The 282,632-nt window shown below is 43.7% G+C and overlaps 1 protein-coding gene across 5 annotated transcripts; it reads left to right on the top strand.

Moving 5' to 3' along the window:
• Positions 1–62,458: 62,458 nt before the first annotated feature.
• EML1 (EMAP like 1) lies at positions 62,459–239,712 on the top strand. Of its 5 annotated transcripts, none has more exons than XM_054970600.1 (23): positions 62,459–62,682; positions 166,459–166,641; positions 173,963–174,095; positions 181,562–181,696; positions 184,452–184,480; positions 195,147–195,173; positions 198,958–199,087; positions 205,253–205,402; positions 206,255–206,324; positions 208,072–208,182; positions 209,719–209,814; positions 211,565–211,699; positions 213,018–213,117; positions 214,062–214,216; positions 216,828–216,953; positions 217,657–217,788; positions 226,135–226,202; positions 228,448–228,536; positions 230,600–230,697; positions 232,955–233,042; positions 233,177–233,272; positions 234,959–235,089; positions 237,818–239,712. In XM_054970600.1, exons 1-23 carry the CDS (start codon positions 62,652–62,654, stop codon positions 237,941–237,943), a joined length of 2,439 nt encoding a protein of 812 aa, XP_054826575.1. In that variant the 5' UTR covers positions 62,459–62,651; the 3' UTR covers positions 237,944–239,712. The 5 variants fall into 5 exon arrangements, with proteins under 5 accessions (XP_054826575.1, XP_054826577.1, XP_054826573.1 ...); XM_054970598.1 differs by lacking the exon at positions 62,459–62,682 and adding an exon at positions 149,956–150,113; XM_054970601.1 differs by lacking the exon at positions 62,459–62,682 and adding an exon at positions 150,178–150,239.
• The last annotated feature ends 42,920 nt before the right edge of the window (positions 239,713–282,632 follow it).

The raw sequence follows: 282,632 nt of genomic DNA, 5'->3' as shown, positions 1-282,632 counted from the left end.
TAGAAAGTAGACTGAAAGTTCTTCTGCCTTGCTTACTGGTTGACTTGCTGTGATGTCACAAAATGTTCATGAACATTCTGATTGCTTGGTGATGGAACAAACCAACAAGATCTCCCCCTCAATCAAACTATCACAAATTTAGAAAAGTTACATAATTCAGTCCATGAAGTGTACAAAGTGCTAAGTGCAAGTTATAAATGCCATAAATACCAATCAATAAATACAATCAATAAATTTGGTTAAATACATCAATTCATGAAAATTTCATGTGATAAATAATCAGCGCAAACAGCGTACTGCATCCAGAGATGGTCAAAGCATAAAGGGGCTTCACTTTACACTTTATGCACTGAATTGCATAACTTTTCTAAACTTGTGATTGTCTGATTGAGGGGGAGATCTTGCTGGTTTGTTTCTTGTCATTCTCCCCAGAGAGTCTCTCTTTGGTCTGATTTCTTGGTGATGGAGTCAAGGCTGATTCATATATTCTCTTCTCAATTTGTTGTTGCCTTTGATGGCAGTATGTTCAGATCTGTCCTTCACAAACACATGATCCTATCCCATAGGTATAATTTCATAAGTTATGAACAAATAAGTGCTTTATTTCTGAAATAACGTAAATAGGCCTTAGTGCTCTGAGCATGAATAAAATATGACTGGTAGCTCTCTAAAGAATCCTGTCCTCGTAAATTAAGACAAACAATTTCAGTGCGTCTCTTTACTAATTAGGGAGAGAAAACCATGGCTAGGGTTTTAGACTAGGTAAGAGCGGCAGGACTCTTAATCTGGAGAACTGGGTTTGATTCCCTACTCGAAGCCAGCTGGGTGACCTTGGGTCAGTCACAGCATCTGGGAGCTCTCTCAGCCCCACCCACCTCCACAGGGTGATTGTCCTGAGGATAATAATAACACACTTTGTAAACTGCTCTGAGTGTGGCATTAAGTTGTCCTGAAGGGTGATATAAATCAAATGTTGTTGTTATTATTTGTCCTTAAATTTATGACATACAATTGAAATATAACTTCTATTAAAATAATTTCATTCTAAAAACAAACCTAAGTTAAAATTCTTACTCTGCCATGAATATTTGCTGAGTGTCCATGAACAGGTTGCTGTCTCAGCCATACATGCCTCACATGGTGGTTTTAAGGATAACATGCAAGAATGGAGAACATGAAAGCTGTTCTGAGTCCCAGCTGGGGAGAAAAGCAGGGTAAATTAATAAATAAAACCAAAACCAGCAGCCCAAAGAGTAACAGAAACATAACAGCAATAGTTCAAACTCTATAATGATGGCAGAGAGCCAGGCCGTTTCCACATGTCTTGGCATAGTGCAAAACGCATGGAACGAGGGTGTCTCCCTAGCTGATTTCTGACGTCATTGTGCTATGATTCCGGAATCATGGTGCGATGACGTCAGAAATCGCACCAGGAAGATGCCCTCGTTCCATTAGTTTTGCGCTATGCTGAAAAGTGTAGAAACAGCCCCAGTTTGGTAGAGTGGTAGGGGTCTGTGTGCTGAACTAGGCCTAGGAATACCTAAATGCAGGTTCCCACTCACGAAGTTCTGTGGGTGTCCCTTTGCCTTGAAGAAACATGTCCTGTCCCTTTAACAGAGGTTTTAATATGTGGATATAGACAATTGAAGTTTTTCATAGCAAGGAAATAAATAACATCAACAGGTAAATAAGGTCCTACCCAAGGACCAGGGAACAGGGCCTATTTTTTCTCCAGGTTGTCAGCAAACCCTGCCTGTATGTACAAAAGCCATATAGGGTGAGTATATAGTAAGAATAATTGTGCAAGAACACTGGGCAACATGTGATGAAGTCAGATTCCAGATGAGCATCCAGCTCTGGGCAAGTTACAGTCTCCATTAGTTCTACAGGCCTGTTTTGGAGTTTAAAGGATGTCTCTGGGCCCCTTGGGGACCCAAGTGAAAGGAAAAGTGATACTTACTAGCAAGATTGCCCTGGAAAGTGGTGGAAATGGTTTGTGTGGGTCATTTGAGTAGTTCTGAGAACAATCCTGTTAGGCCTGGTGAGTAGGAGACACAGTATTGTGTAGGGGACAGAGTATCACGTTAGACTTGGGGAGACCCATGTTCAGATCCTAACAGCTGTGAGGCACACTGGGTGACCTTGATGCGGGCACTCGTTCTCAGCAAGGTCATTTAGAGGACAACATAGTCAATTCTCAAAATTTCACTGCAGCCTGAGGAAGGCAATTTTGATTGAAAATCATCCTAGAGGGAAAGACTTTGTGGCCTTCCCTTTGCTGCTCTGGGTTGCCAGGCCAGCTGGAGAAAACTGCCTGTCCGTTTGTGTGAAAAGCGGCAGGTGAAGTTTTTCATGACGTGGAGGTACATAAAGAATGAAGCTTCATTAGGTGGCCAACGTCCCTGTGAGATCTCCCAGAATTACAATTGATCTTCAGGTTACAGAAAATAGCTGCTTTGAAGAGTGGACGGTATGGCGTTATGTCCTGCTGAGGCCCCTCCCCTTGCCAAGTTCCATCCCCCAAATCTCCAGGAATTTCCCAACCCAGAACTGGCAACTCCAATTAGAACTTTTTCCCCTTCAGGCCAGTTGGTCATCTTAGCTGTTTTCCCAATCATATTTGCAGCCTGCGGGGGCTGTTTTTCATTTTTAAAAATAAATTGGATAAAAGTCCAAAACTTCAGTCTGCAATGTGATGTCTAATTTGGCTCTGTCAGTGAATTCAGGACTGAGATCTGAAGCCAGGAATTCCCAGTTCAGATTTCATACAACTTCTGTACTCCTTCACTGAGTATTGATCAGGCTGTGAGCATTACAGAAAAAGACTTTTTTTAATTATCTGAAAAGGCTTAAGATGTCACCCTGTGAAGCCTATTTGTAGAGAAGGTCTCACAGAGGCATTGTTTGGACAGAGTACTTAAATACTGGCCCTGTGCTTGCTAATGCAGATCCATCTGAGCTGATGAGGGATCATCTCTTGCTCTTTTTATGCAAATGGATCCCGTTCAAATGCACAGAAAATGGCTGCTCTTTAGAGCACAATCCATTAATGGAAAACCCCCTAATCAGCAGAACAAAGCTGTCCTAATGATAAGACGGGTTATCATGGTGACCATCACAATGGGTTTTGTGATGGAAACTTTACTCCTAAATGAAGAACCAGAGTCTTCTTCCAGTGTGGAGATCTTGACCAGTGGGGAGACAAGGACTCCAACAGGAGTGATCTGTTGTTCCCACAACAGCCTAAGTGGTAGCTGTAAGGTATCTGATGATTGCTTCTCCAGATGAGTAAAATGATGATAATATATCATCTTCCACACTAGAGATAAAAATGAGAACACCATGCTCCCAAAACAAGAAACGAGGGTGAGCGGGGAGGCCAATCCCTCGTTCCTTATCAGCCAAATGGAGGTCTAACGTTGGGATTTAAAGACATTTACTAGCAATAAGATCTAAAATGAATCTAAGTAAAAATGTTGTGAGAATCGCAACATTAAAAAATTACTCCTGGCTTTTGTATATTTAATATCTGTGTATGTTATGTGCTGTCAAGTCGCCTCCAACCTATGGTGACCCTATGAATGAAAGACCTCCAAAACATCCTATCATTAACAGACTTGCTTAGTTCCTGCAAACCGGACGACGTGGCTTCTTTTATTGAGTCCAGCTATCTCGTTTTAGGTCTTCCACTTTTCCTAGCATTGTTGACTTTTCCAGAGAATCTTGTCTTCTCATGATGTGACCAAAGTACGATCGCCTCAGTTTTGTCATTTTAGCTTCTAGGTAGGATTCAAGCTTGATTTGATCTAGTACCCACTTATTTGTCTTTTTGTTGTCCATGATATCCGTAAAATCTCCTCCAGCACCACATTTCAAATGAATCAATTTTCTTCCTGTCAGCTTTCTTCACTGTCCAACTTTCATATCCATACATAGTAATGGAGAATACCATTGTATGGATTATCTACTGACTTCATTTTATCCCAGTGCTCCTCCAAGGAGTTCGGGCAGGCGCTGTAGTTTTGTTCCCTTTAATTTTGTCCTTACAACTGTCCTGTGAAGTAGTAATTCAAGAAGGGAATTAGGCCTGACATAAGAGATTGGACCAAGATCACCCAATGAGCTTCATAGCCGCCTGGGAATTTAAACCCAGCCATAACTGCTTCTCAAAAGATCCCCTCAAGTTTTCTTGATTGCCTCTGAAGGATGTTCTCCTTTTGATAATGGCTTTCTTCTCATGACAAGTGGGGTGGTCTGGGAGCCTGGGTAGGGTTGACTCAGATGTCAACAATTTCTCTGCCACCAGAAACTCTTCCAGGATTGATCACCCAGGAGCCAAAGCTAGCACTCCTGGGGCATTTGCCTTCTGTTTCCAGCTGCGGACATCCGTGGGCCATTGGGATGAAGGCAGCTGCAAAATCTTGACTGTGAGCAAATTGCATTGCTGAATTAAGTCATTAACTAAGTGAAGTACCGGAAAGTGGAGTCTAGGGATACTTGCGGATTATTCAAGGCTTTGGAAAAGAGGGGGAAGTAAAGAAACATAGGAAAAAAGGCGAGAGTAAATCTCTAAAACTACAGGGACAAATCAGTTTATGACAGCTCATCACAACTTTGGGTTTAAAAACAAAACTTCTTTCCTAATAACAACCAAACCAGTTACATCACATGAAATTGGTTAGACAGTTTTTCAGTCTCTCTGGCAGAGCAATCTAAGCAATTCCTCTGTTGAAACTGATTTTGTTGCTAGAGGAGGAGTCTTTAAACTCTTAATGATATCTGGCCTTATTGGGTATGCACATGTCACATATGTCCTTGTCTGAGATTTCCTCGTCATTCTAAGTCATGTGCTGTTTGCACAAATGGGGCTGATGGCGTCGCTGACTCAGTGATACACCAAACATTTCTTAGTATAAGCAATAGGGTCTGGCATGATCTGGGGAAATCCTTGGGCATCATTAGACCTCCCCAGACATACATCGAAGGCTTTTGATTTGATGGGCCTTTATAGTAATTGGACCCAGGGGCTCTCTTGCACACGCACATGTAGAGTTGCCAACAACATGGAGAAAAAAATGTCCTGCACCTATGATAGAAGCTTAATGTGCGGAAGTGGGCAGCTTAAGCCTTTCATGACATGAAGGTAAGTAACTTCGCATTGAGCCTCTGTCAGGAAGGCAGGACACTTTTTCTGGATGTTGTTGGCAACCCTACCACATGGCATGTTCCAGTGCAGTCATCTCCAGTGTGGTACCTGTGGGCACCATGGCACCCACTGCTGTGTTTCCTGGCATCTGCTTCCTTTTCCCAAAGCGTCCTGTGCAAAACAAGGAGCCAATGCGGCTGATGGATTGCTGGATCCAGTCCATTGTTATTCATACCCTTGACTTTCTCTACTGGTGGATGCACCTTTAAGAGAGGTTGTACTTAAATACTCATTTTGGTCATTTCCCAGTTTTATAGCTGACACTTCTACTAGCATCTGCTGAAAGCGTATGCACCCTAGATAAACAATTAGTGTAAAAGAGGCAGCTGAACCATCTGTAACGATTGCACACAGTCATACTTGAACAATCCCCGCCCCCCACATAGAAACTTTCACACTAAAGATGCATCTAAAACAGCCCCACTATGCCATCTCAGTTCTGAAGGCTGCAAAAGTGCTAATCTGTAGGGTTGCCAGATCCAGACCGGATTGCTCTACTTTTTAGTAACTAGCTAGCTAGAGGAGATGCTGTACATTTAAGTAACTAACTAGCTAGCTGAGATGTGGGAAGGTCTGTGATTGGATCTTCTCAAAAACATTTTAAGGAAGTTACATAGCAGATGGATGGAGCTGTAGCATGGGGGAGAAGGTACCTTCACGTTCTCTTTACCCTTCTAGGTGAGGTTGCCATCTTCTAGGTGGGGTCTGGAGATCTCCCAAAATTAGTTAATCTCCAGAGTAAAGAGATTAGTTCCCGCGGAGAAAATGGCTGCTTTGGAGGATGGACTCTAGGGCATTATACTCAGCTGAGGTCCTTTCAGATTTCAACCCCAAATTGCCAGGAATTTCCCAGCCTAGTTGGCAACTCTATTTCTACAGCAGCCATAGTAAGAGTCCGGAAAGAAGAAAGTCGATTTCAATTAGCAAAAGAATGCAAGAATGCCACAACATAATATTGGAAGAATCACAGGATCCAACTTCCTCGCTTGTTTTGTACATCTGCCCTTTGTCATCTAGGCATTGGCTGGCTGGGGAGAAGCTCTGCCCTTCCTCCTACTTTGGAAATTCCAAGATCGCTAAAATCATGATGTAGGACCTGCCCAAAGAAGTAGACACAAAACTTAATTCCTTTTCTTCCTTAAAAGATCAGAGGGAAAGTTTACGAGCAGCCTGGAGAACTAGATTTATGGAATTCAAAGCACCTAGTTATTAAAATGTGATTAAAGTTTTCTATCCCTTCAAATGCATAAATATGCAGATGAAAGGAGGCACGTGGTTTGGCAGGGGGCCAGCCATGTTACAGGCCTCTGCCCTAATTATATGTTGTCAGATCTGCTGCTTTTATGGTGATGAGAGTGATTGAAGAGGTAGGGGCAACTTCTTAGAAGGGATCTCTGCTGCCAGTTTGCTTGGCCTGGCTGAGCTTGGCCTAATATACCTTTAGAGACTGAAGAGCAAAGTTCTTGGCAAAGAATGCTGTTTTTGTTTTTTAGCCTCAGGGCTTTTGCGCATTTCACATCAAGTTTTTTCTTCTTACCAAAAGTCCTGCAGGAAAGTTTTTCTTGAGAAAAGCCACTACAATAATGTTGCCAACTCTGTGGTGGAAAATTCTGGGATGGATTTGGGGGTAAAGGCTGGGGAGGGGCCTCAGTGGAGTATGATGCCACAGAGTCCACCCTCCAAAGCAGCTATTTTCTCTGTAGTCTGGAGATCAGCTGTAATTCCAGGAGATCTCAAGGTCCCGGCTGGAGACTGGTAACTCTTCACGGCAGAATATTAGTATTGCCAGCCCGCTGCCAGCAACCCCAGGAAGCTGGGAGGGTACCTTGTGTGCCAGGGAAATGCCAGGACACCGACATAACTTATGTAAAAAAACTGGAAGTGATGTCATGATAACATTGGTGAGGAGGTATATGCTGTAGGGTTTGCAAAAACTCTATGGTTGGGTTTTTGAAATCCTAGAACGTTCCCCCAACATCATGACATCACCCACATTTTTTTAATTGGTTCCCTCCTGCTAGCACTTCAGTTGCTGGCAGGCAACAGAGCAGGAGGCCAGAAGACCTCCTGCTGCCAGTGAGAAGCTGGTGGTAACCCAATGTCGTGGTTGGAATCCAAGAGACTCAGGTTGTAATCCGTAGTAAAATAGATAGTAAGAGTTAACTGGAACCTGATTATGGGATGGAGGAAAACTCCACCCCCTAGACTGTTCTCTTACTTTCCTTTTCTATGTTAGTTCATTGTTGGTTGAGAATAAAGCCGAGTGTTACATTCAGCTGCTCCTGTACAGCAATTTATTGCACTACCACAGAGCGATCACAAAAATTCCAACTCTTCTATGGGAATTTACTGGGTGATCATGGACCAGTCACTCACACACTCTCAGCCTAATCTACCCCACAGGGTTGTTGTGAGGATAAAATGGAGGTGAACGATGTATGTTGCTTTGGGTCCCAGAGAAGCAGGATATAAATGAAGTAAATAAATAATCAATTCCCTTCTTTCTTAGAACAACTTGACTGATGCTGGGGGGAACTGTTTAATGTATGCTATACTTTCCCCACTAACAAATGTGTACCAAATTTATTCAGAAGAAAAGGTAGAAGCTGAGATGGAGCAGACACATGTTTAAAATATGTCTCATGCATCAGAAGCCCCATATGGTAACTAATGCAGACTGGGCTCAAGTGTGATGGGCTGGCATGGGTATGTTTCAACAGGGTCTGGAACTCACAGGTTGTCTAGTCATGACTGCAAGACTGCTCCCGTGCTACATCATTTAGAGCATTTAGTTATGTAGTTTGTAGGGTTGCCAGGCTATGCCCAACAACTGGCAGGAGCTCGGGGGTAGGGACATGAGGGGAATGCAGTGTCGCAGGCGCCATGACATTGCTTCTGAGTTTCTCTGGAAGTGATGTCATGTTGCTTTAGGTATTACTGGAAGCTCTGTGGTCAAATCATAGTGTTTCCAGCGATTCCTAGAGCTGTGTGTCATCACTTCCAGGTTTTCCCCAGAAGTGACATCACAGTGCATGCGGTTTTTGGGTGGTAAGCCTTGTTCTCCCTTTAATCCTCACAACAATCTTGTAAGGTAGGTTACAGTTGAGATAAAGTCACTGGCCCAAGGTCAACCAATGGGCTTTTTGGTGGAGGGACGATTTTAAATTGGGTCCTTCAGACCTTAGGTCAATACTTCACCCTCTACAGCACACTGGCTCATGTGTATATGGGATATGGCAAAAGGGTCAAGATATGTTAGAAGCCATCTTTCATGCCCCACTTGGGGAGGCAATGTTTTCCAATTTCAAACCCATGTCAGATTACTCCCTCAGTTTCCTTCTTCTCCCCCTCCCCTCCTCCAGATTTAATGTCTTTCCACCTCTTGCTTTTTCCTTGAATTTAATAGTAATCATAGTCAGTTTTACATAGGAATTCAGAAAGCTGGTTACAAGCTGGCTTCAAACTCCATTTTTAGACTGTCTATGGGTAGTGGTCAAACAGAAGTGGACATAGCCCTTAATTTAGTTAGCATTGAAAAAGAAAAGAGGAATTTACGAAGGGGAGGAGCTGGGGGGGGGGACATACATGAGGCCGACAGGCACTCCTGATGTTGAAAGGTCAGGGAGAGTTATGACTGCACCAGGGCTTTTTTTCTGGGAAAAAAGGTGGTAGAACTCAGTGGGTTGCCCTCGAAGAAAATGGTCACATGGCTGGTGGCCCCGCCCCCTGATCTCCAGACAGAGGGGTGGAGGGCAATCTCAACTCCCCTCTGTCTGGAGATCAGGGGGCAGGGCCACCAGCCATGTGACCATTTTCAAGAGGTTCCGGAACTCCGTTCCCCCGTGTTCCAGCTGAAAAAAAGCCCTGGTCTGCACCAAGCCAGCTGCTAGAATTACACTGGTAGCACGTCAGGCACTTTATTATTCATTTGTTTATTTAGTTATGTTACTTGTCGTCTACCTTTCTCACTGACACTTAAGACAGATTACACAGTGTGAGTCAGTACAGTCAATTTCAAAGACATTTCGATAAACAGTGTAAGAGGATATATAAATGCAAATTTGCAAAGCTTTAAAACTAGCAAGAATCCAATACAGAGTTGAAGAAATGTTAAAATACAGCATAATGTATTAGTATTAATTAAACAATATAGAAACTATCCAGTAGGATATACTTATACCAACAGACGGTATATAGCTGCAAGGTTTACGCTTACTGTACTTAGGATGTCCTGTGAGTTTGATTTCTGGTAACTGGAATGGGTCTATCCTTTAAGTTTGGCCTGAGGTTGGGTGGGGATGCCTGTTACAAAAGAACAGTGATATTTCTCAATGATTGTAGATATCTCCTGAATGGGCCTTAATTAGGAAGTGACTCTGCCCAACTACTCATCAAAACCTGGAGGCGGTCGCCTTCTCAGCTGAAAGTAGATGTGTGAATGAAAAGAAAGTGCTATTTAGATAGTGAAGGAGACAGAGAGGGGAGCAGACAGCTACAGCTAATGAGTCGGCTGAAGCCTTGGGGGTGGGAGGGGAGGCAGGATCTCTTCCTCTGGGGATCTGCTGCTTGGAGGAATCTCCGTGTGGGCTCTCTGTGTCTCCATCTGCACTACCTTTATATTTGAAAATAAAGCAAGTCCTGCAACACAACCCCACAAGTCTCCTCTGTGTTTTTTTCTCACAGAGGAATCAACTCAAGGTTGTGCCATCCAAGAATTTCTTGCCAGTCAGAAAGGGGGGGGGAGTATAGAAGTGACCAGTGGAAAAAACAAAAAGGAATCTGAAGGACTACAGATTTACTATTTGTTTAGTTAGTTATTTTAATCCCACTTTCTCCCCAACGGGGACCTGGCTTTTATCATCCACCTCTCCTCGATTTTTATCTTTACAACAACCCTGTCAGGTAGGTGAGGCTGAGTGTGTGTGACTGGCCCAAAGTCACCCAGTGAGCTTCAACAGCAGAGTAGAATTTGAACCTGGTTCTCCAAGATTCTAGTTTGACACTCTAACCAATACGCCCCAGTGTCTCTCAGCTCTGATACAGGATGGGGACCCCAACCCAACCTGTGTGCCCTGTAATGTGTGAAGATGTGCTTCATATGTACACTTGAAGTGGCAGGACACAACCCATTAGTATCACACTGTTAATGGAGATGATGCTTGATAAGCCCCCCCACCCACCCTGCAAAAAGATAGGACCCTGCCCCGAGGAACTCACAAACTAAATGCTGACAGCAGATGAAACAAACACAGAGAGAGGAATAACACCAAGGGAGACCAAGGGAGCAAGCTACAAATTAATAAAAGGCATGTATTGTCGAAGGCTTTCACAGCCGGAGAACGATGGTTGTTGTGGGTTTTCCGGGCTGTATTGCCGTGGTCTTGGCATTGTAGTTCTACAATGCCAAGACCACGGCAATACAGCCCGGAAAACCCACAACAACCATAATAAAAGGCAGTTACATATCTTTAGCCACAAGACTAAAGTGGATCCTTCCCACTTCTTATTTACAGATGCTAATTCCTTCACTTTGCTCCAGTAAAACATTGCTACACAACTTGAGTGAGAAACTGCTGAGTTGGAATTCACATGCACATTTGATACTATCAGGCTTGGACTGAACAGGAACTTGGCATGGCCAGGCTAGCTCATCACAAAAAGAAATTGTTCCTCCTTACTGATTTATGTATATGATTAAGATTTATCCTAGTTTGTCGATTCATCAACAGCCGGGAGTAGTCTACTCCTACTCTAAGTGGATCATCTACCCTTTATTGCATTTTGTCGAGTGGATCTGAGAAACCAGACCTTCTGAACTCTCTTTGTAATAACCAGGGCTTTTTTTCAGCAGGAATGCGATGGAACGGGGCTCTGGAACCTCTTGAAAATGGTCACATGGCTGGTGGCCCTGCCCCCTGATCTCCAGACAGAGGGGAGTTTAGATTGCCCTCTGTGCTACTCGGCGGCGCGGAGGGAAATCTAAACTCCCCTCTGTCTGGAGATCAGGGGGCGGGGCCACCAGCCATGTGACCATTTTCTCCGAGGGCAACCCACTGAGTTCCACCACCTCTTTTCCCAGAAAAAAAGCCCTGGTAATAACCCTCCTTTTGCTATTTCTAACTTGGCTATGAAGTTTTCTGCCATCTGAATGTAATACCGTGCAGCTGAGGAAACATGTTTGTTTTTAAGGCGCCAAAAAAGAATCTCAATTGTTACAACAAATGCACCCTGCAATTGCCCTGTGTTTGTTTACCATACCAATGAACTGATAGGGTCTAATCTGCATGCAGAAGGGCAAAATTTTGCAAATGGGAAAGGTGATCTTTCTCTTTCTTGATTACAAGATCCATATTTTTAAAAAGAGAAAGACAATTCTAATCAGCATTTAATTTTGAAGCAGACTTGAAGACAGGCCTGGAGAAAAATATCCTGTCCCTTTAATAGAGGCTTAATGCGTGGAAAAGAGCAGGTGAAACTTTTTATGGCATGGCGGTAAATAATATCATTTGGCAAATGACATCCTAGTGAGTTTCTATTAAAGGGAAAGGATTTTTTTTCCTCCAGGCCAGCTGGCAATGCTGAGCTGTCTCCTTGGGTCTGGTAAAAATCACCTACATGTGACCAGGAAAGTAAGTTTTGGTAAACTGCTAGATAATAGGTTTTCTCCCCCACCCCTTCTGAGGGCAAGACTATCATAAATGACTAAAATTATGTATGGGTGGGCAGATGGGTAAAAAAAAATAGACCCAGAGGAGTTAGCTGTGTTAGTCTGTAGTTGCAAAATAGTAAAAAGTCCAGTAGCGCCTTTAAGACTAACCAACTTTATTGAAGCATAAGCTTTGGAGCACCACAGTTCTCTTCGTCAGAGAACTCTTTGTCAGATGCACACACTCATAGCTGGCAGCCCCATAAAGTTCCACCTCGTGGGGTTTTCAGGCAAGGGATGTGCAAAGGATCTGCATAGCAGCCCCACCTTCATTGGTGGTCTCTCATCCAAATACAAATGGCATTTGGAATCAGGGCCAAGATTCTAGGGGAAAGGAGCTAACGCATGTCTCCTTGCACCTTTTCCCTGTTAGAAATAGTTCTCTGGGTCTGTTCTTATTTATATACTATTTATACCTTGCTTTTCTCCTGAATGAGGACACAAAGTGGTTTACAACAGCTACTGCAGAATGGGATTTGAACATGGTCCTCTTAGTCTGGCACTTTAACCACATCATCATACACCAGGAAAAGGGTGTGGGGGGCATGTAGGAAATCAAGTACCTATTTTTTTAACCAACTGTTGAGTTTTGCATTCTCAGTTGGATGGCATCCATTTCCTGCTTCTTCTTCCCAGAAGACAACCTGGGAGCCATTAGATACCAACCACACCCTACACCTACTGTAGAGTTGCCAGGTGTGGAGATGTCCTGCCTCCAGCAGGGAGAGGGCACCCTTAACCTACCGAAGTCAGTAGTACATCCTATCTTGGGTGCAAATAAATACATTAGGATCATGGCCTGAAAGACCCCCCCACCCTGTTTTTTAAAAAAAATTCAGCCTGTACAACTCAAAATCTTGCATCTTTTTATGTTATTTTGGCCAGTCTTTATAACAAATTATTACATGGCTCTTGTCTTTGGATCTAGCTATGGATATCATGGCTGCTACATCTTTTCTTTTGTGCATGTGTTTTTTTTTCCTTATTAGAGCTAATGACATCTAGGATTTCTATTGGGGAAACTGCTTGGGGGAAGAATTAGCCCACCACCCCCAGCAGTCCCTGATCATTAAAATAAAAATTGGAGATCCGCTCATGGATCTCTTATATATTGCATTTTTTAACTCACATTGCTCAGCTTTTATAACAGCAGGCTCTCACGTCAACAAATGCATCCTCTTGGTGTTCATAAACAATCATTTTTGAGTTTCAGCCATGCACCTTTAGGGTGGTAATTAATATCAGAAACTCCCTTCTGCAAACATAACCACGGATTACTAATCAGAAATTTCTCTTTGATCTTTTTCCAACGGTGACACTCCTCTCTGTGTAAACCCATTTCATAAGATAGTATTTTTCCTCTTGGTAGAACTAAGAGCAGCTTTGGGAAGAGGGCAGTGGTACAAATTGGGAAACTAGTAGAGGAGGAAGAGGATTTAACACACACACACACCCTTCTTCCAGAGTTGCTGTGATCTCATTTGCAGCGCCCAGCGGCTGCTTTTAAGATAAAAATCAAAAGATCGGCTCACCTGCATCTTGTCTGTTTGCAATCCTAGCAACAACCAATTGTCAGGGCATGCCTTGTATTTATCCATTACATATATATCTTTCCTTTCATCTGGGGAATTAAAGCCAAAAGCACATAAGATTCCTAGGCAGGCTCCCATCAAAGCATTGACCAAATCCAAACCAACTTGGCTTCAAAAGAGGATCGTTTCATCTCATACCTTCAACTTTTGCTCTCCTTCCAACAGTTAATTTATTAGGCAGCTTCACAGTCTTCTCCCCTGATGTTTGTCCCTAGAATCTGGTATTTAGAGTTAGTACTTGAATTATGGAGGGGGGTGCACAACGCAGGCACTAGCCCCCATCCCACAAATGAGACCCTTGCATATGATGGAGGTTCAGCACAGGGACCAGGGAAGCTTGATCCTAACTTTGTCCCGCCATGTATTCATTTGTCCCAAAATAAATGTCTGCCCACTTTTAAGTCATAAATCAATTGTTTGTGGTCTCTCCAAAACCACAGGTTTTCCAACTTTAAGATTCAGGGAACCCCCTTCATTGGCTCCTCTGTCAAGGAATCCGCTGCACGTCTGCTACAAGTATCACTACCCTTTACAGAAAAAGGAGTCATGAAGCCAGCTTGGTGTAGTGGTTAAGAGCGGCAGGACTCTAATTTGGAGAACCAGGTTTGGTTCTCCGTTCCTCCACGAAGCCACCTGGGTGACCTTGGATCAGTCACAGCTCTTTCACAGCTCTCTAACACACTTTGTAAACCGCTCTAACTGGGTGTTAAATCGTCCTGAAGGGTGATATATAAATCTAATATTATTAGTAATAGTAGTAAGGGGAGGATATTCATGTAGCCACACTGCATGAAATCAATAACCCAACTAGTTCACTGTTTCCAAAAGTAGTCAGCGAGAAGCAATAAGGGAGCCTATAAGCAGGGCTTTCAGGATGGTTGCCAAAAACTGGAAGCAGCTTCATAGTTTGGGGGGACTAAAAATTTGGGCCTGCAGAGGGAGGCACTAACCTCCTTTGGTCTGTTACAAGGTCTGTTACAGATTTCATCAGCTAAGCTGCATCCTTTCCTACAGAAGCAGAATTTGACCATGGTTATTCATGCTTTGCATTTTTAGAGCTGTAGAACAACTCAGGAGGACACTTTTATAAATGAATCCGATTGTAGTTCATTGCAATTTTTATTGTTTGTATCACCTTGCTTTTACTGCATTGTCTTCTTACATTTTTTAAACATCGTCTTACGTTTGTAATCCTCTCTCTTTCTTATGGTGTTTCATGTCTTAAACAAGTTTTGTTGGCATTGTTTGCTAACTCTGTGATCCTGGTCCTATGGCATTGTTTCGTGGCTCTCTCATGATGTCTGACTGAATTGTTTTCTATATTATTTGTAATCTGCCTTGAGTATCAGTGAGAAAGCTGAAGAATAAGATCCAGGTCCAACAGCACCTTAAAGACCATCTAGATTTCCAAGGTATGAGTTTTTGAGCTATAAACAAAGTAAAATAAGATAAATGATTCTGATTACATCACATGTTAGATTAACGTAATCTATATTATGTGGGGCTGCTTTGGTGATGGTCAAGAAACTTTAACTAGTATGAAATTAGCTGGCTAAGTTGCCCACTGATGTGACTTGTAGAGATAAGCGTATTACTCCAGTTCTTCACTGGCTGCTGCTATGAGCCCTGTTTGAAGGGATGGTTTTTACCTTCAAAGCCTTAAACCAATGAAGATCAGGGCTCCTGAAGGGAACACCTGTTTCTTTATCAACCTGTTAAGATCGACATTAAGGTCCCTTTTCTGTGTCCTCTTACTTTTAGAGCAGAGGTGTGTGGCAGGCAGAAGCAGGGCTTTTTCAGTGGTGGCACCTTGGCCGTAGGATGCTGTCCAACCAAAAGTTTCCTTAGTGCCTAGTCTGCTATCATTTAGGCACAAGTAGAAGACGTTTTTGTTTGTTCTTGATTTCTGTTAGGAGTATCTCTTTAAAATGTATCACTTTTATGTGTTGGATGGCCTATAGAAGTTTTCCTTTTTTTAGGGAGGTGAAAGCATCCCCACAGTAACTGTGTTTTATCATTCTGTGCATGTTTTCTTGGGGATTCGTTTGGACCAAAAGGTGGGGGAGAAATTAAAGGAATATAAAGGAAGTATTCCATGCTAATGAATTTTATTGGTGATAGAATTTTTTAAAAACGTGCTGGATCTGTTTGACTGTGATTTTAAATAACATTGCACTTGTTATTGTTCTGCTCCCACTTATTCTTCTGCTACTGTAACAATACCTAGGCAGATCATGAGAGGGAGGGCAGGAAGAGTTACATCAATGCTTAGTTCTCGCAGCCCGTTCTTACATGCCCAGGGTAATGCTGATCACCACTTTAGGGTCAGGAAGCAATTTTTTCCAGGCCAGTTTGGCCAGGGATCTTGGGGTTTTTTTGCCATCTTCTGGTCATGGAGCAGGAGTCAGTCACTGTGTGTGAGGGTGGGGGGGAGGTAGTTGTGAATCTCCTGCATTGTGCAGGGATTGGACTAGATGACCCTGGAGGTCCCTTCCAACTCTTTGATTCTGTGATTCTGATTCTATGAATATTTTGGTATTATGTTTCCCCCCCTCTATTCCTAATGTAATCCTGTGTTGTTACTCCAGGCTATTGATTTAGAGGGAGTAAATCTGAAGAGGTTTACATTGCCAGTTTTGTTTAAATCATTTCAGGCATTTTAATGGATTCTGTTATTTATGAAAGTTCATGATAAGCAAGTTGGGCATTATTATGAAGAAGTCTGATCAGACCTTGGAAGCTAAGCAGGTTCGGCTTTGGTTAGTAATTGGATGGGAGACCACCAAGGAAGACTAGCATTGCTACGCAGAAGCACGTAATGGCAAGCCAGCTCTGAACATCTCTTGCCTTGACAATCCCAGCAGTGGTCACCATATGACTTGCTATGACTTGACGGACTTTCTTTTACCACCACACAGAGAGATAGCATGGTATAGTGGTTAGTGTATCAGTCCAGTATCTGGAGGATCCAAGTTCAAATCCCCTCTGCTATGGAATGATGTTGTAAGTCATTTTGGGCCCTTAGAAAATACCTAAATAATAAATGTGAGTAGTGTTGAGTGACTTCATATTTTATGTGTTTTTTTGGTTGGTTATTTTTTGTTGGTTATTTGTATATGAGTGTATACAGATAAACAGAGAGATGGCTTTATCCCGGTAAATTATTGACCTCTTCAACAGACATATATTCCTGTTTTATATATATATTCATCACTTGAACTGAAATATATTCATCCCTTCCAACTTTGGTAGTTTTTATCCGGATGAGTTTTCTCATTGCAGTCATGTCAAATAGATTAAGATTCACATCTTTATTTTAAATTAGTCTTCAGCGATACATGAGATAAGGTATTGCAACGGCAGGTCTTATCAGTCCACGGAAATGTATTAATCATGAAAACAAGACAGCCGTCTGCCAAGCGAGAGCTGTAAATTGGGCATTTGCTGAGTGACGGGGAGGATAGATGGATGGTCCTTTTGTTTAGCATCACTATTGACAATTACTCGGCAGGTGGCTGCCAAATACCTACGTTCATTTCTCACCACCCATCACTCAAAGAGCTTTCTGCATTCAGAGGCAGCAGTTGATCAATGACATTTTCAATTAAGATAATTGCGCATTGACTCCCATCTTTTCCACCTGAAGTCCACAATGCTGTAGGCCTAAACCTGCCATGGTGAAATGGGATTTTTGTACCATTCCGAGAAATGAGGAGAGTTTGACAAGAGACTAACTATGCATTGTAGAATTGCAACATTGCACATAGTTAGCAATGAACTGATTTTTTGGTTACCTTAAGTGGGTGAGGGTGAGAGAATTCTCTTCCCTTTTGCCTTCCAGTAAATGGGTTCACTTGAGCCAGCTTCTTCATTCAATCTTGCACAATTCCCCTTCCCGTATGGTTATTTTTTAATCCACAGGTTGTTAGCGACTCTACAAGCAGGCTCTGTGATCCCCAGCATAGCCTTTTTGGGTGGCCAAAGGGGGTGGTCTTCCTTCCTTTATCACCAGCAGGAAAGCCAGCCCTATATCTAAATATTAGTAATAAGGTAATAGGTAAGTGATGCTTTGACTGAACCTGGATGGCCCAGCCGAGCTCAGTCTTGTCAGATCTCAGAAGCTAAGCAGGGTCAGTCCTGGTCAGCGTTTGGATGGGAAACCACCAAGGAAGGCCAGGGTTGCTACGCAGAGGCAGGTAGCAGCAAAGCACCTCTGTTTATTTCTTGTCTTGAAAACCTATCCAGCTTCCATAAGTCAACTGTGACTTGTTGGAACTTTATACACAGAGAAAGAGAGACAGAGAGAGAGTGATTAGGGTTGCCAGGTCCCCTTACCCTCCTGGCAGGAGGGGAGGACCCAGCACTCACCTTACTTGTCCTCTTCTGGGAAGTGACATTATCATGCAGGCCCAGGATCGCTTCTCACCAGGCCAATGTGGGCCCCAAACAGGCCTGATTTGGCCCATTTGAGGCCCGAATCAGCCCGCTGCAAAGCATTGGAGCGTTCAGAGCAGCGCAATGACATCACTCCGATCAGTGATATTGTTATGCTGCCCCAGGAGTGTGCCCAGAAGGCCTGTTCCCCTGCCTCCCACCCCCTGCTGGCCAGGTGAATGGTGGCAGGGGGTAGAGAGCGGGAGCAGAGGATCCCCCACCCCCACTGGGGGAATGGCAGTCCTAATGATGATATGTTTGAAAACTGGAATTTCCCTTGGGGAATTGGGTCACTAGCTGGAAGACATGAGAAATGAGAACATGGGCACTTCTTCAGTCTCTAAATTATGTTTGGATTTTTTGGGAGGTGGAGCGCTGAATCATCTATACTGGCCCTCTGTTAGTACTATGGAAACATGCAAAGCTGCCTTATATATCAGACTCAGCCCTGTGGTCCATCTTGCTGAGTATTTTCTACTCTGACTGGCAGCAGGGTCTCAAATGCAGAAAGGTTTTTCCGAACACCTGTTACCTGGAGGGTTTTAACTTGAGATGCCAAGGACTGGACCTGGGAATTTTTGCATGCAGAGCATATCCCCTATTACTGACCCCTGCCCTCTCCACAAAGCAATTTAAGGGGTGGATAGGATCAGGGCTACTAAGTACTGGCATCTTTTTCAGGGCTTTAACAACTCCTGAGAGGAGGAATCAGTGCAACCTTATATACGAGCACTGGCACCTTTTTTAAAACTTACCTCTCTCCCCAAGCACTGGATAAGACTTTAGTATAAGTGACAATCATTTCACTAAAGGGCTTTGTTATGGAAGATCAACTATTACTCAAGAGAGCTAAGAATGGAGCCTCCATGTTCACAGAATGAGTATGGGGTCCAATTCCCCTGTTTAACAATCAGATGTGAAGTGTGAGCTCAATTCCTGCACATGAAGTGCCTGATTTGGAACCTGAAATGGTTCCAGGATACTATTTTTTGGGAACCATGTGGGTTTCCCCAGTAGGCCAAATAACCTGCCCCCCCCCAGACCAATTAAAATCAGGAAAAAGACAAAGGGGAAAGCTCTTCTTTTGCACCAGGTCTCAATCTGAATCAGGCACCAAATCCATGCAAACTAAGGAAAACCCGCACTCACATTTGAGTGGTTAGACAGGGCAGGGACCCCAGAGCCCACATTTAACAGATTCTGGGGACAAACAGGGGAAGGTAATGTATCTCTCTCATTCCCTGTGTGAGGCTACGAGTGCAATCGTTAAAAGGGGTTACTCAGAAGAAAGTCCCATTTTATTCAGGGGTCTTACTCCGCACAAGTATTTTCAGGATACCAGTTTAAATTAATTAATACAGATCTGCTGCAATCTGATCTAGAGGAATATGGTCTGTTTTCAAATTCCTATGTTGTGTCTGAAATAAAAATAAGGAACAGTAGGAATAATCCTGGCTTTCTGGACATAAATTACAGGAAAGTGGAAGCTCTTGGCCCAAGGGCACCAGCTCTAGACAGCGGGAGAGAACAATAAAGTGGAGACAAACTGCTGTACATTAAAGGGTAACACCTGCGCATCAGAAAATTTCTGGATGGGGATAGCGCAGAGATACAGAGTCACCAAGATGGCCATACTGGAGGATAACATGCCAAGGATTAAGTATGTGTGTGTGTCTTTAAATGCTTGGTATGAAGAGTGGGGGTGCAAGAGAGGGATGAGTGAGTGAGATGATTGGCTGATGACTGAGAGTCTGGGCGGAGTGAATGCAGTTTTTAGTTACTGAGTGGAGAGTAAAGATTCGGACTGGGCAAATCAGGCAACCTGTGTGGAACCCTGAAAGGATTCTTGTTCTAGTTCAATGAGGCAATCTGTGTAAAGCCTGAACTGTGTGTGTTTCTGAAAGAAATATTGAGTCTGGGCAAAGCAGGCAAGCTGTGCACAGCCTGAGCGTGGTTAAGCATTTCTGAGAGAAATCTAACCTGTGCGGAAATCTGAACTCTGTGTGTCTGAGAGAACGCCCATTCATTCTATCTAAAGCAGGCAAACTGTGTGTGCAGCCTAAGAGCGAAAGTTTATGAAGATCTGAGTGACTGTGCCTATGTGAGGAAACTTTAAGAACAGATAACACTCTTTGAAACCATCAAGCTTAAGTACTATAGTGAAACCGATACATGTCTTGTAAAAATAAATGTTTATTTTGGTTTTTTTTCCATCCTAGAGTATCTGTTATTCCTATCCTCAGGGCCACATAGTCCCACGAAGGAGCCTGACCCTTGGGCATGTTATTAAAGATGAAATTTAAATTATTTTGGAATATAATTCCTTATGGCAGCAATCCAGCATTTCGTAGAAAAAGAGCTGGAGGAACTCATTAGCATAACTCATTAGCATATGCCACACACCTGACATCACCAGAAGTGTGTCATTAGCATAATTGATCTGCGTATGCCACACCCCCTGACATCACCTGTCCTGGTTGTTTTGGACCCAATTTTGGCCATTCAGGGCTGAAATTGGACCCAAAATGGCCAAAAAGGGGCCCAAAATGGTCAGGAGTCAGGACTGGGCCACTACTGAGGGGGAGAGCGATCCATCACCCATCAGAGGCCCGATCCGGGCCGTTTCAGCCCCAATCCAGGCTGAAACGGGCCCAAAATGGCTGAGAGTCAGGTGGGTGGGGCCACCTGACATGTGACCTCTTTAGGGAACTGCGTTCCTGTGCGTTCCACCTCGAAATGAGCCCTGCAGCAATCTACCCAGACAGGGCAAGAAGAAAAGGTTAAAGGCAAAATCTAACAGAGAGAAAGAAAGGGGTTTGTAACAGGCATCACCGGCACATCAGATGATTTCTGGATGGAGATACAGAGCCACTAAGATGGGGATACATGCCAAGGATTTACCAGGTAATGTTATTTACCCCATGATATGTAAAACTTTAACTGCCCATTTCCACACAGACAGCCTCTGTTAAAGGGGCAGGGCGTATTTTTCTGCAGGCTGTTGGTAACCCTAATTCAGGTCTTAAAAAAAGTAGTAAGGTAGACAAACTAGGTAAATGTTGGGTCTCTTTGGGATTGATTTTTATCTTTCTTCTTGTGATCTTATTAAACAAGAACGAGCCTATATTTCACATTCTACATTTATAATTTATAAAAGGTGGGGGGCAATCTTGGAGGTCAGTCCTCTTGATTTCGCTTATAGCGCACATTTACATTCGGAGACTATTGAGGGATCCAACAGTTAGTTAAAGGTTTCATGAAAAGGACATCAAGATTTTCAATTTCATTTGAACTTGCTTTATTTAATAGAGTGCAAAGTCACTTTTTTTTTTACTTCTTACACTTAACATGATTAAATGATGCTCAACCCAAGATACAAAACTTCTGTGTTGATAAGGTGATTTCAGGATCTTACTGCTGCCCATAGATCTTTGCATAAATTCAGCAGTGATTGGCTGATCAGACCCAGATAATTAGGATTAATGAGGCACTACGGTTCTCATTAGGGACAGAAAATGCTGCTTGATCAGATCATTGGGTCATAAATTGTTCATAGGCAAGCCCTTCACACAGCCATAATGACACACAACATTTGCCAGAGAAGGAAGACGCAGCCCTGCCTAGCCCTTCATGTGCCTGACTCAGGTAGCTTTGCAAAATCTATCAATCATCTGATTATCTAATAAGCCTCTCACCTGCTGTCACTGGCCATGAGGAAATCAAATGCAGCTGCTATCATTTATGCTTTATCATGCATAGGGTTGTCAAGTCCTTCTGCCCCTTTAATGTGCAGAAATGGGCAAGCTTTGTATGTCATGGAAGTAAATAGCATTACCTGATAAATAACATCTCATCCAGTCTCTATTAAGAGGACAGGGCATTTTTTTCCCTCCAGGTTGTTGGCAACCAAACAGATTTGGGCACATGGACATAAATGGGATTTAGACTTCATCATTCGCACTCATCCACATGACACAGTCGCTTCCCTGTGGTTCTAGTCCACAGAATTGCAATGGGTTGTATGTGAAAATTATACTGCAGCTATGTGGGCGGGGCTAATCATGTGGATCTTTCAGCAATCTCTGCTGTGGCAGAGCAGCCGTTGGGTAGGAAAGACCTATGTGCTGATCCCACTTAAGACAGTTGCAGAGAGGACCCAAGCATTATTTGTCTGGGTCGAGGGCAACTTTATAATACCCTCACCCAAATCCTATCTGTATAATCTCATGGTTCATTCATTCATAGTCCACCTTTCTCACTGAGACTCAAGGCGGATTACACAGTGCGAGATTAGTACAGTCAATATCAAGGACATTTCTATAAACAATGTCATAGGGTAAATAAATACAAGTTTACAAAGACGTAGCATTAGTGAGAATCCAATACAGAGTTGAAGAAATGCTGAAACAAAGCATAAGCAATTCTAGGATTGACATTAGACAACATATAACTACCCAGTAGGATCATACTTGAAGCACAGATAGCACATTGGAGCACATATTTAAGGCAACAGATAGCATGTAAGGCGACATGGTGGTGAAATATATGGTCCCTACCTCCTTAGTGAAGCATCTTAAATAGACCATATCATAATAATGGACTTGCAGCTCAGGTCAGGGTCCCCTGGAGCTCAGTAAATTGTACCCTTCCCCCCCCCCCCCCCGCTCACCCTGGTTGCAATATTTACATGCATATTTATAGTTGTGTGAGATAGAAGTGGCATTAATTCCATGTGCTTATAGAGGGGCTGGCTACTATTGGAAATAGGGTGCTGGATTAGCTGAGCCACTGGTCTGCTAAATTTTGCAGGGTTGCATCTGGCATGTATAGGATCAGAGCGTTAAGCGGTAGGAATGCTGGTCTCTTCTGCAAAAATAACATGAGAAGCGATTCAATGGTTATTCTTAGGGAGTTGACTCAAATTGGATCTGAGCAAATCCTCTCTGGGAAAAGAAGCCATTTCCTCTACTGCCCCCTGGTGCACTTATGAGGAACATTCCCAGCAGAAAAGGAGCATTGTTTATAGAAGACCCTACAACACTCATGGAGAGCGACCTTAGCAATTTCCATCAACCAAGGGAGCTTCATTTACTGCCTTCACTGACATGAGACTTGCCCTTCAGGGAGGCTTGGAGCTGATCCATTCTCCTGGCAGCAGCTGTTTCAAGGCAGAAAGCACCGGCCAACCACAAGCCCCACTGGAAAAGGACCAGAAGTGATGTCAGCACATCACCAGGGATTCTCCAGCATTCAGGGCAAAACTATATGGTTAAATCACAGAGTTTTGTCTGAATGCTACAGCAGCCCCAGAAATGTGCTGATGTCATTTCCAGTCGCACAGGGAGTGACATCAGTGTGTTGCCAGTGATGTCATTACATCTCCAGCGAGCCCCCCCCCCCTCCCGTCGCCCCATTTCCTGAGTCTCCCTCCAGTTGCCAGTCCTGTGCTGGCAATTCTATGCAGTTTCCAGATTACTGAGTATCTCTGACCTATTTCACCTGCAGGTTTTAAAGAGAGATGCTTCGTGCCTTGTTCAAGAGGTATATCCATTCTAGCCAGGGCTTTTTTTCTGGGAAAAGAGGTGGTGGAACTCAGTGGGTTGCCAGCACAGGGGGCAACTCTTGGCAGGAGATAGTGCCCCTGGTACCACATGCATGTGTGCAAAATGCGCGCACGCTCCCAGAACTGCACAATGATGTCACTTTGGATCAGCCGGAACACGGTGGAACGGAGTTCTGGCACCTCTTGAAAATGGTCACATGGCTGGTGGCCCCATCCCCTGATCGCCAGACAGAGGGGAGTTTAGATTGCTTCGGCACGGAGGGCAATCTAAACTCCCCTCTGTCTGGAGATCAGGGGGCATGGCCACCAGCCATGTGACCATTTTCAAGAGGTGCTGGAACTCCGTTCCACCGTGTTCCAGCTGAAAAAAAAGCCCTCATTCTAGCATTTTTTTTCATAGTGTCTGATGCTGTCCCTCTTCCCAATCACTGCTTTCCCACCTCCTTCTGTGTTGTTGGAGCTTTAAACATAAGAGTTGAATCTAAATTTGTATCATTACTTGTGTGCATCCATTCACTCATTTCTCTTAACGTAAGTGAAACCTGGCCATTGTTATGATCTTTCAGAGGAGAAGGATGAAATCTTCTAAGTATCCTTTCTGTCTCACTATTTTGTATTGTGCATGGTGGATACTGCTTGCACGAAGTGGAGGGATATGCAGCTAAAGTATCCTTTCTGTCTTTAGCTGCGTATCCCTCCACTTCGTGCACGCAGTATCCACCATGCACAATACAAAATAGTGAGATGAGAAATGTAAAAGGACCTTCCCACAGAGATCCGTTCACTTGAAGACTGACCCTCTAAATGATTCATGGATTGCTCTATTATTCATATCTGCGTCATCTGGCTTCTTGGAAATCATTCCAGAGGGGCAGTCTGTGTCAGTCTGTTGAAACGAAAACAAACAAGAGTGTAGTGGCACTATAAAAACCAACAATGCTGTATTTCCGCATAAGGTTTCATGGACCAGAGCCCACTTCTACAGAGGCAATAAGCGAACCCCAGCTATGCAGATGTTTTATGCAGTGGGATAAGAAATAGACACAGTAGGGTCAAGGAACCATATAGTACAAGAAGTACACGATGACATGTACCTGTGTATCTAATCAATGCATATCTAACCAAGAAACATACAGCAAGCCGTCACCAATATTGCTAAGCTAGTTAATGCCTGTAATGGATTGGAGAGTCCCTCCCTACCCATTACAGGTTTAAACTAACTTCCTGTCACTCTTCAGTTGGTAGGGGCCTCAGAGCGGGACCTCTGTTCCTTTGACCTCTAAGTTGCCCTTTTCTTTCTTCCTTGTCCCATTACTCACTCTTGTGTTAAGTTCTTTTACAGGCTCTGTGAGCTTCTGCTGATCTTTCACCAGCATGGCTTTCTCTGTCCTGTGCCCATGCCACTAGCTAAGAGTTTGAGGGTGGGTTGGGTTGGAGGGTGCCCTCTTCCCCGTCTGATGGCCTCCCTTCTCTGGGAAGCCCTGGGCCCCTCTCTGTTTGGGCTTCTACCCACTCCTGCCCGCTGGCTTATCCTCCTCTTTTGTGCTGGTGCCAGACATCCCGTTCCACTGATAGAGTTGCACCCCTTCTGGCCTGACCATCTTTACATCCAGCTGGGCCGATTAGAGATCCCAGCCACTTCCTAGGATTCACAGGGCTGGCCCTTGGCTCACATTTACCATTACTAATTCAGCGTTACTATTTTTCCCCCTCATCCTCCTGCATAAAATGAGTGCATAGTGTAGACGATCCGCTCATCACCTCTCAAGAAGCAGGTAGTAGTCCATGAATGCTCACATGGGAATACAATTTTGTTAGACTTTAAGATGTGCCTCTTTGGGGTCTTTGGAGATATTGGAGGTTTCCAGGGAGGATGTCATTGCTTAACAACAACAACAACAACAAAAACAACAACAACAATGCAACAGTAGTCCCCATTGTCATCGGGGCACTGGGAACTATTTTTTAAAAATTTGCAACTTATATGGAAAAACTGCAGCTTTCTGACATAATTGCAAAAGCCGGCGTTACTTGGGACAGCGTACATATTGCACCAATACCTGGCGGATACTTAGGTCTCTGGCAGAAACTTGTATCAGGTCAGCAAGGCCTTTTGGGAAAATCCACATAGCTCCCTAAGTTGTGGTGATGGTGGAAAGTGCCATAAAGTCGTCGCTGACTTATGGCAATCCCATAATGATATTATGATTATGATATTATTATAATGTTTATATTGTGCCATCACCCCTTTTTAGAATGCATTGTGACTGCCAGCATTAGCTGCCACTAATTTTAATTTGTAGTGCTGCCCTATTGTGATGGGGAAAAGATAAGATGGGAGAACTGAATGGAGAGACCTCTGAGATAACTGCCTCTTTAAACTAAATGCAGTCATATTGCCCACACACTCTGGTTTCTCATGTCCTTTTGGCTGCCACAATGTCAATAATATTAATATCAATTATAATGATACTATGGTGATACAGTTGTACCAGTCACATATGCAAAAGCCGGTGCTGTGAAAAAAAATGGTTCCCACCATTATTCTTAAACACTGTTGACATCTGTGGATTCTAACATCAGTTTCTGGAACAATGAAAGAGTTTCTGTTTGGGGCCTTGATTGTAAGAGAGGACTTTAATGCATTCACGGCAGGAACGGAGAAGCATCCCACAACGAGGCCGCTTATGTTTATGCCACTTGACACATGTACCTTATCTCAGGATTAGTATTCCACATGTATCCATTGCTTGCGGATCTCTGACATTTGCTTGTTTTTACTCACTTTTCCTTTTAGGTGGGTTGATTGTTTCATTTCTTCTCCTGTCAGTCATAGTCTATTCCCACAGCTTCTTTCAAGTTGTACCCGTTTTCTAAATTCTCATGTTTTCCTTTCTCCCAGTTTTAGGAGGTCTGTACCACCTTAAAGCTAAGCGAGATTAAGGAAATATATATCATGCTGATAGCCCTGACCAGGTGGATATAAATTCAAATAAAATTAAAAATAAATTATGTAGCCATCTCAGACCATGTTTTGTCATGAAATGTTTTGCCACAGAATATGCTTGAGGGCAAAGTCTAATTCTAACAATATCTAATGCCAGATATAATCTCCCTTATCCGATTAAAAAAATCTTTTACTTTTACAGGCTTAGCTTTGTGGTTTGAATCCTATCAAGATCTGTACGTATGCTTTGCGGGGGGGAACACTCGTGTACCCACATTTAATTACTTGCCTCATGGTGCCATCCCATAGTGCTTGAAATAGGATGCATGAGGGAAATGAAGCCAAGGTCTATCTAGGAATATTCATTTCATTGCAGGACAAGGTAATTATTCTTGCCATCAAAGAAGGGAGAGACTAATAAGAGGCTGAAGGGCATTTCATCTGTCCTCCATTCCTTGGCTTCAAAAGCAACTTTTTAAAAAGGGAAAATTAAGCAGCTTCAGTGATAAACCTGCCTTTGTTTTTTTAAAAAAACTAATTTCTTTCTAATAGGAAGACATAAAGTAGACAATAATCTCCCAGCAGCCATACATGTTTCCCTCTAATTAGGTAATAGAATGTAGCTTCTACGTCCTCTTAATGTCCTCGCAAGCTTCATATTTACCTTATGGCAAAGCGGTGATAAAAACCTCACAGTTAATAATCCTCTCCCTTTATGAAACTAACACAGACAACAGCCTTGCAGATTGTGACCGATGAACAGATTCGGTTTGGATTGAGACTTGAGAGAGGGCATTACAAATCAGTGTGATGAAATAAAAGTTTCCTCCCCCTGCCATCAACCACACCATAGCAATAGCAGAATGCAGCAGAACAGCAGAATACGGGGGTTGGACTAGATGACCCTGGAGATCCCTTCCATCCCTATGATTCTATGAAATGATCTCAACTGAGACTTAAATCTGCTTCACACAGCATATTGTAACTACATGAGCTTGTAGTTCAAAGGTGGAATCAGCTGCCTGGGGAGGTGGTGAGCTCCCCTTCACTGGCAGTTTTCAAGAATATTTGTCAGGGATGCTTTAGGCTCATCCTGCATTGGGCAAGGGGGCTGGACTGGAAGGTCTGTATGGTCCCTTCCAACTCTGTGTGTTTCAGTAGTAGAACATCTGCTTTGCAAGATGTTCCATCACAAGCTGAAAGGATCGGTGGTACGCAAGACCTCTACATAAGACTCTGAAAAGTCTGAGTAGACAAGACTGACCATGGTAAACCAATGCTCAGCAGTGGTGGCCTACCCACTAGCCAGACAGGCCATTGTGTGGGGCTCCAGAGAGCAGGGGGCACCAGGGGCACCAGAAGACACTTTCCAGGGCAAGCGGCAGCCCCAAGAGGCACCCATGGCCCCAGTGGTGCCACCTGGGTCGCCCTGCTTGCTTTGCAGGGTGGAGGGAGGAAGAGCCTGCAGGCACCACTTCCACTGCATCCTCTTCCTCCTCCTTTGTAGAGGCTTTGGAGGCACAGCAATTGGTTTGGCCTGCCTTCCCCCGTTCCAGCAAACCAAGGGTTTGGTTGCTGTGGATTCTTCTGAGCAGGGAGCAACATAGAGCAATGAGTGAGTATCCAGTACATTTGCTTAACCATCCACCCCATTCCCTGTGAGTGCTGGATAACAAAGCTTTTACTGCATTTTGTCCCTTTAATGAAATGTATGCCCACCTGGTGCTGCAGAGGGAACAGTGCAGATTTAAAAAATTAGATAATTCTGCTCATGATTATGGCTACACAAATCCCTTTAATTCCAAAGTGACTTTCAGGTGCAGAGGTTTGCAATGGGTTGTCGTTTTGCTGGAAAGCGCTGCACATGTCCCTCAAGCACGCAAAATTAGAACGAACGTCTGTGTGAGGAAAAAATCAAATGAAAGGGAAGGGGGAAAATCTGCATTTGGTAGCAGATGGCTTAAGTCATTATAAAAATGTGGAGATCATTACTGAAAATGTAGTTAATTGAAAGCTCTTTAGGACATTTGCTGCAATCATATAATTCTTCATGACTCCCACAGAAAACATTAAGGCTCTTGAATTCTTATGTTCGCCATAAAAGGATTTTAGTTGGTTGAAGAAGAAAAATCCTAGTTCTGTGTTGGTGCAATGCTTGTGGTGTCTCCAGGAGATGCCTGTGTAGAACTTAGTCACCATCTCAACCCGTCTTTGGCCAGGGTTTAGAGAGAGCCTTCAGGCATATTTATGGAGAAATCAAGGCAGGGGATAGATTCCAAACATTGTAGTGCAGCTCCGCTCTTCTTCCAGCCCCACTTCCCCCCTCCGATCCCTTAATCTTGAAACCATTGGACATAGTTATATTTTGTTTGGTAGCAGAGTAGTAGCAGAGTTACTCAGTCAGAAGCATTTCCCCCTAATGTGCAGTAATTAATCTTCAGGCAATTCAACTGTAGGAAAGGTAGAACTTATAGTTTATTGAGGAGAGCCAGTTTGGTGTAGTGGTTAAGAGCGGCAGGACTGTAATCTGGAGAGCGGGGTTTGATTCCTCACTCCTCCGCTTGAAGCCAGCTGGGTGACGGGTCAGTCACAGCTTCTCAGAGCTCTCTCAGCCCCACCCACCTCACAGGGTGATTGTCATGACTCATGAGGATAATAATAACACACTTTGTAAACTGTTCTGTGTGGGCATTAAGTTGTCTTGAAGGATGGTATATAAATCGAATGTTATTATGTTATTATATTATTATTCCCCACTCCTCCGCTTGAAGCCAGCTAGGTGAACCTGAGTCAGTCACAGCTCTTCCAGAGCTCTCTCAGCCGCACCCACCTCACAGGGTGATTGTTGTAAGGATAATAATAACATACTTTGTAAACCGCTCTGAGTGGGCATTAAGTTGTCCTGAAGGGCAGTATATAAATCAAATGTTATTGTTGTTATAGATTCCATTCACGGCAATATCTTGGATTAGAAATAAAGAGTCCTAGTCTAAAAAGTTACTTCCCTATACCAATGGCCAGCTAATCCTGAGTTGAGGCAGCATGCAGATATATGGAGGAGACAGGAGCTCTGAAGAACACATCCTCACTTTTGGAAGGCCATGAGGCAAGAAGAAAGAATATCCCAAAAGACAGAGACAGAGAATGAGTCAGGACACATTCCCACCATAGAGAAAGAGAAGCAGCTTACAATCAAGAGAGTTACACACACAGAAAGGCATGTAGCACCGCCCCCCCCCCCCACCAGTGTCAAGGCATGTTGAATTGCCTATTCTATCAGAAACCATTCTTGAAGAAAGAGGAACTTGTGATGTCATGAAGAAGTAGGGTTCTATTGGGGTGGAGAACTAGAATAAAAAAGGACTTTTATTTGGGATTCTAATTGTTTAATAATTTGTTAAAGTGTTTTGTAATACCTAGATATAGATACATAGATATACATGATTTTCTGTATGTGAGTACAGGTAACCTGCAAGAACTAATTGGTTTAGCTTAGAAGGGGAGGAATCTGTGAATGGAGGCTTGCAGCACGGGAAGACTGTTTATTGTGAGCGGCGCAGAAGGCAATCTAAGCTCCCCTCTGTCTGGAGATCAGGGGGCGGGGCCACCAGCCATGTGACCATTTTCACCAAGGGCAATTTAAACTTTAAAAACTCCCCCCTTGTTCCAGCTGACCCAAGGTGATGCCATTGTGTGGTTCTGGAAGTGTGTGCGCACTTTGCGCATGCGCATGTGATACCGGGGCACTACCTCCTGCCAAGAGTTGCCCCCTGTGCTGGCAACCCACAGAGTTCCACCACCTCTTTTCCCAGAAAAAAAGCCCTGCATAAGTCTAATATAAATTGGAAAGGGGGGTGTAAGTTCAGTATGAATGGTCTTACTCTTGGGATCACATGGTTATTGTGGGGCTGTATTTTTCAAGCTGAAAACTGAAGCCTGTTTTGTGCAATAATCCAGTTTAATCCTTCAAGAAAGAGGATGCCCTGGAAGACTCTGGCACTTGGTGGGCCAGAAAAGTTGCACTTCTTCATCATGAAGTTGTATCAAGCAATAACCAGTTGCTTAACTGAATTAAGAGACATTATTCTCTGCGAGTTTCTGTTCTTTCTTACACCTATGCGTTTAGTTATGCACACTTTGTATTTGTCATGTCTGAGCCCCATCCATGCCAATGCTGATGCTGTTGTTCTGAATCAATGTTTCATGCTATAACTTGATGTCATATTGCCAATGCCATAACTGTTTCTTTCACAGGCTTGTTGCAGGTGCTTTATCTAACGGACTGTAGAAACTTTCAGTGCTTCTGACCTTGTAGACTGCTCACTCCTATGCACTGCTATGTCTCGACTTTGATCTCTTGCTTTCTCAGTGTCCGACCTGATAGTACAAATTTGCGAGATGTTCTCAGGACAAGTTCGCGCCAAAAGTCCTGTTTACTGTTGAGAGGGGGAAGGAGCAAATGTGTATGTTAAGAGGAAGGATTTTCCCACATGTTACTATTCCTGTCAATCTTGCTTTTACTGCTTAGATGCTTACCTTGCTTCTGAGTAATCCTATGGACATATCTGTGGGAATGATTTGATTTCTGAATAAAGCCATTTAACCAAGAGCCTGGATTTCTTGTTGCAGTGGTACAGGGATCTATCTGCCATAGCCTGTCATCCATAGCCTGACAGTATTGTTCTGTATATTAGAGGGGTTTTGACTTAAAGAAATAGTTTAGCTTACATTATCTTGTGATAGATCAAGATGAGTCGCAATGTTTGTCTGTCTGTTTGTCTGTCACCGTGTTTGTCTGTCAAATTGTCTTGTGAGTTCTATTCCCTATTTAGCCCCATAGTGCTCACACAGACAGAGGTTATGTGCACACATAAACTCACACAATAGCCAGTGTGGATAGGGTGTTGGACTAGAATCTGGGAGACCTACGTCTGAATACTTGCTGTGCCTCGGGCTACTCACACACTCTCAGCTTAACCTCTCTCACAGATTGTCCTGAAGATAATACAAAGGAGACGAAATGCCTTTTCTTTTTTAGGTGAGGGCAGATCACCTTACATTCAGAGTCTTCCTTTAGAGTAAATAAATACAGTATGTTTCTCTGTGTGTATATACCTATGGTTTTTTTTTATTATTATGATCTTCACTTTAATGCAGAAATGGAGTGGATACAAAGCAAAGGCTACTGGAACGTGATAGTAAGAGTCCCCTGCTACATGTTCTTCAGATTAGTGTTTTACAGTTAACTAACAGCAAAGGTCCATCAGATGGACAGAGATGGCCTCAAAAGTATTTGCAGGAATTACACAGCCGTGGAGTGGACCCTCTCAGCTTTTTCAGAAGTGCAAGAGGAAGAAACCATGATCTCATACAACACAGTCCCATCCCGTGTGGCTATTTATCTGCAAGATTCTCACAGTCCTGATATTTTTCTGCAAACCTGCATCTGCCATTAAGTTTGTTGAGAAACTTCTCCTGTCTGTCCCTGGCTCCAGTTTGTAGATATTTTGATCCATACCCTGTGGCTTCTCGCTGAAGGGAGTGGCTTGTTTCCATACTAAGGATCTCAGTTGAGAATGGGTAACTGCTGAGATTGGCTCTGTGGGCCCTTGACCCAGCTGGGAGAGAGAACTGATAGCTTCATGTATCAGTGAAAACAGTGAAAACAGGCCTTGGAGCTGAACTCTGGCAAGCTTTGGTTCCGGCCAGCCCAAGGATTTTTGGTGCCCTAGGCCAATGACTTTGCCGCCCCCCACCCCCACATCATGGGGAAGCTTCTACCCACTCCTTCCGCCCCACCACACAGGGAAGTTTCCCCTGTTCACGCCACCCTCACAGGGTGGTGCTGTCATACCTATGGTTTTTAAAGGGCTACAGAGAGACAGGATAAGGGTTTGGAAGAGATTTTCATGACCCCTTGATTTGTATGCTGCAGGAGGTATTTTTAAAGTGCAAGTTGACCTCAACCTGCCAAGTTAAGGTGGAGTATACAGAGAAATAGATAAGTTGTTGTTGATAGCCAATCTATTCCCCCCACCCTCTTTGACCAGCGGCTTTTCTTGCCACGTCAGAAATCCCTTTTGAGAAAATCTCTGGTGATATCAAATAGAGTTTGCCAACCTGTTAGGGTGAGGTGGGATGTGGGGGCTGGTATTTTAAAAAAAGATTGTTTGGGCAACACAGGGCATCGTGCAGTTTTATCCCTGCAGTTCTCTGAACTGTGGCTTCTGTCTGCAAATGTAATAATGGGAGGGGGTGTAAATCAAATGAGTTCCTTTATGATTAAGTACATTCTCCTTCGCCTTACACGAGAGACTCGTTATCCCGGTTAGGTATTTTCATCCTGCAACCGGAACTAGGGCAGCATTTTTTTTAAAATATCATGCCGCTCCACCCTGCCTTTGGACATAACTGAAGAAGCAGGGGGGGGAGCTGTTCACAGCTCTGGCCGCAGTTGCCTACTCCATCAGAACAGGCTCTTTGCTGCAGGGGCTTGCGAGCATCCCAGTAATATGAATGAGATCCTTCAGCTTTGAATTCTTCAGAGGCAGAAACAGCAAGACCTGCTGCAGCTGAAGTGAAATCTGGATTGATTTACTGCTTTGTCTTGACGAGAGGACTGGAGGGAAGAAACGAAAAGCTCTTGGTGTTATTTCAGGGTTTTGTGTTGTGGTGGTTTTTTCATGTTTTTTGTAGGGTGCCTATTTAGTCCATGAAATTCATTGCCAATCGAAGGCTGAAAATACTAGTTAGTGCCGCTATTTGATCAAATGCTCCAGAGACACAATAACTGCACACTGGTGATATGGGGTCCCACATCCTGTTGACTTTTTTTTCCTGAAAGGAATAGGCTATATAGGAAAGAACAGGGAAATCCTTCAACTTAGATTGTATAGTGCTGAATAAACTTTGAAGCCATTTCTGGTTTTGAACTACAAAGATTAGCTTTTGGACACAGTTTATGCAACTACGTAAGAGGACTCCTGCTGGCTCAGACCAGTGGGCCATCCAGTATAGCATCCTGTTTCACAAAGTGACCACCTGGTAGTCTTGAAGGTCTAACAAACAGGATCTTCCCCTGGAGTTGCCTCCTAGCTCTGTTATTCGGAAGCTTATTGCCTCTGAAGATGGAGGTCCCTTTAGTCCTTGTGGCTAATAGCCACTAATAGACCTCATCTCCTTGACTCGCTTCCCTTTCTAAAGCCATCTGTGTTCATGGCCATCATTATATCCACTGATGAATTCCATAACTGAACTACTCGCTGAGTGAAGTAGTACATCCTTTTGCCAGTTTGGTGTAGTGTAGAGATGGGCACAAACCAAAATACGAGCCAAAATTAAGCACAAACCAGGCCAGTTCGTGGTTTGCAAACCATGGTTCGTCAGATCCCATTTCTGACAAACCTCCACAAATTTTTAGGCTGGAAAGTTTGCTTCATTTTTTGGTTCGTGACTGCAGACAGCCTGGTGCCAATCAATCAGTTTCCTAGGCAACAGGGGATGGACTTTCTGCAGACCTTCTGCTGACCCAGAAGTGACCTTCTGCTGGCCCGGAAGTGATGATTTTCTGACCTGGATGTGACGTTTTCATGAACCAAATGAACAGGTTCACGAACCAGGGGAGTCGGTTTCGTTTTCTCAGCCATGCCGGACGCTCCTCTCGGCTGGTCCGGGAGGAAACGACCGGGCACCCTGACCGGGCGGCTGATCTGCAAGGATTAGCCCCCAGGACTCCCAGGGAGGGAGCCAGGGTCCGGGACGCGGCGGGAAGAACTCCCCGAAATCAATGCGGGGAGGGAATTGCCCGTTTGTCCCTATGGAGGCCGGCAGATGTGCGCGGCGCCTCGAGTGCCGCCGGGCAACGAGAAACGGCAAGTAAAAGAAACAGGCGGAAGCCTGTAAACAAGCGAATCCCTTCTGTTCTACAAGCGTTTGTGAAGGAGAGGTTGATCTGAAGAAGACTCGCTCTTCCCCTTCGTGGAGTTCCAGAATTTTGTTGGCGCCCCCCCCCCCCAAATGGCAGCAAAGAAGCAAAGTCCCGCTCTCGGTAAGTCAATCTCGGCCACCTTGCAGAAAGGGGAGTCGCTCGAAGAATTGGTGCGCAGGGCGGTGGTGGAAGCTATAAAACCCTTTGTTGACAAGCTGAACGAAACTGATCAAAGGGTGGGCTTAATTGAAAGCGAGGTGAAAACCATTAAGGCAGCAGCGGGGGGGGCAGAAAAGTCTGCTCTGGAAAGTGCGTCACTTGTGAAGGCTACAAAAAAGGAGTTGAAGTTGGTGGAGAACCAACTGATCGGGCTACAAGTGGAACGAACGCAGACAATTTTGCGTCTCCAAAACGTGAAAGAGGAGGAAAATGAGGATCTGTGGGATTTGGTCTCGGAACTACTGGCGACACCCGCGAGGACGACTAAAGAAGAGGTTAAAAGCGCCATTTTGGAGGTCCGTCGGGCTTCTTCAAAATATGCAACAAAGCGACAGTTGCCTCGTGAGATCATTATTGACTTTTCAACTAAAAAGATTCGGGACACCATCCTATACAACTCATACAATGCGGATTTGGACTTTATGGGTTTGAAAGTCAAGATTTTGAAGGACGTTCCATTTCTAGTCCGGAAACGGCGTTTTAAATATAAAAAGTTTGCAGCTCTTCTGAGGGACCATGGAATAAAGTACAAATGGTTATTCCCGGAAGGAATATGGTTCAGATATAAAGATCAGGCCTATAAGATATTATCAGAAGATCAACTAAAGGATTTTGAGAATAAAAACCCAGAATTCTGCTGCACCAAGAACGAAGAAAAGGAGGAGCCGGAGGGGGGGGGGAAGAGGAGAGCATTGCAACAGCAGTTGCACAGAGAGAATTGCGTCCGGGACCCAGAAGGGGGAGGAAAGTTTAATCAGAATTTGAAATGTTTATTCTCTGTATGATTAACCACTCCATCATTATTCTATGGAGCTATTTTTGTATTATGACAGTATGAAGGGAAACATTGAAGTGTAGTGTTTAGTGTTTGTAGTTCATTCCCCCCCCTTTTTCTTTTTCCACTCCCCTTTGTCCCTTCCCTCTTCCCTTTCCTTGTGATAGTCTGGTGTAGTGTTTTGTAGTTATGAAAAATAAAAAAAAATTTATAAAAAAAAAAAAGGTTCACGAACCAGGAGCAGGTTCATGAAAGTTCGTGGTTCGTGAAATTTGACGAACTACGAACCACATGGTTCAGGTTTTTTTCTGGTTTGTGCCCATCTCTAGTTATGAGTGCTGGGACTCTAACCTGGAGAACTGGGTTTGATTCCCCACCCCTCCACTTGAAGCCAGCTGGGTGACCTTCGGTCAGTCACAGCTCTCTTGGAGATCTCTCAGCCCCACACACCTCACAGGGTGATTGTTGTGGGGATAAGAACATACTTTGTAAACCGGTATGACTGGGTGTTGTCTTGAAGGGTGGTATATAAACAGAAAATAGAATGTTACTGTCTTTCTTGAATCTCTTGCCCATCATCTTGCCCATCCTACCACTGTCCTATACTGATTGACCATTGGTCCATCTTCCTTAGAATCACCTTTTCTGAAGAGCAGTGACTATCCACGGTCTCCGGCAAAGACCTGACCTTCCTACTACCTGAGATCATTTTAGTTGTAGATGGCTGGGAACGAACCTCAGATCTGCATGCTAAACATGATCACCATATCTGATTTAAAACATGCAAGTCCTGGGCCTCGTGCAGACTGAAAATCTGCACTATTGTGGAAGCTGGACTCAGAGGGGAGAGGGAATTCCGCCAACCTAGGAGAATCTCCAGTTAAGCAGCAAAATACAACTTCCCTCTTGTTTCGATAAGCAACTAAGCATGCCTTGTACATTGGGGGGCACTGCACATCTCTTTGTTTACAAGTATTGTTTTCCTGATTAGCAAGTTGCTTCTCTCTTTGTCTAAGGTGGAGACGCCTCCTGACTCCGCCACTTACCCGGTTTCCATTGAGAGAGATTCTCTCTTGCCTTATGGTCTTCTGAGGGGGAGGTTGCCTCTACCTCTCTCTCCCTTGCAATGGGGAATTTTCCCTCTCACTCTCAAGCAGCCATGATGTTGAACTAGTTGGCTGTAGTACAGGGAAAGTAATGCTTTAGACCAGGGCCATTTTTGCACGTACCTGCAACGTTGCAGTCTGCTACGATTCTTAGTGAGAATGCCATATAGTCCATCTTACAAAGCAACATTATGCCCAGTAGAGGCCCCTCCCCTCCCCAAACCCCACCCCTCTAGGTCCACCCCCTCCCCTCAAATCTCCAGAAATTTCACAACCTGAAGCTGGCAACCCTATTTGGGGGTGCTTCCACGACCCAGCTGGATGGCCAAGGCTTGTCTCTGAGGATAAAATGGAGAAGAATGGCATTGTAAGCTGCTTGGGGTTCCCATGGGGAAGACAAGTGATGTATAAATATCTACACTAATAAAGATATTATGCTTCCTTTAATATCCCATTTCCTATAATAGTAGCATAGCAAAGCAAAAATGGCCTCAAAAGATTCTTAATATGTAGATCTGAAGCTGCCTTTCACCTGTCTTACCTGGCAGCTTTGATGTACTAGTTTTTTTTAAAAAATCCTAGCATAGTTATCACATGTAGATGCTGCATTCTTGCCTTCTTCTATAGCTGCAAAACTTGCCATTCATTCCAATGTATTTATTATATTTACTATATTTATAGTCAGTCTTTCTCACTAAGAATCATAGCAGATGGCACCGTGTAAATTGACACAACTAATATGATGAAGAGATATCTAATAAGCAATGCGTTAGGACTAGGATTACAAAGATCTGAACAAGCATAGCAGCGTATTAGACTTGATACAGAGTGCAGAGACAAATGCTATAACGTCAGTAGAAAACGATGCAGTGACAGCAGGGTAATGTGTGCAGCAAACCGATAATACGTCCTATATACAATGGTAGAGTCTACTGTCTAGAGATGGGAGTTAGGGGGTGGGGCAAGAGGCGATGAGCTGATGTCACACCTGGGAAGTAGCTGATGATCTAGGAACTCCATGGTAATACCCAGGGCTTTTTTTCTGGGAAAAGAGGTGGTGGAACTCAAGATCGCACAATTATGTCACTTTTGGTCAGCTGGAACAAGGGGGGAGTTTTTTAAAGTTTAAATTGCCCTAGGTGAAAATGGTCACATGGCTGGTGGCCCCACCCCCTGATCTCCAGGCAGAGGGGAGTTTAGATTGCCCTCCGTGCCGCTTGGCACGGAGGGCAATCTAAACTCCCCTTTGTCTGGAGATCAGGGGGCGGGGCCACTGGCCATGTGACCATTTTTAAGAGGTGCCAAAACTTCGTTCCGCTGCGTTCCTGCTGAAAAAAAGCCCTGGTAATACCATAATACCATAGTGAGAGCACAACATTATTTCTGTCCCCCACTGTTTCCCTGCTGGCGGCAACAGTGGAAGAATGCCCTCCTGATGCAGGACAACAGCGTCTTTATAAAGCACTTTCCTGTTCTCATTTAACCTAATACCCTTCTAGAAAAGCCTGTTGGAACAACTCTGTTTTACATCTTTTGTGGAATAACAGGAACATGGGAGCCTTTTTGACCTCCTCAGGCAGGCTATTCCACAGTGTAAGGGCCACAGCAGAAAAACTGTTTAAAAAACCAGTCTGCAATCATATTAGCACAGCAGAATAACTTTTAAAGGAATCTTGGCTTCAATTATAAAGCCACAAATGTACGAACAGCAAGAGCATAATTCTTTTGTTCCTGTTTGGCTTTCTTGGGAAAAGGAAACAATGGCGATTCTTGAGTATTCCAACAGAGGGCACTCATGTGCATGCTTAAATCCTCCAGGTGTCTAAACACACTCACAGGTTAGAGCAGAGAAAAATGAGTATTTAAGTAAGCCATAAGAAACTATAAGGAAACATTACAGTTTTCTTGAGGCTATGGCCTCAGACATAACATGTTTTATTTCAGCTATACTTTGTTGGTGAAACCAGGATTTGGCTTGCAAACATCCCTTCAAATCCTGGTTTTCCTCAACAAATGGTGGTTTCAACTCCTTTCACTCTTCCCTCAGTCTCCCCTATAGGGACACAACTGGTATCCTGGCCTGTACTGTGGTGAGGCCAGCAGCAGAGCATAAGCTAGGAGGTGTGTACTCATACGTCATGCAAAATATTGTTAAGACTGCCGATTGAGAAACTAGTTTCAAATCGTGATTTCAGATTCTGGTCTGAACTACTCTGTCCATTGTGACTGAAGATATCCACATTCACCTCAGGAGAAAATGCTAGAAGCCCAACAGAGATTCTCCCACAGAATCTCTGCCTGTGGGACACCACCGGCTGTGGCACAGCCCAACAGACCACTAGCCCCGCCTGTTTCGCACTTTGTGCTTTTTCAAGGGCTGATATTAGTATACATTTGTTCGCATCTATTATGCACCAGATGTACCCAGTTCCCATGTAAAATGGCAGCGTCCCACAGGTAGAGTAGATATCTGAAATGTAAAGGAAACACAAATTACGTGACATTGAACAATATTTAAGACTATTACTGTTTCCAGTGGGAGCCTCTGGTGAAGACTGTTGAACCTAAAAAAGAACCACAGGAACAAACATAGGAACTTACATGGACTGTACCTTTAAAGAATATACTGTGCAGTTGAATGCTGATTAATGTAACTATTCCTTTTTTTTGGACTGTGAACTTTAGTATGTACTATTTATCAGCTATTATATATGTATTTATTAGATTGTAGGCACTTTTGCACTTTCACACTTATTGAATAGATTCTTTGAAACTCTAAAGTTACTGTATTTATTATCTGTGGGAGAATCTCTGTTTGATGTCCACATTCACACAGTCACACTAACCGGGTTTTTTAAAATTAAACCACGGTTTCATGTAACATCTGAACTGATCCTATATATTATAATTAAGGGGATAAATACATGTCTAATTTTAGATTATTGGTACATATGCGCCAACTATCCAGTGTCCTTTGGTGTCTGTTTCTACTAACACAGACTCTCCAATTTGTTCCTGTTTCATCTTTGGGGAAAATGTTTAAGGAAGCCTTGTTAGAATGTTCCTAGGGTATGTTGACGTAGACTAGAATTCTTCAGTTTCAGTCCCCTTCCCTGGGGTTAAGTATTTTGACTCCTGTGTACATGCAGGTTAATGTAGAACACAAACTCAAAACAACAATGGAGTAACTTTCCTTCCTTCTCCCATTCATATGGCTCTTCTGTAAATGCAGCAAGGTCAAATGGGAGATGAGCATGTTATTCAACAATCTTAGAAAGTTGGGGGTGGTAGTGGAATCTAGGCAATGTAGGAATTGGTATAAATACAAAAAAAGTCATTTTTTATCTGAAACAAACTGGAGAGAATATAGTTACAATATTTATTTATTTGCTTTATTTATAGCCCACCTTTCTCACTGTGATGCAAGGCAGATTACATGGTGTAAAACAATGCAATCCAATGGCATGAGAGATCTAATAAGCAATGCGATAGGACTAGGATTACAAAAATTAGAAACAGTGCAAAAAAGGATCAGACATGATATGTCAAGTGATGTAGAAAATGAAATTACAAAAATAGAAAACAATGCAGTGAGAGCAAGAAAATGCATTCAAAAGTAGATAATATACAAAGAAAAAATACTCAAAAACTTGCAGGAGGGTCTCTCTCATTTTCCCCTGAACCCGCCCCCCCCCCCCCCCCCGTGAAACCTGCCAGTGAAACCTGAGTTCGGGCAAATCCACACTTACCGGCATAGTGCTAAACAGTCGGAATGATAGCGTCTTCCTGGCACGTTTTATGATGTCATCGCGCCATGATGCCGCCCTCATGGCGCGATGACATCAGAAAAAGCGCCAGGAAGACTCTATGATTCTGACTGTTTAGCACTATGCCAGTAAGTGTGGATTCAGCCTTCCAGTCAATGCTCCTGGTCAACAAGATTAGACTCTGAGAGATAGCACTTTCAAGACCAACAAGATTTCCTAGGTATAAGCTTTGGAGAGTCAAATCTCCCTGTATGATATGCTGGAAATCAGCATTATGTTTGAATTAGACCACAGACTACATAAATATGTTCTGATTGCAGAGGTATCATTTTCCCAAGGCACATCCTATGTGCATCATTTATCCTTGTAGCAAAACGGGTGCAGCAGCTGGGCACCACTACGTTTGCATCCCTAAGAATAATCTGAAAAGGTGTTTATTACTCTCTTTTGTTATGCTAATCAGAGGTGAGAGTGAACACAAATATTAATTCCAGACCTGTTTAGCAGACTTGCATTGAACCGGACAAGCATTCGGTTTCGTCTCCCCCCCCCCCCCCCCGGCCGCCAAATTAATTAATGCAACATGATAAGCAATTTAAATTAAATGTTTCCAATCTTGATTCCCAGTGATAATCAGCATCTCGTTATCTGTAATTACTCTGGAATTATTATTTGTCTTCTTTATTATTATTTTTTCAGTGATACAAGCGCATGCATGATGCGGTATCCCTATAGAGACCTGCTGCATTGACTCAGCAAAATGGTCTAGCCAGCCGTCTCTGCATCCTGTGCTGTCAGAGCTATCTTCAAGTGACACACCAAGGTATGTAATAGTGCCCCAATGCTTTATTTAAAAAAAAAAAAAAAAAAAGCAATGCTGCCTTTTAAGGAGGGGAATTTGGAAAGACAAGATGGCAGAATATGCAGCGATGGCGAAACTGATGAGTTATATAAATAGAAGACCAATAAGTGAATTTGAAGAGAAATGGGGAAATTATTTTGCTTATAAAGAACAAAATAAATAAGAGGTTGCAGTTCTATAAAGTACCGACTTATTGTATATAGCTTATTAGTGCTTATAGTCTAACAAGGGGAGAAAGGTATGAATATATAATTAAATGGAATGAGGTGGTTGTTGGGGGTTTTCCGGGCTGTATTGCCGTGGTCTTGGCATTGTAGTTCCTGACGTTTCGCCAGCAGCTGTGGCTGGCATCTTCAGAGGTGTAGCACCAAAAGACAGAGATCTCTCAGTGTCACAGTGTGGAAAAGATGTAGGTCATTTGTATCTACTCAGGAGGGGTGGGGTTGAGCTGAGTCATTCTGTAAGAGTTTCCCAGGGTGTGGAATGCTAATGGCGGGAGGCTTCACTGTATCCTGAGGAGGTTCTTTTGCATATGGATTGGTGCTTGATGTGCTAATCTTCTCTGCAGGGCTATTGTCGGGTGTGGAGTGTTTTGTTGGCCTGGTGTTTTTCAGAACTGGAGCCCATGCTCTGTTCATTCTTAAGGTTTCTTCTTTCCTGTTGAAGTTTTGCTTATGCTTGTGAATTTCAATGGCTTCCCTGTGCAGTCTGACAAAGTAGTTGGAAGTGTTGTCCAGTATTTTGGTGTCCTGGAATAAGATACTGTGCCCTGTTTGAGTTAGGCTATGTTCAGCCACTGCTGATTTTTCAGGCTGTCCAAGTCTGCAGTGTCTTTCATGTTCTTTTATTCTTGTCTGGATGCTACACTTTGTGGTCCCGATGTAAACTTGTCCACAGCTGCAGGGTATACGGTATACTCCTGCAGAGGTGAGGGGGTCTCTGCTGTCTTTTGCTGATCGTAGCATCTGTTGTATTTTTCGGGTGGGTCTGAATACTGCTTGAAGGTTATGCTTTTTCATAAGCTTTCCCATCTGATCAGTAATTCCTTTGATATATGGCAAAAACACTTTTCCTGTGGGAGACTGTTTTTCTTTTTTTTTCAAAAAACAATACAAATGGAATGAGGTTTATATATTGATAAATATTGAATATAAAGCTATGATAAGATGGAAATGGTTAAATATTAATGACGAGGTAGATTGCATAATGTATTTAGTTTGGGAAGGTAAATGTGAAAATACTCAGTAGCTGAAATAGTATATGTATTCTTTATTTTAATATTGATTAACTCTGATTAAGATATGTTTTTGAGTACTCTGTATTTTAAAAATTCTTGTAGTGCAAAATCCTACCAATCCTTTGACCTTGTAACTCCCTTTGACCCTGTAACTCCCCTTCTTCTTTCTGTACCCTCTTTATTTTGGAAATATTTTTTAAAAATTCAAAAAAAGGGGGGGGGGATTTAGAGCACAGAAACAACACTGTGCACAAAACCCACTTAACCCTTTCTCTGTATTTCTTTGCTTCAAATCCCCACCCTCCACATTCTGCTCAATCCCAAGCATGTTTTTTTTTTAACTCTTGAGGTGTGGAAGTCACTTTCAAGGGGGCAGTTTGGAGCAGAGAAACAGTGATGTAGGGACAGGATTAAGTAGCCCTTCCCCACCGCTTCCCTTGTCCCAATCACCTTAACTAGAAATGGGTTGTTCTGTTCTTAAACTGCCATTGTCTTTGCACACAGCATGTGGTTTGGGCTTAAGACAATTCCTTATTCTTCCTTCCCATCTATGAAAAGGAACAGCAAAAGGACTAAAATGGGACTGTGGCTGAATGGTACAGCATCTGTTCAGCACGGACTGTCTTATGCTCAGGGCTTTTTTTCAGCCAGAACGCAGTGGAACGGAGTTCCGGCACCTCTTGAAAATGGTCACATGGCATGGCACAGAGGGCAATCTAAACTCCCCTCTGTCTGGAGATCAGGGGGCTTGGCCACCGGCCATTTTCTCTGAGGGCGATTTAAACTTTTAAAAACTCCCCCCTTGTTCCAGCCTATGTTTAATCCTCAACACCTCCACTTTAAAGGACCAGACTGGCAGCCAGTGCAATTGCTGAACTATCAGGGTCACCTGCTCCTGTTAGCTGGCCCCAAGCCCAGCAGTCTAGCCGCAGCCTTCTGCACAAGGAGGGCCCCCAGTAGAGCGTATGGCAGTGCTCCAGTCTGTGCTGAAGATGGTCCTCTGCAAGGGGGGCTTTGGCTGTCATTTGGAGGAGGGCAAGGAGCTGTTCCAGTTGGCAGCAGAGGGCAGGACCCGAAGTAATGGGCTTAAATGACATGCTGAAAGGTACCGTCTGGATATCAGGAAGAACTTTTTCACGGTCAGAGTAGTTCAAAAGTGGAATCAGCTGCCTAGGGAGGTGGTGAGCTCCCCCTCACTGGCAGTTTTCAAGAAGAGGCTGGATGAATACTTGTCAGAGATGCTTTAGGCTGATCCTGCACTGGGCAGGGGGTTGGACTAGATGGTCTGTATGGCCTCTTCCAACTCTATGATTCTGTGAATTGGCTGCTGAAAGACCTGGGACCCTGGAGAGCCACTGCCATTCAGAATAGACAATACTGCCCTTAATGGACCAGTAATCTGATTCAGTATAAGGCAGTTTCATACATTCAGATGACAGCCTGTTTAGAGTTGGTCCTGTCCCAAAGTATTCATTTACAATGATAGAAGAGGACTAACCCTGTCCCTTACTCGGGTTTCAGAGGGGGACAAACCAATGAGCTATAAAGACAAAGAGGTCAGGAATTTGTTTGCCCTTTTGCTCTTTACTGCCCTGGCACTATGTGTAGAATGCTATTCTCGGGGACTTCCTCTTTGTGACACCTTATTTTCCACTCTTGGTCACAGTCTCCTCTCTTGCTCTCCATCTTGCAGCATGGATGCAAGACCTGCCGTCTTGCCATCCGTTGGCATGCTTAGACTAGAAAGCTAGGTAGGGATCTATATCTCAGTTTTCCGATCATGTATGGAGTTCACACAATAAAGAACTCTTATTTGTTTTCTAAAGCTTAACCAAGGCTCAGCTTGTAAGTTTGTTTCTCTCTCCCACGCATATCTAGCAACGCAAGCTCCTACGCCCATGTTTCTCTGCTTACTATGCCCTCTGCTACAACAATTAAGTTTGGGGTTGCTGACATAATTTTAGCAGAAAGTCCCCTATTTCTGCTAAAACAATATGTATTGCAAGGCACTGCAAAAACACCAAGAGCTGTATTCCTGTTCAGACAGAACTCTCTGATAAAGTACATTTGATATGAAGGAGCATTGTAGCTCCTCGTTGAATCAGCCCCTGTTGTTTAACTCGGGTGCTATTCTGTTTGCATTAGCTCCAGTGATTTCACACAGCATGGCTCAGATATGGAAACAGAAGTTCTCTGTTCACACCATGCTGCGAGAGTCCCACTGCATCATCTTCTTCTGTTTCAGGAAAATTATTCACTTTAGTTCAGCAGTAGCCAAGCAGAAGATTTGTCGACGGAGGGAGAATTTTAAAAAAGCTTCACATCTGTTCTTCTTTCATGTAAAGAACGGGTTGATGATGAGCAGAAGGGGGCTTTGCTTGAAAACCCTGTAATCAAGCCCTTCGAGTAGTGCAGTACAGTTCATAAAAGCACAAATTCTGCCTTGGGGATAACATGTCAAAGGAAAACGGTGCAGCCGTTAATCACATTCTCAACAAGGTGAAGATAGAATGTGTTCCCATTGGCTTTCCACTTCCATTCCTCCCTGGATTGGTGACGATTGAGATCTAGTAGGGTATGGTATGGTACAGAAGAAGGATGGCTTCAGACCTGTGTAGTTTTACTTTAAAAAAGAATTAGAGTCTTTGTGGTCAAGTGACGTGTATGTTTAACTTACAAGGTGACGCTGTATATTAGATGTCTCTTAACAAACAAAGCATTATGGATTTGTGTTAACTGATTCAGGCTGTTGACTTATTCTTAAGAACATCATACCAAAAGCCTCCTTTTCCAACAATGTTTGCAAGAATCCTAGCACTCAGTAGGCACTCAAAGGTGGGGGGTGGAAAATACTGTAGAGTCATAGCTTAGTTATGGCAACTCCTGTTGGGATTTTCTAGGCAAGAGACAAACAAGCGGTTTGCCATTGTCTGGCTCTGCAACCCTGGTTTTCATTGGGGTCTCCCATCCAATTATTAACCAAGGCTGACCCTGCTTTGCTTCTGAGATCTAACAAGATCGGGCTTGCCTGGGCTATCCAGAAACTTGGATAGATACTGTAAATTAGCTAGTGATCTACTATTGGACTTCTTTCTGCTTACCTGTGGTGGTAGAAAACTAGACAGACATGAAGTTCACTTGGTGACTTTGGGCCAGTCAGTAACCTAATCTGCATTACTGGATTGATGTCAGGATAAAACGGGACAATTTCCTTGTGAACCATCCTGAATTCCTTGAGAGAAATGTTTTCTTAAAGGAGAAACATCTATAAATTTTGCACGGCATACACCAGACTGGGCTGGGTCATAAATCATCGGTTAACTCAACAAAATATTAAGAGAATCAAAGCCAAGCATCTTCTTCGGATGGGGAGAAAACAGTCAGAAGGATGCAAGAACAAACTGGTTCTGTGACAACTGGCAGAGAATAGCTTGTACTGTTTCTTCTAAAAACCCAGATGTAGCTAAATCCCTCCTCATCCGATCATATACAATTCTTAGAATTCATGAGAATGGAAAATTCAAAAAATTTGCTTCCCTGCTTTGGGATCCCAAGGAACAGGATTTCAAAGGGCCTTTCAGACTGCTGCAGGAGGGAAAGTCAGGAAAATTGTGCTCTGTGGGTAGAAATCCTTGCACCTGTGGAAATGTCTAGGCTAAGCCAAGACTTATACCATTTGGCCAGAGGAGCTTTACGGGGTGGAGAGGGAGATACACGCAGTGAAAATTACCTTTGGCGTGAAGGCTGCATCTGCTCACCACTGGTCTGTTTATAGAATGAAGTACAGTTTCATAGAAGGAAGGGTGATAGAAAGGAAACAGTGACAGTAGAAATGAAAAAGTAGCCCTTCTAAAATGAAGATGAGATCTTTACATTCCTCCACTGAAGCTCTCTTCTTTTTATGATCCATCAGCCTTATTGTAAGGAAAGGTGTAACAGCATGCAAATACAACTGGCCTATTATTTACTTATTTATTTAGGTACTTTATTTATAGTTTGCCTTTCTCGCTGACACTCAAGGTGGATTACAACATTTAACAATGCAATGAACATTGTAGTATGCTGAAGAATTAGCATGTCACTCTTTCAACAATAGGTTAGTGATTTCCCACTGCTTTCCCCATTGTTCTCCTCTGCAGGTTACCATAATAGGATGATGGAAATACAGTCTCTTGTTTTTCTTTCAGTTTTTGATGTAAAGCTTTCCAAGACACAGAGCACTTTCATGCATCTCCCTAGAGCTTTTAGCACACATGGGCTGCAACCTGACATGTGCCCTATTCTAAATCAGGCCATCAATCTTCTGTTTCAGAACTTGTCTAGCCATAGTAGTAGCAGCTCTCCAGGATCTCAAGCAGATATCTTTACTAGCCATGATATCTAAGAGTCCCTCTACACAAGACTTCTTCACATGTCAGGAGATGCAATATTAGCCGGGAAGCATAGTCTTAAATGACAGAGCCAGCGGAGATCACTTCGGAGGAGACGGATTCTCTCATAGCCCTCCGCCACCTCTGGCATGCCAGACTGTCTCCCCTTCCGGAGCCTTTACCCTGCCACCTTCACTGCTTAAATTCACTTTGAATTAACTGAGCCTCATGTAAAACTTTGGATTAGCCGAGATGTCTCATGTAGAGAGATGTTCAGATGGTGAGAATTCTCTTTTTCCCTCTCATCGCCACCAAAAATGCAGAGGCATTCACACTGGCAGCAGAGTATCCACACAGGAGTTTTACGCACACTGTTCTCCACCAGTTACCATTTCCCTGCCCACCAGAGGGCTTTTTGAGGGGATAGGGCTTTTATCCATAATTGCTATTGCACTATATAATAGCTGTAGCACAATAACGTTATAAAGTTATATTGTCGTAATCTACTAGTTCCTCTGAATTCCCAGTTTCAGATCTTTTAATTTCTCCAGTTTCCAACCCACATGGAATTTCACAGAATCACAGCGTTGGAAGGGGCCATACAGACCTTCTAGTCCAACCCCCTGCCCAGTGCAGGATGAGCCTAAAGCATCCCTGACAAATATTCATCCAGCCTCTTCTTGAAAACTGCCAGTGAAGGGGAGCTCACCACCTCCCCAGGCAGCTGATTCCACCTTTGAATTACTCTGATCATGAAAAAGTTTTTCCTAATATCCAGCTGGTACCTTTCTGCATGTCATTTAAGCCCATTGCTTCGGGTCCTGCCCTCTGCTGCCAACTGGAACAGCTCCCTGCCCTCCTCCAAATGACAGCCTTTCAGATATTTAAAGAGAGCAATCATGTCCCCCCTCAAGCTCCTCCAAAGTAAACATTCCCAAGGCCCTCAGCCTTTCCTCGTAGGGCTCAGTCTCCAGATTTCCCCTTCCCCAGTCCCTGCAGCAGTCATTCTGATCCCCTAAGCCAAGGAGGGTTTGAGAATTTTTTTAAAATTGAAAGTTGACATATTAATATACTAACATATTATTTGCTCCATTTTATGCCTTGAATTTTCTTTTTCAGTGTAAATGTGTTATATGATTGGTCCCTAGGGAGTGCAGACTTTAAGGAGGGGAGGGCCCTTGATGGGGTATAATGCCATAACTTTCAAAGCAGCCATTTTCTCTTGGGGACCTGATCTCTGTGGTCTGGAGATCAGTTGTAATTCTGGGAGATCTCCAGGGCCCACCTGGAGGTTGGCAACTCTCAGTACAAGCCACTTCATTTGCTCATCCGATATACTGCTGGTCATCACATGTGCCTGAAGTCGGCTATCCTAATTTTTTTCTATCCTTATGCCTTCGAATGTACAGTTTCTGCTAAAAAAATGCTGGCCTGATTGTGTTTTCAGCAGACTCACAAAAGAATGAACCGCTAATAAAATTAACCCATAGTATCGCACAGCTTTTCCTTTTCATGTACATTTTTACTTCCACCCTCCTCATAACTAAAACTTCTGTCTTGTTTATTTATCAACTTATTTGAAAGCATAAGGGCTAATGGCAATAAAACTTAAAAAAAAAAAGACAATAACCTGGAGTAGTTTTAGGTGAGTAGCTGTGTTGGTCTGCCGTAGAACAGCAGGATTTGAATCCAGTGGCACTTTAGAAACCAACAAAGATTTTCAAGTGAAAGCGTTTGAGAGGAAGAGCTCCTTCTTTAGCCTCCTGGAGTCTTACTCTTGCAAAAGATCCAGAGGAGTTAGCCAAAAGTCCAGTAGCACCTTTAAGACTAACCAACTTTACTGTAGCATAAGCTTTCGAGAACCACAGTTCTCTTCATCGCATCTGATGAAGAGAACTGTGATTTTCGAAAGCTTATACTACAGTAAAGTTGGTTAGTCTTAAAGGTGCTACTGGACTCTTTTCGACTCTTGCAAAAGAATTTGTATTACCCCATTTGGTTTCCGATATAATTATTCTGTTTCAATAGGTGTCAGAAGCCTTTGCTACTAGGAAATCGGTGTGGTTTTAATCCACAGCTGGGACAGGGATATGATGTTGCCAATGCACATTTTAATTTGTCCTGTTTGGGCCCATAATTCATGGATCCTGTTTCTCACTTCCTTTTATTACCAAATGGAAATCCTCAGTCAGAGTCACTAGCGATTACCCTCTCAGACACTTACAGTCTCTTAACCAAGGTCGTGGCTAGAGGCTGCTGAAAGCATAACATCTTAATTCCTCTAGGGAGTCTTGTTCTTGTTAGACCTTTGCCTGTTAACCTTGCGGAACAGAGTTGCTCAGGGAGGTTATTGATTCCCCCCCTCCCAGGTCCCCGCCCCTCTGGCTGATTAAAGGCATTTTTGACAAACCTTGCAGAGCTCAGTCATTCTCTTTGGAAACATCTGCAGTGCTGAACTATCAAATGCGGTCTTACTCTCCCCCCCCCCCCGCCCCCTCTCCCCAGTTAGGGAGGCCAACTTTTCACAGGCATGCTGGCCCCTGGCTGGAAATATTCTAAATAAATAAAAAGGCTGCTTCTCTCTGTACTGTGAAACGTTTCACCACCTGATTTCTTCAGCTCAAGCTGCTGCTAAAGGCACAGAATCAAGCCCTGCTACTTTTTCATAGGGGTTAATGAAAAACCTGGCAGAGACTGTTCTCTTTTGGAATCTGCTGAACTGCCCTAAGCATCCGTCACAGGCAATCTAATTCTCCCCTTAAGCTGCCAATTAGAGTTGCCAAATTTTTAAACACACTGGTCCCTGCTCCTGTGCCTTTAACAGCAGCTTAATCTCAAAGATTTGGGGATGGGGGGAGGTATTCTTATTTATTTCTTTTATTTACTTTCCTTATACCTTCCTTTCTCAGTGAGACTCAACTGTGCAATTACCCAGTGTAAAGCAATGCAATCAAATAGCGTGAAATAGCCACGATCTGATAAGACTAGGATCACAGGCATTAGAAGGGATGCAAAAAAGAATCGGATTGATTTGTCATAAACAAAGCAAAAGAGAATGGACCAAACACCTTTCGCTAGACACCCAGCCCATCTGTGGAAGTACTGGTTGCATTAATGCTTTGTTCAGCATGAAACATAATCCCACTTCAGAGAGAACAATGAGCAGTAAGCAAAAAATATCCCTGCATCTCTCTGATGATGAGCCACTTGTTCCTTTTAACAGACAAATCTTCTTCCAAGCCTTTGCAACACATCAACCCACTTAATGTTTGCATGAAATAATTTGTGATTCAGCCGCATGACTGGTGAGATAAACTCTTCCTTGAGGTGGCTGGAGTTCCTCCTCTCTCTCTCTCTCTCTCTCTCTCTCTCTCTCTCTCTCTCTCTTTGAATTGGCAAATTTAAATCCTATGCTACAGAACTGTTGTCATTTGAAAAAGATAATCTCTCTTTAAGAATGGGACATCAGAGGAATGGATACTAAAGAGTTGCCTGTCCTATTCCAAAGCTATTGGCTTGGCTCTGAAAAGCAAAAGGGATAAGGGCTTTGTCCTCTGCATATCTAATACATTGATTTTACAGTCACAAACTTGCAGTCAACTCTCCTTTCTCTGTGTTGTGAGTATTTGTAACACTTCACTTTCTTAAGCTAAAAAAAAAGAAGCTTATGCACAGAGTAAGGATATAATCCTGTAAACACAGTCTCTGAGTAGCCCTCCACCCATCCCACTCTGCATTTCAAGGAACAATAACCTACCGAAGAGTAGGTTATTTTATTACTTAAAATTTGCCTGATTCACAGCATGGTAAAGGTGTCTGCTGCTGGAGAGATTGTGGGTTTTAATTTTTTACAGTATTTATTCCATCAAGAGAACAGAAAATGGATCTAAATTTAATTTAATTTTAATTTAATTTATTACATTTATATTCCGCCCTCCCCACATCAGCGGGCTCAGGGTGGATAACAACAATTCAACATATTAAATATCACTAAAAACTTTTTAAAACTCTACATCTAATCATTAAAATTACAACTATGCAGATATAAAAATTTCATATATATATATATATATATATATATATATATATATATATATATATATATATATATATATATATATATATATATATATATATATATATATATATATATATATATATATATATATACATACATATGTATATATATGTGTATATGTGTGTATATATACACACACACATAAATAAAGAAGCAGCACATAGTTTAAATTCAGCGTTCCTTACAACAGTTCTTCCCAGAACAATTATATTAAGTATAAAGTATGGACAACAGCATCTGCATAGGAGGGCATATGATTTAACCCCCTCCCCCTCAACTGGGGGGCACCCCCCTGGCATCAACCATATGCCTGGCGGAATAGCTCTGCCTTACAGGCCCGGCGAAATGCTAGCAAATCTTGCCAGGCCCTGGTCTTATGAGACAGAGCATTCCACCAGGCCGGGGCCAGGACCGAAAAGGCCCTGGCCCTGGTCGATGCCTGGCAGGCCTCCCTAGGGCCAGGGACCTTTAAAAGATGTTTCTCACCCAATCGAAGAGTCCTCTGGGGCAAACCTTATAAATGACATCACATCGGGGGGGGGGGGTGAGGGTTAAACTAGATACTATGTGCAGGGCTTAGGGCTCTTGACTTTAAGAGGTACCTGCTAGGATTAATCAAAAGTAATACAAAATCAATTTTCATTTTTACATTCTTCATTTTGCAGGCCAAGTAAATAAAGGTGGAAGTCCATCCACTTCACATTTTTCTTCATATTGAATGTGTGTGAGGGATGGGTGCCATGGTTTTAGTTTTCCTAGGGTGCCAAAGCCCTTGGGCTTGTCTTCGGCCAATTCTACGCATCGTTAGAGGTGTGGTTCACCCATAGAACTGTGGTCACTTTTTTCCAAGCATGTACACATTACCATTTGCCAACCACATGTATAGTGGGGGACAGGGTTTTGCCAGGTTTTCTACAGATTTACCAGGACTGTACTTGCTCCGATTTTTGTTGTTCTAGCGTGTTTCTGGTGTGTGGTTTTGGGGTTTTTTTTTGCATTTTCTGGCATATGAACATCTAAAGCATTTATGAAGAAACCTCCCCCTACTCACTCAGTCTCTGCCCAGTTCTTTCCATGAAATTGCCCCTCCTTTACATTTTTGTCCAGTTGCAGAAGCCTGCTTGCGATGGTAACTGCTGCACACATTTCCCGTTCAACAATTTTCATTCAGCATTCTAGTGCAATAGTGCATGTGTAAAGTTTTAAAAAAATTAAAGGGGGACAGGCACCTTTCATCAATGGTGATGAAAGCGTCCAACCTTTCCTGTAAAACTACTTTTCAAGGGACTGTGGTGTGTCCTTTCCATCTGCTCTCTTTCCCTCGACAGGGCTGGATCTAGGGTTGCTGGCGCCCGGGGCAACCCTAGTCCGACCCCTTGTGCGCGTGCGCGCTCCCAGTGCTGCGTGATGACGTCACTTCTGTGATGTCATCACGCAGGGCGGAGCGTGCCGCCTGCGCAGTGCACTGGCAGAGGCAGCATGCGGGGCTGGGAAGCCGCCTGCACCATTTGCCTCCCTGCAGGACTGGGGCGGCTGGCGAATGGTGCAGGTGGCCTCGCAGCCCCTCGCGCTGCCTTTCGCCTGCCCTGCAGGACAGGGGGCACACGGCAAGCTGGCCACCCCCTGTCCTGCGGGGCAGGCGAAAGGCAGCGCGAGGGGCTGCGAGGCCACCTGCACCATTCGCCTGCCCCGCAGGACAGGGGGCAGCTGGCAGCTGCTCCTCACACCCCCTCCCTGGCGGTGCTGGGGGCAGACTACCCCCCTGCCCCCCCTCGATCTGGCCCTGTCCCTCGAGATAGCATTACAGCATATTTGTGTGCTGAGAGAGGGCCTCCTTGGTCATGACACCAAAACTGCGGAACTCCCTCCCAAGGGATATTTATCTGACCCCTTCTGTCACTGTCTTCCATCAGCAGGTGAAGACCTTTTTGTTTCATCTGGCATTCCCTCTGGTGTTCTCCTTCTTGCCCTATGTTCTAGTTGCTGGGTCTGGGCTTTTATATAAGTATTTTACTTTTGGTTTTTATTGGTTTTTATGATGTGTTTTATAATGTTCTGCTTTTGACAGTTAGCTGCCTTGGTGGCCCTGAAAGCAAGGATGTATTTTGTGAATAAATAAATTAACTAAATGTACAGGCCAAAGAGAGCACATCTCTATTGTGGGGTGTACAGCAGTGGATGCTTCTAACACAGTGGCTTAATTTTATTCAGGGTACATTTTCAGCTCCTCTGTTAGGTGGCCATTCATCCTTAAAAAAAAAAGAAGAAGAGTGCTTTTTTTGGCATTATCTGGCTGCTAATAGACATACTCTAAATCCAGCTTTTCCACCTAGAGGAATACAAGGTTAGAAAGTTGTTAGGGGCTAGGAAGTTTCTTTAGAACTACAAAGCACCACAATTGTGGATAAAAAAGGAGGAGAGAAGAATGATATAAACCGCTTTGGGTCCCCACTGGAGAAAAAAGTGGGGTGTAAATGAAGTAAAATAAAAAAAAATAAAAATAAGAAGAGGTTCCTGCTCTTTCCTTTCATCCCAGCTATTTGTGTTTGACGGTACCAGAGACTGCCTGGTTCCTTTTGACCGTTGTGGTAGCCAGGCAGTGATTGGCTAGGGCTAAATAGCATTTTGTCCCAAAAAACTCCATTGTAAAAGCTGAGAGAGCTCCCTCTGCAGGACAGCAAAGGGGCCACTCCATAGACCTCATTTATACCCCGCCTTCATTTATCTGTCTCCCCAAACAGTGACCCAAAGCAGCTTACACTGTTCTCCTCTTCTCCAATTTATCCTTACAACAACCCTGTGAGATAGGTTAGGCTGAAAGTGTGCAACTGGCCTTAGTTACCCAGGAGGCTTCCATGGCGGAGTGGGAATTCGAACCTGCTCTCTCCAATTCTAGTCTGACACTCTAACCACTAACCACTGTGTGTGTTATGTGCTGTCTGGTCGCTTCTGATCTATGGCAACTCTATAAATGAAAATCCTCCAAAAGGTCCTATTATTAACAGACTTCCTCAGATCTTGCAAACTGGAGGATGTTGCTTCTTTTATTGAGTCAAGCCGTCTTGTTTTAGGTCTTCCTCCTTTCCTACTGCCTTCTACTTTTCCTAGCATTACTGACTGTTCCAGAGAATCTTGTCTTCTCAAAGAACGATAGCCTCAGTTTTGTCATTTTAGCTTCTATGGAGAATTGAGGCTTGATTTGATCTAGTACCCACTTATTAGTCTTTTTGGCTGTCCATGGGATCCGCAAAACTCTCCTCCCACACCACATTTCAAATGAATCAATTTTCATGTATTTATGACTTTTAGCAAACACAAACCCTGAAAAATCCAGTGGTCTGGTTGTGCATACCAAAACTGTATTTCCATTGTAAATGAACACGTTACCCCTTTTCACACAATATGGTACATATTGGAAGGATAGCACATGCTCCTGTTAACATGGTTAGTAGACTGCTGGCAGGGCCGGATCGGGGGGGGGGGTAGTCTGCTCCCGGCACCACCAGGGAGGGGGCGCCGGGAGCAGCTGCCAGCTGCCAGAGGACACAGGCAGCAGCACGGGCAGCCTTGCTGCCCCCCGCGCTGCCATTTGCCTGCCCTGCGGGACAGGGGGCGGCCGGCTTGCCGAACACCCCCTGTCCTTCAGGGCAGAAAAAAGGCAGCACAGGGGGCTGCAAGGCCGCCCGCGCCATTCGCCTGCCCCGCAGGACAGGGAGCAGCCGGCCACCTCCTATCCTGCGGGGCAGGCAAATGGCGCGGGTGGCCACACTGCCTTTTGCCTGCCCTGCAGGACAGAGGGTGCGCGGCAAGCAGGTTGCCCCGTCCCGCAGGGCAGGTGAAAGGCAGCGCGGGGGGCTGCGAGGCTGCCCTTTGCCTGCCCTGCAGGGCAGGGGGTGCGCGGCAAGCCGGCCACCCCCTGTCCTGCAGGGCAGGCAAAAGCAGCGCGGGGGGCTGCGAGGCCGCCCTCACCATTCTCCTACGGGGAGGCGAATGCCGCGGGTGGCTTCCCAGCCCCGCACGCTGCCTCCGCCGTTCTGCCCTGCATGATGACATCACCGAAGTGCCATCATCACGCAGCACGGGGAGCGTGTGGGCGCTGCGCGCACACGAGGTGGTCAGCCTACTACTGGTAGGTCTTTCCACCAGCAGGTGGTCAGCTGTAACGCGGTGGAACGGAGTTTGAGAACCTCTTGAAAATGGTCACATGGCTGGTGACCCCGCCCCCTGATCTCCAGACAGAGGGGAGTTTAGATTGTCCTCCACACCGCTAAGTGGTACGGGGGGCAATCTAAACTCTGTCTGGAGATCAGGGGGCAGGACCACCAGCCATGTGACCATTTTCTCTGAGGGCAACCCACTGAGTTCCACCACCTCTTTTCCCAGAAAAAAAAGCCCTGTATGTACGTATGTAATGAAAAGACTTCCGGTCTTACAGAGACAAGGGGTGCATATACTTTGTTGTCTGGACTTACCTGTTACAGTAGGGTTCTTTAGAGCAAGCTAGCGACGGTATTAACTGTACTTTTCTTTCCATTATAGCCTCGAGTGCTGCTTATACATTTATGTAAATAGGATCATTTCGAGCAGATGCTAGCTCTTCTTCCCTCTCTCCCCTGTCTTTTGATTTACTATAAGCTCCTAATGACTTCCAGCAACTAACATCTTACTATCCCTTAGCCTCAAGGAATGGGGAACAGCAGCAACCCAAAGCAACTGAATTTGCATACATTTCTTTATTGACTTAGGATATTTTCTATCAGAGAAGGGAAAATATATTTCAATTCCAATTGAGCAAGATGATGATATCACTAGGACTGGATGGCCGGGCTCTCGCTTCAATCAAAGTGAAAATGACACACTTAATAACCGGGCCCCGCTGATTAGAAAAGGCAATCATTCTGGGCGCCCTCTGCCGCAGCAGATAAAATGGAGGCTGACTGAAAACAATTCAGCTGCCCTGTTAGGTCGGTGATGGCTCTACTCTAGAAGGAATCTCACTCTCATATCCTAATCAGAACCCAGGAAATGGCAGGTCCCCTCAATGGAAAGCTTGTGTTAATCTTGTGTTAGAATAATGAGTCTGTACAGCTCCATTCCCTTAGGCAGCAAGGGGGCTGGGGAGGGGTAGGCAAATTGTTGCCTACCTTGATGATACTGCTGCTGGACACCTGGTGTTTTAAATCCAGTGTTTCCCAAACCCTTTTCCATGGAGGAACTCCTAAATTAATAACAATAATGATAACAACAACAACATCCGATTTATAACACCCACTCACAGCAGTTTACAAAGTGTTATAATTATCCTCACAATAGTCACCCTTTGAGGTGGGTGGAGCTGAGAGAGCTCTAAATTAACTTGTTATATCTTGAGGAACCCCTATTTATGAAAATGTTTACAGGCCAGAAAAAGTTTCCTGGTTGGGAACCGCTAGTTAACCATTTTCATGCAGTAATACCTAACCTATTACCATAGCACTGCCAGTTTGTAGTTGATAAAACGCTGGTGGTGAACACAGTAGCTATGTTTATACTGCCTTCCTCCCAAGCAACACAATTTAAAATAATCATTTACAAGGTAAAAGAAATGATATAAAAGGGGGAAAGGGCCAGGGAGAAGAGGCAAATAAGGAAATTTAAGGTACCAACTCTTTTGCCATGTTACAAAAATGAATGCAATTTTACTTGGGAACTGTAGTTTTCAAAGACAGTTTTCAAAGACAGATCCGTGCGGGAATTTTGCAATTGTTTTCTTGCAATCTCAACGGAGAGATGAACCACCAGGGCCGTTTTCAGATGGCTTCCCTGAAGCCGCTCCATGCCGCAATGTTGTGGATCATGCCGGGGAAAGCGCGAAATATTGCGTTTTCTCGCGCGAGTTTTGCGCAATGTCGCGCAAAACCCGAGCGAGAAAACGTGATATTTCGCGTTTTCCCTGGCACGATCCACAACATTGCAGCATGGAGCGGCTTCAGGGAAGCCATCTGGAAACGGCCCAGCTATTCCCCTCCCCTGCCCTGCAGAGTTGCTCTCCCCCAGTGATCCCCTGTGGCTCTGTCTTTGAAAACTACAGTTCCCAGATAAAATTGTGTCCCCAACACATTACAAAACACCTATCTGGCATCACTTGTAGCTTAGATCTCAGTCTCTGGACTAGTCCCAGGGCTGGTCAGAGGGGGTCATCATGACATGAACATATGAAGCAGTCACATACTGCATCAGACCATGGGTCTGTCTAGCTCATTCTCATCTACTCTCACTGACAGGTGCACTCCAAGGTCCCTCCAGAGTAAAGCCTTTCTAATACTTCTTAGTTCTTGTCTGAAAATGCCAGGGGCCTTTTGCACATGCTCTAACACACAGCCATTGCTCCTCCTCAACAGCTTACAGTTTTGCATCAAACGTGCAACCATTTAAGAACTAGTTTGGCCCCTGAGTGAGGAGGCAACTGTGAGTGCAACTGTCATGGGCTTGGCCAGGCCAAGCAGAGTGGTCAAAGTTCAGTCCAGAATCAAAGCACGAGTTCCAAGAGTCCAAAATCCAAAAGCCAACATCAGGAGTGCTGTAGGTCAGTTACCAGTAAGTTCAAGGGCTACACAAGAGCAGAGTTAAGGCACGGTCCAAAATTCACAGAGCAAGGCAAGGTTCTGCAAAGCAGGAACAGGATTCCAACGTGTTGCTTCCACACCTCCTGGTCTTCTGTGGCTGGGTTTTATAGACAGGCTGGGCTGGCAGCCAGCTGCTTGGGAGCTATCCTGTGCTTACTTCCTCATCACTCTCAACAAGCAGCTGGCGTCTGGCCAGGAGACATGCACTTTGCCACCTCTCTTGCTGCTCTACTCGTTGCTTTTGTCTACGGCGCTCTCTGGATGAAGCTGGAGGTTTGGACGCCCTTGGCTGTGCTTCAGCAGTGGTGTTGAAGCTAGAGGGTGCTGGTGCCTCTGGCTTGGCTGCTGGCTATGGACTCTGATTAGCCAGCAGCTGTTCTTCCTGATCACCGGCTTCAGCTGAGTCAGGGCTGGCGACACGAAGCTCCTCTTCTCCTGAGGAGTCCTCACTTTCACTGAGCCCAGACTGGCCCATGACACCAACCACGGCTCATTTCGAGGGGGAATGCACAGGAACGCAGTTCCGGCAGTTCCCCAAAGAGGTCACATGTCAGGTGGCCCCACCCACCTGACTCTCAGCCATTTTGGGCCCATTTCGGCCTGGATTGGGGCTGAAACGGCCTGGATCGGGCCTCTGACGGGTGGTGGATTACTCTCCCAGTCAGCAGCAGCCCAATCCTGACCAATTTGTGCCCCTTTTCAGTCATTTTCAGCCCCTTTTTGCCATTTTGGGCCCAATTTTGGCCCTGAATGGCCAGGATTGGGTCCAAAACTGCCAGGATAAGTGATGTCAGAGGGTGTGGCATATGCAAATCAGTTATGCCAATGGCACACTTCCGGTGATGTCAATGGAGGCAGTAATTGGTACAGGAAGGATGAAGGGATGTTGGAGGGGCTGTGACTTTATGGTCTTCTCCCATCCCAGGAGTGTGATGTCTGCACCTCCTCAGACTGTACAATCTGAACAGGCTAGATCCAGGATAAGAAACAAATAGCTATGACTGGCCAGTGTAATAAGTTGGATATTAGGTTGGTTTGGGCTACCTGAGACCTATGTCCAAAATCCTGAACAGCCTTTCAGAAGTCATGGGCCACAGTCCAGCACAGTGAAGCGTAGTGAAATCGACGAACTTAAATGTACCTCAGTTTCATATTGGCTCATTGCCATTAATGTTCTATCTATCAGCCATGAAACTGTAGGAACGATAAATGAGAATCGTAAAGCACTTTAGAAACTGGGTAGTGCTAAATAAATTACTGCTTATTATTTACACGTCTACTCTACCTTTTCTCCAAGATGCCCAAGGTAGCCTGTGCTCATGCTATTGTTCCATTCCCTCAGTACTTTGTTTGTTTGTTTGTTTGTTTGTTTGTTTGTTTTTGTTTGTTTGAGGCTTTTTTCCTGAGAGGGAAGCCTAGGAGGTGGCTGAAGAAAAAGAAAGGACAGAGATTTCTGAGAAGAAAGTTTTGAGGAGAAAGGAAAGATTTCTGAGGGAAAGAAGCATCTCTTTGTATGTGGAGAGAACTGAGGAGATTGTAGATTACATTAAGAGATTAATTAATTAATTCGGAGATTATATTAAGGAGATGATAGCAGCACCAAGAGCAGTGCAAATACAGAAATCCGCTCTACCTGCAGTAAAGACAAGAGACTTTTGAAAAGCCTAAGAGAGTGAAGGGCGGGGGTGGGGGCGAGTCCCTCTCACCTCTCTGGTTTTTAGCTTTAACTGTGTTGCAGTTCATGTTTTTACACATACTCTTCCTAATTTGTTTTCCTCTTCCACTTAGTTAAATAAACCATGTTTATATTTTACTGGTTGTGAAAAGTAGAAGTTTATTTACAGGATCAGGGTGTGGGGTGGTTGTTTTAAAACTCAGTTGATCTTTGTTTTGCCTGCTGGTAATTCCCTCCTGGTTAGGAGATGCAGAAGCCAGTGGGCAGGAGACACCACTGTTTTCTTCCCTTTACCCCCCACCGCTCATGAACCAGCCAAGGTCCCATGATTTCTTCTTTCAACTAAGATCACACTCATGAAATTAGCCATTTATGGCAGCAGGAGTGGCAGCATTCCATTTTTCCCTGGTCCTATAATAAACCTTCTTTGAGTGATTCCGCACACGATGGATAATGCACTTCCAATCCTCTTTATAGATCATTCGGAATGAATTTTTTCGTGTGTGGAACAAAAAATCCACCTCAAACGATTGATAAAGTGCATTATCCAACGTGTGCGGAATCAGCCTTTCTATAAATACATTTTTGGCTTCCTTAGTATCATACATTTCTCTGGGATAGTTCTTGGAATCTCTTCCTTATGTGCCAGACTGCCTTGGTGCTACATAGTTTGCCATAAGGTATTTTCTGGGGTTTCCACCTTGTTACTTTGTTATTGTGCTAGGACTGAACTGAAAGTGCTCCTTCTCAGCCAGTCAGTCTAGATGTTCTCAGGATATACCTTAGTGGATGGCAGCTGGTAAATCAGGGTGCTTTCCAGGGAAACCCTGATCTAAGGGAGATTCCCAACAAGGGCTGATTCCGCACACGTTGGATAATGCACTTTCAATGCACTTTATCAATAGTTTGAAGTGGATTTTTTGTTCCGCATACAAAAAAATCCATTCCAAATCATCTATAAAGAGGATTGGATGTGCATTATCCAATGTGTGTGGAGTCACTCAAGGAATCCCCCTTCTTAACTGTTGTTTTGAACCTGACCTTGGATCTCTATTACAGGTCCTCTCTACGTAACGTTAAACTTTACCAGTGCAATCCTAAGAAGAGTTACTCCAGTCTGCGCCTATTGAAACTGATGAGCTTAACAAGATCCTCAACAAGGTCCTGCACTTTTGTACCCTCCAGCAGCAGATTGGCTGTAGGGTGGAAGCAGAGAGACGAGAAGACCAAGACTGAGCTCAAGCCCCGCTCTCTTCGGTGAGAGCCTGCGCTTATCCTCCCCTCCTACCAGAAGTTGAGTCACCAGCTAGCCACACAGCGTATCAGAAGCCGTAAAAACCTGCTGTTGCTACCAGCCCCCCACCCAAATTCTTGCGTGCCCAGGCACTGCAGTAGCTGCTCCTCTTGCTTCCCTTGGCTTCTCCTTCTCCCCACCAGGCAATTAAACGTCTGGTATTTTCTTTGAAGTTTTCCCAGACTGTCCAAGAAAATACTGGACTGTGCAGGTGAACCGGACACCTGGCAACCCTATGGGTGACCCTGGGCCAGTCATATTGTCCAAGTCTTTTGAAAATCATTAGGTAGTTCCCTAACCTTCCTCGAAGGGTTGTTGTGAGGAGAAAATGGAGGAGAGGAGAACAATGTAAGCCCATTCAGGTCTTCACTGGGGAGAAATGGTGGGGTATAAATAAAATAAAATAAAATTAAATTAAAATTCCATTTTATTCTAGTATAAGAGACATCAATTGCGTTCCAAACTGCAGCGACTTACTTTGTCCCATAGAATTCAATGGGAGCCATTAACTTGCATGAAAGAAAATAACCAGGCTGTTTTGAGGACTCAGCCTGTGACCTCACTCATATCAATAGTGGACAGCACTTTTAGTAATAAACCCATGAACCAAGGGCATCCAGACCTTTTCTGAGAACAGGGGTTTAAAACGGGGTGGAGGAAAGGGCCCTGGGACCAGTCACTCTCCAAGCAACTATAAGTAGCTCCCCACCCCTCCTCCAGTGGTGCTTATCCTTCCTTTTAAAACTACCCCAGCAGCTCCTCTCCTCTTCCTTTTCTGGGCAAAGGAGAAGGAGGCATACACGTACACGCACCTTTGCTCTGAAATGCTGTCATTTTGGGCTCCACCTACCAAGCTGGTTCCTCCCACTTACCTACTCCTTTGCTTCAAACTTCCAAGTCTTTTGAAAAACGTTAAGTCGTTCCTAGAAACATAAAGTCTTCCCTCCCTGGATGTGAAGTAAATTAGCTTTATTTACTTTTATGGCAGAGCCAGGTTTGGAAAAACATTTACGCTGTTATGAGAGGCCTCCTTTAGAGGCCTCTCATACCTTTACAACCTTTGTGAGAAGCCCCGCTCCCCACCTTCTGAGAGTGCTTGCATTTTCTGCAGTTGACAGCATTCAAGCTACTTAGCTGCTGAATGGAGGGACAAAAGTCAAGGAGACTCAAGAGCAGTCTGAAGAAAGTCTCTCCTTGCCTCTCTCAGGGATAGTAAGAGCCCTTGGACAGAGTACTACCCCCCCTCCCCACACACACATGTAACAATTGAGAGTGAACAGGCCTTGGATAGAATTTCCCCTGCTTTAAGGATGGTGTTGGTACCAAGAGTTCATTCACGAGCAAGGAAAGAACTAGCTGCCCTTACCACTCTATATAACTGTGCATCTCTCTTGGTCACACTAGAGTGTGACAACTATACTGGGTTTTCTTTTTGATGAAGTTTTGCTAATAGTGGTTAAGAGCAGCAGGACTCCAATCTGGAGAACCAGGTTTGATTTCTCACTCCTCTGCTTGAAGCCAGCTGGATGACCTTGGGTCAGTCACAGCTCTCTTGGAGCTCTCTCAGCCCCACACACCTCACAGGGTGATTGTCGTGAGGATAATCGCATACTTTGTAAACTGCTCTGAGTGGGTGTTAAGTTGTCCTGAAGGGTGGCATATAAATCGAATGTTGTTGTTGTTATGTATGGCAAGGTAGAATGATCAGAAAAATAGATATCTGGATCTTTGGTAGAGACACATATTGCAAAGAAGCCCTTAGTTTGTTTTTAAAAATCCCCATATCAGATCTGAGCCCAAACCACAGTTTAATTTCTCTCAAATATAAATATCAACAAGCTCTTGTCATATAACCAGGGATGCAAACTTTACCACATCATAATTATTTTAGTGCACATCCAAGTATAGATTCCCAGCTTAAAAGCTTTTTCATAAATATTCCATGGCCTTTCCAAGCACATAATGTGTCTGCTGTGACATTAAAAGAGGAAGCTGTCAGAAGGGGTGGGATGTCAACAAATTTATCCACCAATAGCACGCTCCCTTGGCACAAAAGCAGAGTCTTATCTTTACATCCATAATGAGAAGGCAGAGCCAAGATTTGTTGCTGTAACTCCTTGGGTGGGTAGATGCACAGTTGCAAAGAGGAGGAGGAGGAGGAGGAAGAGGAAGGAGAGCCATTCATGCTTTCCTTACATTTCTTCTGCTTTCCCTGGCTGAGAAACTTGAGTTCTGCCTTTCCCCCCCTGTGGTTTCCCTAAGCAGCGTTAAAGGAAACTTCTTTTCGCATGATGTCAGACTGCGAGGGAATGGCTGTGGGTAAGTGCCAGATTTATATTTACCGCACTGTCCTGAAGTCTAGTTCACATTCTCAGATTGCAAAGGCAACGCAGGAGAAACCTGCTTCGTTTTGGAGCAAATGTTCTCTTGGAGCAGAGGAAGAAACAGCATTTAAGCAGATTCTGCCCCCCCCACCCCCGTATAATTCAGGCCTGAATTTTTATTTTTATTTTACATAGCAATTATTTTACATTGCATATTATTCAGAGGTAGTTTGCTTTTATTTTTCTTTATGTAAATCTAAGGGTAATAGATTTATGTACTTAAAAATTTATCCTCTCCTGAACTGAAGTTGCTGGGTAGGTAGTGATGATGAAAAGATGGCTTCAGCTGCATAGAAAAATGTCAGTGCCCAAATTTGTCCTTTGGAGCACTCAGAAAAGAATGTCTGGGAATAGGACCAGAAATAAACATCCTGTTATAACCTACTTTCATCGTTTCCCTATTGCAAAAAGACTGCCAAGAAATTGGCACAAAGTAATATCAAAAATAGATGCATTGGAGAAAGAAAGACATGCTAAACATGCTTCTGGTTGAAAAGGGGTCATTTGTCTTTAGGGTTGCCAGCTTCCAGGTAGCGGCTGGAGATCTCCCGGAATTACAACTGGTCTCCAGGCCACAGAGGTCAGTTCACCTGGAGAAAATGGTTACTTTTGGGGGTGGACTCTATGGAATTATGCCACGCCAAGGTCCTTTCCCTCCCCAAATCCCACTTTCTTCAGGTTTCACCTCCCCAGATCTCCAGGAATTTCCCAACATGGAGCTGGCAACCCTATTTGTCTCCATACCATTCTGGAACTTAAAGTGAGAGGTGGGAGGGCTGGCTCTGTTATTGAACATTTGTTTTGCATTCAGAAGATCCCTGGTTCAGTCCCCGGCATCTTCAGTTTTAAAAAAAGATAAGGCAGTAGATGAAGTGAAAAACCTTTCCCTCAGAGACTGCCAGCCAGAGCAGACAATACTGAATTTGATAGTTTAATTGTCTGCCTGATAAGGCAGCTTCATGCATACCTGGGATTCTTATAAAGGCGCCCCTCCAGGTACTGACCAGCAGTGTGGCTGTATCAAGTGCCTTTTAACCATTGTTCTGGACCAGAATTTTGAAGCGTACTCTTTTACCACATCCATATCTGCACGAGATGTCAATCTATTTGACTGAAACAAATGTCCTGTCCACACTTCCCAACCCCTTACTTATTTCATTGTATTTGCTCCAGGTAGGTGAATTCTCGGAAGGAACTCTATGTTAAGTTATTCAATTTCTGTTTGAAAAGACATACATACATACGTATATAAATGTGTATGTGTGTGTATAGCAGGTAATATGCAGTAACTAATTCAGAATTACTACATGTCAGTCAGCACAAATGTTTGTCCTTTCTCGTGTAAGATAATTCACAGGAACTGTAATTTTTGTTTCTTGAGCACATGATGTCCTCTACGGAATTGTGAAAAGGAAATTTGAGAGGTTTGGTTTAGAAAGATTGGCATGTACTAGGCCCATGCTTCTTATAACCTTTAATCCTCAAATGCCCCTCCCCATTTATCTGAAGGTAACAGACAATTATAATTTAAAAAGGCAATGACAATACAGTTATATAGCTTTCCCACAAAGTAGTATCCTCTATATGAAATTAATTGCAAAATGCCTACCTAATAAGGTTGCCAGCCTCCAGGTAGTGGCTGGAGATCTCCCGGAATTACAACAGGTCTCCAGGCCACAGAAATCAGCTCACCTGGAGAAAATGGCTACTTTTGGGGGTGGACTCTATGGAATTATGCCATGCAAGGTCCTTTCGCTCCCCAAACCCCACGTTCTCCAGGTTTCTCCAGGTTTCACTCCCCAGATCTCCAGGAATTTCCCAGCTTGGAGCTGGCAACCCTACTACCTAAAGATAACAGCCCTATATATCTTACAGAAGATGGCCTCTGCACCACACTGCCTGGTGGAAGGCATTCCACAGTGGAGAAGTCACACAGAGAATGCGCAGGCTTATGCTGGGGCCAGACATAAAATAAAATAATAATAAATGTGCTTATATACCACCTTTCTAGTCAGACTAGTGCCATTTTTATCCCCATGTCATTTGAAGGGAGTACTGGAAAAAACTCATGAAAAGTAGCATGTAAAAACAGCATTCCAGAAAAACCAATTATATTTATGTAGATCTCATGTACACATTTGATAAACCGTTGTGCCAATAGGCTGCAGAGATTTCAAAAACTGCAGCCTCTGTTTAAAGCCAGTTTTTTAAAAAAACTTTTGTTAATTGTTCTTAAGTGGGAAGAAATAAAATGGCAAACCTAATCTTTTTTCTGTGGGTATCGATGGTTCCATGCTTAAGTATATCTCATTTTCCTCACTCCTGCTATGAAATAAATGCTTAGAAAAGGTTATCAAGAGCCAGCTGACTTTGCAAACAGACTCCTATCTCTATTTTGATCTTATTTTCTAATGCATTGATTGCCAGTGCTTAGTCGATATAAAAACCAGGTGTGTTCTGCATCGCAGGAAAGTAGCTCCTTCCAGGTTCCTAATATATTATGCAAGTTAAGTACATTTTTCAGCATTGTTGCAGTATAAGAGAAAATAGAAAGGGGATGTTTTTGCATACTGTATCAAAACACATCATGTGCTACAACAGATTGCCTTGCCAGCAGAACCAGCCTCATTTTAGAAGCTGGAACTATGATTGCTTGTTATGCACCATGAATTATATCAGGGAAGTTGGAGAAGACAAGCAGGTGGGATTCCAATGACAGAGGCAGCATTGAGTCATAGTTAGATGGATGTTTTTTTTTTAATGTTCCTTTTCCTTTTGCAAAAGGAAATGGCTTGGGATATAGACGTGCAAACAATTGTTAATATGAATATCTGTTTTACAGTGGGCATAACTGCATCAGAAACTAATTTAACTACCACAAATTCTCATGGATTTGCAGAGAGGCCATGGCTCAGTGGTATATGGGGTTGCCAACCTCCTAGTGGGGCCCAGAGATGTCCCAAAATTACAATTGATCCGTAGACTACAGAGATCAATTCACCTGGAGAAAATGGTTGCTTTGAAGGGTGGATTCTATGGCATTTGTGGTCTTTCCTCTCCCCAAACTCCAGCATTCCTTGGCTCTATCCACAAAATCCCCAGGGATTTCCCAGTCCAGAGCTGGCAACCCTAGTGGTAGAGCATCTGCTTTGCATACAAAAGCTTGCTGGTTCAATCTCTGGCATCTCCCATTAAAAGGATCAGGTGGTAGGTGATGTGAAAGACCTCCACCAAAGATCCTGGAGAGCTGTTGCCAGTCAGAGCAGATAATACTGATAAGGAATATTTAGCGGTATGAATTTATTTAGGTATCTTTAGATTCTTGATATCCTTGTAAAACTGTAATTCTCGGTTTGCTTGGGAGGAACTAAACATGGACTCAAGAAGAGGCTGGACGAATATTTGTAAGAGATGCTTTTGGCTGATCCTGCACTGGGCAGGAGGGGGTTGAACTAGATGGTCTGTATGGCCCCTTCCAACTCTGTGATTCTATGGAGCAAACCGAATAACTTATCAAATAAAGTAATTGCCAGATTCCTCACAAAATCAGGAATGCCCCTGCAGCTGCTTTTGTTTTGGACATAGTTAACAGGCTCTTAGATACCTGAAAGGGATGACACACGTCACTTTCCTAGCCCTAGTTAGCTGTCATATCTGAGTTGGGGCTGTTCCTTTACTTGATTGCTTTTGATGACTCTCTCAGCTGCATGAATGGAATGAATGGAAAGTCTTCACTGAAATAATTGTGTTTCAGTCTCATTGTAGGTAATGCAAAATTTCCGTTGATGGTTGCATTAGCAACAGCTGTTGAATCTCCATTCCTCTTCCTGTTTTAAGCAGTGGCCAGTGTCTTTCTCAAGAGTCTTTTGTCCCTGAACATTCTTCTCCTCATGCTCCCAGCCAACATTCCTTAACAAAATTCTTTTTTATTCACCCAATAGTAATCAATTTTTTAAAAACGCAATCATTTTCTCATATATTGTCAAAGAGCTAATGAAAATATTCTCATACTGTAAATGTCTTTCATCGGTGTGCTGACTATAAATCCTGGGTCAGGTCAAAGACCGTGCTTCCTGTTCATCATCCTTCTGTCCTTTGTTCCTAAATGTGCTCAATGTTACAAAAATTCTAGTTCTCTCTTCCTTCCCTTTTGGCTGAGTTTTGAGCTGTTTTTATGTCAGCCCTTCTGAGGGCCAAGCTAGAAGTGACGAATTACGCTTGAATGGCAAGTGAACACATGTATTCCACCCTGTTCACTTGCGCTCCACTCAATCACATAGTGCGGATGGGTCAAAGGCAGAGGTCTGTTGGACCACCTGATCCTTTTAACTGGAGACGCTGGGGGTTGAATCTGGGACCTTCCCCATGCAAAGTGAATGCCCTGAGTTGCACCTACACTATGCTATAGACAGTAGGATAGAAAAGCTTCTTAATTCAGTGAGAAAATTGTACAAAGACACTCTCAGTGCAATCCTAAGCAGAGTTACTCCAGTCTAAGCTCCTTGAAATGAATAGAGTTAGACTGGCATAACTCTGTTTAGGACTATTTGTGGATTCCCTAGAATTTCTACCAATCTGGGTGATAAAGACCGGTTCCAGAATGAAGTCTGGATGTTCTCTCTCGTGACTCTTCTGAAGTATCTTGAGTGATTATGACATGGTGAATAATGGATGTGACAGTGTACTTTCCATCCCAACTCCAAATGTATCTTGTAATAGACAAATATGTGGGAAGTCAACATCATCTGAAGCTAATAGGGGATAGATAATTACACTATTTCATAGTATTTCATTGTTGAACACCTTAAAAAAATAACTAGGTACATCTATGCTTACAGTCTAACTGACAACAGAAATGCAGGACAAAATAATTTTAAAAACTAGAAGAAGAGAGCAGGGCCGGATTGAGGTGGGGCAGGAGGGGTAGTCTGCCCCCGGCACCACCAGGGAGGGGGCACCAGGAGCAGCTGCCAGGAGCATGTGGGCAGCAGCGCAGGCAGCCTCGCAGCCCCCCGCGCTGCCTTTCACCTGCTCCGCAGGACAGGGGGCAGCCAGCTTGCTGCGCGCTTCCTGTCCTGCAGGGCAGGCAAAAGGCAGCGCGGCCACCCATGCCATTCGCCTGCCCCACAGGACAGGGGGCTGCAAGCCGGCCGCCCCCTGTCCTGTGGGGCAAACAAAAGGGGTCCTGCAGGGAGGCGAATGGTGCAGGCGGCTTCCCAGCTCCGCACGCTGCCTCCGCCGCTCCGCCCTGCGTGATGACATCACCAAAATGACATCATCACACAGTGCCAGGAGCTCAGACTGGAGTTGCCCTGGGCGCCAGCAACCCTAGATCCGCCCCTGGAAGAGAGTACCTAAATGAAAACCAGAATAATTATGCTTATGTGCTTATGTGCTTCCCTTTTAAATGCCCCACCCAAATGTTCACATACGTTGCTTTTCATTGATTTTTCTCACAAGTGTAGCAGGCAGCTCTCAGAACCACAAGTGTATTAACACTGCAGTCCTATGGGAGTAGGTCCCATTGAACAAAGCAAGACTTACTTCTGAGTAAACATGCATAGGATTGCATTGTGACTCACTCAGAGGAAAGTATGGCTCTTGACAGATGTCAAGTAATCTGCTTCCAGAATATCATCGTTCAGGATTTGGTGTTTTCGTTATTGACTTTCAAGGCCTTGTGTGTATGTTGAACAATTTCCATGTGTTTAGGTGAATGTGGTTACATATATTTGGTTGGATCCAGCCAGGGCTTTTTTTCAGCTGGAACGTGGTGGAACGGAGTTCCGGCACCTCTTGAAAATGGTCACATGGCCGGTGGCCCCGCCCCCTGATCTCCAGAGAGAGGGGAGTTTAGATCTGGAGATCAGGGGGCAGGGCCCCCGGCCATGTGACCATTTTCAACGAGGGCAATTTAAAATTTAAAAAACTCCCCCCTTGTTCCAGCTGACCCAAAGTGACATCATTGTGCGGTCCTGAGTTCCACCATCTCTTTTCCCAGAAAAAAAGCCCTGGATCCAGCAATGCATAAGCAGAAACAGGGACTCAGTTCAGTTCCACTTATGCAAGCCAAAGCGCTAGACACGCCGCACCAGAGTCTAGGAGGAACTAGTTGATAATTATTTGTACAATCTTTTGCACAAATAGAAAAGCAAGTTGGGAAATAATATCTTAGTGCAGTGGTTTCTGACCTAGGGGCCTGAAACCCCAGAAGGGCTGTGAAGTTATTGCAAGTTGTCTGTGAAGCTGTAGGCGCACTACACATTGTCATGTGAGCCTTTAGTCATTTTGTATTTTCTCAATCAATGGATGTTACTCGTACAGCTACTGTCTTATGGGGATCTGCAAAAATAATTGTGTTAAAGGGGTCCTCATAATTGAAAAGGTTGGAAACCACTGCCTTACTGCAAACTGCCATTGTGATCTTCTTAATACATTGCCGCTTGCTCAAGCTTTCTAGCACACATGGAAATTTTCCACAGGATCCAGCCCATTTTCTTTGCCCTTTAAATAGACTGGCCACCTAGTAACTCTAAACGTTATCCTAACAAATTATTTGCTGTTTATAAGCCGGATCATAAACAGTTCTGGGAATTTAGGCATGTCGCTACAATGAGCAAAAGATCTTCCTTTTTGTACTGTTTGCAGCCTACACAAGAACGCAGCGTGGACAGCTGCATAATTGTTCTTGTCAGATGGAGTGGGAGGTGAACGAAAGCAAAACTGGAGGGGTTATTGCTGTCTGTGACCTCCTCTTCAGTTGCAGTAGCTAGCCATAAATTTGTCAATATTTCTTTTCTTCAAGAAACCTTAATTATATACAGTGCCTTAGATCTTAGCAGCCAACTTTTCCAGGGCGGGGGGGGGGATCCCTCACTTGTCTTTCTTTACGTTGAAGAAAAATTAAATGTGTGGGAGATCAGAAGACAAGAAACTAAAAGGAAGAAGAAAAGTGTCCCCTTGGATGCAAAACAAGCAAAGGCAAAGGAGGGGCTCCAGGAAAACTACGGATAAGAGCACCACCAATAGTGCAAAATATTTACAAATAAATGAAAAAAAGATGTATAGATGAGTGTCTGGAATCTGAATCCCAATTAAAAGAATTAGAAAATCAGTTATGTCAATATGTAACCTGTATGCAGATATATTAATTCAAAACAAAGAAGGTGTTTATAAATAGTGATAAGGTACCATAAATGCCGAAGGCTTTTTAAACAAATGGAGTGAGCTGGCATGGTGTAGTGGTTAGAATGTCATATTAGGATCTGAGAGAACCGGGTTTGAATCCTCACTCTGCCACGGAATCTTGCCAAATGACCACAGGCTATTCATGCCTTCTCAGCCTTACCTACCTCATGGGGTGATTGTTGTAAGGAGAGAAGAGTGATATAAGCTGCTTTGGGGAGAAAGTTAAGGTATAAATGAACTGAATAAATAACAAATGGAGTGTCCTAAACAAAGTCTCATAGGTGCAATTAAAGCATAAAGGCCAAGGCTTATTTTGTCACAATATAAATTCCAAAAACTTGAGTTCTCACTGCAATGGCTATAAATACAAATCAGACAGCCAGAAAGGTAAGGAGGTAAATGAAAGGGAACAAAAAGAAGTTACATGACCCCAATCTATCCTCCAGATTTTCTGCAGTCAATAACTAGGGAAGCAGATGAACAAAATCAAGATGAACATGATTTCAGTATAGAGACTGAGCCTGTAGCAACTAATTTTCACTGAAGTATGCATAGCCTGATAAATAAATCGTTACGTAGCACCCAGAAACCTAATTAAAGGATTCTATGTTTGGGCTGTTAGTAGAGTCTATCGTTTGGCATAGGAAGCATGATTATAGGTGGTTGTGAGCTGGTTCTTCTGGCTGGTGTGTGTGCAGGAATGAAAACAACAAAAGCATACACTTGTTTTATATTTAGAAAAGTAATTAGAGTTCTTTATTGTAGGAACTCCATACTTTGATAGGAAAGGAGGAGAGACAGATCCTAACTACCTATCTATTCTAAGGATGGACATGGATGGCAGGACAAGGCCTGCATCCATGCTGCCAAGATAGAGGGAGAAGAAGGACAGAGATGTTGCCTGAAACAATGGCAGGAAGAGAAGTGAGAAGGAGGGAGTCAGGAGGAGGAAATCCTGAGAATAGCAATCTACATATCAAAGGACAGTAGGAGCAGTAAACAGGGTGCCCTGACCTCTCTGTCTTTCTAACTTTAGTTTGTCCCCCTCTGAAACCTGAGGAAAGGGACAGTGTTGAATCCTCCTCTTCCAGAGCCCCTGGGGATGGGCGGTATATAAATTGAATAAATAAATAAATAAATAACATAGCCCAATGGAATTTTTGCACAATGTTGTTGACTGGAAGAAGCTGAAAGAAATTTCAGCAAGCTAGCCCTCACCAAAACATTCAAGCATTCCACAATGAGGCAAGAAGGGCTAAGCGACTAACAGTGCAATCCTAAGACAAGTCACTCTAGTCTAAGCTCATTGATTTCAAGGGGCTTAGACTAGAGTAACTCTGATTGCACTGCAAGCCATCTGGACATTGACAGGATAATGACCAAAAAGTTCAACCAAAGGTTGGCATTTTTCAGAAAAGAAGACTATGTAACAGTAATTTCAGAAATAAAACTTTTTTTCATGCTTCATGAGATTGTATGTATGGGATGAGCATTGTTGTATTCGTATGGAAGGGGGGGATCATATCACACGTTCATGCTGAGCCCCCCAAAATAATGCTTGGGCACTGGTCTGAGGAGGGCAATACTGACCTAGATGGAGCAATGAGGAGGGGGCTGTGGCTCAGCGGAAGAGCCAATCCAGGTTCAATCCCTGGATAAAGTAATAGTTGATATGAAAGATCTCTACCGAGATCTGAGTAGACTGGACTGACCTGGAGTGATTCTGCACACATTAGATAGTGCACTTCCAATCCTCTTTATAGATCATTTGGAATGGATTTTTTTTTGTGCGGAACAAAAAATCCACCTCAAACGATTGATAAAGTGCATTGCAAGTGCATTATCCAACGTGTGCGGAATCCCAATGGCCTGATTCAGTATAAGGCAGCTTCATGTATGTTCATGCTTCTTACTCTTAAGGCAATTTTTAAAAGTCCATTTCTGTATTCCTGCTTGGTGAAAAAGACACCCCTGCTCACCATGAGAAACCAGCTTTGTGGAACCTCCTATAGGTTCTTCTCAGCTCCCCCCCCCCTTGTCAGTAGACACCCAGGATGGGTGGAAGTGCTGCTTACCCAGACCCTGAAATTATGCCAGCTTTACTTAGGTGTAGCTATGGCCATACCATCTACTGCTTGACTTAAAAAAAACTTGCATTTTGCATCTCTGTCAAACACTTTTTAAAAAGTTCAATAGGCATTTATGTTTGATGGGACACTTGCTCATACAAGTGTATGTATGGGGTGCTGGGGAAAGAACGGGCATTGCAAGAAGGGTACATTGGATTTTTCTAATATGCTATTTTGCAAAAAATAGCAGTTTTGTTATTTATGATATGATCTCTCATAATAACTGCAGGAAAATAAGTATGAAAGAAAGATCTAAGCAGATCCAGCTCCTTCCCATAGGAATGTTGCCTGACCAAACATTAAAGCAGTCTATATTGAAGCCTGATCCCACAAGTTCAATATTCTCTCCTCTGGCTGGCTGTGCCTCTCCACTCTCTCTTTGACAAGCCTACTACTAAAGATGCTTTAAATATGAGACTACGGTTACTGAACGTGGGACCTTGTGTGGTCTCTCCTGGGGAGCTTCGGCCACTGTACAGGGGCTTCCACGTGGAGCCTTAAATTTAACAAGGTATTTTCAGAGTTTTGAAAACTGCACTCAATGCACAATCTGGCACCAGCGTCAGTATAGCAGGGCAAGCGTAATGTGATCACAGTTGCACAAAACAACAAGTCCACAAACATGCTGTGGCATTCAAAATAAGTTGCAAGCAAAGGGGAAAGACTATGTACCGCTATCTGCAATACAGACCTCATTGTTAGAAAGGAAAGGGGCACTGTGACAAGGTCAAGCGAGGCAGACATAGGCTTAGCTCAGGCTTTTAGCCTCAGGTTGTTTGCTTCAGTAATGAAAGTAGACGACACCCGCCACCCTACCAGATTTCCATAACGTTATACCACTATTTCAAGAATAGTGAAGCCTGCCCATGAACGGTTGTGCCTGTTCTCCTGTTCTTTTCCAGGATTCTGCACATATATATTCCTGTTCACTTTCTCTGCTAATTGGCTCATATGTGATCAGCTAAAGTCCTGTAGGATGGCCAGGGTTCAGAGCTATTTTGCTGGAGCAGGGTTATGATGTCTTGCCAGGAGATGTGCAAATACTGGTGATATAGATTGCCTTATGAGTATTTAAAATCAGATCAAGACATCGACAGTGTTGTGTGACCTCTTTGACAAAGTGTATGAAACGAGATCCAAAAGGAACCGGTCGACCCGTTAGAGACGTCGCACTTCATTGAAGTCTTTATTCAGATGCCACATCTCATAGGACTTTCTACCAGGAATTGAAATTGATACTTGAAGACTTGACAGCAGCGCAGCCTCTTATTGTAGGACTCTGCTTTGTGGGACTCCTGTAATTTTTGTAGTATATTATTGGGCTAGTGCAATATTGATGTATTTGACGGTTAATGGCACTTTCTGTTGTACACTCCAAGTACAGGAATTGTGAAATGCAATATTGAATGGTATTAGCACTTTAGGATGTTATAGGATTGGTATGTGTGAGCTTAAGGCTCTTTGTAGGTATATGTACCTTATGGCTGCAGATGCAGTGAAGTGAGTACCTTTTGAATAACCATACACAAACTTGCATCAAATATACTTTATTATAGCTCTTGACAGTGCACATTCTGTCTTAGTTAAGCTTCACAGTATTGTTGTTGGATGACTAGGGATGGGAAATTCCTGGAGATTTGCAGGGTGGATCTTGGGGAGGGCAGAGTTTGGAGAGGGGAAGGACCTCGATGGGGTATAATGCCATACTGTGAACCCGCCAAAGCAGTCATTTTTTCCAGGGCAACTGATCTCTGTAGCCTGGAAATTAGTTGTAATTCCAGGAGATGTCCAGACATCACCTGGAGGTTTGATGACCACTCACACCACACGTTGACTGTATGTGCAGGGAGGAAAAGGAGGCACAAGCACGCTGGCCTCACCCCCTGCCTCTGCATGATTTCCAGGTCCTTGGCACAATGTGAAATCGCAGAGGAAATGTCTGCATGTCTCCTCCTTCCCTGTGCTTAGCAACCTTCAGAAAGCAGCATTGCTGATCATGGGGAGGGAACATATGCATGGACACTTACTCTGCACATAGGCATCATGCTCAGAATCTGGCAATCCCACAGAAGTGGGTGGAACCAATGTGCTTGTGCCTTTTCTCTCTCCCCACATTCAATCAACATTTAGGGGTTGTCTATACAAGGATTAACTAGCTAGGAAATCTCATATAAACAAATAGACAGTGAGTGAGTGTAGAAGGCAATTTCCTTTCCTACAACCCTGTAGAGGTGATGAGTGTTGTTGGATTATTTTGGTCTAAAGAATTTGGTTTTTTTTAAAAAAAAATTAAGACAATGCCTCTGATCAAATAGCAGGAGAACATTTGTGGAAACTTTGAAAGTGATGCAGGAATGAACATTTCATTGTTTAGTATCGGAAATAGTTTTGCGTATGTTTTATAAATACAGTTATCCTTTGCCAAAACTAAGCATTTCTATTTTCAGGGAAGACTACCACTGTTACTTCTTGTCCCTAGACTAGGGATGCCACAAAATTCACAGTGCAGGTGTTCAGTGGTCAAATTTACCCTGTTCATCTAATAATAAGATGTGAGCTGCTTATCTGGTCTATTTGGTTCAGCACTGAATAACTTAAATGCCTGCTGCCCTTAATAAGCCTCTAAGCAAACTGAAGTCTTAAGAGTACTATCACCTCTGGTGATATTAGGTCAGTCTTTTCTAGGTATCGCCTGAAACTCTATGGTTTTCTGTAGCTTTCCCAGCAATTCCTAAAGAGGTGTGACATCACTTCCAGGTTTTCCCCAGATGTGATGTCATACCATTGCTGACAGCAGCCCCCCTCCCATGTCCCTGCCTTCCAATCTCCTAATGGTTGCCAGATGTGGCAACCCTATTGCCAACTCTGGCCGTGAAAATTCCTGGAGATTTGGGGGGGTGGTGACTGTGGAGGGGATAGTTTGGGGAGGGATTTCACCTAAAATCTATGGTATACCATTGACTCTGCCCTCTAAAGCTGCCATTTACTCCAGGAGACTTTATCTTTATAGCCAGGAAATCAGTTGTAATACCAGGAGAAGTCCAGGCCCTACCTGAAGTTTGACAGCCCTACCTCTAATGTTGTCATGTGTCCAGCACTGCAAAGATGCTGAAGAATGTAAATGCTTTGACAGACGAGTCCTTTAAGCAGAGCCAAAGAGAGGAAAAACAACATTAAACTGCAAAGAAGTAGGCTTAAGAGACACAAAACGTTCGTAATATACGTTTACCTTAGGCAGATATTTGATTACTTTTTAGCGTGTGTGAACCCTGCTTTCCTTACTGCTTTTAAAATATTTCAAGAGTCTTTATATTTTATTTTATGAATGTTGTCAGTCCGCTTGAACAATCATTTTTCTCCATTTTAATGTTTTTTACAAAAAAGGAAAAGCAAGATAGAACACCTAAAGATTAAGTAAAAATGCAAAACTTTCAGCTTAAACAACTTCCTTAATAAGCCAAAAGGAAAGTCTGAGGGGTTTTTTTTCAGGGCTTTTTTTCAGGGGGAACGCGAGGGAATGGAGTTCCGGCATCTCTTGAAAATACTCAGCAATAGTGCTTGAAAATAATATGATTTCAAAGAATCCCGCGTGTTTCTTCCTCATTTCCCTCTTGAAAATTCTGCCACCTCTTTTCCCAGAAAAAAACCCCTGGTAGTTATCACATATGTCGGTTCTGTCACAATCGCATCAATGTCTCCCTCGTTTCTCCCCCTGAAATTCAAATGATCCTAGAGTTACAGAGAATTTTAAAATTCCCGATATTCATTTGCCAGGAACACCCAGGACACTAGTCATTGATTGAAAAAAAAATCATCCATCTCTTTGGGAGAGGGACTTTCTTTGGTTTCCTTCCTCTCTAGCAATTATATTGACACACTCGCGCGATCCATTAGCGGTAAGTACATAGATGTTCCGTCATCTCTACATGTAGATAAAAGCAAAACACATCAATTATTTAAGAGCTCTCCCCACTGTGTATTACTTTCTTTTGTAAAGCAGTGATGTTCAGTCTCTCTAAAGGGCCAATCTGCCTTTTATGCATTTGGCATTTTGACAAGATGCGTGCGCTGCGGAATCATTATGATTCCGATTACAATCTCTTTGGCAGGCCTGTGAAGTTGAGCAAGAGGGGTCTTAAAGTGTTGTTTCTACCCCCTCTTCCAGGGAAATAAATGATGCGACCCTTTGAATGGCACGCTGCTGAATATTTGTTAATAAACTCTTCCTTGTGCTACAGTGAATGGTGAATTTAGATGTGACAAGATACAGATTACTTTGCAGGAGAGGGCTCTACAGTTCAGCGGCAGCGAGTGTCACTTGTAGGCACTTTCTTGTTCGTTTACGGAGATGCTGTTGAAAAATTGAATGCTGAATTGGGTTTCTTGCTTTGCGGCAGGTAGGGTATGGAATCCTGGTATCTATGAGATAACACGCAGCCTGTTATAACATGTTACACGTTAATAAAGAATTTTTTGCAATGCCTAGCTTCTAGGGCTGTCCAGGTTTAAAAAAAAATAATTAAAGATTTTATTTAAAAAGAAAAGAGTCCAGTAGCACCTTTAAGACTAACCAACTTTACTGTAGCATAAGCTTTCGAGAATCACAGTTCTCTTCTTCAGATACGTGGAGGGACCCTCCATGCACCTGAAGAAGAGAACTGTGATTCTCGAAAGCTTACGCTACAGTAAAGTTGGTTAGTCTTAAAGGTGCTACTGGACTCTTTTCTATTTTTGCTACTACAGACTAACACGGCTAACTCCTCTGGATCTATATTTAAAAAGAAAATATGTAAAAATAGAAAGTATGTAATAAAAGATTATACAAATATTAGATTGGAAATTGAGTTGAGACTTATACAATCTTATATAGACAGTTCATATAGAATTGTTTTGAGACTTGTACAAGCACTACATTTAAACCTACACTGAACAGATAAAAGAGTACATTCAAAATTTACCATACCTAACATAGGCTGATTCTGCACACGTTGGATAATGCACTTTCAATGCACTTTATCAATGGTTTGAGGTGGATTTTTTGTTCCGCACACAAAAAAATCCATTCCAAATGATCTATAAAGAGGATTGGAAGTGCATTATCCAACATGTGCAGAATCACTCAATGTTGCATAATAGTTCTCTTTCCCTCTCCTTGGTTAGTTTTACCTATACAAACTACAATATCAGCTTTTTTTCTTTTAATTCTTGTCTTTATACTAAATTACCTTAATTAAAGTTAATTTCTACCTAAGCAATCAAAGAAATCCTTCCATTTCCCCCCAAATTCAGCTATCTGTCTATTATGTAGATAGGTAGTCAGTTTAGCCATTGATGCACATTCATAAATCTTATGTCTCCACTCTAACACATCAGGGCAAGTATCTGTTTTCCATTTTGCTGCAAATAATATTCTTGCTGCTGTCACCATGTAATGGAAAAGATCTCCCTGTTCTTGTCTAACGGCTGGTAGGATATTTAAGAGCATATTTTTCAGATTTAGTTCAAATCTAACTTTGAAAATCTTCTGCATCTCTTCATGTATCTTCATCTAATATTTTCGCGTTTTCTTACAGGTCCACCACATATGAGAAAATGTTGTGTCCGTGTTTTGCCATTTCCTACAGTGTCCATTGTAACTCTAGGGTTTTTTAAAAAGGGGATTTATAATCTTCCTTTTAATCCATTGATTAATTGGTCAATTGAAGAAACTCCCAGCCACACTTGAGGACTATTTCCACTGTCTCTAAAGCAATAATCTGACATTAACACTCAGCTACATTTTATGTTAAGCTCATAGTTCATTTCCATTTTTTTCCAACACTACACCTTACCATTTGGGTAAATGCTAGAGTGTCACCTGACACGATGATGTCACTTCTGGATTGGGCCAGAAGTGATGTAATGGCATCGGGATGATTCTGATCACTCCATTCTCCCTACACCTGCCCAGCTGAATGGTGTTGGGAAGGGCCAGTAGAGGACGGAAAGTTTCCCACCAAAGCAGGAGAGCTGGCAAGCCTGTTAGAAAGCCACATGCTTGTGACTACACATGTTTACAGAGGTTGTATCAGACAATTTTTAGTGGTGTTTGAAAGTACTGCCTCTAATATTGCTAGCCAATGTAACATCATCAGGTTACATGAGCCTCAAGACCAAACCAAACAAGATTCTGAAAATTCCAGGATTGGAGCTTCTGGAGTTTTTTTTTTTTTAATTCAATAACCAGATTGAGGGTCGATTTGGATCAGGACTCAGGTGTGATGGAAAATGGTGTTTAATCCTTCCAACAGCACCATTCTGGTGACATGAAATAGTCCAGGAAGTGGTATTTTCCCCATTGGTGAAATATACGGGAATTGATATAAATCTGTAGGTATAAATTAAATCTACTCTTTTATAGAGATGGGCACAAACAGCAATATGAACTAAAAAAAGCCATGAAGAGCCCAATCAGCTGTTCATTAACAAGCTGTTCGTGAGGCCCTATTCTAAATGAACAGGTAGTCGTTGCAAGCCTCGTTCGTTGCTGTTCGTTGCTGTTCATCAAGCCAGACAATCTGGCACCTGCAATCAATTCCCTTGGCAACTGGAGGCAGGGACTGCCTGAACTCTGTCTGCTGTTGCCCTGGAAACCACAATCTAAGCCCAATTTAGCTTGATAGGCAGGTCTTCCTTTCAAGTGTGGAGCTCCAAATTTGTTATAAGGAAGCAAAGAGCAGGGGGGAGGGAGGCTCCCAGATCTGGTTTTGCAGACAGTGAGGGAGATACAGTTGCTGTTGGCATTTTGAGAGAGAGACAGGGAGAGTGCATTGGAGCTTGAATTTTCTTTGTGTGTGGTGGGATAGGGATCTACCCCTTCAAGTTCCAGGGCTGCTGCCAGGCTCTGGGCCAAGTTATTGTTTATTATTGGTACATTTCCTGCTGCCTGCTCAGGTAAGGTTTCTGGGAGTGGTGTGGTAGTGATTTTGATGGCTGGAGGAGGGCCTGCTGGCCCCAACAAACAACGAACATGTTCGTGAACAGGTCATGTTCGTCAATGTTCGTTGTTCGTGAATGGCAATGAACAATGAACATCATGTTTGGGTTTTTTTCTGTTCGTGCTCATGTCTACATGGTTCCTGATCAGAACTGAGCTTCTGCACCTCTGACAACTGAATTAAAAACAAAACAACAAATGCTCCTATCATGGAATTCCCAGTTCCTCTGGCTTGGTCCAATTACATTACCAGAGTTTGGGATGCTGGGGACTCGGCAACCTTAAAACTGAAGTGATTTTTTAAGCTGTCCTCAGAGCAGAAGAGAGATGAAGGACACTAAGCACCGCTTGTTTCACAGTTAAAGACAGTTTGACCAGCAAAGGAGGGCGACATGAGTACTTTAGCATTCCTCTCCCATACTGTATCTGGGCATATTCTGTAAAGGTACCAAACCACCCAATGCTGCCTTTTAAAATTACTAGGAATTTAAAGTGACAGCAGCTCCCTGGGCAGCAAACCTGTGGATGATGAAAAGCAAGTCGGAATCCTTGGGCAAAGGAATGAGTTTGCAGGAATAACATTATCCAAATGGGGTGAGTGACAATGTAAGAAAGGTCCTGCTGTGGCACATCAAGGAGCGCTTGTCAGGAAATATACACTTGCTGTGCACAAAACATTTCCAAGAGCACCCCCACGATCCATGGATGTTGCAAACAACAAAAGATCACAAAGCATTCCGTTTCATGGTATGTGGTCTATATTTGCTACAGGAGGTCTTTAGAGCTTCACACACACACAAGTAAAGCAGCTCCATAGTACTACCTGATTGAAGCTTTACAAACCCTGACGATTCAAAGAGATGAAGCTGCAGGAGTCCCTTTCTTCATCTCCTCTCAGATCTTACCATAGAAAAAGGGCAAAGTTTTGGGTAGTATCTGAGAGCTCTTTGATCAATGAAAAGACCCTCTCCTCAGATGACTTATGCTGGGATAAATTTTATTAGTTTTTAAAATGCCACAGGTGTTCTGTTTTCCTTTTCTCCTAAAAGGAGATGATCAAGTTAAAACCTACCCCAGAATTTCATGGGAAAGTGTCATAGAAACACATACGTTTTAGAGGGGTTGGATCCACTTGTAGTGGGTGAAACAGAATTGGCATTTGCCAAGCAGGTTAAGAGCTTGGGGGTGCTAATAGACCTGATCTTGCTGTTTGAAAAATAGTGGGGTCTGTGGCCAAGAATGCCAATTATGATCTGCATCTGGTTTGCCAACTTTCACCTTTCTGAGCTGATCAGGCCATGCTGAGCCGTGCTTTTTAAATCCCACGTTTAAAAATTCCACGGAGTGTGTTAGCCTGGGACTGGCTTGGCACAAGTGGAGGGGAAGGGTGCTTTGGAACAAAGTCCACATGAGGCTGGCTGCTTAAAGAAAGGAAAGAGTATTCTTTATTGTAAAATAAATCCATATTGTGATAGGAAAAGCAAGATGGGATGGCTATAGCTAGAACTAGACATGGGCATGAACGGGAAAAAAAATGAACAAGCTGTTTGTTGCCATCCACAAACAGTGAACAACGAAGAGTAACAAACATGACCCTGTTCACAAACATATTCGTTGTTCATTGTTTGTGGCCCCTTAAAGGTCCCTTTAAACTACCAGGTGGCAGGGGGAATTCCCCCCTGCTGCCTGCCAGCTGATAGTTTAAAGGGCCCTTTCCTGCCACGTGCAAGGGCCAGGGCCCATTAAACACCCCACAAACTGACCTTCCCAATGTCCAATACCCACTAAATTTGCATGGGACATAGTCCTCACTGTCCTCCGAAGACCCCCCAAGTTTCAGAGAGATTGCACCCTGGAAAAGGCATGATCCATGGGTCTTTCCCTTTGTTGTCATTTTCTCTTCACAGTGGCAAAAATGGTTTTTCCGTTTGTAATGCTGTTCGTGCCCATGTCTAGCTAGAACTATAGGAGAACAGTTGTTCAATTTGACCAAGAAAGTCATAGCAGATGCCTTTATACACAGAAACAGGGCTAGCCCAGCCCCATAGCTAGATAGGCCACAAAGGGAGTCTAGAAGCCTAGAATATAACAACCTTGGAGAGGAGCATGAAACGGAGGAGTATTATTTATTTTATTTTTATTTTATTTATTTAACTTATATACTGCCTCTCCACCATATTTAATGCTTGAGGCGGTTTACAGCATTAATATAAAGACACAATTAAAACAATATAAAATGCAAACATTAAAATACAATAATAATACAATATTAAAATAGGAACACAAACATTAAAACTAATAATCCTGTAGAATACAAACATTAAAACCCATACATCTAAAAGAACAGTGCCCTCGCTAAAGCCTACTCATGCGCATTGTCTATAATAAATAAATCATATGGAGACAAGCCAATAAGAATATCTGAATCAGCTTCTAAATGCCAAATGAAATATCTCTGCTTTGCAGAATTTCACCAGATCTCAGAGAGAGCGAGTCTCCTCTGGTAATGCATTCCAGAGGGAGGGGTCTACAACTGTAAAAGCCCTTCCTCTGGTTAAAGAGAATTGAAAGGCCCTGAGGACAGGAATCATCAACAGGCCCTGAGCTGTGGACTGTAGAGCACGTGGGAGTTATACATAGTTGTATATAGGGTTGCTAGCTTCCAGGTAGTGGCTGGAGATCTCCCGGAATTACAACTGGTCTCCAGGCCACAGAGGTCAGTTCACCTGGAGAAAATGGCTACTTTGGGGGGTGGACTCTACGGAATTATGCCATGCCAAGGTCCTTTCCCTCCCCAAACCCCACTTTGTCCAGGTTTCACTCCCCAGATCTCCAGGAATTTCCCAACTTGGAACTGGCAACCCTAGTTGTATAGCTTTTTATAGATTAGAAGAGCCATCTAACACTTAATCTTCCTCTGAGAGTTGCTGTTGCATAGTGGTTAAGTGGTTGGGCTCCAAGTCAGCACTCTGTTGGTTCGACTTCCACGACTGCCATGAACTCTGCAGGTGGCCTTGCATAATCCACTCCTCGCAGCCCCAGTTCCACAGCTGTATTGTGAGGATCATGATAACACTGACTTTGTTCACCACTCCAAGTGTGGCACTAATCTGCCCAGGAGGGACAGAGTTATTATTATTATCTGTCTCATATCAATATATACAATGTGTCGAGGCCCAGGGGCAGAGAGCATCTGGGAATAGCAGGAATGCCTAAATTGACAGAACTCAAGTATCGGTGGAGGGCCAAAAGATATTCATCTGCATGAGAAACTGGTTATCATTAACGTTCCATAGACTTCGTTAAGATAAAATGTAGCAAGAATGAACTAACAATTTTAAATACGTTGTTTCAAATATAAATAAGCTTGTCTGTTGTTTGAAGATAACAAGTTAGCCAAGAATAGACACCCTTTGAAGAGTGGGTTATTGTTAGGAGATGGTTTTGAAACCCTATAAATATGAGAAGCTGAATTGATCAGGAGTTTCTCCTGCTATCCAGGCTGTTCCAGTTCCCAAACATCATTTTCTTTGCCTGATCTACCAGCTCAGTGCTCTCAGTATCCAATCGTGGAAATGCTTCCTGTTAATCTCTAAGAGTGCTTGCAAAGTAATCTGCCAAAAGCCAAAAGGTGCAAGAGAAATGCAAGATCTCAGCCATTTTTTTTTGTCAAGTCATCTTGATTTTCAGATGAACTATCATGATCTGAACTGATAATCTGGCTAGGATCAAGTACCTACTCAAAACGCGGTGGGTGCAACCAAGCAGTAAAACCGACGCGTGCTGAGTTATGCACACACCTTCAGCAATGACTTGAGTGGCTCAGCCTGTGGTAGTTCAGCATAAGCCGAGAAGAAGGGGGGGGGGAATATAACCATCCCAGTCTCTAAGGAACATATTCAGGCTCTGACTTTTGCAAATACCCAGACAAGAGGAGGAACCAAATTTTACAGCAACCACCAAGAACATCGGCTATGTCTTTGCTTACATAACCTTGATCTGAGTTGCGATGGGACATATGGGGAAAGTATCCTTTGCTGTGTGTACGTAGGTGTCATATTACATATACTTTTAATATGCCCCCAAACACCTTGAATTATATTCAAAAATGTGTAGAAGGCCAATGCAAATCTGGGAGCAACCAATATACCTGTGATTTTTGCTTTAATTTCTTGTGTGAGCATCATTCCGTACTATGTGCGAATCTCTTGAGATGTATACATCAGATATTTATTTATTATTTACTCCATTTGTACCCACCTTTCTACCCAACAGGGACTCAAAGCAGCTTATATTGTTCTCCTCTCCTTCATTTTATCCTTACAACAACCCTGTGAGGTAGGTTATAATAATAACAGTAATAATTACAGCGCACTTATACCTCTCTTCTAGACAGATTAGTGCTCCACTCAGAGCAGCGAACAAAGTCAGTGTTATCATTATCACTCCAATACAGATGGGGAGCTGGGGCTGAGAGGCTTACCCAAGGCCACCTGCTGAGTTCATGGCAGTAGTGGGATTTGAACCAGCAGAGTGCTGATTTGCAGCCTAACCACTATGCTACAACAACTCTCTGAGAAGTTAGGCTGAAAGTATCAGATTTGCCCAAGGTCACCCAGTAAACTTCTATGGCAGAGCGGGGATTCAAACTTTGCTTTCCAAAATTCTAGTCTGACGCTCTAGTCTGACACCATAGTGGCTCATACACCAAACTAAACAATTTTTATAAAAACTATGATTAATTTGTGAAAACAGAGCTCAGCTCATAGAGTATCCCTTGGCAAATGTTGATTACTCTGTCTTCTCTCTGTAGACTAAGAAGCCATGACAAGGGCATAAACCATAATTAAATCAGGATCCATATATCTTGCAAAATCATGTAGTTAACTAATTTCAGACCCTGATTTCTGATCCTGGTTTGACAGACCCTAAGAAACCATAGTTAATGGAGTAGCTTGCATTCAGAAGACCACACTAACCATAGTTAGTTTAATAAAAGCAGGATTTTGTGCAATGTCTCGATCGATCCATTCCTCACATCCTGTCTCTACACCTCCATAACTAGTATTAGTAGTTACTCGCTGTGCCTTATTCAGCCACTAGATGTCTCTGCATGCTACAATGAGATTCAAAACAGGGTGATGATGATGATGTCTTGGGATGGACCTGATGCACACCGACCTTGTAGTCAAGTGGTGTGGCATATTTTTGAGCACTTATTTCTTGTAGAGATTTGCTTTGTTTTGGTAAGTCATATCCCCTTGTCTCAACTGCATTCCAAATAGCATCCCATCCTTATGTACAAGCTTCGGGAAATGGGCCACTGCAATTTTTTTTCCCATTCTCTTGGGAAACTGCAGTGTATGAAACAAACTGGTTTAAACCAACAAGGAGTCCGACAAGCCCTTCAATAAGTGAGACCTTGTTTGCACTCAAGGGAACTTGTTTCTGTGAAGTGTGTTGTTCCGATTTGCAGATATCTATTTTGAGAGTAAATTGCGGCTAAGTCCCACTTGTTACATAACACAACAGAATTGGATCTTGTGTAGCTGAGACAGTTGTGTTGTTCACAGACCAATGAGTTCTCCTTCTCTCTATGTATTAATGTGCACAATACTTACAAAGTACTAGAAGACAGTTCCATGTCCAGAGGATCTTGCAGTTGAAAAAACCTGATGATGGTTTCTGGCTTCTTAGATCCATAGTTCACAACTTTTTTGATATGGTAACTCACAAGTCCAAATTTATGTGGTGTGGTGACATTTGTGTCCTTAAAGCCAGGCATCAGAATAAGGAGGCAGTATAGTTTTAAACTGGAACACAGTTCAATGTCTTTTTTTCCTCTGTGTAGAGTTACAGGAACAAAAACTTCGTTTCCCCCCCTGTTCTGCCCTGCCCAGGTGAGCCTGATCTCATCTCAGATGCTAAGCAGGGTCTGCCTTGGTTAGTAAATGGATGGGAGACCTCCAACAAAGACCAGGGTTGCAGAAGCAAGCAATGGCAAAACCACCTCTGTTAGTCTCTTGCCATGAACACCCCGCCAGGGGTCACTGTAAGTCAGCTCTGACTTGAAAGCACCCTCCACCACCACCCCACACTAAGAGTACCTCTGGATAACACTTTTCTGCACAGTCATGCACTCCCTGTGGTCATTCAGAAGATGTGGGAAACAGCTTCTAAAAAAGAGAGAGCGAGCCCAAATGGGCTTTAAATGATTCCATAGGTAGCAGAAAGGCTCCTGCCTCCTCCCATGCAGTTTTCTTGTATGAAACCCACATAGAGGGGTTATTTGGCTCTCACCAAACTGAGAGCCAGTTTGGTGTAGTGGTTAAGAATGTGGTTCTCTAATTTAGAGAACCGGGTTTGAGTCCCCACTCCTCTGCTTGAAGCCAGCTGGGTGACATTGGGTCAGTCACAGCTTCTAGGAGCTCTCTCAGCCCCACCTACCTTACAGGGTGTTTTGTTGTGGGGATAATGACCTACTTTGTAAACTGCTCTGAGTGGGTGTTAAGTCATCCTGAAGGGCAGTATATACATCTAATGTTGTTGTTGTTGTTTCATTGATAACTTCCCTTGCAGACTTACTCAGAAGTAAGTTCCATATTATTCAATAAGGTTTACTCCCAGGAAAGTTTTCTTAGGACTGCAAGCTTAGTGAATCAGTGCCTGTTCCCTACCTTGTGCGTTCCTGGGTTGCTGCAGGCTATAGAATAAGTGAATGAAAATAGTCCGTGGTGTGATGGGGCACCTGCACGGATTTTCATAGTTCCTCATCGGTGCAGATGTTGCTGAGCAGCTGCAGAACAGATGTGCTTGCATGGACATGTCAGACCAGCTGCACTGAGGGCACTGACCTAAAGGAAAGCGATTATCAACCATCTGTATTGACTGCCACCCAATACAAAATTAGATACACTGATTGATCTCCATCCCTAGATTGATCTCCATCTCCACAACATCTTTGTTATGTAGGCCACTTATTCCCATTTCTGCAGATGGAGAACTGAGGCTGAGATATAGTGAATTGCCAAGTTGAACACATGGAGCTGCTGTCTACTGAATCAGACCCTTGGTCCAAAAAGGTCAGTCTTGTCTACTCAGGCTGGCAGCAGCAATCCAGGGTCCCAGGCAGAGGTTTCTCACACCACTTACCACCTGATCCATTTAACTGCAGATGCCAGGGATTGAACCTGGAACTTTTTATTGACAAGCAGATGGTCTACCACTGAGCCATGGCCTCTCCATATTAGAGGGTAATGAAAGAAATGGCAAAGGCCTGTTGCTGGGTCTCCACCGAGGCCTCTAGTGGCCAACACAGGGATAAATGGATTATATCATTGGCCAGAACAGATCTAGAGGCATGTCCCTGAGTTCTCCTTCCTCTGTCACTGCAGAGCAGTAGCGTCCAGGCCAAGACTGGTGGCTGCCCAATAATAGTGGCCAATAAACTATGTGCTCGAGAATGGACCGCATCTGTTCTTGGCCAAGAATACTTGATGGATTCAATTCATAATTAAGCAGTGATTTGAGCCTAGTCCTTTAAGACTATGCTCAATGTTGTGGCTACCAAGCCATATGCTATATATTCCCTGCAGATCATCACAACTAGTGATCTGGTGGTCTCCAAGGTCTCAAATAGAGGTCTTCCATGCCACCTACTATGTGACCCTTTTAAACTAGAGATGCCAGGATTGAACCTGGGCAGGACCAGCGCGTTCATGGAGGTGGGTCCAGCAGCTGCCTCAAGCACTGAGGCGCCAGAGGGGTCGCCGGAGGGGGGGGCACGCACTGTGGAGCTGGCAGTGGCAGCGCTGGTGGCTGAGTGGGAGGGCTGGGAAACCACACGCACTCCGCCCCGGCCTCCTGCCACGCCTGGCCCGAAGCTGCTGCGCCTGGCCAGGAGTGTGTGCTAGCCCAGCAAGTTATTCTCCTGGCAATCTTCTGCATCCTAATTGTTAGTGTCCCTGGTTCAAGACTCTGCCTGTTTTACATTGACTAGCCCTGATTTTATAATAGAAATGTGTGTTAACAGACAGTAAAGAAAAAACATGATATTTCATGATTCCTTTATGAATGAGTACAGTGTAATACAATGGCAGGTATTACAACACAGAAGCTTAATAGTAATGTCATTGATTGTAGCCACATTGAGATGTCGGAACATTCATGAGAAGCGAGCACAAAAATAGCTTTCAGCTGTGAATGAATACCAGAAAAAAGATTTCCACCCATTACAGTCTTTCTCAGCTATTAACTCTGCTCCTTGAGGAGCTAATGTTTCTCTAACAGTATATTATAAACCTATAATTCTATCAAGGGATCTGGTGACAACCAAAAAACCCACAATAGTGAAATGAAAGTAGGTTTTTTATTTCACTCGTACTTCCCCAGAGGGAAATAGAGCTCTCTAATTATGCTCATTTAAGGTATATTATTTAATGTTATTGGGAGGAGATCTCTCATTAGGTCTAATTTCCAAGCTCTATCAATTGTGGGTTCAAAAGTCCACCTGAAAGTGTGTAATTTAGAACAGAGTCTGTGGGAAAAAGAAATGGAAAGAAAAGAGTTTGTGAGGGAGAAAAGCTCAGAGTATATACTAAGCTCATGGTTGGATCAGCTTGCCTTAATAGAAAGGGAAGTAACAGAAACAGTTGTCTGTCTGACAGGTTTGTGTATGAAATGAATCACACTTTGACTCATCTGCATATTTATTTTATTTATTTCAAATATATATATACATGCCTTTCTGCTAGCTCAGGACAGTTTGCAATAACATCACAAAGGAAAGAAAACATACTTTTTTTAAAAAAGTGGGAAGTATGTCTAGGTTTGTTAATTGCCTCATAAACTGCTCAGTTCTAACCTATGACAAGATTCCCTCATAAAAAAGCCCTTAAAGAGACGGCTGTCTACCTATCCATCTCCCCATTTTTATTCCACCCTTTCTCTGGAGCTCATGATACACGGCTCTTCCTCCCCCATTTCATCCTCATAACCGTGAGAGACAGGTTATGCTCTAGAAAGAGAGGGAAAGACCCTGTCCACAAGTTACCATGAACACACATACAATCCATGTATAAAATATGCTTGATTTTTGAGTAATTCTCATGTTATATTTAACACACATCACAATTTTAAAAGTCAACAAATGACATTAAAAGCCCTCAAGGATAAAAACACAGACCAGACAAATACAATTATCCTTGCGCGGCCCTGATGTGAAAATTGTATTTACTTACTGACTGACTGACTTCATGTAGAATCACCTTCTCAGAGAGACTCGAGGTGCATTACAAAAATTAAAGCCAGCAATAAGTACATTAAAACATTTACACATTTTCAACAGACACTAGAAATTAAAATAAAATCTCCTTCATAGAAATGGCCTCCTTCTATGGAATGAATGTTATGTGGCAGATTTCCTGACCTTGTCAGGTGGGCCCACAATAGAAAATGCTCAGGTATGGGCCTTGCGCAGAGTCCACATGGAGGGTTTTGCAACAGTTAGCAATAGGGTGATAGATTTGCACATCTACGTTTACATGTGTAAAACTGCTTGCAGTGTGGCTTGACTGGTATAGCTTCCAAGTAGGCAGAGAAACAGGAGTTTTGTCAAGTTGCAAAAGAAAATTATCAGATCGAGATGCTTACAGAATGTCTGGGAATGATGTTCGGTTATAGTTAGTAGACATGCCCTAAGATGGTTATAAAGAGGAGGATACATTCCTGGTCTCATTCAAATGGTTACTGGCCAATGTGGAGTCCAAAACTTACGCTGGCAGCAGTGGTGAAAAATCAATTTGGTTTTCATAAAGAAGTCTACTGAATTTTTCAGGACATCTATATAAATGCTTTTGTAGGCTTACAGTGTCCTTTTAAACCCTCTATTTATAAGCTTGTTGCAATCTGAGTCTTAACCAGACTGATTATAATTAGCAAATGTCAGTAGATTGGTACTGTTTGAAGACATTTGTTCTCTGTTTGAAGACATTTGTTCTCATTTTCTTACACCCTTAAAGCTGCCTACAGTGCCTTTTCCACAGCAACAATGCAGAGATCAAAAAAAGAGAAAGGAGCCAAACCCAGTGGCTTTGGCGGCAACTCCAACCTCAATGTTTTCTCCAAACCTTTGTAAATACAGACCATAGGTAAAACAAAATTTATTTCCCTGGTATTTTGCCTTTTCCCAGTGTTTCTAAAACTTCTGATAACTGAGATGCATTTTTAGCCAAACCAAGCAAGGCATAAGAACTGCTTTGAGTGGGTCTCCTATATTTTAATTCCTAAATGGCAGAGGTTGGGGCCTCAATTTCAGATCAAAGGCACATTGTAGGGGCAAGGGGTGTGTGTGTGGAGGGGCTTTAACTTCACTGTGTGTTTCCCCCACAGGGCCAATAGCAGCTCTGCAAGGCCATTTGGGATAACATTGCATGTTGCAGTAAGGTAACATTAAATCCTCCCTCTTGGGTTGGAGCTCTAATTCTATTCACAGATCTCCCAGCATCTTTTCTGGCTAGATCCTCCATTTCTGAATTAAAACTGGAGGCATATTTTCTTCAGACACCCCATACTTGTGAAGTGTCTAATATTTTTTAAGGAGGGGCCATAGCTCAGTGTTAGAACATCTGCATTACATACAGAAGGTCCAAGGTTCAATCCCCACCAACTGCAGTTTAAAAAGGCTCAGATAGCAGGTGATATGAAAGACCTGAGAGAGCTGCTGTCCATCAGAGTAGACAAGACTAACATTGACAGATCAAAGCTCTGACAGCTTTATTGTATACACTCAGAGAATCCCCTGTGGTTCTATCAGTGATGTTCTAAGCAGAGTTAATACCTTTCTGGGCTCATAGACTTCAGCAGGCTGAGGAAGATGTAACTGCTTTGGATTACACTGTATATGAATCACTGATCTGGACATTCCTATTGATTGGAAATGCCTTGAGCAGTAACTCATACAGAGATACAATGGGCTGCCTCCTCAGAGGGCCGCTCCATATCAGGGTGACTTAAAGATCCAATCACAACCAGCAGAAAGATGTGACAGAATTATTTGCTCCAAAGGAGGCCTATTGGAGGAAGCCATGCCAAAGCAATGAAGCAGGCAAAGATAGATTGTGAAGCCTGCTTTATGGGGCTCACAGGATCCTTTCACAGTTTAGTTTGCATGTTTTTTACAGCACCTTATTGTGTATCCTGTTTGGGAAAGTTTGCTGTGAATCCTTTCTTGGCAGGCAGAGTGTTCCCCTTGCACTTGGACTGGCAAGTGCAATGTCCAGCTTTTTGCACTAAATAAGAAGGCTGAGAGGAAGACAGGTTATCCACCTATCCATCCTCCCCAAGACTCCTGCTCATCCATTACGTATGGTTTGGATACTGAGCCTGTAGCTTTTTGAACTGGGACTCCCAGGGCTATTCCACAGAGGCTAAAACATGGGAGAGAAAGATGCTTTGAGTTGAATGAGACCAGCATTGAAGATGGGAGCAGTCAAGGCTTCGCTCCAGTGCCTTACATTAGCTACCGAATAAGGATGGCAGAGACTGACTGTGAAATATGCCGTCCATCTGTGACATGGTAACCTCCAGGCTCATGTAAATAAAAAAAAACATATTCCATGTGCCATGCACAAAAAAACGCACTCTTCTGACTTTGGATATACTGTTAAGCCGGGCCAGCCCAAGGGCATTTCGTGCCCTAGGAAAACTATGATTTTGGTGCCCCCTACCACATTCAATATAGAGGAAAAATGAAAAGTCTCATAACAATGTGGGCAGGGGAGAGTGAGAATGTGGGTGAAAGGAAGTTACTTCCACGGCACTGCTTTTAAAGCGTGATGCCCTAGGTGACCCTTCTTTTAAGGTAACCTTCAGTGTGTGGACCAGACAGTCTGGGCTCAAAGGTTATGGTTTGTGTGACCTCGCTCCTATTGTATGTCCAACCTTTCATTAGAAGAGATGTACAAGCACTGGCACCACACTTGAGAGATCCATCCCAACTATTTTGCAGATGACATGAGGAGGTACTTTTTTGTGCAAGCATTTTATGCCAGCATACCCTGATTCTTAAGTCAAGGCTTCACATATAGCAGGAGAGGGCACATGAGCCAAGAATTACCTCTTCAAGCTATTATTTGTAGTATTTATTAGCTTTAAAAAACCCTGCCCTTCTTCCAAGGTGTTCAGGTAGCATCTGTGGTGTCACCCATCCTATATTAACTTTAGCACTGTAGGATCATTTATGCTGGAATGTGGCTAAAAAAAACCCCTACAGAGCTTCAAATGGAGATTTGAAACAAACTCACCATGGTTTCTGATACTTGTTGGTTCTTAAACTTTAATCTTCTACCACCCTGTCAGTATGCATTTGTATATAGGTGTGTCTGTGCCTGTGCGTATATAGCATATTTTTATCCTCCTTTCCTCTCCGATGGGGAGCCAAAGCAGATTGCAAAAATACACTTTTATACAAATGTACATAAAACAGTATAAAAACAATCAAAAGAAAGTAGACAAGACATTTTGGGTTGGTGTCCATCAGGTTAATTCGTCTGGCCCACGCCGCAGGCTGTCATCCAAAGGCCAAGAGCCTTTAGGGTCATGTCCAAGGGATTGCCCCCCTCCAGTATCCCCAGGTAATAATTATAATTATAATGTATTTAATTTATAGCCCACTCTCCCTGCTAGCAGGCTCAGGTGGGTTACAGCAGTGTAATCATACAAAGATAAAACATTTAAATACATTTAAAATACATTAAAAACAAAACCAATAATATGAACAATCAAACCCAAGATGGCAGCTTCATCCAACTTAATGCTATTCAACTTACAAGTAAACAGGACATTAAAACAGCAGTTCGGACAATAGTGTCGTTATTGATATAGGTATAGTTACACAATATATGTGTATGATCCATAAATTTCAGGACTACATTCAAGGATCTCCTTGTATCCTACAGCCATCAACCAACTCCTAAATGTTGGTTTTGATTCCCATTTGTGTGTCATTGTGTCAAACTGTGTCACTGATACTCTTAAAAATCTTCAAGCAGTAGCTTTATGCATGATTATCATAACCAAATTGGTCTTTGCTAGGAGCTGGAAGCAAAAAATAGGCCCAAAATTCATGATTGCCTGATAAAAGTAAAAGAGACCTACACACAATGGTGAAATTAATGGCCTACCAACAAAATAGAGGTACTTCAGGATTAAACTCATTTCGGCCGTACAGAGAATAGAACTTGCGGCAAAATGTGAAAGAGAGGGAATTCTTAATTTCTGTTCTGGAAAACAGGACTACAGAAATACCTTGTAACTGTGGCTATTGTAAAGGATAATGAAAAGAAAATGAATCCGTCTTTCTTGTCAGGTGTTTAAAAAAAACCGCATCCATAAATGAATCTTGCCAACTTACATACAATATTTGGCATGCTAAGAATGTCATAAGTAGACCCAGTTTCATTTTATCTTACACCACAGGTGTTTCTTTTTGAAGGAAGGGTGTTTGTGGGATGAATATCAAACAAATTCTTTTTCTTGCTGTGTAAAGAATGTCTTTGTCTCGAGCTGCAACAGGAATCTGAAATGCAGAAGTATTTGAATGCACCCATGGGACTCTTGTTCCAGCTACTTAGCAGAACTGCTTATCACTTACAAGCCCAGTTCTTCTAACCCTTTTTGTTTAGGGTATTTTTTACACTACTACCTCTCAACAGACAAGTGCCCAAGGTAGCATGCACAGAAAACAATAACGATGAGAGAACACCCAGAAGGTGAGCGTGGAAAATGAATCAGAATTTCAAGCAATCTGGTTTCATCAGAAATGGCAGGATAAGGAGGACACATGGAAAGAAGAGCTGCTGCCCAAAAAGACAGCCTGGTCTCTCCCCTCATTCTTTTGTCCAGAAATCATTATATGATGTGTTTTCCTATCCCTGGTTTACATCGGTGGCTGATGCTGGGGTGGGAGGAAACATACAGCAGCAGCAGCAGTTGTGCAAGGAGTTAGGTGGAATGAGAATTTGACACAGACCCCTCCATTTTTAGTGGAAGCCCCGTGTTCCTCGTAATATCTAGTTCTGCATTTACGGCACAGTTAGATATGACCAAGAGAACCATGATTGGATTTCATGGTGACTTTAATTTTATTGAGAAGCCACTGAGTTGGAGGGACAGCTGATAAAGATTAGGGCCACGGCTCTGAGGTTAACCTTTTCCATTATACTCATTCCTAAAGATAAATCAGTCTCTTTCCGCTGCATTAGGACAGCTCAAAGAAGGGGATGTTTTCTAAGCAAGAAATGCTGTGGAGGGGAAAAACAGAGAGCCAGTTTGGTGTAGTGGTTAAAAGTGTGGGACTCTAATCTGGAGAACTGGGTTTGATTCCCCATCCCCACTCCTCTGCTTGAAGCCAGCTGGGTGACTTTGGGTCAGTCACAGCTTCTAGAAGCTCTCTCAGCCCCGCCCACCTCACAGGGGATTGTGGGGAATAATAATTGTTGTGGGGATAATAATGACATACTTTGTAAACCACTCTGAGTGGGTGTTAAGTAATTCTGAATGTTGTTGTTGTTGTTGTTGTTGTTGTTGTTGTTGTTGTTGTTGAACTCACCTTCTGTAACATAGCCCAGTCAAATAACTTCTTAGCTACTTTTAAATCAAGTTAAACATGATAGGAGCCCCAGTTGCAGACCTCTTGCATCTTGCCCAGTCGTGCCCTGAATCTGTTTGCAGGAAGACTTGCTTCCAAGTTTAGGTTTATAGGTGTGCATTTTGCTGAGCAATGCCTACAGGCAGCAGTTCATCCATTCCGAGTGTTTTACTGTTCACTGCTTTGGGATGGAAGAAAAAGAAGGCTAAAAATGGTAAATAAAGTTGGAAAGGGAAGCTTAAACAAGTAAGAAGAATTCAAGGCTAAACCCAAATGATAACGGCAGGTCAGAAGAGCAGTTCAGAAGTTTGCTTTACCGTCTAAACACCATATAGAAGAGATGGATCCTTTTATCTCAGGGGAAAAGTAGCAATCCATGGACCAAACAACATGGCCATGTGAAACTGCCTGTTGGCTGCTTCTCTCCTGCAATATATCCTTGAGATCCACTTTGAATCCTGCTGGGGTTTGACGTTCTATGCTTGGCTTGCCAAGATTGGCCATAAAAAGATCCTTGCTGGATCAGACTAGCATCCCATCTCACACAGTGACCAACTAGTTACTCTGGAAGGCCCACAACAGGGCAACAGAGGCCGAGGCCTCTGGGCACTGGTATTCAGAGATTTACTGCCTCTGAATATGGAAGTTTCTTTTAATCATCATGGCCAGTAACTACTGAGGGATCTATCCTCCATGAATCTGTCTAACCATCTATGCTTGTAGCCATCATGACATCAGCTAAGAGTGAATTCCGCAATTTAATTACAAGTTAAGTAAAGAAGTACCATCTTGAATCTATTGGCTGTCAATTTAATCGGGTGTCCCCATCTATTAGTATTATGGGAAAGGGAGAAAAAGTGCTCTGTACTTTTCACATGCATCTATCTATATAAAAGGCAAACTGTGTTTCAGACAACTCACTTCCTACCCTGGTGCACCTCCAGAAGGTGCTGCCACAGTGGGAAACCCAGGCCGGGATCAGGAGCAGAGGAGGCAGCAATGCCCACCCCCCCACACCTTCACCCAACTGGGACCAGGAGCGGAGCAGGCAGCAATGCCTGCCCGCCGCCTTCACCCAGCTGAGATCAGGCATGGAGCAGGCAGCAATGCCTGCCCCTCCCCTCCACCTTCACACAGTCGGGATCAGGCGTGGAGGATGAGGCAATACCTGCCTGCCCGCCCTCCCCTTTCTAGAGCCCGTTGTATTTTCTCCCACAAAGGGCTTTGTTGCTACGAATTTTATAGATCTCTGTCATATCCATTCATCCCACCCCTTGCTGTACCTTTAATATCAACTGATGTTCAGAAGGTAACATGAAATAATATTTACTTCCATCCTGTGAAAAGGTTAATCTGTTGATTCCTACCCATCAAGCTGTACAAGAGTAGACCAGATTATTTTTTTCCCATGGTTGTTGGGCAACCTACTAATCATCTAGAAGGAAAAACACCAAAGTGGCATGGTAGCTTTTATTAAGCTTCTGCTCTTCCATTGTGAGAATGAATAAGATGAAAGATTGTAAAGTGCCATGTTCAGTTGCTGTAGTATTATTATTATTATTTATTTTTATTATTGTTGTGGATGACATACTGCAAGTGAATACAATATAATCAATAGCTAGGACATTCACAGAGCAAAACTACAATATGATCAAAAGTTAGGACATTCAATGAAAACAGATAGAGTAGGGTGCGGTAGCCACAAATTTGAAAACTAGCAGAAAGCTAAACCCATAGATGAAACCTTTCTGAATTAAAGTGTAAGTAATTAACAGGCCATCAGTGTCAAACTACCCAGTAGGAATGTTATCTACATCAGCAGACAATACCCAATAGCCTAGTCTATAGTCCTTACCAAGGTATCTTTTAAAGTTGTTTTTAATGACACAGCCCTATAATCTGAGTGGAAAGCCCTCCTGAATAATTCAGTCTTGCATAGTTTGTGGAGAGCCAGTTTGGTGTAGTGGTTAAGGCTGCAGGACTCTAATCTGGAGAACTGGGTTTGATTCCCCACTCCTCCACTTGAAGCCAGCTGGGTGATCTTGAGTCAGTCACAGCTTCTTGGAGGTCTCTCAGCCCCATCCACCTCACAGGGTGATTGTTGTGAGGATATAATAACACACTTTGTAAACTGCTCTGAGTGTGGCATTAAGTTGTCCTGAAAGGTGATATAAATCAAATGTTGTTGTTATTATTATTAAAGCCAAAAGAGTGGGAGTTTTCCTGACTTCTTCAGGCAGACCATTCTACAAGGTAGGGGTTACCACAGAGAAGCGTGTGCATGGGCAGCTGTTGATTTAGCCCAACTGCAGAATGGTATCTGCAGAAGGCCCTGTTCAGCTGAGGAAACTGCGTTCCCAGAAAAGGTGTCAAAAAAATGGAAGCCAAACAGCCTGCAACCGTTTTGAAAGTGGATACGTCTAGAGTGAAGGGGGAAAGCCGTCAGCGTTCAGTGAATGGGATGTTCCTTTAAGGATGTGTGGAAACAGCCTGAGTGAAGCTGTCATGGCAGAACATAGGGAGAGAGGTGGTTTTGCAGATATAAGCAGTCTAGGCTATATATGGTTGCCAGCCTCTACGTAGTGGCTGGAGATCTCCTGGAATTACAACTGGTCTCCAGTTCACGTGGAGAAAATGGCTACTTTTGGGGGTGGACTCTATGGAATTATGTCATGCCAAGTTCTTTTCCCTCCCCAAACCCCACTTTCTCCAGGAATCTCCCATCTTGGAGCTGGCAACCCTAAGGCTATAAAAGGCTTTGAATGTGATAGTCATGATGATGGCCTTGAATTGGGCCCAGTAACTGATGAATAGCCAATGGAGCAATTGTAGAATGGGAGGGACATGCATTTTCCATCCAGCTCCTGAAAGTAAACGAGCTGCAGCATTTTGTCCCAGCTGGAATCAGAGACCTCTGCAGAACCAATTACAGTAGTCTAGTCTCAATGTTACCAAGGCATGAATCCAGGTAGCCAGATCAGTAGAATTTTCCATAGAAGAAACTGGGATCTGTCATCACTATGAACAAGTATGCACTGTAAAAGGAAAGATCCTATTGTGGAACTTTCCTCGGCATTAGCGGAAGTGATATAGTTCTCTCAAATTACCCTTTTTAGTGACCCCTGCTATTGCAGATTGAAGGGGCTTAGTCATTCACTCTAATACAAGGAGAAGACAGAGGTGTAAAGCTTCTTTTCTTAAGGCTTTTTATCCCTGTGGAATGTTCAGACTTGTATCACATCATGCGGCAGTGATTCATTTGGGGAAAAATCCCACCCCACCATCTTTTTCTCTGCACCCTGCTCTCAACCACCTGTTCCTCCATAGGATATGCACAGCATGACTCACGCCAGCTGACTCAGCTCAGGCTATATCCACAGAGGCTTAAGATGTATTCCGTGCTAGTGTTGCTAAATGGGCCTTTACTGAAAGGTCATAGAGCACCTCAGATATTCAATTGGAAATAAATTCTATTTTTTTGGCAAAGCTGAATATTTGCTAGAAGAAAATCGTGTTAGTCTCTGAGGTATCACTAGATTCCTGTTTCTTTTTTGTTGTTGTTTCTGCAGTAGCAGGTTGTTGGACTGTTTCTTGTGATTTAGTAAAGATTCCTGCCCCCCTCGCAAATTCCCTAGGGCTACCATGAAAATGTCAACACCTTGAGAATATTTTAATATTTTAATTAATACAATATTAATATATTGTATTAATGGTGTTGTTATACCATTGAACCAGGATGCTTACTTGTCGATATAGCGTCAATTTGTCCTTTTTAAAAAAAAACCACGGGGCCGTTCGGGTTTTTCCCGCCCCTTTACCCGTCTTTTTGAAAGGGGATGTGATCAATGGATTGCGCAGGAGAAGCGCTATTCAAAGGGTGATGTGGACAAACAAGTGAAGAGCGCGCAATAACAGATGGAGCAATCATTGCACAAGAAAAGCGGGAGCTAAGGTAGTGTGGAATCGGCCAATCTCATTTTGAGTCTTCTTTTCCTGCTGCCTTCCACCTTTCCTAGCATTATTGTCTTTTCCAGTGACTCTTGTTTTTTCATGATATAACCAAAGTATGATAGACTTCATTTTGCCATTATATCTTCTAGGGAGAATTCAGGCTTGATTTGATCTAGAACCCACTGATTTGTCTTTTTGGCTGTCCATGATATCCATAAAACTCTCCTCCAGCACCACATTTCAAATGACTCAACTTTCTTCCTGTCATCTTTCTTCATGGTCCAACTTTCACATCCATACATAGTAACGGGGAATAATCTTGATCTTGGTTCCCAGCAACACTTCCTTATCCTTCAGGATTTTCTAGTTCCTTCGTGGCTGCCCTTCCAAGTCTCAATCTCCTTCTGATTTCTTGGTTGCAGCCTCCCATTTGGTTGATGATTTAACCAAGGAATAGATAATCTTTAATAATTTCAATTTCTTCATTGTTACCCTTAAAATTATGTAATTCGTCAGTAGTCATTACTTTTGTCTACTTAATGTTCAACTGTAGTTCTGGTTTGGCCCTTTAACACCATCAGCATCTTTTCAAGTCTTCGCTATTTTCTGCCAATATGTAGTATCATCTGCATATTTCAAATTGTTAATGTTCCTACCACCAATTTTCACTCCACTTTCATCTAAATTGAACCCAGCTTTCCTTAGGATATGTTCTGCATAGAGGTTGAAGAGACAGGGAGATAATGTTTGTCTTTGTTTGACAGCTTTGCCAATTGGAAACCATTCTGTTTCCTTGTATTCTGTCCTAACAGTAGCTTCTTGTCCAGAGTGCAGTTTGCGCATCAAAACAATCAGATATTGTTGCGCACCCATTTCTTTTAACACCATTTGTAGCTTTTCATGATCTACACAATCAAAAGCTTTGCTGTGATCTATAAAGCACAGGCTGATTTTCTTCTGAAATTCACTGGCATGCTCCATTAGCCATTGTAAATTGGCAATATGATCTCTCGTGCCTCTTCCTTTTCTGAATCCAGCTTGAACGCCTGGCATTTCTCGTCCCATATACGGTAAGAGTCTTTGTTGTAGAATTTTGAGCATCACTTAGCTTGCATGAGAAATTGATGCGATAGCATGGAGGTAAATCATCTGATAAATAATATCCCATTAAGCTTTTAATAAAGGGATAGGGCATTTTTCTCCAGGCCTGTTGGCAACCTATTTAAATTTGTGTGGGCTTGATTTTTTTTTCTCCCCAATATAACTGGTGTGTGTGTGTGTCTATGTAGCACCAGTGTGTCTCTATTTCTGAAATATTTAAAACCATATGAAAGTTTCTGATCAGATGGGTAATTTACGCACTTTCCTGAAAGATAATAATGAGAAGCAGATATACCTGGGGATTGTCGTCTGCTCATGGTGTCTCTTTTGAGCAAGTGCCCATGAAATGTAACAGTGCAGCCTTCCAAAACCAGACTGATCCAGTAAATCTGCACACAAAGCCTTAGGCTACAACAGGCTGTCCCTTACCAGATGATATCATTCCTCTTCCACTATAAACACAACTGACAGCTTCTCCTGCTGGATGGAAAACGGTATCCTCGCGTCAGAGATTGCAGTGAGTCAGGTCTGATTCATCTGTTCTAACGGGCCCAGTTTTGAGAATTTAACAGCGAGCAGTAATGGCCTCCTCATGTAAACAGTGTAAGATAGGAGGAGATAATTCCTATAATGCTCCAGCAACAACTTCTATTAATATGCATGATTCCCACCCCAAGTTCCTGCTGCTCATGAATGATGCTACACAATATCAAAGAAGCATGCCTTAATCTTACACCAAACAGCTTACTTTTATAGTGAAGAATATTATGAACTCCTTGACTCAGAGGAGTTTAGTCTACCCTCTTGTTTTTCTGTATGAGTTTCTGTTCTGAGAATGCTTCCTGAACACTCCCCGTCAGAGCAATGACTCACGTAGAGAAGAGCTTAATAGCTTCCTTAAGAATGACTTGCCAAAGGCCACCTTGAGAGTCTGTGGCAAAGACTAGAGTTGAACCTCAGGGATCACAGCACATGCTTTTAGCCAGTATGTTTCACTCAGTGGAGAAATACGGCAGATTATCCACCTCCGGATCAGAAGAACCCAAAGCTGGAGATACATACAGTCTCCATGGTCAGAGCATTTCTATGTCCACATTATCTTGTTGTAATATTTACAACAGCTTTGTAAGGCAGGCCAGTATAATTACCCAATATTGCTTAGGCTGAGAGGAGTGTGTGTATAGATACACAGAGAGAAAGCATGGTATAGTGATTAGAGTGTCAAACTAGGAATGTCAAATTTGAGCCTATAGTAATCTCTCAGCCTGGGTGGTTGTGAGAATAAAGGGGTGAATGATGCAATAAGCCACTTTGGGTCATCACAAGGGGAGAAAGGGGAATATAAAAATAATTATTTAATGCAAGATTAGTTTGATCCAAAGATGCAAGATGAAACAGCTGCCTCTCTGGGAAAGGGAACACAATCTAGATCTAGCATTATCTACAGTCTCAGTATTTCGTTTAAAGCTAACAGGTAACATTCTAGTTTACAGTGCTACCCTAATGGAAAGGAACTCCAGTCTAAACTCATTGATTTCAAAGGGCTTAGAATGCAGCAAATGTGTATAGGATTGCACCATTAATCATTCTATATTAAATAGGACAAATACCACATCTCAGAGTCAAATGAGAAAAGCTGTGATTTAGAAGGCCACCACATGGGCTCTCATGTGCATGCCCGATTATTTTTTTTTCACAAACATTCTTCTACTCCTGTCCTGACCTGGATAGTCACGGAGAGCCTGATCTTGTCAGATCTCAGAAGCTAAGCAGGGTTGGCCTTCATTAATGATTGGATGGGAGATTCCAACACAGAGTTGTAGAAGCAGGCAATGGCAAACAACCTCTGTTAGTCTCTTGCCATGAAAGCCCCCACTAGGGATTGCCATAAATCAACTAAGACTTGAGGGCAGGACTTCATTCATTATTCTATTTTTTTAAAAATATTTTTTTTATTTTTTAATTACTAACACTACAAAAAGGGAAAAATGGGAACAGGGGGAAAGGGAAAAAACAACATATAAAAACACACACACTACATCTACAGGTATTGCTTTCCCTTCATACTACAATTGTTTAAAGTTAAAACTTTATAATATGCTATTAGATCGGTAGATCTTATAAAATACAAACTACAATCAGGATCAGGTCTTCTTCCCCCCCCCCCCCCCCCGTGCGTCTCGGTCGCAGCTCTCTCTGAACAGCTACAGTAGCTGTGCTCGCTCCCTCCTCCCCCCCCTTTCAGCTTCTAAGTCCTCTTCTTGTTGGAACTCTTGATAGTTAGACACAAAGTCCCTTAGCTGTGCTTCCGACGTTATCTTGTAGGCTTGGTCTTTATAACTAAACCAGATACCTTCTGGAAATAACCATTTGTATTTTATTTCACGCTTCCTCAGAAGAGCTGCAAACCTTTTGTATTTGAATCTTCTTTTCCAAGCAAAAAATAGAACGTCCTTCAATATCTTAACCTTGTTACCCAGAAAGTCCCAATTCACATTGTACGAATTATATAAGATGGTGTCCCGAGTCTTCTTAGATGAAAAGTCGATAATAATCTCGCGAGGCAGCTGACGCTTTGTTGCATATTTTGAAGATGTCCAACAGACTTCCAAAATGTCGCTTTTTAACTCTTCTTTAGTTGCCTTTGCGGATGTCCCCAAAAGTTCCGACACCAAGTCCTTTAAGTTTTCACTTTCCTCCTCCTTCACATTCTGGAGACGCAATACCGTCTGAGCACGATCCACTTGTAGCCCTATCAGTTGACTCTCCAAAAGCTTTACTTCTTTGTTTGTTGCCTTCATGAGTTCTGCGTTTTCCCGAGTAGACTGCTCTGCCCCCGAGGCTGCTTCCTTAATGGTTTTCACTTCGCTCTCAATTGAGCCAACCCTTTGACCGATTTCATTCAGCTTATCAACAAAGGGCCTTATAGCTTCGATGACTGACCGCTTAACCAGCTCTTCAAGAGACTCTCCTTTCCCCTGCAAGGCAGCCGGAATCCGCCAACTAAGTTCCAAGACTCAATGAAGGGGAAGATATCCGAACCTTCTTAGCTTCAACTCCCACCAATTCTTCACATACACTTGAAATGACAGAAGGGATTCGCTACTTACAGGTTTTCACCTTAAATCTGCTTTTTGCCGTTCTCCATGGCCCGGCAGCACGTGATGTGCTGCACAAGTCTGCCGGCCTCCGTAGGAGCAAACGGGCAACTTACCCCCTGCATCGACTTCAGGGGGCTCTTCCCAGCGCACTCCGGACCCTGACCCCCTCACTGGGAGTCCTGGGGGTTAACCCTCGCAGGTCAACCGCCCGGTCAGGCTGCTCAGGCGCTTCCTCCCAGACCTGCGGAGAGGAGCGTCCGACATGGCCGGGAAAACGAAACCGAATCCACTTCATTCATTATTCTAGTCTGCAACAGATTCCCTTGCTCACGCCCACAACCATCTTTTAAACTAGAGAGAGATAAAGTAAAGCAGCTTTTGGGGCTGGTTGTCAACAATCCGGAGGGAGGGATGTCCTGTTTATTTAATAGAGACTTAATGTGTAGCAACCTGAATAATGCAGCTCGTTAGAACTTCTACATATGCTAAACAGGATTGACCATAGTTAGTCCTTGGATGGGAGATCATGAAGGAAGACTATGATTGCTATGCACAAACCACTTCTACTTGCCTTTTTCCTGGAACTCCCCACAGATGGGGTCACCACCATAAGTCGGTTGTGACTCAAAGGCACGTTCTTCTTCTGAGAACCAGTTTGGTGTATGGGTTAAGAGCGACAGAACTCTAATCTGGAGATCTAGGTTTGATTCCCCAGCTGGGTGACCTTGGGTCAGTCACAGCTCTCTCAGTCCCACCCACCTCACAGGGTGATTGTTGTGAGGCTAATAATAACATACTTTGTAAACTGCTCTGAGTGGGCATTAAGTTGTCCTGAAGGGCAGTATATAAATTGACTGTTGTTAGTGTTGTTGTTATTAATATGGGGAAGTGGGCAGCTGAAGCTTTTCATGGCAGGGAGGTAAAGATAAATCACTTGGTAAATAACATCCTATTAAGTATCTGGTAAAGGAATAGGATTTTTCCCCTCCAAGCAGTTGGCAACCTGACAATTAAGGACTTAAGAAGGGGTTTGCAAATCTGTCTCTTTACTAGAAGCTTAACGAAATGCTGTTTATCAGGTGATGTCATTTCTATGCCACAAAATCCTTCAACTGCCCATTTCTGCACATTTAGCCTCTATTAAAGGGACAGGACTTTTTTTTCTCCAGGCCTCTTGGCAGCCCTTGTGAAGTGCATAATACTAGAAAAAGAAACTGCTTTGTCTATAAACAACAACTTTCCCCTCTAATCTGTGAATTTATGGGGATTCTCTGACTGTTGCTCAAGAGTGAGGGAAAGTTTATCTATCAGTCTGTCCCTCAGTCTATTTTACAAAATTTATGCCCTTTCTTCCCTCGTAAGGGCCACCAAGGTTGCTAAAAATGTAAAACATACATAACAAAATCTCCTCTTAAAAACAGAGTCCCATCTTGATTACTTTACAGAGAAATGCCTTGAATCTCTGCAGGCTGCAGCCTAGCAGTTTTAAGAGTTAACCTAGGCAGGCCAGCCAAGAAAATGTCCTTGAGCCTACAAATTGGTTTATCACAGGATGGGTATGAGGACAAGTACTCTCCCTTTCCAATGACCTCAGCATCCTAAGCTGCTTCTTACGACATCACCTTAATGCTGTGGCTTAAAGGAGGTTCAATTAATTCTGAGTGCATGTGCGCTTTCAGCCTGTTATCTTTGCTACCTTTACGTAAATATCTTGACAGAAAAGGAGCTGCTGTTCTCTCATGCAAACTTCTTCAGATTTTGGGCAACCCCCATCTTCAGTCTCGGAAGCGTTGGGAATGAATATGAGATCCATTCCTGAAGAACCGGCCCAGGTGGATCACGCTGGAGCTCCTGAATTCTGCGCAGGTCTCTCCTTCTTAGTTTTGCTGTATTTCGACTCTTTCCACAAGTATGTTAGTTGTGACTCTTTGGGGACAAGCCTAAGATGGTCTACTCAGAAGTAATTTTTGTCAATGGGGCTTTATTCCCAGGAAAGTATTTTTAGGATTGCAGTCTTCAGACCGTTCACTTGGAATCTTTTAAGTATGATAATGCTGCTTGGATGATAATGTGGTATTGTTAGGATACTGGATGGGCAGTTTATTTCCAAGTATGTGTCTTGCAGTGTTTGAATATAGAGTGAGTTGGATAGAGAGAAGGGTTTCAGGGTACTTTAAAGGACAACAAAATTTGATGTAGTGGTTAAGAGCAGCAGGACTCTAATCTGCTCAATTCCCCACTCTTCTGCTTGAAGCCAGCTGGGTGACCTTGGGTCAGTCACGGCTCTCTCAGAGCTCTCTCAGCCCCACCCACCTCACAGGGTATTTTGTTGTGGGGATAATAATAACATACTTTGTAAACTGCTCTGAGTGGATGTTAAGTTGCCTTAAGGGCAGTATATAAATTGAATGTTACTATTATTATGTTATTATTGCAGCATAAGTTTAGAGAGCACTTGTTCCTACGGAACAATTATTTCCATCTGTCAAAATACATATAAAAATATATGTATACAAAAGAGTTTTGCTGGCATGGGTCACCTGAGCAAATTTGCTCAAAGACAATCTCCTGAACCGGAGCTCTCTAGAAACCCAGCTGCAGCTCACAGGAGCCTCCTTGAGCAAGCCGCATGAACAAAACATACTTAGAAACAATTGCACATGCATGTATCTGTGGGAATCGCTCCAGATTCCACCCCCTGACTGCAAACCATCACATCAGAACTGGCTTGGACGTGGAGAGGGAAAGCCAGAAAGGGGGTGGGAAAGTATTTAATAACGTTTTCTAATCTTTGCCATTATGTTGAGGCTAGAATGCTCTTTCCTTTATGTATTATCATTGCAGAAGAGGGAGCCTTTTTTAAAAAGCTGGAACTAAAGACAAGAAGCAGCTTCCCTGCTCCTTCAGGATAATTAAGAAAAGCTGGACAGGTGGCCTGTGGGAAAAAAGACGGGTAAATCCCAGCCAAGCCATAATACCATGAATGGCTTTAATGCAGTTTAATAAGATGGGCTTGTTTCAGTACGTTCAGGGTTGTAAACAGCTGCACCTTTAAGCGGCAGCGAGAACAAACAAAGCCTTGCTTGTAGTCTTTTATTTCAAGTGCCTCTGATTTCTGTTTGGCGCGTGAGCGTGCAGTTTCGGAGAGCTGGTGTGTGTGTTTTAGCTGCTTGTTAAAGGAATCTCGGGTCTTGAGAACCATAAAGACAGGGGTTTGGGGTTGGTAATCTTTGCAAATTAAATAGCTTCATTGTCTTTCCCCCCATAAACCGATACTCACAGCAAGGTAAAGCCTGATAACATAGTCCATGTATAGAAGCAGATTTTTCAGAGGTAGAGCTTACCGCCATCACCCTGCCATTGCAATTTTGCCAATGCTAAATAAGCTAGAGTTGAGGAACAGAATATGATTCTGCGTACTATAAAGGCTGGTGAAGAAGCAGGGTACAGTGAAACAGGGAACCATCAAAGCCGGCATACCCGTTGCCAATCTCCTGGCGGGAGCTCCCTTCGGGGGCAGTACGGCGGGTTGAAACAACTTTGCCGCATATGAATGATTTTGTGGCTAAAAAGACTCTGTGCCTGTGAGAAGCAATGGAGAAAGAAACATATCTTTAAGCATTCCAGTTTACTGTTTGATGGTTTGAATTCTCTATTTGTACGTTGCCGCATAGGGTAGTTTGTGTGGCTATGGAGATTTTGTACCTGTGAAATTAATAGAAAATAACGTGACTATAAGTGTTGCAATTTATTGTGTGATGAACTGGATTCTTTAATTGTATATTGGTTGTCATAAGAACCTCATATGGTCTTCTTGAACTGATTGGTCCCCCTTTTGGTATTGCACTTTGAAGACCATCCCCTTGTTATATTGCTATTTCTTGTGACATTTTGTTCAAAGCAGTCCTGCAGCCAATATTATTTCTCTCCTGGAAGTGGGGAATATCTGTCAAGTGGAAAACAGGGAGTCTTGTGGCACCTTAAGAGCTAATCCGCCCCTTTATTCCAGCATAAACTTTTACGGACTAGAGCCCAATTCTTCAGATGCTATGAGTGGATCTGCATCCTCAGTCCCCAGTTTATTCAGCAGACCAAATACTGACTCATTCTCTTTCAAATCTTGCTGGATTTGTATTGAAATATATATATGTATGGGTAGTAGGACGTGTGAACAAGATCTTGGGGTACAGGTGGATGGGAAGCTAAATATGAACAGTCTGTGTGATGCAGCAGCAATAAAGGCAAATGCAGTCTTGGGGTGTATCAACAAACGCATAACATCCATATTACATTGTCTCACTATATACCGCACTGGTCAGTCCCCACCTGGAGTATTGTGCGCGGTTCTGGAGGCCTCATTTCAAAAAGCATGTGAACAAACTGGAATGGGTGCAGAGAAGAGCAACCAGGATGACCTGGTTGCTGGAGACTAAGAGTCAAACCACACGATACGAATTACACGAGACCGAGCGAGTGTCAGGAGTCCTGTCTTACCCCAAATGCCCATGTCCAGCATTCTATCCATAAGCACGTGACCTGGTCCGGGCACACATTCAAAATTTTCTACTCCAGTGTAGCTGCGACGGCGTGTGTATGCAGTCACAATCAGTAAGTCAGCAATGCAGATTGTCCTTATTTCCTATATCTTCCGCTTCCTATCTGTGCAAAGTGGAGATGCATGATGAGATATCTTGGAGGTATGCGGAGAAAACCCGTGCCACCGTGAACACAGGTTCGATGGAAGTCCTGCAGTCCTGGCGCGTGTAGTTGAAAACAACGTTGAAACATGTGTAAGTAAGTTTTCGTGTCATTCGCGTGTAATTCATATCGTGTGGTCCGGCTCTAAGCTCTACGAGGAAAGACTGAGGGACTTGGAAATGTTCAGTATTGAGAGAGGAAGTTGAGGAGAGGCAGGATTGCTCTCTCTAAGTATTTAAAAGGCTGTCACTTAGGGGAGGGAAAGGAACTGTTCCTGTTGGCAACAGAGGATAGGACTTGAAACAATGGGTTTAAACTATAGGAGGGAAAGTACAAGCTGGACATTAGGAAAAACTTCTTCACATTAAGAGTAATTCAGCAGTGGAATTGGCTGCCTAGGGATGTGGTAATTTCCCCCTCATTGGGAGTCTTCAAGGAGCAGTTGGATGAATACTTGTTAGGGATGCTTTAGGCAGTTCCTTTATTGGGCAGAGGGTTGGACTTGATGGTCTGCAAGGCCCCTTCCAACTCTCTGATTCTATGATTCTGTGAACTGAGCAGTAGCCATGTAGCTTTTGTGCCCTTTCTTTGTACCGTGAACTAGACGTGAAGACATGAATTCTCCCAAGGAACTCCAGTGAAAAAGTGACTGAGATATTGCTGACTCATAAGGAGGCAGAGGTTTCTTGAAACTCCTACGTCAGCAGATCTTGTCTGAGTTTGGAGCAAAATCCCGAGATGCCTCCACATGGAGATGATTCTCCCTGTAGCTCTCATTGCTGGTTCCCCGTGTAGCTCGCATTGTTCTTGCAAATGCAGCGGCATCCAAAGCAGCATCAGAGCATCCACACAATACTTTCCTTCACATCGTGGTTGCCAGCAGCCTGGAGAAGAAAGTCCCATCCCGTTAATGTAGACTTGAGTGTGTGCAAATGGGCAGCTAAACTTTTTCAAGCCCTCTCACATACATCAATTTTTGTTTGTGACTCCAAAAAAACCCTCTCTTTTTTACTGAGGGGAGGGAATGTGAGAATGCAGGACAAAATCCATGCCTGAAAGTACCTTCTGCTGGCAGTTGGTTGGATCCAAGTCATTATCTAGTGGTCAAGGTAGACTGTTTTTGGTCTCCTATTGATATTGCTGAACCATATTATCTCCAGAAGTGCAGCTGCTAACATGACTAATAAAAAAAATGCATAATGCAATGTGTTACATTTCTGGGTCATGTGCTGCGAGTTCCGTGCTTGGAACTCAGTTCCCAAGCACATAGGCATGTTTGGGTCATGACTATGGTGCATGTGGAGAGAGAGATTATGCCTCCCTCCTGCACAGTTTTCCCACCCTAAGAGGCCCTGGTGGGGCGTTGCTGGTCCCATTGGGGAAACCACTCATAAGTGGTGGATTACACATAATTTTTCCCAATGGGGGAAAGAGCACCCACCTCCAGGACGGGTTCGGGGGGAGAAAACCATGGGAGGGGGAGTTTAAGTTCCCTCTTCTTGCACACTGGAGTTCCAATCTGTTTTGGCCTGCACACATCTGGGAATTGCATTCTGAGCATGAAATCTGCTGCATCTGTCCAATTGCCAGGACTTTAGGAGGAATGATCGTGTCAGATGGTCTGCAGCAGCAGAACAAGATTTGATCTCCATTCCTACCTGAGAGAGCTTCACTCTCGAAAACTTATGCCCTGGAAATCTTGTTACGCTTTAAGGTGCTGCTGGCCTTGAATTTTGCCCTAGGAGGAAAGAGGAACCCATCATGCAGAGGTAGGTCACACACACCCCTTTCTGTGAATATAGAGCAAACCCACATTTATCTCAATGCCTCTTCTGTTCATGTTCACCATCTTCTGAATGGTAGCCTTCAGCAGTGCTGTTTCTGGACTTCCTTGCCAAGCAGCGATTATGATGAATATGCATAACTCTCTTTCCTCATCCATTATTCACAAGACTTTCAAATATTTTAAGAAGTAGGCCAAGAAGATTTGAAATACAGAGACTGGGGAGTGAGTCTTGCAAGCCAGACTTTCAAAAAGCAAATCAGATTTGATCTAATCTGCCCCCCCACCACCATGCACACACTTCATAGCATCAGATGCCTGTATAAAATTCCCTTTCTTTGCTTTCCTTCTGGAAAGGGAATGGCCTGATTTCTATGCTGCTTTCTCCCAGTATCTGCCTAGTTTTTCAGACGCTGTGCTTTGGCTTCCCGAACATCAGTTGCTATGTTGTTTCTACAACAAGCAATAATTGCAGAGGGATGAGAAAAGCTACCTGCATACAGGGGTTGCCAGGAAGAGCCTGAATTGTCTTACATTAATTGGTACCTGTGCCTGCAGCACAATTCTCTAGGTGCACGCTAATACATCGAAAAGCATTACACACATATTGGACTGCCGCCTGATTTTTCCTGTACATCACAAAAATAATGAATAAAAATTTTTTTTTAAAAAAAAATTGCAACGAAAAGTTCCCTGGTTAAAAAAGCAACGGCTGAGCCTGAATGGCATCAGAATGACTTTCATTTCCATGAATATGATAATTCAGATTAATGAAAATGAGTGTTCTTGGGACAATTACATTCTCCAGCTAATTGACTGCAGAAGATTGCCTGGGAAAAAAACCTAATGAGAAATGACAGGCTGTTTTGAATTTTTCATTGCGACTTATCCAGATCCTAAAAATAGTTGGGGGGCATTCCTGGAAATATGATTCACTCTTTGCTGCAATCAAAGCAAACCACCTCTGTCTGAATGAAAGAGCTCTCTCTTTGAAATGTAAAGTTGTAGTAAATATTGGCATTCATTGTGGGTTGGCGATTGTGGGTTGGTTGGGTGGGAAAGAGAACGAGGTCTGAATCATACGGGGCTAGTTGATTGAAGCGTCTAGGAAATTTACAGTGCAATCCTAAGCAGAGTTGCTCCAGTCTAAGCCCACTGAACTCAATGGGCGTAGATTGGAGTAACTCTGTTTAGGATTACAGTGTTAGACTTCCGCCCTGTGCTATTTTCCCAACCTGAAGCAGTTCCAGGGGTGCTGTATGGGAGACTTACATGTTCCCTGGAGTAGATACACAGTTTACCTAATAACATCTCCTGGTACTTTTTCAGGCTGGGCAATTGGCACAAGGCAGGGATGCTTATGCCCCTTCTGATAAATAAATCATATGTTGCCCCCAGAAATCTAATGAAAAGATTTCATGTTTGGGCCATTAGCAGTGGAAGCATGATTATAGGTGGTTGTGAGCTGGTTCTGCTGGCTGGTATGTGTGCAGGAGAGAAAATAACAAAGCATATACTTGCTTATACTTAGAAATGAAATAAGAGTTCTTTATTGTAGGAACTCCATACTCTGATAGGAAAGGAGGAGAGGCAGATCCTAACTACTTATCTAGTCTAAGAATGAGCATGGATGCTAGGACAAGTCCTGCATCCCTGCTTCCAAGACGGAGGGAGGAGAAGGAGGGAGATGGAGCCTGGAACAAAGCCAGGAAGAGAAGAGTGAGAAGGAGGATGTCACGAGGAGGAAGTCCTGAGAATAGCAATCTACATGCCAAAGGGATAGAGCAGTAAACAGTAAATAGAGTGCCCTGACCTCTCTATCTTTCTAACTCTTTGGTTTGTCCCCCTCTGAAACCTGAGGAGAGGGACAGCGCTGAATCCTCCTCTTCCAACACCACCTTCACACATGCTGTCATCTAGATCTAACTGGGCACCACACATGAAGGAATTAAGGAGAACCCACAAGTCATATGTGATTATTGCCATTTCCACACATCCTTAACGGGACAGCCCACTCACCGAGCGCTACCGGCTTTTCCCCTTCACTCCACACATCTCCGATTTCAAAATGTCACCAGGCTGTTTGGCTTCCGTTTTTTTCCCCAGTGCCTTCTCGCGAATGCACCATCCCCAAAAAAGCACCAACAAAATGGAAGCCAAACAGCTTGCGACCATTTTGAAATCGGAGACATGTGGAGTGAAGGGGAAGACTGGCAGCATTCAGTGAGTAGGCTGTCCCTTTAAGTAAACAGCCTGTGTTAAACTGTCCAACATAGGCTGAAAATCTCAAGACTTAACTCATGTTTGAAGAAGCATTTATAGATAGGTACTGTGGCACAGATTCTCTGGGTTGATTGATGATGACTGGCATGCAGAGAGTCTTGCCTTACAGCAGGTAGTATATTTCATCCTCTTTAGCATTCGGGAAGCAAACAGGGACATGCCTGTGATTTATGACAGCCCTGTTCTCACACCAGGGTTCCCACCCCGAGTGTCTCCCACTTGGTATTCCCGGTGCTCAAGGCCGACTGACTGTATTCATGGCCCAGAGAACGATGTGGGTACTTATTTGGGGTTTGGCTTGTTCTTTAATAATTTGCTATTCTCATTGTTCCTAATGCGTGGTTTTATTCTGTTAAAAATAACATTCAGACACATTTCCAGCTGTAACGCTTTGGCTCTTGAGGTTTGCCTTCATCATCCGCAAGATTCTTCTTGCCACATTTCGGATAGACAGACAGAAGAAAAGCTCCTTCCTGCCCAGCATTTTTAACACTTTCTTTTCAGGGCATTTGCAATCGCAGGAAGCAGACTGAAGAGAAGCTTTCATAGTTTCTCACAAAATCATTGTCCTCAACGATAAGCCATATTTAATTTTTGGAAATATTTATGTCCCCCTTATTTCCTTAGATTTGGGGCAGCCTGAGCAATATGACTTCACTATTTAATCAATAAAGGACTGTTACCTTTAGAGTTTCCAACTCCAGCTTGGGAAATTCCTGGAGATTTGGGGGTGGAACTTGAGGTGTAAGAGTTTGGGAAGAGGAGGTGCCTTGGTGGGGGATAATGCCACAGAGCCCACCCTTCAAAGCAGCCATTTCCTCCAGGGGAACTGATCTCTATAATCTATAAATCAATTGTAATTCTAGGAGAGCTCCATGATCCCCATGGAGATTGGCGACCTTAGTTACCTTCAGGGCTTTTTTTCAGCAGGAACGTGGTAGAACAGAGTTCCGGAACCTCTTGAAAATGGTCACATGGCCGGTGGCCCCGCCCCCTGATCTCCAGATAGAGGGGAGTTTAGATTGCTGAGCGGCGTGGAGGGCAATCTAAACTCCCCTCTGTCTGGAGATCAGGGGGCGGGGCCACCGGCCATGTGACCATTTTCTCCAAGGGCAACCCACTGAGTTCCGCCACCTCTTTTCCCAGAAAAAAAGCCCTGGTTACCTTCATGGAACAACCTTCAAATATCTTTTTCATATTTGATTTTAACCCACTTATTTAAAATAAATGAGTTATTTATAAGTGGCTTCAAAGTGAAGCTGTCAAACTGAAGTCAAAACTTGGAGTTTGGTTTAACTGACTTACCAATGAAATTGAAATGCCACGGGGATGTGCTAGATGTGTGCCCAAATTGGCATTCATTATTTATGAATTAGCAGGCAAACTATTTTAAAAGATTAATGAAATTGTGCTAGAGTTTCGTGTTGCCGGGTAACTGTCCTGATGACTGGTTGGTTTTTTTGGTGGAAGAATATCGTATAATCACATGGGTGCTAAAGAGCTCTGTGTTATACCTTCTTCTACCAAGTCACACGGAAGAGGGAACTGGAAACTCCAGAAGATCTCCACTGTGAGTTTCTGATGAAAGGCTTTCTCTAGGGAGAAAGAAGCATATCCTGGCCAAGGTACGAAAGCTCACAGGTTTGTTACACGAGAAACGCTCAAAAGTCTTGCCTTCCAATAGGGAGTGTTTCTTGTGCATGAGAGGAAACACAAAGATAAGAATCACTGGAGGGAGGGAATCTCTGAACCTACCCATGCAGGAAAGGAATCTTCTCACCTTGCTCGCCTGCTGTTCCCCTCAATGTGCATGCAGAGAGCCGGAGATAGGCAGGAGATGTGATTCCCTTTCTCTTCACACACAACCTGCAGCACCTTCCCCAAAATAGAGAAACAGCGGCTGCTCTAGAGGGACTCCACTCTGCAGCTGAGAACCCTGATCCGCTGCCTGAAGACCACCGACCTCGTTTTTATCCTGCCCTTCTTCCGAGGAACTCAGGAAGGTGCACGTGGTTCAGCCACTCTCATTCTCTTTGCCCTGTCCACTGAAGGTAACAGCAATTGGCTAGAGAAGCTTCCAACTTTTAAATCAGACAATTAATACGGTTTTCTTTCCTTACCGATTTTATTTTTGACTTCCTACCTTATCACTAAGCTGTCTTGCAGATTTCTTGCATGCCTATACATTCGCAATATGAATCAAATCTAGTTTCTATGGCTTTATTTATGTATTTGTTAGATTCCATACTCGCTCCTTTCCACCCAGAATTTAAGGGGGGTATACATGGTTCACCCATCATTCTATCCCTACAACAAGTCTGTAAGGTGGGTTAGGCTGGAAGACAGCAGATGCCCAAAGATTACCCTGTGAACTTCATGGTGGCATAGAAGTTTGAACTGGAGGGCTTCCTCGTGCCATCCCAACACAAATACCTTAATTTTAGGACAAAGATATATTGTAACTGGGCTTCAGACAACATGTGGACAACTGTATGATTTTATAGCATCTTCCTTCTCTTCCCATTTTTATTTATTTATTTGCTTCAATTTATATTCCACCCTCCCCACACCAGCAGGCTCGGGGCGGATTACACAGCATAAACACTTCAGTAAAATTGTCGAAGGCTTTCACGGCCGGAGAACGATGGTTGTTGTGGGTTTTCCGGGCTGTATTGCCGTGGTCTTGGCATTGTAGTTCCTGACGTTTCGCCAGCAGCTGTGGCTGGCATCTTCAGAGGTGTAGCACCTCTGAAGATGCCAGCCACAGCTGCTGGCGAAACGTCAGGAACTACAATGCCAAGACCACGGCAATACAGCCCGGAAAACCCACAACAACCATACTTCAGTAAAACATTACATTTCAAAAGATTTAAAACCACAAATAAATACAATATAAATATTTAAAAATTACAGAATTACAAAATTTCCCAGCTGAAAAAGTTGAGAATAGAAGTTGCAGAGCGGCTCCTTTGCCTGATGAAGGTCCCCCATTTAATCCCGAACCCCCCCCCCTTCAACACCTCCAGTTAAAAGGTTCTTAAGTATTCCAAAGACAATACTGAATTGGGAGGACCCACGGAGTCTCTCACGCAGCAAAGCGGCTTAATATAGACATTCATCCTCTCTGAAATGTATGCACCCCCTTTCATTACCAATGAAACATACACTGGTGCATATATGCTTTAAAGTATGCTATTTGCCCAATGGGAATTAGGATTTTAAATGCTCTCTTTCTGTTCTTTCTGAGTCATGCCTCCGTAATTCTTAAACATCACAATATTTGTTCATTGCCATAGTGACTGCTTGGTTTTTTTTTAAAAAAGGTGAAGTTGAGTTTCAGTGAAGCCAGATCATCTGCTTTCAAGGGCTGGAGTTTGGCTGGTTTTATTTGTATTTATGTCAAGCTGCGATTCTCAACCATAGTGCTTCTTCCATCACTTTTCTTAATTAATCCATTGGAACACTCTCAGTTTGACATGCAGTCACTCTTCAGAGGATTTCTCTCACTCGCTGGAACTAAGTGGCAGTAGAGATGGGTTCACCACTTGCCCACTTATGGTAAACAATCTCCAGCAACTCTGGAAGCAAGAATGGTTGCTCTAGGAACTGCCAGAAACTCTATGGTAAAACTATAGAGTTTTACTATAGAGTTCTGCAATTCCTAGAGCTGCCCAAGGTTGCTTCTGGGTTTTATCCCAAAGTGACATGCTGGCGAGTAGGTTGAAGCCTTACTATTATTTAGTTTTCTCCCCACCCCCCCCACCCCACAAACTGGTCATTAGGCGCAGCCTGGCAATTGTAATTAGAGATGTATTACCTAAAAACATGTTTTTGCCATCTTGATACTTTGGTTATGTATTGTAGACAGTGCTGCCAAGCTAAAAATTACTCCCAAACTTAGTGATTCGGGGCAATTTTTAGTAAATCCACTAGCACGACCTGTAGTTCCCTCCCCCATTGCTTTTCCTCCCCACCTGCCAGATGAGCGGTGGCAGGGGGCAAGGAGCAGGGCATCCTCTGCTCCCAGTGGGGAGATGGCATCCCTCCCCCATTTTGTTTTGTAATTATGCGTTTGGCTGGTGGAATCACTGGGAATGTGTAGTCAGGCCCCTGACAAATGAAAGTTAATGTTTCTAAATTCTGGAAGATAATTTCCTGAATGGGCTATTCAGCTGCAGGGGTGGAGTTCAATACTAGTGCTATGCAGGTGTGTGAAATGAAAAGTATGAATGGACAAAGAGAGGGAGAGAGACAGAGACAGAAAGAGCACTGGAGCGAGAAAGAGAGAAAGAGGATCCTTTAAGTGGAGTTAGGTAAAGGTTGGGGGGTACAGCCTGAGTGTCTGTGTGTGCAGGTTACTTTCTAAGGATCTGCTGTCTGTTTTTAGATGTACGGTTTCTTCTTTGTTTGCATTTCTGCAAATAAAGTAAATTCTGTGCTGGGTTCAAAAATGTCCACCCAGTTATGGAAATCCTTCTGCGAATGGAAGATTTCTTTCATCAGCAGAAGGGTTCCTTTGGATCCATCTGGACACTTTGGATTGAACAATATATGCTTTCAGGGCTTTACCTATGGAACGACTTACCACTTGGGTAACTGGGGAGTAAGCAACATAAAATAATGGTTATGATCCAGCATGCATTAATTTATTCCTAAGTCTCTGAAAGAAATGGATCATAATCAGGCTGCAGGTGGAAGGCCACATGCAAACATTTATTATGTACCGCATTTGTTGTTAAAAAAGATGAATCTCCTCCACAATCGCACACAGCTTCCTTTCCCTTCCATCACACATTTTCTGCTAAATCCCACTTCATGACTCTTCTCTCCTCCTCCCCCTTCTATCTATTGTTAACATAAAACAGCTCTTTCAGTAACATTAAACAGGTCCCATAGCCAACCGCTATAAAGCAAATTAAGGATAAGCTTAACAGTGCAAATAAATGATGAATGCTTTGAGGCTTATCATATTTACTTCCAAATCAACTCCCTTGATTTAAATGGCTCCAAATAGACGCAGTGAGGATCATTTCAGTAAAGGTGGAGGCAAAAATATCTGAATACAAACGGGCATGATTCGCAAGGTTCAAAGGCCTTCTTATGGATGTATTCAAGTCTGAAACGGCAAAAGGAAAAATAATCCTAGTGTATTTGAATTGCATTTGTTATGGTTACTTTTGATATCTTATTATAACTAGAGCAGTGTTATCAACTGCAGACCAGTCACATTAAAAAAAAAACGATAAAAAGCAAAGGCACCTGTGTCGTTGGCATGCATAGCAAGTATGTAGGCTTACTTAGTTGTTTATAATTGTAGCTCCCCTGTGTGTGGAACTGTGAGCTAGCAGGGAAGATAGATGCCCAAGGGAATAGTCCTATGTGGTCTGAAAGTTATGAATAGCATCTAGTGAAGCCGCACTTCCCTGGGGATGCTGTTCCATAACTGTGGAACTGCCAGCGAAATTTCCTCTCTCATGTACCCATCAGGTGAGCTTCCTTAGCTGGTAGGACAATCAAGAGGGCCTCTCCCTGTGATCTTAGTTCCCAGGCAGGAACGTATGCAAGAAGATGGCCCTTCAGATATACTGTTTCTAAGCAATGTAAGGCGTTAAAGTCTAAAACCAACACCTTGAATTGTGCTCAGGAGTGGATTAGGGGGGTGGGTTGTAGGCAGCATAATTGCTGTAATATCAGTGGTCACATAATAATAATAATAACATTCGATTTATATACCACCCTTCAGGACGACTGAATGCCCACTCAGAACAGTTTACAAAGTATGTCATTATTATCCCCACAACAAACACCCTGTGAGGACGGTGGGGCTGAGAGAGCTCCAGAGAGCCATGACTAGCCCATGGTCACCCAGCTGGCTTCAAGTGGGGGAGTGGGGAATCAAACCCGGCTCTCCAGATTAGCGTCCCACACTCTTAACCACTACACCAAACTGGCTGTCATGATCCTGATAGCTGGTCCCAACCAGCAGTCTAGTCACAGCATTCTGTACTAGCTGCAGCTTCTGAATACTCTTCAGTGTGCATTGCAGTAGAGTGCATTGCAGTAGTCCAGTCTAGACATAACTAATGCATGGATCACTGTGGAAAGATCTGACTGAGCCAGAAATGGATGCAGCTGACACACTAGCCAAAGCTGTGCACCACTGCAGCCATCTGATTTTCCAGGATGACTGCTGTGTCGAGCTTAGCTCCCAAGCTGCAAACCTGACTTTTCAAGGGAAGTATAACCCCGTCCAAGATTGGAGAAATCTCAAGTTCCTGATCTGCCTTCCTACCAATCCAGAAGACCTCTGTCTTGTCAGGATTCAGTTTCAGCTTGTTCACCTTCATCCAGCCCATTACTGACTCCAAATATCAGTTCAGAACATCAACAGCATCCTTGGAATTAGGTGGAAAAGAAAGATTGAGCTGCATACAGGGCCAGATCTATGGTTGCTGGCGCCCAGGGCAACTGAAGACTAGCCACTCACGCGCGTGCAGACTGCGCACGTGCTCCTGGCACTGTGTGATGACATCACTTCCATGACGTCATCATGCAGGGCAGTGTGTGGTGCCCCGCGGCAAGCCGGCTGTCCCGATGCACCATGGAGCTGGCGGCGGCAGTGCGAGTGGCTGGGAGGCCGCCCGCGCCATTCGCCTGCCCTGCAGGATAGGGGTGGCTTGCCATGCGCCCCCTGTCCTACGGGGCAGGTGAATGGCGTGGGCAGCCTCCAAGCCACTCGCACTGCCGCCGCCAGCTCCATGGTGCACCGGGACAGCCGGCTTGCCGCGGGGCACCACACACTGCCCTGCATGATGGGGGCGTGCTTGCTGCGTGCCCCCTGTCCTGCTTCCTGCGCGCTCCCAGGGCTAGCAGCTGTGCCCGGCGCCCCCTCTTTGGCGGCGCCAGGGGCAGACTACCCTCCCTGCCCCCCCATTGATCCAGCCCTGGCTGCATATCATTTGTATATAACTCCAATCGCTTATTTATCTGACCAGATTTTTGAAAGAAGTCTCTGCATGTCTTCTGTTAACAAGAAAAATAACCAGCTTTTCTTGAAAGCTTTTCTTGTTTTTCCTAGACTATTTGCATTGATACTGCATTTTAATTATTTCATATTTTATAAATTTTATGAATAAAATATTTCATATTTTAACATAATAGAGTATTAAGTTAGTGAGGCACCAAGGGCCTCAAGCCAAGGACTCTTGGTACAGGAATAGGGCTCTTTGTCCCTTCCAGTTGTTCCTAGACTAATTGCATTGATAGTGCATTTTTATTATTTAATATTTTAATATCATAGAGTACTAGCTTGATACCCGTGTTTCACTACAGTATTTAACTACTTTAAATCCTGTTATAATACTTACGGGTATGTAACATTTTTTGGTTTGTGGGGTTTTTTTGTTTGTTTTGTTTTGTTTTTTGAGTTGGCAACTCTAGTGAACTTTTAGGGAAAGACTGGGAGGTGCATTTTTACACATTCAATAAGTCCCAATAGCAACTGCATACTGTTTAGAATGTGTGTGTGGGGGGGGGGGTGAGGACCAATCAGGCCACATACACAAGTGACCTCTGTGTTCCAACTGTCTCTGGGGGGGTGGGATGAGGTGTGGAATGTTGTGAGCCCCAATCAGCCCGCATATGCAAATGACCTTGAAAGGCTAGCCCAATCAGGGAAGAGTAGCCGAGCTGGCTGTGGGCAGGGGTGCAAGCAGGCAGCAGCCTACCAGCCACACAGGGAAGCTGTATTCCTTTGGGAAAACACATTTTACCCCTTTTTACCACTTGGGGGGGGCGAATTTCTTAAAATCCCTTCTTAGTAGGTGCTTACATCATGAAAGGGATGTTATCCCTAAATTTCATGTTTCTAGGTTCAGGAGTTTGGGCTGGGCTTTGATTAGGTTAGTAAGGCACCAAGGACTCTTGCTACAGGAATAGGGTGCTATGACCTTGTTCTCTGCTGCACTTTAGTGCCACCTCTTTAGATGGCCAAGGGGTCATATTACAACTGCTTGTTCCTTAAGGATCAAGTGACACACAGGGCCAATTGGATTCCACTAGGCCCTATAAAGCTGTTGACTTTGCCCTGGCTCCCTCGTCAGTCTGCACAGTTTGTCATTCAGGCATAGACCTTACAACTCCCTTGCCTTCATGCTACTGTGCCATTGAATTGCTAGAAGGGTATTTCCCAATTTGACTCTTAAGTCTCCGGTCTAGTCACCGTAAGTACAGGTTTTTCTAGAAAGGTAACTAATACATTTGTTAAGTAACTACAGTCCCATATACGCCTGATTGAATAGATCTGAGTAAGATTTTAAGTAGACCTGCTAAGGACCAACTGTAGGTCACCTTGAGTACAGGAAGGGATAGACTAGGAAAGAAAAACTGCCCTGCAAAGGGCCATGGCCCTGCCCTGCCCGCAGAGGGAGAGGAAGGGGGTGGTGGTCCATTCTGGAAGTGGGGGTGGCAGGTCCCCCATACTCCCCTCTCATTGCCTGCCACCTTTCAGAGTGGTGGCAGGAGAAAATTTTTAAAAATCTGTAGCATCTCTACTGTCTCCTGTCACTTTTGGTAAAAAAACTGGAAGTGACACGGGGGAGCTTTAGGAATCACTGGAAACACAATAGCTTTATTATAGAGTTTCCAGAAATTCCTAGAGCTACCTATGTTACTTCTGTTTTTTCACAGGAAGTGACATGAGGCTGCAGCCAGCATTGCGCGCCTCCTCTGTATCCCCTCCAACTGCCCTCCCACTGGTTTCCAAGGCACTGACTGACAAACCTAGGAAGGGACAACCTACCTGGCAGTACCCTAACCTGGCCCCCACGAAGGAGGGAAGGACGGGGGAAGAGGCAGCCTGCCTGCCTAGCCAGCAACATGAGTCTGGGACAGTCCAGGCACCACTTCTCCCAGGTTGCAAAGAGTTGAGACAGGCCCGATGCCATCTCCTCAAGGCTGTGCAGGGCTTGGATGTGCTGGGCAAAGCCCTTCCTGCAATGGATTGGCCCAGCATATGTGTGGGGAAGGACATCACCCCACAAGGAGAAATCCAGGTGGTCATAATGGCCAGCCCACCCCCGAATACAGGTTTCTTTACAATGATGACTAATATGCTTGATAATGAATTACTGGTAATTTAGCTCTTTCCATCCTGGCTCTCATCTTTTAGCATTATCTGTTCAATGTCCGTTCTGAAGGCAACCTGTTTTTTACGTCCAGTGCTTTCACATTCAGCTTGCACTTCTCTTCCTTCGTTTGCTCTTGTGCCTGATCTACATGTGCGTCTCCGCTCCTGGCATTTTAAAGCGCTACCTCCTGTGAATTAGCACACGGTTTCCATTCTTTCTGCTTACGTTTAGCTCGTTTTCTTGCCTAATTGTATTTATTACTGCTTGTATTCATATATTCCTGAAATCAGTTTTGGGAGATCACAGCAGTCCTTTGCGAAACACCTGTTTGCAAATTATTACAGTAACTCATGAAACATTAATGAATGGGATATTTTCTGTAAACTTCCTAATTTGTTTTGGCAGAAAGGAGCGTAAACTGGATGCGCTTGTTCTTTTGTTCAGCTCGGCCTAATTGTATCATTTTCTTCAAGGTCACACACTGTGACAATTGCAAATTGTGACTTGTGTTGCCTCTTCATCATAAGACTTTACTTTAGTCTCCGATCTTGGACGGCAGCCAAGTGAAATGTAAAGCAGTGCAACGGGGGAAAAAATGTCTTTTGCTGGAGTCGTCTGATGGATAACCTTTGGGAACCAATGGGGCGGGATCCAGCCAGCTTTTCCGCTGATGAAAAAGGGAGGAAGGTCCCCCTTTACCACCGAAAAAGGTTATGTTGCAAATCATGAGACCTGCATTGATAAAAGCTGTGGGAGAAACTGGCTGTAGTAAGGAGTGGAGTTGAGTGGGCAAGATTCAGTGGGAAAGCTGGTTGGATCTAACCAGTAGTTAGGGTACTGGGATGGGTAGAAAACAGGTTAATATTTATTATGTTAGTGATACCTGTTCCTTTTAATTGCCATCTGAATTGTTTTGTGCTAAATGTCTTGGAAGTAAGAAAAACAATATTCACTGTTTGGTGTTTGAAATAATATATTGAAAATAATGGGGCCAGAGATAGGTGGGGGGGGAGAACAAATGAGATTCAGATCGAAATAGTGTATGGCCCATGGGCTGTTAAACTTGAATCAACTTGAACTTGAGATTCAGATCCCGGATTGCTACAAGGTCCAACTCACACCAGTGTTACTCAGATAAGGGCCGTCGTCACACGGGCGTTTATTCCGTCAAATTTCCATTATGTGGCGCTATTGTTCCTATCGGCGCTATGATGCAATCTTTTGTCAAATACCGTCTCCTCCCGCTTCAAGTTGTTCACACCGTAGCGCTCTGTGCCGTCATTTTGAACGGGCACAGAAAACACTCCTCCCCCCTTTTAAAAAAATTTTTTCCGCTTTATTGCGTTATAACGACATTACATCATAACCAAACGTTAGCCCAACCCCAAAAGAGCAGGATAGGTTGGCCAAGTTTTCCCGCCCTGGAAGCAGCTTGAACATTGGCTAAGATTGTTTTTCTTCCTAATTTGAACATCCATAAATATACTCTTGTTCTGAGAAAAGCCCCTGTCTGACGTGATCCCCATCGCCGAAGACTCAACCATGGCTCCACCGAGTGAACTTGTAGTTCTGGTGGCCCAACTGGTTGTTTTGATGGTTCAGAGCACGTTCACTCTGTGCCATGCACACCTGCGATCCCTCCGTCGGAGGCGAAGGGCAGCAGAAAGACTTTTTCGGTCTATGCTGCTCGAGCAGCATAGAAAGAACACTCTTTCATTGCTTTGTATTTTTATAATATTATGACGTTATAGCGATATAAGGACTTTTTTTTTAAAAAAAAAAGGAGCTCGCTGCAGGATAGCGCGAAAGGGCGTCTGGGATAACGGGTCAAGATAAGAAAGGGAAAATTCCATCATTATGGGATAGAAATCGATGCCGGATGGTCACACGGAAGCAGATTATAGCGCGAAAATTGAGACCAGAGGAGAAATCTCAGACTCGCAACAGTGCCAGAATAAGGTGGGAATTTTGCGGTAGATTGCGCAATTTTCGCGCTAATTTTAAGCCCGTGTGACAACGGCCAAGGTTCAGTTTGTCATCCCGGTTTAAATGCACACATAATACCCGTGCATACACTTATTCCATATTCAAACACCAGAAGAGCACAGTAAGCATATGCATGCAATAACTGGCTGCACATTGAAAAATCAGGTTTGGTTCTGTTCCGTAAAATCTTAGAGCAGGTTGGAATTATCCCATTCGACTCTTTGCTAAAACTCTGGAGGGGATTCCATAATCCCTTCCAGAGTTTGGCAGCTTCCCCTTCCTGTATCTGAACCTTCAGGCATGGGAGTCATGCATGGCCCAGAAACAACCTAATCCTGTACTAGACTCACACTTCACATACCTCAAAATTTCCAGGATAGCAAGAGGACAAGCAAGATGGTGGTGTAAAGTGGTGAACTTGTATCATGGTCTACAGGCATAGATGTCATCTTGTGTGCAGGTTCCCCGACCCTAGCTTCAGTGATCTTTTAGTCTTTGCATACACAGACATGATACCTCTCCTAGACAGAAAGAGGCATAGAGACTGAACCAGTTTAACTTTATCATCTTAACAAAAAGTATAAAGTAGGAATGAAGATAAAAAGTAGGAGTGATTTTGAAAGCCGTACTACTCAATCAAAATGTGATGATGGTATTTATTTTAAAAGCCAGTTCCGAGCCACTCAACAGTAAAACACAACAGCAGTTTACTCATAGCAATTCTGAAAATACAACGGCATCGTTCAGTGACAAAATCCCGGGAGAGCAATTTACTTTGAATTGCCCGGATAGTTCAAGAGAATTCACCCAGGGGAAGGGTGATTGCGTGTACCCATCCCAAATGGAATGGGGATGATTGGAGAGGTGGGGAGAAAGGGATGACTAAGAAGACCTTAAGTGCTCAGAGAGGGAGCGAAATGGAGGATGAAGATGAAACGAGCAAGGGAAACACAATGAGATGGGCCGGTACACCAGCCAGGGAAGGAGCAAAGAGAGTACAAAGGTGAATGAGCCTGTTGTCTGACAAGCAGGGCAGAGGCAGATATGGATGAGGCTATGGCACAAGGGAGAGATGGGGGAAAGAGGACAAGGAGGCAAAGTAAGGGATGGGAAGCAGAACAGAAGATGTCAGGTTATACTGAGTGGAAGTATGTCGAGAAAGTGACTAGACAACAGCATCTGACCAGACACCACTGGGATTCTTACACGTTGTGTGTCTCCTGGGTTGACTCCGCACCCAATGCCTCCACTTCTGCTTTCACACATCCTTCCAACATGTGACCATTGCTAACAAACAGGAAGTGCCTCACTAAAACCGGTTTTGTTCCCCAAAGAAGCCTAACAACCTGGTCCCAGCTCAGCTTAGTTGATTAGCTGCCTTTCTGTGAATAATGATTGTTGCGTCCCTGACAAAATCCTTTGCAAATTTCATTTTTTAAAAATAACTCAAGCATAGAGCTGTCTCATCGCTTTAATTTCCCCTTTGTCTACAATATAAATTTGGTGTTGTGCAACAGAATTTAAGACAATTTACAACAAGCAGTGTCATGAACAATGAAGCCTATGTTTGCTAGCATAGATTGTCGTTTGGTTTTTGTTTCAGTTCAATGGATCACTGTTTTGGTTTTGGTTCAGTTGCTACAAGGCAGATATCAGAGAGTCTGGACAGCTGTACAGTGTTTTGAATTGCCATTGTGACAGGCTCTGTTACTTTTACAGTTGAGCAGATGTCCTCTTTCTATTTTATTCTTGTTCCATGGGGTGTTGGCTGTGGACTATGTTTCACTCGGCCTCCCTCCCAGTTTAACCAGATAAATTTTTAAGGTGCTCCAACATTCCATTTTTTGTCCAATGTGTGCAAGGGCTTAAGGGACATGGATTAAGGGTGCGGGACTGCACCAATATTCCTTTTCAGGGAAATGTCTGAATCAAGGCAAATATGCAGTCGGAGCATAATCTAGATTTTTTTAAAAAAACATGGACTAATGGCAGACTGCTGCTGTATTAGTGCTTCTACACAAGCAGGAACTGGTAATGCAGGACCCCAAAATCTGGGAAGGAATTTGGATGGAAAGAATTCTATCAGCTTCCATAGTCAAATTTGCATCTGTTCATCATAGAACAAATGACACTGCTGAAAAAAGATTGGTTCATTTTATACACCTAATCCAAGTGCCTTGAGAGAAATCGGGGGTCCATGTGTGAGGATCCTCCCTCACCGTCTCCCCTCCCTGACTGCCTGCCATCCTGTCACCTCCACAGGCAGGCATCTTCTGGTCTCCGAGGGGCAGGGAAGGGGGTTGCACCACCTTGTTCCCTCTCCTGCCCTGAGAGTGACAGCAGACTCCTGCGGCCTCTCTCTGACATTCCTCCTCGGCCTTCACAGGACCCTGACTTTAAAGGACTCCCCTTGCCCCACCTCCCTGGATCATCTCCCAATCCTCACCAAGCCTCCCTGAGTGGCTCTTCTCTCAGCCTATCTTATTGGAGGCCTGGGTAGACTCTGCAGTCTCCTGGCCACACCCACTCCAGCCCAGCCTAGGGCGGGGCATTTGGTCTGTTTTCTGCCTGGCTCACCCTTGCTGCTTGTGGAACCTTTCCAGTGGCTCCCTTGGCAGTAGGGTTGCCAGGTCCAGGTTGGGAAATTCCTGGAGATTTGGGGGTTAGAGCCTGGATAGAGTGGATTGGGGAGGGGAGGGGCTTCAGAATGGTATAATACCATAGAGTCCACTCTCCAAAGCAGCCATTTTCTCCAGGGGGACTGATCTCTGTCACCTGGAGATCAGTTGTAATTCTGGGAGATCTCCAGCCACCCACTGGAGGCTGGGAACCCTACTTGGCAGCCTGTGCCTGCCCGACTTGGGCTGCTGCCAATCTCCTGTGGACCTGGCTGAGATGAAGCTGCCTGGGCAACTGCAGGAGGACAGCGAGTCAGCTGGGTGGCTGCAGGCTGTTCCCCAGGGTTGTGCCGGGACGTCAGCTGCTGCTGTCCTAACAGTGCAGGTGGCCTGGGGCTCTGTAGAGGCACCTGCAGCTGAGGTATTGACAGAGGTGACACTGCAGGGCTTGAGGTCAGGATTTGCTGCTACAGGGCTGGTGGGGGGAGGTGGACAAGAGGACGGCGTTGCTGGATATCATGGCTCCATGGCAGAGGATCTGCTTTGTATGTGCAGAAGGTCCCAAGTTCAGTTCCTGGCATCTCCACTTAAGCTAACAAATAGAGGACAAGGCGGTAGGTGATGGGAAAGACCTCTGCCCGAGATTCCAGAGAGCTGCTGCTACTCACAGTAGACAAGACTGCCCTTGATAAACTGATGGTCCGATAGGGTAACAAGACAACATCATGCACTCATGAGAAGAGGCATTCATGCTGAAGAAGCAATACGAATGAGTTAGAAAAGCGCATACTGTTGCAGCTTTCTTTGTTGTTGGTACCACAGCAGTCCCCTCTTCTGAAGCAAAATGCTGTTCCATGCACAAGCTCCTCTTTGGCAGCGAGAACAGCTATGGGAAGAACATCAAAGGAAGCTCTGGCTTGTGTGTGCAGATTGCTCTTCTGGATTTCAGCCAAAGTGTGAAAGAAATCCCTCCCTTTGCCACATGTTAACCACCCCGGTGGTGTGAGTAAAACAGTGGCTGAAGTACACGAGAGGGTTAACTAATCCACATTAATTCATTTTGCAAATGCATGCTAATGCATAGAGGACTGGTGCTAATCCTTGTTTATAATTGCAAAGGTAGAGAAGAAAGGAAGGCAGCATCATTGATGGAATAATTTAATTGTGAGTAAATAAATCCGTAAAGCGGGTGCTTTCAACAGCTGTACCCGGGCAACATTTCAAAGAAGTGGCAGGCAAGCAGAGTGTGCATGCAATTCCAACTTTGTAGGCAGATACATAAATATTTAGGATTCAGCTGCCAGTAAAGGAGGAGAAATCATAGTTAATATTGCTGGCACAAGTTTCTGAAATCAAAAACGATACTGGGGTTGTTTTTGTTCCTATCAGTTCCCTAAACAGCAGAAAGTTTCAAGGGGATAGTCCGTGTTACCCTGGAAGGAGAAACAACAGGAGTTTTATTTTGTTGTACATTTATTTGTACACAAGGCTGCAGGCATGTTCCCAGTCAGACAATACTGGTGGTATGTAAAACTGCACCAATTCTTCCCAAAACAAAGGTAATTCCCCTGGAGCCCCCCAGGGCCTTCCCCTGCCCCCCCCCATGTAATCTGTTTCCTTCTGTGGTTTGGAACTCTAGATGTGTTGTTTAGCTCTGAAAAGCAACTTGGGGGAGCGAGGAAATCTAGATCAGGGCCACAGAAAACGGGGAAAGGGTAGATTAATTCTAACATCCTCATGCCATTTCCCTGGCAGAAAAATCTCACTAATCACCCTGCTGCGCTGCCTTAGCTTCCGAGATCTCATGAGACTGGGCTTGCCTGGACTATCCAGGTCAGCTTGTGCCTGTCCTTACCTGGGTTAAAAAGCCAGACGGTCACTTTTGATCATGAAAATGGCACAAGGAAGGGAGAAACCGCTAAACCCTTTGACCAGCACCACAGCCCCAATCCTTTCTTTCCTTCCTTCCTTCCTTCATTGTCTTAAAAAGCCTGGTTGTTGTAGTGGTTAAGAGTGGCAGGACTCTAATCTGGAGAACGGGGTTTGATTCCTCACTCTTCCACTCGAAACTAGCTGGGTGACCTTGGGTCAGTCACAGCTTCTCGGAGTTCTCTGAGCCCCACCCACCTCACAGGGTGATTGTTGTGCGGATAATAACAACACACTTTGTAAACTGTTCTGAGTGGGTGTTAAATTGTCCTGAAGGGCAGTATATAAATTGTTGTTGTTGTTACTATTCATAGTCCACCTTTCTCACTGAGATTCATGGTGGTACAGAATTAGGGTAAGGAGGCTCTTGCAGCTGACTTTTAAAGGCCCAATTACACCACTGGACTCATAATATTGAGCCCCACATGAGGTTTGTCCCATAGTAGTAGCACACCAGTCTCTACCAATGTAATTCAGGCTTCATTCTTTTCTACCTTGATGGTGACTGTGGCAGTGGTGGCAGCTGAGGTAGTATCAAAGAAAGGGATCTTGTAGACACCCAGAGAATCAATGGGTGCATCATAGAGATGGGCACGAACCAGAAAAAAAATGAACCATACGGTTCGTGGTTTGTCACGTTTCACAAACCATGAACCACGAACTTTCATGAACCTGCCCCAGTTCACAAACAGGTGTGTTTTGGTTTGTGAAAACATCACTTCCGGGCCAGCAAATTACCACTTTCAGGTCAGCAGAAGGTCACTTCCAGGTCAGCAGGAGGTGTGCAGAAAGCCCAACCCTTGTTGCCGAGGAAACTGATTAATTGACACCAGGCTGTCTGCAGTGACGAACCAAAAAATGAACCAAACGAACTGCCCTAAAGTTTGTGGTAGTTCGTCTGAAATGGGCTCTGATGAACCACTGGTTCGCGAACCACAAACCAGCCTGGTTTGTGATGAACTTTGGCTCGTATTTCGGTTCATGCCCATCTCTAGTGTACCATCAAGAACCATTTTTCTTGTAACTTTTTGTGCGCGACACAGAAGCAATGTTGCATTTCGTAGTACACATCTGTTTCCTTGTGACAGTTCTCAAGATGACTTAATAATCCAGTGAAAGTGTTTCATGGGCTGTCTCCAGCAAGTCTATGCCCACAGAAGTATCTGAAGTTCTCATTTTGCCAGAGTTGAACCATTTAGAAGCAAGTGGGACATCCATTCATGTATTATGCAGTATTAACCACAAAGAGCCCCGTGGCACCTTAGAAACCATACAAATGGTCCTCCCTCTGAGAGCAGTTGGGGGGTCTTTCTACTATGTGGTTTGCCTGGTATCTCCCTGCCTCCGTTTTCTTTCACATGGAGCAAATTGAAGTGTGACTGTGTGAACGAGTGCATGGGAAGTGAAATGAGGTTGGTGAAGTGGTTAAAAGCGACGGGACTCTAATCTGGAGAACCGGGTTTGATTCCCCACTCCTTCACTAGAAGCCAACTGGGAGACCTTGGGTCAGTCACAGCTCTCTGGAGCTCTCTCAGCCCCACCCACCTCACAGGGTGTTTTGTTGTGGGGATAATAATGACATACTTTGTAAACCACTCTGAGTTGGTGTTAAGTTGTCCTGAAGGGTGGTGTATAAATTGAATGTTGTTGTTGTTGTTGTTGTTGTTGTTGTAATTGAGTGTCCCTAGGTACTTAACGTGTATTTCCACACTTAGAGAGCACATGGATGATCTCTGTGTTCTGGTAGACACTTAATTCAAACAGCAAAAATAAAAGACAAGGGAAACAGTCTTCTAGTTCTCAAATTGGATTCCCCTCTCTGATGGCCATACATCACTAGGATACATTTTTCATTTCCATGAGAAAATCTACTGTATGTTGGAGTCCACTCTGTACAGCTGTCCACGCTGCCAATTTAGAACCTGAGACGGAACAGATAAAATAAGAAGATTGGATAGTTTTTTCAACAAAAATAATAACCTGCTCTCATGGGGCAGTGAATGTAGAGCTTCCAAATGTATTCATGTTGTATTATTTATGGTGGCGATTGCTAATTTAACCAAATGTGCAGCTGGTCCCTGAGGAGTTCCCTATTTACCTTAATTGCATCGTCTCCTGATGAGAAAAATTATTTCACAATAATTCAAGGAAGATGAAAAATGGTAGCCATCAGCTACCGTAAGCTTCTGGCGCCTGCTAGACAGGCTTACTCACTGGTCACAGGGCACGTCATTCTAGTTTTACAAAGTGCCACCTCGTTGAGAATAGAATGGAGCCACATAAAATGTTTTCATGAGGTTATGAGCGCAAGTCACACAATTACGGTAGCCCTGAAAAATCAGCCACATGGCCAAGGTGACTGTACGGTGACCGTTAATTTCATTAATGGGTCAACTCCGCTGAAGAAGTTAATAGAATTCAGAATGCTGAGGAAATGAAGTGTTAGAAGGACACACCTGCTATTCAGCATGGTGAATAATATCCCTACAATGTACTGATAGGGTTTTTTTTAACTTTCAGTGCAAATATTTAGGGAATATGATTTGAATGAATGCAAATATCAAAATGTGATTCACACATTTTACCATGGGCTAGTGAATGATCACAGTGTGTCAGCGGAGCAATCTCCTAGGAACATAACACCGTTGTTGTTCGGGTGGTCGAATTTTATTTATAAAACGTCTACGCTGCATTTCTGTTTAAAAGGGTTCAAAGTAAAAGATGAAATTTAAAAATATTTAAAAATAAAAATACAATGAATGAAGCAGCAAAACCAATCACAGACTATAAACAGATGTTTTCACTTTCACATCTGTGAGATTTATAAAAAAAAAATTAATGATGAGGAGGTGTTTGATCCACCCGCCCCTCCCCCCCCAGTCGTTGTAATGGGTGAGAAAGGTACACTAACAATATTTCTAAATTAAGACATGTGAACTATCAAGACTTTTTTAAACAAGTGGAAATGCTATTAATTATGTTATTAACCGCATGTATTTAGGCATTTTAAAAGATGCATCTTGCACTCACAACACCCTGTATCATAAATGGAGCTCTGTGCTCTTGAACTAAAATTACATATTTGTCACAATTTCACGTTACAATGCCTATAGGGGCTTCCCAGTTACGAATTACCATGCTTTTGATGTGGAAATGCTAAAGTGTGTCTTTTGATATTCAGGACGTAGCAGTTTTGATAATCAGTTATCTTGCAACAAGGTTAGGAATAATGAGGGGAAGCAACACTCTCTCCAGTGATGAAGGGGAGAGAAATAGCAGAAGCAAAATCTCTTTGCTTTAAAATCTGAATCAATTATGCTCTCGCACTAAGCCACAGAGACAATTCTTAATCATACTGCTACAGACTTTGTGGACTACTCTTTGTGCGGGGAAAACAGCGTCTGCACTATTAGCGTTCCGGCACCATGCCCTCAAAGATATTTAAACTTTTAAGATATGATGCTTCTCTTTATCTGAGAGGTTTCAGTCAGACACAATCAGAAGGAGTAAAAATGTTTTAGGTTTGGAGATGGATCAGAGCTTCAAGACAATCCTAAACAGCTCTATCAGACAGCCAGTTTGGTGTAGTGGTTAAGAGCGGCAGGACACTAATCTGGAGAGCTGGGTTTGATTCCACACCCCTCCGCTTGAAGCCAGCTGGGTGACCATGGGTCAGTCACAGCTCTTCGAGGCTCTCTCAGCTCATCCATCTCACAGGGTGATTGTCATGAGGATAGTAATAACTTTGCATACTGAGCTGAGTGGGTGTTAAGTTGACCTGAAGGGTGGTATATAAATTTAATTCAGTGTCCTACTCGAGTACATTCAATGGGGCTTATTCCCAGGTGCTTGGGATTGCACTGAGAATTCTCAAAAATGTCCTGTTTCTAGGAGATGATGAGTTGGATCCAGCCCTCACTCAATCTTGCTCAATTCCCCTCCCTACCGCAGCACCCATCCCACATGAGTTTTGTCCATGTAGCTCCCATGATCCTAACCACAGCATATCCTGATCGTCTTAGGGCTTTTTTACCCGCTGGCTGGATCCAAATCAATAACCTCAAATTTTATCGTATTCTGAAGCACCTATTCCCTGTTAAGCAATTTCCAGTTTTTTAGAGTGATTAATTTGGGTTTATACAAATCGGTCCGCAGTGGAGTTTACTGAACAATGAGTTATTCAAAGGTATTATTACCGTCCTCTTCCTAGTTCTGAGAAAGCCATTGCAGATGTTTTCAAATCTATTTATTCTGCTGGGCACCACTGCGAAGCGTATCATTTCTTCTTCATTCTGTGCTTTGGTAGCCTAATAAGATTGTAAATGCATCAAGAAATCCCTGCAATGAAATTATGAGACAGTTTTCCCTTTTCTAACCTTAGGTCCTAGAATATAATAGCATCATGGATCAGCATTCAGAGACTAAACCAAAATCATTCCATGATTTGGGCAACACAGCTGATAGTTTCAATTCAAGTTTCCTTTCCTCTGCACAAAACTTCTGAGGTCATTGATTTAATCCTCCCCACCCGCCCTGCCCCAGACCCGTCTCCTTATTCAATAGAATAGCCTTTACCGAAATGCTGTTTTTTTCTTTAAACCATCTGGCATTCTGTCTGGCACCCGGTAGCCCTACTAAATTTTAATCAAAGTAAATGTTTCACTCCAATATTTTTCAAGTTGAAAATAACAGAGAGAAAATGCGCTTAATGTTATATTTCACTTTTTGGTTTCATATGTAACATGGTCAAATTTACACACTATGAACATTATTATTTACCTCATTTATAGTCTGCCTTTCTGAGGGAGACTCAAGTCAGATTATGTAAATAAAAGCAATACAGTATAAAACATACGGCCAACAATGGATAAAACTGGCTTGTATAATTAGGAAGCAATGCACTAAAACAGTATTAATACATATAATACACTTGTGAAGAACTAGCACTCTACTGGTTCAAATCCCACTACTGTCATGAGCTCAGTAGGTGGCCTTGGGTAAGCCATTCCTCGCAGCCCCAGAACTCCAGCTATATTGTGGGGATAATAATCAGGGCCGGTACAAGGGTTTCTGGCGCCTGAGGTGAGATACCTACTTGTGCCCCCCTGCCCGTGCGCAAGCAAAGCACGCGTGCATGCACGCTCCGGCCCTATGCAGTAACATCACTTGTAATGTCATCGCACAGGAGCATCCCCCTCACCTGAGGCAGGCGGCAGCCAGCTTGCCAAGAGCCAAGCCGAGGCAGGTGACAATGGCGAAGGGGCAGAGAGATGAGTGGGGACACGGCCCACTTCTGGGTTGGAAGGGGTCATTGGGGGCCGGCACGGCGCCTTCTTTAAAGTTCAGCACTCAAGGTGGCTGCCGGCACTGCCTCCATGGACATGCCAGGTCTGATAATAACAGCACTAACTTGTTCACCGCTCTGGGTGAGGCACTAATCTGTCAAGAAGAGCAATATATAAGCGCAATTATCATCATCATCATCATCCTCCAGGTCTGGCACTGCTGTAAAACTCAGTTCTTTCTTCCTCCTGCAGGAAGGCTTCAGAGCAAGAGGCTTACTTCCTCATCCTCCCTTTCACTGAACCCCCAACTCCTTCCTTTCTCTGGGTTCCTGGTATGGGTAGAGGAAAATAAAACAAAAATCCAGTGCCACTTTAAAGAGTAGTAACATTTCTTTCAGTGTGGATCTTGTGAGTCACAGAGTCGTCACGCTGAGCATCTTCTCATCCTCTGGCTGGGACAGTTTAAACAGGTCTTCTCAACCCCTGCAAACCCCACTCCCTCCCTCCTTGCCCCAGCCTGTCTCGTGGGACTTCCCTGCTGGATCCAGCAGCTTGTCCACACCCCCTGGTGGGTTGGAGGCTTCTCTGCCATTTTCACAGTTGTGCACAGCCCTGGATTTTCCCAGCTGCCACTTCCTGGCAGGTGTATGAACCCAATGCTGAGCCGGAGGCGTTGGCATGCGTTGGCTCTGGAAATACATTCAAACAGTGCAGCAGGAGAGAATGAGTTAGATCCAGCCCGATTGCAGAAGTGGATTGCAAAAGTGGAGAAGAATGCAATAAAACTTGTATTGCAGATGCGCCCCCTAAAGATCATATATATATATACTGCTCTCGATCCAGAGACTGCCTCCCTCCCCAGATACATGTACATAACACATAATGCTGTGCCAGAATACACATGCTTCTTAACTGTGAAGCCCTTACTGCTAGACGGTGCCAATTTATGGGCTCCAAGCACTCATGAAAGCAGTCATCAATCATGGCGACACAATATATCTCAAATTTCTGGACCAGGTTTGAAGATCTGAGTGACCCTTCAGAACACAGAACCTGGGCAGGCATCCTTGTTCTATCATGTTTCTAATTATCCTTGTCTGAGCTGCAGCCATGCTGTGCTATCCCCGCGCCTACTTTTCAAGATATTATGAACGGCACTGTGATCTTATTTGCAAATCTTCTGTAACCTTGGGATTTTATTGTGGGTGGCATCATTTACCTAAAAGGTAATGTTTTTAGATGCACTGATTCATTAACCTCACACTGTAGTGGGATCTCCGCTGCCATACAGAAATTGTTTTGGCGTCAAAATCAGACACGATAATGAGATTTCCATGGATTTATACAGAGAGTGTTTGACGTCTTAATGAAGTATAGATTACACATGCATCGACATCTCACAGAGAGTGCTATAATTATATTAAATCTTGCTCTACTTAGTGAGAAATTATCCCACTTAAACATTTTGCAGGTCATCGAAAATGGCCCTACTCCGAACCAGGTCTTTTTGCGTTTTTAAAGGTGCTTACATTTTCTCTAGTTGCACCGGAATGTGGGTACGCATTCAAATGTGCATTTGAATATGCATTCTGTTGCAGGCAATGCTGTGCAAGTAGATGGTACCCACATTCAGATGCACATCTGATTTGCACATGCAGTTTCTGGCCCAGCAAGTGAAAGCATTCTGCAGGAAGTCTGCTTTCCATGATGATATCCTTAGCGGGATCAGGGCACGTAAGTTTTCAAAAGAGATGTCTCCTAAGGAACGACGTTGCCAAAGCTTTATATATAGGTTGCAGATCAGAAAATTAAAGCAAGTTAAAGTCATTGGTCCATCTAGAGCAGCACTGTCTACATTGACTGGCAATATCTCTACAACACCTCATGATGAGCCTTTTCCTAGCCCCACTGTTTCAGGGTCTCTTAGATGACATGTTTCTGCATAGGCATGCACTGGTTTTAACGCGTCCTGCAGACACACGTCAGTTGAGGGGAACTGCTTTTTTTTTTATAGAAAAGGAGAGCTCAAATTACCTCAGAACAACATGTCACGGGGAGGAAAGGTCCTGCCCTATCCCACTGCCAGTTTTTCATATGCAAGAAGAGTTATATCACCAGGGCTTTTTTCTGGGAAAAGAGGTGGTGGAACTCAGTGGTGGAACTCAGGACCACACAATGACGTTACTTTGGGTCAGCTGGAACAAGGGGGGGGAGTTTTTTAAAGTTTAAATTGCCCTCCACGAAGATGGTCACATGGCCGGTGGCCCCGCCTCATGACCTCCAGACAGTGGGGAGTTTAGATTGCCCTCCGCGCCACACGGCACGGAAGACATTCTCAACTCCCTTCTGTCTGGAGATCAGGGGGCAGGGCCACCGGCCATGTGACCATTTTCAAGAGGTGCCAGAACTCCGTTCCACCATGTTCCAGCTGGAAAAAATCCCTGTATATCACTGATTTTGCAGCTCCATGTGAAGAATCTGTGCACAGATTCTCCATGCAGAGCAGCAAAGTCCACAAAATAACTGCAAAGTCCACAAAATAACTGCCTCCCCTCTGCTGTTTTTGCACAGGAAAATGGCTTGGGAGATGGCAGGAGCGCTCCCCGCCCTTGGGATGCCATTCTGAGCTTGTTTGAGCTCCCCTTTTTAAAAAGAAGCAGTTCCCTCCAGCTGACATTTGTCTTCAGATAGCACATGAAAACAAGTGCATGCCCATGCAGAAATGTATCACGTAGCGAGACCCTCGGTCAGCAGGAAATGGGCTTACTTCTCCTTTTTTGATCAATGAGACTTACAAGTACTTCATTTTGCTCATCCAAGTACCAGCCCTGCTTACCTTCTGCAATCCGATGAGATCGGGCTATACCATGCTGCCTTCCCTCCCATCGTTTCTATTAGAAATAACTATTAGAAATAGTTATATTTCATTTACTAGTAGAGTTACCCAGTCAGAAGTGTTTTTCCCAGCATGCAATAATTAATCTTCAGGCAATTAAATGGTAGAAAAGATAGAACTTACAGTTTATTGAGGTAGATTCCATTCACAGAATTTTCTTGAAGAAGGCAGAAGAAAGAATCCTAGTCTAAAAGTGAACTTTTCCTTTGGGGCACGGCCAACAAATCTGGCATCACGTGTGCAGGCAGGTATGTGGATCAGGCCTCGTGGTAGGAGCTCTGAAAAGGTACATCCTCCTCCTTGGAAAGCCATGAGGCAAAACAGAGAATCTCTCTCAATGCAGTCAGGAAGAGAGGAGGAGGAGGCATTCCCACATTAGACAAAGAAAAGAAACTTACTAATCAGGAGAATAACACATACACAGAGAGAGACGTGCAGCACCCCCAATGCTCAAGGCATGCTGAGTCACCTCTTCCAACACTTTCTAATAGGCATTGCTATATAGAGATGGATTGAATAACTGTCTAGTGGAAATATTTAGCTATTTGGAGAATAGGGCTGCCAGGTCCCCTTACCTTCCCAGCAGGAGGGGAGACCTGGCTTTTACCTCCTTCTTCCCCTTTTCATTCTTTACTTGTGCACGCTGTGCACATGTGGTCCCACAGCTGCGTGATGACGCCATTGCTGGTGACGGCATCTCCAGTGACATCCCCATGCAGGAGTGTGCATGCGCTTCACAGTGGGCCGATTTGGGCCTCAAACAGGCCAAATTCAGCCCATTTGGGGTCAAAATTGGCCTACAGCAAAGTGCAGGAATGCTCCCGGGGCAGCATGATGATGTCAGGGATGTCATCGTGCCACCCCAGGAGTGTGCCTGGGAGGCCCAATCCCATGCCTTCCTCCCCCACTGGCCAGGTAAGTGGAGGTGGGGGGCAGCGGATGAAAGTAGGGGATCTCCTGCCCCCACTGGGGGAATGGGATCCCTATTGGGGAATGATGTGCTCACAAAATCCCGCCGAGTGCTTACTGATCTATCATTTTCTTCAGGCCAACAGAACAAATTTAAAAGTTGCAGAATTGCCATAGTGCAAGCTGATGAGCTCAGAAATTGTATCAATAATGCAATGGCACATGTGCGACTCCATCTAGATCCCTCCGTAATAGGTTTGCGCTCCACCTATCCAGTGTGGCCTGCGATTGCTCCCACATGGACAGTTTTCTTCATCATTGCTTCCACACTGGAGCATTGTCTTAGGGAGCATCCATAGGGTGGCGCGTGGGGAACAGATGTCCGCCCACCATTCTTTGGTGTGCGGCATCCCTCAGGGGGCGATTCTTCCCTCAATGTTATTTAACATCTATATGCACCCCCTTGCCCAGGTGGTCCGTAGCTTTGGGCTGGGTTGTCACCAATATGCTGATGACACCCAGCTCTATCTGTTGATGGACGGCCAGTTCGGCATTGCTCCGGACTCTTTGGCCCGGTGTCTGGATGCTGTGGCAGAATGGCTGTGTCAGAGTCGCCTGAAGTTGAATCCCCAGAAGACAAAGGTTCTGTATCTGGGTTGTGGGGCGAGGGAATTGGGAATCTGGCTCTCAGCCCTCGACTGAGTGCAGCTACAGCCTTCGTTGACGGTGAGGAGCCCGGGCGTGCTCCTGGATGCCATACATTCTGTGGAGGCCCGGGTTGCAGCCGTTGCCAGATCTGCATTTTTTCATCTTTGGCAGGTCAAGCAATTGCCGCCCTATCTCTCGCCCCAGGACCTAGCTTCAGTAATCCATTATTATTTATGTATTATTATTATTATATTAGATTTTTAGTCCACCCTCCCCACCAGGCGGGCTCAGGGCGGAGTACAACACCTCAACCTACATACATACAGTTAAAAACAGATAAAACAGTATACAAAAAAAACATTAAAACAGTATACAAATAACATTAAATACAAAAAACATTAAAATAACTTTATACAATACAGCTTCTCTTCAGATGGTGATGATAAAATACTGCTTTTCAAGCCCTGGTTCATATGTAGGGTGGTGGACAGATCTTTAGTGTGGCCAGTGGGGGCCCACACTAGCCTCCACCATATGCCTGGTGGAACATCGCTGTCTTACAGGCCCGGCGGAAAGATAATAAATCCCACCGGGCCCTCGTTTCTGGTGGCAACGTTCACCTCTAGACTAGACTACTGCAATTCGCTCTACACTGAGCTGCCTGTGAGCTTGACCCAGAAGTTACAGCTGGTCCAGAATGCAGTGGCAAGCGTCCTTACAGGGACGCCATTTAGGGCACATATCCACCCTGTGTTGTGCCAGCTGCACTGACTCCCGGTTGAGTTCCGGATCCAGTTCAAGGTACTGGTTTTAGTATTTAAAGCCCTCCACGGATTGGGACCTGCATACCTACAGGACCGCCTCTCCCATTATGTCCCCAGCAGGGCCTTGCACTCTGCAGATAAGCAGCTTCTGGTGGTCCCTGGCCCAAGGGATATTAGGCTAGCTTCAGCTAAGGCCAAGGCTTTTTCTGCCCTGGCCCCAGCCTGGTGGAACACTCTCTCAATGGAAATCCCAGCCCTGCGGGACCTTTTACAGTTTTGCAGGGCCTGCAAGATGGAGATGTTCCACCTGACCTTTGACTAGGAGTCAGCTTTTTGTCCCCCTCCTGACCACCACACCCTCCTTTTGCAGCCACGCTTGAGTTACATCATGGTAGTGCCTGGGGTTTTGATGATTTTGCAGCAGCCGATCTGTCTGATAGTGCTTGCATTTTAATGTGTTAATGCATTAATAAGGTTTTTTATTGTATTTTAACAGAATATTTGTTGGAAGCCGCCCTGAGGCCGCTTGCAGGAAGGGCGGGGTATCAGTTGAATAAAATAAATAAATAATAAATATTATATTGTCCTCTTCCCAGACTTTCCTTGGAAAGTGTTTTGTCCACGAAACACTTGGCCCCTTTGTGAGAAAGGATGCTGGACTAGATGGACCACTGTTCTGATCCATCAGGGCTGTTCTTAGGAAACCTAAGCTGCTCCCAGCCATAGTAGACAACAGTGAACTTGATAGTCTAACGCAGTATCAGGCAGGTTCACGTGGCCAGTTTCCTCACTCAGTAAAAATAATGCCAGCTCTATTTTACTTTGGCAAGAATCATATGAATAAACAAAACACTGGGGGAAAGTTTGTGTGTGCTTGTTTGCGCTTGCAAATATTACGTTGCTTGCAAAGTTCAAAAACCCACTGATTAGAATAAGTAGCAGGCGGATACAGTATTCGGGGACACACGTCCTATCTGAATCCTAAGCATGTGGGCCAGCACTTCCAGGAGTATCAGCCCTTGCGCGGTCGATGTAACACTTTATTTCAAAAGTAGTCATGACACCATGTGGGTATACCAGTGTGGTCTGTCTCATGAGCATATTTACTAGAAGACTTTGGGCTAAGAATCTAAGGAGAGCCTTCCGGGATCAGTCCTGTTTCCCATTTCTAATAACTTATGGCTGCAACCGCTGCATATGGCAAAAGGAGCCAGCCTGTAGCTGAGGGGTCTCAAGTCCCTACATCCTCCCTTGGAGGGGCAGTACTTACTGGGAGTGTGTTCTTCTGGAAGTGACATTGAGCAGAACCACAAGTGACAAAAGGCACAGGTTGGACACTTGTCAGCTTCCCTCAAGTTTTGATGGGAAATGTAGGCAGCTTGGCGGAATGTTGGACAAGTGACAGTTGAAAAGTCCATTGGACAGCAGTCGGAGAGCGAAGCTGCGAGACCAGGATGCCTATATTTCCCATCAAAACTTGAGGGAAGCAGACAAGTGTCCAATCTGTGCCTTTTGTCACTTGTGGTTCTGCTCATTGTCATGCAGGCCGCAGGAACGCTCCCATGCTCCATGCCCAAATCAGCTCCAAACAAAGCACAGGAACTGTGACATGGTCGCATTTGCTGAGAGCATGTGCGCTGTGTGTGTTGCCGAGGTACCTGCCCGTGGCCAGCTATCTCCAGGAAGCCCAAAACTTCCTGCTGGTTGAAGTGACATTGTACTGCAAGTACTGCAAGCAGGTAAACCAGCAGGCACCTCGGATTCCTAAAGCTGTGAAGTGAATCTGGTGGTTTGGGGGGAGGGTAGGAATTTGGTGTATGTTGTACATGGGAAAAGCTTTGAGCCTTTCTTGCGCTATCCATATGGATACTAATACAGGACAGAACACAGAAAGACTTCATATGTGAATTATAAGCAAGGTTTTGTGTTTACCCCATGCAGGCAGAAACTGGCTTTAGCCCTTACCTGTGGGAAAAATGTATCTATTTGTTTTACTTTATTTAGAGTCCACCTTTCTTGCCGAGACTCAAGGTAGATTGCCAGATATAAAAACCATGTAATAAAACAGTATAAAACAGACTAGATTACAAGTATAAGACAGGGCTAGATTACAAATTTAGAAAGCAATGCAAATATAAAAACAATGTAATAATAAAGCAATGGTTGTTGTGGATTTTCTGGGCTGTATTGCCGTGGTCTTGGCATTGTAGTTCCTGACGTTTCGCCAGCAGCTGTGGCTGGCATCTTCAGAGGTGTAGCACCAAAAGAAGTGTTGTGGAAAATCCACAACAACCATTGTTCTCCGGCCGTGAAAACCTTCAACAATATAACGTAATAAAACAGTATAAGACAGACTAGATTACAGTATAAGACAGGACTAGATTACAAATTTAGAAAGCAATGCAAATAAAAAAACAGTATAAGCCATGGCATACTATAAACAATGCAGAAAATGATATATTGTCGAAGGCTTTCACGGCTGGAGAACAATGGTTGTTGTGGATTTTCCGGGCTGTATCGCTGTGGTCTTAGCATTGTAGTTCCTGACGTTTCGCCAGCAGCTGTGACTAGCATCTTCAGAGGTGTAGCACCGAAAGAAGTGCTACACCTCTGAAGATGCCACACCTCTGAAGATGCTACACCTCTAAAGATGCCACACCTCTGAAGATGCTACACCTCTTTCGGTGCTACACCTCTGAAGATGCCAGTCACAGCTGCTGGTGAAACGTCAGGAACTACAGTGCCAAGACCACGGCAATACAGCCCGGAAAATCCACAACAACCAATGCAGAAACTGAATTACAAAAGCAGAAGGCAGAAAAAGCAAGATGATACATATAATAAACAGAGCAAAAGATCTTCATCTTTGCAAAAGCAACCTCCTGAACCATTCTGATACTACAGTCCTATTCCTTTTATAAAAATGCCCTTTGGTAAAAAAAAAAAAATCCAGTGCGTACCTGTTGGAACTGACCCAAAAGTCTTGAATGTTATCTTGGGAGGCGCACCTGAGTAAATTCACCACCTGTCTCCCGTGAGATGGAATTTCTGATATTAGTCAAACAGCTGGCCTCTATTTGCATTCAAAGTTTTGTTACCCAAATGCCAGACCTTCCCGAACTTCCTTCTCCAAAAAAACCACAGTACTACTATTCTGTGTCACAGGTGCTTATCAGAATAAATATTTCATGAATTTTGACATGCATAGATCTCGTCCTTCTCAAAGATCATCATACCGCTAATGTGGTTAGAAACAGGAATGTTTTGGCTCTCTGTGCGAGTACAGTTTTTCAAACTTTCTACTATGAACCAAGGAGATAAGAATCTACTTAAAGTTTTCTTTTGAAATGCCATTTAGGCGTAAAGCTTAGAACTGACTACATACATATGCTGCAAATCAGATAGAAATTTAATACTTGTAACAAACGGAAGCCCAGGAAATTTCACAGAACTGATTGTTTGCATTGGTGGATTATAATGTATATGGACCAATGTGCCATATAGTTGTAAAGAGATTTCCAACCAGCTGTCCTGCTAAGAAATACTGACTGTTATCTTAGGAGCACTTGCGCAGTGGCTGACATTGTCTGTGGTGTAGGAAGGAGTGGCTCTGGTGCTTTGGCATCTCAGCAGGGGTCCTTAATTGGTGACAGGGGCAAATTGGGTCAAGCTGAATGTTTGCGAAAGCCTGAAATAGGACTTACAGTGCAATTCTATGGAGAATTCCTCTAGTCGTTAGATGAAAGTTACTCTGCATAGGATAAAATTGTACTGTGGTTGTTGTGGGTTTTCCGGGCTGTATTGCCGTGGTCTTGGCATTGTAGTTCCTGACGTTTCGCCAGCAGCTGTGGCTGGCATCTTCAGAGGTGTAGCACCAAAAGACAGAGATCTCTCAGTGTCACAGTGTGGAAAAGATGTAGGTCATTTGTATCTACTCAGGAGGGGTGGGGTTGAGCTGAGTCATCCTGTGAGAGTTTCCCAGGGTGTGGAATGCTAATGGCGGGAGGCTTCACTGTATATGGATTGGTACTTGATGTGCTAATCTTCTCTGCAGGGCTATTGTCAAGGATAGAATGTTTTGTTAGCCTGGTGTTTTTCAGAACTGGCAACCATGCTCGGTTCATTCTTAAGGTTTCTTCTTTCCTGTTGAAGTTTTGCTTGTGCTTGTGAATTTCAATGGCTTCCCTGTGCAGTCTGACAAAGTAGTTGGAAGTGTTGTCCAGTATTTTGGTGTCCTGGAATAAGATACTGTACCCTGTTTGAGTTAGGCTATGTTCAGCCACTGCTGATTTTTCAGGTTGTCCAAGTCTGCAGTGTCTTTCATGTTCTTTTATTCTTGTCTGGATGCTACGCTTTGTGGTCCCGATGTAAACTTGTCCACAGCTGCAGGGTATACGGTATACTCCTGCAGAGGTTAGGGGGTCTCTGCTGTCTTTTGCTGATCGTAGCATCTGTTGTATTTTTCGGGTGGGTCTGAATACTGCTTGAAGATTATGCTTTTTCATAAGCTTTCCCATCTGATCAGTAATTCCTTTGATATATGGCAAAAACACTTTTCCTGTGGGAGACTGTTTTTCTTTGGTTGTTTGCTTCATCCTGGGTTTGATTGCTCTTCGGATTTCATTTCTGGAGTAGCCATTTGCCTGAAGTGCGTGGTTTAGATGATTAATTTCCTCATTGAGAAAGTGCGGCTCACATATCCGTCTTGCACGATCCACTAATGTTTTCATTATGCCTCTTTTCTGTCGGGGATGGTGATTGGAGTTTTTGTGTAGGTACCGATCAGTGTGAGTTGGTTTCCTGTAGACCTTGTGACCTAACTGAAAGTTTGCTTTGCGGATGACCCAGGTATCCAGGAATGGGAGTTTTCCCTCGATTTCTTTCTCCATGGTGAATTGTATGTTCAGGTGGATGTTGTTGAGATGATTCAAAAACCCCATCAATTCTTCCTCCCCATGGCTCCAAATGATAAATGTATCATCCACAAACCGGAACCATACACTAGGTTTGTGGGGTGCTGATTCTAGAGCTGTTTTTTCAAAATGTTCCATGTAGAAGTTTGCTATAACTGGGCTGAGTGGGCTCCCCATGGCCACCCCATCCATCTGTTCATAGAATTCGTTGTCCCATTGGAAGTAACTGGTTGTCAGGCAATGGTGGAATAAGGCTGTTACATCCTCTGGGAAAATCTGATTAATAAGTGCAATGGTGTCTTTTACTGGAACCTTGGTAAACAGGGATACAACATCAAAACTGACAAGTATGTCTTGTGGATTGAGTTTCAGAGAACTGATTTTGTTGATGAAATCTGCTGAATCTTTGATGTAAGACGAGGTTTTCCCGATGTGGTCCTGCAGGAGCTCTGCCAGATGTCTAGCTAATTCATATGTCGGTGAACCAATGGCACTCACAATGGGTCGGAGTGGGACTGAATCCTTATGTATTTTGGGGAGTCCATATAGTCTAGGTGGCTGTGCTTCAGTCTTGCATAGGTTTCTGTGCGTGTCGGGATGTAGTGAGGAATTCTTGATCAGCGCATTTGTTAGCCTGGTGATTTTGCAAGTGGGATCTCGTTTTAGTTTTTTGTAGGTGGAGGGGTCCAGGAGTTCCTTAATCTTCTTTTTGTATTCCTCTGTTTTCATGATCACTGTAGCATTGCCTTTATCAGCTGGTAGAATGATGATGTCTGGATCTGCATTGAGGGTCTTGATGGCATTTCTCTCCTTGCGTGTGATATTGCTGGTGGGAAGCTTTGCCTTTCGTAGAATCCTGGCTGTCTCTCCTCTTATTTCCTCAGCTTCCTCTTCAGGTAGATGACGAATGGCAGCTTCTACATTTGCAATGATGTCTTCCACAGGAATTCTGGTGGGGGTGACTGCAAAGTTTCCTCCCTTTGCCAAGATGGAGGTTTCTTCTGGTGAGAGTTGACGGTCTGTCAGATTGATGACAATGCGTGCATTGTCGAGCATGGGGCTTGTCTGTCTTTTTTCCTGTAGTTTGTTAAACTTCTGCTTCTGTCTGGATGTGTGGTTGGTAAAAACTTGTTCCATCTTCCTGTAGGTGAGATTATCAACGTTGTCCCAATCCTGACTTCTCATTTTATGGCTGGTGTTGATATGCAAGCAAAATAGCTCCTTGTCTGTGGCAGCAAGTTCTCTGCGGGTAGTGTGGATTCTCTCACGTAAGAGGGCCTGTTCTAGCCGGTCATAAATGCGGTTCGCCTGTGTGGTTTTGAAGATTCTTTTAGTTGTGAGAAAAGAAGGAATAGTTCTTGTGTCCCTGCAGCGTAGAAGAAAGGTTAAAGAACAGAGTAGATGTGCTTTCTTGTTCCGAAGTGTTTCCAATCTCCGGGTCTGTTGGAATGTTTCCTCCCCGTAGAGGTGTTCGATGTATTGTCTACAGGAAACCAACTCACACTGATCGGTACCTACACAAAAACTCCAATCACCATCCCCGACAGAAAAGAGGCATAATGAAAACATTAGTGGATCGTGCAAGACGGATATGTGAGCCGCACTTTCTCAATGAGGAAATTAATCATCTAAACCACGCACTTCAGGCAAATGGCTACTCCAGAAATGAAATCCGAAGAGCAATCAAACCCAGGATGAAGCAAACAACCAAAGAAAAACAGTCTCCCACAGGAAAAGTGTTTTTGCCATATATCAAAGGAATTACTGATCAGATGGGAAAGCTTATGAAAAAGCATAATCTTCAAGCAGTATTCAGACCCACCCGAAAAATACAACAGATGCTACGATCAGCAAAAGACAGCAGAGACCCCCTAACCTCTGCAGGAGTATACCGTATACCCTGCAGCTGTGGACAAGTTTACATCGGGACCACAAAGCGTAGCATCCAGACAAGAATAAAAGAACATGAAAGACACTGCAGACTTGGACAACCTGAAAAATCAGCAGTGGCTGAACATAGCCTAACTCAAACAGGGCACAGTATCTTATTCCAGGACACCAAAATACTGGACAACACTTCCAACTACTTTGTCAGACTGCACAGGGAAGCCATTGAAATTCACAAGCACAAGCAAAACTTCAACAGGAAAGAAGAAACCTTAAGAATGAACCGAGCATGGTTGCCAGTTCTGAAAAACACCAGGCTAACAAAACATTCTATCCTTGACAATAGCCCTGCAGAGAAGATTAGCACATCAAGTACCAATCCATATACAGTGAAGCCTCCCGCCATTAGCATTCCACACCCTGGGAAACTCTCACAGGATGACTCAGCTCAACCCCACCCCTCCTGAGTAGATACAAATGACCTACATCTTTTCCACACTGTGACACTGAGAGATCTCTGTCTTTTGGTGCTACACCTCTGAAGATGCCAGCCACAGCTGCTGGCGAAACGTCAGGAACTACAATGCCAAGACCACGGCAATACAGCCCGGAAAACCCACAACAACCATCGTTCTCCGGCCATGAAAGCCTTCGACAATACATAAAATTGTACTGTTAGTTGCTGAATGATTTGGTAGTGGTTCAAGAATGTTATTTGCTCTGAGTGTTTGATCCAGGGGCATAACTGCTCCAGAACCATGGATAGCTTCATTTAGCTTGTATTAGTTTTTTTTTTTTGAAAAATTTTTATTGGGTTAGAATCCATTATTTCCACATTTACATTCAATTTTCCCCAATTTTTTCATCTCTAACCCCCTCCCTTTCCCCCCCTTTTTGTTGACTTCCAACAGCTTTCCAACCCTTTGTCCCCTTTCCCTTACTTTTATTAGCTTCCTCTATCTAAAACAAATATATATTCTCCATTATTCTAAGCAGTACATCCTTAACTATTTTTAACATTATATGCCCAAACTGTAAGCCTTTGTTTCCATCTTAGATAAACAATTTATCCCAATTTTTCAATTTCAGGTATTTCTATATATCATAAACCATATAGATCATACATTCGTTTATATCAAACAATTTGACTTATTCTCTATAGCTTGTATTAGTAAGGGCAAGCATATGTGCTTAACTCTTCCATCAGAATCAAAGGCACTCAGTTTGCTCAATATAAGATTGTGTGCATACCCTGTCAGGTCTCAAATAGTTCTGGAGGGGAGCCATGTTGGTCTGGAGTAGAAGAGCAAGATTCAAGTCCTGTATCGTCTTACAAACCAACAAAACTTCCAAGGTATACGTTTTCGAGAGTCAAAGATCACTTCATCAGATACAAGTAGAAATGGAAAACCCTGAGCCGTTAGTCAAATCTCTAAGTCAGAAGGTGGGAGAGTCAGGATGTGAGGGTACATCTTGAACAGTAAGACTTATGGGAATTGTTAGTTGCGGAGTTCAGGTGTCCAGTTGTAGGTTTGACATCAGAAGTAGCTTTCTCCTATGTTAGTGACCTCTGTAAAGGATGCCTGAGTAGAGACCCAAATTTCCGACAAGGTCATATTCAATGCAATACAGAAAACAGTTTCACCAGCCTCTTCTCTGCAGTAATGTATTTTAGTGGGATTGCAGGGAAAACACACCCCGTCAAATCAGGATTATCTCATCCACCTGTCTTTAATGTATTCAGAATTGGAAGATCAGCATAACTTGTGAACTGTTGTAGCCACTGTGATTACACAAGACACTGATGCAAAACTTAATAGTTTATCATTCTCTTCTTGTACAGATTTCTGTCTTTATTAAAAATGAATGTCGCTCTTGCTTTTCCATTAAAATACTGCCATAGGGCTGCAGCCCAACAGTTTGACTAAGCCCAGTGTTAGCACACATTTGCTTGCTTCAGCAGTTTGCAGGTTGTGTTGTTCAGCATTGCAACGTATTGCAAATATTCATTTGGATGAAGTAACCGTTATTAATTTTGTGAGAGAGAGGCAGAAAAACTCCAAGTGGCCTAAAAGCTTTCCAATCTTTTAATACCACAGAAACAGAAGCCTATAAGAACAGTAGACCTTTCCAGACCTGGGATCTATTGAGCTGCAAACGTGTGGCATCAGGACAGGAAGAGAGGGAATCAGAGTGATGACTTCAAGGCCTGTCAAAGTCAGGATGGTGGGCAGCAGACCAGGAGAAGTAGGAGAGGAGATACAAACTGAGCCATAGAATGTGTACTGCTGTGAGGAACAAGCCAAGGGTGCAAAAGCTCTCCAACTATGGGTGTTCTTAACTTGCTGTTGTCTGTTCTTCTCCACATCTGCAGAAAGAGAAGCAGAGGCTGTGGTGTCCTTTCGCTCTCTGTGCATGTGGACTAGCAGAAGATCATTCCAAAAGGCAGGGAGGAAAGGGCTCTAGAGGGGCTCGGTGTTCCACCTGTGGGTCCTGAGTCCGACCCATAGGCTGAAGGCCATTACATTAAAAAGCAAGGAAATGCTTAGCACACATTCGGAACCGTTCTTGATTTTTATGTTACATATCCCAATGTCAAGACTGGCATTCCAAACAAGGTATGGACTTTGCAGCGCTGTGAATGAACTCCTGCTGTACATCCGGAGTGGCATGCATAAGACCATGTCTTCCTATGCATCTTTATTGTGCAATAACTGCTGCACTTTGAGTCTTGATGCAGAGGAGTTATCATGGATGAGTTTCCATTCCATTCAACATATAAACTGTCAGATGCTGCAAAGATGGAACTGTTCCACTCTTCTAATGTCCTTAAGTCCATATGAATTGAACAGGGTGGTATAATTGGTGGTAATGAATACCTCTGAAAGCTGTGATCCAGCACCCATACTGAGCTTTAAGCCCCTGCATAATCCAATGACACTTATTTCTGAGTAAACATATATAAGATGAACCTTCCCATGTAGTTCTCATAGTTGTGAAACTCTGGTCCTGTGCATTTTATTCAATGTTGTGTACACCCTGCTTCTATATGGCAAGAATTCTCCAAGTTGCTTTCAGCATCACTGCAAATGCAGAGGCATGTGTGCGCAGGATGGAGCTTCTGCATGGAGTTTTGTGCACTTTCCTCTGTCTTTTGATGTGATTTTTCCCTTCCATAAGTGCCTTGCAGTGACTTCACATTGGCTTTTGGGGATATGTTTGTCACTGCTGTTGTGGTGTTTTGCCACCCATTTGGGTTTCCCACACACACACAACATGCATTATAGTGCTATAATGATTCTATTAAAAGTTGAAATAGGTAATTATTCCACTATAGCAATTCCTGATTATTTTTTAAAGCCATCTGGTGGTGTGGCAGGGAAAAAAGGGGGAGAATGGCGCTTGTCAAGGGGCTGAGCGTGGGAAAATGTGTGGCTGGGGTCGTTGAAGGGCAGAAAAATGCAGAGCATTTCTTCTAGATGGCATGCTAACTTGCTTGCTTCTTTCCCAAAAGATGGGCGTGAAGCGTGAAGCTGGTTTGGAAAACAGCATAGTGAGAATGGGGAAAACCGGGAAACAGGATGATTATGTTGTATGGAAGCTCCAAAGAAAGTGCGCGTTTGGAAGCCAAGGGGGAGAAAAACCTGCACGTCGAAGCAACTTAAGATTCAAGAGAAATCCTCCCCGCATCATCCATAGTAAAGAGACGCGAATCCTCATCAGACTTTTCTCTGGTAGTGTTTCCTGGACGTTTAATGAGTTGCTGAACTGGGGCCTCGGCAAAGAAGAGGCAGATTTCTGTTCGGTTTCTTGCTCAGCCGCGCCTCCTCCTCCTCTTCGCTCGCCCTCCGCCTAATCCTCACCCCGCTCGTGACTGCGGGTGCAGACTGCGTTCCCAACGCCAATGACTCGTCTGAAGGCTGAACCTCAAGAGGATCCGAAGCGTTGTTACGATGCCAATCAAGCCTCCCTCGGACGGCTCCACCCAGCCCCTCCTATCTATTTGCATGTGCTCAGCTTCGCCACCTCCAGAAGCAGCCAGAGCAGGCTGTAAACCGAGATCTTAAGTGGCTGCTTTTCCTATCTGTCTGTGCTTCCTTTTATCGCCCGTTTCTCCCCTCCTTAGTTGCTCTTTCCATCTCCTAGTTGGAATCCGGCGGATGTTATTTTTCCTTTCAGTTTCTTTCCTACTTTTAGGCGCCTTTCCAAACAGTCACACACACGTACAAACTCCCTTTAGATCCTTGGCATTCCTGCCAGTAAGTTTGGAAACCTCTCCAGCCACGCGAGTCCCAGGGGCTGCAAGGAAGAGGTTAAGCTTAAAGGGGCAGAGCCAGGCTTTGGGGGCGTAGCTCGATGCTGAAGCTGGAAGGGCGGCTTCCAGCGCCCGCAAGGTTGGAGAGGCGCCGGGGTTTACGAGTGTTAGAAGTCTGACGCTGGGATCTTCCCATTCCAGAGGGACGTGGGCAGAGAGTGATTGCTCATTCCCTGTAAAGGCGCTCTGCACATGCTTAGAAGAGCTGTTTTTACTTTTTCTCACGACTTCCTGCTTTCCAACCGAAGCTAAGTTTTAGATCCCCGTTTTGAGTCTGTAAAGCTGAATTAGGCTTTTAAATAGCCAATTGTACAGTGGTCAACCTCCAGGTGGAACATAGAGGTTTCCTGGAGTTACAACTGTTCTCCAGGTTACAGAGATCCGTTCCCCTGAAGGAAATGGCTGCTTTAGATGACATTATACCTCGCTGAGGTCCCGTTCTTTACAAACCCTGTCCTCCCCAGGTTCCACCCTCAAATCTCCAGTAATTTCCCAACCCAGAGTTGGCAACCTCGGGTACAAGAAGGGTCTTGGATTCAAATTTTCTGAGATCCAGGTTCAAACCCTGTTATGAAGCTCACTGGGTGACCTTGGTCCTCTGATTTCCTCTCAGCCTAACCTACCTCATAGGATCGTTGTGAGAGTGAGAAGGAAGAATTATATCTTATGCCCTTGGGGCATCTTATACTTCTTGGGGAAAGGGTGAGATTGAGAGAGTCAGCGTGCATCCAAATTAGCACAGATTGACCACAAAGAATGAGTCCAGTACAAGTGGTGGGCATTTACAAAGTAATCCTAAACAGCTACACCCTTGTAAACCCATTGACATGACCATAGAAAAGTGTAACTGTGCTTAGAACTGCACTGTTAGGAGCTAGCTTTTAGTACTCCTTCCTCCTTTGAAAGCACAGCTCAAAAGCAAAACAGAGCAACATGAAATATTTTAGGGAGCTTATATTCTAAAAATCTTGTTCTCTAAGGTGCCACTAGACTCAAATCCAGGATTATTCAAGTGTCTCCCCCACATCCTTCACACGTTTAGAGGGTGTGTTAATAGGGCCTGCCTACATTCCAGAGATCACTATTTCACTCCTAGGGCATCTCCTTCACCCCCCAATTTACTTTTTATAGTGGAGAGAACAGCTCTTTGCCTCAGCCGCCAGAGAATGAGAGAGCCTGGCTCATTTCTTAACCCCGCCCCAGATCTGTGTGTGGGACACCAATGCATTCCAATGCTGTCATTCTTTTTAAATAGGACTTTTTTGTTTTGCTTTGCTCCCTGGTCGACAGATGGATCTCCCACAAACCCATTGTTTCCAGGGACAAGCCGCCTCCCCCCTCTAAACATTAGGAGCTCAACTCAGGCCCCCCTGCTGCCTTTTCTCCTCTTTGGGGAGTGATTAATAGTCTGGTGTGGGGGCAAAGGCAGTTTCTTATCTCTGCAACACCATGACACCTCTTTAAAAACAACAACAACAACCTTGCATCTCCCCCCCCCCCAAGGATGCAATCCATCTCCATCCAGAGCAATGTTGCTCACTGCCTTCGCTTGCATCCTAAATTTCATTTCAGGTGGGTAGCCATGTTGGTCTTGCAGTAGAGAGCAAGATTCGGGTCCAGTAGCCCCTAAAAGATCAACTAGATTTCCAGGGTGGGAGCTGTCTTGCTACCCTAAATTTAGAGAGCAAAGCAGTTACATCACCACCACCCTTCAGCTGGGGAAGAAAAAAACAAGGAGGGGAAAGTGCTTCCATCTCTTCGTCAGTAGCATCCCCATTCTCACAGCCAGGACTGGGGGGGGGGGGTGTTCAACTCATTCCTTTCCCTTCTCTCTTCTCCCCCCTCCCCAAGTCTCAAAGGGAAGCAGCCCCCTTCTCCTTCCCACTCCCCTTCGAGGAGGAGGAGGAGGAGGAGAAGGCCGCCCAAGCCACGGTGGAGTGAATGCGTTGTCATGGCAACTGGCAGAGGCAGGCAGCAGGCCGGCCCCAGCTCGGCTCGGCTCAGTGTGTGTGGGTGAGCCGAGTGAGCAAAGCGAGCGCGAGAGAAGCGAGGAGTTGCCGGAGCTGCAGGGGGAGAAGAGGCAGAGGAGAGTTAAAGTAGAGTCGGACTGGGAAGGGAGGGGATCCACCCGGGAAGGGAAGGGGTGCGGACGGGCTTCAGGATGATGGAGGACGGATTCTCCAGTTACAGCAGCCTCTATGACACCTCCTCTCTCCTGCAGTTCTGCAATGGTAAGGAGAGAAGAGTCGCCCCCCCGCCGCCACCGCTGCTGTGGATGGGCAGGGGATGAAGGGGGAGACCCTCAAGCCCCTGGCCGCTGAGGCGCCTTGCAAGCCGGTGGCTGTCTGGCGAGGAAGGTGGGCGGCGTAGAGCCCGAGTGAGGAGGCAAAGCCTTACTCCTCAGTTATGCTGCCAGGGTGGAAGCAGCGCGGAGGCTTCGGCCAGGCAGGGCCTTCTGCAGGCTGCTCCAGTGAAGGCTCTCGGCCATGGAGGCTGGGGAAGGGTGGGGGGACTCCGCTCCACCATTCCCCTTTGGCTGACAGCAAGGCAGGGGGAAGGAAAACACCACATTTTGCTGTTCTGGCGACGTGCGTGTGAGCTTAGCCGAGAGCTAATGCGCGCCGCTGTGGAGAACTTTTCTCCCCCTGCCTCTGGTTTACAGGAATGCACCGACGTGTGTGTAATAAAAGGTTCATTCTGTACAGAGAGTGGAAAGGAAAGTGGAAGGGGGCTCCGCTCGTGTCTGGAGGGTGCGAAGCAGTTTTCTGGTTTTGGGTTGAAGTGCAGAGATCCCCCACTTTGTTGTTGCTCACAGGCTGGGTTTAAAAAAATTTTTTTTTTATAGGCTTGGGGTTTTGAACGAGTGGGAAAAGGGAAACCTTGGCAGTTTCTTAGGAATGTGGATATGTTAGCAGTGTTTTTTTTTAAAATGACTATTTGTTGTTTTGTGTAGGTCTGTTGATGTTTCTGACACAGCAGAGTGGAAGAGTGGTGGTTTCTTGGGAGGGTGTTTGCAAAGTAAACAAAAAAATCCCTTGAAATGGGGTGAAAAAGCCTTTTTTCTGGCTGTTCTCTTCAGGATTTTGGTTAAATCACATGATGTGTTTGGATGGCTGTGTGGCTTAATGATGCTTAATCAGCAGTAAAGTTTTATAATAAAAGTTAAGGCAGGGAGGGTTGCTTCTGTAACAAGGATTAATATTGGTTACCTCGATATATAGTGATGTGTCCTAAGAGTGTGTGATGCCAGTTGGGCAACATAAAGGAGATTTTTATAAAAGGAAACTTTAAGAAAATTATATCTGGTCTAATAAAATTTCAATTTTCTAATACTGATCTTGAGAGTATTGGATTTATCTTTTGCTTGATATAATTATTCTGCCTGTAAATTGTACCATGTACCTCAAAACTTTTAATGCAGTGTGGCCAAGCTCTTATCCTTAGATGCAGTCTAACTGCCTCTGTCATGTGTGAAATGCTGTGTTTGTGTTCTACATTATTAGATTTCTGAATTTTGCATTAAATTAGAAAACAGGGAAGTAGCTGTTCTATCTCAGAGACAAAAGATGGAGTTCTATCAATCAATGTTTATATTGGAGGCAAGACCGCTCTCTGTGTAATATATACTAGCTCTGTTGCTGAACAGAATTTCTGGAGTACATCCCTTTTTAACATTATTGATGGTGATATATTACCAGGAGTAATGGTTGTGGATCAAACTGTCTCCTTTTCTACAAGATTTGTAGGCATTTTGCAATGATAATAGCAGACTTAGTGAAGCACATTAGCTAATGAGTGTTTCTGATGTATCATTCTTCATGTCTGTTACTTTCTTTGCTCATGGACAGCTGGAGTAGCTCTATTCACGCACGCCCTTCTCACGTGTGTTTGGTTTCAACAGGATTAGCTTGCTTGATAAGATGTTGTAGAACTGGACCCGCAGTTAACTGCCCAGAGGAGATCAGATAATGGAGATGTACAGTTTCTGGCCCATGAGGAAACAAATTAAGGAGAACATGTAACAGAGCTAGTTTTGAAAGAGAGAAGGTTGCTTGACAGCCATGTAGAAACTTTTGGAATGTGTTGTAAAGTGAAAGAAGGAAAGACGATATGAATGGAGACCAGATTAAGACATTTTTTTGGAAATTGAAGAGGAAACAGATTTGACTGGAGGTTCTGTGAAGAATGAAAACATTTTAAGCAATTTATTTAGCTGGAGGAGGAAAATAAATGAAAGTGTACCAGGATAAACAGGATGGACAGGGCTATAGCTGTCAGCGTTTATGATGGTGGTGAAAAAAGAACGTACCTCACTATTAATCTTGAGCAGGTTCATCTCTACCTCAAGCAGTTTTCTGGAGATACGGCATATAAATTTTTAAAATAAATTCTCTGTAGTACCAAGATAAGGAAGCAAAGAGAGCAATACGTATTGTGGGAATGTGCTTTAATAGCAAGGACTAATGGCAAAGGAAGGAATAAATTGTTTCAAGCTTTGGGGCATTCAACAATTTTCTTGCATGCTCCAGTGGCACAAGCTTGTGGTCTTAATAATATTTGTGTGGCCTATTCTAAGGAGATTAACACACACACACCCAAATATTGCAGACCTGTCTGTCAACTTTTCTTAAATACTTCATTAATGGAAGACTGTTACTTTTTTTTAAAAAAAAGCCCTGTAATCTGGAGATTCCTGGGGGTATGAATCAGAAGTCCCAGATTCTTTTTCTGCTTCTTCTGTTAACCTTGCTTTACAGGTTTTCATTTGTCACTTAAGCAATAATTGTTTGCTGTAGTTTGTGTAACACTACAGCAGTGTTACACATGTTTTTATCCCACTCTTCCTCCCAAGGACCACAGGGCAAGATACAGCATTCTCCCATACATCACTATCTCCAAACCAACCCTGAGAAACAGGCTAAGCTGGCAGTAGTTAATCCAAGGTCACCCAGTGAGCTTCCTGATAGAGTGGGAATTGGAACCCAGGTCTTAGTTCCAAGTCCAATGTTTTAACCACTATACCATTCAGTCTCTCAGCCATCAACATTCTTTTGGCAGATGAAAAAAAATAATTGACATTGCAATATTCAGAATGATGGATTGGTTTGTAGGATTATTGGTGGAAGAAAGAGAAAAGGACTGAACCAAAAAGCATATTTTATTGGAGTGAACCTCATTATTGGGGCTTGGCAATGTTGGTTTTCTGTTGGCATCAACTCACAGCTATCCACCAGAATCAGTACTACTTGGCATTATCAATGGTAGGGCATAACAAGATGACTTCTGTATGTGAAGATATATATTTTTTAATATTGTGGATTTAATATTGTGGATTTCTCACAGTCCACAATCTCTGGTACATGATTCCTCTGCTGGGTTTCTTCCTATCCGTATTATACTACAAAAAATTTACTTGCATGTTGTAGGTGCCTGCCAGTTTACTGCTGTTCTAGTTTAGTCCTTTTGGCACTATGAGGATCTGTTTGAAACTGTCCATCTGTTCTGTTCCCTGCACAGTTTATTCTAACTGGTGACAGGTCTCTGGTATCCTTTTCCTGTCTCTTTGGAGCAATATATTTGGGATGCTGGTATTCCTGCCTGGAAATATGTATAATCTTTTAATAAGAGGTTTTATCTTATCAACTTTTAAATAGTCTGCTGGGTTTGTGGCTAGTTTTTATGCTACTTATGTCTGATGGCTTGTTTTTATAATGGGGTTTTTAATTGTAAGCTGCCCTGAGCTGGATCCTGAAGAGGTGGCATAGAAGAATTCTAAATAAACAGTATTTGGCCTCTTTCTATTCCAGTTTCTGTCTAATTTCCAAGAACAACAAGGCTAGCAAAGGTGTATCAACCAAAACAGTAAAGATGCCACATCATCAAAATGGAATAAAACAACCATCAAAATGGAATAAAACAATTTCATATATAAATGAGGTGTGAAGGAATCCTATGTAGCACATGGAAATCATCTGGTAGGGTTGCCAGGTCCCTATACCCTCCTGGTGGGAGCGGGGGGCCTGGCACTTACCTTGTGTTGCTCGCGTGGTCGTTCTTCCAGAAGTAACATCATGCTACCCTTGGGAGAGCTCTCGCGCTCTGCACAGGGCTGATTTGGCCCGTTTGGGGCCCAAATCACACCCAAACGAAGTGCAGGAATGCTCCTGCAGCCAGCGTAATGACATAACTTCCGGAAGTGACGTCATCCCCCCCCCCCCCGAGTGCATGCACCTGGTGGATCGGTGGGCATCTTCTGGCATTTGGTGGGCCTTGGTGGTTCCTGCCCTTAAATGCTTCTTTAAACATTTGTAACTATTAAGCTGGATGTTAGTGTCATATTGAGGAGTCAGTTGGTGGTCTATAATAACCTCTGATGTACCAAGCTATAGAATACTTTGGTGTAATGCCTCCTTGTGCCCTTAGCCACACACCTCATGACAGACCATGTAACTGCATTGTTCTTGACCGGGTGAGGAATACCGCTTCTACTACAGCGTAAAGAAATTCTAGAACTCAGCAATACTTAATCTTCAGTATGAGTTCATGCTGAGAGAGAAGGGAGGGTGCTTACAATTATAAATAATTATATTCATTGAAATAAGGTGGAGAGGAAAACAGAAGGGGGGGAAAACAGAATAACCTGAAGTACCTAATTTCTGACAGAGATAAGTATGCACAGGATTGCAGCTTTTCCCTTAGGATGAATCCCATTGGCTTCATTACTTCTGAGATAATATGCAGAGGATCAGATTATGAGCAACTCCCACATTCTAAATAGAAGGGATACTTAACAGTAGTATGCAAAGAGACTCCAAAATTGGGATACTCGAAAGTAGCAAATAAAACAAGCCAGTTACTAAAAGGGTAGCATTTCCTTGTGTCTTCCAGCAAAGCATAATGGTTCCCCCCCACCCCCACTCAGCAGTTTTGATCCCACATATGCTACTCTGAGCTCCTGAAGAAATGAAGTGAACAGAATGAAGATATGATGTGCTGCAAAATGGATAGTGGGGGGTGCAGACTAAACCATTAATGCACACTAACTGGTCAAGGCTTGAGCAACTTCCAGGCCTCTTACTCTCCCTTGTGCTGCCTTTGTGATATCAGAGAGTTTTTTTTAAAAAAAACCAAACCCTTTAGTTACAGATATAAGGCTTACTGAATGGTCCTGTCTCTCCTGCCCCCAAGATGCATCTCTCCCCTGAGCTCTGGTCTCCTATTTGTCTTCTTCTCTTTGGGCCCACAGACAATTGTATTTTTCTTTCTGGCCTACATTCTTTCATGGGAAGAAAGAGGAAGCTATCTATTATCATTGCCTGTCGAACTTTGTCAAACTTGTTTTGTTTTGGTTAGAAACTTTTCACTGTCAAGAACCATAAATAGTGCATCTGCTATAGATGCGGAATGTGAGTACTTTATGGCTTGTTGCTTCTGGTGGAGGTGGGGGGGACCAAGCATGTGTTTAACTCTAATTGAAATCAATAGAATCTTAAAATAATTGACATTTATGTCCTTTGACATTTGTGGATATTTTTGCATATTCTATTTAAACTCATTATATGCAGAGAGGCAATTTTGGGGTCTTTATCAAAAAGGTCTTTAGTTTTTTTTATAACAGATGTGGGATACAGAATAGAAGGGAGGGGGAAGAAAAATGCATATATTTATAAATATAACACATTGCACCGTTTTTTGTGTTAAATGAACAAGTGGAGTTTCTTTGGAAACCAGATTCTTAACCATTTTTTTACAGTTATTGGAATGTATCCCTGCTTTTCAAAGCTCTGCGCATAAATTCAAGAACCCAAAAGCAGAGCTGAAATGAGAAATATCGCTGGGCAGGGTACTCTGCAGAACAGTAAAAAATGTGGTCTGGTTGCAGTACAGTATTGTGTATTGGATTAATTTAAAGGATAGTTTCCTAGACCTTTAGCAAGTAGAGCAGTAGCGAGGTTATTTTTGTAGACCTAGACCATTTTGTAATTGATCAGAGAAAACATTTTGCATAGTGTTTCATAGAACATTGATTTTTTAAAAAAAACACTTTGAGGATAGTTGGCTTTAAAACGTTTGGGAAAGTTGTCTTTTAAAAGTTTAAACTCTTTCCCATAGGCCAGACATGTTGTACAATTTGCGGCTGCAGCTCATGGTGATACCTGAAACCACCCTCCCTGTTCCATGTCAGCAGAACTTGGAGGTATGCGATGAAGTTGGCAGGGTAATAGATTCAGAATGGACAAAAGAAAATAGTGCTTAACTCGGTGAACCATTATATTGTGGAATTCACTGCCAGTGGATATAATTATGGTTGCTATGGATGGCTGTCAAAGGGGATTAGACAGATTCATGAAGAATAGATCTATCAGTGGCTATTTGCCACTGATAGACCTATATGACGACTAAGGGTACTTACATGTTCAGGTGCAGTTTACTGCTGAATATCAGTTGTTGTTGAGGGGGGACAACGTGGGGGAATCTTTGGCTCCAGGCCTCCTGCTTGTGGTCCTTCTGGACACTGTGAGAAATAGGATGCTGGACTAGATGAACTGTTGCTCTGATCAAGTTGGGCTCTTCTTAAAAAGAAGTTTTAGGGAATGATGGGAAAGCCTGTAGTGTGTAGCTGTCTTAAAATGAAGAAGAGAAGATATAAATGTGACAGGGATGCTTGGTGCCACAATACAAAACAATAAAATCTCATGGCTGATGATGCCTGCTTGAACCTTCTGAGGGAAGGGATTGTGTTTGCTCAGGAAGAGGTAAAAGTACTCTGCATATGCTCACAGGTAGAGATGGGTACGAACCAAAATACGAACCAAAATTCGAACCAGGGTGGTTTGTGGTTTGTGAACCAGCGGTTCATTAGATCCCATTTCTGATGAACCACCATGAACTTTAGGCTGGTTCGTTTGGTTCGTTTTTCAGGTCATCACTGCAGACAGCCTAGTGCCGATCAATCAATTTCCTAGGCAACAGGGAACAGGCAACAGACTTCCTGCAGACCTTCTGCTGACCTGGAAGTGGTAATTTGCTGGCCTGGAAGTGACATTTTCACAAATCAAAATGAACCGATTTGTGAACCAGGGCAGGTTCATGAAACGTGATGAACCATGAACCGCATGGTTCATTTTTTTTCTGGTTCATGCCCATCTCTACTCTCAGGTACTCTTGACTATATTATTTTAATATTATAAAGCTCTAGCATTGAGAATAGGGATTGGGGATGCCTCACCTTGACTCATTAGAGCTGGCCCTGCCAACCAGCTATAGTTGATCACCTGTGTATCATGGGGAGCCAGGCATTTGATAAACCTGTTTTTGCTACCAGTCTGGGACTTCATAGCTGGGGCTTCTGTCTGGCCAGACTGCATGGCTGGTGAGCTACACTGAGTTGGTGAGTCACAAGTTGTACAGGCCAGCTGTGGGCAAAAAAGTTGCATTTAGCACATGGTTATTTCTATAAGATTAATATGCAGTGAAATCCATCATGTTTGCTTTTAAATATAGAAAAATGAGACTGTTTAGCTGGAAGGTGCTGTTCCAACTCATTTCCTACACATTGACTGCATTCTGTTCAGAGTTCATTGTAGCTTTATAAAAAACAAATATGTTCTTCTCTGTTAATAATAACACATCCAAATATGGGGGATTTTTTGCACAGAAGTTAGTCTCCACTAGGGAGCCTGGAGTCGAAGCTTGTAGCATGTACAGGAAATCAGTATTTCAGTTATGAATAAAACAACATTCAGAATTGTAAATTAAAGCATCAGATCCTCACTAGGAAGTCACATTTTTGTCTGATCTTCAATGAGTTATTTAAATATTAATCACTTAATTATGCTGAGAACTAGAAAATATACCACATCTTCCTTTCCAAATAATAAGTAGTAATCACCAAAGCTGTATATTTTACCCTTTTTTACTTTTAAACTCACTAGAGGTTAGCTTGACATTGTCAGTATTTCTCAAGCGTGTCGTATGGGCTGGAGCACTCACAAGCCAGGAGTCAATATCTTGCATGTCTTGGTGGTAGTAGGTCTTTAAATAACCAAGGTTCAAGGTTGCACACAAATACAGAGAACAAAGCTGCTGTAGCATTGTGGTTAAGTGGTTGGACTGCAAATCAACACTCTGCTGGTTCAAATCCCAGTACTACCATGAGCTTAGCAGGTGGCCTTGGGTGCCACTCCTCTCAGCCCCAGCTCCCCAGCTGTATTGTGAGGATAATAATAATACTGATGTTATTCACTGCTCTGAGTAGGGCACTAATCTGTCTAGAAGAGTAGTATATAAACACAGTTTATTATTATAGAGCAGAAACATTTAACTAAGTGAAAAAATTAAGGTTTACTGCTGTTATTGAGAGTCTCTCTACACAAGACATCTTACACAGGGACGTTCAAGTGACTTGCTTTCTATGTGGTTTTGTATTCAAGTGTACTCTGTCTCCTTAGCAGTGCATGTGTCTCCACAATGGGAGAACCAGTGTAAGATCTTTCACTTGAGCATCACCATGTAAGATGTCTTATGTAGAGAGTCTGAGAATTGTTAGTTTATATGGCCTCAGTGAGTTCCCTAAAGCAGAGTTCAGGCTATGGATAAAGGAGAGACTAGAATAGGATGTGTCAGGTAGCCATATTATGGAACTTGAAGAATTAAAAGTTAAATGTGCATATAATATACAATACAATTTTCAGCTGGGATCCAGTGCAAAATTCTCACTTGTTGCTAGGGCTCATGTGCAGATGGAAATGCAGGAGAGAGATGGTAGTATCTGCTTGTGCTAAGTTGAACTTACTGTATCTCCACTTGTGTTTCTGCTTGCACAAGACCTTTGCAGCTGGTTTCTGGGCACTGTAATACGTAGGGAGCAAAGCACTAGGTGTTGCACAAGTAGTATGGCACTAGGTCTGTTTATGTTTCCTCTTGCATATCATTGGATCCAAGTCAGTGTGTATGTGTAGCCCTTTATTTTGCTTTTTAGATAAAGCAAGGAATGATAATATATTACCATGTCTTCGCTAAATTACTTATTTGGGAGGTAATTAACAGAGGTTGTCCACACTACATTACTTTCAATGACTGAAATCTGGCATGGGCCACCATCTTCTTGTTTTCTCTAGAGATGTATAATTATTGAGTAAATAAAGGGCTGCTTACAGATGGATGTGGAAATGTACCCCTGCCACCGAAGCAACTGGTGAAGCGGGAATTGATGGGAATGGCATCCACAAACCCTATTCCCCATACCACTTGCTCTGCAGCAGCCTCCCAGTTCTTCTTGTTGTGCCTGTGTATTGTGCAGCACCCCCCCCCCCCAAAACTCTTCTTTAAATCCTTTTTCGGTGATTATTCCTTTCTTTTTCCTCAGCTTCAAAAAGCACAAAGGGGACAGGAATGCAAAGTTAAGCTCTGCCTTTTTGTAGGTGGAGTTTATCATGAATCCTCTCCCCTCTGCGCAGTCCCCTTTTCACATTGCAGAAAATGAGGTTTATATTTTCTCTTAAAATAAAGAGAGAAAAGAGGAACAAAATGGGAGCCAGATGAGATGTGCCCAGATTGGGCATGATGTTGTCTAGATGGTCCACTTCAGTATCTATGCTTCCAGCTCTCCATATGGAGAAAAATTTCCATTTGGAAGCAGCCATGCAATGGAAATGTTTGCTGACTGTCTCATATTCTTTAGATATAGTATCTGAAGAAGCAAGCTGTGACTCCCAAAAGCTCATATCCTAGCACAAATTTTGTTAGTCTTATAGGTGCTACAGTTCTCTTGCTCTTTTCCTATTCTATAATTTGGAAATGGGCTGGTGTGTTTTATTTGGATAAATTGTGGAAGACAGTCACAGTTTATCTCTTGTTTTCTTGCATCATAATTGCCGAAAAGTGCCGTCAAATTGCAGCCAACTTATGGTGGCCCCTCCATGGGTTTGCAAGACAAGAGACATTCAGAGGTGCTTTATTTATTTTATTTATTTATTATTTCGATTTATAGACTGCCCATCCTTTGCCATTGCCTGCCTCTACTTAGCAAGCCTGGTCTTCCTTGGTGGCCTCCCTTCCCAAGTACTAACCAGGGCCATTGCTACTTCACTTCCAAGAGCTGACGAGATCGGGCTAGTCTGGGCCATCCAAGTCAGAGCAACATTATACATGTTTTGACAAGGTTTATGCATACTGAATTATATATAGGAATCATTGGATCCTCTAGTTTTGCTGTGTTGTGCGGTTCCATTATGAAGATGGATCTGTGCTGATGGAGAAACTGAGAAGTTGGCCATGAAAGAAGATCTTCAGGGATGTCTGCTGCATGCCAGCCGTGATGTAGATTTTCTGGAAAAAATGAGATTCAGACATTTTTCCAGAAAACTTTCCAGTGCCCTAAATAAAACATGATCTAATTTTGTGTGTTTATTTTGATGTATATTTAGTTTTAAAAAATTAAATTATATCATGTTAAACTTATGTCCCACTAGCAACAAATACTCGAACTAAAATATTGCATACTGAAAATCCTTTAAACCTGTAAAAAACAATAATATACCTATAAACCAATATCAACATCACAATTTACAAAAAGGCCTTTCTAAAAAGTACAGCTATACAGTCTGCAGAAGGACAGGAGCTTGCGGGGAGGAGGTTGCTGTCTTCTTCTGGCGTGTTGTTCTACCAGTTAGGAACCACAGTTGAAAAAGCCCAAGCATGGACTGGGACAGATCTTGCTTGTCTTATCGAGGCTGTCTTCACATGACCCTGTTCAAGTGAATGGAGGTGATGCAGCAGCAGAGAATAGCAGAAGAGGTGGTCCTGTGAACCTGTCGGGCTTTATAAGTAAAACCCAACAAACAAGAATTGAGCCTGGAAACTATTTGGCAACCAATTAAGTGATTGCAAAATTGGTATAATACGATCATTTTGCCTTCCGTCTGGCAATAATTTTGCTGTGGCATTTAGTGCAAGTTTATGATTTGGCTTCAAGGGCAGTCCCATGAAGAGTGTATTAGAATAGTCTAGTCTTGAGGTTACTGTAGCGTAAATCCAATTAGACAGAATGATTTGGTCAAGGTGGGGAGCCAAACTCCTTACCAGATGAAATGGAGGGAGGCTTTTTTTTTTGCAGCTGAAATACAAAGTAGTTACTAAAATGGAGTTGAGTTCTTTCTTATTTAATGCCCATTACAACTTACCCTTGTGTGTGGCCTTGATACATGGCATTTCTCCTCTTCTATGAGTGGTGTGCTTCCAGATGCCATACAGGCACAACCCAAATTTCATGTGACTGCTTTCCATCACACCCTAAATGTGAGGAGACCTGAATGTGGTTGTGAAGCCCCACTATATTTTGTGAGGGTTTACCAAAATGAAAAGAAGAAACACAGGCAGGAATTGGAGAGCACCCCTTGAAAAAAGACTAGGCACTACTTGTCAGGGTCCAGGGATGCTTTAGACTGTTCCTGTATTGAGTAGGGGATTGGACTAGATTGTCTGTAAGGCCCTTTCCAGTTCTATGATTCTTTTATTCTAAGGGGCTTTACTCATTCCATTCCTGTATGTCTAACAACTTGCAATGATTAACCACTGACTTTGAGTGCTGCAATGCAGCATCTTGCCATGAAAAAGTGGGCCTTGTGGTCATCTGTATGCATTGTCTATTGGATGTCCCATTCTGTTGATTGTATTGACTTACTCTGTGTAATCCGCCTTGAGTCCCAGTGGAAAAGACAGGCCATAAATAAATAAATAGGCTCCTTTGTGCTGGTCTGTCTGCACTGCTGTTTGAGCGATGTAGTCTTGACCCTCGGTTTTCGCATTCTTAAATTAATTGTTTGAAATCTGATCCGCCCCAAAACGCTGTCAATTTCACCTGGTTTTCCATTGTCATTCTTTAATGCAAATTTTTAAAAAATCTATTCAGAACATTTTTTAAAAAAAGTTGTTCTGAAAGTTTTCTCTATTGCCCTTTCTGCAGTTTGAATAGAATTGGCAGATGTTGTTTCTTAAATACTTTTCTATGAAAGCCTTGATCTGGATCTCTGCTATGGACTAACAGAGATTATCTGTAATGTGCATTTTCTTCATTAGTATCCTATTTCTGACCCATCCTTCATGCCTTAACTCTGTGCAGCGGAAAGATGCTTTAAAACTGGGATGTGGTGTGGAGGGGATGGATTAATCACTTTGCTTAGACTTGAAGACTGCCACGAGGAATCATTCCAGTGTATGAGATCATGGATTAATTAGTGGAGAAATAAAAGGAGCAGCATGATGAACGTTGCCACTTATTCAGAGCACTCCTAGGGAACATACGGGCCTCAGCGATGAGCTAAATGTTAAGAGCGTTTGCTTTCAGTCAGTAACACAAAAGCCAAGAAAGACCCATTTCCCTTTATCCCAGGGTACATCTGCATCACTGACCATTTAGACGAGGACAGGCCAGGATGAATTCTTGGCAGCCTTACGTGGAACTTCTCCCAAGTGGGATCACCAACCCCCACCCCCTGCTGAGCACTGAATATACCTGCAACCTTTTCAAAGGCACTTGATAACTTATTTCTTGCTAGGTATGGTGATTGGTTGTGACCTTTAATAAATACATTTTATAGATAAAATAAAAAGTGATCAGGAAAAAAAATTGTATTTGATCATGGGGAAATCCTTATGAATAGTCTGGGTTGAAGAAGATTTTGGTGGCTGTAAAGGAGCTATAGAGCTGAAGTGTAGGGATGATTTCAAGCAGAGGTGATAGGGAGGGTGTGCTGAAGCCTTCTATCTGTCCACTCCCAACCCCTCCCTTTTGGCATCCCTTCCCCAGCTGTTTTGTTTCACTCCTTAGGCAGGCTTATTGTTCAAGGACGAAAGCCAAGCTGATAGGAGACGGTACCAGTCCGCCCAGTGCAGGGTTCCTCAGGACATTGTCAGGGGTTCTGTGAAAAATTGTGGAATAAATAAATATTTTTTTTTAAATACTGTGAAAAATTCCAAATATCCCTTGGAATATCGCAGTTATTAATGTTTTGTAAGCACGCGCTCTCTTGCGCACGCTCTCACTCCCTCGCACACACTGCAGCTTTTTACATATCAATTTTATTGACAATAATGCAGCAGTAATTGAATAGCGCTCCCCGCCGTTACCTTTTTCCGGCCTGTGAACTTTTTTCATTGTGAGGGGTGCCTCATGATTTGAAAAATTAATTTAGCAGTTCCTTCATAGAAAAAAGTTTGGGAAACTCCGATCTATTGTCTTGATTGAATACAGTCCTGCATGGAATGTATTGCTGTTCAGGAGTCGGACAGCAAGGCATGTAACTAAGGCATGTCCAAGAGATTCCAAACATAGGGCAGGGGGTTGGTTGGTTGTGGGTGGAAATAGTGCTCCTGGTTTTAGATGCTTTTTGTGAATGAAGCCGAAGTCATGGATCTAGGAGTATCCTCAAGTTGTGAATCCTGTTCTTTAGGGGAAAGTGTGACCCTATCCATAACTGGCTGCTTGCCAACTCCTGCATCCACCCACTCGGCCTTACCTATTTTCATTTTATTATGGCATCATTCAGCCCATTACTGACTCCAGGCACGGGTGCTACTGCAGAACAAGAATTTGAGAAGGAGAGAGGAGTGGATGTCATCAGTATACGGGTGGCTTTAAATTTCAGATCCTGGGGAGGCCTCTCCCAAAGGCTTTATGTAGATGTTGAACAGCATGGGTGTGGGGGGGGGGTGAGATAGAATCTTGCTCAACACCCCACAGTGTCATTCCCATGTTTTGGAACGATACCCCAGCACCATCTTCTGGAACTGGCTCCTTAGGTAGGAGGAGAATTACTACAAAATAGTGCCTCCACCCCTTTTTGATGGCATGCTGCAACTTAAATTCCTGGGTTCTGAAACTTTATAGGTATAAATGTCCAGATTCACTGGGGAGGGGGACTTCAGGGGGAGTGTCAGCAGAAACCCTAAAACCAGCTACTGTGTGAGCATCTTGCATAGTTTCTTGAACTTGCTGGCAAGGATTAGCTTTTAAATCTACATTTAAAGGGGGGATGGCAGTAACTCATTTCTTTAGGGGGGGTTGGGGGTGGCAGCTCAGAAGTCAAGCCATATATTTCCCCCGTTTTTTCTCTTCAACCTTCCCAGAGCAGATCAACAATCCTCTAATTGCTATAATCAAGATTGTGAGGGGAAAAGGCTGTTGTACCAAACCACTCACTGTAAGTGGACTACCCTATGATTACAACGCTATCTGATGGACTCCCCCCAACCCAAATTATTGTTTCTCACTTGTTAGTGGCTTTTTGGTATTTTCACTATTTTGAAGCTGTGTTACTCTCTGCCTGGAGATTCAAGTGAAGGTTAAGTGCCATATCTGAGGTGGATCAAAAAGAGTCTAATAATTTCACAAGATGTTTTGTTGTGTGATGTGATGAGGAAAAGATAATAAAGTATAGCACTGGTGGTTTTGTTCCTCTGCCAAGATGCAAATTACGTTTTTGAAATATTCAGAACATGGGGATAGAAGTGTTTAAAGTTCTATCAGATTTAGCAGAGCGCTTGTACTATTGAATTTGTTGTGGGGTTGTCTGTCCAGTGTACTAATTCACATTACTTCCAGGTGAGTGGAAGCACAAAATTATTTGAACACCATGGACCTTGCATCTGTAGACATGCAGCTGCCAAGGTGCCTGCTAATCTTAATTTTGAGATTAATACGTTGCATCACTACAACAAGTTACTACCGAGCACAACAGTGGCTTCACAAAATCAATTCCTTTGGGCTGCCAGCTTTCCCCCACATCTCATTTCAATAGAGTCCTGCTTCCATGTAAGGTCCTCCTCATAACTAATTGCATCTCAAATCAAATGGAACATTTCTACTCATAGTTTCTTGCCTTCCTTTCTCCTCTTTCTGCACCCCAAAATGTGGAGGGGTGGTGGCGGCATTTTGGCTTGAAGGAAGGAGGTGAGAAAGTCAAGCTCAGTGGGTGGAAATCTTCCCTTCGTGGAAATGCTCTTGTTGGATTCGATTCTGTATTTAGTTAGTTCAGATATTAACAAGCTTGCTTTCTGTCCTAAAAACCTTGAGAATTTTTAGAAGCTCCTGAAACAAGTGCGTTGTTAACTGAACAGCAGTCGTCCACACAGTGCCACTACTGATAATGTCTTCTCAGCAGTAAACTTGCTATACTTAATCCCATGACCAGACATCCTAAATTGATGCTTTGCCGGCGTGTGTGTGTGGGATCCTGTCGAATACTCAATTTTGAACAAAGTTTTTTCTGCTGTAATAGAATCACTTCCCTTTTGTCATGACATACATGATGTAGTGCGTATGGGAACATATGAAGCAGCTGTATACCATTTAGCCCAGTATTCTCTGTTCTGACCGGCAGCCATTTTCCTGGGTATCAGATAGCAGGGCCTGTCCAGGAAGGACTGTTTCTTGTGTTCTGTTGGAGATGCCAGGAATTGAGTATGGAATCTTTTGCATGCCAAGCTTGTACTCTGCCATCAAGCTACAGCCCCTGATCCTGAAAAGGCAGCTGCCTAGCAGAGGATGGGTTCCTTTTGCCAGACATTGTCGGACAAGAGAGGATGTTATCAGAAAAGGCAAATTTTCCTTCTGGATTATGTGTTGTAACATAACTTCAGACATCTGCATAAAGATGTTGACTGGAAAAATGATGAAAGATCATCAGTCAGAGAATACAGTAACGCCTCCTTTAATATTCCTGAAAACCATGTTAAAGGGGCTATGATTCAGTGGTAGAGCATTTGCTTAGTATGCAGAAGGTCCCAGGTAGTAGGTGAGGCGACAGACTTCCACCTGAGACCTTGAAAAGCTGCTGCTAGTCTGAGTGTAGAGTACTGATCTTGATGGACCGAAAGAACTGATTCAGTATACAGCTGCTTCATTTGGAGCGCCAAGTGAAAAAAGCTCTGTGCTATTGGTAACACCAATTCTAATGGAGATGTGTTCACATTATCACCATTTCTGATATTAGGACGGTATCTGAGACAGCCCCTGGAACAGATGGCAACCATTGGCTAACTGTACCCATTCGGTTCCTGTACTAAAACGTTCTGGGAAGCCTCCCTGGGTCATGTTCCACATCAAGGCTTCCACCTGGTTGTCACCCGTCCAGCCCCTACAGAGGCCGTCCTATCCAGCCATGCAGGTCTTCTACAGATCTATGGCGCCACTTTGAGCCTTTACTTTTGACTGGCCCGATCATGCCCCAGAGGTATTGCCCAGCCCCCTCACCCACATTTTGTTAACAAAAAATTACATCCAGGATGAAGAGAGTTATAACAAAGTGATTGTATAGGAAGTATTGTGTGTAATGTGCCGTCAAGTTGTAGCTGACTTTTGGCAACCTTATAGGGTTTTCAAGGCAAGAGACAAAGAGAGGTGGTTTGCTGTTGCCTGCCTCAGTTTGCTTTTGTTTTTATCTATAGTTTGTTGGGCCCAATTGTTCTTCTCCCAGTACTCTAAATCTTTAATCCAAAAACTGATGATAGAAAAAAGGTCTTTATGCCTTTCAGCATATTTACAGTATAAAATGTTGTCTTTCAAAAAAAAATTAGATGACAGCGCTTCTGCCGCAAGCAGCATGGAGGTGACAGACCGCATTGCTTCACTGGAGCAGCGTGTCCAGTTGCAGGAAGATGACATCCAGCTGCTCAAGTCGGCTCTGGCAGACGTGGTGAGGCGCCTGAATATTACTGAGGAGCAGCAGGCCATGCAGAACAAAAAAGGACCTACCAAAGGTATCCATTTTCAAATGCATCCACTCAAATGGGTCAGGTGCCTATTGTTGTTGAATTTAAGCAGTATCACAGTAGCCTTGTCAAAAAGAGTCCAGTAGCACCTTTAAGACTAACCAACTTTATTGTAGCGTAAGCTTTCGAGAATCACAGCCTGACTGAGTCAAATTTACATATGAATTCATATGTGAATTTGACTCAGGCTGGGATTGAACAGAGACTATGAATGGTTATCTCATTATCAGAAGTAACTGACTTCCTTAACAGAAGCAAACTGATCTCCATATCAGAAGCTACTGTTTGCATCTACTCCTCCCTCCCCTCTCCACCTCTATATCTGACCAGTTTCTTCTTGCCCTCCATGCATCTGACGAAGAGAACTGTGATTCTCGAAAGCTTATGCTACAATAAAGTTGGTTAGTCTTAAAGGTGCTACTGGACTCTTTTTGATTTTGCTACTACAGACTAACACGGCTACTCCTCTGCAACAGTAGCCTTGATAATTCTTCAGAATGGTTGGTGGAGGACAGGGAACAATTTGGCAGCAGTTCAGGAATCTAAAGTTTGGCTTGAACAGGGACTTTTCTGGCCTTTATTGTTCCAGTGAGATGTATCTCTCTGTTGTTCTTTACTACTTCTTCCCTGATGCAAGTGCTGTAATCTAACATTAGCAGCAATTCAGAAGCCTGCATATCATAATAATAATAATAACATTCGATTTATATACCGCCCTTCAGGACAACTTAATGCCCACTCAGAGCAGTTTACAAAGTATGCCACTATTATCCCCACAACAAAACACCCTGTGAGACGGGTGGGGCTGAGAGAGCTCCAGAGAGCTGTGACTGACCCAGAGTCACCCAGCTGGCTTCAAGCGGAGGAGTGGGGAATCAAACCCAGCTCTCCAGATTAGAGTCCCATGCTCTTAGCCACTACACCACACTTACCAGCAACTACACCATGTTTTTTTAACAGATGTTTTGTAACAACTGGCCTGATGAAAAGTTCTGGTGAGCTTGAAAGTTTTCACAATGTTTTGTGCTGTGTTCCTTAAGTTATACAAGTGAGTGCCTGCCTACCTGTTGCCGTCAAAGGCAGAGCTTGCTACTACCTGCTCTGCTGCTGTATTCCATCCCCTGGAAGCTGAAGGGAGAGCTGTTTTTGCAGAGGAAGGAAGGAAGTGCCTACCTGGGGAAAAAAAGACTGTTGCCATCAAAGGCAGAGCTGCTACCAACTGCTCTGCCCCCTTCTCCCCTCCCGGTACACGAGTTTGCTGATAGAACTTAACTTGGTTTTAAATATTTTTGTTTCCTATTGTGTTTGTGTGGGAGAGGGAGTAGTATTGTAAGCTCACTTTGAGTCCACAATTGAATGGAAAAAAGTAAGTTAAAAATACCCTAAGCAAATAAACAAAGTAGGCTAAGAAAAGTTGTAGGGAGCAGGGAGGGCAGAGTAGGGGGAACTTCACTAGTGCCAGCTATAGCCTCTAAGCAGTGCTTAGTTCTGCTCTTCCTGTTTCCAGGTATAAACCTGTGGGTGTGGCCACAGGTGCGATCGGAAGGGAAAGAGCCAGGGGACTCCTCGCCCTTGCTTCTTAGCCTGTGGTTCATGCCCTTGGATGATCTGGACTATTGAATTCAAGCCTGGCCAAGTTATAGTTAGTCAATTCCTGTTTGTTTTATTTGACGTCTGTGGCGTTTTCTTCCTGATGAATTTATTGATGTTGTAACCTGCTTTGGGTCCCTTTGGGACCCAGAAGATGAAACTACCAACACTCCCCACAAACCCTTTTCGATGCCCTAAAATACCAGACAATTCACTGCACGGTAGTGAAGCATGCTGTTTAAATATTTCATACTCAGCCTGTTTATTTATGACTCCACCTGCATTCACCACATTATCATTCTTCTGTCTATGGTACCAGAAGCTGAGGATTTCACTCCTTGGCTTGCTTATAAGCCAGAGATAACGCCTTCTAAAATTAGTTTTTTTGCTGGATGGATCAGATCCCAGTATTTCACACAAGACAGCCGCTTTTGTTTTTATGTACAGCCAAAATTAGATACGATTTCATGCAGGCATGTTTGGTTGAAGGGAGAATTAATCCAGCATGTGATCTTTGACTCCATTACTAATACACCTTTTATGTGTATCTGTGTTCTTATTGGTTTGGATAGTTATACTGTCTCTGGCTTAGACAATAAAAATATGATGCTTCAAGCCCATTTACATTACCTATTAAAAAATCAAACCCAAATTTTGAACTGGTTCACAGTTTTAGTAGCAGTCTTTTAAAGTGCAGTCTTTTAAATATGAAGGATGGGTCTGTCGCTGGCCATGGTAGCTGAAAGGCTCTGATGGTCAGTCGGTGGGGACTTGGGAGCAGATGAGGGAGAACTGTGGGTCTTCCCTTTGGCACCTGCTATTGGAAACAGGATGCAGAGCCAGCCTGGTCCATTGGTCTGATCCAGCACAGCTACATGTATTCATTGGTCTGATCTAGTGCAGCTCATTCATATTCTCAGTATTCATCTGTTGTATAGATACTAGAGTCTGTAGCAAGAATATTTGCCGTTTGAGACCTTTCATAATGAAAGGCAAACTGACTTTTGGATTCCTGAACATTTTAGTAACTCCCTTAAGAGAGGCTGTAGGTAGATTTTGGTGTTCAAGAGGAAAATTTTGTGTCAGTATCAACAGCATTAACCAACATTCCATAGGTATTCATGACTGATGCTTGGCCGCGAGTTCTATTTAAATGACCTGTTTGGATGTGATAGTACAGGAGTAATAGCAGAGGGGTGAACTTTCTTTCCAGAATAGCAGTTGCCTTTTGTGATGACCTTGTACATCCCATAATACAACATACTGAGACATGATTTATTTTTATGGGGGGTGGGAGAATTTGGTGCTTTTGAATTTTTTTTCTTCCAGGTTTTTCAAGGTGAGCAAAGATACAGAAAAGTCAAGAGTTAGAGTTAATAATTTGTAAGACCAACTCATTGGCCCATGAATGAAAGATATTGCGGTTCATCAGCATTCTTCTTTTGTATTCTCCATCAAATCTTTAGTAAATTTCTTTTCAGCACTACTGCATAAAAATCTACTGTTTTAAAGTCTCTTTAAAACAAGACCTTCCAACAACTCGTTTTCCCTCTCATTTGTGAAAGGTTCCAAACTTGCTAAAGTAAACAAAAAAATTGCCATCAGGTTGCAGCCAGTTTGTGTCACCCTGATCCTGTCAGGTTTTCAAGGCAAGAGACAAACAAACATAGTTTTCCATTGCCTGGGTCTCCTTAGCAACCCTAGACTTCCGTGGTAGTTTCTCATCCAAGTACTAACCAGGGCTGACTGCTTAGCTTTCAAGATCAGAGAGCCAACTTGGTGTAGTGGTTAAGAGCCGCAGGACTCTAATCTGGAGAATCAGGTTTGATTCCCCACTCCTCCACTTGAAGCCAGCTGGGTGACCTTGGGTCAGTCACTCACAGCTTATCCAGAGCTCTCTCAGCCCCACCCACCTCACAGGGTGATTGTCATTGTGGGGATAATAATAACACACTTTGTAAACTGCTCTGAATGGGAGTTAAGTTGTCCTGAAGGGTGGTATATACATCTAATGTTGTTATTATTGTCTGATGACATCAGGCTAGCCTGGGCTATTCAGGTTAGGGCAAAGTTAAATACAAGTTATATCTGGCTGCAGCTGACTTGGTCCACAAGTTTCAGTGGGGGTATAGTTAAGAAGACTAGATCAGGGACATAGTTAGAAATAATATTATTTGAGATGAGAAAGTAAACCCTTGAATAATTGTACTATCAGTTGGTAGGTTACAGCCAATCATTGTGGCTTTGTAAGGAAATAATTCCATGTATACTGTTTTGCTCCTTCAGTTTTCATAAACGTTTTATTAGCTATTCCTGAACTAATATCAGAAGTCAATGAAAGAAGGCTCTAGACCACTAGTACCAAGTTACCTTTTGCTTCTAGTTTTAATGAATGGCATGGCTTATGTAGAAAGGTGTTCGTTCATGCTCTCTCTCTCTCTCTCTCTCTCTCTCTCTCTCTCTCTCTCTCTCTCTCTCTCACACACAAACACACACACACACACACACACACACAGAGTATTTCTGAAATTAGTTGAGGTTTCAGAGATATCATGTTAAAATACAGATGCACCTCATTCAAACAGAATCTCTTCCCCAGCCATTTACAGATCCCAAGCGTATAATACTATAGTTAGGCTTGTAAAAAGCTTTCATTTCAACTTTATAATTTAGCATTCTTTTTTTGGCCTCCTCTTGCAATTATTTCTTTATTTGCAATCTCGGCAGCCCTGTTAATCCATAGATCAGCATTGCACTAAAACAAACCACTGTTTCTGAGCTTCATAAGCAAATTTATGCTGCTGCCACAGGTAAGCCCCTGAAGCCAGCCCTTCCACCTACCCAAACCCATCCTTGTTCAATGTACATCTGACAACTGTCAAAAAGTGTGATTTATCTGAACTGTTGCATTCAACAAAGTTTGGCAGAAGTCAATGACATGTTTGGGTTTGTTTTTATAGTTACCAGCATTAAGATTTACATTCACTTCAGCAACAAAAATTGAGTAGCAGCAGACTACGAAGGCACTGAGGAATTTTAACAGTATTATTCATTCTTGGTTGCTACCTCAATATGCTCTGTCTGTAGAAATGACAAATCCTTTTTTCCACTTCTAAAAGTTTTTCTGTGGACCCTGTGAATGGCTTCTTGCTATGTGCTATTCAGCATCACAGCGCATTAAATTCAGTGGACTTAAGATTTCACTGTAAAGCTTGTAATTATAATGGCACATGGAGGTATAATATGCTTCTTGATTTTTGAGGATTGCTTATTTATTTAATTTTAAGGTATTAAATGTTTGGTGGCTTTTCCGCACACTGACCTTTTCCTTTGGAAGTTCTGTTGCTGCTGTGTATCCTTATCTGGGGAGCAGTAATGGGCCTTTCAGATGGTAGGTTTCCCTACATTTTCTTGCTACTCCGTCCCTCCTATCTTTTTCAAGGATATTTGAACCAGTAATTGACATAGTGATATACCAGAACAATATGATGCTATGGCAAATTCCAATTAAAAAAAAAAAACCTTCCCTGGTTGCTCACAGAGAAAGGGAAAATGGCAGTTGTGTAGGCGGGACCAGGAAAATGAACTTTCCGTTCACACAGCAGCCCTTCTGGTTTCGCCGCAGTGTTCCCCAAAACTTTGCCCCAAAGCAGGTTTGGGAAAGACTGGAAAAGAGCCGGGAAACGCCCAGGAGGTGCCCAAATGAGGCACAGTGCTGTGGGAGGTGGGAACCTGCTCTCTTCTGCTTCCTGACCTCATTGATCCTGGGGCAAATAACCCCTGTGGAAGAGCCATGAATGGGCATACGGAACTCTTTGTGGACAGGGGTTTGTCCTCCTTCCTCTTCAGCTCTGAGAGCTCCACAGTGCATGCAATAAGGATGCTTTTCCTGGGTCAAGAAAATTGTAAAGGCCTCACCCCTTTCTGTGCATATTAAACTGCAGGATGACATGTTCTTAATTGGCATGGTTTCTTCTGTGTAACAGTTTGCATTTGTGGTTTTCTAAATGGTATATTAATGCATTTTGTTTGAAGTGGCATCGCTGAGATTTTTACTAATATGTGAGTGGCAATCTGGGAGAGAGTGCCACTGCTCAGTCATAGCACCAAAACTCTGGAACCCTCTCCCCAAGTCCCCATACAGACTCAGCTGTCCCCTTCTGCTGCCATTTTCTGCCAGTGGGTGAAGACTTTTTTTGTTTTATCTGGCATTCCCGTAGTGATCTCTCCTTCATGCTGTTTTAATTGTTGTTTTCGTATTTTGTATTTATATTTTGCTTTAGTTTTAATGGCTTTAATGGTGTGTTTTTGTTTGGGTTTAGTGCTTTTTAATATGTTTTTATTATGTATGGTTTTTACTCTGTTAGATGCCTGGTGGCCCTGATGAGGGCAGAAATGAAGGATATAAATTGTATAAATAAATAAATATATTGACCCCAAGAAACGCCTGGTGTTCAGTTAAACCATTCCAGCATCCACAAGAACTAAGATGGACTTAATTTTTTTTAAAGAGCAGGATTGTTCTTTAGGACAGACAACTAATTAGGTTTGTGCTGCAGAACTTGTTCTCTGAAAGTAAACAAATGCTGAAGTGTTTCAAAGCATCCAAAACATTACACAATTTACCTTGATCACAAAAAGAGAGCCAAGGTGGTATAGTGCTTAGTGTGTTGGACTAGGATTTTGGAGAACCAGGTTTGATTCCCTGCTCTGCCATGGAATCTTGCTGGATGACTTTGGGTCGGTGACATGTTCTCAGCCTAACATACTTCACATGGTTGTTGTGAGGAGAAAATGGAGGAGAGGAGAAAGCTGTGAGCTGCTTTGGTTCCCATTGGAGAGAAAGGCAGGGTATAAATAAAGTATATGAGATACTGCTGAATATAATTAATGTTTTGCTTTTGATATTTTGGACCCATTTAGGGGTTAGAGCGGCCCTAACAAAGCTATGGTCTCCTTTGCTTTCCTGCTCACATGGAAAGGAAATAGTCACCCAATGCTTCAACATAAGGCATGAGAGGATGTCAGTTATTTATTTAAGCATTTCAGTGGCGCCTTTCTTTACATCACATTGAACTCAGAGTGACTTATATAAACGTTTGTTATACCACAAATATAAAACAGCCTAAAATTTCAGTATTCTCGAACTAACATAAAAGCCAATATTCTAAAACCAGCAAACCTCAATGTGCCCCAAACGGACTGATCCCTGGAACTGAATTCCCTGACAGTGATGGGGAAGGAAGGGAGAATGTGGCCAGGTTGGTCTCCAGTGAAGCCTGCTCAGTATCTTAATCTCTGTATACAGAAAAAGCAGGGATTACACCTTTGAATGTTGCCTTTTTCTAATGTTTGCATTGGTAGTTAGAGCCAATTAATTCCTTGTTTGTTGTGGATTGAAGATATAAAACGAGCAACAAAAGTGCAAACCAGGGCTTATTTTCAGCTGGAACGCGGTGGAACGGAGTTCCGGAACCTCTTGAAAATGGTCACATGGCTGGTGGCCCCACCGAGCAATCTAAACTCCCCTCTGTCTGGAGATCAGGGGGCGGGGCCACCAGCCATGTGACCATTTTCTCCAAGGGCAACTCACTGAGTTCCACCACCTCTTTTCCCAGAAAAAAAGCCCTGGTGCAATCCATCTATGCTTCTTGCTCTCAGAAATTCTGCGTGAGTTTATAGGTATGGATTCTCATTTTGCCTTCTCTTTGTTTTACAGCAAGACCCCTAGTACAAACACTGCCTTTAAAGACTACTGTTAATAACGGAACTGTTCTACCAAAGAAACCCAGTGGCTCTCTGCCTTCCCCATCAGGAACCAGGAAAGAGATTGTATCACCGGCAGCAAAAAGGTATTAAATATCTACTGTAATGTACGTGTGTGATATTGCCTTTCTCCAGTTTCTCAACCTTTTTTGTTTTTTTTTGCTTCCAAGGTGAAACTCTCAAATTTCTAAATAGGGAGATGAACGGACTTTTTAACTTTGTAGCAATCTCTTCAATGTCATTTCTGCTAGATTAAGTAAATGTTGCAAGAAATTCTAACGGCACACATAGTTAGGTGGTTATTTTCTTTCTTCTGCAATTTGAAGTTAAGCACAGGAAACATCTGAGGGCCAAACTACACATTTGGGTCTTTAGCAAGTTGGGTTCTGGTTTCTAAGACCCAGGTTTCCTGGACCCAACTTGGGTTTCCCAAAGCCATGCACCAGGAATGGGGAATAGCTTTTAAAGGGCGGGGGGGGGGAGCCCAAAAGAACTTGGAATGCCACAGTGGGAGACAGAAGGGCTGCAGCCTCCTCTCCCAAAGCTATTTTCCCATGCAGAAGCTGCACTTGGGGAGCGTTATTTGTAGCTCTTTGTGCACAGACCACTCCACATGGAGCTGCAAAACAGGAAAATAAATCTCCCCAGCACTGTTTGTGCATAGGAAAATGGCTGGGGGGCATGAAGGAGCCCCCCCCACATCTACATACACTCACCCCCACCCACCCACCCACACACAAAGAAGTCACAAAGATGGCTGGAAGATGTTGCAGTACAGCTATATAACACCGGAGGTTACTTTCCACTGCTAAATTTTACAATGATAAGACTCCTGTTTTTCCCATTACTTTAACTTTCTGCAGTTTGCTTATTTTCTACAACAATCAATGAACCAAAGCATCTCTAGACTTCGTTCCTTCTGTTATTGTGTAGGGGAGTCCTTTTGCAAGATCTTTTAAAAAATGTCTTTGCCAGTCTAGCCATGTTCAATATATTAGTGCTGTTATGATGAGAATTCATGCCCTCGAGTGGCAAGTGAATGTAATTTTTCTTTCACTATTCCCCTGGTTTCTTTTGCCAAGCCATTTTTCACTGGGGTCATATTTTGTTTAGTTTTGTTTTACTTCATGGATGTCAGTAGTAAATAGCTATAGATGAAGAAATTTGGAGAAGGGAAGGTTAACAGCTTGCAGAAAGACAGTATCCGTAGCCCCAGGATTCAGGCTTCTTGCCAACTCAGAGCAACCCCTAGTGCATCTGGCTATGTCTGTCCCTCCTGCTACAACTATTCCAACATGGCAGAAAATGGGAGACAGAGTTATGTGGTATGTTATAACTCTAAAACCAGTGGCGGTGTTAATACTGGATGCTTCCAGACCCTGTTCTTGAGGTTAGGCAGATCGCACATGAACATACCTGAAACTGTTGTATACTGAATCAGACCATCAGTCCATCAAAGTGAGTATTGTCCACTCAGACTGGCAGCAGCTCTCCAGCATCTCAAGCAGAGGTCTTCCACATTACCTACTGCCTGGTCCTTTCGACTGGAGATGGTGGGGATTGAATCTGAGATCTTCTGCGTGCAAAGCAGATGCCCTGCCACTGAGCCACAGCCTCTCCCCCATCACAGTTGTGGTCACGCTGACCTGGATGCTAGATCTGTTGTTTCTGTTGTGGTTCTAATCCACTCGAGGGGCCTTTGTACTATGGATTAAGATAGGGAAGCTGTCCAGGAGGGAAGAGGTAGAGAAGGCTGAGACTAGGTTGTTGAGCAAGCAATCCATGAGTTATAAAGGAGTGAGTAGCGTAGGTGTTGCAACAGCTGTTTCTAGGCTGCATCTCAAAGTTTTTATATCATGCCAGGCTGCTCCACGTTTCCTGATATATCAATGGGGGTCCTCATCTTGGAAGCAATGAAGTGTTCAGGAGCTTTGCTGGGGAAAGGAAGTGCTACGCTGCCAGCTGAGCACGGTAGCGTCTAAGGATGGCTTCTGCCCAGGTTTGGGCCATCTGTAGTCTGGAGAGGGTGATTGTGGGGAAACTTGTGATGTTGGACACATGGGGTATTGACCCTGGCTTAGTGGAGTTCAAGGCAGGAGTGTTCTCCATAGCTGTTGTGCTACCCACTGGGAGCTGTGAAATTCTCCAGGCCTTGGCATATATTGCAGTGGGTTCCTCATCTGAGGAGGTTTCATCTGACTTAAGCCCTGGGAGTTGCCTCGTCTGGGCCTTTTTCCTTCAGCATATTCAAGGCCCACCGAGATGAATTGATGATACATATTGCAGAGCCCAGCTGAGCATTGGTGCTAAGCCAGCATTCAATGCACTTTACTAGCCAGTCCTCAGGTAGAACTGAGTTCTACACCTTGAGTCCTCAGTTCTACCTGAGTAAACCTCTCTGTAGCCTAGAGCACTGTTGGCAGTTCCATAGAATTCTATTTCAGGCCAAGTACTATCAATCAAAGAGGCAAGCAATGTCTACAAAATGTTCTTGTTCACATGAATTTCCACAGAAAAGTTGAACAGAGGCAGTTGCAACTTGCATTTCAATTTTTAAAAATCCCTTCAGTGAGAAAGTTGTGTTCGTTGATACATGGGTAATGCAATCAGAATATTCCAATTTGTCTGCAGTAGAATATGACATAATTTCATATAGTACTGGCAAAATGAAGTGGCACTAATTTGGACACAGTTGATTCTGTGTGATAGATTGCAACATTAAAACTGTGAGATGACATCTTCGTGGCTGTTATGAGCATGCCAGCGCCATTGAAAAGTCATTTAAAAATGCCATGAGGCTGCAGCGCAGCTGGCTGAGGCATTCCCCCCCCTCCCCCATGCTTTATCAGGTGCTGATGCAGTTCCCCTAGGTGGCTGTTTTGGCACTTGAAAAGATGGGGGGGGGGGGAGATATGCGCTTCAGGCCCAATCAAGCTTGGGCCCTTGTGGCATTTCTAAACGACCTAAGATGGTGTCAGCATCTTGTGGCCACCCCAAGGACACTGTCATGTATAGTTTGCCCTGTGTTCGGTGCTAAATCACAGCTCTTGTGGCTGATGTTAAATATTGCTGTGTCATTTCAGAATAACAAGCAGGGGGCCCCTGCAAAAATTGCGGGGGGATTCCCCCCAGCCGGCCTGATCCCAGCGTTGCTGCTGCCTCAACAACAGTGGTGGCCTTTCCCTCCTCTCTTGGCCACCCAGCTCCTTGTTCACTGCCTCAGCAGAAGTGGGGCAGTGGTGGCATTTACTTTCACCCAAGCCTGCCTGACCACAGGTTTGCTGTGGTGGCAGCTCCCCCTGCCCGCCCACCCAACTCCATATTCGCCACCTCAATGGTAGCATTTTCCCCACGCTCTGCAGGCAGAGGTGATGTATTGGGGAGGATTTAAACCCCTCCCATTTTTTTCAACTTTTCAGACTTTTCTGGAAACTGGCAGGTTCCTCCAAGTTTTCTGGCAGGTTCCTTCAGGTTTTCAGAACCATCTGTTTTGCGGCCAGATGGCCTGGATTGGCATATTTAAGTATCCGCACATCAGGGCCACCTGTTTATTGGTACATAAGATTACCTGAACAGAGGAATTTAAAAATCTCCTTGTGAATGAATGTTATTTTCTCTGATCCTGAATTGGTTGGCTCTATGTAAGCGTTACTCGTCTCTGTTCAAACCAGCACATTACTTTCATTAGGTAATTGGACTTACTCTAAGAAGTAATCTTTTGGGAAACAACACTATATTGGGTGTGGGGGAGACAGATTTCGGCTTATTCCTAGATACTGTACAAAAATGGTTATCTTTTTTTTTTAAAAAGTGTTAAGCTATTATTCCCAGATATTTAAATTGTTTTGCCTTGAAATAATCAGGAAGCAAATGTGTAAAACTGGAAGCATATGTAAGATGAGACAACACTAAACTTGTTTACTTTTCTGAAAAACTTTTGCTTCATTGAGGATGTGACAGTAACACTGAATAGGATTCCAACTCCTTCCGTGTGTGAAGGGTGCAACAAAATAGTAAAGAATCCAGTAGCACCTTTAAGACTAACCAACTTCATTGTAGCATAACTTAGCTTTCAAGAACCACAACTCTCTTCATCAGATGCATCTGACAAAGAGACCTGTGGTTCTCGAAAGCTTATGCTACAATAAAGTTGGTTAATCTTACAGGTGCTACTGGACTCTTTACTATTTTGCAACTACAGACTAACATGGCTAGCTCCTCTAGAAGTGGGAACAGTTATCCCTTTCCCTCCCATGAGCCTAAAGATCCTCCAAAATGTATTTTTCAGGGACACAGGAGACAGCAGCGGGAAGAGAAGGTGGGAAAGATCTTGGGGAGGGGGGCTGATGTCTGCTCATGATTCATTGGATTCATTGGCAATGTCAGGGGAAGGTCTTGGTCTCTGTGCCCTCCTGTTGGCCACTGTATGAGACAGGATGCTGGCCTCGTTGGACCTCTGATCCAACTGATCCATTATGATTATGTTCTTGTGTTCTCATGGATCAAGCCATTTATATTATGCTGGCTTAGCTTGCTTTCTTTGTTTACTCCTTCCTTAATTATTCTGTTTTGATCCTGTCCGCTTGTTTGGTTGAGAAATTTGTATGGCTCCATAGACTAGTTTGAAAAAGTTCTTGAAAACAAGAACTTTAAATAAGCTTACATTAGAGAAATAAGAGAGATCCAGTTAGGATGCTGGGCTTCCTTACTTTTCTCTGTATGCAGCATGGAGAAAAGATCATGGTTTCTTTCCTTGCCCTTAGGGGTAACCTGCCTTGCCTTGAACATCCCCAGGTACTCACACCTTACTGTGATGTTTGAATAGGGTGTATGTGCAGATGATCATGCTCGGCTCAAAGGAGCATAGTTTTATGACTTTGGGGCCTATGCATAGAAATGATTAATATGACCAGAATAGCAGCAGAGAGGCAGGAAGGGGGAGAGAAGAAAAAGGGCGAGGACACAGTTTTAACCTTGATGCAACAGCTGTTTCAGACAAAGACCTATGGGTAAACTCAAGCAAACAATATAAAGCTTTATGGTATTTTTCAGACTATCTCAATGCAGAAAGAAAAATTGTGTCAAGGAGATGTTAAAGTGTAAATAGCTTGTCATGTATTTATAGGAGGGGGAAAAATCACCAATGTATATGTGAGCTAATCTCTAAATCCCAAAAGCACATTAACAGGGCTTTGGTGGCCCCTTCTTTGAAGTCAGCCTCCCACTTTACTGACACACACGCACACTCACACGGTGCTACAGAAGAAGAGGGTGTCGTACATCCCTAAAATACAGCAGTGTCAGATATCCCTGGATATGGGTGTGCTGACTGTACAGAAGTATTCAGTCAGGATAGGAAAAATATTCCTGGCCTCATGAAATGGTCCTGTTTTAAACAAAACCATGTCCCCGTGTGCTGCTGAAACTTGCCCTTACACAGGGCTTTTTGTTCAGCTGGAACACAGTGGAATGGAGTTCCAGAACCTCTTGAAAATGGTCACGTGGCTGGTGGCCCCGCCCCCTGATCTCCAGACAGAGGGGAGTCGGAGGGCAATCTAAGCTCCTCTCTGTCTGGAGATCAGGGGGCGGGGCCACCAGCCATGTGTCCATTTTCTCCGAGGGTAACCCACTGAGTTCCACCACCTCTTTTCCTAGAAAAAAAGCCCTCCCCTTACATATGCGCCTGCACTTAAAATGACCTGCATTCTATTACTAGATATGATTGGAGAGTTTTCATTTCTTGCCTTCATGGGTTACAAAGATTTATTTTGTATCTAGCATTTCAAATGGTTATCTACCATAATCCATTATTTGTGTGTCTCTAACATGCTTATCATCTTTTCCCCACCTTGCTGCTATTATTATTGAGTGTTTGCTCTGTTTCCTGTCGGTTACAGTTCTGCTTATTTTCATATTAATGAAAATATTTACATGCTGCCTTATTTCCTGCCAGCCATGGGGAATCCCTTAATTTCTTGCTTTAAAACAAAAAGATCCTGACATGTCTACCCACAGAAGTGAGAAAGTGTTTTACAAACTTCTTAAAGCCTTTGCCATCTCTGTGCTGTGTGCCGTAAGCAGTTAGCTCAAATGTTCAAAATAGCTGATCAAGGACTCTATTAAAATTGAGGTTCCTTAATCCTGATGCACATAACATGCAGAATTGTATGTTGATTGCATGAAATTGTATGTCTTCGTATGTGTAACTTTTTGTTAATGTTCCTTATTCTTACATTCTTATTTTACTGCATTCACTTTTATTCTGCTTTGTTTATGCACTTCTCATTCATGGAATAAGCAGGTCTGTGAGTCTTCTCAATGCATGCAAACTGAAAAAAACTGCTCTAAGGTGAGGGATTCTTTCTAGTAATGTAATGTCATATCTCTTAGTCTCTCTTTCCCCCCGCACTCTTTTTCTCTCTCTCTTTTTGTCTTGTGACTCATTATGAAAATGGCATTATTATGAATAATTATGGTAATTATTAAAGGGGAAAAACCCAGTTGAAAGAAATTCTCATGATTGGCCTTCTCAGTTTAACTTGAAATGTTAGGAAGTATTAACTTTTATTTCCTGTTTCCCTACTAACATTTCCTGCTTCTAAGTGAGGATTTCTTATTTTTTCAAATGCCATTGCATATATTCTGCTTTGTCATCTGATTGCAATGAAAGCACAAATATGTGCCATTCCTAAAAATACTTACTGTGGAGACAACTAGTGTTCTCACTTAATTCAGTGACATTTCTCAGTGGTCTAAGAACTATAAATGTATCAGTTATTTCCTTTCACTTTTTATAAGTCTATTTTGAATCCATGTTGTCTTTTTTTTAAAAAAACAGCCTTGCTGAAAACTTTTGTTGTTGTGTTTTCAAGCAAACCTAAAATGCGAAGCATTGATCAGAGTTTGTTGCGCAGGACTCGAAGTTAGCCCGTGACCAATCACAGGGAAGCTCTCTGATCCAATTGAGTAAAAAACAACCAGCTTCCTTTTCATGTACCACATAGAAGCCCCTCTCCAATCATGTCCTGCTGGGCTTATGTACCCCCAGTGAGAATTATGACTGTTTCTGCTTCTTGGAAGAGCAGATTCTTAAGGCCATTTTGCAAGTTTTTTTTTTCTTTTCATTCTCCTGTTGCTGTGGGGAGAGAGCCTGCTGTTTAAAACCAAAGCACAAAACCCTGCTGGGTATGCTTATTTTCATGGGTCACTGAACTGTGGCCTAAACAGCCCTAATGAGAGCTGACGAAAGCGTTGGTCTCTTTTGCTATTATCTTGGTGCTGTGTAGTAATGACTGAGACTAGAATATAGTCAGCAAGAATATATATATATATATTCTTGCTGACTATATTCTATATATAGAATATATATATATATATAATTTTTGCTAAGATATTATGTGTTCTGAAATACATGCAGATTTCAGCATGCTTCCAAAAAGATGGCTCCGTATAAATTAGGTTTCTGGTTTTGGCATTGTGTTTTTGTTTTGTTTTAGAGTTTTACATGTGGATTTCCATGAGCATAAATGGATATTTTTCCCAATTCCAATAGCACCGTCAAAAGAACCAACTCAACTGAACGCATGTCTCCTGGGGGCCGAAGGGAAAGCTACGGAGATTCCAAAGGCAGCCGCAACAGAGCTGGATCCACCAGCAGTTCATCAAGTGGCAAAAAGAACAGTGAAAGGTATGAAAAGTTCTTTACGTTCCTTTCATTTTCCCCCCACATCACTCTTAATGTCAGCCTCAGATCGTTAGGCTTTTAGATGTTGTCATGGCATTTTACAGAGTAACATAAGAAGGTTACGGTTTTGACAGTGGAGGATATATCAAAGAGGGAAGGATGATGAATAACAGAAAGAGGGAGTGAATAGGGAGGAGCAAGTCTGGAGTAAGAAGGAAAGACCTAAGTGCACACAAATTAACTGGAAGCATTTCTTTAATCTAGCCCAGTGTAAATGTGTAAAGAATGCCAAATCTGCAATGGTAAAGTTGTTAGGTTTCGTTTCCATGGGGGTGAGGTCAAAGATGGAGTAGGAAGGCAGAGAAGAGGTGTTACGGAAGGGACTCTGTACCTTTAAAAGGGTAAGATGACAAGATTTTTTTCGGCAACTGAAGATGGTAGAGTTGGAAAAGCAAAGGTCCTGGTAAAGACACACAAAATTTCAAAAATAAGGATTGGGGAGGGGGGGGAGACATGGCTCAGGGGTGGAGCATCTGCTTTCTGTGCAGAAAGTCCCAAGTTCAATCCCTGGCATCTTCAGTTCAAAAGGTCAAGTATTGGATGATGTGAAAGACCTCCACCTGAGACCCTGGGGAGTTACTGTCAGTCTGAGTAGTCCATACTGACCTTGATGAACCAGTAGTCTAATTCAGTATAAGACAGCTTCATATGTGTAAAGGGCAGGTGGGGTGGGCATCTTTTACCTATTATGGGACTGCCCATCTCAGGGAGGACATGGCAGCTTCCCCTTGGGTTGCTTGTGGCAGCAAGAGGAGTGGCACAAATTGCATCCATGGTCATATAAGCTAATCTTCCTTGCTTAGGATTCTCCACTCCCCGCCATGGTTCTTCTAAAAAATATCTGTTGGTTATCTCAATGGTCTGCATGCCTGTTAATACCACCACCACCACCACCGTTTTGTGGAAGCTGCAGCAATAAAAGTGTGGCCCTGTCTTCGTGAAGCTGAGAGTGCCTGCTCCTTGTCCCCCTCTCCTTCTGTAACCTCACTCCCCACAGTAAGCACAAGGCATTTGTGCTGAGTGTGAATGGAAATTCTATGTAGAGATCAAGGAGGCTTAAAGCAAAGCACAGAGAAGATTGTAGGGAACACAAGAGTTTTCAGTGACAAGACCAGGAGGAAAGGATACATTTTTGTAGTTCTGTATAGGGAGAAGTGCTATAACTTGACTATATGGAGCAGAGGAGAGGAAGGAATGAAGGGCGGGAGGTTTCTGGTTGACAGTCAGTATTATAATGCCCCTGTATAAATCTCTGCTCCAGCCTCATTTGGACGACTGTGTGCAGTTCTGGTCACCATATCTCAAAAAGGACACTGGAGATCTGTAAAAAGTTCAGAAGAGAGCAACCAAGATAATTAAGGGGTTGGAGCACCTTTCCAATGAGGAAAAGCTTTTAGTTTAGAAAAGTGATGACCGGGGTGGGGTGGGGGGACAGGAAGAACTGTTCTGCCTCTCCCAAAATACTACAACTTGAAGGCATCCAGTGAAAGGTGATAGTAGATTCAGGATGGACAAAAGAAAATACTTTGCACAGCGAATGATTAAGATTTGGAACTTATTGCCAGAGGCACAGCCACAAGCATAGACAGCTTTAAAGGGGGATTAGACAGGTTCATGGAGGATAAGTGTATCGGTGGCTACTAGCCATGGCCGCTAAGGGGAACCTCTACATTCAGAGTTAGCATACCTCAAAATACCAGTGCTGAGAGCCTTTGCCTCTATGCCCTGTTGTTGGCCCTCCAGGGCAACTGGTTGGCCACTGTGTGAGACAGGATGCTGGATTAGATGGTCCATGGGTTTGATCCAGCAGGGCTCTTCTGTGTGCTTATGCCCATGGCTGCATCCACACAGTGAGGATTTTCCTTTTCCCTATCATTTCCACTGCATAGGGAATGGAGCATCTTCGTGAGAGTTTTGTATGCAGTTTTTCCCATCAGCCACCATTTCCCCGGCATTTTTCCCCTGCTGCACCAACAAGTGGCTTTTTCAGACTTCTTTTAAAAAAAATCAATAATTGCTAAATTGCTATAGCATTATAATATTAATAATGATCTAATACCACAATCTAGCCGTTTCTCTGAAATCTGAGCTTTTATTTTAAAAAAAGCAAATCTCTAGCCTGTTTGAGGAGAAATAAGATGTATCTCTTCAATGGAAAGGGCTAGCGACTTTTAAAAAAAAAACTGGAAATTCTGTGGAATTCATAGACTGTGATAATATATCATTATAGCAGTCTAGCAATTGCTAGTTTTTTCAAAAGCATGAAAAAGTCCTCTGGTGGCATGGGAGGAAATGGTGAATGTGGGGGGGCGGGGGCGGAGGCAAGGAAAATATTTCAAATGTGGGCAGGACCTTAACAAGTGTACACCTTCCCAAAACACGTTTTGCAAATGTGCTTTGATTAAAATCTTTCCCAAGAGGGTGGATCGAACCAGTTTTTAGAAGGAGTGGAGCAAAGCAGAGGAGAACCTGGAAAGCTGACAATTAGGGGGTGAGGCAGTGTGGTTGTTCTAATCATTGTCCTAATAATCACTGCTGAGGTCTTGATGTCACACCAGTAAAACCTCCACCTGGAAACAGTCGGAGTGAGTGGTGATGCTGGTGATAGATGTGAGGAGTACATAAGAGGAGGAAGGTGTGGGAGAAAAAAATTGTAGCTCAGGTTCATTAAAACCCTTTTTCTTCATTATTTTCACAGCAAGCCCAAGGAACCAATGTTCAGTGCAGGTAACTATTTTGCTTTCTCTCTCCTTGCATAAAGGATATTTTTTTTTTGATACTGTAACTTTTAAAAAAAAAAACATGAGTTTGAATGTTTGAAGATACTGGTGTCATCTAGATTTTCAGTAAAGATAACCAGTCATCAGTGGTGTTATAATTTGCTTCTAAACCATGGCTTGTGAGATATGTTTTATTTTTAAGTCTTTGTTGTAGTGATTAATGGAATGAGAATAAACAGTTTACCTTTTTAAAAACTGAATGGGATGCCAAGCTTACCAAGTTGTGCTTTTCTTATTTATTTATTATCAAAGGCGGTTACAAAACCATTAATCCCCAGTCACTTGGGATTTAGCATAGATTCAGATTTCACTTGCCGTGCCTTGGGGATGATCTGATGCCATCGCATTTCAAGCCAAGTAGTACTTAGACAAAAGCAGTGGGGATCTCATTCAAGGGTCTCCGAGTTCCTTTGCAGAAAGGCAGGATACCCAGTGGGGAAAAACCCAGAAAGTTTCACTTTTTTCAGACAAAATTATGTTATCTCACTTTGCATACCTTCCGCTGTACTAAGCTTTTTCAGGCCTGGATCTACATAATTATTGCTTTATTATGTTTGGGTTTTGCACAATTTGCACTCTCAGACCACTGCTATAAATTGGTCACTGGTACCAACAGAATAGTTTTGGTTTAGTTTTTATTTTACTTATTACTGCAGCCAGGGCTTTTTTTCAGGGGGAACGCGGGGGAATGGAGTTCCGGAACCTCTTGAAAATGGTCACATGGCTGGTGGCCCCGCCCCCTGATCTCCAGACAGAGGGGAGTTGAGATTGCCCTCCACGCCGCTCAGCGGCGCGGAGGGCAATCTAAACTCCCCTCTATCTGGAGATCCAGGGGTGGGGCCACCAGCCATGTGACTATTTTCTCCTAGGGCAACCTACTGAGTTCCACCACCTCTTTTCCCAGAAAAAAAGCCCTGACTGCAGTTATAACCCCACCTTTCTCCTCAAAGAGGGGGTACCCAAAGCCACTTTTATCCTTCTCATGTCCTCCATTTTATCCTCATAACCATCTTGTGAGATAGGTTAGGCTGACAGTGTATGACTAGGCCCCTGAAGTCATCCAGCAAGCTTCCGTGACAGAGCGGAGATTCAAATTTGGTTCTCCCAGATCCTAGCCTGGCACTTTAACCTCTATGCCATGCTGGCTCTGTCACCTCAGCTTTGCTTGTGCTGCTCTGTCTTCCGTTGTGGGGCTTGGCCCTCTGCTGTGGAGCATGTTCCTCCAGCGTTAACAGTTTCCACTTTTGCAGGACTAGTACTTACAATGAGCCCCAAAGCACCATGTACCAGAGGGGAAACACTGCACAGTGACCAGCTACCTTGGTAATAGACAAAGAGTATGAATGGAAGCAAGCCTTTAGGATCCAGGCTTGGGATAATAATGCATGGACCAAAATTCTGGCTTTGCAAGGGTGTGCTAAAATTCAGTGGCTTAGATTCACACTTTCTGTGAATGACTGAGGGTTTTTTTTGCCACTTTCCCAGAGTGAGCTCCCTGAAAAGTTGGTCCTGAGGGTTCAGCATTCCTCAGCATCAGTGTGAGATAGGGCACAGGTGTGTGAGTGTGAGTGTGCACATGCACGCAGAGCACTGGTACCACCAGAAGAAGGAACTGGCAGAAATCTCTCTCCCACAGACAGTATTACTGCTTTTGCATTATTTATCTGGAAGATTTGAAGCCTGCGTTTCTTTCAAAGATACTTGAGGCATTTGACAGCTAAAAACCAAATATGATCATATATTTTGAAACAAAATGATCCCTAAAAACCAGACGCTGCATATTAAGAGCTGTTGAAAAACCACAGGGAGATCAGTGTTCATTCAAAGGGCTCCTGGAACAAAATGGTTTTCAGCCAGAACCACCAGCAACCATAGAACAAAGGCTCAGTGCCATGCATGGATCTTGCACCAGAGGGCTGTGTTTGTTTGCGGGGCGGGGGTGTATGTGCATCTGTGCATAGGGATCCGCTAGTTTTTCTCCTGACTGCAACACCTTATATTGCACACTAGCCTTAAAGATTCCCCAACTTCTAGAAATGGCTTTACAGGGGCTGCATTTAGAAGTGGAAAGTAGCAAAAATCTGACCCTATCTGCAGAGAATTCTATAGGTCCCATATCACCTGCCTCTGCTTGTTGTAACAGCCACTTTATCCAGAGAGGGTTACGTAAGTGGGAAGATAGAATATTGTCGAGCATGGTTCAGGTCATCACAATGGGAGTGGGAGCTACCCCAGGCCCTAAATCTAGGTTTCACTGTTTAAGCACAGACTGGACTGGAATACACAACCTATGTAGAGTTCTTTCTCTTTGACTCGTTTAATACCCAGGTATAATTTCCTTTAAAGTCATGCATTGAATTTAGACTCACCAACACACCATATCAGCAATCCTTCCATAGCCTTTAGAATTAAAAAAAAACATTTTATCACATAACTAGCAACCAAGCCCGTTTTTTAAAAAATGGACCCTAGAAAACGGATAGCTGGGGCATGCAGGAGCACTCCAGGGCTCATGGTGCCAGTCCAGCAGTGCTCCCCTGCTTCCATTTGAGGCTGGACTGGACCTGCTTGGGACCGAAATCAGGCGGGTGTGGAGCGCAGGAGCACTCCAGGGCTCATAGCACCACTCCAGCAGCGCTCGTGTCCTCCCGTTTGAGGCCAAACTGGGCTTGTATGGGACTGAAATTGAGCTGGTGCATAGTGGAGGAGTGCTCCAGGGCTTGTGGCGGCGCTCCAGCAACACTCCCACATTCCATTTGAAGCCGAACCGGGCCTGTCTGGGGCTGAAATTGGCCTGCTGCGGAGAGCAGGAGCACTCCAGGGCTCATGGTGCTGCTCCAGCAGTGCTCATGCGCTTCCATTTGAGGTTGAACTGGGTCTGTTTGGGGCTGAAATTGGCCCGCTGCGGAGCACAAGAATGCTGCCGGGGTGGTGCAACAGACCCTGGAGTGCTCCTGCTCACCTCAGCGGGCCAATTTGGGCCCAAAATGGGCCCGGTTCGGCCTCAAAGGGGCTGAAATCGGCCTGCTGCGGAGTGCAGGAATACTGCTGGGGTGGTGTGATGAGCCCTGGAGTGCTCCTGTGCTCTGTAGCAGGCCGATTTTAGCCCCAAACAGGCCCAGTTCAGCCTCAAAGGAGCTGAAATCGGCCCATTGCAGAGCACTGCTGCAGCAGCATGATGGGCTCTGGAGTGATCCTGTGCTCTGCATCGGCCTGATCTCTGCCCATTTGGGGCTAAAATTGGGCCGGTGTGAAGCGCAGGAGCACTCCAGGGCCTGTTGCAATGCCCCGGTTTGCTGAGGGCCTGCTGAGGGCTGGGCCTCCCTGTTGCCTCCGAGAAAGCTGCTGCAGTGATGGAGAACGGTGGTGCAGCGCCCCTCCTAAGCAAGCCGTATTGGCGACGACTCTTTATCCTCGTGCAGGCCAGAATACAGCTCAGCTTTTATATAGTAGAATAAAGGATCATATCGTCTCACTGCATTTTTTCCTCTTTCCTTGTTTAGCTGCAAATGTCTTTAGCAGGCCATCTCCACACTGTGTCTATCTTGTAACTCTGTTGTAGGGAGGGGGAATCATTCACAAGGGGGAAGAAGGATGTCTACTTTCCTGACTGCTGATTCTGCCTTATAAATTATAGTCCAGAAATTTTTATTTTTTATTTAGAACGCCTGCTAGGTTCTAAATTTGGAAGTGAGCCCACCTTGAGAAGAGAGGTGGATTGCCTTATGTGAAAGTATTTTTCTGTGACATTTGCTTATAAGGCATCCCTCCTTCTTGCCTTTCTGTCCTAGGTGCTCCTCCAGACAATTCCTGTTGATTTGGCAAACCTAAGATCAGGTCCATAGATTGTATCCAAACTAGTATTTATGGGAGCAGAAGGACTTCTGCCCGCAAGGCATGACTATCCTGCCTCCTTCCACCCACCCAAATATTCTCTGTCATCTTCTTTCTGGGGGAGAGGGTACCGCAGGAACAGGATCTATTGGCAGGTGCATTGAGTTTCAGCGGTAGGGGGATGTGGTAAGGTTGTACTCTGGGATCAGAAGTCCTTGAACCTGCAGAAATAGTAGTCTGGGTCCAAGCCATGTATTTGCCAAGTGAGCTTCTAATTTGGTGCTCAGTTCCATACCTTCTCAGAATGGATGATCTTAAAAATCAGAGTTCATCTACGGTCTTCCTGTGCAGTCCCACATGGGACTGCGCACGCGCAGGCCTGCCGATACCGGAGATTTTAATAGCTAAACACCACCAGGGGGCGCTCCCGCCTCTCAGCGCGCATGCGCGGCCGCTTTCCCGCCGAAACGGCCCTTAAGAGGCGGAGCGCCCCTCACATACCCTCAGTTTTCTCTTTCGCCGCCGATCGTTGAGGTTTAACAGCTTTCTTCGTTCGCGATGTCTGAGAAGGCCTTGTTTAAGCGTTGCGAGACCTGCAATCGTAAGATGACAAGGTCGGATGGCCATTCCATTTGTTTGTATTGCCTTGGGGAAACTCACAACACTCAGGCGTGCAAGCATTGCCGCGCGTTTACCTCCAAGGCCCGGGCGGAACGGACGGATCGTTTGCATGCCTTTCTCTGGCAGCGTGCGATGTCGGTCGAGGACCCTCCACCGAAGTCTTCGTCTGCTCCGTCTGCGTCCTCTCGTCCTCCTGTACCTTCGGGTTCCAAGACGCCTCGTTCTCAGCCGTCTCCGAGTCGCTCGGAGTCGAGGTCCGAGAGGATCCCTTCGGGTCGGAGTTTGTCGGAACCGACCGCTTCGGTTCCGAGACATCTAGCAAGTCGACCTCCTTCGATCTCGTCGGCTGTCTCGGCTTCGCCTGCTCGTGGCGCCCATAGAGGTTCGACTCCGTCGGTTCCGAGGTCGACTCCGCCAACTCAGACCACCTCTACGGTTCCGATGACTTCGGATCCTGCTGTGAGACCGAAGGCCGTTCCTGAAAAGAAAAAGAAGAAGCATAAGCATTCCAGTAAGCATGATAAGGCAGTGTTGGAAGGCTTACTCACCTCTTCCCCGTCGGCTCCGGTCGACTCCGCTCCCGTCCAAGTGGAACAGCGAGCAGAGGCGAGTGATCGTCCGCAGTCCAAGACTCCTCCGGACCGGGTGGCTCAGGAGGACGATGTCATTCTCCTCGAGAAGCCTCTTACCCCTTCCGGTCGGGCTCGATCGGCCTCGTACGAATCGGACTCTATTCAGTCGGCTCGGAGTCGAAGGAGTCGGTCCGCCCGTCGCTCTAGCTGTCGGACCCTACGGTCCTATCGGAGCCGATCCAGGGAGAGTCGACGTCGAGATGATCCTGTCCCTCGTTACTCTAGTAGGGAGAGTTCATACTACTCGGACCGGCATTATAGAGGTGCTTCGTTGTCTCCTTCATTTCGAGTCGGTTCCGATGTTGGCTATGACCCGTCCCGCCTCCCGTCGGATCGAGTCTCTCCACGACCCCGGGCCCGTTACAGTGTTTCTCCTCTGTCGGAGTCACCTGAAAAGGAGATTGGGCCATCTGATGAGGCCTCGCCTACTGATGATTTTCGGGCCTACAACGAGTTGCTCCAAAGAATGGCGAAAGCCCTGGACCTTGAAGTGACTTCCACTGAATCTAAATTCACTGATAAGATATTGCAACATATCTATTCGGGTTCTACTCCCTCGATTGCCTTTCCCCTTATTGAGGGGTTTGCTGATCTATGGAAGAAGCTGCAGTCTCGACCTGCGTCTGCTACCGCCACTAATCGAAAAGTGGAGAGCTTGTACCGAACCAAGGACGATGCTCATCCGTTCCTGGCCGTTCACCCTCCTCCATCCTCACTTGTCACCGAGGAGATGCAAGCTCGGCCTCGCCAGGGCTCGCTATCGGCTCCAACTGACAAGGATAGTAGAAAGATCGATGCCTTGGGTAGGAAGTTGTATACTTCGGCTACGTTTGGCATCAAAGTGGCGAATTATGCCGCAATGATGGCGGCTTATCAGCTGTTTTTATGGAAGAAGGTGGCGTCTTTTCTTCCTAAGCTTCCCGAAGATCAGCGCACTCTGCTTCGGGTCATTCAGGAGGAGGCTGTTCGTCTCTCCAGACACCAAATTAATGTTGGGAGAAGTATGGCTGACACTGCGGCTCGATCACTTCTCTCCTCGGTGGTACTGCGCAGGTACGCATGGCTTCGCACGACCGCCCTGCCAGTTGAAACAAGGAACAGGGTTGAGGACCTGCCGTTCGAGGGCACCACTCTGTTTTCAGAGAAAACTGACGAGTTCCTCTCTAAGAAGAGGACTGACCGTTTGACAGCCCGCTCGTATGGGGTTCTACACCAGCCGTCGCAGCAGCCTTCTCGCCCATACTATCGCTCCTTCCAGCGTGGCAGACAACACCGCTATCAGCCCTATCAAGGGTATGCTTACCAGCAGCGCAGGAGCTACCAGAGCCCACAATCTGCCTTTCCCAGACGAAGGCAGGGCCAACGTCCCAAGCCTGGTTCCCAACAGCATCAGGCCAAGGACCAGGACCAATTGCATAAGCAATTCTGACAATCACAGGGACCTGACCCCACATTTGGGGACAGGCTTAATGCTTTTTTGGATGCCTGGTGTTCAATTTGTTCCGATGTTTGGGTTTTGTCTATTATCCAGTTTGGTTATAAAGTTGAATTTCTTGGTTTACCTTACCTGCGTCTCCCTGTGTTTTCTTCTGACCCCCCTCGTTCAGAGATCCTGGGAGAGCTCTCAGCCCTATTGCAGAAAGGGGCTATAGAGGAGATTCCGGTTGCTTCAGCTGGTTTGGGGTTCTATTCCAACCTCTTTTTAGTGGAGAAGAAGGATGGTGGGCTTCGGCCTATCCTGGATCTTAGGGGTTTGAATAAATTTATACGAGTTCGTAAATTCAAAATGGTTACTTTACAGATGGTTTTGACCTTGTTGCCCCAACAGTCGTGGTTTGCAGTCCTGGATCTGAAGGATGCGTATTTTCATATTTCAATTTTCCCTGAACACAGGAAATTTTTACGTTTTGTCTATGGGCAACGTGTCTTTCAATACAATGTTTTACCCTTTGGGTTGGCCACTGCACCTAGGGTGTTCACCAAGTGTGTGGCAGTAGTGGTGGCTCATTTACGTCTCCAGGGCTGCCAGATCTTTCCTTATCTGGATGACTGGCTCTTGGTTGGTGATTCTGCTGACTCTGTGTCCAATCAGGTGTATCTCACCTTAAATTTATGTTTACGCCTGGGTCTTTTTGTTAATCAGAAGAAGTCCAAGTTGACCCCGGTGCGCTCCATCCAATTTATTGGAGTGGTTTTGGATGGTGTTCGGGATGCAGGCTTCTTGCCTTCAGAGCGTGCTGCAAAAATTAAGAGGCTTATTTCGACCCTTCAGAGGTGTCGTTTCCAATCTGTTCGCTTTATCCAGACCCTTTTAGGTTGCATGGCTTCTACTACGGCTGTGGTTCCGCTGGCCAGGTTATTTATGCGACCCTTCCAATTGTGGTTCAATTCTGTATTCTCACCGGCCCGTGATTCTCAAAATAGGAGACTTTCCGTCCCTAGGGGGGTGCTGTCCTCCCTGGAGTGGTGGCGGGATGATGCTAATTTATTTAAAGGGATGGAGTTTGGTTTTCACCAAACTCATCTGTCAGTTACTTCCGATGCTTCCCTTTTCGGTTGGGGGGCTCACTGTGCTGGCCTTTATGCCCATGGGTTATGGTCTGAATCTGAACGTGAGGAACATATTAATGTTCTTGAGTTGCGGGCAATTTTATATGCATTGATCTCCTTTACAGATGTCGTGCGGAACAAGTCCGTTCAGGTCCTGACCGACAACACGACGGCGATGTTTTACATCAACAAGCAAGGTGGCACGGCGTCTGTGGCTCTCTGCACAGAGGCGATGAGACTCTGGAAGTGGGCCATAGATCATGCTGTCTGGCTGCATGCAGTTCACATCCCGGGGGTACAGAATTCCATGGCGGACCACCTGAGCAGGCTCCACAGGGAAAACTACGAGTGGTCCCTCCAGGACAAGTATCTCGCCCCTATCTTCTCGGAATGGGGGACTCCGGAGTTGGACCTGTTTGCGACTGTGGAAAATCGCAAGGTCCTAGCTTATTGTTCCAGAGGAGGAGTAGGCCCAGAATCAAGTGGGGACGCGTTTCAGTTAAGTTGGTCAGGTCCCCTGTGTTATGCCTTCCCTCCGTTCCCGCTTCTGGCACGGGTCCTCAGCAAGATCCAGAGGGACAGAGCGTCCGTCATCCTGGTGACCCCGTATTGGCCGAGGCAACCATGGTTTCACTCCCTTCTGAGTCTACAGACTCAATCGATCCGTCTCCCGGTGGTTCCCGATCTCCTGACCTGCGGGGGGGTTCTTCACCACGACATCAGGAGACTCAAACTCACAGCGTGGTTGATCAGGCCGGGGCTGCCTTCTCCGAGGCTGTGACTAATGTTCTCTTAAATGCTAGACGTTTGTCTACCAGGCAGTCTTATGCCCTTAAGTGGGACAAATTTTCTGTGTGGTGTAGTCGCAGGGGTTTGGATCCTTTTGAGTCCACCCTTTCTGAGATTTTGGATTTTTTGTGGGAAGTAAAGCAAGAGGGTTTGGCCAACTCCTCAGTCAAGGTTTATCTGGCAGCCATCTCTGCCTTTCACCCTCCAGTGGATAGAAAGTCTGTTTTTTCCCACTATTCTGCCAAATTATTTTTGAGGGGATTGAATAATTTGTTTCCCCCTGTGCGGGCTTTGGTCCCTCAGTGGTCGTTGCCCCTGGTTCTGACTCGTTTGATGTCTAAGCCGTTTGAACCCTTGGCTTCCTGTCCGCTTCGTTTTTTGTCCATGAAAGTGGCCTTTTTGGTTGCGGCTACTTCAGCCAGGAGGGTTGGGGAGCTGGCAGCGTTATCTTGCGAGCCCCCTTATTTGAAATTTCACCCTGAGAAGGTCGTTCTTCGTACAAAGGTTGAGTTTTTACCTAAAGTAGTATCCCGTTTTCATTTATCTCAGGAATTGGTTCTGCCGGTTTTCTTTCCGACTCCGGCTTCTGAGGCAGAGGCGGCCCTTCATTCTTTGGATGTTCGTAGGGCCATTTTATTTTATTTAGATAGGGTAAAACCATTTAGGATTGACTCTAATTTGTTTATTTGTTTTGCTGGACCGAAGAAGGGTAACCGGGCTTCGGCTCAGACTATCTCTAGATGGGTGGTCCAGGCTATACTGACCTGTTATTCTGCTGCTAACCTACCTTGTCCTTTGCAAGTGCATGCCCACTCCACCAGGTCCCAGGCGTCGTCAGCGGCTCTCTTCAGAGGTGTTCCACTCCAGGACATCTGCAGGGCGGCGACGTGGGCCTCGGCGGATACCTTTGTGAAGCATTATGCGCTGGATATCCTAGATAGAAAGGAGACAGCGGTGGGCACGGCAGTTCTGCACTCCATCTTTGAGTGATGCTTTGGCGTCACCTCCACCCAGGTATTTAGCTTTGGAATCTTCCCATGTGGGACTGCACAGGAAGACCGTAGATGAAAAACAGGTTTTACTTACCATAACTGTTGTTCATCTAGGTCTTCCGTGCAGGCACACATGCCCTCCCTCCTTCCCCGCTAACTCTCTTGGTACTTACCTTGCAGGGGGCGGCGAAAGAGGAACTGAGGGTATGTGAGGGGCGCTCCGCCTCTTAAGGGCCGTTTCGGCGGGAAAGCGGCCGCGCATGCGCGCTGAGAGGCGGGAGCGCCCCCTGGTGGTGTTTAGCTATTAAAATCTCCGGTATCGGCAGGCCTGCGCGTGCGCAGTCCCATGTGTGCCTGCACGGAAGACCTAGATGAACAACAGTTATGGTAAGTAAAACCTGTTTTTTCTTTCTTGTTTCTAATCTCAAGTGAGCCTGACCTTGAATTTGGGTGGTGGTGAACTGTTAGAGTTTTTTTTTTTAATAATCCTAAATATAAGGTGGCCTTCGTAGCAAAATACAGTCTTGTTTTTCTGGTGTACATTAAAAAAAAGTACTAAATAATGCCAAACAAATAATACTTCCAAAAGAGGGATACATTCTGCTGCTGGTGAATAAAAAAAGGCATAGACTATTGAATGTAATTCAGTGGGTTGTTTAGCTACTGAACACAGACGGGCTAGCATTTTTGCCACGCATTCTAGCATGCATCTTACCATGCCTGACGTGTAGTAAAATGTTCCTTGCCGCCTGGCGAGAGGATGCAGATGGCCAGGCTGCTCCGGAGTTGAGAGAGTTCACCCCAGCTTAGCTTGATCTGTAGGGGCTCATTGCTTTCTTAAGCAGCATGAGCCTCTAAAGGCCTGTTCTCAAAATACATTTTATGCTTATACATGCAGTCCTGAGTCCGTCTCCCAGTTGTGCATCCCTTCCGTGGGTGGCTGCAGCTCAGTTCAAACACGGTCTTCTACCCCCAGCCGCTTCCATGAGCATTGCTGTTGATTCTGTCCACAATCATTTTGTTCACATGTTCTTTGCCCACATCCAGGGATAGTTTAAACAGCCTGTGTGGCCAAAAGAATGTATTAGCCGAAGTGGCCGTATGGAGAATCCATAGAACAGGGAATTACGTGAGCCTTACTGTTCTTGAATACGTCTTTATCTAGCACTTCTGTCTCTGTCTCTGTAACCACAAGGGAAGCGTCGTGTGACCCATTGCAAAGGTAGGTGGGCCTCGCTTCTGAAACCTCATAGCTCTCTAAGCAAGCCTGCACTTGTGCCGTGAACATTAAACCAGCGCAGCTTCTTTTAAAATCGAAGTTCTTGCTGAGCATCTACTGTGTTCGAAGCCTCGTAGTGTTTCCTATTCATGGATTTCCCTCTAGACCTCTGGTTGATCTGGTCAAATATAATGGAAATGCTAAGAGAGCTATATGGCGACCAGTGAATGTCTCACTGTGTGATAGTAGTTGCTTGACACCTGGGCTGAAACCGTTTGTGATAGCAGTGCCTGCTCCGTAGTCTGGTCAGTTAGCATCCTAACACGTGCCTAAAAACAGCATTTTGTTCTAGAGTGGTATTGCAGTGCTTGATCACTTCCTGAATTGTCCCCGATAGATCATAGCTTTAGCCCGAGTTGCCAGCAGCTAAATTGTTGCAGCTAACGTATTTCCCCATGTTTTGTAATTCATTATGCTAATGTCAACTTTGTACAGTCTTAGGCGTGTTTATAAATGATTAACATAAGCAAATTATAGCCTATGCGCACTTGATTGTGTGTAAGTGTATAGTAGCTTGTGTGAGTGAACAGGATTTTGATTTGCGGATTTCATACATGGTTTACGAGTGTATAGTATGGTGTGTGAGTGTATAGCAGCTTGTGTGAGAGAACAGAATTTTGAGTTGTGGATTTCACAGATGGTTTATTCCTGCCCAATTGTTTATTGTTCTGCATCTTAGCTATATACCAATTAAGACTAAGTTTTTTAAAAAAAACTATTAATGGTTCTGTTCTTGCAGACCAAATTGTCTACCACATGTAACTTTAATCCTGCAATCCCTCGTGCAAGTGAGGAGCTTAGCATTAAGCTTTTTGCTCTCCTAATAGCATTAGATGCTATCTTTTCAGTGCTGTTTGCAAGCTGTCGGTGCAGTGTTATGAGAGTGCTACGGGTTGCATTAACTAATGTATTTTTAACAATTGGTCTTTCATCTTTGTATCTAGCAGCTTCACCTCCTTAAATCTATGTCTTATGATTGAAATCTGTTCTAAAATACAGATAGAATGCCTGTGTAACTTTTCTGCTTTGTTATTCAAAGTGATACAGACCATGCAAAATGTGTATGTTTTTTTTAAAAAAAACTTTATTTCCCTAGCTCCTCGTGCCTGTTATACGGGCAAAACAGTAACAGGGAAGTCCTAAACAAAGTTACACCCTTTTAAACCCGTGGACCTCTGCTTAGGATTGACACGCTAGTTTCTTGTAAATGATGATTATTCATCCTGATTATGTGGCTGATGGGAAAGTTGGTTTAGGTCAAGGAGGGGGCTGGACTAGAATGTATACAATTTAACATTGTGTTCCTCAACTTTTTGTACAAGAATAATATCATGTAGTGAACTGCTGGTGCAGTAATTACTGTTCCCCACCCTAAACATTTATTTGCTTGTCTTGTGAATATTAGATGTGGGCCAGAAATCTGTCGGCATTTCAGAAGACAACTCTCTCTCAACACCTGGATACAATTAACATGTTTTCAGTTTAACGGGCTGTCCAACAAATTGTAGAACAATAATGCACTACGTAAAATATTTTTCAGTAGTAAAAATTAGCCTTAAAATCCTTAAATCACAATGAATCTGGTAGATATCATGCAGCTGTTCGCTTAACAAAATGCCTCCTCATTCTTCCCTTGCTTGATACCATTTCCTGCCTATATCCCTTGTTGGCTTTAACCATGGTGACCTATGGTTGCCCCACCATGGTTAATGCAAATTGGGTTCTTCCTGAAGTGAGATCAGACACCTGACCTCACTTCAAACTCTATGGTTAAATCCTGGTTAAGATTGGAAACCCAGAGATGTTTACCTAGAACTAGCTGCAGAGCAGATGTAAAAGATGCTGGTAAATGCCACCACAGGAAGGGGAAATTGCACATGGAAGAGGGAGGAAATACGTGAACTTGCTAATCACTCCCATAGTTAGGAAAATGTCAGAGTTATGGCTTTAATGTTAGATAATCCCATAGACTGCTGGTGATGGTGCAGTCCTAAAGAGAGTTATACCCTTCTGAATTAATCGAAGACTGTGAGCTTAGAAAGGTGTAACTCTGCTAAGCACTGTAGTGTAAGTTACTTGAACTTTTCAAAATATGCTGAAAAGTCTATCATTTTTAAAGCTCTGTATTTTTGTTTCTTGATAAAAGGGCTAGAAATGGAGCTACTCGTAATGTAACTGTCCATACGTCTCTCTGTTTTGTCAAGTGTCCATTGTGTTCCTTGTTTTTGTTACTTTCCTGAATGGCAATAAAGTACTTTACTAGTTATTTGCTTTCACAGTATCTTCGATATTATGTATCTAGTGTAAAGTATGTCTTTGCACTATGATTTGATTTTTAAGCCTTTAAACATTCACTTTTAACCCTTTTTTTGTTCTTCCTTTTACAAAATTATGATTACAAGATGCCTAGTTAAACTCTTGATATGTTTCCTTTCCTGGCAAAACTGCATTAAAAAAGAGAGATCTCATTATTGCAACAAGTGGTTACATGGTAACAAATAAGTATGCAATATGTTTTTATTACTACTTTTTTTGTGTAGTAGATTCTGATTGCAGGTGTACTGGTACTTGACAGCCTTCATTGCTTCCACTAAAATAAAGCCTTATTTTTTAAAATATACATTGGCTTTTATTTAATGGCATTTTTAAAATCTTTATCAATACTTGAGTAGACCTAAATTTTGTCACTGATTTACGCAATGTTGTTACTTCTGCCCTTCCGTTTTCCCTACGCCCATGATTATCCCATCTAGTAACTCTGCTGATGTCATTGGCTCCAAAACTACCTGATTTGGATGAAAGCAAGGCTGGATCCCTTGATCTGCCGATGGAGCGACAGGAGGCAGCAAGCTCCGAGTCTCGAAAAGCTTCACCCGCTGTTTGCAAGAAACCCCCTTTGGCATTGCCAGTTTCTAAAAGTCCTAGTCAGACTATCATGTCCTTTCCTAGATCGCCTAGTTTTTTAAGCCCCATGAAGTCCCCAAGTCAGTATTTCCAGATCTGTTATTAAATCCATGCTTCTCCGTCCAGAGAATCTTGCTTATAACATCACCAACTTGGTTCACTCTGGCGTTAAGCAGGTTTAATTACTCTCATCATCAGAGGATCTGTATTTTTGTATGTTTTTCGTTATCTGTGTTGTTGTTATTGCTGTTGCTGTTTAAACATCTAGCTATTTTTTTCTGCATGTACATCACCACAGTTCTTTTAGCCCAACATGCTTGCGTGTATCTCAAACAATATATTCTGAGTGTGAAGTTCACCTTTGCACCAACATGCAGTAAATGTTGAAAATTACAGATGCTGATACTCAGATATGTAAAGATCAAATCAAACTAAATAAAAGATTTTTAAGTGGCATCCCTGTGTTAATTGTAATCTTTACTTTGGGGAGTCTCCCTCAGCTGGGTATAAACATAAGATCAGTTCTTGCATCCAGGCAGCTGTACTTTCTCTCCCCTTTCCTGCTCCCCAGTGTGTAGCATTCACTATGTGTACAGTTGTTGGGACTTCTGTTTCTAAAGATTTTCAAGGCAGAAAGGGGCTCCATGCATATAACTGATCATATGAAGGTTTTTGAAAAAATCCATTTTTCCCAGTGTAACTTTACAATGTCATTAGGCAAGGTTTTTAATCAAATGAAAAGTATTAGTGGGTTGGGATGGGAGAATGCTGGGATCTATGAGTTACTGTGGGTAATTCTTTTCTATTTCTGACCTTTTTCTAGAGGAGGGATATGTTAAAATGTTTCTGCGTGGACGTCCTGTTACCATGTACATGCCCAAAGATCAAGTGGAATCTTATAATTTGGAAGCGAAAGCAGAACTACCATCCAAGAGACTTAAGCTGGAATGGGTGTATCCTTTTTTTTATGGTCATATGTTAAACTGGAAGTTGCTAATTCTTTGCAGCTGTTTAGAAAATGGAACTTGGATCATTTGTTACTCCAAACCAGGCTTCTTTTATTTTTGGGAATGAGTACAATTTCACTAGTAAAACAATCAAATTGGTATTAATGGTGTGAAACTTCTGCTCTACATCTTTATGTAAAGTAGTTAAGCAGCTGCAGGAAAGTTTCAGCTTGAATGTAGCCTGAAGGTTTTGTTTAAAACAAGTTAATTATCACAGGATTAAATTAGGCACATAGTGGAGAAGTAGGACACTATGGTTACCAATTATAATGAACTGAGAACAGGTTTGTTCTCTTTCCTGACAAATCGATGTATTTATAGTATTTGCACAGTTTCTTAGATACATGCAATTCTTCTTAGGGGGAAAAATCTCAGCCAGCAAGATCATTTTTCTGTAAAACGCAGCCATCACTTTGAGTCATGTTCTGTTCAGAAAGGCAGGTTACACTAGATTTTGTTAGCTCCCAGTTCTGTTGTGAATTCTGTTGTTTACCCAGCAGCAGCCAAGCTGTTTACCGCAAATGATTTAGTGTCCTGTAGTATATATGTAGGTTGTTGTGCCTTGGAAGGGTTTTTTCCTCTAGTCTCAGCCAAGGAGCAGGAAACTTGGTAAGATGGGAGCAACAGGTAGGAGAGATGCCCTGTCCCGTACCAGGCCCAGGCCCACAGGACTTCCTGCTTGTGTTCAAAAGTGCCACACAGTCTCATTACTCCTGGACCACAGACTTGTCATGCATGAGGTGAGTAAGAAGGTCTGGCCTTAAGGTCATGGGACATTACTGCCATGCATACCCTATTGTATTGTTTATCGAATGTCCCAGCTGTTGATTGCTTGGACTTACATTGTGTAATCCACCTTGAGTCTCAATGAGAAAGGCAGACTATAAATAAATAAATAAATGTAAAACTTGGAAGGAATTTAGGTGGAGTTTTCACAAACCCGTTTTTTAATTTTTAAAAAAGCTCAGTATATAGAGCTTTCCCTGTGCTTGAAACAAACTATTTTTCAGGCTGCCCTCTCTTCTCAGATACATGGGGCTTGTGCTTGCTGCTCTTAATTTTAATAGTAAAAGGCTGACAGGTTTGATGGGCAGGCTCAGGGGAAGGAAGAAGAGCTCTGGGCCTTCTCTCTGTGTGTCCATCATGGGAGGGCACTGCTTCAGGCAGAACCACACACTGGCTGCACATCACTGGATGCTGGATTATCCGGTGATGTTACAGCAGTCACTTACAAATGAATTGGCTTTTCCGTACAGTTGAGAATCATCACCCTTATTGCATAATGTGCAACTCTGTGCAGACGCAGTCTCAGCAGCTTCACTGTAGTTGCTTCTGCATTGCTGTTTTCACCCACCCACCCCATACCAATTCTTGGTTTTCAGTCTTCCTAATTTATACTATAACCCCGCAGAGCAGCAACTGGTACCATTTCTGTATGGTATCTAGCATACTCTTCGGTGTGAAGCATGCAGAAACTATAGGACATATATAATTGGCTTGCAGTGCTTCTCCTATATTGAATACATAGATTATTCTTAGAAGATTGGGATGCCACCATCTATGCATACTTCTGTTGAGTAAGAAACAAATGGTGCTGGATCAGTGGAAGTAGCATGGCGACTTTGGAAAATCCTTCAGTATTTAATTAGGTGCCTGCCAGCCCCTTTCCGTTTCCATATTTCTCATCTGCACTCTTTCAAAGTGTGTTGGGAAGTGGCTAAGGGCAAATAACTTACCTGATTATTCTTTTGGTTACTAATAAGATGATCCTTAACCATTTTCCAGTTGCTTCCCTGCAGACTTTTTCAAAGCTCAGAGAAGGAAAACAAAATATGGAAAGCTGCCATGGTTATAATTAAGGCACCTAGATTTTTATTTTTTACTGCTTTGGTGTGCCTTCATAATTCATGATAGCTAGAAGAAACAGGTAAACAGAGCCAGGTCAGTTCATCTTTGAAGACACCCCATGTATCATAAAGTGAAGCTGTTGTGTTCAGTGAGAGATAATAGAACATGTACTTCTATCTTACATGTAGGTTATTTCCCATCATGATTTGATTACATTGACCCAGGATTTGCACTGATGGTAGTAGAATGAAATTCAGGTTCATTGCCAAAACACACACAGTGCAACCCCCTTTGCAGTCTTGTTTCCATCTGGCTAGTTAACACTAAGTTAATGAAAGCAGTCATCCTGAACATGCAGAAATGAAATCAATCCTGGTACCAGGCCCGGGGAATGTATTGGCTGACCTAGTGGAGGTCGCTTCCATACAGACAATACATATTTAAATAGCAACTGCTCTTGAAAAATTTTTTTAAATTGCTTTAGCTTCCATCCTAAGCATCCTTAAAATATTTTAAGGTACAGTGTCGGAAAAATACGGAGGATGAAGGGTGAACCATGTCTTATAAAACTGTGAAAATGGAGATAGAGAGCAGAACCACAAGTGACAAAAGGCACAGACTGGACACTTGTCTGCTTCCCTCAAGTTTTGATGGGAAATGTAGGCAGCTTGGCGGAATGTTGGACAAGTGACAGTTGAAAAGTCCATTGGACAGCAGTCAGAGAGCCAAGCTGCGAGACCAGGATGCCTACATTTCCCATCAAAACTTGAGGGAAGCTGACAAGTGTCCAATCTGTGCCTTTTGTCACTTGTGGTTCTGCTGATATTCACCCATATCAGAACACTGCTGCTAAAAGTATGGGCATAATAGTTCACACAGTAATGGGTTGGATTCAAAATCAGTTTCCATCAGTTGAAGGGGAGGACATTTTTTGCCGAATTCTTGTCATTTCCAGAGCTCCTGTTTGCCCTCGTGAGAGTTAGGAAGCAGCATTTCAGGAAGCTCAATGGGCTGCAGTAGAAGGGAAGGCAAGAAAGTTCCATTCTGCTGACGGAAGTGCCTTCCATTAGTGAAACCCTGTCCTTCAATCCAACCCATTGTTCCCAGCCCTCCAAATGATGGCTTGAAAGATTGGGGATGTGTTGTGAGCTTTTGCAGCCTCTACTTACATCCCCCCCATCCGAGCTGTGATTCTTTCCTTCTTTTCTGTTTCCTGGCAAACCATCATTTACTGTTACATGAGAACTGAGCCAGCTGAGGTTTAACAAACCAGAATTTTCCTGGAAACCAGAGATGCAGACTAGGTCATCCTTTTTTAAAGCAAATTATGGTTTGTGGAAACCAAAGCTTGTCTGCAAACTGTGGTCTTCCAAGAGGAAGTGGGTGGGTGAGTCTGAGCACATGGAAGGAGAAGCATGGAAGCTTACAGCTTGGGTATAAACCGAGCCTACATGTGCAGTACACCAATCTTTTCCAGGAGGAAGCATCATTTTTCTTTGTCCATTTCCTTGGAATGTTTGCTGCTTCTCTTTGTGAGGATGAAGTGGGCACCAACAGAAATTAACTCCAGAATATGCATGGCCTGGCCTGCTTATTCATGAGCTTATTCATCTAGTCCTTTGCTTGCTATAGAGCCCTCCCTAGTTAGGAGTGCCATGCATCTGCCAGCTTCATGGAGGCATCCATTTCGAGTGACATGCTCTGCTGCTTGGGACAGAAATCCCAGCCAGCAAGGAGGACAGCTCCATTAAGTTCAAAGTCCTAACCAGCCAGCAGGTCTGATGTTCTACATCACACCATATTTCAGGGAAATACTTGTTCATCTTTAAAGAATATTAATAACAATTAAGTGCCATCAAGTTGGAACCGACGTATGGCAACCCTTCATGGGGGTTTCAAGGCAAGAGATGAGCAGAGGTGTTTGCCATTGCTTTCCTCCATGTAGCAACCGTGGCCGTCCTTTTTTTTTTTTTTTAATAAAATTTTTTATTGGATTAGATATCATTTAGTTTCAAATTACAATCAATTTCCCTATATCCAAATTCTAACCCCCTCCCTTTCCCCCCCTTTTGTTGACTTCCAACAGTTTTCCAACCCTTTGTCCCTTTTCCCTTACTCTTTTTAAATTCCTTCTATCTAACAAACATATACTTTCACTTTCTTCTAAGCTTATCTATATATCTATATAACACAATATTCTTTCTGCCTTCTTACTTACTTTAACAACTAAATAATAATAATAATAATAATAATACCTGACTGAGTAATATCTTTCTTTTAGTAATAATCCTTTAACTATTTTTAGTACTCTATACTCTATCTTGTAATCCCTTCTTCAATATGGGACAAACAATTTATCCCTTTTTACATATTTTCAAAATACTTCCATAAACAATACATTCATATAAATCAACAATTTAACTTATACTCTATATATTACTTTTTCTTCATATCTTATCTTCATTCTGCTTTAATTGTATTATTATATTACTTCAATTATGCAACTATATAATTATCATCAAAAATCGTCAACCAATTTGACCCATATATATCTTCAAACCAACTCATTCAGTTTAGTACATTATACAATTTTCACCAGCAATAATATTAATTAGTCTATCCTTATAATTAATTATTTTCTATTGTTATACTATATATAATGGTCTAATAAAATAACTGCTTAGAAATTCACATTTATCTCTCCCCCCCCAGTAAAGTCACCTCCCTCTGCATTTAATATATTTCAGTAGTTCTCAAACTGCCACAGTTCTCCTCCCACTTCCCATTTCTTGATTAGATATTGTTTCAGCTTCTCCCAGTCCGTGTTAAACTGTCCTGGATCAGAGTTTCTCAGTTTTCTTGTCATTTTATCCATTTCCGCCATATACAGCAATTTATATATCCAGTCCTCGAAAGTTGGCACTTCTTGTACTTTCCATTTTTGCGCATACAAAAGTCTGGCCACTGCTGTCATGTAAAATAACAATGTCCTGTGTTGAGCTGGAATATCCTCCATTCCCAAGTTCAGTAGCAGGAGTTCTGGGTTCTTATTAATTTGAAATTGTAAAATCTCACTTATTGCTCTTATTATTTCCCCCCAGTACTGCCTAGCTACCTCACACGCCCACCACATATGGTACAAAGATCCCTCATGCTTTTTACATTTCCAGCATTTATTAGACATATTCAAATTCCCTAGCGCAATTTTCTTTGGTGTCATATACCAACGATAAATCATTTTATAGACATTCTCTTTAATGTTAGTGCATGTCGTAATCTTCATTGTATTCTTCCACAAGTATTCCCACGCCTCCATTGTTATTTCTTTATTAAAATTTATGGCCCACTTCACCATTTGTACTTTGACTATTTCATCTTCAGTATACCATTTCAACAGTACTTTATACACCTTAGAGATTTCCTTCTTATCCTCTTGTAAAAGTGTCTGCTCTAATTCCGAATTCTCCATTCTTATCCCACCCTTCGCACAGTCCGAATTGTAGAGATCTCTGATCTGTCTATACTGAAACCAATCATAGTTTGGAGACAACTCGTCCTGTGTCTTTATTTTAAGTTTAGAAAATTCTATTCGGGTTATCTCTGCAACCGTGGCCATCCTTGATGGTCTAGCCAAGTACTAACCATGGGCAATCCTGCTTGACTTCCAAGCTCTAATGAACTTGAGCTAGTTTGGGCTCTTCAGGATGCTTTAAAGAATATACCTTCCTCAAAAATAAAGACTGTATTAAAGGTATATAAAGGAAAATACTGCCCCATGGCGCAGAGTGGTAAACTGCAGTACTGCAGCCCAAGTTCTGCTCACAACCCGAGTTCAATCCCTGCGGAAGCTGGGTTCAGGTAGTCGGCTCAAGATTGACTCAGCGTTCCATCCTTCCGAGGTCAGTAAATCAAGTATGCAGTTTCCTGGGGGTAAAGTGTAGATGACTGGGGAAGGCAATGGCAAACCACCCCATAACAAAAGTCTGCCAAGAAAACGTCGTGATGTGATGTCCCCCCCCCGTGGGTCAGTAATGACTCAGTGCTCAGGGGACTACCTTTACCTAGGGAAAATACCTTCCCTGAAATTGCCCCAGTCAGTGACTCCGTTCTAGGTCAGGGGCATTGAACTCCAGCTATCCCTGAAAAGGAAACTGGTGAATACTCACAAGAATCTTGTCCCTCTGGAATTTTTACATTTCTGAAACATCCCATTTAAGGTCACATTTGATTTTTGAAATGTTATGTCTTAACTGAGACCCTCAGCTATGGATACAGGGGTCGGGACTGTCGCAGCAACCTGTACCTTCTTCCAACGGGTGAAACTGTCTATTTCATTGCATCGGTTGTTGTATTATACAACGTTGAAGAGCAACTGCAAAGACATTACACCGGTCACAATGACGATGTGAAGTGGTAAGTCTGAGAAAATCAGTGCCTTTAACACAGATCAGGCACCTTAAACCAGACAGACAAGCTACTCTAGTGTAAAGGTGGATTTTTTAACTTCTGAAAACAAAAGTTCTAGGGCTGCGTCAGCACCAATGCAAATTCCAGACTAAGCTGCACACCAACTCATTCATTTTAAATATTTGTGTTTTGCTTTCCTGTCTGGAAGGACCCAAACAGCAAAAAAGTACAATTAGCCAACAGAAGTGAGCAAACGATATCTTGGACTTGCCCTGGATTTGTTTGGAGGCTGGCTCCTCGAAGGGCACTAGCTGCAAGCCACAGGCTAAGAACCTAACAGGCCAAAGGCCCCTTTAGTTCTTGCCCTCTGCTCATGCCAATGGTTTGCACTTCTGGCAGTACCCAACTGTTATTGATACCTGCAACAGGAAGGGGAGAAAAGAACTGCTGAGATGTTGTGCAGCTGGTTAAATGTTCCCCTAGCAATTCTCCCGTTCTAAGTGTTACAGTTCCGTTGCTACAGATGCAAATACATTTATAAATATATAATATAAATAAACGTATAAATATATTTATGTAGAGCTTCACACACATTTTTTTCGCTGGTTCTTAGGGCAGGGTTGTCCTACCCTGATGAGGAGCTGATAAGACTCTCTTGCCTAAGGCCACCCGGCAACTTCATGGCTGAAGTGACATTTCAGTTGGGGTGGGGTGGGGTGGCCGCAGCATTCCTGGCTCCCGGCCCCGTTTTAGAAAACATCAAGCCTAAAGATTTCTGCAGTCTTTTTTTTTTTTTTTGGGCTTGCATTGTTGACAGGGGCTTGTAAAATCTGAGCTTGACAAAGCTTTCTTTTGCAGCCTAGCTGTCCACCCCGACAGGATCACCATAGCAACCGGCCAGGTTGCAGGAACGTCTAAGGATGGAAAAGTGAGTCGGCCCAGTGGTTCAGATTCAGAGTTTTGGTTCATAGAAACATGTGTTTTGATCAGAATCTCACTGTAGCCCTCTGTGGTGGTGCATGGCCCTCAGCAGAAAGTTTTGGGGTTGTGTGGGGGAGAGAGATCTACTTGGGAAAAAGGAAAGGTGGGAAAGATCCTCTTATGCAAGTTCATTTCATCTGCCTGTCACTAGAATCCAACTTTTACCTGTTAATCCTTATTGCCTGCAAGTAGGAAGCTGGACTTCTCAGTTTCTTGCTTCTTTTAAAAGAAAGTCTTGAGTACAGGATGATCTTGTTTAAAAACTTTCCTACAGCTGTACTTGGGAGGCTGCGTCCTCTGCTGAGGCTTTTTCATGAGCTTCAGCTATTGTTGCTAAAAAGGCTTTGTATTCATTTCATTTAACTAGAAATACGGCTGCCTTGCTTCTAGACAAACCAGCCCTCTGCATTGCCTGCAGTTGTCAATAAGCAAATATACGGACTCTGTTCGTCTCCTGTGTGCTTTGCTGTGTTTCCAAAGGTTGCACTCTAGTGGTTCCAAAAATGCATTGCAATCTTGATGAGAAAATAAGTTTTCTCAGACCCATCTGTTGCCCTAGAGGGGAACCCCAAATGTAAGTTAGAGAGGCAGTTCATTTATTTGTTTTTTTTATTTCAAATTTCTATTCTGCCCTCCCCGCGAGCGGGCTCAGGGCGGATAACGACATATCATGAGTCGACTGTTGGAAGCACTGTTTGAACTGGATTTTTGGAGGTTAGACTTAAGTTGTCGGAAGGCTGGATTTTTGAAAATATATTTTACTATTTTGTTCTGTTGTTAGTGTGTATAATCTTTCATTTGTAATAAAATAACAGAGTTTCAAAATGCCTTGCACAACCTGGCCCAGTGATTTTACAACAGTCCTACATTTTTGGTTGATACTATTATTTCCATGGAGGGGAAGGGCAGACATGTGAGATTTGAATCAGTAATGTGTTTGTTCAGAGCTTATTCTCTTCGCCGTGTTACCATTCCTACTGTTCACTTCTGCCTGACCTTTGCCATATGATGAGCTATACATTTAAGCAAATAGCTTGCAGCATGTTGAATTGCTAACTTTAATTTACACTGAACAAAATCTACCTTTATGTGACCTTTTGTGGAAAAAAGACTTAATACAAAATGATTTTCTATAATCTCCTCTCTTTCTTTGGAGGTTTTAAAGCAGAAGATAGATGGCCGTCTGGCAGTAAAGGCAGTAACCTAGGCAGATCATGAGAGGGAGGTCAGGAAGGGTTACATCAGTGCTTAGTTCTCGTGGCCCCTTCTTACCCGCCCAAGATAAAGCCAATCACCACTTTGGGGTCAGGAAGCAATTTTCTCCAGGCCAGTTTGGCTAGGGATCCTGCCAGAGTTTTGTCACCTTGTGAGCATGGAACAAGGGTCACTGGGGGTGTGATGGGGGGAGGTAGTTGTGAATTTCCTGCATTGTGCAGGGGATTGGACTAGATGACCCTGGAGGTCCCTTCCAACTCTGATTTTGATTCTAATTTAATTGCGGAATTCGTAACTGGGAGCGCCTTTCTCACTTGCTCGTGATTCTGTGAAGTAGAGCTGTCCCTCTTACAATATATTAAATAGTGCTCAAAACGTCAGAAGTGCATTTTCAGTTCATTTCACATTCTTCGGGCTGTGTGCAAGGTTATTTTCCCAGCTTGACCAGTTCTTCTAAAAAAATTGTTCACTTCCTTCAGCAATTACTGCCCCATGTCCGGATTTGGGACTCCGTCACTTTGAATACTCTGCACGTCATTGGAATGGGGTTCTTTGACAGGGCTGTCACTTGCATTGCATTTTCCAAATCTGTGAGTAACATTTTATGTCTTGTTAAATTGCTGAGTGTGCTTTCAAAGACAGGTGTATACTTCTAAAGATTAAGATCAGTGAATTGGATCTAGACTACATTTTCTGTCAGCACTTCCCTCGCCCCCGACACTGGAACCTACTGATCTTTCCTTGGAAAAAGCTTTGTTTATTCCAAAATATGAAATAGTTCTCTCACTCATGTTTAAGTGTCTTGCTTACAATGGATAGACTTGTGTAGTTCTTTCTTGCTGGTGCAGCTGCCTACACGGCGCTGCAGCAATGGGGTTTTCACGTGGCAGGTGACCCTGCAATTTCCCTGCCTAGGCAGTGGCAAATCTCCCTGCCACACCACCAGGGATCTTCAGGGTTGTTGTTTTTTTAAAAAATTAACAATTAAATATCATATTCATATTATAAACAATATATGTGAGAGGTCCTCTGAAATTCCAGCATTGTAAACTTTTATCCCTTTCTGTTGCAGAGATATCTCTCCTCAATGAACAGGGCTAGAGACTTTTTTAAAAGGCTGGGATTTCAGAGAACCTATTTCACATATTGTTCTAAAGTTATGATATTCAGTTGCTCATTTAAAAAAAATCCCCAACTGAAAATCCCTGATGGTGTGGCAGCATATATAAAGTATTCAATGTAGCAGTATTCAGTTGGGGATTTTTTAAAAAAGCCCTCTGGTGGTGGGGAGGAGGACATTGCCATAGAGACAGAGAAAATGGTTGCCATGTGGGTAGGGAAATGGTCAACTTTCCCACTCGTGCGCTAGTCATTCAGGCTGTTCTGTGATCTTTCTCCATACTTCGGCAAAGCAGGCTTGAGGAAGATAGGAGAAAAGTTGGGGAAACCACGGAAGGTGCATGGATGCGCCATAATGCTGTGGGGATGCAGGGGGTGGGGGAATCTGCTTTCCAACAACTCCCAACCTGGGGTAAATAACCCATGTGAAAATGGCTTGTGTCTCCGCCTTAATGGCATCTGTCCAATCATCCGTGCGTGGACATTTTCCCACGCTCTGTTCCATTCCTGCAGGCTCTCCCAGCCCCCTGGAAAAATCCTCCTGAGGTTGTGGGAACCATTTAGAAGAACAGTGGTGTAGATTGGTGGTCTTGAGTGAGGCCAGACAAGGGGATGAAATCAACCTATCTCCTCAATGGAGCTGTGTTTGCCAAAGAGGAAGGAAGAGCAATTTCACACCCTTGTCCTTCCTTACACCAGGACTCCCCAACCCCATGGTGATGTTCTTCTATGTGAGTCCTGCATACCTAAAGATAGTTTTTCTAGGGTCCAGAAGGGACTGCAGGAACAGAGAGAAACGTGGGAAAATTTGATGTATTCATGCACACAGGGAAGGAGCCTGCCTCTTGCTTTCTCTACCCACTTCCATGAAAAGATGCCATGGTATTCTGCTAGGTTCAGAACTTTCAATTGGGAACTAACAGTATCGGTCATTTTATGGTGATCAATAAATTACTTAACTTGTGTAAGTGGTTGTGTGTTACGGAGTCATTAATGTTTTATTTCAGAACGGAGGAAGTAACATTTGTTCAGTGGATGATTCCAATGACCATATGCTTTCAGTGTGGGACTGGCAAAGAGAAGAAAAGCTTGCAGATGTCAAGGTACTGCGTGATAAGATGTTTACGGTGCTGCTTGATATCTGAGGGCTTCTTGTGAGTAATTGCTCTCTGTTCCCTTGCAGCTGTTTAGTTCTCTTGCATTCTCAGCATTCGTGATTTAACTTTAATCGTCAGTTCTTGTTTTCATAGGGAGGGGAATTAAGTAAAGCTTTTCACTTTGCAGCCAGCCAAAATCACTACTCATTATTTTTATTGTTTTATGATTATAGTAGTGCAATTACAAAATATCAATTATTTTTTTAAAAAAATTTTAAAGCTTCCCACTCATACTGGGAACTTCTGATTTGATGAATGCTTCACGAGAATCCTGGACAGCTGCTAGAAAAACAGGAACTAACTAATTAAACTGGAAGGAGAAGAAAAGGAAGCAAATTTAAAGAGACAGTAGCTTTTAAAAACTTGAGTAACACTTCCTGTCCATATTGGATTGCCTAGCATTGCAGTTGCATGTGGGATTTTTAGAAGATCGCCACAAATGAGGCCTGAAAAAGATGGAATGTCTCTAATGACATTATTTATACTGGGAGAATAAGTAATGGCAATTTCAGACTAAATGGCTAGTGTGGGAAGGAACCTAGTTTATCTGCCTCTGGGCTGAACAAGGAAGCTAACTCTGACAAACAGCATACTCTTGTATCAGTTATTTAGTTCAGACAAAAGTGGATTGACAGGAACTTGGTGAATGGCTCTGAACAGCTGTTTTTGCCTGACTGGAATAAGGAGTATGGAGGGTGATTAGAGTGGAGCAAATAGTGCTCAATAGAGCCTCTTTCCTCTTTAAATCTTACTGAGTTCTTCTGAGATTCTAGTCACAGAGCTGCCAGTACTTTGATGTTGAAAAAAGGCATATGATAAACAATGCAGTACTAAGGAGATTTACATCCTTCTAAGCACATTGACGTTAATGGATTTAGAGAGATGTAATGCCGCTTGGTGGTGGAGAGTGCCCTCCAGTCATAGCTGACTCATGGCGACCTCTGGCGGGGGGTTCATGGCGAGAGACTAACAGAGGTGGTTTGCCATTGCCTGCCTTTGCAACCCTGGTCTTCATTGGAGGTCTCCCATCCAATGACTAACCAAGGCTGACCCTGCTTAGCTTCTGAAATCTGATGAGATCAGGCTCAGGGCATAATGCCATTTAAGTGCTTATGTTCTGTTTCAGCATTTCTTCAACTCTGTATTGAGTTCTTTCTAATGTTATGTTTTTGTAAAACTTGTGTTTATTTACCCTATGGCATTGTTTATGAAATTGTCCGTGATACTGACTGTACTAATCTCACACTGTGTAATCCACCTTGAGTCTCCATGAGAAAGCTGGACTATAAATGACAAAAATAAAATAAAAATAAATAAAGACTGCACTATAGATCTAGCAGATAGTTATGCTTGTGCAGAATATCAGTGCAGGTTCAGCCTAATACTAGTAATTTTAAAAACTTCTTTGCTTGATCAAATCTTCTAGTAGTCATAATCATATATTTTTCTTGACGAGTGAAGTTACTGAATAAATTTAAAGCTTAGAGACAAAATAAGACATGGAGCTTCCTCCTAAGCCTTTATGCATCAAGTAATCTAGCCTGGATCGATTTGTTTTCTTTTAATCAAAAAAATTCATTATGTGCATAATTTGTTCCCAGTAACCTAAAGTTATTCTTGGCACTCCTGGAAGATGTCTATTAGCATTTTCTCATGTTGTTAGCAAAATCCTAAACTAATTTTTATCATCTTCTAGTGCTCTAATGAAGCTGTATTTGCTGCTGATTTTCATCCTACGGACACTAACATAATTGTTACATGTGGAAAATCACATCTTTATTTTTGGACACTTGAAGGGAACTGTCTGATTAAAAAACAAGGATTATTTGAGGTAAAAACACTATGTTTTCAATGGCTTTTTTCTAGGAACAGTATGCATATTAGAATCCTGGAGCCAAATAATTCTCTGGCTAATTTAAATCAATATATGAAATTCAACCCCCTCCCTCTGTTTTTGGACCCCCTAAAGATTGTGAGGTCACAAGGCTCCAATGATGCCAAGTTGACTGAAGTCATCTGCTGGAGTGTAGATTCTAGATGCAAGCAATGACTTTCATGAACCACCCTGACTCCATAGCTACCCTGCAGCAAGCAGTCCCCCTCTTAAACGTTAAGCCTTGTCAGATTTCTTCACAGTCCTTACTCCAGTTCTACCCTCTAGGGTGTTCTGTTTCGTTCAGAATTCGAATTTTCGGTAAAAATTCAGTAAAATTTGTCCATTGTTTTCTGTGGGAAAATCAATCTGAGGGCTAACTGGTGGGCTGCAGGGGGTCGTTTTTCAACCAAACCCCTCAGGTTTGATGAAGATTGGTTCTTGGGCCAATTTTATTGGCGCCCCAAAAGGGTTTCTCCACCCACTACATTATTCCCTATGAGGAAAATATCTGGGGGCTATCAGGGGGAATGGGGGTGGCATTTTTCAAGCAAACTCCATCAGTTTTCAGAGGACCTACTCCTGACTGTCCTCTAAAGACCCCCTCTCAAGTTTTAGGAAGACTGGATCCTGGGGAATTTTATGGGCCCCTGAACAAGGATCCCCTAGCCACTCTATTATTTCTTATGGGGAAAAGCCAAAGCTGACTCCCACTGCAGAAACACACTGGTGCATGGCTGCCATGGCTAAGGCACACTTCCAAATGCAAGCTGAGCTCATCCCAGGGAAAGCCCAACAGACCCAAACTGAAGCACAGGAATGGAATCCTCCCCAGAAGCAAAGGGGACCAATATCACATCAGAGAATCACATCCATTCCCCCCAAACCAAACTGAAACAAGGGAGCTTGTTGCAACTTAGCCCAACAGAACCAGTGTCATTCACAGCAGCCAGGCACTGAGTTCAGCAGTGGGGAAATACCACGGAACAGAAGCAAGCAGTACCCAGCCACAAGCCAAGGCATTCCCTTGCTTCTGTTGGCCACTGTGTTAGATGGAACGCTGGACTAGGTGGACTACTGGTCTGATCCAGCAGGGCTCTTCTTCACATTCCACAGCCCAGCATGTGGAATGTGGCTGCTTATACTACATGGTTTAAAGGGCTTTGCAAATACAGTATTGTTAACACGGTACTATATTCTAAACCATACATAAAATGGAAAAAAAGATGAATTAACGGTATAATTTAATAAAGGTATTCAATCTCTTATCATGCAGAAACAGGAGAAGCCAAAGTTTGTCCTTTGTGTAACCTTCTCTGAAAATGGTGATACAATCACAGGAGACTCAAGCGGGAACATTTTAGTTTGGGGAAAAGGTAAGAAGAGGATGAGCTCCCAAAACAAGTATGCTACCCTGTATTGCATTGCAATCTGTAAACAGTTTTCTGTTGTAGAAAATATGGAAACTGTCAGCAACAACAATTACAATAAGTCTCTTTTCTTTTTGAAATAACTAGTGGGGGGGGGACCCTTAATTCCTGATTTACACAGGCAGGTGCTTATGTAATTTTCCTGGAAAAGAGGCCGTGGGAGAGCTGAACCGAAGCAGGAGTGTGGGGAAAGCACTTTTCATTAACACTTTCATCCCTTGTAAAAAGCTGATGATTGTGAACAGGGCTGCAGAAAAAGATGAAAGTGTCTGCCCATTGCAGGAAATGTTGTACTTGCTTTAAAGTGGCTATGTGATGCCATCGTATATGTCAATTGTATTGGCTTTGTAATGTCAGGGCATTGTTATCCTCGGTATGTGCTCCCTGATTAGCTGGAAGAAGTTCATGTTTAGGGGGGGAAATGCCGCCAGTGGTTCTGAAGCTGCTGCCAGGATGGGCAGCACTCAGGTGCAAAAGGCTAAATTTGAGGAAGAACCAGGATGTTTTCTACTGCTTCTATAGCTCCTTCAGTTTTGCACCAATAGTATTTACTTGCAAGCACGGAAAGGTAGACTAGATTGAGATAGCTGTATGTTCCTCTCTGTATGTTTCAATGTTAAATTGCTGTGTGCAGGTTTGAACAATTGAGGTTCTAAGAACGCACCTGACAATTAGGAATTGAGAAAAACAACAAAAAAGATACGAACTTTACAGAATGCAGTACCTATGATCAATTTAATTATGGCAATATAGCCCTAGATCAGAAATTTTGTTTCTGTGAACCAAGGATATCAGGCTTGTTGAAGCACAGAGAGAGCTAAGTGAAACATCAAATACAATAGTGCAGCAGTAGTGAAGTTACTATTAAGTTCTTTTCTCCCCACGTCTAGGTACAAACAGAATAAGCTCTGCAGTCCAAGGAGCCCACGAGGGTGGAATTTTTGCACTTTGTATGCTGCGGGATGGTACGCTAGTATCTGGAGGTGGAAAAGATAGAAAGCTCATATCTTGGAATGGAAATTACCAAAAACTTCACAAAACCGAGGTGATGCTCCTGTCATTTAAAAACTGATCTCTTAGTTTTCTGTTTTTAGAGCTATCATCATCGTTATCATCATTATTATGCAGCTCACATTCCATAACAGTTTTATTCCCACATTACAAAAGACAATAATGTTCTTTTCAAAAATAATACTGTATCCTAATGGGAATAAAATGTAAAATCAGAAGGGCCATGTAATGCATATATTTTGAGCAAAGGCCACTTAACACACACAGCTTGTTTGTTCTGGCTTAAATGTTCTTGGGAAGTGGGTCCCCCCTCAACATTGTGGTGCTTCCATGCACCTCTCAGCTTTCCCCCAGCTTTCTTTTGATTTTCCCCAAACCTGTGATATTTTGGGAAAGATCCAGATCTTCCAGTCCTGCCCACACTCATTCCATTTTTCCTGCCCCAGTCCCTATTTCCCTCCTCTCCTGCAATTGACAATCTGTCAGGGTCTCTGAATTGCCAGCTTGCATTTTTACAAATCCTGAGCCCTTTTCATTGCAGAGATATAAGAGGAAAATCATACCTGTTCAACAAAATGCATTCTGCTTCTGACACTGCATTTTTGAACATCTTAAGATCTCAGATTTCTGACAGTGTTGCAAGATCCAAAAGTCCTGGAACAATGCCCTTCTTTTTATTATGTGACACTGCAATACAAAATCATTTTTCTCCTTTATATAATAGTATGTACCTTAGATGGCACCGTAGTTGCAATTCTGGGCAACTGGACAGCTTATGAAACTCAAAACTAGTGTGGAGAAAGGCACTGCAAATGCATTGTTCCATGCAAGCTGGATTGTCAGTAGTTTTCTTTACTGTTGCGAAATGCTTTGCACTCCTATTATGAACCATCTCTCTGTGTATATATATATATATATATATATATATATATATAAAAAGCAAAGAAGCTCTTGGTTGCGTGCAGCTTCATGTTTTATTTATTTATTTACTGTATTTATATCCCACACTTCTCCCCAATGGGAACTCAGAGTGGTTTATGTCATTCTCCTCTATTCTATCTGGCATGTTCATGCTGGGCTTCTCTGGAACTTGGGATGTCAGTCATGTTGTCCCAATCTGGAGAATCTAGTCTTTGCTCAGGACTAGCCTTGTTTTAAAAATGTAACCATCAGCTTTTAAATAAATGTGCACATCAGTCAGCAAAACCACAAGTGCTAAAGATTACTCTGAAGACAGAGAGGGTCAGAAGGACTAGAGCGTTCCGCATTTAAGGCTCAAGCCCTTGACAGCCTCCAGGCAATGTCTGTGTACAAATATAGCCCTTTCTGCTCTGAGGATCACTTATTTGATAGGTACTTAGCTCAGCCAATTACTTTAAATGGTGACAGAAATCATCCATAATACAGGAATTTGTAAACCGAGCGTATTGCCTCATAAGCACTAAGCTGGGTGGCTGAGGCTAGCCTTATCAGATCTAGAAAGCTAAGCAGGGTCAGCACTGGTTAAAAGTTGGATGGGAGACCATCAGAGAAGTCCAGAGTTGCTATGCTGTGGCAGGCAACAGCAAACCACCTCTGAACGTCTCTTGCCTTGAAAACTTCCTTGGGATCTCCATAAGCTGACTGCTGTTTTATGGCGCTTTACACACACAGCACGGTATTTGGAGCAAAAATCTTTCTTTTTGGTTCTTTTTTGCTTGCTTTTTTGCTTGGTTCTTGTTTTGCTTCCAAAACACTAATATCAGGCAGCTGGGGAAAAATGGTTGTCTGTTTGATCTGCATCTTGGCATAAACTACCCACAAAGTTGTATTGATTTCAAGTGGAACATATACATACAGTATGCATGTTTATAAATAATTTGTATATAATATACATATTCCTTCTAAAGTGTAGATAAGCTTACAACGTTAGAAGTACTTGAAATTTCAGGATCAGTTTTCACATTTTAAATGATGCAATAATCACCTTTGTATGCTTTTCTTTTTTGTCTGATTTTTAGCAGCAAGCACAAAGGCTGGTTCTCATGTTCTTTTTAACCTGGCAATGTCTCCCTGAAGGTGACTTTTGCTAATAATTTTGAGTGTTAAGCATTGCAGTTCTTACACATTCAGTCTAGACACTGCAGCTGTATGTAATGGGAGCAGATTCTTTTGGTTCACACCATCCCCATCTTGTGAGAACAGGGTGTGAACGTATTTTCCATGTGTGTGGAGCTTGAGTATACATGGACACATTCCCTCAGAAATCTGGGGTTCTGTCCATGAATACCAAAACTCTGTGTACATGGAAAATACAAGCATTGCCCTATTTGCATAAAATGATGATCATGCCTATGCTTCTGTTAGGTGTGGTTGCAGTACCAAAATCAAATGTATGAAAAGGGCTAAGATCTTGGGAGCATCCTGAGAGCTATTCAAAAAAGCTTTAGCTTTTGGTTGCCATTCAGAATTCTCTCTGGCCTTAGCATCGCTAATTTAGTTGTCTTACGCTACTGTTACAAAAACACTTCAGTTGCCTCAGTTGCTTCATCTGGAAATGGCCGTCTGATATTAAGATAAAGCTTATCATATACCTTTATTCCAGCACTGTAGAAAATGTACTCTTGAGAAGTAAACCTGTGTCATTTTGTTAATTCTGAAAATAGATTCCGGAACAATTTGGACCCATAAGAACAATAGCTGAGGGGAAAGGTGACGTCGTGTTGATAGGCACTACTCGAAATTTTGTTCTGCAAGGCTCCCTATCAGGAGACTTTTCTCCAATTACACAGGTAAATTATTTTGTGGAGATCACCTCTGTCCTTAAAAACAGAGTGGTTTTTTTTTTAAGCCATAGGTTTAGTTTCATTGGGTTGGATCCAAACATCTGCAAAGGGAAGGAGCTTGTAAGAGCTGATTTCCTTCCTGGAGCCAGCCCCCTTGCCTCTTTAAAATCTAAAGTTGAGGATGGGGGAGACCCTTCCTGCATGTGGTACTGTAGGAAGAAATAAGAATCTAGTGAAATAACCCCCAGCTTCTTGCATGAACAGAGCTGGCCTCAGCACTGAGCTTGTTCTGCTTGCACAAGAGGGGGGGCCAGGAAAAGGCAGGATTGATGAAGAAGTTGAAGGAATAGAAGGCTATATATGTATGTGTATTTGTGTACATTACCAGGGTGTATAACGTGTATCAGATCAACCCCCTGCCTTGGATCCAATGAATCGTGAGCAGAGTTCTGCGTGCGGAACATGGCTTTCCCTTGTCCAACTCCTTGCTGTATCACTGCCTGGTCCCCCCACCACCACCACACACATACACCACACCAGTCCTGAGGGTCACAGAACCATTGGAACAGCATGGCCGGAGAGAGAATTGTCTAAAATCGCCCCCATTCATGGGTGATTCGTGCTGCAAAAGTGATCCAGAAGAATTCACATCAAAGGCATTGTGTACTATTGCTAACCTACTGAAAAACATGTTGCTGTGTTTTTTCAGGGACATACTGATGAGCTCTGGGGACTAGCAGCACATCCTTCCAAACCTCAGTTCTTCACGTGTGGGCAGGATAAACACATTACGCTCTGGGATGCTATCCGACATTGTCCGATCTGGAACAAAACTATAGAGGTATATTTGTTGTTATTTTTTAAATGAACGTTTAGAACAGTTTTGCCTGGGGAAAAAAAAACCCTACGTATTAATTGTCTACTATTGCCACAAATTGATATTGACTGACAAAAATAGATAAGGCCTCGATCTGCATTTTTAGAAAGGTTAGAGGTGTTCCAATATTAGCGTTAAGGTGTTGACGGGGAGGGCAGGGGAGAGCGAGGATTACAAACTTAAAATGAGGCTTCTTCCATCTAGAAGCCAATTCCTGTTTAATATTTTGCATCTACAAGCTGACTTTTGGAGCAATTCCTATAGAACGTGAGGAACATTTCCTTGGAACGTGTCATGACAAAACTGTCCAAATCTGAACTGCAGATGCTGAGGGGAAAACAGTATTTTCATGGGAATGCCCTTGGCCAGTACTAAGGAAGAAGTACGCTGCCTACACAGAAATCACTCTGAAAGCTGATTTCTGAATGTTAGGAGGTTTTTTTCATCCCACGGATCTCATTCAATGCTTCCCTTTACGTTAGTTCGCCATTATCAGTGCCACATCATTAAACTCTTGAGGGTTGGATCCGAAGTCTTATGAACAGCAGAGTGGAACTTTCCTGCCCTCCCCTCTTGTTGAAGACTGCTGCGTACCCCCAGTATTCGCTTGCAGTTATCAGTGTTGTCTCATGAACCACATCGGAAGGGGATAAAAGTGGAGCTCTGCAGTCGGAGAGGGGAAATTAGCAAAATTTGAGCCGCTTTCCTCCACCAGTAAAAGTGCTGTTAGGCTGGCAGAATGGTGCTTTTTCGTCCAACGCTTGTTTTATAGTCGCTGTCTTAATAAAGGTATTTGAGTCCAGCGGCATCTTTCTGACCAGCAAGATTTCCAGGGTATAAGCTTTTAAGAGTCAGGGTGTAAGCTTTCTTTAGAAGGGAGCTTGACTCTCAAAAGCTTATACTCTGGACACCTTGTGGATCTTTAAGGTGTGTAATATAAATGATATCTGCTATAGTTGGTTTGTTATCCCCAGTGTTGCATTAATGGTCAATTACAGATTGAAAAGCTGAACAAACAAGTTGAGGCTTCTCATTTCCCCATCTCCCAATTTTTCCTCTTTCCTGGCTTTTGTGAGATGGCTGCTGGATCTTGGCGAGTCCGGCAAGGCACGTGGTAGCAAGTAGCCCGTGGTTGCTGATGGGCCTGGCCTCAAGGCCAAAACGGCCCTATAAAGGGCCCTGTTCCTCTCGCTACCTTTTACTGACAGAAACCAGGGCTTGTGGTCCTGTTGTGGTTGCCTAGCAACAGCCAAAGAAGTCATTTGTTTCTTAAAGCCACAGGTGCTGCTCCTATTATTTTGGGGAAATTTAACCCACCCACCCCAATGTATTTTTTTCTTTCAGCTTTTTCTGCAGCCCTGGTGCTTTTCTCCAGTTTGTAGAAAGATCTGTCTAGTCTGTTTATGGCTGTAGTCTCTGTTAAATATATTGATTAACATGTGCAAATACACAGTGGCTATCTTCCACACTCATTTGGCAACAGTGAGAAGAATTCTGAAGTATGCTAGAGCTGCACTTCACCTCCCTGTTTTATGTGCCTGCTATCTAGACACATAGGTCATTTATGTAAAAATCTTTATTTTAAAAAATTCCCCTAATAAGAACCATCTGTGTATATTTTGAAACCTGTTTTTTACCGCTTGCTTTCCTGGGACAGATTTAAAAACTTTTATACCAATTTAATTGGCGTGGCTTTACCCAAAGCAACCTGGCAATTGGAATTTCATAAGTGTGCTAATTAGGGGGGGGGGGCTAGAATTCCTAAGCTTTGGCACAGAGCTACGGATTCTCAGGGTTTCCCTGTGAAGAGGGAATGAATATTAAAGTCCACACAGTACAGATGCTGGGTCTGAGATATTGCTTGGATAAAACTGGATCAAGAGAGCATTCATTCCAGCAAAAATACCTTTCAAGTCAGCCTTAACTGGCATAGTCTACTTGACCCTCGAGCATAAGCCAAATGCAGTACAGACAGGTTTCTCCTTACACAGAGAGAGTCTGATGTCATGACGACTATTTATTTCAAGAATGGTATGCTTCAACTTAAGAGACTCTTAACATTTGAAATCCCATCCAGAGCATCGCCACAAGGGCATTCGTCCAAGCTGTAGATACCTGCTGAGTCTTGGACAGTTCTGAAGTTCCCGTTCAGTTTGAACGGTCATAACATTTCAGTTCAGCAAATTTTAGTTTATGCTGATAAAAGTGACCTTCTGGATTCTATGAAAGGGGCCATTACCTTAAATGTTCTTGGAGCTGAACCCCCCCCCCAAAAAAAATCTTCAGAACATTTTGCAGTTCAGTGCTTGAGTGATAATGGCAAATTGGTCTGCAGCACATCAAGGGAAAGATAGCAAATACAGCTTTCATTGTGAAATAATAGTGGGCATAACTAGGAGATAATGTATTAAGTAGCTATGGACGCAATCCTAAAAATACTTTCCTGGAAGTAAGCCCCATTGAATACAATGGGACTTACTTCTGAGTAGACTTGCTTGGTAGACCTGCTCCCTATGGCTTCCTCTCCACTGCAGTGATTCTCTGTGGTGAATTCATTATTGCTGCAAATCTGAAATGGAGCATCCACTTGTGAGTTTCCGACACACTCTCCTCAGAGTCAAGCTACAAGTGATGCCTTATACAGGTTGGACACTTGTCAGCTTACCTCAAGTTTTGATGGGAAATGTAGGCATCCTGGTTTTACAGCTTGGCTCTCCATTACAGCTGCAAGACCAGGATGCCTACATTTCCCATCAAAACTTGAGGGAAGCTGACAAGTGTCCAATCTGTGTCAGGCATCACTTGTAGCTTCACTCTCAGTTATTAGTTTGCAACTGCTATATCTAATTCTCAGCACGGACAAATCTATGGATACTTAAATCAAGAGATTTTCCTACAAACCTGGAAAAAAACCATTTGCCGAAAAATCTGAAATCTAAAAAAAATGCAAGGGGGAGTTTGAAAGCTATTGTGGTCATTGCTAGGCAACCGTAACAGTATTGCCAGCCTTGGTTCCTGCCTGTGCAAGGCAGGGGAAGGGGGCAGGGCCCTTCACAGGCCTGTTAGAGCCACTGTTTCAGCACCCACTGGACAACTTAATTCTGTGCAATCTACACGACTCAATCAGGACTGGCTTCTTGCTACTGTTGAACAGCAGCCACCCCGTGAAAGCCAGTATGATGTAGTGGTTAAAGTTTCAGACTGGGAGCTGGAAGACCCTGGTTCAAATCCCTACTCTGCCATGAAAATTCATGGGTGATCGTGGGCCAGTCACACACTCTTAGCCTAACCTACACCTCACAGAGTTATGAAAATAAACTGAAAGAGAATGATTTAAACTTTTGGGCCCCAATTGTGGAGGCAGTCAGGGTATAAATGAAGTAAATGAATAACAAATATAGCTGAAGATTGGGACAGATAAAAGGCTGGTGAGGGTGGGTGGGGAGGAGAGAAGGAAACAGGGAAAGGGGAGGATATGGGGGCTTCCCGGAGAAGTAAAAGAGGAAATTGTTTGGAGAGGGGATACAGGGGAAAGTGAGGTACCCCCCCCCCGCCACACACACACAGAAGTCCCTTCCAGTTCCTCACTGCACAACTGGGCCTAGTCAAGACGGCTCTGTGCAACTCGGCCAGAGCTTCCCCAGGGATAGGCAGCCATGGGAGGGAAGGAGGGAAAGATGAGGACAAGGAGGGGGAGATACATTTTGTTGGCTGGTGAGTGGGAAGGAGAGAAGGAAGCAGGAAAAGGGGAGAGAGTATGGGAGCTTTCAAGGGACAGAAATAGTGGGGGGCATGAGATGTCCCCTGCATGTCCTTGTGTTTCCCCTGCTTGTGTCAGTATAAGACACAACTTTTATTTCTCATAGATAATGATACTGGATTGCATGGACCAATTGAGGGGGAAATTAATCTTGTATCTGGAGTAATTATTCTCGACTTCCTGCTGATATTGGAGCTCTGAGCAGCTTACAATGCAATACAAAGTTTAAAACAAGAGGATTACAGTTTTAAAAATGAGGCCAAGCTGCTGTTTAAGCCTAAACTTAGCAGCACTGCTGGAGGACAAAGCTGCCTGAATTCCTGTCCTGAGCCCTCCAACGGTCCCGCTGCTCAAATGATCTCTTTAGAGGCTGTAGCATAGCTGGTGAAAATAGCCCCTCCCTCAGAAGTAGTTGCTGAGCAACCTTATGGGCTTGATCCTTAGGGGAAAGTGCTAAGGATTACGTGCCACCTTCTAAAAGCCAAGACCCAGCTAAAATGCACCTGGTACCTGCTACCGGCGTCGCTCTCCAGGTACTATGAAAGAATTGTAGAAGACGCTGTGCAATGCTGACATGCCCCTGAGGAAGTCCATGGGGATGAAAATCTGCGTGAGAAAGAGCCGGCCCCAGTTTTGGGCGTCTGGATTTAATCACCATCAATCCGCTGGTCACATTGCAAACTGAAAGAAGAAAGAAAGTACCTTGTACTTTGGATATATTTCAAGGTTTTTTCCCCTCTTTTGTTTCTGTACCATCTAAAAGTCGACTTATGGATCTTTAGTTGTTGATAATACCTCAGGCTAGACTACTGTAGTGCTCTCTGCATGGGTCTGCTCATAAAGTCAATTTGGAAACTCCAGTTGCTACAGAATGCTGCAGCCAGGTTCCCGTCAGGTGCCAGGCAAAATATGAAGTCACTATACTGGTTACTGTTCACTTCAAAATACTGATTGTCATCTACAAAGCCCTTAGTGGACTGGAACCTGCAGAACTGCCTCCCTTCCTATGTTCCACTGCAACAACTTCGCTCATTTGAGCAAAATCTTCTGAAGCCACCCTACAAATAGATATGGTTGGCAACTGCTCACTCATGTGCATTCTCTGTTGTGGCTCCCAGATTGTGGAACAGCCTGCCAGAGGATATCAGGAAGGCCTCCCTGCTTCTGTCATTCCACAGAATGTGCAAAACAAATGTTCAGGAGGGCATTCTTATAAATGTATTAGAACCATACTAGAAATTCTAGAATGGAACAATCCAGGAGGGCTCCATTATGGTGATGCATAATTAAAGCTCACTGCATTGATTATTCTAGGTTATCATCTTGCTTTTATTACATCTTTCTACTGCATTGTCTTCTTCTTGTGTGATGTCTTCTGTCTGTATAACTCCACTATACCTTTCCTAGGCTGTTGTATTTCACCATCTATTAATTCAGAAATCCTAGTCCAACTGCATTGTTCAATGTAGCTTGAGCTGTATGATTGCATTTTTTAAAAATTCTGTAATCCTCCTTAAGACTCAGCAAGAAAATCAACAACTATCCCCAATGAATAGGAATCCTCCCTTTAAAAAAAAACTTCACGTGCCTACTTTCTCTCAGGATGAGTTCACATGCTAGTCATACGGTAAGCGTACTGAACAGCGTTTTCACACCGGAATGCCATCTCTAATAGTGCTTCCAGCTGTGAAAGCCGGATTGGCATAGTGGCAGATAATACTGAGCAAGGTCCGTCACTGAATGTTCGTTATGTCAACTGGCTCCCTCAAAGAATACCCTGTGAGACGGACTCTCTTGCCACTAGGGGGCCCACAGGCCTGCTGTGCTGTCTCCAAGGTTGGAAAGAACTTTTAAAATAACTCCTCTGGCAGGCAGCCGGGTCGGCCGGTCAGAGCAGGAATCTTGTGGCACCTTAAACAGGTAAAGCCATTTTAGTACACAAAGCTTGCTAGAATCGGTCCTTAAGATGCCACAAGACGCCTGCCTGCATTTTCATCGAGCATTTATTTATTTTGATTTGATTTATAATTTGCTCTCCCCGCAAGCAGGGTCAGAGAGGATGACAATCTAATAAATATATATTTATTAATAATAATAAATATATATAAATAAAAATAAATAAAATAAATAAATACATAAAAAACATACAATAAAAACACTAATATCATCACATAAATATTATAAAAACATTTTAGGGCAGCGTACAATGCATCCTACATCTCAGTTCTCAGATATGTTAAGGGTCCACGGGCAGGATGGCCAAAAGCTAATTATTACAGGGTCAGGGTACATTACCCCCCCCCCGCCCCACTGGCAGGAAGCTGGTTGGGATGAGCCGCCGGCCTCAACCGCCATAAGCCTGGTGATGGAACATCTCCATCTTACAGGCCCAGCAAAATGATTTCAAGTCCTGCTGAGACCGGGCTTCCACAGACATAGAGTTCCACCAGATAGGTGCCAGGGCCGAAAAAGCCCTGGCCCTGGCTGAGGCAAGGTGAACCTCCTTGGAGCCAGGGACCACCAGTAGTTGTTTATCTGCTGACTGGAGCAACCTCCATAGAATATAGGATGATGATCCCAGTCTGTCCAGCTTTAGAGACTGGCTTTTAAACCCGTAGCAATACCCCCAGGGTATTGTGTATAAAATATCTGTTATATCTTGGGTGTTCCTGTTTTCTGATGTATCTTGATGCACATTTTTTGTGTATTGAAACTAGGGGTGTGCAGCCCAAAAAGATTTGGGTTTCCCACTTTGGATTTACTTGAAGCCAAAGTGGAGAAAAACCCCAAATCCCAAAGCAGCAAACTGGTTCGGGTATTTAAACTGCTTTGGGATTATTAGAGAAGATTCAGCCATTGTTTCCAAAGGGAAACACTGCTCCCGGCTATCTGGGGACCTGGGGGGCCCATTTCCTTCCCTAATAATACCAAATTTTCTGGGAACTCTCTCCTAACCCTCCTCTCATGACCACCCAACGTTCAGAGAGATTGGACTTCATGGGGCCATGTTATGGCCCCTCAAAGAAGGTGCCCATATCCACCACTGATCTCCATTATTCCCTATGAGGACCAACCACATCAGAGAATCACACTGAGAAAAATTTAATTTAAAATACAGAAAACCATATTACTATTATTATTATTTTATTATTGTTCATTTCATTTATATCCTGCCTGCCCACCCTGCAAGCGGGCTCAGGGCAGGTTATAGCAATAAATAAAAATACAATAAACAGAAACAATAAAATCACAGATCTTACAGACATAACATCCCAGTAAAGCAAAAGCTTGACAGGCGTAAATTCCAGTATCCCCAGATGGGCCCCCCTCCTCGCTAATAGGAGACTGGTAGGGAGGCTAATTAGGTGGATCTAATGCTGGCCTCAGCCATATGCCTGGCGGAACATCTCCAAAGCAAGGGACACTCTTGCAGCTAGAAGTAAACTGAACCCCCTCCCCAATAACCAAACTGATGCAAGGGGGAACGACTTCACACCAGAGAATCACACTAAGAAAAATTCCCCCTCCCCGCAAAGAGAAAAAAAATCACTCTCAAACCAGTCTCCTCCAAGTGCAGTCATCAAGTCTAGTCAAGTCCAGGGCCATTTTGCTTGCAAAATGCCACTGTCAGCCATCTAGGACCCCCCCCCCCTTTTCTCCATAGGGAACAATGAAGATTGGAGGTGAGTAGGGGCACCTTCTTTGGGGGGCCGAAGTCCAATCTTTCTGAAACCTGGGTGGTCATGAGGGTGGTTAGGAGAGAAGCAAAATGCACCAAACCTGCAAGAGACCCTCTGTTCCTGAAACTTGGCGGGGTAGTCCTGAGGACCGGTAGGAGTAGGTCTCCTGTAAATTTGGTACATTTTGCTTGCAAAATGCCACCTCCAGCCAACTAGAAAGCCCCACTAGCAGCGGAAACACTGTTTCCTCTTGACATTCCTTAGAAACGGCATGGGAAAGACTCTTTCTGCACTACCTGAAGCTTAACTAAGTGTTCCGAGAACACTTAGGTGAGCTTTGCTTTGGCATTCCTGAATTGCTTCAGCAATGCTGAGGCTGATTTGGGAATGCCAAAACATCCCGAATCAGGCCCAATCCATAACCCAAAGCGCACATCCCTAATTGAAGCTATATTGCATACATTCTTTTTCTTAGTGTCTGCGTTACTGAAGTATTGTTTCCTTCACTGCCATATCAGTACTTTATATGTTTAATTTTAATACTAATTTCCAGGTGTGTTTGATCTTAATGTTTCTTGCCCAAGAAGGAAAATGGTCTTCAAGGTGATCGCTTGGGGTAACATCAAGGAAAAAGGGAGAGAGGTGCTACTACCAGATATGGCCTGGGGTACAGTCTGCTCCTGCTCTTTCATTAGTCAGAATGGGTTTTCAGATGAACTGCCGGACAGATGAAGGTCGTAATACCTTGTAACAGCTCTTTCAAACCTAATATGTAGGGTGTTAAGCGGCAAGTGCTGTACTGAGTAATTTATTTAGCTATATAATTATCTCTGTAAATTACTATAACTGTTGTTAATTCCATTTTTATAGGACCCAGCGCAGTCTTCTGGTTTTCATCCTTCAGGGTCTGTTGTTGCAGTAGGAACACTAACTGGAAGGTAAGATGTTGAAAATGTTCCTTATTTATGTAAAGTATTCACACTCCACACTCTTAGCATTGTTTCCAAAAAAACTGAATGTAATAAAAACAATGAACAATAAAAACTGAATAAAAGTCATAAGAGTAAAATCAAGAATAAAACGGGAGGCCGAAGTAAAGCTAAAACACTTTTTTAAACAATTAAGACAAATCCAGCAGTGTTCCTTTTCTGGACCGATATACAAGTGCTCAGAAACAAAAAATCAACTGACTCAAAAAGGGGCATGGGAAAATAAACAATATGTTTGCTTTGCACAGGAAGCCAAGAAGTTGGACACCAAGCAAATTACTGTGAGAAGTTCCATCTTGATGTTTCTGTATCTAATAGTAAACTCGGGTGATTTGTGCCAGTCATAAAAAAAGCAAAATTGCCCACCAACGATGATGCTACATTCTAATTTATTATTTTATTTGGAAAATGTATATGCTGCCTCTTCAGGAAACCTGCCTGAGGCCAGTTACAATATAAAACATTGACAAACCATAAAGCATCATAGAAGTGATTAAATCCTAGTATTCAGAAATGCAACATGAGCAATAAATCAAAACAAAACACAGAACAGCTTTAAAACGGTTCTTAAATATTTCTCAAGCTTAAAAACAGACGATAAAATGAGGTTTTGTTTTAAAAATATACTTTGCAAATGAACCAAAAAGAAAAGAAAAATAACCCTAAGAAGTCTGAACATACTCCTGGAGACACGCAATATTGAAGGCAGATCCCTGTGAGTTGAAGGGGAAAGGGAAAAGTTATAGTGCAATCCTAAGCAGTTGCACCCTTCTAAGTCTATTGACGTCAGTAAGCTTAGAAGGGTAGAGCTCTGTTTGGGATTGCAGTGCTAGGCTGACCAAGCCCCTTAGCACTTTAGAGCATTCTGGGGGGGGGGGAGTTTAAGAGATGTGATGGAGCTTCCCAAATTGTCCCTCCTGCGATTTCCTTGCAGCCCCCTCCCCTCCCATTTGTAAGGAATGTATTTGGCCTGATAGCAGCTTGCTGTGGAGAATTTAGATTGTGTAGAAGTGGTAGAGAACTTCTCAGACATGTGGTAATCTGTGTGTGTGTGTGAAAGAGATAGAGAGAGAGAATCCAGTAATACGCCCCCCAAAAAGGTCTCGAAATTGACGTGGAGTCATCTGCAGTGTCTTCTGTGGTGGGAGTGGCTGAAGGCACTCCATTCTAGGATTGCACCCCACTCTAGGATTCAAGCGTGGAGGGAAGGAGAGTTCAAGCTACCCAGTCCCTCCACTTCCTGTTGGGCTCCCCACCCTGTCTGCAGCTCCCTAGCAGAGAGGGGAGTAGTCCCAACCGGATCCTCAGTTTCAGGGATTTATATAGCCCAGGCTGATCTCCGAAGGCTCCGCCCCCCCCCTTCCTTCCTTGTGATGCCCTGAGAGCCTCAGGGTTGGAATTGGGGCTGTTGAGCATGATGGTGTGTAGTGGTATCCTGTGATTCACCCATGAAGGTGAATGAGAGCAGTGAAGGGGAGGTCAGAGCCGGGGAGGGGGGGCAGTGTTCCTGGTCTCAGGACACTGTAGTGTACCATTTTTAAAGGCTAGGCTCAAGGGGAATTATCAGGCACCATAAATATGAGTAAAGCAAGAAGCATGATCCCAACACTTAAAATGGACTTGGCCCTTTCAAATATCTCTTCCTCTTGGAGCACCTGGGGGGATAACCAGCCGTGCAATCCTAAACAGAGTTACAACCATTTAATCCCATTGACTTCAAAGGGTATAACGGTGCTTTGGTGTGCATTGTTAATTAATTAATACAATACAATGCTAGGGGCTAAAAGAGTTATTTATGAATTGACTTTTCTGAAGCCTAAACCATAAAAGAGAAAATATCTCAGTCAAGCAAAATGGTAACATTGTGTTGCATTTTCTCATTTGTATAATTGTCATGAAAAGGACAATCATTCTGCATGCATAAGGTATCTCTCAATTGCCTACCTTTAAAAAGAACAATAAATTTCAACAGTGATAGTACTAGACTAGAGGCTTTGATATTAAAATGTTAACAGTACTTCGGTTAAATATTGTTTACTGCCAAGCCAATTTCATCTTCATTGTTCATTGCTTAATTGTCAACATACGTGGTTCCTGTTCTGACATTGAGAATGATTGAGGGGAGGAATGTTGATTATCCCTTTCCCATTCTATGCCAAACAACTTGTTTACTTTTCCTCTCTGTTTTCAACAGGTGGTTTGTGTTTGACACTGAAACAAAAGATTTGGTCACTGTGCACACAGATGGAAACGAACAGCTGTCCACAATGCGTTACTCACCAGGTTCGGCATAGTTTGCTCAGTTGTTTAAACAAAAAGGACGGGTCTGAATGTCTTATTGAGTGTACTTGTTAATATCACAGTCTTAAAATTTGTGTTTAAATTGCTTGGCATATTGCTGGAGGTTTTTTCATTCATAACTCGATAGATTAAATTTATGTTTTATTTTGTTAATGGGAAAACCTTGAAACCTAAGCTATTAACATAAGGTGGGGAGCTAATTTGAATAATGGCCTTCCTTAATTTTCTTTCACCAATTGGCAGTCTCTCGCAACCAATTCATATGACTGCTTTTTTAACATGGCAAAGTCACCGTGAATTTGACCTTTCTAGTTGGTTAATTTGGTTTTGGTATGCTAACTGGCACAGTTGCCATATCGTGTGAACAGGGCAACACACGTATTTACCATATGCTTAGAACCTTGGTATGCATGAACATGCACCCTGAAAAATCCAGTGGTCAAGTTGCATGCCCTGGCGCTGTACATTGTCCCTGTTCATGCAGCATGGCCACGGTATGTGTCAGAAAGACCCATGCTTGGGTGTGGGGGAGGGGTCACCCATTACATGCAATTCTACACACAGCAGTAGCAACAGCTTTCAGGTAGGAGAGCAGAGAACAGATGCAGCAGTCCTGTGTCTTCTCGCTGTGCTCCCACCTGTCACAGCAGCATCACAGATTGTCATCGAGCACCTTCGCCATGCTGATTCCTTATCTATGATAAGGCTGACGTTGGCTGAGCAGACGGCTCAGCATGCCACTGTGCAGAGGAGTGGATTCAGCTCAGGAAGCCCAATCTGCCAAGCGCTGCTTCTGTGCAAGTTGTGTTGGGTAAACTCCAATCGTTCCTATCAGGCTTCCCCAGTGCGGTGCCTCTGGTCCCCGCCAGTAGTTCCCCTGGTGTCTGCTTAGCTTTTCAGAAAGTGGGAGAGGCCAGTGGGCACCAATACTGGTGAGTTCTTATTTTAAGAGTCCAAGGAGCAGGGCTGTTGCATGAGGGGAAATGAGCATTCAGGAGGAGAAGCCCACCCCTCCTCCTCCAGGCTTGCTGTCCTCCCGTGGCTCCAGCCAAAATATAGATAGCCCCAGGGATCATTTCGTAGAAAAAGAGCTGGAGGAACTCATTAGCATAACTTGTTAGCATATGCCACACCCCTTGGCATCACTGGAAGTGTGTCATTAGCATAACTGATTTGCATATGCCACACCCCCTGACATCACCTATCCTGGCTGTTTTGGACCCAATCCTGGCCATTCAGGGCTGAAATTGGGCCCAAAATGGCAAAAGGGGCTGAAAATGGCCTAAAAGGGGCCCAAAATGGTCAGGATAGGGCGGCTGCTGAGTGGGAGAGTAATCCACCACCCGTCAGAGGCCTGATCCAGGCCGTTTCAGCCCCAATCGAGGCTGAAACGGCCCCAAATGACCGAAAGTCAGGTGGGTGGAGCCACCTGACATGTGACCTCTTTGGGGAACTGCCGGAACTGCATTCCGGCGCGTTCCCCCTCGAAATGAGCCCTGGATAGCCCCGTCTCCAGCAGCAGCCACTTTGTGTTTAGCTCCATGGCAGCCGTTTTTGGATGATGCTTACCATCCCCTCTCAAAAAACTAAAGGCACCTGCAGGCCGAAAAAGTTTGGGGATCCCTGTTCTTACGCATGAGCAGCGAAGTACTTGTCCAAGGGAGAAAGCCAACATTAGTCTCCGCTGGCAGCTTCTTCTATCTAATGGAGTGCTGCCCTGGAAAGGCTGAGGATCTTTTTGGGGAGTATGGGGGCAGCTCCTTGCTGAGGGAGTTTTAGAGCTCCCTGTGTCCCAGTGGAGCACCCCGCCCCTCCCCAGTGTAGACGCTGACTATTGATATGAATCATGTGCAGTGGCCAGTTATTTGCCCTCTGGAGTATCCTAACGATTATAAAATTGGGGTAGTAAGGGGATACATTTTTCTACTGAACTATATTACGAAAGTGATTGTCTACAATGTGTTGGTGTTTCATGAATTAATTTCGCTGCAGCATTAAACCAATCTTAACTATATGTCTGTTTTGTTTTTCTTGTGTGCATACAGATGGCAACTTCTTGGCAATAGGTTCTCATGATAATTGTATTTATATATACAGTGTTAATGACAATGGAAGAAAATACAGTAGAATTGGCAAATGCTCAGTAAGTGATCACCTTATTACTAGTTAAGAGATCAGCTGTGTACTTAGAGGAACCTAGACTAGGTTCCTCTAAGTAGTGGAACTACTGCACTGAACGTGCAGTGAAGGTTGCTTAAAGTACCCCAGAATGCTCAAGCAACATTTTAAAAATAGAATACAAAGTAGTGCCTAAAGCAATTTTGTTTTGCAAAAAAAAAAATTAAATTTAAAAAGGAAAGAAATTACATCCAGAAGTTACTCAGGCTCTTGTTTGAATAATATTCTCCAGAAAATACGTGCTTTTTCCTCAGTTGCTCACTTGGGCTTTTAAACAAAAGCTTTTTTACCACCTCAGGCCATTTTTGCTTCCATGGGAAACAAATATTTCCAGGATATGTTTGAAGTATCATCTCTACAATTAACTAGCAAGTGGCTTAAACAACACAGGTGGTTTATAGAAAGGAGTTTGCTTTTGGAAACCTTCCTTTAATGTAATCAGGGTTACTGCATGTTGTGCAAAAAGGCACACCTTGGAACTCAAAAGAAAGGGAACAGATAGGTGAGAAGTATTTTTTTTTACTTCGCAATATGTACAGTCGCCATATTATGTGAATGAGGCAACACGTATATTTACCATGGGCTAAGCACCTTGATATGCATGAACATGCACCCTGAAAAATCCAGTGGTCAAGTTGCATGCTCTGGAGCTGTACATATGTGGTAAATACATACATTTTCCCGGTTCATGCAGCATGGCTATGGTATGTGTCAGAAGGATCCATGCATTGGGGGGGCGGGGCTCCCAGGAAATGCAGTTTTACACACAGCAGTAGCAACAGCTTTCAGGTAGAAGAGCAGAGGATGGAAGCAGCCGTCTTGTGTCTTCCTGTCACAACGTCACAGCAGCATCATAGGTTGTCAAAGGGCACCTGGGCTATGCTATTTCCTTATCAATGACGAGGCTGAGGTTGGCTGAGCAGACGGCTCAGCGTGCCACTGTGCAGAGGAGTGGATTCAGCTGACGAATACTTTCTCCCCAAATGTCGACCCAAAGCGGCTTACACCATTCTCCACTCCAGTTCATCCTCACAACAACCCTGTGAGGTGGGATATGCTGAGTGTGCGCGACTGGCCCAAGAGCCTCCAACCAGATTCCACGACAGAATGGGGGTTTGCATCTGGGTCTCCCAGATCCTAGTCCGACACTTTAACCACTCTTTTATGAAATGATCTCGTTTACATTCCCTGAATTAAGAGCGTGGGGGGAGAGGCTTTGAAACTTTCACGCCAGGCAGGCTTCTCGTTCAATACAGCTGTTTGTAAAGTCGAGATGGCTCTACAATGAACCTAGACGCAAAAATTATTTGAGGGAGATAGAGAGAGCCCTGATGAATTGGAGCTCCCAGTTCTTCCAGCAGTTCAAAGAGAAACCTGGTAGGGATGTAGAGCCTTCTTGAATACTGGTATCCCTATTGAGTACGTGATGCTGCTAGGTGAGAAGCTGCCCATGTGATGTTGCACTTGCCCAGGTGTTCATTGAAACTGGTCCTTCATCTGCCACATGTGCAGTATAACACATCAGAGGTTCGCAGCCCAGCCAGGCATCGCTCTGGTGCACTAATGTTGCAGGTGTAGCATGATTGGTATCTGGGGGAAATGGTGAACGCACAAAGGTTTTAAATCAATACATCAGTAGACCTTTGCTTTCATTTAGGCAACAGGCAAAAAAAACTCCCTCCTTTTTCTACCCTTGCTTTTAAATAGGGATATCTTACCAGCTTTTTTAATGGTCTGCTTGTGTTTTATGCTGCTTGTATCCAATGGCTTTTTTAATGACTTGTTTTTAAAATTGTGACATTCTTTTAGTTGTAAACCACCTTGAGCAGGACTCTGAAGAGGTGGCATAGAAATACCGTAAATAAATAAATAAATAGAACCGTTGAAACAAGATGCTGAATACACATAATGTGACGTGGGTAATATCTCCTTGCCCTCTAGCATCAGGGTTAAATTGGGCCTTAGCCGACGTGCCCAGGATTCAGCCGGACGTGCGCCACTATTTTTCTCCCACATTAAAAGAGCACATGGAACTTTGGACAGGAGCCTGTCGTTACAGTGAGGTGCCCCAGGTTGCTACCCAAACACAGGTCACCCACTGCTCTTAATGTAAACAAGGCTTCGGTGTACTTTTCAATGTAGCTTTTTATATGTACTAGTGTAATTCTGTTGGGGTAATGTTATGTGGCTGGAATTAATATAATGCCTCTTTCTCTTCATAGGGTCATTCCAGCTTCATTACTCACTTGGACTGGTCCGTTAACTCTCAGTACCTCGTGTCTAATTCAGGAGACTATGAAATCCTATACTGTGAGTAACAAATAGTGTTTTGTCCTTAGTGCGGAGTTCGTTCTTGGCTAGTCAAGTATTTCTGAGGTGGAAGTCCCAGAAGTTTCACTTGGATACCCTTGTAACTGGTGTCTCTCTTTTATATTTTTCTGCAGGGATTCCTTCAGCTTGTAAGCAAGTAGTAAGTGTGGAAACCACTAGAGATATAGAATGGATGACTTACACGTGTACGTTAGGGTTCCATGTCTTTGGTAAGCTCTTTATCAAATTGTCTGGGTCTCTGCAATTAACTATCGTTCAGCACGTCAGCCTGTAACAGGGACTGAAATGTTAACCGTAATTTTCATCCCTCTGTGGCCCCTGAAAAGTTGTTCCTAAGAGTCAGGGAACCCTCAAGAACAGAATGGGATGGAGCCGAGGGGGAGGGAATCAGTAGAAAGTCACAAATGGAGCAAGAGCTCAGGCAAGGTTTCTGCTGACTCTCTCTCCGCTTTTGCCCCACTCCCCTGAACCCAGGACATGGGATGTCAGAGAGAGTTGCAAACAGATCCCCCCTTTCACGGCCATTTCAATTCAGGAGACTAGCACAGGAAGACAGTCTGAAGCCCCTCCTCCCCTCTCACAGCACTCATGAGCCTCAGCAAGCAACGCTTTGACAGGTGAGTCCCTAATAAAAATGAAGAAGAAGATGATGGTGATAGAGAGAGAGAGCTCTGAGAGAGCTGTGACTGACCCAAGGTGGCTTTAAGCAGAGGAGTGAGGAATCAAACCCAGCTCTCCAGATTAGAGTCCTGCTGCTCTTAACCACTGCACTAAACTGTGTGACAGCGACCTGGGTTGGGGGAGCTCCTCGGCTCACATCTCGTGCATCATTTAGCTAGACCCTCATCAGGTTTGGAGGAAGGGGTGTAAGAAACCGACAAGGGCTTTGAAGGTAAAGGGGAAACAAGTGGAGTCCCCTCTAAAGAAGTGTCATTACACTGCAGCTCCAGGAGACCTTGGCAGTAACAGACAAGGATCATGATTTGTTAAGCTAGCTAGTTGCCTGTATAGCCCAGCTTAGTCCAAGCTCATCAGAGCTCGTGGAGCTAAGCTGGGTCAGCCACGGTCAGTAATTGGATGGGAGACCACCGAAGAAGACAGGGGCTGCTATGCAGAGGAGGGCAATGGCAAACCCCCCTCAGCTCCTCTCTTTCCTGGAACACTCTATGGCTGGGAGTCATCATGAATCGGCTGCAACATGGCAGCACATTCGCCTTTGCTTTCTTTGCTCTTAGAGTAAAATGACCTCACAAGGTAGCCGTCAGCCTGGATGTAGTAAATGGTTGGGACTAGGATCTGAGAGACCCAAGTTTAGGTCCCTACTGTGCCCTGAAGCTTGCTGAGTGATCTTGTGCCAGCCAATACTCTCTCAGCCTAGCCTACCTCTCAGGGTTGTTGTGAGGGTAAAATGAAAGGGAGGGGGACAACATACAGTCCCTTGAACTCCTTGGAAGAAAGGCACAATAAAGATGTTCTAAATAAATAAATAAGCCCGCTCGGTGGGGAGGGCGGACTAAAAATCTAATAAAATAAATTAAAAAAAAATAGTTTATGCAACACCTTGGAAGAGGAGAATTTGAAAGCTTGCAACTTCATTTTGTCCTTCCTTGCTTCATTGAATCATAGCAACATTTGTCATCTAAATTGCCTGATACTGTAATCCTAGCAATGTAAGATGGTGCATTTAAGTGTGTGTTGGACATCCCCTTTTGGCCCATGAGCTCCATATTCTAGCATACGCCTGTGATTGTGTTTAGTGCTATGCATTCTTTTTCGAGAAAGACGTAAGTCCATTGATAGCAGACTGTGGTTGAGTTATCTGGTGCAGGTTAAAAGACTTGGCATTTAAAACAGCTTAATTAAAGAAATGCTACAATGCTTGCTTTGTATTTCAGGTGTGTGGCCAGAGGGTTCAGATGGCACAGATATCAATGCTGTCTGCCGCTCACAGGAGAGGAAATTGTTGTCAACTGGTGATGACTTTGGCAAAGTACATCTCTTCTCATATCCATGTTCACAGTTCAGGGTAAGTACAAGATGCACTGCAGAGTATTGTTTTAGGTGGAGAAAAGGCCTTTTTGAATATAGCCCTTAGGCTCTAAAGAGACTTAACCAATGCTGTACTAAATATAGTTACACCCTTCCGAGTCCACCAAGTCAGTCACCTTGGGCCTGAACTAGACGAGGCTGTGAGTCGGGGCAGGGCTCTCCGACTTGCCTTCTCCCAGCCTGATGGTAACTGAGTTTGAAGCATAGGTAATCTTTGAACTGGAGACTTCCCAGGTCATTCTCTTAACTGCTATGGGAGGGTCACAAGGCCCCAATTTAGATGAAAAGCCACGTCAGGAATGAGGGTTGGACACTGTCTGTTTCACATGGAGCTGTTCCATGCACACTCTGTGTGACTCTGTAGGGGCCAGATTTGTTTAGTGGCACCTGGATTCTTATGCCGCTGATATAAAATTATGTATCAATATTGGTTTATACTATTTATCATGTTTTATTGTATTTTGAATATTTGTTGGAAACCGCCCTGAGCCTGCTAGCAGGAAGGGCAGGGTATAAGTATTAAATAAATAAATACATTTTACCTCTGCTTCAGCCAACATTCAGTACTCTGGTTAGTGCTGGGGTAAGGTAGCAGCAGAGGAGGAAGAACCCTGGCTTTGCCTTGAGAATAACTTTGCTGAGCATCCACTGAGCATGTGCAAAGTGTAGTAAAAACTCAGCATCCAGACCAGTCAAAATAAAAAAATAAGTTGTTCAAATGCAAAAAGAGGAGATAAAAAGATGGAGACTGGAATGGGCAACATCGGCTTAGAAACTGAGTAATTTTCATGCAAAGTCAGCTAAAGATAAACTCAAAAGGAAAAGCATTGTGCGTCCTCTAATTTGGTACACCCTAATCTGATCTCTGGAGTTCCTGACTGAGGTCCTCACTTCAGCTAAATCCAAGGCACAGCAACAGGACTGAGCTGCCCTTCAGGAAAACAAAAGATGCTGATGGTTTTTTTATAAGCTTTACAAATCTTGAGACTAGGTTATTCATTGGCTGTTCTTTCTACCACGTGGGTTCCTATGGAGTAAAATCTCATAACTGTAGGGTGCAGGGGAGACAGGGACTGGATTGGTTTTTGGGGGGTAGGAAGAATAATCAATGTTAACGATTAATGATTAATGATAATCAATGTTATCTAAGACAGGCCTGGCAGCTTGTCCCCTACCTATCAACCCATGACTTAACTGCAGTGATCCAAGCAACGGTCACTTCTAGCCGAGACTACTGCAACTCGCTGTACGCAGGGCTTCCCCTGGGCCTGATACGGAGGCTACAGCTGGTCCAAAATGCAGCTGCGTGAGTAATTGCAAGGGTCCCAATTAGGGAACATATAACACCTATACTACGCCAGCTGCACTGGTTACCAGTTGAGTACCGGGTCCGGTTAAAGGTTTTGGTGTTGACCTATAAAGCCCTATGCTGACTGGGCTCAGCATATCTGTAGGACCGCCTCTCCACATATGTACCCCAGAGGATGCTTCGTTCAACAAATAAACAATTGTTGGTGGTCCCTGGCCCAAGGGAGGCCTGCCTGGCCTCAACCAGAGCCAGGGCCTTTTCGGTCCTGGCACCGACCTGGTGGAACTCTCTGTCTGAGGAAACCAGGGCCCGGCGGGATTTATCATCTTTCCGCCGGGCCTGTAAGACAGAGATGTTCCACCAGGCATATGGTGGAGGCTAGGTTGGGCCCCCACTGGCCACACTAAAGATCTGTCCACCACCCTGCACATGAGCCAGGGCTTGAAAAGCAGTATTTTATCGTCGCCATCTGAAGAGAAGCTGTATTATATAAAGTTGTTTTAATATTATTTGTATACTGTTTTAGCTGTGTTTAACTGTATTTATGTAAATTGAAAAGTCGTATTCTGCCCTGAGCCCGCCTGGCGGGGAGGGCGGACTAAAAATCTAATATAATAAATAATAATAATAAATAATAAAATGGCTGTTTCCAAGGTTCTGGGCAGTCTCTGGCCCCCTGCCATGCTGTCACTGCTGCAGCCAAACTCACCTCTGCCTCTGTATGTGTGCACACGTGTTCAGACAGACAGACAGACAGACATAAGCAGTAGTGCTGAAATTGCTCCTCACTGTGTGCTTTGCATTAAGTGAAAATGACCGTCTTTTCTAAGTGCACAAGGAATAGCACAAAATATTTCTTCAGATACAACTTCAAGAGCAAATTAGATAAAATCATGCCAGCTATCAATTGTACAGTCCATTGCTCCATATGCCCATTGTTTTGTTAAAAATTATATATATATTTTAATTCATTAGTACCCTGCTTTTCTTCCCATTGTGGGGACCCAAAGCAGATTCCATTGTTCTTCTCTCCTTCATTTTATCCTCACGACAACCCTGTGTGGTAAGTTAGGCTGAGAAAGAATGACTGGCCCAGGTTGACCTTCCATAGCGGAATGGGGATTCGAACCTGGCTTCTCACCAGCATTCCAATCACTAGGTCTCACTGGTTCTCTGTGTGAGGTGCTGTGTAGTGCCTTCTGACCCCTGTGCAAGCAGAATTGTGCTAATTATGTTTTCCTTTCTGCTCACATATTGCTTGGTCCCATCCCATTATTTCTTTGGAGTCTGGCACATGATGTGTCATTTACCATAAACGAAAGCAGTTATTTTGGCAATGGCACCTATTGCCCATATTTACGTTTTCCTTGTTGACAATTCTGTTTCCTCATTTCAGGCACCTAGCCACGTATATGGTGGGCACAGTAGTCACGTAACCAACGTAGATTTTCTATATGAAGACACTCATCTCATCTCAACAGGTGGAAAAGATACCAGTATTATGCAGTGGCGAGTCATTTAGAGAAAACCTAGCATGAACAGATGTGTAATCAAGAGCAGGCCCTGCACAGAACTTCTGTATAAAACTGTATATTTAAAATTTAACAGTATGGTTGCCGTCTAGCCTAGTCACTGTGATTTTTTAAGTTTAAAAAAAAAATCCTTACAAACCTCAGGAAAGCGAAGTCCTCGGCTAGCCGCCGTACTTATTTCAGTAAGTTGTTAAGCATCGCGGTTTTTTGAAAAAAAAAACCTTGTTTTTTGTTATACACAACATATGAAGCAGTACAACTTTAAAATGAAGTCATGGCTTGAACATTTATGCAATACATATGAACCGGATTGTTTTAATAGCCAGAGAGAAAGCTTATCTTAATATTACATATTTGTGCTTCAGTATCATTATTTACACTTTTGTACTGTCTGGCTGCGTAGTTAGAAAGTCCAATGGCCACTAAAATGGCGGCACTCCCACTTTCGAGGCTGGTGAAGATGGTGCAGAAGCCGTGACGCCAGTGGGACGAAGCCCCTCAATACTGCAATATGCTTTCTTTTCAAAGGAGCTGCTGTAGGTCTGCTATTTGAAATCAAATAGACATTTCACAGCAGAAGAACTTGCCAAGTTTCTTCCAAAGTAAAGAACTTGTTTAAATAAGAAAACGTGAAAGAGAATTCATTCGTTTTGCATTTTTTATTTTCTGGCATAGTAAACGTTAAAGTGAAAGGATACAATCCCACAGAGTTGGACTGTGACCTGCTTCCACTGGTGTGGAATTTAGTCACAACGAAATAAAATTTCGCTGATTTTTTCAGTGGGACTTAGTCACGAAATTAGCAGTTTTAACTTGAGTTATCTCCGCAGGGATTACAGGTTCAGGTAATCTGGTTCAAGATAAATTCTTTTTTAAAAAATTGTTTATGAACCATTTGTTTAAAAATAATGAAACCAATTTGAACACATCTTCACTGTTCACTTGACAGAGTAAACGAATTTGTATGTTGGTAAGCATGAATAGTACTACCTTACACATATGTAAGATTTTTAGCAGTTTGTAAGGAATGGTAAGGCATTCTAAGCTTTACTTGTCTATTGCTTATGGATATTGTATATTCGTAATGTTAAGGCCCAGGAGACCAAGTATAAAGTGATCTTTTTTTTTAAAGTGCACCATAAACCTGCAAAGGAAATGCAGAAGTAAATTTATATAAACCATTAAGAGGGCCAACCAAAATGGGTGGAGCTTAAATTGGTCCTTGGGATTGCAATATGGGGGGAGGGATGTAGTGCCCAGTCCAAGAGATGGACCCCCCAGGATCCCCTTGTAATACCTGCTTTTCTCCAATCATACGATGCAGCCCACTTGGGGCATCAAAAACATCTGAATATCAAGTCCCTGATCCAACATCTTTTGATGGATGAAAATTTATACTAAGAAATAAAGATTGTTGTTTTGTAATGAAGTGGAGGGTGGCATAAGAGAGTTCAGAAGGCCTTACCAATTTTGATTGTGACACAGACAGAAAAATTGTTTACATTGGGGGAATGTATCTGAAAAATATTTCTAAAGGAGCAGCATTGTTATAAGTGGGCTCTAAAATGCTAAATAGCAAAGGGTTTGTGGGGGGGCGGGTTGTGTAATGGACAGGAGACATGAATTAACTGAGCTCTGAAGCACGGGTTGTTTAGAGTATTTCAATGAAGATTTATTAAGTTTTGAAGCTTTTTAAAAAAAAAGTTACATTCACTACCTGCTACGCTGAAAGTGCAGGACACCAATAAACATCATGTTACCAAGGTGAATTGTTGTGATGTGGTTATGTTACACCATTCAGTGTTTTATCTGCTGTCGTTTAACATCCTGAAGGTGAGCATCCCTCAGTATGACTAAAGTTTGCATAAATTGTTTGTATATTCATTTTAATCAGAGGAACAAGTCTAATTGAATCAGCCGCAATAGATTTGTGTCTCCCCACTTTCATTTAGTTATGTACAGAATACTCTGTTCCATTCTCTGCATGAGCATTTGAAGCGGCTTACAAAAATTCACATGGATCACGTACCAAACCATTCTTAATAAAATGTTTAATAAAACCACACAACCACTGCTTGAAAATTTAGTCAAGGTCGTAGAAGGGACCCCCTGCACAATGCAGGAAATTCACAGCTCTTCCCCCAGTGACCCCTGCTCAATGCCCAGAAGAAGGCAAAATCCCTCCCGGATCCCTGGTCAATCTAGCCTGGAGGAAAATTCCTTTCTCACTCCGAAGTGGTGATCAGCATTATACAAGAAAGAGCCATGAGAACTGAGCACTGGCTCATCCCTTCCTACCTTCTCTCCCATGATCTGCCTAAGTTCATACTGAGTCTTAGAATCCATTGCTGACAGATGGCCATCTGGTCTCTGCTTAAAAACTTCCAAAGAAAGAGAACCCATCACCTCCTGAGGAAGCCTGGCTAAACAAACCCAAATCCTTCAGCTCATCAGACTGGCTCTTTGGACCCGTCACCGTATTTGTATAAACGTGGTTGCAACAGTGACATAAGACCTAAAACAAACTACTTCTTTATATCTTCACTTGAATAGTATTAAGCTAGCCCTGAAAAGAAAGCACAGAAGTAGGCAGGTGATCCACTCTCAGTAGACGTTGCAAAAGCCACCACCATAAAGGCCCTGCTCTGAAACCCAACAAATTCTTACGCAAAAGACTGAACACCAACTAAAGAATCCTCCATGTACAGGGTGAGGCGGAAAGGAATGTGATGGGAGAAGATGAAGCTTTCACAAACTTCTTGCTAAATTTAGGCAAATGGTGGCTTGCCTTGCACAACCCAGGAGTTTCTCCCTGGGATTTAAGAAGACCTATATACAGGTCACCACATGCAATTTTGAACCCCCAGAGTGTGATCCTTAGGGTGGTGGGTTGCTTGTCCTGGCTTTGTGTCTAGTGAATATCCAACAGAGGGTTTTTATTACAGAGTTTTGAAAGGGTGAGCCCAGCATATTCCACTTTTTCTCCTGCCTGTCTTCTCTTATTTGGACACTACTGCAAGGTAAATAAACAATATGCATGCCACAAGTATATTTGACTCTTAGTTGTTTCACAGGAACACCCTCCACGTGCCTCACCCCCGTTGTCTTGCAAACTTGGCTTAGTGCATCCTTCCTTCCATTGACATTTTATCCTTTTTGGAGAAGAACCCCCAGAGCGGCTTACAACAAAACTAGCTTTTAAAAATACGCTGCAAAATTTAAAAAGCTCCCAGTCCCAAGGGTCAAAGCAGCCAACAGATAGAAAGCCAGTATATAACACAGCTCTATAAACAAACACCAGACATAGATGCAATATTTTTACCAAAATCAACCAAAACCTGTCAAAAGGGAATAGGCTTTAATGGGTTTCTGACAGATTAAAGGGATAGGATGTTTTTCTCCAAGCTTCCTGTCAACTCTAGCTCTCATTGCTACTTTACAACTCGTTCTCCTTTCTTTTCCTCTCTCGCCCCCAACTCTACCTGGGCATCCCGTTCAGGGCAGCCTCCTGCTTTTTTCTCTGCAAGGCATGCTTTCCTGACCTGTCCTTGACCTCTTTCTGCTTTTCCCAGCCAGAGAATCTTCCCCATTCCCAGCCATGTTGGGAAGTTGTTGAGCAGCTCTGCAGCAAGAACAGGCAGACAGGGAATGCGTTCAGCTTCGGCCACCAATCTCAGGATTGGTTTTATAATGTTGTCATTTCTTATCACCAGGGCTTTTTTTCTGGGAAAAGAGGTGGTGGAACTCAGTGGGTTGTCAGCACAGGGGGCAACTCTTGGCAGGAGGTAGTGCCCCTGGTACCACATGCGCAAAGTGCGCACACGCTCCCAGGACTGCACAATGATGTCACTTTGGGTCAGCTGGAACAAGGGGGTAGTTTTTAAAGTTTAAATTGCCCTAGGTAAAAATGGTCACATGGCTGGTGGCACCGCCCCTGATCTCCAGACAGAGGGGGGTTTAGATTACCCTCCAACATGGAGGGCAATCTAAACTCCCCTCTGTCTGGAGATCAGGGGGTGGGCCACCAGCCATGTGACCATTTTCAAGAGGTGCCGAAACTCGGTTCCACCGCGTTCCCGCTGAAAAAAAGCCCTGCTTATCACCAAACTACATGTTGCATGCAGATGTGTACCCTGGTAGCTCTTTCCATAAAGGGGAAACCAGCTTCCAGAGGAGCAACTGAGATCAGAGAAGCAGCAGAGGAAAGGCTTTCGCCTGTCCACTGTCTACCCCCCCCCCCATTTCAACCCCTCCCTAAATGGTTTTCCCTTATGGGATATCATATGGGATATGGGATATCCATTTGGAATTTCAGGAGCTTGGTTCTGAAAAAGAGGTGGGCAAAGAGGGTTAGCACCCCTTCGTTAAAACAAATGGACTTCACATTGCTTCCCTGAAATATCCCACCATCCAAGAGAAGAGGGTGTGTGAATCACCCAGTCACATTCAAGCCTCTCTCTTGTGGATGTAATTGCCTAAAGGAAGAAGTCCACAACCTTTTATAATGAAACAACATCAAAGTTAAGAGCAAGATACCAACAAAGAACCAGTATAAGAAAGCTCATTTGCCCACGTCTATACAACTTACCAACGTGTCCTATCCCCAGTGTGTAATAATGCATAAAATTTCTGCAGCCCAAACGCTGGTTGTTGTGAGTGAATTTGGCAGTGGCACACCCAAGGTCTTGGAACTACACACAGAAGCGCACGGCACGATTGTTTTAGAGCACTGGCATAAATTGCGCAGGGTTCATGCTTGGGTTACCGGCAACCATTCACAGCTATCATTTCCCTTTCTGCACAGCATCTCTGAGAAACCCTTTAGTCCTTTAAAAATGTTTGCCTGCCATTCCTTTCACATAAAGGTTATTCTAGCATTCCACCTGTTCCTCCAAGCCCTGTGGCGCAGAGTGGTAAGCTGCAGTTCTGCAGCTCAAGCTCTGCTCACAACCTGAGTTTGATCCTGGTAGAAGCCGGGTTCAGATAGCCGGCTCAAGGTTGACTCATCCTTTCATCCTTCTGAGGTCAGTAAAATGAGTACCCAGTTTCCTGGGGGCAAAGTGTAGATGACTGGGGAAGGCAATGGCAAACCACCCTGTAACAAAAAGTCTGCCCAGAAAACGTCATGATGCGACGTCCCCCTATGACTCAGTGCTTGCACAGGAGACTACCTTTACCTCCAATATACTATTTGTTTTCTTTTTTTAAGAGCTGTAGGTTGCAGACCCCTGGCCCAAAGTATACCTGACTTTACAAAGTAGAATTGTTGGAAAATTCCACTGATGTCTGATGTGGGTCTACTCTGCTGGCACTAGCCATTACACACCAACTTTGCAGAGGAGAATCTCCTCCTCCTCCACAGTTGTAATGGTAGAGAATTCCCCCTTCCTGATGGTATGGCCTAGTAGTTAAGTATTGGACAAGGACTTGGGAGACCCAGGTTCAAATCTCCACTCTGCCTTAGAAACTTGGTGGGTTACCTTGACCCACTCATACACACTCAGCCAAACCTACATCACAGAGTTGTGAGGATAAAGTGAATGAAAAGAGAACAACATAAGACGCTTTGGATCTCTAGTAGGGAGAAAGTCAGGGTATAAATGAAGTAAAAAAATAATAAAGTATCTTTATAAAAAGAAGTACTAATACCATCATGGAGACACGCAGTCTCAGCAAAGCATTCCAAAGCCTTGGAACAATGTCAAAATCAGTCAAATGACCTTGCAAACTGGAACATTACCATGTTGTATGCAGCTTGTAGTACTAACTCCTGCATAGGTTGACCTGGCTGTAAGGATATGCCCTGAACCAGATTTTATACCTACAGAATATGCCATTGTCCTTATCGTTCTCATTTTAAGGAGCAGTAGGATTTTTAAAAAAATATTTATGTATTGTAGTTGTCATATTTGCAACCCAAGGGTGGTTCTCAGAAGAACAAACAATATGCCCTATGAAACTGGGGACCTTACACTATGACCTTACCCCGATGAGTTGTTGTTGAATACTCTCGACAGCAGCTTTCCCTCAATTACAGTAGTGCTGCATCCCATAATATATGCTTGCTAAAGTAAGTATATCTGTACAGCTGTTTCCTCTGCAGAAGAAATTTTGTCAAATACGTTCTCCGATACGTGCATACTCCTCACAAAACAAAATTAAACAAAGCTGAGCTCTTCTATAGGAGAGGAAAGGCATTTCTCACTTTAACTATGGCTAGATCTAGTGCCTATTAGAAGGGGCAGAGCCTTAGAAAGCACTATATTTAAAATAATAAGTATTTTATGTGGATCAAGTATACATGAGTCTTCATTAAAAATGCTTAGTATCAGAAGGGCTCTACAACTGCTAAAATCTTTTGAGCATTTTGCTTAGGTCTGTGGGGCAAGCCGCTGTGATGCGCTTGAAAAACAAAACCTTATTGCCTCTGGATGAGAATTTGAAGAACTGACATATATTATTACGCTGATTTGCATGCTGGCTTTCTAGCACTACTGTGAAAACTTTTGATGTTCAAGTGCCGATTTCCTACTTCTGCAACCCACAAGTAGCTATTCCTGCCCCCTCGTTCCCTTTCCTCTTTCTGCAAATTCGAATTCTGCAAATCCTTTTTGCGCCAGAATATTTTCACAATGTATATTCTGAGCTGGAAATAGTGGCTTAATATTTGAACCTTGCAAAAGGCAGACGCGTGCTTACTCAAGAGCAAATCCCTACCCTCCAAATGACAATGAATTGTGAGTGGCTTACAAAAAGAGAGCAAGACTGCAGAGAGAGTTCTGCTTTAATGCACCACCTGATTGCCTCTGCTTAGACAAGGGTGCGCTTGCTGATGCAAGGATATTATTTCAGTAGTCCCAAGGATGTCAGTGGCTGCAGCTCTTGAGTTTAAAAACAGCATAGCTTCATCACTAAATTAATGGAGAGTGGAGAGGCAGGTAGAGTTTAGCTTAAAGCCTTCCTATTGCAAGAAAAAAAATTGGTTCAACCTTCTCCAAGCAGAATGAGGATCCAGAACTTGAGGCAGTCAGGAAGGAAGCAAGACACGATTCTGAAAAAAGAATCTTGATAAAAAGAAATCCCATGGAACTATGTCATGAGCTCAGGATATGTTAAGAGAGCAGCTTTGCTGAAGATAAGCTAACCTGCCTGAATCTAGCCAATGTCCAGATGAGAAACGCCTTGGAAACCCTGTAGTTTGCATTCCATATGAATAATAATAAAGTGCCAACAAGCTGCATCCAACACGTGATGACCCTTCTGTTGGAAGTAGCAATGTCTGGTGTACAAGAAGGAAGAAGAAAACTCTAGCATACAGGGGGCAGCAAGGATCAGTCAGATAGGATAATGAGGGCAGCAACTCTCTTCTCTGTTAAGAGTCACTTCCTTGTCTCGTCTCCTATTGGGCTAAACAGGGCAATATCTTCCTCCTCTCTCAGCCACTCTCTCTGCTATGTAGTTGGATAGCCAGCAGCTCTCTCTCTCTCTCTCTCCTCTTTACTATCTGAAATGTAGTTCCTAAATAAACTCTTTCTATACCTTTAAACCAGTACTGCGTAACTACCGCTGTTTATTTGGCACTCTGCCAACACTTTCTTGGGGGTTTTCAAGGTGAGAGATGAGCAAAACCCATGCTTGCCTTGGTGGTCTCCCATCCAAATACTACAACTACGACAACAACGATGACAACTACTACTAGTAATAATAACTGTACTTATATGCAGCTCTTCTAGACAGGTTAGTACCCACTTAGAGCGGTGTACCAAAGCTGCTTATCTTCCTAGCTCTGACAAGCTCGGGCTAGGCTGGGCTGTTCAGGCTATGTTCCATGATGGCAGATTATACATGGCATTAATATATGGAAATCTACCAATAGAGGGAGGGCATTTGCTTAACATGAAGATCCCAGGTTCATGTGAAAGACTTCTGCCCGAGACTTCTGGAGAGCCTCTTGTGATGTCACAGCATCTGTATTGCAATGCTAAGCTGCTTGTAAAACATTTCAATGAAGTGAATTCCCTTGCTATACTCAAAAGAGAATGTTTCATCACATACTTTATGAATGTCAAATTTTCCCACAACTGGTGCTAAGGTTAGAGATGGGCACAAACTGAAATACAAACCAAAATTAAGCACGAACCAGGCCGGTTCATGGTTTGCAAACTGCAGTTAGTCAGATCCTATTTCTGATGAACCACCATGAACTTCAGGCTAGTCCATTTGGTTCGTTTTTTTGGTTCGTGGCTGCAGACAGCCTAGTGCCAATCAATCAGTCTCCTAGGCAAGAGGGGATGGACTTCCTGCAGATCTTCTGCTGACCCGGAAGTGACCTTCTGTTGACCCGGAAGTGATGGTTTTCTGACCCGGATGTGCCATTTTCACAAACCAAACGAACCGGTTCACGAATCAGGGGCAGGTTCATGAAAGTTCGTGGTTTGTGAAATTTGATGACCCACACGGTTCGGGGTTTTTTCTGGTTCATCCCCGTCTCTAATTAAGGTATGTTGTATTGCTTTGACTTAATTTGTACTTCAAAACCACAAATGGTTCGTGAATTGCCCCAATTTACCATTTTCATCCCCCCAGGGTCCGTTTAGGTTATCTTATCAAACAACTTGTTGTAGCAGAGTTACATCACTCGCAAATAAATACCCTGGCCATGGAAATCTGCTGAGCATTTGCCACGATCACAATGGCTTCGGCATGGCATCCCAATGTTCCACGCTGTCCGAGACAGTTTCAATTTGGGGTATTGTTTTTCATTTTAGATGGACTTTGATGCCTCAGTGCAGTTTCGGGCTTTCAGTGAATCTTGCATATCACATGTGACTGTTACACAGGAGGACCCAGTGCGTGGGTGGGAGGAGGCAAGTCATGTCCTCTGTAATGTGTGATTGACAGATGACTTTGGAATCCCTTTGTTTGCATAGACCTAGCCTGTTATTTCTCAGGTTAAAAAATTCTAGAATAGAAAAAACTCTTGGAAAACGAAGTATATATTTTTGGATTTCCCCTTGGGTAAGCAAACTCTTCCTAGAGCAACAGAACAGTGCTAGTGTATGTTGAGTTTCTGAAGGGTTTTAGAAATGCAAGTTCTCTGGCAATCCCCCATTAATGATTTCTAAGCACAGAAAATGTGTAGTCTTGGTAGCAGAACAACATCTATTTTGACATTTCTAATTTAATCATCCTTTTAAGGGACATTGAGACCTTAATATTCCCATAATTTAGGACAGGGCATTTTCAGTGTCTTTGGAATGCCCTTCTCCTTTAGGCTTGCCTGATGCCTGCCCTACTCACTTTTAGGCAGCAGGCCAAAACATTTCCTCCTCCTCTCCCCAGGGTTTTAAACCAGTTTGGTGTAGTGGTTAAGAGCGGCAGGACTCTAATCTGGTGGACCATTACATGCCGCATTTTAGATTGCAGTTTTAACTTTTGTACTGGAATTCTAAAAGGCTGTATTTTATCTTTTATTGTGTATTGCTTTAATTCATTGTATCATTATATAATGTTGTAACCCGCCCTGAGCCCGCTCGCTGAGAGGGCGGGCAAGAGATCTAATAAATTAAACTTATGGTTGTTGGGGGTTTTCCGGGCTGTATTGCCGTGGTCTTGGCATTGTAGTTCCTGACGTTTCGCCAGCAGCTGTGGCTGGCATCTTCAGAGGTGTAGCACCAAAAGACAGAGATCTCTCAGTGTCACAGTGTGGAAAAGATGTAGGTCATAAAGAACCTCCTCAGGATACAGTGAAGCCTCCCTCCATTAGCATTCCACACCCTGGGAAACTCTTACAGAATGACTCAGCTCAACCCCACCCCTCCTGAGTAGATACAAATGACCTACATCTTTTCCACACTGTGACACTGAGAGATCTCTGTCTTTTGGTGCTACACCTCTGAAGATGCCAGCCACAGCTGCTGGCGAAACGTCAGGAACTACAATGCCAAGACCACGGCAATACAGCCCGGAAAACCCCCAACAACCATCGTTCTCCGGCCGTGAAAGCCTTCGACAATACAAATTAAACTTACTTAATTAAACTCAATTTGCTACCTTTTGAAAAGCCATTTATTTAGCCCCTTCCTTCTCTCCAATGGAGATTCCCTTCTTCTCCATTTTATCCTCGTAAGTTAACAACCCTGCGAGGCAGGCTAGGCTGAGAATGCCCAAGGCCACCCTGCAAGCTGCCACGGCGCAAGAGGGTATTCGAACGCGGTTCTTCCCGAGGTAGCCAAATCTGCCCACTCACTCAGAGCCGAAGGCGTCTGCGCCGCCACGAGCAGAAAACCCCAGCGGCTCGAGGACGCCTCAGGCACAGCCCCAGCGCCTGAGAAGCCAGAGGCGCGCACGCCCCTCGTCCACGTGCGCGCGCGCCCCTGGCTCGGCCGGGCGTTGCGTGGAGGCTCCGCGTCTCCCTCTGCGCGTGCCTGGCCGGGCTCGCCAGGTCCGCCGTGAGGAGCCGCCGTCGCCGTCGCCGCCGCGGCAGACAGGCTGGCGGAAGCGCCCGCCAGCACCAGTGGGCAGCAGAGCCCCGCCGCAGTCGCCGCCGCCGCCGCGGGCTTTGTGCGCTTCCCCTCCGCGCCGCCCCACGCCCACCCAGCCTCGCCACCGCCAGGGGCGGCGGGGGAGATGGCCAGGCCCCTGGAGCCGCTGCCCGGCGCCGAGCAGCGGCAGCGGCGCCCCAGTTAGCGGCCCGGAGAAGATGCGCTTGCGGGCGAGCCGCCGCCGCCGCCCCAGCAGATGCAGCCACGACGCCAGCGCTCGCCGGGCTCCCTCCGCACCGAGGACGCGCCTCCCTTGAGCATCTGACAGCCGCAGACGCCGCCGCAGCGCCGCCGCCGCCGCCGAAGCCCAGGCCGGGCCGGGGAAGCTCCCCGCTGCGCAGGAGGGAGACGCCGGCCGGGGGCGGCTGCGCACAGCCCGACTGCGGGGAAAATGAGGTGAGTCAGGCGAGCGGCCGTGGCGGCGCCTTCCTCCGCCGCCTCCTGCGCTCAAGCCCGGCAGGCAGAGCGGCGCGGCGGCTCCCTCCTGCCTCTGCTGGGAGAGGAGGCGGAGAGCCCTCACCTGGCGGCCCGGCCAGAAGCGCCCCTGGGCAGGAGGCTTTTCCCAGGGCCCGGCCGGCCGCAGGGCGCGCCTCGCCTCAGCTCCGTGCGCTCAGGGGAGGCCGCGTTGCCGACTCTTTCCGCAGTCCTGGCACCTCCGCCTGGTGCCAGGACTGGCTGGTGATCCTGTTGAACTCGGGGTTGGGAAATTCCTGGAGACTTGGAAGGAGGGGTTTAGGAAAAGAGGGACCTCGGCAGCGTGCAATGCCTTAGAGTCTCCCCGCCGAAGGAGCCATTTCCTCCAAGGAACTGATCTCTCTTGCCTGGAGATCAGTTGTAATTCCGGGAGAACTCCAGCCACCACCTGGAGTTTGGCAACCCTGTTAAGAGAAAAATAAAACTGCTGGTTTCTCCTAGTGGTGCTATTATTTTAAAACACGAGCACGGGCTCTTGGTCAGTTGGCAACCTGAAGCCTGTGTTTTGATAATAAACGTGATGGGGTGCCTTAGCATTTTAGACCCCGGGCTCTTCTAGCATGTCATCTGTGAACATCCTGATTTCTTTTGTGGTAGATAGGCATCATTTGCTGCAGAGACCTGTGTTTTCCCTTGTAATGATACAGTTGGCAACATGCCGGCCTTTTAGATGGGAACTCTATCCACAGTAATCTTAACCTCCCCCTTTGGCCAGTTGCAGTTGGGGGGGAAAGATGTGTAGGGCACCCGAGACAGGGCTTCCAGGCAGGTTCCAACTTTCCTTTCAGAAATCTAAGCCCTGCCGTTAAGATGGGATGGATGGATGCCCTTCCTTCATTTTGGCCTTCTGTATCTCCTAGTGCTTTCTCAGCAAGCAACTGCATTTATTTTTCCCAGCCTGCCTTTCCACAGAGGGAAAGACTTGCATGCAGCCGCTCAGACATAGCGAAATGCCTACCCAAATTGCTGTGCTGAAAAAATCAAATTGAGAAGAGGCCTTTGTGTTTCGTTTCTATGATGTATGCTTGCATATGTGTGACGGAAATAGCCATTGTACTCCTGGTGTGTGTTTCAAGATGCGGTTTTTCCCTCTCAGTCACCCTCTATATGTGTTTTTGTTGTCCTTCCCGCGGCGTCTCAGTTGCCATGTGAAAAGCTAAATTGTGTGTGCATGGGCGTGTTTTGCCAGCCGACTCTCCCTATTTGTGCAGAGAGTGGAGGGGGAATGGGCACTTTATATACGGCGAATGAATATGGAAGGTGCAGTGCACCATGTGGAGTATATGCATAGCAACAGAGCTGGAGGAAACAGGCAAGGCCTCTCTGTTGTTATGCATGTGGGTGTGTGCATTTCCCCCATCCCTACTGCCATGCATAAAACATATATGTCGCTGTGTGTTTGCATAGGACTTCCTTTATTTTTGTTGCTATGCAGAATGTGTGCTGCATATTTTCCTGTTTGTTACATCCATTCGTTTTTGTATGATTTGTGCAGGAGAGGTTCTTTACGTCCCAGGCACTTCTGTAAAATGTGTATGTTATGTCTGCATAGTCCCCTTCCACCTACATCAGGGTTATTTTATAGGTAGCTATTATTTCTACCAGCTATTATTTCTACCATTATTTCTACCTTCGCTGGCTTTGCGCATATTTCTTCTTGCATTTCTCCTGTACGCATTATCATTTGCAGACCCTAAAGATGTGTGTGTTCTCTGGGGTGCAGAGATGGAGGGACTGGACAGTTCCAAAGTAACCTTCTTCTTTTTTTTTGAAGATGAGGGAACAGTGTGTATATTAAATCTCCACTTTGTAACATCTTGATGAAGTCACAGCTGTTGCGGCTTGCATGGTGGGGGCACTCTCATCCCCTCCCCCATGATTTATGGAAGTTGGTGACTGCAAAGTGTCCAAGGACAGAGTCCCAAGGCTTGAGACTTGGGATAGCTCTGCCATTAATGTACCTGTGCCTGCATTTCCTTATATATGTGACATTAATATGGGGAAAGATCCAGATAAGGGGCAAAACTTTCCCCATTAATTTTGTCCCCAGGACCACAATTATAGAATCATTCTCACTTTTGCTCTGTGGGGTAGCAGTGTCTCTAGAACATCTCAAGATTGCTTGCCTGGAACTCAGAAATATCAGGGTGTTTTGTTGCATCCTGTTAGGGGCAAGAGCCAGTGGTTAAGAGCAGCAGGACTCTAATCTGGGGAACTGGGTTTGATTCCCCACTCCTCCACTTGAAGCCAGCTGGGTGACCTTGGGTCAGTCACAGCTTCTCGGAACTCTCTCAGCCCCACCCACCTCACAGGGTGGTGGTTGTGAGGAGTGTGGCATTAAGTTGTCCTGAAGGGTAGTATATACATCAAATGTTGTTGTTATTCATTGGGGAGGAGCTGGAGATGCTAGAGAAGAGCAATGAAGCGTCGCTCTATCTCTTCTTCAACAAGATGGATATAATAACTGGGGGTACACGTGCGTGTGTTTGGCTGTCATTAGAGAAACCCATCTTTTAATTTTTTTTATTTTTACTTCATTTATACCCTGCCTTTCTCCCCAATAGGGACCCAAAACGGCTTAAACCATTTTTGTTTCTTCCATTTTTTCCTCACAACAAACCCTGGGAGATGGGTTATGTGACTGGCCGAAGGTCACCCAGTGAGCTTCCATGGCCGAGCAGGGAATCAAACTTGGATCACCCAACCCTGGTCCATCACTTTAGCCACTACGCCACATCGGTTAGTGTAATGGGCCACACTGCTTAATACAACCCATATTAACATGGTTTATAAAAGGCTGTAAACTTTTATAAATAGTGTGCAAGCAGAAAGATCTCTCTCCATCTCTCTCGTTTCCATTTAAGCTCAAAAAATACAGACCTCTTTCCAAAGCTCTAATTTTATTTGTTTCCCTTCAGACAGAGTCAGTAGAACTCTATGCAACATTGTAAAAGAGCTGCTTAGGGGAGACAGGATGATGGGAAATACTCAGTTGCTTCAACAGCATCTGTCAGAAATAATTTTTTGTTGGCATGGTGCACTTGGGATCCCCCCCCCCATTTATTTTTCTTGTGGTTGGCCCGCCAGCTCTTTTGAGCTAATGCTGGTGTAATCCCTTCCCTATTTCTTTCCATGGAAGATGAAGCTCATTCACCTTGTAATATATTCTCTTGCCTTAGCCGAGACCCAGGAACTCAGTAGTTTTGGCTAGCTTCTTGTGACTTGCCACACATGGAGGGTCTGGGGATAGACAGAAGGGCCTTATGTCTTCATTGGCATAAAGAAGCATAGTTTGGGCATGGTTCAAGAGAAGAGTAGAGGTGCCCACTTTGGCTTCCTGCTGCCTTTTCAAAGGTGTTCTTTCTGAGCAATCTAGTCGTGACCCTGGAGATGAGTTGGGTAGGTCTCCAAAATTGTTTAAAGGCTAAAAGCGGTGACACAGTGTAGAAGTGTGATGTGGCTTCAGTGTTGTTAAGTGGAAATCTCTTAATTCTTCTTTGCTGATTTCCCCCCGCCACCCCGGAATCCAGGAACCCGTTTCTATTCCTCTATTTAGGAGACTGAGTTAGTTTCGAATCAATTCCGCTTTTGTGAAGAGGAAGATTTGATTTGGATCTCTAAGAAGTAATACGTTTATATATTTATATACTGCAAGAATAGTTGAAAAATTAAGGACAAGGAGAGCCAGTTTGGTGTAGTGGTTAAGAGTGTGAGACTCTAATCTGGAGAGCTGGGTTTGATTCCCCACTCCCCCACTTGAAGCCAGCTGGGTGACCTTGGGTCAGTCACGGCTCTCTCAGAGCTCTCTCAGCCCCACCCACTTCACGGGGTGTTTTGTTGTAGAAATAATAATGGCATACTTTGTAAACCGCTCTGAGTGGGCATTAAGTTGTCCTGAAGGGTGGTATATAAATCGAACGTTGTTGTTATTATTAAAGAAACAATTACACACAAGCCAGAGCTTGATTGAACATATCTTTGCTGGTCTGACTGCTTTTAACCCTTTATATCAGTGGCAGAAGAAATCCACAGGTGAAGAAATCTATACTGTCACATAGTTAAAAAACCCTCAAATGAATGAGAAATCAAACAGAATTCCTCTTTAGATAGAGGAAAAGAGAATAAGAACAACCAATTGCTGTATCTAAAAAAGAAAATTTCGGAAAAAGAAATTCCCCCCTCCCCAACCCTATTTGGATTGGGGCTGAGGTGTTGAGAAAGAGGGCATTCCGTCGCCCCATTTCTTCAAAGTCATACCCTTCCCGGAGCGGCTGTTTGCCCTGCAGAGGTAAACATCCAGGCGCCGCATGGGAACCAGCATGTTCTCCCTCCCTCCCCCCACAGATTACATAGCAGCTTCAGAACAGAGATTTGCCTCCTTCCTTCTTCCCTGGTTGCTTTTAACCTTTTAAAAAAACAACAGTCCTCATAATGCTTCTCCAAGGCCGCCGCAGCTTTGTCTCTGAGTGCCTCTGAAGGGCAGCTTGACGTCGGAAACTGGTTGTTCCTCCCCTCCCACCAATCCTGGAAGGGGGCAGGGCGTTTGCTCTTGCTCTGTACTTTGCCAGTATTAGAAGTGAATTCCCGGCTCAGGAAAAGGCAGGGTCTTCTCTGACTCCGCGCACTGCATTTTGGAGATTCTGAGCGTGTCAGAAATGACAACCGGTCACCATGGTGACTGAATGTGTGAACTTTTGCTGTGACTTCAGGTTACGTTCTTAACGTTCTTTCGTAGGAATATTACCTGATGCAAGAAATGCAAAGCCAGGTAGCGATTTTTCCCAGGCCAGTTTGGCTAGGGATCCTGGAGATGTTTTGCCATCTTCTGGGCATGGAGCAGGGAGTCACTGGGGCAGTCGGGGGTGGGGGTAGTTGTAAATTTCCTGCATTGTCCAGGGGGTTAGACTAGATGACCCTAGAGGTCCCTTCCAATCTTACAATTCGATGAAATTTGCGTGTGAATGAAAGAGTTGAAGGTTGTCTGTCCTGCAGGCAAACACACTTTGTTCTTATAAACTCCTTTTGCTTCAAGTCCTCTGTCATTCCCAGCTGAAGGCTTCCAGTGTTGGGAAATCGGGAACCAAGCTCTAGATTCACTGTGATCCTCCCCTCCCTAGAGGCTGCATTGTGGCTCATTGGCAGAGCATCTGCTTTGCACGCAGAAGGTCCCAGTCTCAGCCTCCAACATCTTCAACTCTACGGATCAGGTAGTATGTAATATGGAAGATGTCTTCTGGAGGAGACCTGCTGCCAGTCAGAGTAGACAGTACTGACCTCAACATTATCATTTTAACACTCGACGTATATACTGCCCTGTTGTTATTATCCTCACAACAATCCCCCTGTGAGGTGGGTAAGGCTGAGAGAGCTCTGAGGGAGCTGTGACTGATCCAAGGTCACCCAGGTGGCTTCAAGCGAAGGAGTGGGGAATTAAACCTGGCTCTCCAGATTAGAGTCCCACCTCTCTTAACCACTGCTCCAAACTGGCTCTCACCTTGGTGGACCACTTGTCTAACTCCCTAGAAGAGTTTCATGTGCATTTGCTCATGTGACACCTGAATTGATATACCCAGGCAAGATGGAGTTAGCTTCTCACACAAGCCAAGATTCTTAACTGGAATTAAACCAAGGTTTAGACTCCCAGTTTCCGGAGAGGAAGGGGAAAAAAGACCCTTCAATTTGCTTGAGTACCTGCAATCAGACGGCATGATGAACTGGAGCCTGAAGATATGGAAGCTTTCAGTTTTGCCTGGCGTGTGAGGAGGAGGGAGGGAGGAAGAATGACAGTTTGCACAAAAGTAAACTGTGTCCATGTCTGTTGTGGACAAGCTTGTTGTGACACCTGAACGCAGCCAGTAGTGGAGAGAAGGGAGCGTTATTTTTAGACAATGCACGGTTGTGTTCCAGTAGGTCAGGAATCATTTTAGACTCTGTTAGCGATTGGGAATGGTTACTGTGCTTATCTTATTTTGCATTTCATGGCCTTTTAGCCTCCCTTCTTACATTTCTTGCTTCTGTCTGCATACATGGACAGTTCATGCATCTGATGAAGTGGGTTCTAACCCATAAAGCAGCAATGAATCTGTTAGTCTTTAAGGGGCCACAAGACTGCTCCCCCCACCTCCCTTTCATTGAGGAGCAATGTGTATTTTAGGATGTTTTCAGCTACCTAGCCTGTTTTTTGGGGAAAATAATTTTATTAAAAATAACTCAAGCTCGGATTTCTTGTTTGTTTATTTTAATTATTTAGGAGATTGTTTTTCTTGAGCAAAATTAGTGCCAAGGATGGCTTTATCCAGGGGTCATTTCGTAGAAAAAGAGCTGGAGGAACTCATTGGCATAACTTATTAGCATAACTCATTAGCATATGCCACACCCTCTGACATCACCTATTCTGGCTGTTTTGGACCCAATCTTGGCCATTCAGGGCTGAAATGGGGCCTAAAATGGCAAAAAGGGGCTGAAAAGGGCCCCAAAATGGTCAGGATCAGGCCGCTGATGAGCAGGAGAGTGATCCACCACCCGTCAGAAGCCCGATCTGGGCTGTTTCGGCCCCAATCCAGGCTGAAACTGGCCCCAAATGGCTGAGAGCCAGGTGGGCAGGGCTACCTGACATGTGACCTCTTTGGGGAACTGCCGGAACTGTGTTCCTGTGCGTTCCCCGTCGAAATGAGCCCTGGCTTTATCAAAGAGAACAATATGAAGAAGAGGAAGGTAGAGAGAACACACATGCTCATGTATGTGCACACACACGATGCTGCGTTATACTAAATCAGACGGTTTGCATATCAAGGTCAGTATTGTCTACTCGGACTGGCAGCGGCTCTCCGGGGTCTTGGGAAGAGATCTTTTACATCCCCAATTGCCTGGTCATTTTAACTGGAGATACCGGAAATTGAACCTAGGGTTTCTGCATGCCAAGCAGATGCTTTACTGCTGAGCCACAGCCCTTCCCATTGGGGGGAATTTTTAACCTTTTCTCTCTTTGCTCTTTTGTTGCTTTTATCTCCACTGGGGCGGCCGGGGGGTGGGGGGAGAATACTTATAATTTTCCCCTAGGAGTAGTTCCAGGGTGGCTTTTTCCTGCAAAAAAATGGCAGGGAATGAAATGGTTCAAGTTTCTTCCCCTCCTCTTCCTCCTCCTCCTTGCTAAAGCAATTCTGGCAGTCAATTTTGCAAAAGGGGGAAAGGAGTCCTTTAAACAAAAGAACAAATCCTGATACATATGAGCCCTCCCTTTCTCATGTTACAGCAACTTTCAAGTTCTTTCAGTTAATCTGCACCTTTTTGCGCTGTTAGAAGATGGAAGCATGGAAGACTGCAGGAGATGATCATGTTACATGAGCTGCAGAAAGCCACCGTAGCCCCCAGACCAATATCCCTATATGCCACCCATGCTTAACCCCAGTGTCATATGACAGCTAGATCACGTGACTTGCCTAGCTCCGTGGGCTCTTGGAATGACCAGGGTGCTTGGGGTTTTCTCCCCCTCCGTCTTGACAGCCCTGCCTCAGAGCCAGGAGCATTCACAAATGACATAACAATAAAGATATGACTGTGCTACAAGCAAAGAGGATCTCCAGGGACTTAATCATGGTTAGTCTCCAAGAACATTCTGGGAGAGCCAGAGCTAGCTTGTCATCACTTCCTCTTGGTCCAGAGTACTTTAGTGTAAGTATGCCCTGCAGAGCTTTCTGACTCTAGGAATGCAGGGATGGAGGAACCAGATTCTCAGCTCCGGGTGTGTGGGGTTTTTTCCCCCTGTAGGAGGCTATAAAAGTGGCTCTCCTTGCTTCAGTAGGTTTTCTAATGCACATGTCAAACTTGTGTTGGTCAGAATACTCGTTTGCATGACCAAATAAATGCCTCTCCTCTGCTTTCTGTTTCCCATGAACAGATATTAATATTAGCAGTGTGAAAGAGGATCAGAAAGCAAAGACTGGTGTGGAAATCCCTTTAGCTTTCTTTGGACAAGGGAGTGGGTGTGTGGACATGTGAGCGGATGCTGGTTGGAGAGGGCATAAAGAGGATAGAACAAGCTGCGAGTCCAGTAGCACTGTAAAAGACCAGCAAGTTTTTCTAGGGTATAAATGTACTTGAGTCAAAGTTCACATTGTGAACTTTGACTCGCAAAAGTTTATACCCTGAAAAATTTTGTTGGCCTTTTAAGGTGCTTCTGGGCGCACAGTTTGTTCTGCTACCACAGGCATACATGCTTACCCTCCTGAAATATAAGAGAATAGAACAGGAATTCTGCAAAGAAATATTTGCAGTACAGAAAGTCCCGGCTTCATCTGGTGGCATTAACCATTGGGATCCCTGGTAGGAAGTCTGGGAAGATTCCATTGGAATAAAAGCGAGATATGAAACTTCCTAAATAAATAAATCCCTGCTGGAGATTCTGGAGAGGTGTGAACAGTCTGACTTGGTATAAGACAAGTTCAGATGTTTCTATGTTTAACATTAGATCAGGGCTGCAGTCCTAAGTGCAGTTAGCAGGACACAAATTCCATTAAATTCATTGGGACTTGCTTCTGAACAAATATGAATAAATGGTGCTGTCAATTTCATTTCTCAATCCTCACCAAATTGATCTGTTGGGAAACAGTGACCTAACACAAATAATTCTGAATTTAGTATGAAGGAGATTTGTGTGCCTTTGGTTCTGTTGGGACTTTATTTTTTGCTCTTACGATCACCAAATTACTTACAGTGTGACCTGTGCAAAAGAAGTTGATTTAAACAGCAGCCACCCGGATTGAAAACACCTCTGAATCTTTGTAAGGGGCTCTTCAAGGCTGCGTGATTGGCAAAAGTTGCGGGGGACATGCGTTCAGGCTGAAAAACTTGAAGTGGTTGCCTGAAGGTACATCATAGCTGCTGTATGGCAGCCAAGCCAGTCTGTCTTTTGCTGTCTGTATCTGTTCTGGTGTAACTGTGTGCTCAGCAAGCATCTGGTTGGTGGGTTCTGTTGTTGCTTTACACTGGTGAAGGTTTTTGCTGTGAGAGTTCCCTGTGTGGTTCATTTTTTTTGGCAGAAGTCTCTGTGAAGCTGAAAAAAAAGAGAGAGAGGACAATCTGCAATATAATATTTCATCAAATAAGCACGTAACATTACGGGCATGATGTGGGAGGAGGATAAGGTCTGGCAAACAGGGGCGGAAAGAAAAAGGCATGCCAAATAAACCCTGGGAAGAAACTTCTTGGCATGTGAATCTCTCCCTGCTGTGTGCACACACAGTTCACTTATAATTTGGCCAGAAGATTAACAGTACCCGATCAGATAACAAAGGTGGTGCAAATATGTGAACTGGTACTGGGCAAATTGGAGCGATGGCACGGGTGAACTGTAAGCGTTGAAGCCATTCTGTTTGAATACAGTTCCTAGTTCTCCTCTCTGTCCATAATGCGTTGAGTGTATTGAGTATGGAATATTTTATGTCTGTTTTTTTTTTTTACTTTCCCTGATCTTCATACATGGGAATCAGCTGGGATTGGGAGATCTATTGCTCCAAAGTTTAAACCAGAGTTTTCAAATCTGCTCTAGCCTGATGCACACCTGACCCCATCACTGTCCTAAAGTCTGTGTGGTTTCATAAGCAGGGTCATGTGGAATCCTGCCTCACTGCTGTTATTTAGTGCTGATTTCCAGGCCTGCTGCCGCCTGCTGCTGCTGCTGGAAGCTCTTGCTTCATTTTCTCAAACTCGATGTCATTTTCCCTATCATTGTTCCTGAGTTGCAAAAAGCTTGTATACCGCACCAGTGTATACGAAGAGAACTGGGGTTCTCGAAAGCTTATGCTACAGTAAAGTTGGTTAGTCTTAAAGGTGCTGCTGGACTCTTTACAATTTTGCTACTACAGACTAACACGGCTAACTCCTCTGGGTCTAGCACCAGTGTACGGGTGGGAAAGACCCTGTCCATATAGTTCTGCAGCAGAAGTGCCGTTTTCTCCAAACTGCCGCCCTGGACAGCCACTGGTCCTTGAGCCGACCTACAAAACCTTATGCAGGACCTGAATATCCCAAGAACAAGTGGAACATAATAGTATTGAAACAAGGATTTAAACTATAAAAGAAGCAATACATAAGCAAGTTGAACTAGATAATGATGTATTCTGCACATTTGTGGTGGTTGGGAAAGCTTCACGTCTTGGGCTCACAAATCTTACTTCTACTGAATTGTTTGACAGAACTCACTTAAAAAAAAAAAACATTTCCCTCTTTTGGTAACCATGATCTCATTCACAGAACCACAATCCCAGAGAAGTGTAATTTGACTTGTATTATGTCTTATCGGTGTTCGTTCTTGTCGCTGAATTCTACAGTGGCTCAGAAATTCAGGCAATAAGCCGGATTATTCTGGATGCATTCAGACGTCGCTTTAAATGACATTAAGCTGAAATGTGTATAAATGTGCCTTTGCTGCTGTGCATGTCTTTCTCCTTCCTCTGGTCCTTTCCTTCTTGCGTGGAGAATCCAATTAGAAACTAACTCGAGTTAATTATGATGTACGAATGCAAACATATGGGTTTACTGGAGTTAATTCCCCCAATGGCCTGCCTGAAGAAGTCAGTAAGCCTTCCAAGCTTGTGTCATTCTGCAAACTGCATAAAACCGATTTGTTCAGGAGGGCATTTCCTAAAAAGCTGTATTATTATAACAAAATGGTTCAGGAAGGTGCTTTTATAAATGGACTGAGAACTATATCAGTATAGTTCACTGTCATGTTCCTTTTATACACCACTGTGTGTAGTATGTATTATGTGTCGGCTGTATGCATTATCCCACTCAGCTTTAATTTTATGCTTAAGTAATACCCCCCTCTTTTTTTACTTTAACATACCATGAGTGATTCCGCACACGTTGGATAATGCACTTCCAATCCTCTTTATAGATCATTTGGAATGGATTTTTTCGTGTGCGAAACAAAAAATCCACCTCAAACGATGGATAAAGTGAATTGAAAGTGCATTATCCAACGTGTGCGGAATAACTCAATGTCCAATACTTATACTTCGTTTCAGGCTGCTGTAATCCTAGTCCCATCACACTGTTTATAAAATGTCTCATCTCTCTATTGCATTGATTTACAGTCTGTAATTTGCCTTGAGTCTGAGTGAGAAAGGTGGGCTATAAATAAATTAAAACACACAGCCACAGCCACACGCACGCACACACGCACAAACTGGATTATAAACCAGGATTTAATCCAAGTTTAGAATCCTGGTTTGTGGAGGTAACCTTAACTCTGCTGCATTTATACATCGTGGGTAACTGGAGGTGCCAACTCCACATTGGGAAATTCTTGGAGATTTGGAGGCGGAGCCAGAGATACGATGCTTTAGAGCTCTCCTTCCAGAGCTGTCATTTCCTCCAGGGGAACTGATCTCTGTAGTCTGGAGATCACTTGTAATTCTGGGAGATCTCCAGGCCCCATCTGGCGGCTAGTAGCTGGAGTTGATTTCTGACTGGGATTTTTATTTTTATTTTTTTGCATAAGGGGAGGGGAGCGGGGAGGAGTGTGTGAATCTGAAGGCCAGTCAGTTGGCCTTGGGACTTAGAAGACAAGCTTTTCCATAGCTCCTTCATTTTATCAGGGATCAGTTGCTCATAGATTACATTCTGTCTGGGTAAGTTTTGTATGTGTTTGGTAGACCTATATGGTATACTGCAGTTACATTTCCTTCCTCATTGAATTAATCCAAAATGTGCACTTAAAAAAAAAAATCACAGCTAGCTTTCTAAGAACTCTTTTTGAGGCTCAGTGTTAAAACTAACAACAGAGAGATAAAAGGATGGAGCGGGGAGAAAAAGATACTTCTGGTAGTGGATAAGGCATAGTGATAATGAACAGCCCTCTCTTAAGTGGTTCAGGAAGCACTGTGCAGACTAATTCAATTAGTATGCTCCCAGTACAGTCCTATCAAAATATAACGGGACAAATATGTTCCCTGTTGAGAACATAAAACCAACAGTCAGTTGAACCTATTACTAGCTAAGAGTTGTTATCTTTGGCCCCTGGCCAGCTAAAATTTGTTGCCAATATGTACTACTGACTGAAATCAATTAATAATAATAATAATAATAATAATAATAATAGCAGCATTCGATTTATATACCGCCCTTCAGGATGACTTCACACCCACTCAGAGCGGTTTACAAAGTATGTTGTTATTATCCCCACAACAAAACACCCTGTGAAGTGGGTGGGGCTGAGAAAGCTGTGACCTACCCAAGGTCACCCAGCTGGTTTCAAGTGGAGGAGTGGGGAATCAAACCTGGTTCTCCAAATTAGAGTCCCGCACTCTTAACCACTACACCAAACAAATTGAACAATTACTAGTGATTCATTCAGACCTCATTGCTTTTAATAGTAGCAACTAACTTTATCTAGACTGGAACCTAATTCACATTTTTGATGCTTAAAAATATACAAAGTATTAAATTTGTGGGTTTTTTTTTTTAAACAAAGGGGGAAAGGCACTGATAGCTGCTTTGTAGCTGAGGCCAGCTTCATATGTTATTGCTGAGCCTCAGATATCACGAGCACGTGCTTCCCAGTGACTGTATAATTCCAAGATCGGCAATCTTCATGAAATACCCGTTTACTCAAGCACAGTTTTCCATGTGCTGCTGATACGACACAGGAGCCATGCAGAGGGATGTGGCTTTGCTGCAGCATCTGTGCCACATAAATCATGTATGAATTAGGCCTCCGAGCAAAAGCATGTAATTTTTACTTCCTCCCGGGTGGATGAGTGTATCTCTGCATGAGAGAAAATCAGATATACATTTGCTTCACCGAAAGCAGTTCACAATATGAAAGAGACATTTGCAAGTTGGGTATAAATAAATCCTTCTGATTTCAGAGTAGGCTAAAAGCTCATCTTTTCCTGCAAGCAGGGCATAATCACAGTTGGTGTCTGAAGGCAGACAGGATCAAACAGAGTGGAGTGACAAAAGATAACCGATACTGGATCCCTTCCCACTTGCTTCAGGGTTGCTGTGGTATGTACTCAAAGGTAGATTAAAGTGAAGAATAGTTTATATTTTTAAAATTTTACTTTTAGCCCTTTTTTCTTACTGAGATTCAAAGCAAATTCTATGGTGAGAGCCAATATGGTGTAGTAGTGAAGAGCAGCAGGACTCTAATCTGGAGAACCGGGTTTGATTCCCCATTCCTCCGCTTGAAGCCAGCTGGGTGACATTGGGTCAGTCACAGCTCTCTCAGCCCCACCTAACTCACAGGGTGTTTGTTGTGGGGAGAGAAAAGGAAAGTGATTGTAAGCTGCTCCGAGACTCCTTCAGGTAGTGAAAGGTGGGGTCTAAAACCAACTCTTCTTCGTCTTCTGCTTAAAACAGTGTAGTCACACACCATGAGAAACAGTGATAACGATTGGAATTCAATTTGGTCGTCAGATCTCTACGCATCCAAGTTGCTAAACATTAGAATACAAACATTAGAATGCAAACTTTTAAACTAGTAAACAGATGGTATATAACTCCTCTGAACTTACCTAACAATAACCCCAAATGTTGGAAAGTCTGTAAGGAGAATGGCTCTTTTATCAGCTGCCGATGGTCCTGTTGTAAAATACAAGCCAACTGGAGAAAGGTCGCAGATAACATTGAAAAAATATCAGGGTATAACATACCACTAAACCCAGAACTCATTTTATTAAAGCTTTGGAACAATTTTTCTGTCCCACCAGTGAGAAGAAATCTAATTTCATTACTACTGTATGCAGCCAAATTTTTAATTGCACAGAGCTGGAAATCTGATAAAGTTCCCTCAATTACACAACAGATTCAAAAAATATGGGATGTAGTGGTAATAGATAAGATGCCTGAACAGCTAATATTGAATGACAACTTCAGCTTCCAACCTTGTTTCTTGGAAAAATAGTTCCCTTTTTTTGATCATGTAACTAATTATGCATCATCATATATTTCTTTACCAAAAAAATTCTCAGACTTTGTACTTTACTAATAAGGTGTAACTCAGCTCTCTACTTCTCTAATATATTAATGGATATTGCATTTATTATGTCTGATTATTGGATTGTTAATAAGTTGTTCAAATTGTTGTTTGTATAAATATTTGGAAAATTAAATAAAAAGTATTTTAAAAACCACCATGAGAAATACAATAAGTACTATACAACAGGATTAAGAATACAAAAATTAGAAACAGACAGTGATGAAAATGGAGTTACAAAAGTAGAAAACAATTCAAATAAGAGCAGGATAGTATAGACAACAAATGAATAACACGTACCACACATAGTGGCATAAGTATTTTATGTGTTTCTATTGATTCTTGATTTTGGTTGTTTTCTGTTGCCTGATTACGGACACTAAAGTTAGCTACGCTCTGTTTTGTGTCCTTTTACATTTTCATACTTGCTGCTCTGCAGCATGTGATGTTGAAAATTGATTAAACTATTACACAAGCTACCATTGAGGGGCAGCAACAAGCCTTCTTAGAAAGGCTTAGAAAGCAATTTTTTTTTTTTGCCCACTGCTAGCAGTATCCAAGGGAAAGTGCACCAACATATTATATAGGCAAATAATTGCAGTGTGATAAAAGGGTAGCCTTGTTTGGGTTGCCAAAAGATGTTTGCAGGAGAAACATTATGTAGTTGATCCTGGAGATCTTGTAACTGAGAGCAGGGTCTTCCCTTTTAGTCAGAACTGAGTTATAGAACGAATGGCAGTAATGAAATCGGCTAATGCCCTGGCATTAATAGAAGAGATTAAAACACTGGCTTGGCCTTTAGTGTACAGGGATTTAAAGAAATCCAAGGAAATATTTCTCATGTTGTTTAGACCGGAAGGAGGACAGGTTTCAGTGGAAGCAATCCATTACAGTCAAAAGCTGGATAAAGGACACTTTTTTAGTTGGAATGCCTGACTCTGGACTGGGAAATAATTGGAGATTTGGGGGTGGAGCCTGGGGAGGATGGGTATGTGAGGGGAGGGGCCTCAGCAGGGTGTAATGCAGGAGAGTCTACCCTCCAAAGCAGCCATTTTCTCCAGGAGAACTTATCTCTGTAGTCTGGAGATCAGTAGTAATTCTGAGAGATTGTCAGGTTATTCTGACTGACCAAACTCAAATTGGTAAAGAGAAGCTTTGAAAGCTGAGCAGGCTGGAGAAGAAAATCATGGATGCCCTAATGGAGTCTGTGGAAAGAACTTTGTTGGGAGTCAATAGTGCAAAATTCATAGCAAGTGTTACTTTGGCAACAGGGAAGAAGGCATATGCCATAGTATATATATACACTCAGGGCTTTTTTTCTGGGAAAAGAGGCGGTGGAACTCAGTGGTGGAACTCAAGACTGCACAATGACGTCACTTTGGGTCAGCTGGGAGTTTTAATCGCCCTCGGTGAAGTTTTAAAAGTTTAAATCGCCCTCGGTGAAAAAGGTCACATGGCTGGTGGCCCCGCCCCCTGATCTCCAGACAGAGGGGAGTTTAGATTGCCCTCCGCACTGCTCGGCGGCACGGAGGGCAATCTAAACTCCCCTCTGTCTGGAGATCAGGAGGCGGGGCCACCATCCATGTGACCATTTTTAAGAGGTGCTGGAACTCCGTTCCACCGCGTTCCTGCTGAAAAAAAGCCCTGAACACACACATGATATGATTGTGATAAGAAGCAAAAATGACAAGTCCCCCACTCTGAGACTCTTACAATCTATACTTTGACAATAAGCAAGATCACATGAGTGTTAGATTTGGGAAGCTAAGCAAAAGGGATGGAAGACTACCAAGGAAGACACGAGTTGCTCTGCCATGGAAGGCAATGACAAACCTCCTCACTTGCTTTGGAAACCCCTCGTTGGGAGTCACCATAAGTTGTGACTTGATGGCACACATGCACACACAGTTGCACAGGGTGATGCGAGGGAAAAAACAGTAAATATGAGTACATACCCAAGGTCTACAACAGCAAGCATATTATAACCGAAGTGGTATGGCTACATTTTGAAAGTAGTGCACAGTTCAAAGAACCCCTGTCTCAAAAGATGATATTAAAGAGATGGAATTCACTGGGCAAGCTGTGGTGATGGTTGCTAGTTTAGATTACTTGGGATTACATAAATTCATGGAGGATGTTTCTTCAAAGCCTGTCAGTCCTGGTAACTAAAAATGTTCTGAAGGCAGTACACTTTTCATACTATTAGCAACCCAGTGGTTTCTTGAAAATAGGCAAGATGGGCTCTTTGTCTGATCTGAAGTAAGGCAGTTCTCAAGTTCTAATGTAGTCATTTTCATTGGCCATACAAGGATGGTATATAAGCACACTGTTGTTGTCATTTTTTCATCAGTTGATCTGTTTGTGAGTAGGATGGCAGTAACTCAAGGGGTAGATAATTAATCTGTGTTGTCATTTTTGCGTGTGCCCATGCAGGTATCAGGTTCTGTCATTCAGGAGTTTGAAAAATGCTTGTTTCTCATTGAAATCAATATTTCAATGGAAGAAGGAGCTTTATGACTTCTTCTGCACCTGCCCTCTTATGTCAAGGCTAGGCAGGCAAGCTTCCTTGTGCACCGTGAAAATGTTCCCTCTTCCAGTCTCCTTCATTGATGATATAGGCAGGTTACGGCCCAATGAGTAGGCATTGTAAGGCCAGTTGGAAAGTCAAAGGTTCAGTTTTCCCTGATCTAACAAAACAGCCCTCATAATGGATCTCATTTAGAATACCATGTACGCTATTCTCTGTATATACGATCTGCTAGAGGCAGATCCGGATTGCTGCTGGGATTGCTTTCAAAAGGAGAACAGGCTTTTTTGCTTCTCTGTCCCAGGAGCCATTGGAATATTTTAAAAATAGTGTTCTGATCTGCAATCTGAAGTCTTTATATGGATTTTATGGTGATGCTATGCCCTTTAAGAGTTGGGCACCCACTGACAGCTGGCCCTTTGACAGCTGTCTGTCCGACAGTCAGCTGTTGGGAATCTCTACCCTGGGGGCAGGGAAGGGAAGTAACAGGGCAGAAATTACACAGGAGGCACTATTGGACCCTCACAGGATGGGCCACACCCTAATAAGTCTTCTGGGTAGAGAGAGAGCAATGTGTAAGCTCCAGACCTGACTTAGGTCCCTCAGAAGCCTTTAGGGAGGAGATCAGACCAGTTCTGGCTCTCAGCTCAGAAAGGAATAGAGCTAGAGGAAAGTAGGTGGATTAGGGTGGCACCATCCTGTCCCTTACTCTCTGAGGCAAAGGGAAGGCACGTTAGCCAAATTGGGCCCTGGTGCGTGTCAGTTGGGGCTGGGATTCCTACACTACCTTAATGACAAGCCATGGGCAAAGACTCCTTTTGGCTTTTGCCAAAGACTTGTGCTCCTGAAGATGTCCATGCAGGATCATAACTAGTGACTGAAATAATGATGTAACAGAAATTCAGTCCAGATTTCATGCAACTGGCAAAGATGTCCCCCCCCCTCTCGAGGCCCTCCCCTGAGTGTTAGGGGCAGTCCTAAGCAGGTCATTTTATTCAAGGGGCGTATTCCTTGGAAAGTGTTCTTAAAGCTTGCAGCTTTGCTCTGCTACATTTGTAGACATGCCTCAGGTGTAGATCAAGCTTCAACAGAGCAGTACTGTTAACAGTTCCATAGCTAGGAGTGCCAGTTCTGTAGCAGGGGACCTCCTGGCAATCCCATCCGTTGCCCACCGGTGCCTCAAAGGCCAGTGGGGGGAAATTAGGTGAAATGGGCGTTGCCTTGGCACACGGCATCCCTTCAGGTAAAAACTAGAAGTGACATCATGACATTGGGGGCATGGCTTTAGGGTTTGCCAAAACTCTATGGTTTAACCATAAAGTTTTGGCAGATCTTAGAGTATCTCCCCCCACATCATGATGTCCCTTTTGGGTTTTGGCAGAAGTGACTTCATGCTTTAGTGTGACACTGGCACACCTGTCTCTGTCCTGCAAATCCTGCCATGGCCTGGCATCCCTGTCCATAGTGGAAGAAATTGATTTTGGAATGCAGTTTTCATTATTCATATACATATACGCATATGTATACACTACACACACACACACACATTTGGTGTTCTGTTTTAGGCTCTATGTTGTCTGTCAAATGGAAAGGTAACATAACTGTGCCCTCCTGTAAACAATACCTGCCACTGCCTGGAAATATTAAGAGGCAAAAGAAATAAGAACAGAAAATACTTAAACCATACAAAATACATAAATGTTTAATCATAACTGCAGCCTCCTCCTTCTCCTCTGATCTGAAACTAAAAGAAAGATTCGGAAAGGAAGCCATTCAAAACACATTCCAGTGGCAAACACTCCCCCCCACCCCCTGTTTGAATGAAATGAGACTGGAAATCCAGGTTAAACTTTAGCTCCTTGCAGGAAGAGAAAAGAAAATATGATTGAACTGGCTCTCGCTCTACATATGTCACCTACAGAATTTGATTACTGATGCCCTAAATGTGACATCACGTATTTGTCTGGAAGACTCCTGCACTTGCCTTCGAGTTTATTTATTCAAGAAGAACATTTGCAAAAGGGGGGGGGGAATTCAGAGCAATAAAATAAATATCAATAAATACAGTGGGCTCTAGAAAGGGAGGGTGGGCAGGGGGGCATTGCCTCTTCCTCCACAACTGATGAGGCCGGATGAAGGGGGGAGGGCATTGCCGCCTGCCCACCCTCCCTTTCTAGAGCCCATTGTCTTTATTGATGTTTATTTTATTGCTCTGAATTGCTCCATTACTGATCCTGGCTGGGTGAGGGGGGGCAGGCATTGCAACCTGGTCCACGCTTGATTTCGGCAGAGTGAAGGAGAGGTGGGCATTTCCACCTGCTCCACTACTGATCCCAGCCGAGTGAAGGGGGGAGGGCATTGCAACCTGATCCATGCCTGATTCTAGCAGGGTGAAGAGGGGCGGGTATTGCCACCTGCTCTGATCCTGGGTGGGTGAAGAGAGGGCAGGCATTACTGCCTGCTCCAAGCCTGATCCCGACTGGGTGAAGATGGGGGGTGGGCATTGTCACCTCCCCCACTTCTGATCCTGGCAGGTTGAAGGGGGAGCGGACATTGCCTCCTGCTCTGTGCCTGATTCCAGCCAGGTGATGGTGGGTGGTGGGCATTGCCACCTGCTCTGTGCCTGATCCCAGCTGGGTAAAGGTGGAGAGTGGGCATTGCCACCTGCTCTGCTCCTGCTCCCAGGAAAGAGGAGAGAGCACGGATCTCCCGCAGTGAGAACTTGCAACCTTTTCAACTATTAAAGTGCACCATGCAAAAACAATAATATTTAATATTTTTATATTTATATATGCAATTATAAAGTGCAAGGTGCAATAAATAACAATAAATAAGCAATTCGCAATTTTTCAAGAGCGTTCTGAGACAGCAATATTCTCCGTCTCTAGTTTTTCAATCAATAAAGCGTTTAGCAGTAACCAACCATAATAGGTCCCTCCTGGATGAAGGCGGGGCGGCGGGGCGGGGGGTGAGCATGGCCACCTGCTCTGCTCCTGATCCCAGCTGGGTTAAGGCAGGGTGCAGGCATTGCTGCCTGTTCCACGCCTGATCCCGGCCTGGACTTCCCTGGGCTTCCCTCTGCGGCATGCTCTCGGAGGGACAGGCTGCCTCTTCTGCGCTTCCTTCCACGGCAGTGCCCTCTGGAGGCACACCAGGGTAGGAAATTAGTTGTCTGGAGCAAGGTTAGCCTTTTATATAGTAGGATATACTGATGAGCATGCTTGAGGTAAGGCTTGGTTTTCAACTCATTGAAACTCGCTGAAACTAAAATTAGCAGGAGAGATAGTTCATAAATACTATAAATGAATTTATATCAGTATAGATGAATAGAAACTCACTAGTAAATTGTGATCAATGCATTGAATTGCTGAAAGGTACAGAATTATGGGTTGGATCCAGTGCAAGGACTGTGTGAGATCCATACATGGATTCCCAATCTACTTCCCTTCCTCCACAGTGATTTCTGATCCCAGGAGAGCTTATTCTTGAGGCTCTGGGACCTGCATGGAGTAATAGTCATCTGATCTCAGAGGCTGTTGAGGAGAGGGGAACGGCCCAAAATTGCTCCTGTCTGCCTCCTCCATCAGTTGTGCAAGAGGAAGCTATTTCACTCTTATCCTCTTCCCGTTCTGGGAATAAAATGGTTGCTGGGGTTAAGGAAAGCCGGGAAGTTTGGTGGCCAGCATTTTCAACTGATGCATCGCAGAATCCAGCAGTATGAACTTGTAATCTTTAGGAGTTTGGCATTAGGCTTTCTTTCTCTCCCTGCCCCCCCACAAGTTTTCTCAAAACTTGAAAGAGCTTTTCTCTCTTTTTAAAAAGAGCTTGGTTAAAATATATGTTAGTGATCTAATTTTTCAGATACTAGTTACATCCCCCACACACACACATGGCCGTTGGTACTTAGTGAAGCATACTTAAACTGGAAATGATTAGAAATTGTTATATAATTCAAAGCAGGATTACTTTAGTAGTAGTGATGAATGTTGTGTCCAAAAACATCAAACACAAACACCCTTCTTAGGGATTCTTGCAGTGAAAATTCTATTTACAAAAAATTGCGTATTTTACTCTTTTCTGATAACAAAAACTGGAAAATTGTCAGCCTAAGTGGAAAAAGTCCTCTGCTGCTCTTGTGGCCCTTGCTAATTTTTGTAACCTGGATGTTTCTGATCCCAGGAGAGCTTATTCCTGAGGCTCTGGGACCTGCATGGAGTAATAGTCACTACTGGTACTTTTAAAACACCTAGTGTTTTAAAAGTACCAGTAGTGAATCTTCTACCAATTATTTGCCTGGGTTTTTAATGAAGGGATAAATACTTAATAGTTATATTTTGCAGTAACTCAAAGGCATTTCCTTTTAAAAGAATCACAGATAAAGGTGACAGTCTCTCAGGAATAAGAAATGAAAAATGAAAACAGTGTTTTAGATAGCCATCAAATCCTTGCTTTGGCATGTTTTCTTCGGATGTTCAGACTGAATGAATTACATCCTGTTCTACAAGAACCATAGTTTGCCATCAGTTCCAAATTGGGTTGGATCGAGACTAAGTTTTCCAGTGGCAGAATGGAACTTTCCTATCTCCTCTCCCCCACTGCAGCACCTTAATCTCCATAAGGACCCCAAGGAATTACAGAAGAACGGAAAGGGGAAGGTGGAAATAGTCAGTTCAGTCTGGATCCAACCTTATCCACTTGCCTTCCACATAGGGCTGCCAGGTCCCTTGAGTCCCCTGGTGGGAGCCTGGGAGCTTGGCACTTCCAGTGTGTGTGAGGACATCACTTCTGGGAAGTGACTTCCTCACGCACACCAGGAGTGCCAGGAAGTAATGTCATCATGTGGGTGAAAGGGCGACCCGGGGTTGCTCCCATGCTCACTAAAGGGCTTAATCGCCCCTGCGGGCCTGATTCAGCCCAAAATGGGCCCGTTGCAGGGTGTGCACTGCATTGCCAGGGGGCGCCCCATGGTTGCGCCCCCCCACTGGCCAGGTAAGTGGGGGTGGGGGGAGGAGGGGAAGCAGGGGATCCCCTGCCCCGGGCGGAGGAATGGCAAGCCTACTTCCACACAAATTAGTTTCAAATCATGATTATCATTGTGATGTAATTCCATGAGGTTTTGAACTATCAGACTGTCTGTATGACTGCCAGCCTTTGTAGCTAGAGCCAGTCATGTGAAGTTTTCTCCTTGCTATCAGCGTCCTTCCTCTCACTGGCTCCATGGGAAACACTCCCATGCCCGAGTATGTGCTTCAGATGTATTATGCATACATGTGAAGTAGGAGGAGTTCTTATCCTCAGGTTTGTGAGTACAATAGGTTAATTCAGAGATTATAGAAAATTCTACCAGCTAGATGGTGCCGAGACATACAATTCTGTTTGGTGAGACCACCCAGTGATACCTCTTAGGTTCTACCAGAAGTAGATTTGTGAGTAACGTGATCATTCTTAATGTGATCGTTGGTTTTCAGTATCTTGTGCAGTCTAACAAGTAGTGTGACAGTAGTTCTTCTTAGTATTAAAATAAAACTAGCCCCAAACTTCAGGACTGATGATGATTCCATCCTTAATATCCCCTATTAAAAGGATTAGGTAGTGGGTGATGTGAAAGACCGGTAGCTGAGACCTTGGACAGCTGCTGCTAGTTAAAGTAGGCAGTACTGATCTTGATAGACTAAGGGTCTGACTCAGAGCCAAGCTACAAGAGATGAATTACATGAGGACGCTCACATGAAGGGAGTCACAATATTAGCTGGGAAGACGAGTTTTAAAAGAGATTGGAAGGCTTTGTCAATTTCCCCTCTCTACAGAGCTAGCAAGCAGTTCCTCAGAGGGTTTGTTTATTTCATCTTCCCTTCCTAGAAGGGGCGGTGAAACTGACAGAGTCTTCTGGAGGCAAAGGGGAAATTAGCAAACCCTCTGAGGAACAATCTTTGCTGGCTCTGTAGAGATGGGAAATTGCCGATCTCTTTTAAAACTTGGCTTCCTGGCTAACATTGCTACTCCCTCCATGTGTGCGTCCTCGTGTAATTAGTCTCTTGTAGCTTAGCTCTCTGTGAGCTGTTGCTTACGAAAACTCATACCCTACAACTAATTTTGTTAGTCTTATAGTGCTACTGAAATACTGCTCTTTTCCACTGCATGTGTTCAATGGACAGTGGATGGTCATAATATTAAATATTATTCCAGATAAATTTCAGCAAGAACTTGATATCTTTTGGAACATTAATTGTACACAGATATATATACAGTTTTTTTTAATGTTAAACTTTTATGCTAGAATTATAAGAATTGTTAATTTGCAACCAAGCATTTTCCATTCGTAGGCTGTAGATTTGCCTTTCAAAGAATGGCTTTTTTTGTGCAAGTACTCACTGGTATTACTACTGAGTACCTACATGTTTGGAGGGGGGGCAGTTCTCCTGAGGGGAAATTGGTTTAAATTGATGCAACCTTATATATAAACATTGGCACTTAAAAAAAAAGACAAAAAGCACTATTTCCAAGTAATTAGAGTTAATAGAATATGGTGCGTAAACCACTTTCATTACTAGTTAGGAATGTAGCTGAACGGGCTACCAAAGAATCAAGGCTTCAAAAAATGTCACCAGTGTGACTAGAGATGTAAAATTTCTAGAAATTTTGAAGTCACAGAAAAAAAAACATTTTTTTCCACAGAATTTTTTGCGGGGGAATGGAAATTTTTGGAAAAATTGAAATATATGCAGTATTTACTGTCCTATGAAACCTAAACTAATATTACTGCTTGAACAACATAAAATGCCTAATTTATAACTTACTTAGAGTATAAAATAGCAATATTTGATATTTTTATGGAATTTAAGAAGTTATAAATGCCTTGGTTTTCTACAAGCAAAGATGCAAATATACCCAATCACTGAGAGAGAACTGCACATTGATGCACCCTATTCTACCTTGTCACCTGTATCTTTAATTTTTGCTATCTGGTTGGAAAAAGCTCAGTTCACAAAGTTTTCCTCTGCGAATTTGATGGACTTTCTGCCTTACCTCCTTATCATCTTTTTTCCTCTCCGACAAGGCAGGGCAATAAGTTATTGTTACTCAGTTTGTGGCTAAATGTGTCACAGTGGTTTGAGGATCAACCACAAGGTTTAGGTCAAGTCAGAGGGATAATAACAGAAGGCATGAAGGACTCAAGAAGAAGCGAAAGCCCTGCATGCTCCCCTCGTGAAGATTAGGTATCCTTCTAAGTTCAGAAATTCATCTTGTATTTAAGATGTATACAGCATGCCCACCTTGTTTTAAAAAAACATTCCACTCATTCTAAAAGAGAGAATGTTTCGTAGGAGAGTTTTCAGTACTCCCCAAAATTTCCATTTTTTCTGATGGTAAAATTGAAAGAAGGGCCTCAGGAAAAAATGGGGGGAAGGGGGGGAACAGGATGGTTTTCCTGATTTCTTTTTTTGTTTTTTTTCCTTGTTTTTTCACATCTCTTCATGTAACACTCTGGGAGGCAAACAACAAAACTGCTTGGGGTAATTTTGATTTGTAATTCTGTTTGTGACAGTAAGATGAGAATTGCTGAAGCAGATAGGTATACAGAAAAGGAATGTTACTATGTAAGCCACCTTAAGGCCTTTTTGAGGAGAGGAGAGGGTAGAAATGTCTTCATAAGGAATAAATGTTAGCAATCATAAAGAACTGTATTGATAATTCTGTTAAGCCCTATGCACAATAACATTTGTTAAAAAAATTGGAAACAAACAAAAGCATTGGGTTGGATCCTACCATTTTTCTTGCTTTTCCTTCTCATCTATTTTGTTTCTCGGCTACAGGACATTTTCAAACATCGTGAATGTCGCACAATATCATGCTACACTCACGGAACACTAGCGTCCTTATGGTGCGATTTCTGACGTCATTGTGCCACGAAAACAGAATCACGACGGGGTGACATCAGTAATAGCGTCATGAAGACACCACTGCTCCATGAGTGTTGCGTGGCATTGCATGTGGCGTTAATGACGTGTGAAAACGGCCACAGTTCTCATCCTCTATGCTTTTGCCCCTGATGATCCCACAATCCCTGGTGTAGCCTTTTTGGTGGTCAAAATGGTTTCCTCCAGAGCAAAAAGCTGCTAAGATCCAGCCCATTGGAAGAACAATTCACAGAGCATCAGTTTAACAAGAAACAGAAGATGGTTGGAATTTCACATATTTTATTTGAAGGTTTTTAGCTTAACAACTTAATATCAGAATTTTCTGCAATAAGATTTACATTTATGTAAGGTTGATCACTAGTGTGGCGAGAATATGATTCTTAATTTTTTTCTTTAAAATATAAATATTTCAGATCCATGGTAGGTCATGTGTTGACTTGTCCCATTACTGTTTCTGGGGGATTTGAAGATGGAATCACTTAAGGCAAGTAACCCTGATGGTGTTTGCCCCAGGGTGTTGTAAGAAGGTACTGAAATTCCTGTGGAGTTTAGAAAGTGGGATGAAAGAATACCTCTGAGCTGACTAGTAGTAGCATCAGAGGAGAGGAAAAGGAGAGGCAGATTTTAACCGGCAGGCTGAATAGTTTATGAGGAGACAGTACTTCAGGTAACCTGGCCCTGAGCCATTAAGGTTCTAAAGGGTAAGAACAAGGACTGTGAATTGGGCCCAGAAACACATGGGGAACCAGTGTCGATCTTTCAGCACAGGGTTGATATGATCTCTGTTACCAGCAACTGACGGTAATCTAACTTGGATGTGATCAGAGCATGAATCTGATGGCTGGTTCACACTTTTTAAGTAACAGCCATAGCTGGTGAACCAGCCGGGTTTGGTTAAAAGATGCTATGTACCATAGAGGAGACATGAGCCTCCAACCTTAGGCCAGGATTGATAGCACTCTCAAGCTATGAACCTGCTCCTTCAGGGGAAATGCAGGCCCTTTCAGGACAGGCTGGCTGTGCAACTTCTCCATTGACCAACAGCACTTCGGTCTTGTCTGTATTGTGGTTTGGTTCGTTGCCCCTCATCCAGCCCACCTTCTCCAGGCACCTATTCAGAACTTCCACAGACCCACCTGGCTCAGGAAAAATAGGCATCATCTGCATATTGGTGGTGGCATCTCACTCCAAAGCCTTGAACGACCTCCTCCAGCAGTTTCATGCAGATGTTAAATTGCATGGGGGATACGGTGGAAACATGTGGGACCCCATATCATAAATGCCATGGGGGTGAGCTGCAGTCTCTCACTACTATGTTTATGGAATCAGTTGTAAGAAACAAGAACAGAATCCCTGAATGCCTGTATTCCGCCCCTTCTGGCCAACCCCCAATCCTTCCCAGAGGCTGTCTCTGTCTTCCCCTTCTGACATGGGGCATAACCCTTCTGACCTGGGGGCTTCCAGCCCCTTTCATCCCTGGCCGTCCCCAAATTGGGTGTCCTCTACATGAGGCTGGGTGGGTGATCCTTTTCCAGCCCCACCCCCAAATAATCCAAGCCCACCCCTCACCTGAGCTAGCCCTTCCAGCTGCCAGTGCAGGGACTTGCTGTTGGGCAGGGTGATTCTTGGGTGTGGTGTGAATCTGCTGGATAGGCAGTTCTTGGCTGTGGTGTGAGTCAGCTGGACTGGGAGATTCTCCAATGTGGAGTGAGTCAGCTGGGACATACTTCTGGCCAGCACTGTTACTGTGGCACCTGCTGACAATGTGACCAGCCAGGATGACTTGTTGGGGAGAGCCAGGGTTGGTCCTCAGCTGCAGCTGTGGTTGGGGCCTCCCCTCCCCTTCTCCCTGCTGCAGCAAGGTTGTCCACCTTTCCCTCCTTCCTGGTGGGTGCCCAGGGCTTTGGTTTCGTTCCCTGTGCTTCCCGGAGCCTGTGGAATTGAGTTGCTTTGTCTCCTGATTGAGTCATGGGCTGGAGTCGGGGCCTCAGCTAGGCCAGGGCCAAGTGCCAGTCCTGGACAATGCATCTCCTCCAAGACCAGCTAAAATTTCATTAATGAGACTTGACAAATAACTTAAGTGCCGCTTTGAGGATTAATCCTTCCAGTAAATGGGTGTAGAACTTATTGATGGAATAAATGGACACATTTTAAAGATTAGAGTCCTGCAGATGGAAAAATGATTTGCTTAGAGCATTTTGGAGCTGAAAAGATGTGGTGTCCTGGTTTAGAACCCCATTTTGTGGTCAAGAAACCAATTCCAGTTTTTTGAAGTGCCTGAATTTGGATGTCACAACACATTAAGATTAGACTGAATACTTCCTGAATCAGGAAGTCTTCAGTGCTCAGTACTGTTCACAAAGAAGAAATGTGATGAAATGTGTGGGCAGGAGAATAAACCAAATTTGAACTTGCTGCAGAAAAAACTCCAGTTTGTTTTTGATATCTGAAAACAGGCCCAGTGGTACACCTTCCAGTATTCTTGGTACTCTTTTTGAGCAAGCTTGAATCAAGCTTCTTGGATTTCTTCCCATCATGTTCTAAAAAATCCCCCAAACCCCAGAAGATCAGATATTTCAAAACAGTGAGATTTTTCCATGAGGTGATGGCAATTTGCAAGGCTTTGAAGAGATTAGTTGCTTAAAATTATTTCCTTACATGGAAAGTTGTTGCAGACTTGGCTGTCCTCACTAGTGAATATTTTGGCTTCCAGAGCAGCAAGGGGGAAGGGGCACGGAGAGAGCCTCTTTAGTGTTTTCCGAATATCTGGCTAGGTGATGATAAAGTTTAGCTAGGACTGTATTCTCCTTATTGCCTGGGGTGAAGAATCAAAGTAGAGACAGGATTCCGGTTAAAAAAGAAACGAGACCCTGGCTTATTTTCAGGGGCATTATGAGACATGTGAATGTTGGAAGGGAAATAGCAATTTACAGACTCTTTCAGCTCAGGGGGTTATGTGATTTGGCCACACAGAAAGGGTGACTTTAAAGTTATCTGTCACTGGAGCTCCCAACACCTTTCTTAGGTGCTCTAATGTGACTCATTGCTTAGTTCCTCTGAAATCAAGCTTGCATAACTTGTGACCATCCAGTTGAATGTCGCCTACTGTGGGCTCTGTGAGTCAGTTTCGGTTTCCTGCTTGGGAATGCTAAAAATGGGAATGTTTGTTGAGCATCAGACAGGCTGCTGTACATGTCTACATTTGTCTTGTTGCGTCATAAGTTGTACGGGCCTGTCTTAAATCAACCCTGGAACCACCCTTTTCAGGTACTTACAGTAACCACAACAAGTGGTTATACCAGTTTGTGGTGAACCTTACATGTTTATCTGTTGGTGTAGAACTAATATGTGGCACAGAGCAGATTGCAAAGGTGAATTTGTAGTTAGGGTGTATACATGGAGTGTCGATGGATTTATGCATATATGCTGGGTGAGCTTTTTGCAGAAGGGGGAAAAATTAAGAAAAAAGAAGTGCAGGAAAAGCATGAGGTATGAATAAAATAAAAATGATGCAGCAATCCTTGTTTTCAAAATTTTGAATGTTTTGTCAAACAGTGGGGTGGTAATAGGAGGGAAGTATACAGAATTGGGGGCATAAAGGTATACCTTGGTTGTGAACCAAGACTGAGGGAAACAAGTTCAAATCTTTACTCAGTCCTGAAACGCACCTTGGTCCATTTATTTCCCAGGCTTGTGCTGAAGATAGTATGGTGGAGAGAACTATATATGCTACTCTGAGATCTTTACAGAAGAGCAAGATAAAAGTAGAAATGTAGGAGTGTTGATCAGAAAATAGTTGGCTTGTGTAGGATGAGGGGCCCTCAAAACCCACCTCTTGATGACTGGAAACACGAGCACAGGCCATCTGTAGATCCAGGGATTTCACCAAACTGTCATCCAAATGGTGTTTTCAAAATTTTAGTCACAGGCAGAAACTTGCAAAATGAAAACGTAATTATTCTGGAGTTTCTGTTGTGTGCTTGGCAAATCTACAGAAAAGAGAGAGCGACAGGACTGTTGAGCTGTACTTCAACATTATTCTTTCCTAGAATTATTTTGAAGAACCAATAAAGCAAGGCTTTTGCAGTTTCCCTCCCAAGTTTTACTGCAGCAATTTTGGGATAATCAAGATTGAGCAACGAATCATTCTGTTGTACTTCACTTTTAATTTTTTGTTTGTTTGTTTACACGTGTAGCAATATGTTGTTAGAAGGTGCTCCGGTTTAAGGGAATAGGAGGGACACAAATATTTTAAATAAAAGTCTTCATCCATGTAGCATATTTTAAGCTAGGCAGTTCAAAATGGCAACTCACTTTACTTGGGTGTGGTTAAAGTTTGTGCATTAGTAATTATATTTCAATATTAATGTATTCACAAATCCGCTAAACATATTGCAGTCTCTTTACTGGCAATTCATTATAAAAGGTATCTCATTACATAAAATGGTTATCATTCCGTTATCAATTTTTTACATTATTCTTTAAGTGGGATTAGGACCCCAGTGCCTCGATCTTGCGCTATAGAAAAACTGAGGCAGTGTAGCTTCCAGAGACAAGAACCCTAGTCCTTACCTGTAGGGTTCCTAGTTTTCCCAGAACTCTGTTTTGCACAAAGAGACAACTATGAACAAATGTATAATATACGAAGACAGCATTTTTCAGTGCTCTCAGTGTGAACCTTGGTTCACAGGCTGCTTTGAACAAATGAATACCGGCCAGTTATATGGTGGATCAGTCACTAGTCTTTCCTTTTCCCTCGTGTATTAGGTGATCTGTCTGCCTTTCTAAAATATGTGCCAGTCTCAGCCTAACCTACTTTACAAGCTTGCTGTGAGGAGAAAATGGAGTAGGAGAGATAGATAAATAAATAAATAAGGAGATAATAGCCCTCTTTGTGCTGGCTCAGAAGAAGAGGGGGACCCCAAATTTGATTGACAACTAAGACAAGTCATAATTATAACTGCTTCTGCATTCTAAGATTTTTTTTAAAAGTTGGAAGAAATGTTCTCTGGATTGTGGGACATTAATTAGTAACATTGGTACTGATGCAGTAGAAAAGAGTAAGAGTCCAGTACAGGGCCAGATCTGCGTGCACGCTGCTGGCGCTGCATGATGATGTCACTTCTGTGACATCACGCAGAGCGGCCTGTGCCTCCCCACAGCAAGCCAGCTGTCCCGGTGCCTCGTGGAGCTGGCGGCGGCAGTGCGAGTGGCTGGGAGGCTGCCCGTGCCATTTGCCTGTCCCACAGGACAGGGGGCGCGCGGCAAGCACGCCCCCTGTCCTGCTGCCCGCGCGCACCCTGGGCTGGCAGCTGCGCCCGGTGCCGCCTCTTTGGCGGCGCCGGGGGCAGACTACCCCCCCTGCTGCCGCCGCTCCCCCCCCCCCGTCGATCTGGCCCTGGTCCAGTAGCACCTATAAGACTAACAACATTTATGGTAGGGTATGAGCTTTTGTGAGTTACAGTTCACTTCTTCAGACTGGTATTGATGGAATCAGTTACAGCCATACCACAAGCCTAGGTCAACTCATTGCTATATTGAATAGGTCATGACTGATCCCCAACAGAATTGGCAGATGGTTACACAACTGTTGTACCATTCCCCAACTCCTGGTATGCTGTAGGATGCTGGGTATCAGCTCTCTGAACGGGTTCAGGGACGAAGGAGTACCATGAAGCTCTTTTATGACTGGCCCTTGGTCCCATTAGAGTCTCATGTTTCTATAGTTCTGTGAATACCATTTTCTTGGTGTTTACCCAGCAAGTTGATTGCTACTCTAGAACAAAATTGGTTACTTTGGAGTGTGTTTTGAAGTGCCCTGAAGTTCATAATGGCTAATGCTATGTTTAATTGCTGCATTAATTAAATCTACCAGTGGGGCATTAAGGGTAAAAGAAAACCACACCCTTCTACTTTCTGTTTAGCGATGAATAATACATTACTGCCTGCGATTTTGTAAATCACTGTTGTACCTTTCCCTAGTAAATTCTTAAATAATGTATTATGTTTTTTTTTTAAATAAGTAGAGAGAAATCCAAACCTGGACTTATTTTATTTATTCAAACAATTTCTTCCCTGGCTTTGCAATAAGCCCAAGATGGCTTTGAAAATATTTATTTTATTTTACTTTATTTTATTTATATCATTTATAGTCTGCTTTTCTCATTGAGACTCAAGGTGGATTACATAGTGTGAGATTAGTACAATCAGTAGCAAGGACAAGGGCAGGCATTTCCATGCAGTGTCAAGGACATTTCCATAAACAATATCATGGGGTAAAAGAATATAAGTTTACAAAGATATAGTAGTGGGGAGAGAGTGTCATCTCGTAGGCCGCTGGTATGTCGTGTGCCACAGGGAGCGATACTCTCTCTATTATTATTTAATATCTGTATGCGCCCCCTCGCCCAGTTGGTGCGGAGTTTCGGGCTTGGGTGTCATCAATATGCGGATGACACCCAGCTTTATCTGTTTTTGGACAGGCAGCCTGGATCGACCCCTGATGTCCTAGAGCGTGTTTTTGAGGCTGTGGCTGGTTGGTTGAGACAAAGTCGGCTGAAATTGAATCCCACGAAGATGGAGATCCTGTATGTGAGTCATGGGGAGATGGCTTCGGGACCCCAGCTTCCTACACTTGATGGGGCACCACTTACATTGGCCCCGAGAGTTAGGAGCCTGTGGGTGATTCTGGACTCCTCCCTGAAGATGGAGGACCAGATCACGGCAGTTGCCAGGTCCTCCTTTTATCATCTTCGGCAGGCCAGGCAGCTTTCCCCTTATTTATCTCCCCGCGACTTGACTACAGTGGTCCAAGCAATGGTCACCTCTAGGCTGGATTACTGTAACGCGCTCTACGCTGGGCTTCCCATGGGCCTGATTCGGCAGTTACAGCTGGTACAGAATGCAGTGGCGCGGGTCATTACTAGAGCACCAGTGTGGGAGCACATTACGCCGGTGCTACGCCAGCTGCATTGGCTGCCAGTGGAGTACCGAATCAGGTTCAAGGTTTTGGTATTAACCTATAAAGCCCTATGCGGACTGGGACCGACGTATCTGCGGGACCATCTCTCACCGTATGAACCCCAGAGGACTCTTCGATCTAGTGGAAAATATCATCTAAATGTCCCTGGCCCTAGGGAGGCCCACCCGGCGTCGACCAGGGCCAGGGCCTTTTCGGTCCTGGCCCCGGCCTGGTGGAATGCTCTGCCTTGCGAGACTAGGGCCCGGCAAGATTTGCTTGCATTTTGCCGGGCCTGTAAGGCGGAGCTATTCCACCAGGCATATGGCTGACGCCGGGCGGTGCCCCCCCCCCCGTGGAGGGGGGGTTAAACTATTCCCCCATGTGAACGCAGATGCTGCTGCCACACTTATTACGGTATGGATTTGCTCTGGTAACACTGCTGTGTGATACACTAAACTTTTGCTATGTGCTGTTTTTAAATTTTTAAAAAAATTATTTATATGTAATAGATGTAGATGAGATGATTGTGTTTTTAAAGGTGTTTTAATTATGTGTATATTTGTATTCTGTTATCCGCCCAGAGCCTGCGAAAGTGGGGAGGGCGGAATATAAATACAATAAATTAAATTAAATTAATTAAAAGTATTAGCAAGGATCCAGTATGGGGTTGAGGAATTGCTGAAACAAAACATAATCAATTCTAGGATTGACATTAGATAACATGAAGCGCAAGCAGTATATACAAGTACATATTCAAAGCAACAGGTAATATGTAAAGCAACATAATGGTGGAGCCCATGGTTCCCAACTCATTGGCGAAACATCTGAGACCCAATCCTTACAATACTACCCTCCTATTAGTGAAACATCCAAGACCCTCTCCCTACATTACCGCCCTCCTATCTGAGTAAAAAAGTCTTTTTGAATAATTCAATTTTGCATTGTTTGCAGAAAGCCAAAAGCGTGGGAGCTCTCCTAACCTCCTCAGGCAGGTTGTTCCATAGGGTAGGGGCCACCACAGAGAAGGCCCATGTATGGGCTGCAGTTGATTTTGCCCATGTGCAGGCTGGCACCTGCAAGAGACCCTGTTCAGATGAGCAAAGCTGCCGTGGGACATAGGGAGGGAGGCAGTCCCATAGGCATGTTGGGCCAAGGCCATGAAGAGCTTTGTATGTAATAACCAGTACCTTGAATTGAGCACGGTAGCTGATAAGGTAGCCAATGGAGTGGCTGCAGGATGGATATTCATGCTCCTGCTTGCTCCTGCTAACATCGAGCTGCAGCATTTTGCACCAATTGGAGCCTCCTAGTTAACTTAGATGGGAGACCAATATATAGTGCATTACAATAGTCAAGTTTTGATGTTACCATAGCATGGATCCAGGTGGCCAGGTCAGCCACGTCAAGATAAGAAGCCATCTTCCAGGCTAGAGTGAGATTGTAGAAAGCATTTTTTGCAGCTGCCTTGTTTTTCAAGTAGTAGCGCTGGATCCAGTATAACCCCTGGGCTCTTAACCAACTTTACAAGGGTCAGACGAACTCCATTGAAAGTGGGGAGTACAGTGTGTTTCAGGATATCTGACTTCCCAACAACATCAACATTAAACCCCAAAACAATACTAAAATAAAACCAGTAAACAGAAGCACACTGTAAACCAGTTACTTGAAAATTAATTAATAAATACAAACATCCCCCCTCAGTCAACATAGAGCCTGTTGAAATAAAGTGCACACATTTCTTCGCATTGTTCTATCTTTTTTCACTGCCTCGTTGCTCGAGGTTAACATGTTCTCTAGATAGAAGCAAAAGCTGAACTTTAGTCAAGGGAGGAGAAAAAAATCTCCTTGAAACTGTGCTGTTTCAGGGAGAAAACATCAAAGCTTTTAAAACTTTTATAAACATCTTTAAAGGCTCCTAACTTAACATTGCAGATGATCTCAGTGCTGCAGTGCGCAAAGTACATTTCTGCCTTGTGTCCAGCTTCTAAACGAGATGGCTTGACTCAGTAAAAGAAGCCACTTCCTCCAGTTTGCAAGATCTGAGCAAGTCTGTTAATGATAGGATGTTTTGGAGGTCTTTCATTCATAGGGTCACCATAGGCCAGAGGCGACTTGACAGCACATCATGCACATCTAGCTTTCAGTGGTCATAAGAAGGGCAAGAAGAGGCCAGGCACCCCTTTATGATTATCTTCTATCGGCTCTGACTTGGAAAATTCCTGGAGATTTGGGGGCATTGCCAGGGGTAGATGGTTGCGGGTGGGGAGTTCAAC

Source organism: Eublepharis macularius, chromosome 2 (genome assembly GCF_028583425.1).
Source record: "Eublepharis macularius isolate TG4126 chromosome 2, MPM_Emac_v1.0, whole genome shotgun sequence".
NCBI lineage: Eukaryota > Metazoa > Chordata > Lepidosauria > Squamata > Eublepharidae > Eublepharis > Eublepharis macularius.
The sequence above is the reverse complement of the archived record's forward strand: the minus strand, read 5'-3'. Positions and strand labels throughout refer to the sequence as shown.

Bases quoted from the DNA above. Each gene is read 5' to 3' on its own strand.
- EML1 (XM_054970598.1), top strand. From the start codon at position 150,044: ATGATGGAGGACGGATTCTCCAGTTACAGCAGCCTCTATGACACCTCC. The intron at 181,697-184,451 runs GTATGAAAAGTT...TTATTTTCACAG, and splicing joins GGCAAAAAGAACAGTGAAAG to CAAGCCCAAGGAACCAATGT. The intron at 206,325-208,071 runs GTGAGTCGGCCC...CACTTCCTTCAG, and splicing joins GAACGTCTAAGGATGGAAAA to CAATTACTGCCCCATGTCCG.